The following is a 288,358-nucleotide window of genomic DNA, read 5'->3' on the forward strand; positions in this document are numbered from 1 at the left end:
TTATGCGATTGTGCAGCGTTTTTCGCATATTTATTGGTATGTCACATGTGCCACATTATACATCATCTGCTCCATAATCTGCAGAATTTAGCAAGAAAAAAGATGGTTTCTAACTCAAACAGTTCAAAAATTGCTAAAAACGCAGCAACACGTATTGCTGCATAGTGGACGTCCCTTTTGCAAATGTTAGCTGGTCACCTTTCTGTAGCTTATTTGCTATGTTTGGGTAAAACGATCAGACAATTTGGCGCATTATACCACATAATTTAGCCTTTCTTGTAGCATAATTTAATCAATCCCGCTGCATAATTTGGCTCTCCCCTGCCGCATTATTCAGTGGCCTAGAACTTGTGTAGCAAGCAGAGTTAAAAGAATGCAGATTGGGCATTTTTGAAGTTTAGTTGACAATGTGGAAGTCAAGGAATGTGAAAATTAGAGGAAGGCTAAAAGTTCCACCGGGATTGTATTTTTAGAGTCTCTTTCTGAGGAAGAAGAGATTCTGGTTTAGGGGGATTCAGTTTAAGATCGAGTGTGAGCAAGGTTTATTTTGTCCTCTGAGGGGCTTCAAAAAGGGGGCGGTTGAATGTAGTTGTGTATTAATGGCATACTAATGAACAGAACCCTCATGATAGTATTGCACGACATCTAGTTCGCCCATGTAGGAGTTAGAAATTATGGCCAACTGATGCTAAGTAACTGTTGACTGGCACAGAAAATGAGGCACAATATATATGTCTGTGTTTGAAGACAACCAATCTAGAACTGTCATCTTCGATTCTACTTGCAATGAGAAGGTTGGAAGTAGTTTTTTTGTGACAGACGGAAGACTGTTGCCACAGATGCCAAAGGTATTGCCAACTATAAAGTAATGAGAGAATAATCATTATTCACCTGTTCTTGCTTATTGTGAGACTATTTCCAAGTCTTAAACTCGTAATCAAAACGTGTAATTAATCAGTAGAGGGACCACAACAGATTATTCAAACACATTAAACAGTGCTGATGCCTTACAGTGCTCACCAAGCCCTCAACAAAATCCCAATGACTGCTTGCAGCTACCATAGACTTTGAGGCTGCTGTGCATATTGATACATGCCTTGCAGATTCTTTAACACTGCCTATCACAGCACCAAGCATTTGCTAAGCAGGATCCAAAAAATCTCACTTAAGCCGTACCTCTCAAAACATGTAGTACATTGTGGTATAAACAGATGAAACAAACCATATGAATGTCTGGGAATATACATGTGCTTTAATTATCAAAAGGCAGCTTGAAGACTACTATAACACATCCTCAGAAGAGTAGTTGGCATTTTTAGTTTATTCAGCAGTGAATTCCTTGTGCAAATGTGCAGCCTTGAACATGTGCATGCTTTTCTAATTGCACACATCCAGTTTAAATTGAAGATAAACTATATACATTTATATTTAACATTTCGTTTGATAAAACAATTTACCCTTGTTAGTCTGTATGCATTTGGCTTTAAGGTCAAGGAAAGATTAAGGTATAGCTTTAATCTATAGAAAAATAATATGTAAATCTTTCTACTTCATAGGCATGAACAGATAACCTCCTTTCGGCACACCAATCTGCCTTTCCACACTCCCCATACAGTGCAAGATATGCCTGGAAGCACCACCATCAAAGATAGGATTCAAATCAAATATCTACATTATATTACATTGCACAGGCTATGATCACATTTCTTTCCGAATATGGAAAGGGAAAGGTAAGCGGTGAGGGACACGGTCTGTAAGAAATGTAACTTTACATACATGTAAGAAATGTAACGTTAGACATTTTAACAAAAACGTAATTGGGGAAATCTACAACAATCGGTCACATTTACAGAATTTATCTGGAAGACTTTTCTCCACACAAATATGGCATTTGCATGTGTTTATATTAGACGCCGAGATGTAGATGTCAATTTGTGTTGTGATTTGCGCATTAAATTCCTGATATTTGAATGTGGTGACAGCACACTTTGATAAACAGAACATTCTCTTGGGTGCAGGAGTTCTCTGCAGGTTACGCACATGCTTGACAGCAGGAGAACATTTGATCTCCCAGAATGAAGTTATATGAAAACAGTCATTTTATTTCAGTTATTTATTTATGGTTTGATTTTGACAGAGCGTATCTAAAAGCGAGTTGGCTCACCTTGGAAGAAATCTTAGTGCAATTATCCTTGTTGGTAACCTACAAGGAAGCCGTTAATTACCACCACTTGACAACAGAAGTCTCCACTTTGGCAATGTGTATTTTAAAGTTTGTAAAGAAGGCTCTCCAAAGCAACGGGGTCCAACAGTTCAGTAGACGGATGGAAGCGCAGTCAAAGCGTGTATGTCACTCGGACCCACACCATGCATTTCTATGACGTTGTTATATGGAGACCCTTAGATAATGGACTGCATCTTCCAGCTGCAGGATATCACCCGACCCCGGCTCACTTTGGGAGAATTGTCAACATTGTGGAATAACCTGCCAAATTCTCTTCCCAATGTCCACGAATCAGGCGGTCACTCATGGCACAGCTCAGCCGAGGCAGGTCTTGCTTAAGCTACGGAAGCACAGGATTAGAGGTACTGAGCCAAGCTGCAGACATGGTAAACATTAACTACCTCTTGTTACTGAAAAATGCAAACGAGTTCGAACTGTGACAAAGACACAAGCCTTCATACAAAAACATATCTACCGATTGCATCTCACATGCTTGCCAAGGAGAAATCCCAAGTGCTCTATTGTGGTCCAATGTTTGAGGGAGGCATTCCCAGACAAAGCAGGATTCCAGCTGCATGTCCTGGCGGGGCGGGCGCCTGCAATGAGGGGTTGGGTCAACACTTTATCTGCGCCAGCATAGAGCTTTTGGAATGTGTCAGGTTCTTTCTGCTATAAACACACACGTATAAATGATCACAATTATAATCCACTCCTAATCAGAGTACCCAAAAGTACCAAACATGAATGATGCTCCTACTTTGCACCATTATATGAAGGGAAAGTGCTCTTTCACAGAAAGTCGCCAGTTACGTTTTCTGCACGCAGCATCATTTAAAGTGCTTTGGACTAACGAAAGCTCACATCGACAACTGGTATCTTTAGCAACAGGCATGGTACAGGATGGAGGGTACCATGGTAGCATTTAAGCAGCAAATAAGCCATCAAGTAGCAGTTTGACGCGCTTCTTTTTTTGCGTCACTGTTCGCTTTCCACGGTCAGTCTCTTGATTGGTAAAATAATATATATCCAGACTCCGAATTTTTAGATATGTCCGATGTTAGACCATAGAACTCTTCTATTGCTTGTGCGTCAATTTTCTGAAAAGCAAACAAGAGCGTTTGTTATGGAAGTCAGTTCAGAGACACCACAAAGCAGTTGACTTCAATACCCCCAGTCGCGCAGCAAGGTCAAGTGGTACCCGGTGCGGAAAATTTCTTGTCACCCCCGGCTTGACAAAATGGCAAAAATGTGTTTATAACACATCTTGCCATTTTGTCAAACCGGGGGCGACCAGTGGCATCACTGAGGAGGCTGATAAAATGTGTTTAAAACATATTTTGCCATTTTGTCAACCTCCTCAGTGATGACACCCAAGGCGGCCGCACCCCCCCCCTTCCTACGCCCCTGACTACCCCAGTTGTACTACATTGTCTTATTCTGAAATGGTGAATACAATATATTAAACTTTTTTTCTCTTTCAAGTTATTTTGTTTTAACGTCTTTACATACAAAACATTGTTCTATGAGTGGACGCACATGCTCGTTGTGCCCCCAGGGCAGTCTACGTAATATGAGCTCTAGAGTTTAAGCCCCACATTTTGCCAACTGAACTTCGTAGGCAGGTGAGTTTGCATTTGGGTGACAGGAGAGCCCTTCTCGATTATAAATGAGGGGCTTACTTTTGTACATCGCCAGGAGTAGTTCAGGGCTACAAAACTCAGAACTTAGCAAGTAAAAAACACTTAATAAATCACTGCCCAGTCAGTGTGTTTTCGCCAAAAACGAAATGTACTTTAATACACACACAACTAAATTCTATGCACACATTTACAAATTCGTATGTAGAATTACAAATTGATACCCTTTCTAGAGGGCTCGCGGCATGACCAACGGGCAAACTACCTTACCTAAATTAATGTCACGAGGTCCGCTAACCCCTTCAATCTCATCTGTTCCCACAATCTCGGGGGTAACGTGTGACAATTTGTGCACCAGCAGGCCCTAAACCTCACATACCGTTTTAAACATCGATAGCAAAATCATCCAAAGCTATTCATTAATATAAGGGCATACCAAAAGGCCCTGTCAGAGGTATTCAGAATCAGAAAATACTGCCCTTGGCAATGAAGGTTTCAATTCAAAGTTTAAACTTATTAGGTATATCAAGATCTAAACCTTTGCTTTCGCCATAAATAAATTGCACCTTTTGGCTTAGACATAAGTTGCTAACAGTAAGGCGTACAGCTTTATCTTTAACATTTGTTGTTAAAACAAATCGCCTAACAACCACTCCTAACCCCCACATAACAATAGGCGAGCTTTTTTAGGGCCTTCTGAACAGGCCGCAGCGGTTTCTTGAGGATAGGTGGCCTGCCCTTCCAGGGCACCCATTTTTATCCTCCTGAGAACTTATTGTGGCCAATTTTGTCCCTCGTAAGGGGACTCCTCGGGGTCATGCTGCTGCTCCAGGCAACCTCCAAAAACCCATGTAGATACTGAGAAGGTGCACTTGGCCCTTGGGACCACCCGCTGATCCTAACAGTCTTATGGGTGTTCTGTTGCGACATTCCAAGGAGAATTGTTTTTCTTTTTTGCAACAGTGAAGACAGGATTTTTAATTTTAAGAACACAACAAACATTTTATTTTTATGAAGGAACTCCGCTTTTACTGTCCACTAGGGCAACCGTCATACGGCTTCCCTGCTTGCTACTTTCTTTTTTAATCCACCATCTCTCCTCACGCACAAATGCCTTTTTAAAATCGATCGAGTATTGTGCCAGGGTGGGCGTAGGCACAAAGGGAAGAGGCACAGCCAAAAGACCCCAACCTAGAGGGTAGTAGAGGGTCCAGAACCCGATAAATAAAGGGGGAGGGCGGGCGCGGAGGTAGGCACCAACCTGGAGCAACCAGAGCATGAGGGCATAAAAGTACCTATAAACCTATCCTCCAATATGCCAAAAGAGGAGGAAAATGAACAAATAAACAGGACGAACATCCTGTCAGAAAGAGGGAAAGAATATACTCATAGAAAACACAGCCGCCCAAGTGAAGAAGACCAAGCCAAAAGTCCTCGCAGAACAGAGAGGAAGGGGGCGGGCTGTGAAGGAATCTGCAGCTACAATTGTCTCTACCAGATACATCGTTACCAGAAGTAAGTAACTCGTAAATCTGATAGAAACTACTAGCAGCAGATGCCTTGACATAGAATAGATACCCTAGCCATACCCAAAGGGGAGGAGCGTCTGCAAGAGGACTCCACCCGCCTGGACATAACAGAGAATCCCACAGAGGACAGTTCAAACGGAGAGTGCGAAGAGCCCCGTCCCCCCAGGAAAGGTGAACACCTACACTTAGAGGACCACCGACCCCAAAGGGGATGCGAGAAGATAAGAAAAGAGGTAGCCCGTCCTCACTCAGCAGAGGAAAAGAGGGCAATGCGAAAAGAGGCCAAAACACCCCACGCCTATACAAGTAACAGAACCTCCACCCAAGGCCAAGACAATAAGAGGAGCACAGAGTGAGAAGAGCAACCTAGAGACTCCAAGGAGAAGAGTAAGAGCAAAGGCAAGCACCCCCCCCCCCCCCCCCACCCGGGAACACACCCTGTGAAGAGGGCAGCCAAGCCGAACGGCGCCGCCAGTAATAAGCAAGTGGAAGCAGACTGGGAAGCCTGAGATCACCCAGGAAGAACCATCCAGCGCTCTGCAGGGACAGACTGCGCCCTTAAGAGGGACAAGAACACAAGAACCATCTCATCCCCAGGGAGTAGAGGTAGAACTGAATGCAGGGCCCACTGGAACAAGTGGACCAGGCAAGGATGGCTGTCCCACTAAAGCACTAGAAGGCACAATGGTGCAGAAAGACAGTAGGTCGGCACCGGCAAGCACAGCCAGATGCCGAGAGCACCACGGAAGGATGCACTCAGGGCAAGCCAGATGCAAGCCGAAGACAGATGGCAGGAAGGCGAAGAAGGGTCCGGACACGCTCCAGGGAGGAGTCTGCACACACGGCCCAATAAGAAGTGGAACCAGACAGAGCCAAGAAGCCAGGCCGCAGACAGCAGGCCAGACCAGGGGAACAGCGCAGTGACCTCGGAGAAAGACACCCCGGGGCGCAACTCAAGCCATTCCAAGACATCAGCAAGAGGTTTGCATCTGCAACATACCGTAACGCCACGGAGAACAGAGGCCCAAAGGCGACCACAGCTCCCCAGCGCATGACAGAGCTATATAACAGCTACCACTGCCCCACATAGGGCACGTTACGTCCCAAGACATGGGAACCTCCTAAGAAAAACTTCCGCAGCTGAGGACAACAGAAAATACCTCCGGAAAAACACTTCTGCAGTTTTTTCGGCAGGTATTTCCTGTTGTCCTCTGCTGCGGACAATTTTCCTAAGAGGTTCAAGCAGCCAAAGAAAAAAAACCAGAAGGCCTAGTCTCAGGGCCAGCATGGTGTAGAACCCAAAGCAAAAACACACAACCAAGATGGGTAGGCCAGCAGCCAACAGACCCACAGTCCCAACAAGGAGGACTCTAATGCACATGACGCACACAGACCACACAATTGGGGCGCCCCGCCCCAACGGAAGAACACCTCCCAAAAACCAGATCAACTCACAGGTCACTGAGGATGAGGAGGAGGCCGAAGCCCCGCCAAGAACGTCTGAATGGCAGAGTCCGCAAGGGTGTGGAACAAAAGAGCGCCATCAAAAGGAAGGTCCACCAGCCGTTCCCAAACGTTCTCCGGGAACACACTGTCCTGAAGCCAGGCATGGCGACGAAGTGCAACCGAAGAAGCCATGGCATGACCAAGCACCTCCGAGATGTCCAGAGCGGAGCGAAGAATAAACGCCGACAGCTCCCAGCCATCCAACACATGGTGCCTCAAATCAACAAAGGCACCCTCCTAAGAAGCGGCAGAAATAAGGGACTCCTAGTCCCACAAGCAAGAAGTGGCCCTAGCCAAAACACACAGCGTGTTAAGGGCCCACAGAGCGGCACTGGTTGAGGCGAATATATTGCACCCCTAGGAGTCCAGCCAGCGAGCCTCCAGTGACTTGGGAGCCAACAGCGGCGGCAGAGAGGGAAAGACATTCTGCAAAAGAGGGCCTCTGGTAGAGGAGTGGAGGGAAAGACACACCGGATCACACGGCGCCGGATGGTGGCGGTGTAGAAGGTGTTGGGGCACCGGGTCCACCGTGGCGAGACGGCCCCAAGTCTCCAAAAGAAAAGAATGGAGCCCAATTGGAGAACCTCCAGAAGATGATCAGCAGGGAAATGGGCAGCTGGATCACCTATGCGCAAAATTCCCACAGCCGTGGAAACAGAGGGAGCGAAGACCGCTCCCGCCTCCTTATGGCTCAGCGGTGGGAAAAGTAGCTACTCAGTAGGTGACGGCTGCAAGCTAAGGCGGCTGTCCCCCAAGCCAACCGGAGGAAGGAAGGGCCAGGTCCGGAAAGGAGGAAGAGGGACCAAGGAGTGGGGGACCTGCAGCGCCTCCGGCGAAGGCCACCACCGTGGTGACGGCGAGGAGCCGTCCTTAGACGACATCGGGGAAAAAGCTACATCTCTTCGGCCCATCTCCGGCAAGGATGACACCAGCAACCGTCGAACCTCTGGAGAAGAGGGGTCCGAGGAAGAATCAACCATCCGACGTCGGCATTGCGCTGTATAGTCCTCAATCTGAGGAAGGACATCGTCGTGAGACGCCGGAACGACCTCCGCCACAGCGCTCGGTGCAGGAGACCAGAGCTGGGCCGGAGCCGGGACGGCAAGGGAACGGCGCCGGAAAGTCGATGACCCGACCTCAGACGAGGCAGCCACCTGCGTGGAGGGGCGAGAGGAATCCGGGGAAGGACGAGGGGTCCCCCAACAACATCGGCCAGTGACTGGACGAGAAGGGCCCTCCCCCACCACCTGTGGCGCCGCCAGGGCTAGCAGCCGCCGGCGCCGAAGCGACGTCACCTCGACCTCGGACGAGGCCGCCGCCTGTCCCGAGGACCGAGTGGGACTCCGGGGTGCGACCCGAGTCCCGGCGACCTCCCACAACACCGCAGGGACTCCTGTAGGAGTTTGCGGCGAAGCAGAGGCGCCGTGGGCCGAAAGAGGGACCCCAACGCACCCCAACGGCACCACATCCTTTGAACCTGGATCCGAACCAGTCCTGTGCCGGGTCCGGAGTCGCCGGCAACGCCGCGGAGGGCCCCGCACACTGCAAAGGATCCGCTGACGTCCCAGGAGAGGAAGAAGGAGGAGGAGAAGCCAGCGAGGCCTGCAAAGCTGCCGCATATGTCTCCACCTGGGCTCTAGTCGCCCTCACACCGGGAACCGGTGGTTAGGGGGGACGACACGCAGGGCCGCGGAGAGCCCGCGTCCCCACAGGCTGAGAACCAGCCCTCCGGGACAAGCTGCAACACTTACCGACAGGTGAGCGGCGCTCTTGCAGCCTGGGAGAGCGACGATGTCGAAGAAGGAGGCAACGGTTCAGAAAACCCTCTGCAGGGGCTGGGCGTGGTGACGACGTTGACCTGGACATGCGAGCTGAGAGAAGTTTAATCAGGCGCGCCCGCCGGGACTTCAGTTTCATCTGCTGGCACGCTTCATAATCAGTGGAGTTGTGGTGTTCCCCCAAACACCACATGCAGATGGGGTGAGGATCCGTCGCCGACATTTGGCGCGCACAAGACGAGCAAGTCTTAAAGCCCGAAGGCATTCGCACACTGTTCCCACACACAACACAATAAGAGAAAGGGAATGGCCTGAACAGGCCCGGAGCACGATCCGGATTCATGTTCCACGCGGAAAAGGAAAAAACTGACATAGGCGCACCAGGTGGGACTTATGTGACCTCGTTGACGTCACGTACGTGGAAGACACCTGGGCGGAGTCGGGTGATCCCGTCCCCCCGGCTCACAGGGATGCTGTGGCAAAAAGTTTTCCAGATCCAGTCTCACGTCTGGGGATAATTCTACGTTAGGGAATCTGAGGCTAGTAGTCTCTATCAGATTAGGAAGGCTCTTCTGCAAGGGAGTCTGGTCATCCCTCCTCCAGTCACTTCTCTTCCTCTGTGAGAGGCAATGGATTGATAACCCATCATTGGTGAACCACTGAATTTGACTGGAAACTTCTTTGCACCAGGGGCACAGAGATGCTTGGTTACATTTTACTTCACAGTATAAAATGAAAAAATCCTTCCACTGAACAGAAGCTACAGATGGTGGTCTCTTTATATCTGGATACAGTTGGATCTGCTCCAATCTGGATGCAGTTTCCATCAGTTTAATCAGCATGGTTAGCCACAGTCAACTGAACCAAAATATATCGGCCCAGGCCTTCTTGACGTAACCGTTCTTTAAGACCTTCCTGCAATCTTTCAAAAGTCTCTGGCACTGATGCTTTCTTCTCCTTAGCAGCAGCTCAGCTGTAGGCAGGAGCGTCCGCTCGCATAATGAAGTGGTGGGATGGGGAGGAACACAAAAAAAGACAATAAAAGAATTAATAAAATTTCACTTACCTGCTTCGATGGGATTGGTCTGAGCACCTCGGTTCAGCGCTCAGACAGACTGGAAGCCTGTATTGGTTTCTCCACCCAGCTCTACACCAAAGATAGGGGGAGAAAGGCTAAGTGCGCATGATGGCTTGGCCGGCCAAACCGTCATGCACATTTAGCAGTGCTCATCACTCTCCTCTCTTTCCTAGTGCTGCAGCATTACTGTGGCTGTCCCCGCCGCTCTCTGGGCTCGGCTGGTAAGCAGCCTGCAGGCCACAAAAAAAAAGGATAATAAAAACGTTTTACCATCATTTTATTTATGTCCCTGCCTCTGCTGACTTTCAGCAGGGGAGGAGACGCTCCTCCGCCATAGGAGCTGCCACTGGCTGTAGGTCTAGACTAGCTACTCTGTCCAGCCCTGGAGATTTACTGGCCTGGGGTCTTCCAGGAAACAGCCCTCAAGATCATCCGGACCAACCATCCCACTTGCCCAGACTCCCCAGCTACCCAGGATACTCATCACTTGCAGGTCGACTGCATTCAATAATTAGATTCTATAGTGTCCCCATCTCAGGTACCTGCAACAGCACCAGCCCAACAAAAGTCTAAGGGGTTGCCCTCGTTCGGGGTCACCAGTATGTCTATGCATAATTGGTCTTGAGAGGAACTCAGAAAAGCTGGTGTGATGAGCCCAGGAAAGAGTCCACAAAGTCCACAGTACACACCAGGAAGCTCCAAATCCCTGGCAGGAGTGCATCAAACAAGCTGGTCCTTCCTCTGTTCTTGCAGGCTCTCAGTCTTCTGAACCTTTGCAGTGACTTCAAAAGGGAGGTAGAGTTCTGTGCGATTGATGAGGCACCCACCTACTGAACATATGTTAACCTAGATGGGGCACATCATCCCTCTACTTGTTTTATTTTCAACAGGGACCAGCATACTGTATGTCCTACCCTGTGCTTCACCTCACTGTGGGAAGTATTTAAAGATTACTGTGTTCTACAGAAATGAGACGCATTACCTAGAACACTTCCTTTCACATTGGCCTGTCTTTTCCCTTCCAAGATATCTGGGACCGCCTACTGTTAAGTCTTGGGATCTTCCTTTCCCTAGATTAGCAAGTAGGTTTTTGACAATGGCTAAGGAGACTCCAAGCCAATCCACTTCTCCAGCAGGTGAGTAGTGCCTGTTGTGCCCTGGGGTCTGTGGTCTGCCATATAGTGCAGTACTGTAATTACACATTAGGGCAGGTCAAGGCACAGATGTTATCAAAGGGAAATATCAGAGAAATATGCTGAATCAAAGGGTTTAAAGGGATCCAAATATGTCGAAACTGACCTTATGTTTGGATTCTAGACCCACAAATTTGTATACGAGGCACCAACACTTACCTTTCACCATGTTCCAAGCAAAAAACACAGTTTATTTGCATACTATCATATAAAGAGTACAGCAAAAATATTCCACGATATACATTGTCAGGCCAAATGGTGTAGTTCCTCTCAGTTTACAATTACAGTCTACAATATAGTCTTGGCTTTATCTCCATGTCCAGTGTGACCTGTCAAGCGATGTGCAGATAACAGTCTGCCTCGCTCCTCCTAAATGTGCAAGTGTCATGCTCAACCTGCTCAGAGTCCTTTATCCCATCTGACTAGATTTTAAAAGTTGGCAGTCGAGGTTACAACTCAAAACCATTTCCCAGAGAGGAGAATAATGGGTGAGTCGCCAGTACCAGATGCCACACCACAGCAGAAGAACAAAAACCTGAGGCCTAAAAGCAAACAACGGAGGGTCTTCACAGGCAGAATTAACTTACAGGTGCGTTTTATGCAGATGTCATTGGGTACACAAGCTGTCCAGAGTAGATATCATGGAGTAGTCTGACAACCAAGACAACTCTGCCATTGAGTTCCACTCAACAGATGCACAGAGGAAAGACCAATTTTCAATGAACTGAATCCGTTTATAGTGAAGACGACCCAAAAAAGTCATGACAGTAGCACGGCTGGAACTTTAAACGAGAAATCTACATTCAAAGGCTTACCTTTAGGTATGTACGAGCTCCTAAAATCAAACTCAAGCTCCTTGGGGGTCACTCCACACATCTTATAGGTTTACCTCTTCAACACTCGTTTAAGAGGTCTGTACTCCGCACGGCAAGCAAAACTGCTTTCCTGCCATGTGTGAATTCAGCTTCTCAAAGTCCCACACAAGCCAGCATTTTCGTCTACAAGCTACACAATAAGAGTGCAAAGCTCCCAAACTCTTTGAAACCCCTATCGTGATGCACTGGGATGGAAGCAGCTAGTTGTAAAGTGTCAGAAGTCATTTGATTTTACTTACAGAGAGCATGTGCATTTTGTGTAAACAGGGCAATAAAGGTTAAGGAGCAGACATGTTCTCAACTCCACTGATGCTCTTTGAGGATTGTGTGTAGTCTGGCTCAGCACTTCAAAAACTTCTTGTAAGACAACTGAATAGTCATACACTTTGTTTAGGTGTGTATCTGCCTCAGTTTAAAGTTTTTTTAAAATCTACTTACGCTCATTACTCTACTAGTTGTGTGCAACAATGCACAAGAGTTACACATTGTATTAAAATAACTTAAGCAGTTTTCATAAAAACTAAATGCAAAATACTTTTGAGATTTAGCTCATTTGGTGGCATTTTAGGGACATGTGTAGAAACTTACAGAAATTCACCAAGTAAATTGACTAAAGAGTTGCAGTGCAGTTTTTATACTTACTCACTGGCCAATGCACTGAAATGGCCTCGGAGAGCCCTGCCTGTGACCCTGATAATCCATCAAAAAGACCTGGAAAATACTGTCTTATTCTAGGCTAATCTTACTCTAGCACTGTAAGGCCAATACCAGGAAAGGTGAAGGAATGACTGTAATTTGATGGTGTTGTTTACAACCATTAGCATATGGAATACTTAATTAAGCGAGTGAAATAAAATATCCATGAACTACATTGGTAATTTGGACTGTTTACCATCGATTCTCCCTACTTGTATCCTCATTTAACTGATTAATCGACCTTTTTTGTAAGCCAGGTATAGATTTGTCTAACTACTATACAAAACATCTCCAAAGGTATATAGGTTGCCTTCCAGAACAGTTCAACACATTTTTTACAAAACATTCATGTGTTGACCTTTGTTTCAAATTTCCGCTTTTTACATTTTTGTGAAGGTGTGCTTCTTGTTCACTTATGTGTATTCCTACTCATGGTAGCATAAGCCTCCTGACAAGACTGCTCCTGAAATGCAGTAGGGCATGGGAAAACTATTTCATAAACGTAGGATTTAAATTCATTTTCTTTTAAAACATGGTGCTGTGGGATTTTTAAACAAATGATGAACTGAATTAAAGATTTTGCTACGTCGCTAAAGAATTGCCACGTTTGTGATAAACTGCGATACTTTTGATATAAGCGAGGGCAGACCCGCATGTAGTGCACTGGGGTTGCGTTACAATGGAGTGGAGTGCAATCATAAAGGAATGTGGCAGACAGATGTTGGGAGTAAGTTTCACTGGGCATGTCCTCATGCAAACTAACCACCCACCTTGGAGGTTAACTGGGAGTGACAGACATTGGATCACTGTATGCCACAACTGTCAAGTGCCTAGTTGTTTGATGGGCTCCCTTTCAAGTGCTGGCTGGAGCACAGAGGGCAGATGGGGTTATCATACGCCTGCACAATACCTGTGGGCCAGGGATGATGGTCCATAGAATCCCAAATCAACATGGGACCACACTACATGTTCTCGAAGTACACGACGAGGAGGAGGACAGTAGATTCGAAGATAGTATCATAGTAATCCCATGGTGCTATGTGCTTCACGTACCAAGCAAACGGATGAATGCGTACAATAGCAGAACTTCACTTAGGGGCGGGGACATTGGCATAGTGTGTTACATACTTAATGGATGCATTCAACTTGGCAAGACCATAGTGCTACATAGATCTGAGCAAATAAACTGGCATTGGATGGTCTATTACATGCTTAGCGGGGTGGAAAGTAACCTGATAATGATGCTTGACATGCTTGGGGTTGTACACTTGCATGTTAACAGTGTTTTATATACTATGTCTGGAAAATGGCATGACAAAGGTCTTTTACATAAAATAGGGACGTAAAATGCCATGAAAACATTTTTGTCTGTTTTACAAACTAGGGACAATTGAGAAAGAGACTTACATGTGCTATTTACATGATGGGTCAGCGTACAAATGGCATGGCAATATGTACCTTACATACTAGGTAAATGTGGAGACTGCCATGACAAGTACGTGTTGCATACTGGATGACTGGCAGGTACTGACAAGACATTCTGAACTCCATATGGTAGAGCAATGTTCATGTCACGTAGCTGACACCAGTTGTGGCTCTGTAGCGCGGTTAGCTCTCTGTGCTGCTCGATCATACTGAGGCCACGTGGACATTGGCATTACAGCAGTATCTGTAAGCTTAGCTGCCCACTCTTTCTTAGTCAGTAGGATCAGCATCAGGACAATAACAAGTAACCTGCACAGGTCTACGCACTCCAGACAGCACCCCGGCACAATGATAAGTGCCTTGGCACAGTGAACAACTCCAAGGCACAGCCAACAGCCTTCGCATAGGTAAACATAAGACATCTACCTCGAGAGGCTGGGAGTAGCGCTCTGCCTTGAGAGAACAGATCACCATGCATAGGTGGGTATGCACCTTTATAGGACTGCATCACCTTGACAAACAAGACCATCAATTCTAGTAATTCATTCATTTTTTACAATTTATTTTTGGCTGTAAAAGATAGGAAAGTGATGGGCGGAACTTCTGTCCCTGTATGTAAAATGGGTGTTCTTTCACACACGGTATTCCATCGCCATAGGTTTTCCTAGATGAGCAATGCAAAGAGGCCCTAGCAAGAATATTTGCCAGTGTGCCCGGTTTTCTCAAAGGCACATGCATGATTTCTTGCTAAAGAAAAATATTGCTTATGTGTACCATGACAGACATGCACTATTTCTATTAGTGTCCCTTTAAGCAGACACTGAAATATATGGGATTTACTCTATATATTTAAAAAATGGTCCTTCAAAATGTTATACATTTTTTCATTAAAAAAATTATCGTCTGGGTTAGCTTTTCGATGCCTTTTTTGAAAAGTTGTGCTTGCTCACTTTGTTCAGTCAGTGCAATGATGGGATAGCAGGTTTTTTGTTTTGGTTCGCTGTTCGACATGTGTGATGCACTGATATTTTAGGTATGTTTGAATCTTTTTTCTGGTCTCTATTGGGTTTTTTTATATAAAAGACTGGCACAGCACATACCACAGCGAAAATTACCACAACATAACCATGTAGACTCAAAATGTGCATAAGCCGAAACTGGATCGTAGAACATTCACCAAAAAACACATCTAAAATAAACATGGAACGTACAGGTAGTGTACATGTAATCAACCAAAATAAAAAAATCGAGAAGCATTAGCTGTAAGAAACCAAACGGATACAGAAAAAGTAAATAACATGAGCAACCCCTCCGGGTTGCAGCTATCAATGTGGCAGCAGATGCAGTGGCACCGGTGGCCTGAGGGGGCCACTGGCCCCTCATTACTAGAGTATCAGGAGAGGGGTAAGCGGCCTTACAAGTTCTAGGATTTCTGTGCGATCAACTTTAATAACACATAAGTCTGTTTATACATCATATATCTGTGTTCAAATAAACGAAGTAAAGTTTGCACAAAGCGATGCAAGTCTTGAAAAATACATAAAATATACAGTTCTCGCAGCCTCTTCTGTGGTGACACTTCCCTTACACATTCCTTCCAACATCTCCACGAATCACGGGCTGAGCCCACTTTCTTCAGTGTCATTCATACTGGCCCCCTTGAGCAGTGACAGATCTGATGGAAACAGCAGGGGCGTTGACAGATCTTCTGATGGAAACAACAGGGACGCCACTGAACGATGACATGCTTTACAGACAAGGGAGAAGCAAGTGTGTCTCAACAAAAACAAACAATCCTGAAATAGTTGAACCAGGTTTGGAAAAGAGTTATTTACCCAAATGACGTGATAAAGGCCTCCAGCTGTCGTCTAGGTTTGCACTGGGATTGTTTTCCAACTGCTTCTTAACCGAGTGAAATGTGGAGAGTGAGCGATAACAGGGTTGGCAGGCACACCAAGTTCCTCTTAGTGCTGTTGCCTCCTCAAATGTGCTTTGTACAAATCAGTTCAGAAGAGAAAGTGCAGAAGAGAAAGTTCGAACAAGAGATAGTTGCGCTTTTGCATTACCTACACACGGGGCTCGAGGCAACGGTAAGATTTCGCCCATCAGGACAATGCACTAGGAAAGGCGGGGCCGACATCGGCTTGTATACATCAATTGTAACATTTTCTGCGTAATTGTGTAAATATTGTTTATTTCAATTTTTATTTATTTTGTATCCATACTAATATAATAAAGAGAGAGCCCAAACCTTTGTGGCGGGTAATCTCAGGAACCACAGCACAAATCACAACACCCAATACAGCGTTGGAAAGGGCAGTTGCAGCAGAAGGACATAGGCTATGCAGACGCCCACCATATACATTTAAAAGTTAAAAGAACAGTGCCAGCAAAGTAGTCCCTTGTGGGTGTGTCTGCGTTGTGCTGTGGGCGTGTGCTGGGGGAGTGACAAACGCTGGGGGCGTGTGGTACGTTCCGCCCTTCATGCCATGTCTCATATCGTGTGCTAGTCCCACCCTGCTCCTTTTAAATACCCCTGTACCAGATAATCATAACCCACCCTTACTCCTTAAAATACCCCAACACCCTTAAACACTAACCCATCTTAACCCTATAATATACCCTGTACCCTACAACCCAAACCTATCCCTAAACCCTAGAAATACCCTTATAACCCAAACCTAGCCCTGAACCCTATAAATACCCCTGTACCTCAAACCCCAAACCTACCCTGAACCCTTAAAATACCCCTGTACCCCAAAACCCAAACCTACCCCTGAACCCTAAAAATACCCCAGTACCCCAAAGCCCAAACCTAGCCCTGAACCCTAAAAATTACCCTGTTCCCTAAAACCTAAACCTACCCCTGAACCCTAAAACCCAAACCTAGCCCTGAACCCTTAAAATACCCCTGTACCCCAAAACCCAAACCTAGCCCTGAACCCTTAAAATACCCCTGTACCCCAAAACCCAAACCTACCCATGAACCCTAAAAATACCCCTATACCCCAAAATCCAAGCCTAGCCCTGAACCCTAAAACTACCTCTGTACCCAATAACCCAAAACTATATCTGAACCCTTAAAATAACCAAACACCCCAAAACATATACCTCCGTACCCTAAAATATATACCCCTATACCCATACTTATCTTATCCAAACATAAAAAAAACATGCTTTTACCATTCATGCATTTACAACGAATTTCGTTGTAAATGTATTCGTGGTAAAAGCATATAAAATGTAATTCCATGCGTTATAATGGCATTGCGGAGTCATGGTACTTTCCTAATGAAAGTATGCGGAGTGATGGTATGCGGAAAGAAAGTTGAGGAATAATGGGTGTTTACCCTCCCCCGGTAAGTACATTGGTGGCACGGCGGCCCACATCTCCAGCAACATACTTATATTTTTTCACCACCCATTTGAAAAATGCACAGATCTCTCTCATTGATGGCCAGCACTGACATACACTTTTAGACACACCTTCCGCCACAAGTTCTAGAATTGCGAACTTTAGAGCTGGGGAGCTACGTTCGAATCTCGGCATCAGCTCAACATCCTGTGATTCCAGGCAAATTGCTTAGTCTCCCCATGCCTACCACAAATGAATGTGTTCTTCTGTAATGTAAATTGTGCTCATGCCATGTTGTCGAGTTCGCCCTATATAATATTGCAAGGAAAAATGAAGTAGGGAAACTCGAGTTCACACACTACTGAACGCGCACTCTTAAATGCATCAGCAGTGCACTGTGAATCGGTGAGTTTCACAGGCCAGTCACAGATAAGAAATGCTATCAAAACAAAATCCTACAAAACAATATACTACTGGCCGGCAGCAATTCCTACCCGGACAACGTCGGGACGGGCTGCTACTGTTTTAATAAATACGGCAGGGGGGGTGGGGAGGGTCGAAAGATCCCCCGCCGCCTTCCAAAGAAAGCCCTCTCATGTCCTGTTAATAATGTTGGTTAACGGAAGGGTGGGGGTCCTCCGGCAGTCCCTGGCCATATAACACTTTAAGCTGAGGAGAGGGGTCCGCCAGGGATGTATTTTAGCTTCTTTTCTTTTTAGTTTATGTATAAATCGTTTAGATCGTTTTTTAAGGGGTAACTGTAAAGACGTCCCAAGGATAGGACATAGAACGGTTCCTGCATTGTAGTATGCAGAGGATACCGTTCTTATTTCCTGGACAGCTATTGGCTTGAAATCTTTATTGAACCAATTTTATGAGTTTATGGAAAACGTGGGACTTAAAATTCACCTACTATGACTTTAGGACCCATAGGCACAAAGACAAGAAATATGTGATAAAGGATAACATTATAGGCAAGGTGGACAGGTTTAGCTACCTAGCCATACTGTTGGATGACAGACTGTCCTGGGTGCCATTATTGAAATCGAATACTCAATCCTTTAACAGGGTGGCTTTTAGTATCGATGCTTTTTCTAGGCATTTAGGCCATAGTCACATAAAGTCCATATTATATCTCTATAACGCTAAGTGTGTCCCGGCTGTAACCTATGGGCAGAAATCCAGGGTTACGAATCGTCTACTTCAATACCAACGGCAGAAAACAAATATCTAAGGAAACTGTTACAAATCCCACAGAATGTCCGTGCAGAAATAGCCCATGAAGAGATAGGAGCAGGTTATATAGCTGACTATATACGTTTGCGCCCAATACTAATACTGATGCTCGATTTGGACTAAAAAAGAATTGGATTTTACCAGATTAATATAAAAATATTGTTTGAATTTGAACTTTAGTTTGCATATACCATGGTTGAGCTATTTAAAAACTACCCTGTTAAATCTGGGCCTATTGCAGATTTTTAATTCACCTGAGAAAATAACCAAATCAGTCACTGCACGATTCAAGAAAGCATTTTTCGAGTATACCCAAGAACTCAGATTGCAAGACTCACAGCGTAAATGCTATTTTTCTACATTATGCTATGGTAAAATGTAGTGATAAAATAGAATTTTATCCAACACTGGATTTGTCGGTGAACCATAGAAGATTTTTTTTACATATTTTCGACTGAATATGATCTTGCAGCAGGCTGGTATAGGTCACAAGACCCTCCTGTTTGTTCCCGAGATGAGTCTTCTGCACTGGACACTTTACACATCATACTAACTTGCCCTAAATGGGCTAATTTGTGTCAAAAGTATATACTTCCATTATTTGCACATCTGAATTTTAATTAAGCGAGACCAGCCCTTTTAAATCTGCTATTCTTAGATAATTTTACAGTTTGCTGGTATGTGTCGAAATTTGTAATAGCTGTGTATTATGCCGATGCCTGAGACTGAATCGTATAGCACTAAATTATATTAAGTGAGGTTCTTGATATTTTTATATGATTGCTTTTATTGTACTTTTATGATTGTAAAAGTCAATCGAATAAAGTAATTATTGATTGATTGATCTAGAGATACATGACTTGGGCCATGTTGAAATCTTTTCATCTCGCTTGGTTGCCCCATTCGCTGCATCGTCAGGTCCCTCTTGCTGTGCTCTTCATCCACACCACTGCTCCACTCTATGCAAGTTTAAGTACAACACATAAGGCCATGGTATAGGTTGAGGCATCTGAAGCACAGGGACTTCCTTTCCACAACCGTAACTCTTGGGCATCTCACTATTTCCCATTGGTTGTCCATACGTAAAACGGAAGGACAGTAAAGTGAAGTTTTAGTGCATGAAACAAATACTTATGAGAGGGTTTGTATTACAGTAAGTACAACACTTGGTTGCGTTATCAGACTCTGAGACTGCTTTGCGGTCGGTGTTCATACACATGCCTGGTATATATGTCTTCAGCTGATCTTCCCCAACTGACTTATGTCACCCCAAAACTTTCATACATAGATACTGCAAAAAAAATATATAATCTAAAAATATCTTGACTGTACTCTTCTTTCCATGACCCAGAAAGGCTCACTTACCGTCAGTGAACTCCCCAAACCTGCTCATCAAAGCATTGGTCTAATCTGACACAATGAGGTTAGAGCTCTTGTGTTGTGCTGCGACAAGGTCCTTTCTAGCTCACCGCCCAGCACCAAGGCGTTAAGAACATATGTAGAGCTACAGAAATTTCAAAAAAAGTAACAAAGCAATGCAACAATATTTGTGATATAAGATGACAAGAAAGACTGACCTCTACAATGTCATCATCGAACAAAAGCCAGAAGCCATGACTCTTTACAATTGTGATGTAATGTCCACGGTTAGGGCCGCTGAGAAGAAAAATGTAAACGTCAGAAATGCAGACAATCCATAAATAAAGAACAGATCTTCGGTCAGGACATGCCTCAGTTTGCACATTTAATACAACGCCAATAACAATTCGGCTTCCCTTGTCAACGGTTAGGTTTAAACACAGGTAGTAACCTTAAGTCTGTCACTAATTAAAACAATTAATCCTCAAATTTTAATGTTAACTAGAGTACACAGAGGCAGCACATAGCTTAACCCTATGAAACTTTGCCACTGCACATGAAAAAGCGTCAAAAACGAAGTGAAATGTGGAATACTCGTTCAGACATTCACCCTTCGGAAGTAATACCTCTCTGCCTTCCACTGCACTGAAACATTGTTCTTAACACTACCACAATGCTTATGGAGGTATGGGCACTAACCCCAAAAATATCAGTAACATTACAAAACATTTTATCAGATCGAATTATAGACTTTTTCTACATACAATGGAATTTTCCACAGACACATTCAATAGATATAGCTGAAAGTTAATGAAGTTGTTTTCCTCTGAGCACGAAACTATACATTATATAGGGAAAGTTCTGCTGGGGTGTCAGACAAAGATTACTTTGATCCTCTGGTCTATTTAGAGCCACAACAAAGTGCATAAAATCAAGATCAGATGTTTATGGCTAGCCATGTTTTTGATGAAGCAAGCCCAGATAGCAAGGCGCAAATCCTGACGGCCAATACACCCCAGAGGTTGGAGCAGGGACAGTCAGGACAGATCTGTGCCCCTTGTAGATCCATGCAAGGCTGCTGTGTTTGCAGAAACGACTGCAGTCGCGCAGGCCTCGGCACTACACCATAAGATTTGAAGAGCTGGAATCCTTTGGGTCGATCATCAATAGGTTAACTTATTTATGCAATTTTACAGAGTGAACTTGGCCCATGGGCGTTTCTGAACTTTATAATGAAATCCACAACAAATGAAAAGGTTAAGGAATGTTATATCAATGAAAATAATAATAAAACAACAAAACAGTAGCAAAAAAATCTCCAGTGCGGCCACTAACTTGCAAGCAATCCAGAAACAAAGAAAACAGCACAAAAAGATCCCAACGTGGGGTTATGGCGTGCTCAGTGCAGTAACTAGTGAATTTAAGTGCACTCTCGCATTTGTGTTAAAAACACAATTCAAGTTTCAAAATTTTTTCCCTAGTGAATATATTATATACATCCATTTATGTGGCCTTAAAATGCTCCCTTACTGACCTTAAGGGGTACCTTACCTTAGAAGTCATGCTTTTCTCCTTTAAGTAGACCAAGAGCCAGAAGCTCAAATGTATTCCTTTACTTGTATCGGGATTTTCTGTGGTATTCCTCAACCACTGCTAAATGGCAGCAATTATGCCTCTGGATCCCTCAAACAGATAGTTTGTGTTCCACTGTTCCAAAAGTAATGCCTTTAATATTACTATCTGATCATATTTTCATGTTGAGTGGTTCTATCACATACAGGAATAAAAACAGGGAATATGCCTATCTAGCCCACTGAAAAGTTGGAAGGGTCGCAAGTGTATCTCATCAACCACCTCCTTAGCCATTGGTAGCCAACAGTTTTTGCCACCATGTTATTAAAGGACCGCCTGAGCCCAAATCTTTCCACCAATGTATACTGTTAAAAGCCTTTATCAGCAAACCGGCTTCAAAACCCTATGTTTCACCTTTCCCACATGGTGGACCAGCCAACAGACATCATCGAAAGTGTGTCTTCAACAGAACTTTCATGTATATTTTCACATCCAGCGTTCCATGTCATAGGTCTGCAGGTTGAGGAATCCAAATGATCTTCCTTCGGCTTGAGGAAAACCACAATACTTGTATCCTCTACAGTAAGGAACAAAACACCTCTGAAAGAAGCATGGCCAGTTTATAGGAGAATGTCCCATAGAATTCTCCACTAACTATCAGGATCTGCTGTTTGCCAGACTTAAAATATTTAAGAGCCATATGAATCTCCAATTCCTGTATTGGAACCCATTAGTCAAGCCAATAAAGCTTTATTTCAGCAGTTTTCAACCATAAAAACAGAATAGAAAACACAATATAAAATTAAAAATTTAAGGCAATTGATCTACTGAATAATATAAAGCTTTACATAAAACCGAGTAAAAAATGTAAATGGGGTCACAATACAAATATTACATATTGTATATATTAAAATACCAATAAAAGTTAAAAAAGACTGTTAGACCTGGGGTTACCAGTCCACATAGGGTAGCCTGGCACAGAGACAGTAGGACTAACGCCAAAGCAATTGTGCTATGCTTGCATCACACTTCGCATACTAACTCAGCGACCATCCACAAAAAGATGACACTACACCAGTTTAGAAAAATACGGTCTGCTTTATAAAACTCTTTGTTATGTTTTCGGCTTCTAGCAGTGTTTCAAATTCAGTACATTAAATGACTTCATATTCCATATTTAGCTTGTGCCAAGTTCCGTATGACATTAACAATACTTTGCTCCCCCAAATATAAGGAACTTAGTGATAACTCCTGCAACTTAAGCAAGCAGCATATATATATATATACTCTACAATCTTAGAGAAGGTAATCAGCAATTATCAAGCTTCTTTACAGGAAGGCAAGGCTGTACATTACCCCTGAGGTGTCAAGGACATTACAAACAGGATGGTACAAGTTTTCAGCAACAGTTCTAATAATGGCACAAGTACGCCTCGGTGCGAGCAGCTGGGTATCTGAATAAAGACAGGCAGGATATTACTTCATTTAATAAAGCTATTTAACTTGCTCTAAACCCTCAATAGACTAACAGGTTCCCACATTGACTTTCTCAGGCGTTGAATGTTCTGCATAAAAGTGTAACCCCACACTTTCTTATCCCTGGAACAGCCCTGTTTCCCTGGTTTCCATTAATGGCAAATTTAAACTTCCTTCACAGATGACCTTGCTCAAACAGGGAGGGCACTGAAGTCAGAAGGACACGTTCTTATGGAGAAATATTCATGCCGTAGAACATTAAATGGGGAATGTCCTGAAGCCTGGGTGTGAGTTCACGGCCAGTATCGCTGTCCCGCTTCAGTCCCAATATCGTTCCTCACCTCCCTCCAACCTAGAGATCCCAGCTTACTTTTTCCGAGTAGTTCTTTCAGTCCGCTTACACCTCGAATCTGATCAGCTGTGCGGGGACCGGGGAATGCTTCACTACCAGCTGATTTCGTTCGCCTTCCTGACCAGAGCTGAATCTCGTCGCTTCCGCTGGTTCTCACAGCGTCAGTCAGCTCTCCCGGCGGCTCCCCCTCGCCGTCTCCACACGCAGGAAGATCCCCGCCCACACCCAGCCTCCTTTAGCTCTCCCCACCTCTTCCGTCGACATAGCAATCCTGTCAGCAAAGTTCACACGGCTGAAGGCTTACGACAGGGACGCTCCCGCAGAGGTGGGGGTGAGGGGGGGTCACGGCTCGCGTCAGTGAACACCTCTCACATAGTACTCCAGAGCCCCTACGGTAAGTTCTGCTTTCCGCTTTGGGTATCTCACAAGGATCTGGGCTCTAGGCATGTAACTTCGGGACTTGCCTCACTACTAGCCAGTACGCGACAACCGGAGTTGTGGAATGGGCCAATACACCACCACTCTTGGCGTCTTCACAGGTTCAGCCACTCCCGTTTCCGCGTTTCCCCAGTCCAGCCACCCACACTTTCCCCAGAGATGGCTCAGGGACAATTCACAAGGGACACTGGAAAGACTGAGGGAAGCAATGGCAGTCCAGTAATGGCAGTCCAGTAATGGCAGGGCTAGGTCAACAGGCAGGGGGCACGTCATACAAGAGGGGCAGCCAACCCAGGGGACGATCTACCCTCACTTAAAGCGCCTTCCTCCCCACAGAGTCGCCTCACTCCTCACCACGGTTAACCCAAGCTCTCTGGACCCTCTCTCTCCAAAATGGCCGCCCTGGTTCTAGAATTTTCCCCTTAGAATCCTATGGCCCCAGATCCTGAGGTAAAAATTCAGGGCAGTTATAAGCCACCATCTTGTGACTCTATACTCGCCATTTTGTGAAGGCACCAATGTCACAAAAAGATATAGGGGCAAAGTAACACCTAACCCCAAGGACAACACCACAAAAAAAATCTAGTGGACATAAAAATTAAAGGAGTGAGGAGGCAGAAAGGGGACAAAAATAAATAAATAAATAAATAGAAGGGACCACCCAAGGGGCATCTGTGCTTCTCCTCTGCATCTTTCAACTGTGCTTAGTGACAAATGCACTAAAACTCTTTCCTGTTTGGCAACTGCAATCAAACAGCCTCCAATCGCAGCCTTAAAAGTATCCAACTGTATTGCATATTGTGTCATCGTTCATCATATAATCATCTATGGTTCTGGAAACAACTGCCCTAGAGCTGTATCCTGATGGAATTTTTTGTCTAGCTTCTCTCCATCGCCGAACTGTTGAATGTGTACCCCACTGATGTGAGGTATGAAAATTGAAATATTTTTACACAGTAGGTTTAATAGCCATTAGAATTTAAATTAAATTAAATGTAAATCTATCCTCCAGTGAATATGAATTCCGAAAATACTAATTTGATTAAGCCATTCTATAGCTCCGACACCTAATAGAGAAAAGGTATGACATAGATTTCGGGACTGTAGTGGTCTGGTGTCTTTAGGAATGTTTAACATGTCTTCTCTTTTAGATTGCTTTCTTTGGAATTCTATAATGTTCTTGGAGCGTGTGTTCCCGTGGATTCGATCAGCTGTTGGTGATCGTGATTCAGGGAACACACTTACTGCGTTTGTTACGCCTTTTGGCGCGTTTAAGTTCCTGAGACTCCCTTTTGGACTGGCCTCGGCAGCAAGTATTTTTCAAAGATTAATGGACTCTATGTTCAAGGGAATGGTGGGGGTCCAAGCTTACTTGGACAATATTCAGATTTTTACAAAGAACCGTGATGAGCATTTAGCTCTCTTAAAAAGAGTCCTGGGCACTTTGGAGGGCAATGGTATGACGATCAGGGCTGACAAATGCAAGTTCGGTGCGAATGAACTTGATTACTTGGGGCATACAATTTCTAATAAAGGCATTATCCCAAAGTTTTCAGTTATTAGAGCTCTAAAAGATGCTAAGCCTCCTACTGATTAAGATACTTTGCGCTCTTTCCTTGGGCTAGCTGAATACTATGCTAGGTTTGTGTGCAATTATGCTCAGATAGTTGAACCTCTTCGCTGTCTGCTTAAGAAGGGTCAAAAATGTATCTGGTCAGAGGATTTGAACAATGTTTTTGAGAGAGTAAAGGATCTAGTCATTTCTGCGAAGGCACTACATGCTTTTCGTGATGATTGTCCTTCAATGATCACTGTTGATGCTAGTTTAAATGGGCTAGGTGCAGTTCTTAGTCAAAATGTAAAAGGTCATGAGCAAACTGTGGCTTTCGCATCAAGAGCTCTTAAGCCTTTTGAAAGAAATTACAGCACGATAGAATGGGAGACGCTTGCCTGTGTGTGGGCAGTGCAGAAATTTAAAATGTATATCTGGGGAAGGACATTTCAGATTTTGACTGATCATAAGCCTCTGTCTTTCATTTTTAACAAAGTCTCAAATTCCAATTCTATGTTTGCTAGGTTGACAAGATTGGTTTCAAAGCTGCAGGAGTTTAATTTTGACATAAAGCATATTCAGGGTAGTAAGAATTTTCGTGCAGATTGTCTATCCAGAATGCTGATGGATAAGGATGATGGGGAGAATTTTGAGGAGGATGATGTTGAATGTGTGGCGATGTTGGATGCAGTGGAAGGTTGTGGTGCCCTTATTTCTGAAGAAGATTGGAGTAAAGCTTCTCTGGATGATTTAGTTCTAACTAAAGTTTTGAACTGCTGTAAAGATGGTTGGCCTGATGTGAGAAATCTTTCTCTGGACTTAAAGAATTTTGCTTTGGTTGCAGATGAACTTTCTGTAAAGGATAATTTTGTTCTCAGAGGAGATAAATTTGTGCCCCCGTCTAAATTGAGGGATGTAGTTATTAAGATGGGTCATGAAGGCCATCTTGGTGTTACCAAAACTTGTATGAAAATTAGACAGCATTATTAGTGGCCGGGGTTGGAAGCTCAAGTTAGAGGACTTATTGATGGTTGTGAAAAATGCTTGCTTTCTGATAAGCACTGGAAGATTCCGAAGTTGTCTCTTCATCCTACTGAGTTTCCTGAGCAAGCTTGGGTTAAGGTGGGTCTGGATTTTTCCGGTCCATATTTAATTCTTCCGGAGGCGTGTAGGTATTTGATTCTGGCTGTTGACTATCATTCCAAATGGATGTATTATAAGTTTGTGGACGCGCCTAATACTGAGAATACAATCTTGTTTTAAAAAAAATAGTTTTTGGTTGAAGGGGCTCCTAGGTGTTTAGTCACTGATAACGGGACTCATTTTGTGTCAGAACGAATGTGTTCGTTTTTGGGGTCTCTGGATGTTAAACATCTGAAAGTTGCTAAGTACTCCCCCGCATCTAATGGTTTGGTGGAGCGTGGTAATAAGATTCTTAAAGAAGGGGTTCAGACTGCTGTGGCGTCTGGTTTGGATGTCAGTTCATTTTTGGAAGAGAAAGTTTGGAGTTACAACGTGTCTCCACATTGCACCACTGGGGTAACTCCCTTTGAGTTACTTAGGGGAAGAAAAGTTAATTCCTTACTTCTTCCTTCTTGGTTGGTCGGTAAGAATGAGGTGAAAGTGCAGGCTTCTGGTGTGGTGGAGAAGGTGAGGCGTAGTCAGGCTCTGATGAAAAAACATTTTGACGTAAAGGGTCGGTGGATGATGTTGATATTTCTGTTGGTGATTGGGTGTTATGCAAAAAACCCTTTAACGTTAAGAAAGGTGAGTCTCATTTTTATGACCCGATTCAAGTTTGTAAGGTTAGTAAAGGGGCTGTTTTCCTCAACGGTAGGGGTTGGTGGAATAAGAGACAGTTAGTCAAGTTGCGGAAAGACCAGGCTGAGTTAATTTAAAAAAAAAGAAGAGTAGTTGTTTTAACGAATTGGAATGGACTTTTTGGTTGCAGGATCATGGTGTAAGTACTGTTGTTGCTGCTCCTGCTTCCAGTATTAATGGCAGTGCTTTTGTTGTTCCTTCTTCTAATGCCGCTGTTCCAGTGGTAAGGAATGTCGTGGGGGACTGGTCTGCTAGAAGTGGGCGCACTATTAGAATACCTGCTAGGTTTGGGGATTTTGTGATTTATTGAACTTTGTTACTTTCAGCTTTTATATTGTTTTTTTTTTAATTTGTTTTTTTTGTTTGTTTTTTGTTTTATATATAGGGGGAGGTGTTGTATTGGTCTGGTGTCTTTAGGAATGTTTAACATGTCTTCTTTTTTAGATTGCTTTGTTTGGAATGCCCCATATCGCTCCTTCCTTTCCCAGCCAAAGTCATTGAGAAAGCTGTCAACAACCAACTCGCCGCTTTCCTCGAAGCCAACAAATCCCTCGACTCCTCACAATCTGGCTTCCGAGCAAAACACAGCACTGAAACCGCCCTCATCGCAGCAACAGACGACATTCGAACTCTACTGGACAATGGAGACACAGTCGCCCTCATCCTCCTCGACCTCTCTGCAGCCTTCGACACAGTCTGCCACAGCACCCTTTTACAACGCCTCAGAAACATCGGAATACAAGGAAAAGCACTTGAATGGATCACCTCGTTCCTCACCGGAAGAACCCAGAGTCCGCCTTCCACCATTCAAATCCGAGGCCACTGAAGTCATCTGTGGCGTACCACAAGGATCCTCACTCAGTCCCACCCTCTTCAACGTATACATGAGCCCCCTTGCGGCCATCGCTCGCCAACACAACCTCAACATCATCTCCTACGCGGATGACACTCAACTGATCCTTTCTCTCACCAATGACCCCAGCACCGCCAAAACAAACCTACACGAAGGAATGAAAGAAGTTGCCGAATGGATGAAACAAAGCCGTCTGAAACTGAACTCAGATAAAACAGAAGTCCTCATCTTAGGTACATCCCCCTCTGCATGGGACGACTCTTGGTGGCCGGAAGCCCTTGGAAAAGCACCCATCCCGACAGACCACGCACGGAACCTAGGCGTTATCCTGGACTCTTCACTCTCAATGAACAGACAAGTCAACGCCGTATCCTCATCCTGCTTCAAAATTCTTCGCATGCTCAAAAAAACATTTCGCTGGATCCCCACCGAAACCAGAAAAACAGTCACCCATGCTCTGGTCACGAGCCGACTGGACTACGGAAACACCCTCTACGCAGGTACTACCGCTAAACTCCAGAAGAAACTCCAACGAATCCAAAACGCCTCAGCCAGGATCATATTAGACATCCCGCGTAACGAACACATCTCTGGCCACCTGAAAGACCTCCACTGGCTACCCGTCAATAAGAGGATCACTTTCCGACTGCTAACCCACGCACACAAATCACTCTACGACATCGGACCAGAATGCCTCAACTCACGACTGTCCTTCTACACCCCCTCCCGCCAACTACGTTCTTCCAGCCAAGCCCTCGCCACTGTACCCCGCATCAACAAGACCACCATGGGAGGCAGATCCTTCTCATACCTGGCAGCTAAAACATGGAACTCACTCCCCACCTACCTTCGCCTTACCCAGAACCACCTAGCTTTTAGAAAGCAACTTAAAACGTGGATATTCGACAAGTAATCCTCCTCCCCTCCCTAAGCGCCTTGAGACCCTCTGGGTATGTAGTGCGCTATATAAATTCTCTGACTTGACTTGACTTGACTATGATGTTCTTGGAGCGTGTGTTCCCGTGGATTCGATCAGCTGTTGGTGATCGTGATTCAGGGAACACACTGCTCCGCTTTGTGGCTTAAGAAACCTGTGTTTTAAATAAAGAAGAATTCTCAAATCTACCTGCAACTTCATGGAGACTCTTCTTATAATAGGGACGCATTTGAAAGGTAAGACCAAAGAAATTCCACACCCTGATCTTCAATAAGATGGTATAGCTTGAATAGTTATGATACAAATTTAAAATACAAAGCTATGAGACATAAGGACCAATGAACACCTAATGATGTTAACACCGAGTACATTGTGGAAAATACAGAAAAGAACACTAAAAGCAGGTGTGGCTACCTGTTTACTTCTGGAAAATATTCTGTATACGTCTCCCTGTATAGTACTGTACTGAATGCCTAAACTGTACAAACTAGTGGTTGGTGACACCTAGGGTAGATGTCAGCTCTCTGAGCACAACCTAAATGAAACAAACGAAGTTTCTATATCAAATCATCCAAATGTCGCCAAAAAATTAAACCAAAATTGTTGTCATGTTTCTCATGTTTAATTCACATGAATCTCATCAATATCCACGAAGTTCCAATTCGTTTATGCATCCAAATTCATTGTATGAGTAATCATATCCCAATGCATTTCGGACACATGGTCCTTCGTCAGGGGAATCCTAGAGAAATGATAATAATGCAATCTAAGTATAATCCACCGGGTAACAAGTAAAAAATACAGCTTTGCTCTAGCAATCATGCATGCGTTTTGTGAATGGTAGTGAATAGTGAGTCTAACGTGAAACAGAAAAGTGCCCAAAAACGAGTTGATCCCGATGTCCCCAAACGTGAAAAACACATGAAAACGAGCCAAGATTACGGCAAATATAGAAAGCTATACAAGACCAAAGCGGGTTGAGTGTCACCGGAGAAAGGAAAATGATTAAATAATCACCGTGAACGGGGAAGACATCACCCTAGTACAAAAGTCCGCGAGTTGTTAGCCAAGTGAGAACGCATTCAATAGTGTTAGCACTTACGGAGAAATCAAAGCAAGATCACGCGTCCTGCCAGTGCGCCCTTCGCCATGATGTGTGAGACAGGCGTCCCGTGTAAGCGGAAGTGAATGAAATAAGGACAGTGTATGTGAAAAGAGGACTGTGGATTTAGCGGCCATATTGGAATGGTGCCACGGAGAGACGAAAGAACCAAAATGAACAAACAATCAGTTAGTTGTAAAAGAAAGGAAATATACTTAGATTGCATTATTATCATTTCTCTAGGATTTCCCTGACGAAGGACCATGTGTCCGAAATGCATTGGGATATGATTACTCATACAATGAATTTGGATGCATAAACGAATTGGAACTTCGTGGATATTGATGAGATTCATGTGAATTAAACATGAGAAACATGACAACAATTTTGGTTTAATTTTTTGGCGACATTTGGATGATTTGATATAGAAACTTCGTTTGTTTCATTTAGGTTGTGCTCAGAGAGCTGACATCTACCCTAGGTGTCACCAACCACTAGTTTGATTCCCACACCTTCTTTGTCAGGGGGTGATATCTTTGAAGCACACCACAACCTGTCTACCTTAACTTCACTGAGGAGTGCGTGACCCACACCCAAACATTACTTAAACTGTACAAACAGCATTCAAATAAAGCGCAAGAATATCAATAATCAATCCCTTCATGAATCACTTTGATGTGCACGAGTATTCATATTTAAGGAAAACGAAAGTCACTAAAGTAAGCGGTTTTTATTTCATCAACATTAGTAAAAACAATAAAATTAAATTAAAAAAGGCTTCCTCAGAAAAGAATCACACAAACGTAAATAAGTTCACACATGTCCACATTCTTCTACATCAAGGTGCATGGCACACATGGATAATTAAATGTTTTATCGTAGAAAAAAACCTGAAGTAATTTATTTCTATTTGGAACACAAAGATGTGACAAACAGCACTTTGTAGGCAGAAACCACTTCTGAACATATTTAGGATCATGGTCACAGCTTACTTACTGCTACTATTAAAATAAACATGCCAAACAATGTAAGGTTTATTGGGGTATACCTGCCGCAGTGAACAACAACAGCCACCAGGTCATACATGCGATCCAAATTAACAGCGTCGCTGGATGTGTTGAAAAGCCGCAGTTCCAATGGAAATACCACACGGTAAGAGAGCTTGGTGTACCGGTGCAGCTGCTCCATATACTTAAACCTCTTCAGGTGTAGTGCAAGTATCATTGGTAACTTTTTTACACGCATTCTGTGGAATCATTAAACCTCAATGTTATTATTGTCTTCAGTGCATTAAAAGGCATTCTGTACATTATAAACCTCATCTTCAAGTATAATATTTATCTTCCCTCAAGTTTCTGGACCATGTCATTACAAGACATGTAGTAATTCTGAGAAATGTACCCTTACCAACTCTAATTGACATCACTCTTAAATCCCAATCAGCAATTTATGTTCAACTTGAAGGAAAGCAGTGTAACGAGTTATTTATCCCTCACCTTCTCATCTTCAGTTTTAACGTTTTTTTCCTAGACTACGTTATTACTGAAGTCCTAAGCGTGGATTTGGTTTGAATTTCGAGGATTGATTCACACAAAAAAACACTCAGGGAGTAGTTGTGCCTTGTTCCGGAATTAACTGGGAAGTTTCAGAATTAGGACATGCTTACTTACAGTCAAACTCATTTTCAGTGAAAAAGCATGTTTTATTCGTGAACATTCATGAGTAAGTAGGACCAATGACTTCTGTCAAACACAACTCCTCACAAATAAAGGTTTTTAGACAAGGTACTAAGTTTTATGTATTGTATAAATCAAATTAATTGTATTAATCACAGATTACAATAAGCCGTTTTTTCACGATCATCATAAATATAAGAAAGCAAAATACCAAAATATGTTACATGAGTCATAAATATAAGATAAGCATATAGTTAAGATTTACTAAACACAAGATCCTAACAGTTTATAGGCATGACTAAAAAATGTCAATAATTGTATAATAAAACGAAATATTTTTAGTATAAAACAATACGTAACAGCCGTAGGAGTACATCTTATTTTTGCATCTTTTAAAATCAGATGTAAGCATAGTTTCCATCAATACAAAAGATTTGGGCAATTGCACAGTGTATGCGTAAGCGTTTCCATTTTGTATCCACAGAGTCGGCATGCAGTTTTTCTTTTGTAAACTCGATTCCAAGTTCCCTCAGATTCATAAATAGGAATATAAAACAACCCAAACCTTAAAATATTTCAGTTTAAGCTGTCCTGCCAGATTGGACCTGATGTTATCTGGATCTAGAAAGGCAATTGTTTCTATAACTAGCTCCATGTGTTTGTGTTTTTTTCGCGTTACCAGGTCACTCTCCCTCTGTCTGCTGAATACAGCACTTCTCAAGATACTTTTACAAGCCACGATTAACTTCGCTAACAACTCCAAGTCAGGTCAATTGTGCATTTCAAAGACTTTATATGATGATGTAACATTAAGATCCATATCCATATATGAAGTTCTTTTAAGTTCCGAATAAATTAGGGATTTTAAGGTGGAGGCTTTCACCACCGCACAGTCACATAGACAATTCCGAAAGTTTTAAATGAAAATATGTGAACTGTTTTAATGTCAAAAATATTGATAATAGCAAAAATGTAGATCACTTGCTTCGATTTCACTTTAATTTTGTTGCGCTTAATTTTGACTTTTGCAGCTGAGAGTGTGTGTGGTAGATACTGTGACCAACTCTAACTAGAATTCCCCACTCATCTAAGAGGTATGAAACATGGTATAAACTCCACTACTGCTTTCAACATGGTCAGTGGACTGCTCGTTTATATTTAACATTTTGTAGGTTTGCTGCTTGTTTGGACATATCTCATGCACAGACAATTGGTAAAATTATTATTTATACTATTATTATTATTATACATTTATACATACAACAATGGTCATTTCAGAAGGCTAAGAAGGAGAAGGGAAGACTAAAACTCATAAAGCAATCAATTTGAGAAACGTGTGAGAGGAGTCATGCAACCGTGTGGCGGATTTCTTTGCGGATAAGGTGGAGAAGATTTACTCCACCTTCCCGGACTCTGCTCGAGTAGGCCACGGGACCGCGGGGCACGTTCTAGAGATAGAATGTATTGATAAATTCACTGTCCCCACCTCCCAGAGATCTTAACAAAAATCAGCATAAGTGTTAAGTCAGGTCTCCTAGAGACCCTGCCTCCCCCAAGGGGCTTAGAGGGAGTATTGAAACTCTTGAGCCGTGAATCAGACACCTCTTGGAGTTATCTTTTATGTCAGGAACGGTGCCAGTGAGATGGAAGGAAGCAGTGGTCCTTCCACTGCCTAAGAAACCGCACATTAGCCTAGACCAACTTGATAATTTGCGTCCATTTTCCTTACTTTGCCAAAGTTGCGGAGAAGGTTGTAAATACGAAACTTACAGTGCATATCGGGAAATATAATCTCCTTCACTCCACTCAGCCCGGTTTTCTGGCCCGTCATTCGACGGAATCGGCCCTGTTACTCTCTACTGAAACCATTAGGAAATATGTGGATGCGGGACAGACGGCGGCCTTAATTCTGCTTAAATTTAAGTGCCGCCTTTGACACTGTTGCCCACCATACTCTGTTGCAATGTCTGAGGAAAGGAGATGTGTCTGGCAGTGCTTTGAGCTGGATGGATTCTTTCCTGTCAAAGCACAGCTTTCAGGTGAGGCAGGGCTCCCATTATTCCAAATTCAAACTTGAACAGGGGGTGCCTAAGGGATCTATCCTGAGCCCGACCCTGTTCAATCTCTATGTCACTCCACTAGCTGAGATTGCAGAAAAATACGGAATTATGGTTGGTACTATGCCGATGACACTCAATTGGTTGTTTCCCTTAACCAGGCACAAGACACAGCAGCTTCCAACTTTGCGGCATGCATGCAAGAACTAGCAGGGTGGATGGCTAATAACTGCCTGAAACTGAATGGTGATAAGATCAAGGTGCTTGTGATAGGGAAAGCTCCGTCAGTGTGGTCATTGGCATGGTGGCCCCAGAGTCTGGGGCCCACCCCCACGCCCTGCGCTCAGGCGGAGAACCTGGGGGTATGGCTTGACACTAAGCTTTCCTTTGAGTACCATACCAGGCGGGTAGCAGGTGTCTGTTTTGGAGTCCTGCAAGGTCTTCGGAAAACCTTGGATGTGTTGTCCACTGCAGCCAGGAAGACCATGGTGCATGCCCTGGGGATCTTGCACCTTCATTATGGTAATTGTCTTTACCTGGGTGTTACTGCTAAATGCGTTTCCAAGACTCCAAGGTATTCAGAACACAGCAGCTTGGTTGGTTCTTATGCTCCAGAGGAGTGCCTTTTCTAAGAGGGCGCTGGTCTCGCTCCACTGGTTGCCGATTAGGGAGAGAGTCTTCTTCAAGGCACTGTGTGTCTGCCACCGTATCATTCAAAAGACGGGCCCCTCCTATTTGTTTGATCTACTCACTTCTACTCTCCAACCCGTCAACTCAGATCAAGCAGGACGGGTCAGGTGTGTGTTCCTGCCATTAAGAAAGCAAGGATGGGTTACCGTTCCTTTCGCTTTGTGGCTGCACAGCAATGGAACAAACTCCCCCTGAACCTCAGGTTGGAGGGTTCGGAAGTCAACTTTAAAAAAGAATCTGAAAACTTATCTTTTCCCCTCTGTTTAGTCCCTCTCGGTAGGATAGGTTTTAGTTGCCGAGGGCAGTTCGCATCGCAGCGTGGGGACACACTGGCCTAGTGTAACCTGCACTTTAAAAATGTGTTTATTATTATTATTAGAAGTGACAGTCATTTTTTATTCATCCACTGACACCTTCCTTAAGAGACATGGGTACAATAAGCTCAACCAGTGCATATTTATCGAGGTTTTTGAAAGTGATATGATTAAGTTCCACAGGACCTTCGTACAATAAGGTTATATGCTATGCTTAAATGCGACAAGCAAAACATGCAGTGATTTTTTTCGGGGTAAAACACAATTGCACCCCTTATTGTAACATCCTTTGAAAATTGATAATGCCCTTGATCAGTCTACGCCAGGGAGACTGTTTCACAAAATATACTGTGTGCATGTAAAAAGTAAATCTCTTGTAAATGAAAGATAACCGTAAACACAAAAGCAGTCTCGGGGTAGGGGGTGGGGCATTAAGGGGGAGGGAGAGAACATTTGACATTCAGAAAATGAGGAGCTAGGTGATGTGATGGTTGGTGCTAGAGAACAAAGACCCGAACGTCCTGAGGAATCAGGAGTCAGTATAAAAAGATCTCAATCAGGGGATGAGCGAGCAGGAAAATTAATAACAATTTGGATCCTCTAGACCCTGGTGAGAAAATACGCCAGACTATTAAAAAAAATGTCTCTACGAGAGTTGTAGCATGAAGCATTGCATGGACAATCATCAGTACCCTAGTAGTAATGGGAAGGAAAGATGTAAATATAGGTAACAATCTCCATTTCGGGTGGAACAAGATTGCATCTATTGTGTTACATCCAATAAGGATAGCTAAGAGATTACTGTTTATCAATCTGCAAAATTACTCCTGGTGCTCTGTTCTTATTTTATGTAAGTGAAACCCAGGACTGGTTCAGACCAGGCAAGGGATTTAGATTACCATTACAATGAATTGGCTAAAGAAACAACTTTTGATGGGCACTACATTGTATGGAATTAATGGGTACAAGGCAACCTCCTGATAATAACAAAGAACATACAACCCACTGCTTGACAACACTAAATAAAAACACATACTACTCAGCAAGATATCTTGAGTGCCAAAAAGGGGCCAAAAGATTGAGTATTACCATCACGTTACCATTTGCAACTATGCACACATCACCTAATAGGAACGTTGGTACAGGTTAAATATGCATGGTTTTATATATAGGAACATATGTAACAAAGAACCTGGCTACAAAGAAACGGGGTGCTGTCCACTAGACGCGCAAAGCCCATTAGGCTCCAAGGGCTTCAGCCCCTAAACCCCCGCGCCCCCCCTCCCCACCCCCCTCTTCCTCGTGTGTGTCAGCCCGGGCTGAGACAGCTTCCTGGGCACACACACAGCTGCACCAGAGTACTTCACAGGTCTTTAAAAGACCATTTACTTGTTAACGAACGAAGCAGGACATACCCTTGATGGGCTATTTACTAATGAAAAGAACTTAAACATCACGGAAATCATTCCATTGGGATGGACTGATCACCATGCAGTCGTATTCACTATTCCATCCTTCCCTTCGTCCCATAAGGAACATAATTTTCGACCTATTAAAACGTTTAGATCTTGGAAAAATATTGATTATAAACAACTCCATGATTTACTTTCTGCTTCCTTAACTAACCTGCCTCCAGTTCCTCATGAAGCAGCCACAGAATATACGAGTTGGCTTACTCAGACTCTAAACAAACTGGCACCTACCATAACTAGTTCAAAAAATCGGAATACCCCGTCGGCACCCTGGTACTCAGAAGAATTAAGAATGCAGAGACAACTATGTCGTAACAAAGAAAGACATTGGAGGAAAACCTACTCCAATCAAGATAAGGAACATTACAAGAGAGAAATGTCTATATACAAGTCCCTCATTCTTCGTGCCAAAACTTCCTATTACTCGTTGCAAATTGAGCAGGCCATGAATTCAAACAAAGAACTCTACAAAGTAGTAACTAAATTATCACATCTACCTCCACAAACTACTCCCAAACCTACCCAGGCATTCTGTAATAAATTTGCCTCATTTTTTTATGATAAGGTAAATAACATCTATGCCAAATTCTCACAAGATACTCAGTCAGACCCCTGTCCTAACCCCGCCCCCATCAATCATCCCACCTTTTCACAATTTCACAAAGTCAACCCTATTCAAGTCGTCGAAACCATGAAAAGCATCAAATCAGGATCAGCCAAGGACTCATGTCCAGTCTCCATTCTCCTTCCCACCTCAGATCTCATTGCACTCCAAATTACTAACATGTTCAATATCATGTTTAGCACTGGAGTCTACCCCGCAATCTGAAAGGATACGATTCTCAAACCCCTTCTCAAAAAATCCCATCTTGACCCAGAGGACACCAATAACTATCATCCAATAGCCAGTCTGCCATTTCCAGCAAAAGCAGTCGAAAAATTGATGAATTCCCAACTGTCACAATATATAGAACAATACTCTTTATTGGACGATAGTCAATTTGGCTTCCGTAAATTTCATAGTACTGAGACGTCACTCATCAAATCTACCGATGAGATTAGGAAAGCACTTGATCAGGGAGGAGCGGCGGTCCTCATTTTGCTGGATCTTACCGCGGCGTTTGACACGGTCGATCACAACATCTTGATCGACCGTGTCAATGCCATTGGCATCCAAGCCAAAGCTAAAGATCTCATAAGACCCTTCCTAACAGGCCGTACTCAGACAGTTCAGCTAGACACATTTTCATCAGAACAACTGACCTTACCCTGTGGTGTTCCTCAAGGCTCGTCTCTTAGTCCAACCCTATTTAATATCTACGTCACTGATCTGGCAAGGGTAATCAAGGACTCGGGGATGAGCCTAACATCCTATGCGGACGACACCCAGCTGGTTCTCACCATCAAAGAGAACGGAGACAAAATAGCTGCCAGTTTCCAACAGGGCATGCTAGCCATCAGTCATTGGATATCAGCTAACTGTCTTAAACTAAACTCCCACAAGACCGAGGTAATGATTTTTGGCAAACTCACTCCTTCATGGTCAGATGTATGGTGGCCTACTGATTTGGGTCCTCCCCATCCCCCTGTCACCAAGGTTAAAAACCTTGGTATAACATTAGATAATACACTCTCCTATTCAGCTCATGTCAATACTACGGTGTCATCTTCTTTCTTTAAACTGAAAACTATAAAAAAGATTCTTCCTTTTCTTCCCCCCAACTCTGGTAAAACCCTGGTCACCTCATTTGTTATGTCCTCAGTGGACTATTGTAACGGACTTTTAATGAATGCCCAAAAGAAGGTCATTAAGAGGTTACAATCTGTACAAAACGCCGCGGCCAGACTACTTTCCGGCACCCCCAAATTCAAGTCCATTGCCAACACTATAAAAGACTATCACTGGCTCACAGTCAACAAAAGGATAACATTCAAAGCACTCTGTATAGCCTATAAAGCCGCGCCGAAACAAGGCCCTCGCTTTCTCATTGATCCATTCACGTTTCATGTCCCCAATCGTTCACTTCGCTCCATGAATAACTTCACCATGACAGTCCCTCGCACCAGAACAGTTGCATGGGGAGATCGCAGCTTCCACATTGCAACCGCTAAACTTTGGAATTCTCTTGATCCAGAGACCAGGTCAGCTCCTACTCTTATCATTTTCAGAAGAAAAATTTAAACATGGCTCTTCGATCAATAAATCAATCCCTTTTCTTTCTTTCTGCCTCATTCATAGCGCCGAGACGCCCTTGGGCAATTGTTCGCGCTCAACAAATTCCATAAATAAATAAATAAATAAACGAGGCTTTGTTGTTGTTTTTTCACCCCTTCTTAGAGCCCCTGCATCTGCACTCTGCCGATTGCTGAAAGAATTAGCCCCCCGCCCCGAAATTTTTACTCGGTCCTACTCTCAACTGCCTCTTCCTGTCGACACACAAAGTTTCACTCTGTTCGCCCACTCAGTCCTCCATAATTCTTCGTCCCAGGACAGTTGAGCATTTTTTGTAAGTTGTATGCCATTCTTTATCACCCTGCTGAAGCGCTCAACAGCAGCATTTCCGGCAGGGTGATACACTGAGTTGGTTTTATGTACTATGCCACTTCTACACAAATACTCTTTAAAGATTTCTCTATTGAATTGGGGCCCATTGTCTGTAATAATGCATTTAGGTAAACCTTCTATGGTCCAGAAAACTCACCACAGCATTAGAATCAACTTTTGATACAACTTCTATTTCGGGGCATTTGGCAAAATTATCCAAACAAACAATTATGTGCCGGTGAACCATGCCTTCATAAATGGGACCCACTATATCGAAACTGATCCTTTATCATGGCATATGCGGAGACTTAGTGGGAATCCATGGCGGATTAAAGATTATAAAAAGTTAACTCTGAGTCACTGCACAACTCGCATTCTCTTACTTTCCTTTCTACCTCCACATCATTCCTGACCACCAATATAATTCTTTCACTCTGCTTTTCTTTTTCTTGATCCCCAAATGCCCCTCCTGACAAATGTCCAATACTGTGTCTCTGAGTGCACTTGGGACAAGTGTTCTTCCTTTTCACATTCAAAAAGAAAACCCCGGCACTCCCAATGTTTCACACTCAATTTAATATAGTAAACTGTCCATCAAGCAAAGAAACACAAAGATGAAAAGAGATTCCTCCTATTTCAGGAAACACCAAAGAGTTCAGTTAATCATTCATTAAATGATTTATTTTATAGTAACACAGAAATGCAATGACTGGCACATAATCATTTGTTGGTACATTCATACAGGTAATTTTTCTATGAGAAGCATGGTGATCCAGTCCTTGTTGTGAAGAACATCGAAAACAGCCAACGCGCGTTTTGTCACCACTGTGACTTTTTCAAGGCTTCAATATTGCTCGAACAGAGGCCGGGAATGCCAACGGCTCAACAATCACATTCACAGGGATTCTCTTGGATCAGCATTCAAAGTTCTATCGTATAAGCTTACTCCTTTCTTTCTTATTCGGTTTTTGAAGCAAGAGAATTGTCCTCCAGTAGAATTGTCAGTGCGTGTGATAGTTCAGCAGCAATAATTCATTGTCGAATTGTCATAAGATATGCAGTTATCTAGGGCACTTTGATACGACCCTTACTCATAGCTCCACGTATCCACAGCAACCGTCTCCTCCCGTCTCTTTTCTATTTCATACCACCTTACCATCCTCCTCAGACAGCTCGTATCTCAATTCCCAAAAGACACGTGTATCTTCTTCCATTTCACTCTTATTTGACCAGCTTCTCGTATCCACTTCCACACCCTTTGTAACGCTACAGCTTTCTGCAAAGCATCTTTTTTTTAAAAAAACCTTTATTTATAAAAGCACAGTACACAGCGTCTGCCTACAACCCCGCGGGGCCGGCCGCTATGACACATACGGAGGGATATAAGAAGAGATTAGAAGAGAGTACACCGTTAAAGCAGTCTCTTGAGCATACATTGTCATGTGGAACATAGCACCATACCTAATAGGATAAGAAAGGTTTAATTTTATGATTTTGTCGAGAAGAACAACAACACACAAACACATGGTATCATACTGGCAAGGGTCGTAGAAGGGGGGGGGGAAAGGGGGGATGTAACAGACAATTAGAGGAACGCAGCTGGTGAGGGGGGGCGAGCATGAAGGAGAAAAAAAAAAAAAACAAAAAAAAACAAAGGTAAACCGGAAAACAGGAAATGGAACGTCAATCGAGGGGAGAGGAGCCTCATAGTCAAGTGGAGGGGAGCAAATATCTCCGCGGTACGAATTCCACTGAGCCCAGACCCTGGACCACTTCCTGGGACGCCCACGTGCCTCGTATACCGTTTTTTCTCAAAACATGCACCAGTCCATGTTCTCCTTCCAGGCACTGAGCGATGGTGGTCTAGGGGAGCCCCAGAGCTGAGCTATATCTCTCTTCGCGACCATATTGCCCAAGGTGACCCAGAGCGTCTGAGCAGCATTGCAATCCGAAGGCTCCCACACATTAAGCAGGCAACGTCGTGCTTCGGGAAGGAGGGGGATTCCGGTAACACGACCCATAACATCATGTACTCTAGACCAAAAGGCCGAAACCATCGGGCATTCCCACAAAACATGAAGGAAGGTACCATCCATACCGCACCCACGCCTGCACCGTCCATCCGAAACTAAACCCATTCGTACCAGACGCGTTCCAGTCACATACACACGGTGGAGGATCTTCAGCTGGACAAAACGAAGCCGAGCCGGAATAGCCACCTCCTTAGGGGAGGACACAGCGGACTGCCAGTCCTCATCGTCGAGTTCGAGCCCGTCAGCCGTCCAAGAAGCACGAAGTTTCTCCAGTTGGTCAGCCCTATTGTTAATGAGCTTTTTATATATCAAGGAGATCGTGCTATCGGGGAGATGTCCGTCCAAGACACGGTCCTCCAAGGGGGAGGACTGCGGAATATCAGTACCAGGGGGAAAGACGGAGGACAAGGCATGTCGGATCTGCATATACCGAAAGTGCTCCCTGTCATCGAGCCGGTATTCCAGTTTCAAAAGAGCGAAGGATTTCACCGCGCCCCGTGCCCACAGATCCTCCACCTTACTAATCCCAATCATGTCCCACTTATCAAACCCTTTCGTCTTCCACAGGTTGCCCAGCCGATCCGAGTCATACAGTGGCGTCATACGCGTCAGCTTACCGCCCCAGCCCGTGGCCACAGTAGCATCCTTCCAGGCCCGCACCGCACACTTAGTAGGACCTGTAAGGAGACGGATGGGTGATTTTGAATACAAAGCCCTATTAAAGTTGCCACCGGGCAATAACATTTTATCCAAAGCAAAGGCGGGAGCAGGGTCCGAAGAGTACGTCGCATGATTGATAGCGCTCAGATATGAGGCCCAGTAATAGCGTCTAATATCCGGCAAAGCAATACCCCCATCGTACCAGGAGAGGGTGAGCTTGGACAATGCAATACGGGCGCGACCGTCCCAAATTAGTTGTCGCTGCAGACTCTCGACCTCGCGAAAGTAGCGAGCAGGGACAGGGTCGAAAAAATTCTGCAGGGCGTAGAGAAAGCGGGGGAGCGACATCATTTTGAAGAGCGCCGCTCGACCCAATGGGGATAGGGGCAATTCACGCCACCTTCTCACATCCTGCTTGAGTCGGCGGAGCGGAGCATACAGGTTCCGCTCATAGCGGACTGAAGAGACCGTGGAGACATAAATCCCCAAATATTTGAAGCCGTCCGTCGACACCAAGATGGGGAACCTGCGAGGCAGAGGTGGTAGAGTCCCGGCTATAGCGTAGACACAGGACTTGGTCCAATTGATAACTAACCCGGAGTTCTTACCGAAGGATGTAAGAACGTCGAAGAGGACATTAAGAGACTTTTGAGGGGAAGTGAGATAAAGGAGGATATCATCGGCATACAATGAGACGCGATCCTCGAGATCTGGCGTCCACCGAATCCCCTTAATCGAGGGTTCCCATCGAAGCCACGCCGCAAGGGGTTCAAGCGCCAGCGCGAATAGGAGCGGGGAAAGCGGACAGCCCTGACGATTGCCACGGCCTAATGGGAGGGGGTCAGAGCATCTACCATTTACCACAACTTGAGCAAGTGGTTGTTCGTAGAGGAGCCTGACCCACGCGATAAAGTTAGGGCCAAAGCCAAACTTAGAGAGGGCCGCCCAGAGATAGGGCCATTCGATGGTGTCGAAGGCCACAGTGGCGTCCAGGGAAGCCACCACTGCCGGCTCCGTGAGAGTTGCAGCCCTCGCGAGAACACCATGAAGCCTACGCAGGTTAAGGGCCGTGTTCCTGTGCGGGATGAAACCGGATTGATCCGGATGGATCAAGTCGCAAATCACCTTCAGCAACCGATTGGCCAGAACCTTGGTCAGGATTTTGGGTTCCGCGTTTAGCAGAGAAATGGGACGGTAGGAGGTGCAGTGGTCACGAGGCTTGCCATCTTTATAAATGACCACTATGGTAGCTTGGCGCTGCTCAAGTGGGAGGCTACCAGCCTCAAACGCATCGAGAAACATGTTGCGCAGATGAGCGGCCATCTTGTCCGGACAGAGTTTGTAGAGTTCAATGGGCAATGGGCCCGTTCGGGCCCATTGCTTTACCCGAGCGTAACGATCGGATGGCGAGGGCAATCTCATCTACGGTAAAGGGAGCCTCCAAAGCAAGGCCATCTTCTTCCGAGACAGTAGGGAGAGCTATATCACGCAATAACAGCCTGGAATCAGCCTCATCACGATCACTCACCGGGGTATAAACCTTCCGGAAGTGGTCCACAAAACAATCAACAATCTCGCCAGGGTCGGAGACAGTCACACCAGATTCGCGAACAATAACAGGCACAACACGACTCGCTCGTTCAGCCTTATCCAGCCATGCCAGGAGTTTGCTAGCTTTGTCACCCACATCATAAAGCCGGTCCAATTGATTCGCTCGCATCAACTTAGCAGCATCAGTAACACAAGCCTTGTAGTCAGCCTGCTTCAGTTCCAGCGTGTGCAACAGCGCAGGCGTGTCGTCCCCACCCAGCTCACTTTCAAGCGCAGTGATCTCAGTCTCTAGGGCCTGAACAGCCTCCCTCTTGGTCCTTCGCTCAGCAGCAATGAGAGATAATGCGGAGCCCCTGATAACCGTTTTAAAGGCTTCCCACAGAACAGTAGGGGAGGTGACAGAGCCCACATTTTCGTCAAAATAACAGTCAATCGCCTTCACCATATCTGAGCGGAGCCGGGGGTTTCGGAGGTGCCAGGGAGGGACAGGGGGAATCCGGTTACCAAGCAAACCACCCACAGAAACCCTAATCATCAAGGGGGAATGGTCCGAGATACCCCGGGGAAGATGGCGAACCTCCCGGACAGTGGACAGAGTGGAAGCCAGCATAAAAAAATCATCGATACGAGATAGGCTGCCATGCGCACCAGAGTGGAAGGTATACTGTATAAGGGACGGGTGTAGTGAACGCCAGACATCTACCAGACCAAAGGTATCAGCCATCTCATTGAGCCACATCTGGGAAGGCGGCAGAACTCTAGAGGGCAGCCGATCACATTCGCCAGACATAACAGAATTGAAGTCCCCACCCATGATCAACAGTCCATCTGGGAGACCAAGAAGGGTCTTGCCAAGGTCGGCGTAGGTGGTAGCTTGCAGCCCCGGGGGAATATATACAACCACTAACACAATTGGTTTACCCTCCCACCTCCCGGAGACAGCAGCATACCGCCCCCGATCGTCCAATGTAACATCGTCAATCGCAAGGGCTAGGGAGGATTTCACCATGATACCCACTCCCCGGGACCCAGAGGTGAAACCAGCGTGAGCTACCAACCGGTAGCCCTGACGGTCAAGAGCCTTACAGGCATTACCGATCAAGTGGGTCTCCTGAAGGAACACAACATCAGGGGCATGGCGTCTCAAAAACTGTAAAACAATGCCACGTTTGATTCTGTCACCCAAACCGTTGACGTTCCAAGAAAGAACCTGCATCTCACCCCCCCCCCCCCCCATCACAGCAAAGGCAATCTGCCCCGACCCCCCCCACAACCCCAATTTCGGAATATTTGCAATCAGTGAAATACCATGAAAAAGAGAACAGAACAAACAGAACGAAACACAACCAAGACCCCAAGAACCATCCCCCAACCAAGAACCCGTTACAACACCCCCCACCCTGCACCCCTGCTGACTAAAAAGCCACCCCAAACTGCAGTGTGCCTGTCGCCCCATCTGATCTACACAAAGAACCCCCCGAGGAGGAAGGGAGAAATCACCCGCACCCGCACCGCCCCAGGCATAAACATAGAGCACACAGTGAATTTACTCAGTAGAGTCCATAGTCTCAGGTCGGACCTTCGGGGGCCCACGTTACTCCTGGGCCGTTGCGCCACCTTCCGCACCACCAGGGCCTCCACTCTCAGTATCATCCGTCGGCAACGAGTCCAACCAGTCATTAGCACGGTCCGGCTGATCAAAGAAATAAGCTCGTTCTCTGAACTCTATTCGCAGGCGAGCTGGAAACAACATGGCGTACTTCAGTCCCCGGTCCCTTAGGCGACGCTTCACTCCAAGGAACCCAGACCGCTGTCGTTGCACTTGGGGAGTGAAGTCAGGATAGATGGAGATAGAGTTATTGTCGTATTTCAACGGGCCGTGTTTACGAGCCGCCTGTAGGATAGCGTCTCTGTCCCGATAATGAAACAGCCTCGCGATGATAGGCCTCGGTGGGCCACCTGGCTTCACTTGACCTCCTGGGAAACGATAGGCACGCTCTACGGCAAAGAACTTGCTGAGTCCAACCGGAGCGAGTTTAGCGACAATAAGTTCCTCGACCAGTAAATCGATCGAGGCAGCACCATCACTTTCCGGCACTCCAACCAGGCGTATGTTGTTCCGCCTGGCCCTATTGTCGTAGTCTTCCATGCGTCTGAGCAGTAGGTCGTGTGAGGAGCGCAGGTTCCCAATCTCGGATTGTGCCCCCGCCATGTCGGTCACCAAACTCGACGCCTTCAAATCCAGTGCCTTCACCCTCTCGTTCGTCTTGGCCAGGTCGGCTCGAATAAGAGTAACATCCACAGCCACCGTGTCTATCTTGGACACGATGGCTTTGTATTGCTGACTCATATCGGCCTTAAGACCAGAGATGGCGGCCAAAAGGTCTTGGAGTGACACTTCAGAAAAAGACGACATGTCCGTTCGAGGGCCTTCAGAGCCAACACTAGTAACACCAGGGGAGCCTCTCGGATGGGTATAGCGCTCGATCATATTAGACTGGATCGACCCACCCCGAGTCACAGCCTTCCTGCGTTTCTCCGCCGCGGGTTTTGTCGCCATGTTGCATTCAGCTGCAGCCGAAGACACCCAGGTGCAGCGGGACGATGATAAGTCCAAAAACTCTGAGGTGTAGTGTTAAGAGAGAATGCCACGGGCCTCCTTGCAGCCCAAGGAAGGAGAGCGTGCACTGTGAGAGTGGCAGGCGAAGACAAAGTAGGAGGAGACAGAGACGATGAGGCCGGAAACCGAAAGTGAAAGTGGCACACCACCGGTGGGCCAGATGCCAGGCAGCCGTTGTTGTTGCATTACAGCTCGGCCATAACAGGCAGGCGAGACCCCGGTTGCGTCGGTGGATAGGCCGAAAAGTTGAGGACGATAGAAAAATGGTCCCCAAGGTCCGATTTCGACCAAAAAAGGATCGACAGCATCAGTAAGAGCAGTACTCCAAAAGCCTGTCGAAGTAATCAGGATATGTGCAGGATAAATCAGGAAGGGCGGCGCGGGTCTCGGGAGCTCTCTGCTCACGCGACCATCTTGGATGCCCGCGTAGCTCCTCCTCGCAAAGCATCTTTTGATTCCTTTTTCCAAGACATCATTACATTCATCTATAATATCAGCCACACAGCATTCCTCAACATCTTCGGCTTCCACACACTTTCCACATGTGATCTTATCAGAATTGGGTTAACAGGCTAAGAAAAGTCCGCAATTTTGTTCTTAACCCCAGGCACATAACTTACATAATAATTGCAGTTGAACAATCTTATGGACATGCAAACTAGGCAAGGAGATACACTGAACAAACCTTTCCTCTGTCTTGAAATGCTTGAACCACAATATCTTGATTTGACATCCAGTGTAAATATGTTCACCCTATTAGACTTGACCTAGTAACGGCCAGTGCAAGGGTTCCTGTGCTATGGTCGCTTATCGCCAAAATTGTAACAAATGTTCAACACGTAGTTGTGCAAATTCGATTTATTGAAGATTTCAGCCCTTTTAAGAGGCAGGACACTTACTAAGATACAACAAGCCCTAGCACAGAAGGGAGGGAGGCACCCCGGTATACATCCTCCAACCGCTCCGGTCCTACTCTCGCTACCTCCTCCTGTATTCGAGTTCCATCATGGTCATTGCATTCCAATGAAAAAACACATTCCAGTAACCCTTACATCATGACATTCAATACCAACAAGGTGACCAAAACCGGCTGCCATGAGCGTCTAGAAGATTTGGTGATCCAATTAGTGTTTTCAGCAGTTCCCAGTAGCTTGATCAAGCAATTTGGCAGAGTAAACATAACTGGTGTCGAACCAAGTTTTCCAACTCTCATGTCTGCCTGAAGTCAATGAAAGACTCACTGATAGTGGTATACAAGCCAGAAGGTCCTATGCGCGAGTTACGTATGCTTCTACTTGTGGTTGAATTTTGAGGGAAGGTGAGGTTTTGTCTCGAGGTCATGCAACATTAGTATTATGTGCTAATTGGAGGGTTTATGTGTGCTTATGAAAACATGCAAACATACAGTGCATTTTAACAGTCTAGCCTGGAGAGCTGATCAAAACCTTGGTGGTCCCTAAAGCCCCAGGTGTCACAATCAAACCATCTTATGCAAGGACTCAACAGTAAATTAGGAAAACAGGTAGACTGCAACCCTAACACAAACCTACTGAGCAATCCTGTCCAGGCAGTGTTTTCAGGTTACTTTAAGCCATTCTAGAAGAGTTCCACGACACAGTGGCAATTCAACAATCTTTCATTTATGAATAACACACTCAAAGGCGTTATGTTATGCTATGTGCTTTTGTAAAGCACACTTTCACCCATGAGAGTACCCTGACGCTAAATTGATTGTGTTTGTCTAGCCCTGCCTATGGTAGTTAGGCTAATTGATAAAGCCAGGTCTTCAGCTTCTTGCACAATTCAAGAAGTAGGGAGAAGGCTCTGAAGCAGAGTGGGAAGCGATTCCATGCTTTAGGAGTAATGTAAGAGAACACCTGTCCTACTGATCTGGTTCTGTGCATGCATGGAATGTGTGAGAGTAGGGGTCCTGTGAAATGGAAGTGTCTTGGTGGTTGTTGGAAGGAGATGCGACTGGGGCCTGAGTTGTGTAGTGCCTTCAACGTATGTGTGAGGAGTTTGAATTGAGCGTCTTTGTGTATCAGGAGCCAGGGGAGTAATATTAACTAACAACAAGAACGGTAGTTAAGAATAACCTCTTACATAATGCATAACACAAGCTGAATTGTCACAACAATAAACAGAAAATTGCAATGCCAGCATTCTCATAAAACATTCAGCAGCATGCAGCAGTCACAATGGCCTGTACCACACTAAAATACTAACGACATGTCACCACATTTCATTAGTCTTATGATGAGTCGCCAAGAAATCTATACAGATTACATGACTACGGTATTTCTTCAAATAATTTCTATCACTGTAACAAAAGAGGCAGTATTTTCCAAATTACAGTAGAAGCGACTGACATAACTTCAGCACTGGAGATGTTTTGTTTTACTCAATATGAGAGGTGGTCTTCTTCTCATGACTGGTACAGGTTTCTCGCCAAATTAAAATTGTATCACATGTGGTTAGAGAGCAGTTGGACTTTCTGGTTCTCAAAAGCATGGGACAGCTTTCAGTTTTTTTTTTTTAGATTCAGGAGCTATTGTCGGGACGGTAACTCCTCTTCACATTTTTATGGAGTTATACTGTCCTACCGTGTGTCTTGTTCCTGTACACTCTCCATGTTTTTATAATTTTTAGGTTGAAGCCTACCTAAAGACATCGAGGAGACATTTGAAAGCTTCCTTGGGAATGCATTCTGCCCACTGCTTACTATTGGCTTTGAGTGGCTTTATTGATTTTAGGATGTCCAGCTTGAGTTAGTCCTCCTGTGGACATAGCCTATTTACTGTATTCTTCCACGAGTGCTCATTTTCTGAAAACAGGCCTTTAAATCTGGTTTTTATCAGGTCACATTTTCTGTCTTTTCAATGAGAGGTCAAATGTCAGGCTCTGTCATCCGAGGGAGCTTGGTGTTTACTTTTCTTTCTCTGACTTCAAAGTGAGATAATTTATGTGACAATCTTGCTCTGAAAGAAAATACTTCTTGCTAGCACACAAAGTTTCAATATCTGCAAATTACCTGTGCATATATTTCAGAATATATCAGAATTAGAAAAGAATATATGAAGCACATTTTTTAAAAATGCTAGTGTGTTGAAAACAAATATTTTAATACAATCAAAACTAACCAATACACTTGGTGATGGCATTTCTACACATTATCGATTGTGCACTGTATAGTTTTATCAGTAAAAAGGTAAGTCTGTGCAAATGTAATGGTCGTTTCAACTGAAAATGTGTTGTCTGTAATGGCAGCGTGCTATCAAGCCATGCTTACTCCACACTATGCCACTCCACTCCACTCTACGCCAAACCACTCCATTCTACGCCACTCCACACTACTCAAATTTACTCAAAGTCACACTATTCCACTCTACTCCACTCACAAGGTTGCCTGGAAGGAGACTATAATCATTTATAAGAAACATATTGCCACCACTAAAGCTGAATATTTTGCAGATGCAATCCTGAAGGCACCTAATAGCACTAAGACTCTGTTTAAAATCATGACAGATATCATCAGCTCTGCCTGCACAGGAAATAAGATCTATCCCACGCAGAAATTGTGTGATAATTTGACCCTTCTTAGGCAGGTCGCTCCCCACGCCACACAGCACCGCCTGTGTGTCCTGCCTTTAGCCCCAGCTGCTGAGGAGAGTTCGAGGCACTCCTCCACCCGCATGCTGCCACCTGCGCCTCATCCCTGGTGGCCAGTGGTAGGCCGTAGGTAGGTTCTGCATTTGTCCTGCTGTAATTGTCTTGCTTCCTATTTGTTTTACACTGTAAATTGCCTTATTTGTTAGCGTTTCGTCCTCCTTGTTCCCCGTTCTTTTTCTGTGCCCGTGCCCCTTGTGCCTTGCCTCAGTCTCCTCTGTAACTGTTTCTGTTTTGCCTCATTTGTTTAGTGTTTCTTCCCCCGTTTTTATTCTGTGCCCTGTGCCTCTTGACTTCTGTTTTCTTCGCCGTTCCTGCACCCGTTCACCTGCCACTGCGTCCCCTGCTGTCCTGCCCCCTCCGCTCGCCCATTCGTCCACTCCCTTCTCCCAGCTGCCTCCTCCCTCCCACCTCCCCTTCTTATGGGAGTCGCTGGGCTGCCGTGCAACGGATGCATGCAGCGGGCACGCCTCTAGTGCGCCGAAGGCAAGCCCGTCTGCACCCGTCCGGGCCTGGACCGCACCCAGCGCCAGAACCCCTGGCCCCCGCAAAACGTCACGACGCCCGTCTCCGCTATGATGTCACTACCCTACACGCACTCAACACAGGACGCCCACACATCTGCTTCCTAGCTGCCCCGAAGCGTATCCAAGGACCCTTCTCCTGCCGGAACTCCAGCTTCACCAGCATCCGACCCGCCAACCCAACCACCAGGAAAGAACCCAGCTACCTCTGACGCATTCTTCTCAACACCCACTCCACCCGCAAACATGCCGTTGAACTCTGGGACCTTCTCGACTCAACCTCCCTAGATATCGCCTTCCTGACGGAGACCTGGCTGAACCCCCCCTCGGCACTAGACATCTCCATAGCCATCCCGGACCGCTACAAGATCTCTTGCAAGGATCGCACCAACGGAGTGGGAATCGCCATCGTCCACAGACACACTGTCAGAGTCTCAACCAACACCGACGACACCCTCCGCACCGGCGAACACCTGCACTTCCAGATGCACACCCATCCCAACACCACCCTCAGAGGAACCCTCGTCTACAGACCCCCCTGGACAACAACCACAATTCACCGACTCCATCGCCGACTTAGTAAAAACACACGCCCTCGCCTCCACGGACTACATCCTCCACGGGGACCTGAACTTCCACCTCGAGAACAACAACGATACCAACTCCACTACCCTGATCACCAACCTCGGACTCAGACAACTCGTCACAACACCCACCCACTCTGCCGGCCACACGCTTGACTCCATCTCCTCCGCAAGCTCCCACATCTCCTTCAACCACACCACCGAACTCCACTGGAGCGACCATTGCTGCATCCATTTCACCTTTTGGAAAGCCACCACGCACCACCGCACCCAACAGACCCACCACCGCTGCTGGAGCAAAGTCACCGAAGACCAGCTAACCACCACCCTCGTCCGGAGCCCACCCGTCGACTCCACCGACCCTGACACCGCCGCCTGCAACCTCAGAGAGCGGATCGATGACTGCGCCAACACTGTCGCCCCGATCAAGAAACCCTCCAACAGTCACACCAGCAAGAAAGACAGCTGTTTCACCGAAGACCTCCAGGCCTCCAAGTAAACCTGCCGAAAGCTAGAGAAGAAATGGCACCGTGAACGAAAACCAGACAGCCACGCAGCCCACAAGAACGCCAACCGCAGACACCATCCCCTCATCAGATGCGCCAAAAAGGCCTCCTTCAAAGACAGCCTAGACAACAACGCACACAACAGCAAAGAGCTCTTCAACATCGTGAAGGAACTCTCCAACCCCAGCTCCAACATCAACACCCCACCTTCGCAAGACCTGTGCGACTCTCTTGCCACCTTCTTCCATCACAAGATCCACAACAGCTTCAACGCCACGACCGCCCGACAACCACTGAGACCTCCGCCCCCACAACCGCAATCAGCACCGACCGCCTGCTCTCCTGGACCAATATAAACGACGATGGCACCATCAAAACCATGAACACAATCCACTCCTGATCTCCGTCAGACCCATGCCCACGCCACTCATATATTTTCAACTAATCTTGAGAAGCAGAAATGTCTGAAATAACATACCATGTATCGTTTTCCTTCAGACAGCGCAGGAGGAGGTCAGTTGTAAAGGTAGTCTTGCAAATGCAAACATTTACAAGGCTACATTTACATAACAATACCAGGACCTCCAGCCTGTACCTCCAACCTCCTTCCCACTGGTTTTCCCTCTGCTGGGAGAACCTGACCACCTCCTGTGATGCCTGACACAAAAAGATAAATTATGTGAGTTGTTTATAACTTTGGAGGCACCAGGCACACGTTTCAATTCTGCTTTTCAGTATAGAGTTGACATTTGTCCCAAAAACAGGGACGTGTATTTAAAATTAGAAAGAGCGTCAGGATGCAAGGTCAGTCTGAGGAAATCTGGGACCCACAGGTCTAATGCCCCTCAGGGTGAAAAGATTTGCCAGTCTCCCTTAGCTGGGATCTTTTACTTCCATACGCATGGGCCATAGGTGAAAGGTGTGTAACTGCTGTTTATGAGGAGGTTGAGAGGAAAGCCTGTGTGCTCGCATGGGAGAGTTCACAGTGGTATGAATGTTGTAATATTTGCCTCAAATGGTGTGCTTGGGGTCTTCTTTTGTAGTTTTCTGTAGAACTTCTGTTACAGCATTGTCCACTCCTCCCCTTTTCCTAACTGATCTGTATCCTTCTGAAATGTTGCCTGCTTTCTGGGATGCAACATATATTCTAACTGAACCAAGTGGAACCTACCCTGAGGCTGTATTATGATGGTTTTATGGCTCAGCACAGGCCAAGCGCCTGTTGTATGCATCTGCAAGGCATAATGTGAATTTATTTAACATGATATTTCTCGAGTTAGTGCTATATTTTCAGATAGTGTAGCATGGACACAATGAGGAAGGTTGCCTCTTTCTGTTTCTGAGCTGTGCCGTTTAAAAATAAAGCCAGAAATGAGGGAAATACTGGGTTAAAGGAGTTCACTACATACCCTGCAGGTGCATAAACAGGTGCTCGGCTCTGCACTGTATCAGTAGAGATCATCGTGATACAGCCTCAGGAGAGGTTTCAGTTGTCCAGGGCACTGGCATGAGCAGCTCATGCAAGTATTTGATTGGAGAAGATGGCTGCCAACTGACTAGCTGCGGTCATAAATGCCTGTAAGAGGGTCACTCATCAACCAAGTACAGTTGAGAAGGACTGTGACCCACAGCTACAATCGGCCTGATTACTATCTTCCTGAAATACTGGGCAAGTCTGGACAAAGAATCGAGACGGAGGAGGTGCTGAACAACTCTGAGGAGAGAACCCTGCTTGCTGTGGAAAGGTAAGCTGGACTGCGCCTTAAATAGAGGAGCTTGACACATAGAGCTGCCTGTGAGGACAAAGGGGAGCCATTATGGGGCCCTCACCCTTTCGGGACAGGAGATTGCCCACCTGTTGTGCTGCAACTTGATCTGTTTACAAAACCCAGGGCCAAGTGGAAGAATTGTCATATGCAACAACTCTTGCTAAACCTGCTCTAGCCCCCTGACCTCAACCCAACCTGGGAGACGTGAATGCTCCTTACAGTTGTATCCTGGATCCCCGAGGATCACTGTGGCTCCCAAACATGGTCTGGGGCTTTCAGAGGGGTAATTGGAGGAGGCTGCCATGATTCTGGAATTACTGTCAGTTTGTCAGTTTACCAGTTTCGAAGATGTTTGCATTTGAGCCCTGGTCTGTGCTTTCTAGCTTTGTTTTAGCTTGAGAGGTTGCTGTAATCCTTAACTCAACCTATGGGCATTGTAAAACTCCTACTTCGACAGGCTGTAATAGTTCTTTTAAATATCTTGAGCACTCCGAAGGAATCTGGTGTTTATAGGTACCAGAACCTTCTGTCGTACATGTTGTAGCCTGTTGGCTACTTGACTCCCAATGTCTGTGCCCAGACACCAGGCACTGGACTTCACTCCATCACCCCTTAGTGAACATTACAGTTTAGCAGATTTTAGTGGCTTCTTCAGGTCGTTTTGGGCAGCACATATTGAAGCAGTGCAAACAAAAATGCATTCAGCCTTTGAAGGGAATCCTTGCCTTTTATGTCAGGCTGGGCTGTTTCTATTTGAACAGGACCAAGGCTGGTTTGCATATCTGGTCTCTGTCTACAGTAGCATAATGGCCAACAAAAAAAGATGGATTTGCATGTGGTCCAGGGTAAATAACAGCTGGAATTAATTCAAGCATCAGTTTTTTTCTTTTCCTCAAAAAGTATAATGGGTACGTCCAAACGCCGGTCTCATGCTCAACCACCCATTGGGCTGCTTGAGTTTCCATATGAAGGGGATCTGCCCTCGCCTTTCGTGCTGAACTGTTCTTACAAGAGCAGGATAAAGGGTGATTTGCGTATGGAATGGATTCATGTCAGAGAGAACACCCACATATGGATGGTATGTTAGGGTGTGTGCATGGGAATGTGTGCTTGGCTGTCAATGGTTTTTGTCAATCTTTGTGATTGTGTGACCGTGCAGAGTAATGATAATATGTGATTACCAAGGATGTGTTTGCCAGTGAGGGAGTCGATCTCTCCGTAGATAATAATTTGTTGCTCCTAAGCTAAATACATATTCTTAACCCTTTCGATGCTGATGACAAGCTCAGCTAGTCATCACCCACGGGTGTCGTGTGCTGATGACGAGCTGAGCTCGTCATGACACCAGCAAAATGGCAATTCCCAGCACAGGAGGGGGAAAACGCCTAGCAGCCAAGGTGTTAAACAGCACCCACTCGTACCTCTCCAGGGAACATACAGGTTCCAACCAAGATTTCTCAAGTTACACCAGCCGCATTTAGGGTCGGAAATTCGAAATTCTGCAAATCAAGATTTGGGAATTGCAAGCCTAAATTCACGTTATTAGATTGAGCTTACCAAACAGTGCAGGTTGCAAATGACATATTATGGGTTTACCAAGAACATACAGGGGCTTCAGCCAACCCATTATTACCACTAGTTCGCTTTACTGTCACTTTTATTTGTTTGCCTTCTATTGGATAACTTACCTTGTTTCAGCCTATCCATCTTGTGTCTGTCCCTCCTATGTAGCACTGCCTCTTTACTATTGGTTTGCGGGCTTCTATGCCTCATCTGCTCGCTTTTTTTGGTAACTACTTTTTTCTTTATGTTTAAGCACTCCATGAGACTGCATGCGTCTGCCAGTTTTCTCCATCATGTGCTCCTCCCACCCCCAAGTTGCACTTCTCTCCCCCCACTACCGTCATGTTGCTCTCTCTTGCTCTCCCTATGCTCCATGTTGCTTTCTTTCACCCCTATTCTTTCCTTCATGTTGTTTCTTCCCCTGTTACCTCACACCTGCCATTGCGTTACTTCGCACCCCCATCTGCGGTGTTCCTTCATCCCAACACCTCCCCAATCCACTCCCTGATCATCCATTTACATTTTTAAGCAATTCAGATCTACAATAAGAGTGTCTGGACTACTTTTTCTTTTTTTAATTCTTTTTTTATCCACAGCACATCAGTAAATTTACAACAACAAAAAAAGCCAGTGCCCCTCTGTAGGCGGGCGCATGCATGTTGAGCGTACATGCTCACCTACAAAATGACAGGCAACAGCGCCCATGAGGTTTTTGATTTAGCCATGCTGCATAGCAGGTACGACGACACTGTACAGAACGACTAAAAAAAATAGGCGAGACCTATTAACTGCACAAATGTTTGTTGTAGCTTTAACTGTATTTTGTGATTGCAAATTATTTTCTTAAATTGTGGTCAAAGAGAATTACAAAGAACAAACAGGATATACTGATAAAACAGTAACAAATGCATCCAATAAACGTAGATCACTTCAACTAACACTTGAGTGTACACTCGGCCAATAGTAAAATTAACATCGTATTTGTGGAGGGCTGAACGGACAACAGGTGAAGGAGTAACAACAGAGAAAAAATTAGCTACGAAAGGAAGAAAACGGAGAAGAAATGCTATTGACTTTTAGATAGAAAGCAGTGAAAGACAGACCTGGCAACAGTGAGTTATCAATAATGGGTCTAGCTGTTTTTACGTAATGGTAAAGTACATTTCAAAAATAAAAAGAAGAAGGAAATGTAAGCAGATATGAGACCACAGACGCATGAGTATGTAGCAGGAGCTGGCAGCAGATCACCAATCTCAACACCAATCTCAACATGCAGCAGCATATCAGCAAGGCAACTAAGGGAGCGAACTTCCAAATCAACACCCTGAGGAAACTTAAACCTTTCCTCCCAGCCAAAGACTTCCAAACCGCAGTACAAGCACTAGTCATCCCTCGAATAGAATATGGTAGCATCGCCCTCTGCGGACTACCCCTAACTAATACCGCACCCCTAAGAGCTTCTCTAAACGCTGCAGCGAGACTCATCACTGGGTCAAAATAGTACTCATATATCTCACCTGACTTGAAATCCCTGAACTAGCTGCCTTTTGAAGCCGGAATACATCTGAAAATCGCCAGCATGACTCACAAAGCAGTACACCTGAACTCTCCCGGCTACCTCACTCAGAAGCTGACAATCTCTGGCGGCTCTAGAAACACCAGAGGCGCAAACAATCTTCTGCTGAAACCTCGTAGATACCGGAAGGAAAAAACCTATAAACGCTCCTTCTCAGGAATGGCACCCAGGATCTGGAACTCACTCCCTCCCGAAACCAGGTGTGGAAATTAGAGAAATTGATGTACATAAACAGCGTTCATTTCCCCTTTTTCCCCGCTCCTCTCCCTATAAGCACCATGAATACCGTAAAATATTGACCGCATCACTCTGCCAGTAAAGGCCCGTACCCATATATACATGATAGCCATTTTAGGCACCCTGGCCTTTTTTTGCCTGCTCATTAGAATCACCGGCTTCCCTTCTGCGCGTATCTGAACCCCCCCCTCTCTCTCTCGCATGCATAGACTATGAAACCCACTCCCTCTGCGCGACCCTGCCCTGAAAGGCAACCCTCCTGCTTGACCCACGCAAACCCCCCATTCCCTCCTGAAGAGGCATCCTTCGCCTTAGCTGGCATAGCCCTCCCCAGCTGCACCTGACTGCCCCCGCTCTCTCACGCAGGAGTCATAAGACCTCTCTCTCTGTGCGACTCTGTCCCTGTGCACACCCTGGTTCCCCCTCCCTTCTCCCTCACACGGGCAAGTCATAAACCTTCTTCTTCTGCAAGACCCTGTCCTTGGGAGTCACGGCCGCGCCTGACCAGCACCTCCTTTCCTTTCATGAATACCCCCTCTGTTAGTAAACCCTCCCTCCGCGATTGACTGTCCACACATGTCTGAGGTCATCGCCTAAGCCAGGAGATACTGTTAACTGCTTATTGTATGGAATCACTCCTCTTCAAAGGACCCACTATTGATCCTGACCACCCCACCCCCTGGGCTATGATCAGGCGCACACATCCTAAAAGTTGGCGGAACACTCAGCTGCGTGATTACCCTCCCCTCTTATCAGCAGGTCAAGGGTCCCTATTGTGAACATATGTGGGGTAGGATTGACACGAGGATCATGGGGATGTCTTTTCCATGTTTCACAATGTCGTGATTGTAATGCTAAGTGTTTTGTAAGGTATAAAAGACGATGTTTCAGCTCACTTGTTAGAGCACCTCCCGAAAGACACTGTGTTTCGTGTCCGAAATGACAGGCTCTCCTCATGAGTAATAAATCCTGTTCTTGTGACTCCGGCTTCCAGCGCCCGTCTCTTTATTTTGGTAACTATTCAGAATGGGAACTAAGAGGCAACTTGCGCCAGCCATCCGGGCATCGATACTAGTATGGACTCAACAATTGGCGTCCCAACATGGGGTCCATCAGTGACATGAGGTCCAGTAAGAGAGATCCAGACGATGAGGTGAATATCTAAATGATCGGAGTATACCTGCCTTGAGAGGGCCCTCGTCCGGCTGCCGATTGAATGAACTTCACCGATTCTGAACGGACCTCTCTCGAGTGACCTACTGTCCTGACTGGAATCCCACAGGAATGCTGCATAGAGTAAGAGAACGACCGGGCGCTGGAAGGGGAAGACGAAGAACTATCCGCATGGTCCGGTCCGGGTAAGATTAAGTAGGGTCTTTTTACGCCTGATTGGTAGGGTGGTTCTATCCACCTGATTGATTGATTGATTGTATTGGAATCGGTATTTGAATACTGATATTGTTGTTATTGGTTCATTTAGCTTTGGATGCTACTTGAAATATTGGTTCTCTTCTTGAGAACGAGACATTCTCTGTTTGCAAACAGCGGTGAATAGGAACGTTCGCCCCTCTTTGCAGATAGAGAAGGGTAGGTAATGCAGACTTTTGTCCCCGTTGTAATCCGTCATGCCTACTTTTCTCCCCACTGATTGTTTGAAATCGATTAATAATCGATTGTTGCTCTTTGAGATCTTCCCTGTCCACAAACAGAGACGAATAGAAATATTCTGTCTTCCTTTGCAGATAGCGAAGGGCAGGTAATGCAGACGTTTGTCCCCGTTGTAATCCGTCATGCCTGTTTTTCTCCCCACTGATTGATTGGTTGCCTGGACAATGTTGTTCCAGGAATTGTTTCGTTTGAGGTATTTTCTATTTGCAAACAACGTGGAATAGAAATATTCTATCTAGTCTTTGCAAGTAGTAAAGGGTAGGTTATGCCCCTTTGTGAATTCGTCAGTCCTACCCACTCCCCACTGATTGTTTATTTGGGGGGTAGCTCGCCTGGTCCGTCCAGGAGGCTGCCCTTATGGAGGACATATGCTCCCCACTCATGGGCCATTTAGTGGAAGTAGACCATCTGGTCCGTCCAGGAGGCTACCCTAGTAAGTGGAGGTACATCATTTGGTCTGTCCAGGATGATACCCTAATGAAGGAATATATGTTCCCCTTTGATCGATAATCTAGTTCCACCCCGGACCATTTATTGGAGGTAACTCGTCTGGTCCGTCCAGGAGTACCCCTAATGAAAAGGACACATAAAAATATGAAGTGATCACCGTACCCTATTAACAAGAAACTTTAGCTCGAAACACGCTAAGGAAAAGAAGAATAAAAATAAAAAGAAATCAGGCTAAGTCAGTAACCCCCTGATGAGCTTTCGACTTCACTAAAAATAAGAAATATTAGAAAGAGTTCGTAATAAGAAATATAAAATGGCGAAAAATTTGGCAACAAGACAGCCGCGAGGTAGCTAGGTTCCGCTGCCTACTCCTGCTCCAAATATGTCTGCCTCATTGCCCACCACGCCCAAATAACGGTCGCATGAAATACATACAAATAAATAGGTACCTACCCCCATTCCGGAAGCTCCCGAAGTGCAACAGGTCCGCGGTTATGCCCATCTGGAAGGCGAGGCCTCGATGCATGCAGGGCTCGCCTGGCCGCAGTCGGAAGGGGAGGCTGTGGGGCGGACGGCCCAAAAAATCGTAATGACCTCTCCTTCTCCCCTCTTCTGCTGCCCTGCAGGCCACGGGGGGGGGGGGGGGGGGGGGGCTGTCTTGCCTCAGCCACCGACCACCCCCCCCTCTCTCTATCTCGCCTGATCCGGCTCTCATCAAAGGCCGAAGCCAAGGCGAGGACGGCGGCGCTTACAGGTAGTCCCGCCACATGTCAACCCCTGGATAGTTTCAGGTAGTCCCGCCACATGTCAACGCCTGGAAGTTACAGGTAGTCCAACCACACGGCAACGCCTGGACAATTGCAGGTAGTCCCGCCACATGTCAAGGGGGGGGATGTCTTGCCTCAGCCACCGACCCCCCCCCCCCACCCCCCCACCCCCCCATCTTCAATAGCCGGCACGGCCAATACCGAAGCGGTGGAGCCGAGGAACGGCGCGGGGTCGCTGGAAGGGTGAGGCGGCGCGAACGAGCCTCCCCCACCTCCCTCCAGGTGGAGGCTTCCAGCGACACCCCAACGCTCTTGCTTAAAGAGGGTCCACATCGAAAAGCGGTCTTTTGCCCGGGACGGGCACACGCCCCATGCCTTCTCTCCTCAACTTTGAAGATTCTATGAGAGCCGGGGGGCCCCCCCGACCCCTCCGCATGGGCGCCCCCGTCCCCCTCACTGGGAACCGCGACATAGACGCACTACTGCCGGCGCCAGCCTCAGTTTGGAAATGGCTAAAATACAGCCAAGGTACAGACTTGTTCAGTTCCGGTGGAACACCAGAATGACCCGGTAGGAAAATTGTTGCCACCCTCCCCGCTCTTTGACTGATGGTCCTTATTGTTACACTGTTACCACATTGCGAAAAACTTTTTGAACTACCAACGGAAGGTTCTGGCCCTACTACGAGTCAGTGGAGGCAATCTGACTATACTGGGACTTGCCTGACCTCGCCCAAAATGGCGCCGACACAAAAATGAGACTTTTTGAATAAACCTTGTTGCACCCTGATTGCTCAGCTTTGATGCCCCGGGATATGTAAGCAGTTTTTGGACAATGAAAGTAGATAAGAAGGATATTGAGTATGTGCTTGGAAAAGAAAGCGATATAAGATGAACATTGATCATGTGTATGGACAATGAACTGATTTAGGGTGGGTACTAATTGTGATTGGGAACAATGAATTGGTGTAATTTGGGCACTGAATGAGCATTTGGATAATGAATTAATGAATTAATTGAAAAACTGAATTCTTGACATGCATCATGCTTGCTCTGTAGGAAAGTTCGATACGATTTTATTGCACTGCCGCACTTTATGCAATGAACTGCCACCAACTTCGTTCTTCTTATGTACAGTTCCTATCTGCTCCGTGGCCGGTCCACTGGGTTGTAGGCCCGTATTTATACACCAACACTTTTTATTAAAAGTATTTTGAAAAAGAAAGTATAATTGTAGCGGTTGCATTAATGAGTTTTGAATGTATTACTACTGTGAGCAAAGAGAAAGTATGATGAAGGCTGAAGGTTAAAAAAAGGACCCGATATTTAGCAGCTACATTATGTGTCACAGGCAGCCGGAAAAGTGTTTTAGACGCCCTTAAACGACCCCACAAAAATGCCACCTGACCGCCACCCTTGCACACAACCAAAAGGGGTCGCGACCAAGTAACTCATGTAGATACGCAGATCGTCAACGATTATCTACCTGACATTACTGGTCCGTCTGGGCTTTAACGCCGAGATGGTAAAGAAATGCACTACGTGGAGATAGGTCGAGTATGTGGTAGGTAAAAAGATTTTCGGACTACTGCATGCTGATGTGGTTTGAATGCTGCCCCCCACCCCTTCTTTCTCCTCCCTTCTGCAGGTCGCGTCGGAACGTCGGCTGAAGTATGGGAGAGCGATGATCGAACCACCGACGAAAAGGGAAGGAGGGAATATGAGCATAGTCCTTATGACGATAAGTTTTTAAAAGACGTAGACTTAAACATGACTGTTCCTCCTTAAAACGTAGCGACTGGGAGGATGGACTGACATAGAAACCTGACGGGTACTGTATGACGAAAATTGACTCGAAATAACACGTTAGATAATGTAACTAGACGTTTGACTAGATAGGGAAAGGACAAAGAAGAGTGCATGGGTAAGGGTTACCAAGGCACCACCCGTCTGAGAAGTTAGAAATGTTGCTGATGTTCAAAATGTACTGCCCCCCCCCCTCTCACACTCTTATAGATATAGCCAAGCTGTCCGACTGTTCTCCCGATCAATACTTGCCGTTGCTCCAGCCTGAAGAACTTCCCACCAAAGGAAGAAATTGAAAGATGGTTTAAGATCCAACCATGGGTAAATAGCGCGACCAGGTTAATTTCTGATCGACTAACAGAGGTGTAAGTATTGGCAATTGAGAACGCTCGCAGAAATAACAAGCGAGAGGGAAAAGGAGGGAAAGGTAAAAAGAGCTGAGCACGTAGGTAAATAGGATAGTAAAGATACGAAGGATATAAAAATAGATCTTGTTGGCCAACTATTGTTTTCTGTTTTGTTGTGAATGTCTCATATATATGTAATACATGTACTGTCTTCCTCTGTCTGAGTTTGTGCGTGTGTACTGTAGGGGTTTATGTTCTCCCTCTGTTTGCGTCTCTCCGTTACCTGACCCCTGCTGTTCTGTGTAGTGAACGCACTAAATGACCTATTTTTGTACACGTCTCTCTCTCTCTCTCTTTCTCTATCTCTCTTCCCCCTTTTTCTATCTCTCTCTTTCTCTTTCTCTCTCTCTCTCTCTCTCTCTCTCTTTCTCTACATGTCATACGTGTACCGAATGGCTCGTTTAGATTGCGGACGACTCTCACTCTCCGAGAGTCTCCCTATTTCCTCTTCCTTTTTATGGTAAAATCGTGCCTCGCTGGCACCAGTCTGATTGGATACTTATTGAACGCGAAGGTGTTCAGCGAAATTGACCGAAACTAAAATGATTGTATCTCGCCATATTACTACCTCTCCTTTCTGCAAAATGAATGAACTCGAATTGGCTGAGAAGGAAAGGACGGGTAAGACGACTAAGGTCCCCCAATCTGGCCTTTTATAGGGGAACTGTATGTCAATGGCACCTTATTTTTCTGCTCATCAGAGACGAACGCCAACGTCTAGATTGACCCCCAATGCCCAGATTGCCCCACCCCCCTTTTTGCACCCAAGCGCGAGTGCCAGAAGCATCCCCGCCCCATTTGATAGACCCCAGCTGCTGTCCCGGATATAAACATGATGACCATGAGTAACTGTCGTCCCTCGAGAAAAACCTGATTAGCCAGCCTTGAAGGGAAATGTTAGACTGTTAAAGGCTCGGGTTTGAAAGGCAAGTCTCCACTGGAAGTTCCAAAATGTTGAAACTGATGAAAAGCGCAGATGATGGGAATATTATTTCTATACATTTATGTCATGAATAGACGATGAATACACTCTGCATGAACACAGTAGGAATGTTGACATATGCACTGCTTGGTAATAGACCTCTGACTGTGACCGATGAACGTATCTCCCAAGTGCGTAGGATTGAGGGAGGAATTCACATGCATAAATGACTTCTTCTGCCAGTTCTCTAAAAGCTTGTTTTGTACCTATTCAAAGATTTACAATCACCGGAGGAGAAGGGTCGGACGTGATGGATTAGTTACTTACCTGTAATCCTAGTTCTCTTCCAGGGGTATACTCATTAAAGTCATAAGCACTGAATTATCTCCGCCCATGAGCGGGGACCCGGAACACATAAACAATATACATATATATGTGTAAATATAACCAAAAGTACAAAGTACTAAGTAATTATACACATATACATGTATAATAACCAACATATGCAGCCTAACCTTAACACATAGGCTAATCAAACCAAACCTTACACGTTCTGAAGCATGAAAATATGCTGTATATAAATGCAATAAACAGGCATGAGCCTAAAATGCATTTCATAGCCATGAAAAAACCTTTTATTTTCATCAAAGAACCTGTAGTAAACAGTTATTAGCCTAAAAGGGCTGCATATGAAAAAATGTCTGTGTACAGAAAATCAGACTGGCACCCTGCCTTTAAGGCCCCAGAGAATCTGCACACTTTGCCTTTAAGGCTTCCAGGAGAACTCTGTTCCCATCATGCCCCACAGGTGACAGTTAGGTCAGTTCTTTTGTACGGTACAGTAAACATTAGCAGGAATCTGCACTTAAACATATTGAAAACTTTAAACCTTAATGCTACTGCTCGCCCGGGGAGGCGGGAGGGTGCTTATGACTTTAATGAGTATACCCCTGGAAGAGAACTAGGATTACAGGTAAGTAACTAATCCTTCTCTTCCAGGGGATACTCATTAATAGTCATAAGCACTGAATAGAGTAGCAAGCTCATACCCACAGAAGCGGGCGAACAGATAAAAGCATAGTCATACTTTAAAATCACAGTGTTTAACTAGTATTAGCAAACAAATTTCTGAGTGATGCTTGTCCCACTTGTGCATCAGTCTGAGCATCAGAATCTAAACAGTAATGGCGTGTAAACGTATGCACTGAACGCCAAGTAGCTGCTTTACATATCTCTGACATAGCCACATTTCTAAGGAGAGCTGTGGTAGAAGCTTTTCCCCTCGTAGAATGAGCCCTAGGTCTACCTGGTAAAGACTTGTGGGCTAGCTGATAAGCCAGTAAGATGCATGACACTATCCACCTAGAAATGGATCTCTTGGACGCTGCCAAACCAGTATTTGTAGGACCATAGTTCACAAACAGACGGTCCGTCTGTCTCGAAGACTTAGTCTTATCTAAGTAAAATTTCAAAACCCTTTTTAGATCTAATGAATGCAAAGTCCGTTCTGCCGGACTTGAAGGGTTCGGAAAGAAAGTAGGCAATGTTATGGATTGGTTAATGTGAAAATCCGACACCACCTTAGGTAGGAAAGCAGGATGAGTCCTGAGCACCACTCTGTTTCCATGAAAAACTGTGTATGGTTCATTGCAACACAAAGCCTGGATTTCGCTCACTCTACGAGCAGAAGTGATGGCCACCAGGAACGCTACTTTCCACGTCAGGTGTTGCAAAGAAGCTTTATGTATCGGCTCAAATGGGGGACCCATTAATTTAGTCAATACCACATTAAGCTCCCAAGGTGGAGACGGAGACCTGACTGGAGGATAAACCTTTTTTAATCCCTCTAGAAAATCCTTCACCACAGGCATTCGAAAGAAAGATATCTGTGTTGGCGATTTTCTATAAGCAGTTATTGCAGCAAGATGGACTTTGATGGAATTAAACTGCAAACCAGATTCAGCAAGGTAAAGAAGATAAGGCAAGACCACCTGCTCTTGACCATGAATAGGGTCCAGACCCTTACTCTGACACCAAAGGTAAAAGCGTTTCCACTTAAATCCGTAGGATTGTCTCGTAGAAGGCCGCTTTGCTTCCTTAAGGATGTTCATACACTCCGGATTCAGCCGTAAGTGCCCGTACTGGATGACTTCAGGAGCCATGCTGCCAAGCGCAGGGAGGGCAGATTGGGATGAAACACTTGCCCCTTCTGCTTGGACAGAAGATCCGGGCGACACGGCAATCTCCTGTGCGGTGTTATTGACAACTGGAGGAGATCTGGGAACCACCACTGGCGTGGCCACTCTGGGCAAATCAGTATCATTCTGGAGTGAGTCTTGTACAGCCGATTGATCACTGCTGGTATCAACGGTGTCGGTGGGAAGGCGTACAGCAAATTTTGATACCAATCTATCAAAAGGGCATTCCCTTGGGACCCTTTCTGGTAGAACCTGGACGCGAAGACGGGGCATTTTGCGTTTGCCGCGTCTGCGAACAGATCTATGTCTGGTGTTCCCCAATCCTGGAAAATGCTGTGCGCGACGTCTTCGTTGAGAACCCAGTCGTGCGCTTCGACGAAGTCTCTGCTGAGGTCGTCCGCCTGTGTGTTGAGACTCCCCGGCAGGTGAATTGCTGTTATGGACAGGTCTCGCGCCAGTAACCAATGCCAGATGGTCTGGGCTTCTATGGAAAGAGTCCTGGATCTGGTACCCCCCTGTTTGTTTAAGTAATACATTGTAGTTGTATTGTCCGTTTGTACCAGGAGGGACCGAGTCTGTAGCGATGGCGCCAGGGACCTGAGAGCAAGATGGACCGCTCTGAGCTCGAGAAGATTGATGTGATATCCTTTCTCGAAGTCTGACCATTGCCCTTGTACCTGCAGAGGGCCCATATGCGCTCCCCAGCCTTGGAGAGAAGCATCTGTTATCAGAGTCTGCTTTGGTGGGTCCTGATGAAAAGGGACTCCCTTCATCACGTGTACCTTCTTCATCCACCACCGGATGGAATCTTTTGCAGACTGTTGGAGACAAATCCGGTCCTCCCAGCATCCCGTCCTCTGTTGCCATTGATCTTCCAGACACTGTTGTAGAGGACGCATCTGTAAACGTGCGTTTGGCACGATGAAAATGCACGATGCCATTGAGCCCAGGAGAGAGGACACTTGCCGAACTGTCGGACGTGCAGTTTGAAGGAGAAGCAGACACTTCGCTCTGATGGATGACCACCTCTCCTCCGAAGGACACACGTTTTCTACTTCTGTATCCAGCTGAGCACCCAGGTAGTGGATTTTCTGGGTGGGATTCATTATCGACTTCTTGTAGTTGACTTGCAGACCCAATTTGTACATGAGCTGAAGACAAATCGAAAGATGTTCTTCTAGAAGCGATGGGGATGAACTCTTCAGAAGCCATTCGTCTAAGTACGGATATATGAATATCCGACTCTTCCGAAGACAAGCCGCCACTACAGCCATACATTTTGAAAATGTTCTGGGGGCTGATCTCAGGCCAAAAGGGAGCACTGCGTACTGATAATGACGAGCCGCCACTTGAAACCTGAGAAATTTGCGATGTTTTCTGGATACCTGAATATGAAAATACGCGTCCTTTAGATCGATGGAGCACATCCAATCCCCTTGGTGTAATTGAGGGAAGATCTGGTGAAGAGCCAGCATTCGGAATCTCTCCTTCCGAATGAATTTGTTCAGTCGCCTCAAATCCAGAATGGGTCTGAACTCTGTGACTGGACCTTTTTTCTGCACAAGAAAGAATCGAGAGTACAGGCCTTGACCTCTCTGCTGGAAAGGGACTGGTTCTATGGCCTTCTTCTTCAGGAGAACACTCGCCTCCTGTTGCAAGCGCTTTATATTCCACTGCACCATCTTTAGAGGGCGCATGCCACTGGGTGCCTTCTTGAACCTCAAAAGGTACCCGTTCTGAACGACATCCAACACCCATCTGTCCTTCGTGATCTGTTTCCACTCGTCCAGATAACGCACAATACTTCCTCCAACCGGAGTGGGACACGGTTGTAGAGGAAGCATCCGTTCATTGTTTCTGAGGCTGCTTGGCAGCTGATGACTGCTGCCTATTTCCATTGCCTCTGCCTCGTCCAGGCCGCCTCTGCTGGAATTGCGATCTTTGTTGATTTTGGCCTTGATTTTGCGAAGACCAATTCGTTTGTTGACTCCTTTGCTGAAAAGATCTCTTGTCATAGGGACGAAAAGTACCCCGACGTTTAAAATCTTTTTTCTTCTCAAGGCCTACAGCCTTAAGGGTGTCCAACTCCACCTTCATCTTAGACATCTCGTCATCTGCATGGGATCCAAACAGAGTCGATCCATTAAAAGGTAAATTGACCATTTTCCTCTGTGCCTCCGGCTTCAGTCCCGTAAGGCGAAGCCAGGCTGTACGTCTTGCGCAAACACCGTGTGCATAGCCATGAGCCGACAAGTCTGCAGCATCAGCCGCCGCGCTAATGCTCTGGTTAGCCACCAAACCACCTTCCTCCACTATTTCCAGGAAGTCCTTCTGATCCTCTTTAGGGAGTTTATCTGCAAAACGAGCCACTGAGTCCCAGAGCAGACGGTCATAGCGGCCCAATAGAGCAGACGCACTGGCCACTCGCATGACCGATCCTGAGGTATTGCACATTCTTCGCCCCAGGGAATCCATATTCTTACTGTCCTTTTCAGGTGGAGCAGAAGAGGTAGATGCTGCCGAATGCGCCTTTCTGACTGCCGCTACAATCAGGGAGTCTGGTGGTGGGTCAGACCGCAAAAACATTGGGTCTTCCTCTGGAGCCTTGTATTTTTTCGCAATCCTAGAAGGACCTGAGCCCACCGTGGCCGGAGTTAGAAATGTCTTCATTGCTGGTTCAATCAATCCGGGCACTAACGGTAGGAGAGGCCTGCCAGTCGTCTTGTGATGTAAGGTTTCAAAGATGACTGAGGTTGCTATCTGGGGAACTGCCATTTTGATGCTGAATTTACTCGCTCCACGACATAACACATCATTAAATGTGCCTAGATCGTCTACTGGAGACACCCTGGAAGGAGGAGTAGAAGATATAGTCGGAGAATAGTCCCTATACGAAGATCTTGACGAGGACGAAGATGATGTAGAAGATGGAGTAGGAGTTCTACGTCTTCTTTGAGGAGTTGCCGATCGTTGCCTCCTACGCTCCCTTGAACGAGATTTCTCTCTCACTAAGGATCTTGAGCGTGATCTTCTATGCAGTTCCGTCCGAGGGACTGGAGTTCTCTCCCCCATTATCGGACGCATCTTCCAGTGCCTTAAACTTTCCAACCACCTCGGTGACAAGTTAATAGGCCGCTCTGTATGCTCAGGTGAAGCTTCAGGTGACACCTGCACAATATTCAGCTCTGCGGAGGACTTCGAAGCTCTCGACGCTGCACTGTGTTCAGAGACCAATGAACCAGACGGGGTCCGCTGTCTGGGCACCAACTGTCTGTCATCTGGCACCTGCCCTGAGGACGAGCCCGAATGAGCCACCACAGAAGAGTCCTGGTGCACTATCCCTTGCCCCGCTGCAGATCCGTTGTCTTGTCGATCATGCGGGGAACCTTCCACTCCAGGTTCGGGACTTATTTCTGACCTCGACAAAGACCTAATTGAGGTCCGAGAGGCTGGTCTTGATAGTCTCGACTCCGACCTATGCACAGGTGGGGGAGACCTAGACACTCCATGCTTCGAGCCCGAAGCATGCTTCGACGTCGACTTACGTCGCGATGGAGACCTTGACCTTCTCTTTTTAGGTCTCGACGTCGAATCCCTCGACGTCATCTCTCTCGACGTCGATCTTTTCCTCGACGACGCATGTCTCCCTCTCGACGTCGACCGATGACTCTTCCTCGACGTCGACCCTTTATCCTTCGACGTCGACCCTTTATCCTTCGACGTCGAACCTTTTCCCTTCGACGTCGAACCTTTTCCCTTCGACGTCGACACTCGATCCTTCGACGTCGGACATCTCCTGTCCCTCGACGTCGACCTCATACGATCCTTCGACGTCGAGCGTTGCACTCCCGACGTCGTCCTCACTGCAATCGACACCAATTGCCTCGACGTCGACAGGGATTTCGACGGCGACTGCCTCACCGGCGATGTCCTCGACGTCGATGGAGCTCTCTTCGACGTCGACGGTGATCTTCTCGACGTCGAGCCCACCTTTTTTGACGGTGACGCTCCCTGGAGTCGATGCTTCTTAGTTCTACCTTCAGGAGACGCTGATCTTCGACGTTTGGGCTGAGAAGAAGGCCTGGCAGATGATAATAGGCCTTTAGAACTCTTCTCACCACGGTTTTCTCTCTCCAGAAGGCCCAGCAACCTCATTTTCTCTCTTTCCTTTAAAGTTCTATTTGAAAGATTGAGACAGTGATAACATTCTTCCACCTTATGAGAAGCTGGAAGACACACCACACAAACAGAGTGTGGGTCAGTTTTCGACATCTTCTTCCCACAGGAAGGACATTTGTAAAATAAAGGTGGCATTCTGACTAAAAAACACCAACAGCTTAGTCAGGAAAGGGTAACAACCCACCACCAAAGATATATTTTGTCAAGAAAAGGCAAGAAAAACCAATTTCTGACAGAAAATACTTCAAAAGAGCAGAGCTCAAGTTCCAGGTTCCTCACAGAACAAGCCGGAAAAAAGGACTGACCTAACTGTCACCTGTGGGGCATGATGGGAACAGAGTTCTCCTGGAAGCCTTAAAGGCAAAGTGTGCAGATTCTCTGGGGCCTTAAAGGCAGGGTGCCAGTCTGATTTTCTGTACACAGACATTTTTTCATATGCAGCCCTTTTAGGCTAATAACTGTTTACTACAGGTTCTTTGATGAAAATAAAAGGTTTTTTCATGGCTATGAAATGCATTTTAGGCTCATGCCTGTTTATTGCATTTATATACAGCATATTTTCATGCTTCAGAACGTGTAAGGTTTGGTTTGATTAGCCTATGTGTTAAGGTTAGGCTGCATATGTTGGTTATTATACATGTATATGTGTATAATTACTTAGTACTTTGTACTTTTGGTTATATTTACACATATATATGTATATTGTTTATGTGTTCCGGGTCCCCGCTCATGGGCGGAGATAATTCAGTGCTTATGACTATTAATGAGTATCCCCTGGAAGAGAAGTACAGCCTAGCCGCAGATCTTGAGACACATGTGACCTCGACCAAAGGTGGAGCTGCAGAGCGACAAGATACGGGACGAGACAGCAATTTCAAATGTGGAAAATGAAAAATGACGGGCCACCCTGAAGCCCTCCGTCTGCTAACCCACGTGTGCCTGGAGTCTCCGTCCCCCTTCTTTGGGCCCGATTGATGGGCCTGCCTGCCTGTTCTCCTTTGCTCCCTTGGTCCCTTTTGTGTGTCCCAGGAACTCTGACCCAACTCCTCCTCTCTCCTATCGACTATTTGAACAACACACACCCTCTTTTCCATGTGACTTCACGCCAAAAGGAAGAACGGCATTCAGGTGGGAATAGGGTGTTGCCACGGAAATATAGGTGCCGAACATAAGGCGCCACTAAAAGGACTGGTTAGGGAACAGGACTGTGGTCTAACAGCAGAGGACAGACCGCACCTTCAACGCGAAAGGTTGAATACGAGCTGGACCTATAGCTCCACCGCCGGTGCTCAACAGCGCCAACGAAAGGATACGGACTAGAGCCTACCAGTGATGGCTCACTGCTTCGAAGAAAGCCATGTGTTAAACAGTGTAAATCCATTCATCGAGAACCTCAAGATATGGAAGAGGTATATCGATGACGTGTTTGTAGTGTGGAGAGGGTCGAGGGACAGTTGCTTGGAATTCCTGGGTTGGTTAAACACCAGAAACAACCATCTGAAATTCACCATTGAAATAGGTCGACAAGAGTTAGCCTTCCTTGACCTATTGATTACGGCTGGTCCCGAGGGCCTACAGTCCGAGCTGTACAGGAAGCCCACAGCAAAGAAAAACATTACTGTTATTTGACAGCAACCATCCGAGAGCACTGAAGGAGAGTTTACCCTTCAGCCAATTCTTGCGGGTGCAAAGGAACTGCTCGACGAGAACAGCCTTCAAGAAACACTCCGAGGATTTGAGTAAACAACTGGTGGCACGAAATACCCTCCTAGACTGGTCCACAGGTCCATGAAAAGGGCAATGAATAACAATCGTGAAGCCCTGCTTGAACCGAGATCTCCTAAACCTGACTTAGATCGTCTGACGTTTGTTCAGACCTTTGGTAATCTTTCCAATAGCATTCAAAAGAGCATCAAGAAACACTGGCCTATACTAAATTCTGGACACCTGACTCTTCCCCGCCCTTTGGTTTCTTTCAAGAGGGGCCCTAACCTTAGGGACAAATTAGTGCACACTAGGCCTCGTGAGGATCCACCAAGAGCGGTTGGATCACTGTGGAATCTCCCTCCTGTCCAGGGACATCATCCCTGTGGTAATTGCCAGGTCTGTGTACAAACAACAAAGTCTTTGGAGATCGACATTGGCACTGGTAGACCATGGAAGCAATTAAAATTTACCAACTGTAATAGCGACCATGTAATCTACCTCATCACCTGCCCCTGTAGCCTCAAGTACGTAGGCATGACCACACGAAAGGTCCGCATACGGATATCTGAGCACAAGAGTACAATCAGGTGTGCCAGACAAGCCACCAGACTAACTGCCCACTTCCTAGAGGCAAAACATCCAGCCTCTGATTTCCGATGGACTGTTCTGGAACAACCTTTCATCCCGAAACATACAGCAGATGTGACTAAATATCTGCTGTTGAAAGAGCAGAGATGGGTGCTCAAATTGAATACACACAGGGAAGGGCTGAACGATGAGATCCCTTGGTCTACTTTTTGAACCGACAACGGAGAATAGCAGGGTCTCTTATCCTACTGTTTATCCAATCTTATGTTATACACTTATCCTGCTGGAGGTTGAGAGGGTTGGGCCAGTAATTACCTACCTTACTGTATATCCATCCTTATGTTATAGACTTATCTCGTTGTTGACATTGTTATGTTAGTCTAGAGGGTTGTGCCATTAAATACCCACCCTTGTACATCTAACTCATAACACCACCATGGCAACATCCCTTGTTTATGCATATTTAAAAGTAGACGTCTGTCTCTACATTTATACTCTACATGCTGGTAAGGGTTACTACACTATTGGAGATGGGCTTTTTTGCCCTCATTGGTGGCCTGTGTTTGCTTGTGAATATTGCCAGAAGACTCCCTACATGATTCGAGTAGCTCCCCTATACCCACTACTCATTATAGGGTATAACCAGGTGAGGGCGATATCAGAAGAATATAAACATGCATTTTGCCTACGAGGTGAATAGCTCTGGTTCGTCTACGTGTATGGAATACTCTACACATAGTGGTCCCTCTTTTAAAGATTGTCCAGCCTCCCGTGAAGTGGTATACCCCTATGACTCCTCTCTCACGTTAAGCTCCGCGTTTGTTATGATCAGCGTCTCCTTGACGACGCATTTGGCCGGTCCACCAATGAGTATTGTCAAGAGCCGGCGGTTCAACCAATCACGAAGTGGGCGTGTTCCGCCCAGAACCAATGATGTACAATGCTGACGCGTCCCACGTGGTAACGCGTCCAATGAGAACGAGGCTTATAACCAGCCACGCTCCTACCTCCCGGTACCTCCCCAGACGGCCAGGACGCCGGTCTAGGAGTACCGACGGAGAGGTAGGAAGGACCCCGTCCTCGGCGCTGCGCGATCTTTTACTTAATGACACTCTGCTTAGCACGGAGATTTAGGAGCGCTATTCAAGGGGTTTGTGCTTTTGAATGTACCGACCCAATGCATTATCGGCATCAGGTTTTGTGACATCCCGCTTTGTAACATGCCTTTGCGGACATCGTATCGACGCTGTGCATTTTTAAACTGACAGTCTCATAGTTCTGATGGAGTGGTTGTCGCTCCGCCACTGCACAAGAGAATAAGTGTAACAATTTTAGACCATTGACTCGTGTTGTGTTTTTAGGAGGTGTGTTTTGTTCTGTTTGTGCTCACTGTGTGCAACATGTGATTGACATGTTTTCTAGAGCGGTGCTTCATATTCCCCTGAGCCGCTGCCAGGTGGGGTGAGGCCAGCCTACCTTACAAATCTAGGTAAGCATAAAAACCATTTGGCTCATGAGTTCTCCTTCCAAATGTTATAATAACTGACCATACTCATTTTTGAGTATATGTACATCAATACCCTGAGTGTGATGGTTTGTCTAAATTTATATTAAATAGACTTTTTGCATAGCCCACAGGAGAGTGATCGCTATCCCTAACTTTCTTCTCTTCTCTTAGTGATCAGCGCAGATTGTAAGAGGCACCCGGAGCAAACAGGTGACCATATGCACTTGCTGTTTGTTGTCTAGGTGTTATTTTTCACTTCACTCATTTCCACATGGTGCAGTAGTTGTATTACTATTCTTGGTCCTGATGAATGCAAGGACGCAGTAGTCCCTGACTTGCAGAAACTAGTCGACCACACCCATCCTAGGCAGTCCACATAATCAGACAGCCCTAGGTAACCCTTTTTAACATTGGTAAGTTAGGCACACAGGGAATAAAGTTTGTTTTGTGCTCTTTCTGAACCAATTTTAATGCACCCCCATTTTTGGTATCTTCACTTTCACATATGTCCCAACACTGCACACCCCAGTCACGTCCTTGGCCACTCATAACATCGAGAGGCATACCACACTAACATTGCCGGTATTTGTTGAGGAACCCCCTTACCACCGGGTTGACCTCTGAATGTGGCACCGATCTTTTCAGACGGGTGGTACGGATAAAATCCCAAATGATGAAGGGCGGATCCGTTTGGTGACTGATGGGTATTTTCCTCATCCTGTTGAGAGCCCTCTGTGACGCATCTCAGTAGAGGTCGGGGATGGTTTGGCTGTTCTTCTCCTGTGGACACACTTCTTGAGACCCTCTGGTACCTTTGTTGTTTATATGTCACTGCTAAAAAGACACTGTGACGAAGAGATTTTGTGTATCGAACTGAATTCCGCCCTCGGCTGCTAGGTCAAAATGTTCATTGGTCACATTTTTAAGTCAGATACATTTATGCTCTGTAGTGTGTTTGAATGTTAGGAACTCGACAAATGCAATTTCCTATGTGCTGCATTCTGCCCATCACATCAACTGTCCATGATTATATGCCAATGTTAATATTGACAAATGCTAATTCTTCGAACACGCCTGTTTATTTTTGTACCCCCATCAATTACAAAAATGAACTCTGTCATGTAAAAAAGGGGCGACTGTGGAAATTAGAGAAATTGATGTACATAAACAGCGTTCATTTCCCCTTTTTCCCGCTCCTCTCCCTATAAGCACCATGAATACCGTAAAATATTGACCGCATCACTCTGCCAGTAAAGGCCCGTACCCATATATACATGACAGCCATTTTAGGCACCCTGGCCTTTTTTTGCCTGCTCATTAGAATCACCGGCTTCCCTTCTGCGTGCATCTGAACCACCCCCCCCCTCTCGCATGCATAGACTATGAAACCCACTCCCTCTGCGCGACCCTGCCCTGAAAGGCAACCCTCCTGCTTGACCCACGCAAAACCCCCATTCCCTCCTGAAGAGGCATCCTTCGCCTTAGCTGGCATAGCCCTCCCCAGCTGCACCTGACTGCCCCCGCTCTCTCACGCATGAGTCATAAGACCTCTCTCTCTGTGCGACTCTGTCCCTGTGCACACCCTGGTTCCCCCTCCCTTCTCCCTCACACGGGCAAGTCATAAACCTTCTTCTTCTGCAAGACCCTGTCCTTGGGAGTCACGGCCGCGCCTGACCAGCACCTCCTTTCCTTTCATGAATACCCCCTCTGTTAGTAAACCCTCCCTCCGCGATTGACTGTCCACACATGTCTGAGGTCATCGCCTAAGCCAGGAGATACTGTTTACTGCTTATTGTATGGAATCACTCCTCTTCAAAGGACCCACTATTGATCCTGACCACCCCACCCCCTGGGCTATGATCAGGCGCACACATCCTAAAAGTTGGCGGAACACTCAGCTGCGTGATTACCCTCCCCTCTTATCAGCAGGTCAAGGGTCCCTATTGTGAACATATGTGGGGTAGGATTGACACGAGGATCATGGGGATGTCTTTTCCATGTTTCACAATGTCGTGATTGTAATGCTAAGTGTTTTGTAAGGTATAAAAGACGATGTTTCAGCTCACTTGTTAGAGCACCTCCCGAAAGACACTGTGTTTCGTGTCCGAAATGACAGGCTCTCCTCATGAGTAATAAATCCTGTTCTTGTGACTCCGGCTTCCAGCGGCCGTCTCTTTATTTTGGTAACTATTCAGAATGGGAACTAAGAGGCAACTTGCGCCAGCCATCCGGGCATCGATACTAGTATGGACTCACGTTCAACACAGGGTCATCTCCTCCACTACACTCTTTAAGAAAGAAGTAAAAGCTATCCTCATGGCAAAATACACCTGAACTATTATCTCGTACTCTTTAAAGAATTTGTACCGATCTGTACTACTTATTCGACCCCTTTGCTTATCTGTCTTACTTGTATTATTGATTTACATGAATGTACTGTTTGCTCTATTAACCTAACTGTTTGACTATGCTTCCTCATATACCCCCTCTGTGTAAAGCGCTCTGATATCTGCAAGGATCTGGTCCGCGCTATATAAAACTTTCAAAATAAATAAAATAAATAAAATAGATCAGAAGGGCTAAGGAAACCTGAAACTGATATTAACCCATACATGACCATGCAGCCTGACCTCCATAGACAGGGGATGTGGTTTGGTAATTTAGGCAGTCATCAAGTTTAGACATAAGAGGAAAATAAACCAAACTGGGGGAAACAGGAGAATGGAGAACAGGGTATATACTGGAAAAGAAATGCTGGATAACTTTAATAAAACAATGATCAGTAAATTACTAAGACTCAAACAGAGGACAAAGAAAGAGAGAAGAGGCAATAAAACTTTAACTTGGGAAAAGGTGAATGAGTAAGACTAAATAGCTCACTTTAAGCAGAATTCTGAAGCAGACCTCGCCAGAGATTTCGCTGAACAGCAATATAAAGGATTTGTCTTTTAGCAGTATGAGGTAATTCTGCATTCCTGCGTCCTAACATTCATGCGGTCTTTTTCAAGCTGGTTACTGCTTTAGCCATATATTTAAAAATGTAAATATTTGGTTTAACCTACCTTTTTTGAGCTTCTTGTTTACTACAGCAGATTTCACAATAGTACTTATGTTCGCTGCAAAGTGTTTCTGTGTTGCTGAAGTCTCTGCAAAGTAACGTTTTTCAAAATGAATTTCAGTGTTATGACAGATAGTGCAAAGGCAACCAGAACAAAATCATATAATTATGGAACACATGCATTTGTATATTAAGGGTATCAATTACTTTTCTGAAGCAGAAGACCTAGGGAGCGACTAGTGCTGGGTCTCTCAAATGCACCTAGTTTTCAACTAAGGTCCATTAATACCTAACTGTGCAAAGATAATTCTTCCATATGCCACCTCTCATACCACTAAATGCCCACAAACAAGCCATGAATTTGCCACACAACTCACAATTACAAACAATTCACAACAAACCGCGTCATCTTGAAGCCACTTCAGAGCTGCGATTTACCAAAAGACACAGAGAATGTTGGTAGAAATCAGCTGAGAAGGAAAGAGACATGGTAGACGTTAATGTGCCTGAGAGAAGGGCTGGTAATCTGGCTCGGTCACTACATCCCAGGATTTAACAATCCATTCATGAATTGCTGAGGGGCTGGTTCTCTCGAACACGGACATGTATAAATGCATCCAGGAGGAAAAGGGGCAGGCGCAGAAATACCACGCTGGCTAATAATTACGGAATGTGGGTTTACGGTACTCCAGCTTGCTAGCCCCCACATGAATGTTCATATGCCGAACACTATGCAAATGATGACCGATACATTTCAAATGGGAGATGGAGACAATAACCACCTTCGATGAATCCTGCATTGGTGCCAACAGTCCCTGGAGTGATCATAGAGTTGCAGGAAACGTTCTGTATTGTAAACATGAGCAGCTCCTGCTTTTTTTCTCACTTAAATAACCAGGCTGACCTAACATCACACATCAGGGCTTCCTTCTGAAACTGTTGTTCAGCCTAATCCCATCGGCGTCGACAGGCCGCTTCGGCGTTGCTGGCCACAGCTTCTATTCTTAGACTTGGCTTATTTTCTCTTTTCCAGTATTCTTGCATAGGTAATCCTGTGGGCTATTTTTACATATTCTGATCTAATAATAGCGTCCCTGGTTATTGCTTTACACTGAAATGACTAAGCTCTCAGGCTGTTGTGCACAGAGGTCAAAAGAGCACAAACATCGGCCTGCATAGTCATTGCGGGATCTAAGCAGCACCATCATATATTTAACGTAATTGTGGTTGGTTTGCAACAGCTTCAGGTACAGTTCAACTGCAGTAATTACTAACTACAGAGAATGTGTTGTGAGCAACCGCGCCTCTCAAAATTACTGAGCCACTACTGAAGTCAACAGGGACTTGTTTATTATTTCGTGTTTGGTGCTATTTAGGCACAAAAAAATAATGTTTACAAGGCTACCCCATCGTCAACAACTCAGATCGGTCAAAACATGGTGCCCCGTAGCTAGCACAAATTTGGATACGCATAACTGCATCACAATAATGCACCGGTAATCAATTTTTTTATTTCAATGATGTGATAAGTAACTTTAGACAGATCTAGTTACCACAATATTGAGGAAGACGGCCATTAGTGGAAAGCAGAAATCATGTCCTGCACCTGTGATTTTATATGATTTAATATCATAGACTCACACATAGAAGGGCAGGGGAAATTCATCTTAGTGACACTGAATGCGCAAAAAATGAGTCTGGATATCCTCTCAAAATTCTTTTTTTTCCTGCTTTAAATCATGGGAACACACTTAGTTTACTGAATATGGTAAACCCCGGGAAGAGGACTCTAAAAAATTTTTCTTCACCTTGAAATATCAACACCATACTATTCTTAAGTGATAACCACAGTTCAGATCAGCATCCAGCAGCCCAACAGTCGGGCCAGGGATGCTGCAGAGATGGGTATCAGGCCAGGGATGCTGCAGAGATGGGTAGGTTGGCAGACAAATGAGGTGCATTCAGGTCCTGTAACCGGTGGGCTCAATAGGGGTTACCGATCTATCGGTTGGGCCTGTAACTGGTGGGTGTAATAGGGCTTACTGATCTATCTACTCTAGTGTTCGCTTGCAGTGCAAATGTTCGGTTCTCAGTTCCACATGATGACAGGAAGCTCCTGATAGAGAAAACAATACCAAGGTAAGCATGCATGCTGGCCTCTTTATATAATGAATACAAGTATACTCGAACCAGGGTGTGAAATCGACGTTCCAAGACATGCAACAAGAAGTTTGTGAACGCCCACAAATATGACTTTGTTGACATTCACAAATCCCTTTCCTTCCCACTTCCCCCCTGGAAAGGGCTAGATGTTTACTCCGGTCAAGAGTTGCCCTAACTCCCTCTTCAGGGTAGGAAGGTTAACAGATCATACTGAGGAGGAGTGAAGGTGTAGATCAAGGACTTTCTCTGAGGGGAAAATATTTTTCCCATGGAGAAAGAAAACTGGGCGTTTGTAGTGGGGCTGCACAACAGAGAAATCCGAACAGCCCAAAAAGGACCTTTCTAGAAATGTCATCACCTTCACAGGATTATACAGGAACCCAGCACGTGGCACAGCTTTCCATGCATACTCATGTGAATGCTTGTGAATTTCAGAAAGTAGTACTTGTATACTTGCAAGTGGGGGTAAATCTGTTGAGTGCAGAAGGGTAAATCGGGCCCATAATGCAGAGGTGACATCATTACGTTTTCCAAGCCGCTAGAAAAGATCAGCTTCCTCCTGGTTTAATTTCACTTCTTACTATCCTGTTATAGGCACTGCAATTTGAAAAGCATAGGGGTAAATAAAGGCGTAGCCTACCCGTCGATTTGAGGCTGCTCCGGAGCATTGATGATTTTTGACACCTACTTTGTGAGGTTTAAAAGGTACTGACATCTATTACTATCCGCGAATAGGCCAGAGACACGTCAAACCCCCATCCACCTCTCTGAGGAGGACCTTCATGCTCCAGGACAGCCAGAAAGAGGGGGAGGGAAGTGTATACAGAAGAAAGCAAGATATCTGTTCAAATCGAAGCAGTAACGAAACACACAAGAAGGACGGGCAGGATATTGTGCAATGTTACTATTAGTCTTGCATTTTGAAGATAACAAAAAAATCAGGTTCCTCCTGTTTTGGGACTAATGAAGCTCATTACACCCTCGCTTTTTGCAGCAGAATGCTGTGGTTTTCATTCAGGCGGCAGTCACTTCGGTTGCAGAAGTAATGCAGAGTGTCACGTTGGGGAATGTGCAATTCTGCTCGTCAGGTCAGTGCCGGCACAGAACCAGAAGGACTCAAAGTGTCCCTCGTCAATGCAATGCATTTAATTCCCATGGCCTCACTGGGGCAAGAGAGATCGTTTCATTGGCTTTGTAGGTGCATAACGATAGGGTTATTTCAGCATTTCCTAAAAAGACAATACAGCACTGAATGAAAGCTAATTTTGACGATTGTTTCAGCACACCTGAACGTATGAGAAAACGCTCTTTCTAGGAAATCGATCCAGTAAGCGATGAGGAAATAAAAGCAATTTAAATTAACTCCTCTTCCAAACGGCAACATGAACAACGCTGCGTGCAAGTCCATGTCCTCAGGGATTTTGGACCTTCGCCTATGAGTTCCTGAATAGGTGTACACTCGCACAAGTCTGTAATATGGACTTGGGCTTTGTGAATACTTGAGATGTCTCTTCTCTCAAACTCTCCAGTTCTTATGTTCTAATGGATTCACGCTGCCTGGTAAACTGCTCCATGCAGCGAGCAACTTAATTTAATGTAGGACTGATGCAGCCGGAGAGATCTGAACTGTTGGGGGGAATGATCGTCATACACCTGCATTTGGGTAAAAACGAGCATGATCTACATCATTCCAGAGGAAAGCACTGCTGATCCCCATTCCACCAGTCTTAGTTTTCAGTGCTGCCCTTCTGTCACTGATTGTCTGCAGGATAAAGTATGTGGGTGAGAAGCTAGTTGCATGGGTGTCATTGATCATGTCTCTGCGCTTCAGCGGGTATTGACGATCTTGTAGCTTCCGAAGGTTTAGTAGTGAATTTTCCCTTTGCTGGGAATGGACTCCTCTTTCACTGTTGTGTTATGAATTGCTGGTGCACCAATGTTCATCTGGAAGTCTGTATTACGTTAACAGGTATTCTGTACAGAGTGGGGCGGGGTTTGACAAGCAATGTTTACTTGTCGATTCTGGTCATCTGCAGCTATTAAGCAGATTTCTAGTTGCTGGAGACACCATTTAACGCACTTCACACTGGGCATTAATGGATCAAGCAGTAGCGGGCTCTCGCATATAGAAAGAAATGTGGCTGCCTCATTGGCACAGGGATTGGGGCCTTTACTCCTCCCCTGTGACATGTACCACTCTTAAGGTTTGGGATAAAGTGGCAGTAATAGCGGGCCTCACTACGTTCCCTTCGCCCATGACACCTCCCCTTTTACTAATCTGGACTTTCCTCCTGGGTTGACACAGTAGCTTCCGATGTTGGTTTTTACGGCGGCTGTAAGCAAATGGGAAATCGATTCGATTTAGATGGGCTGATATTGTCTGACCCACTTCAGATTGACTACTCTTTGCTGGAAACAGACCGGTTCCCATATGTGCAATTGCGCCATTGGGTGATGAGTCCCGATGTACACATGGGTGCAATCTGACACATGACCCTGTTTGAAAAATGGTTGTCTGGTGTTAAAGAGGTTGGTCTCGGAGATTTATGCCTACTTGGGTAAAGCGGGTCAACGTCAGAGGATCCCTGGCCAAAAACCATAGGAGGCTAAAGTGGGCAGACCCTTTACAGACAAAGAATGGAAGGATATATATATATATATATATATATTTTTTACAGAGTCCACCACACAGCACACACAGTAGAACACTGAAACAGCGTATACGATAATCTCTTATTGCTAATATACACCGGACCGCATTGGAGGTTGAATGAGGACTGCGCAGGGGATTGTTGGCGGGGATGTGGAAGCCCCGGACTCTGCTCCACCTCTTATGGCACTGCCCCAAATTAATTAGGTACTGGACGATATTGACATCGCTTTTATCACCACTATCCCACAATTCCCAGCTTACCCTATCTTAGTGCTCCCAAACGCATTGATATTTCCACTGCGCTCAATCCGAGGGAGACAGATGGCCCTTGCATGGAATGCTATTCTTGGAGGGGGTGGATCTGCACACCTGTATACGTACAAATAGATATTCTTTTTAACACCTTCGATAGTTTTTGCGTGCACTCTAGTGTGTAGGGTGTGTGCCCAGCTCCCTATGTGGTAACAAATATGTAATTATGAGCCCAAGGAAAACCTAGGACTGCTAGAGGCACAGCTATTGGGCCAGGGGCCTTTAAAGATTCAAAACATACGTTTAAGTCTCTGGTTCTATTATGTTAACAAATCACATTTATTTTCAGCATTTGCATCATCATCAAAATCATGTAACACAGAGGTACATTATTTGGCATTTATATACTGCGCGTGCATGAATGATTGAAAATATTCACTTATCATATTCCCAAATCACATACTTTTTGCACGAATTTAAAAATGAATCTCATACATATGAATACACAAAATTAATGTCCAGAATCCCAATGCATTTCGGGTTGCAAAATCAACCCTTCGTCAGGGGATGAATGATGTGTGGATAAAGGTACAAATTTCTTGAAAATGTCAGCGTCCTGTAGTGCAGATTCTACGGGATCTATAAGACAGCAACAAAGAGAAACTGTATCCAATTCTCACATTGGTAATACAATATTCAATATACAAAGAACTGGGGAGTGCCACTGAGAAAGAGTCCCTTAAAGTAGGAAACTTGCCATTACATTGTGACAAATAAAACCTTCAAGTGAGGAAAGATAGGTGGATCAGCTTAAAAATAGTGTGAGACCGAGTTAATTTAGGTGAGTTTGGTGCAAAAGTTAAAAGTGCCCCAGAGGAATAGGAACTCGTGTTGGGAGTGAAGACTTGACCAAAAAGCCTTAAACAAGCTTCTGAGTAGATGGCTACATGGTAAACGCAAACATACTTGTGCTATCACTATAATACGCCCAAAATCGTATTTCCCAAAGTAGTTTCTTGTGGTAATGCTTGTGTCGATCCTTTGACCTGAAGGAAAAACGAGCAAGAATAAGTTGCCCGGAGGTATAAAATATAGAGAAATCACCGTGCACGTAGATATTTTATACCGCTTACCGCCTATGTTGCAAAAAGGCCAAGCCGCTACGAACAGCTAAGGAGTGAACAATCTGTAACGATACATACACCATAGGTGTAAAATAGAAACCCAAGACTACAAGCATCTCTGAATGAATTTTACATATCGGACAGCAGTCCGTTCACCGACCTGTAACTGTCGACGCCGACACTCTGATTCCCCCGGTAGACGCGAGTCCGCCCATCCAGTCACGTGGTGCGGAACTCGACGGTTTGTAAAGAACAAGCATGGAGACAGAAAGAGGACTATCTGTTGTGGAAGAAACCACAACCTATGTTCGCCATTTCACTTGTGTAATTCTAAAGGAAAACCGAGCGAACTCTCGGGGTAAATACTGGGAACATCAATTGTCCCAAGTGCAGGAGAAATCCTGAAAGGATTATTAAAAAAGCCTAAAATAGAAGTGCAAATCTAATCCATTCAATAACCTAAAAAAGATGTAGTGACACAGTGGAACCTATATTCTAACATGCCGTGAATGAGATATGCTACCATAATATTTAGACTGAAAAAGGATTGAAACCACAGTGATTAAACTAATGAAAAAGTGCTTATGCGTGCAGAGACATGCAACTGAAGTTAATGCATAAGTAGACCAGTGTGGGATGAATCCCAGTGTACTCCCTTACAATCTTGAAAAAACATTTCTGCCTTTAAAGAAAACATAATAATTCATAGTGGTCATTGAGACCTGCAGGAAAAACAGTTCCTAACAACTTTATCCAATGAGTTTCTCTCCTAGCCAGGAGAGTATTGAATTCTATGCCTGGGGTGCGTTCAATACGTTCTAGAACTGTGTACCTCAATTGGGGAATGGTGTGTTTTGCTTCTACCCAATGTTTGGCTAGTGGAGAGGTGGTATTTTGGTTTCTAATGCGACTCTTATGTTCCACAATTCTTATCTTAATCTTCCTGCTGGTACGTCCCACATAAACCAACCCGCATGGGCATTTAATCGCGTATACCACTCCTTCTGTAGTACAGTCTGCATTGTGTCTTAATTTTATGCTTTGGCCTGTGTGTGGATGCATGAATTGATCACCAATGATAACATTACCACATTGTCCGCAGTTATAACATTTCATCATCCCTCTTACTTTTAAATGGAATGCAGCACATCGAGTTATACTATTAGCCTTGGGTATAGACAAAACACCAGCCCATAGAGCCTGGCTACACCAATTGTGGCGTCTTCTGGGAATGTAGTGATTGTCAATGGCGGTGACGTTTGAGAGCTCTTCTTATGTAAAACTGTGGGCCTCTTTTATTTCAATTCTTTCTAAAGAATTTAAAGAGCTGTCCAGCCCAACCTATTTCCGCATCTTGCGATTGAAGCACAGGCTTTTAAGCCAACTCTCTAGTCTCAGTGGGGGACATTCAGCCTCTTCCAGGGTTTGGCACTTTCACTTTTTGCTCATAACGTTCCCATACCCATCAAGACACGCTCGCCCTGAGGCCTCTCTGGTCATCCAGGATCCAGAGTATGGCGACTTTAGGGAAGGTATCAAACCATTAGCCCAGAACATCAGAGTGTTTTAAATAGAATAAGCCAGTATTGCTGAATAATGCGACATGCATGCCTCCTTCCTGTCTTCTTCCTCTAGCAGGCCCAACCAACCCTCCCATCTTGCCTTCAGGTTCAAGTGAGCACATTGTAAGTGACTGACCAGTTTCTTATATACGTGTGATATACCTCCTTTAAGTATGGGACCCAGAGGGAGTCATACCTCTAGGGGGTTACAGTCTGGTGGCACAGCCTCAGGATAACTTGATAGGGCATCTCTAAGCTGGAGGTAACAAAAGAATTGGGGCCTATGTAGGGAGAATTCTACTTGGAGAGTGTGGAAGGATTTCATGTGATCACCCCCCCCCCCCCACACACACACACACACACACACACATCTACCAGCCTCAACACCCCCAATTTATCCCACCCCCTAAAGCTCTCAAGTTGTACCACTCAGTGCAGCCACCTGCCTGCCTAGAGAGGGGTTTCGAAGGTCACCCGGCGATCCTATCATTTCCAAGTGCCACTTTCCAGACATGAAACACTACCCTAGTCGGTTCCGAGAGAGTCTGAGGTATCGGTGACCCATATAGCATGCCCATAAGGTTGTTCAAGCCAACTAAAACTACTTCCATTCTACAAGAGGGATCTTCCCATCCCCATGCATTCCCTACCAGGGTAAGAGCTTCCCAGTAATAAATCTGGATTTCAACCATTGCCAGCCCCCATCAAATGTCGATCATAAACATTTGTCAAAAGAGAATCTGGGAAAGGGGGTTACTTGCCCAGATGAACTTATGGGCTTTAGCAGTGATGGCATCGAACAAAAGGTTTGGGATGGTGAGTGGGACATTTTGAAGGCTATACAGCAGGGATCTCCAAACCGGTCCTGGAGGGCCGGATCTATTCCAGATTTTTTGGATATCCCCATTGAGATACATGTAGTAATTTTAAAAATCTGGCATGGATCGGCCCTCAAGGACCGGTTTAGCGACCCCTGCTATACAGTAAGCGTGGCCACCCTTCAACAGATAGGGCAGCGATTTGGCCCATCTACCCAGGTCCTCCTGCACCGCACTGGTAAAAGGCCCGAGATTGAGGGTCCACGCCAGGCCTGGCTCCCAGGTTAGATGGATCCCTAGGTATTGAAAACTAAGGCGTCGGATGAGGAGATCAGGGTACCAGGCCTTTGTCTCCTCTGTCTCATCATAAGGGAACCAGGAGTGACTTTCACCGATTAGCTTGCAGCCCCAACATGGCTCCATAGGTGTCCAAAATGGAAAGAAGGTGGGGTACAGTTTCAGCTGGCAGGCCATAAACAGAAGAGGTCTAAATATATAGCTTTCCTGTTCTCCAAGGCTATTCCCCAGTCAAAATCTATCTGAAACCTGGGCGACACACCGTATCTAAGTCGCCAATGACTTAATCGCCAGGGCAAAAAGACACGGGACAAAGGGCAGCCATGTCTAATACCTCGTCTAATACAGAATCTAGGTGATACTGCCCCATTTACCTGCACCTGCAGTCTGGCATATAAGATTCAGATGAATAAGAATCAGGGACGAAAGCCCAGCTTGCCTAAGACCTCATATAGAAAGGCCCAGCAAATCAAAGACCTTTTCAAAATCAAGAAGCAGAAGTGCTGTGGCGCATTGTAAAGTCCTAAAGTGGGCCAGTGCCCGGTGAACACTCCGGATGCAGTGGCTAGTGGAACAATCGGAATGAATCCGTACTGGTTCAGATGGATCAGGTAGCTCAATTCCAGGGTGAGGCGCTTCGCCAGGTTCTTCACAAACAATAAAACTTTCGCATTTACAAGGGAGTTGGGCTGGTAAGATGTACACCGGTCAGGTGGCTTACCTGGTTTAAGCTAGACCACAATAGTGGCCAGGTCAATATACATAGGGCCATAACCTCTATCGATGGTTTCAAGGTTCATATTTAAAATGATAATAATTTGGCACGTTTTATGATAGTATTCTTTGGGGAACCCGTCTGGACCTGAGGTTTTGCCTGAATTGAACTCTAAGAGGGCTTTATTAATCTCCACAGTTGTTAGTGGGCGGTCCAGGGTCTCCCACTTTGCAGGGTTTAATCTGGGCAATGGGATGACCTAAATCACTGAAGCATGCATCTACCGCTCCAGGTGTACGCACACAGCGTAGAGGGACCCATGATAGTCTGCAAAGGTTCAGCTATCTCAGTGTCGGTCTCCACACCATCCCCATGTGGGCTTGTGATGGCAGGCACCACTCTGAAATCTAGTTCTTGAGTGCCAAGTCAGTGGAGGAGTTTACCAAATTTTACGCCCCATTCATATACTCTTTTATTTGAGGCTTCCCAAGCCCGGTGGGCCTCCTCCAGGCACAACTAACACAGAGTAGCTCAAAACTGACATATCTTTTGAAAGATTCCTCATTCTTATTGTGTTCATCCGAAGATTATCCCTTATAGTTATTCCCCACCCTCATCAGCTTTTGCCTCTCTATGATCGTACAAGTCATCTCCCTGTGATCACATCCCATTTGAATTGCCACTTGTGTTCAGTTTCTTAACCTTGCTAATTACCCTAGTGCACCTGTCCACTCTCTCTTACATCAAGCAAACGGGCTAAAATAATATGCAAAGGTATACAATTGATTTACCTATTAAATGATGTAGAAAATGTGTTCTTAAAATATTGGTATACCTCTGCTTAGATAGATCACACAGGCTTGGACTTCAAACAGAAATCTTACTTTAGATAAGATTCACAAGCTTGAACATCAAACTAGATTACATCACTCTCACAGTTCCCATCCCTACACAATACATATTTTCCTGGGTTTAGACAGGTTTTGCTGAGGCCTCAGACAACAAAGCTATCACTTAAGTTACATATATTTTAAAGGTTCAAACATCAGCCTTAGGCCTCACTCAGCAGAATCTTCAAACATGCTGAAGTGTTTATAAAGCAGATACTCACTGAGTTACAGATCTTGCAAACATACAGGGTTGGCTTTACACCCAAGGCCATCCAGAAGGTCAGTTATTTTACATGCTCAGGCTTCCCGTATCAGGGATATACACCAGATTGCACTGTACCAATCTCAAATGCTCAGTCTTCACATCCATCTCAAATACGCTAAGGCCTCGGACACATATAGGTCAGGCGCAAACTCTCATACAACAGATAGCCATCCACAGCACACACATACACATCAGTCAGGACCTTAAGCAACATCCTAACCGCATCCTTCTTCCTGTGCAGATATCCCTCCTGCAGCACCCCGCTTTCCATTTCTGCTACGGTCTAGCTTTCCCTTCCTTAATCCTCCTCCTTTATAGAATGTGTCACTCCACAGTTCCTGCAACTCTGGATTCTGTAGCACACCCAACATTCTAGCGTTCTTCTTGCAACCTCCCTGCCTCTAACAGATCGATCTCTCTTTTGGCAGCCCTTTCCTCGGTCCTCCTAGAGTTTCATCCTTTGATAGTAGGGTCTCCTTCCTCCTGCAGCCCAATGCAGTCCATTACTTCCCACTTTTCTCTTTCACCCTTCACAGCCTGTAAACCCCTAACCAGGCAGCTCCCTGCCTCCTTTTCACAGCTTCATTCCTGTTACACAGTCCTGGAAACTCCTTCACTCCTGCGGCGAACTGCTAGGAGGTCTATACTTGTCCTGATGCTCCATACCCCTTCCCACCATCTCACCTACAACACTCTCCAGGCCTCTTGCATCCTCTCCTCTAAAGGACCCTAGCCCATCCCCCCAGCCCCAACATTGCAGTTATCTCGTTTCACACCTCCACCCACATACAACCTCCATGCTTCCTTCAGCCCTGCACCTCCTACATCATTTATTCCACAATTACCTTTCTTTATGCGGCATGCTGTGCTTCCACTGAAGCCGTCAGCACACGTCCAACCCTCACTGTCCCCCTCGCAAGACTAACATCTTGCAGCTGCTTTCTTCAGCACCACTTTGCCTCTCTACCTTCTGCAACACCATCCTTTGGCATACGGGTTTTAGACGCACTTTCAGTTCTTTTCTTCAAGCAGTCCCTTCCCTCCTGCTGTCTCCCAATTTCTTCAGAGCCTACTTCTTGCAACCTCTGCTAATTCACTACATAAAAAATGTCCTTATCATTCAGTGAGGTTACATTTCGTTTTTGAGATGTAGCAAGGTTTGCATTCCGTTAGATTAGAAATCTGTGAAAACGAAATTGCACTGATGAGATGTACTTCAAAAATGTTTAAAAAACACTCACTGGAATTTAGTTTGGGCTCTGGTTAAAAGGCAAGTGAACTTCACCCAGGCTAAAGGTAAATCTGAAATGGGTTTCTCCTCTTCCTCAATCGAGCTTATATGTACTAATGACCGACCTCTAAGTACTTTGGTCTGGCTCTCGAGCCAGAGAGCTTGAAAAATACTCAGCTGACACCGTAAGTGCAAGGTGTGTGCACACTCTACAGTCTAAATCCCGCTTCCAAGGCTGGGCTTAGGCCTCTGTATCGCAAGAGACAAGCAGGGTGCTGATGTTGTGTCATCTAAAGGCAATGGCTCTCATTATTATAAAATATGTACACAGCAGCTGCCCTATCTCTGCAAGGCCGGCCAGCCACCATCACGTCAGCAGCAGCACAAAGATTGCTGTTAAGAGCAACATTACAAGACGTTAAACAAGTATTGGAGCCACTGGGCTTCTGCCATGCTGTGCACATTAACCCGGATAAGATATTCCGTCTTATTGTAGCTTGTATCACGCTAGTCTTGCAAACAATAACATGGAAATCTTATCCGTATGGTAACTTCCAGTCACTGCTGCCCAGCGTGTCATATGGCGGTGCATATAACAATCTGGAAGAGTAGAACAGATGGTCTGTGGAGCAGCAGAAAGCATCTGGACTCGAAAGAAACATAACACAGACTCATCTGCCCCACTGATTTGTCCCAGGGCCAGGCCAGGCCTACATGCTGCTGCTAGCCAACAATATGTGGCACTGACTGCAGCCCCAGTGGAGATGGAGCAGTGTGGGCCACCCTACAGCCAAGAACCCTTCAGATGTGTAGAAAGGTTATCAGCAGGAGGATTTGGTTCCTCCCCTCCCAAAGTACGGTTTCTTGGTACACTTGACAGCTCTACAGCAGGGGGCCATGACTGCTGCACCTATGTAGCCGCTCAGCGTAGGTGTGTGGACAGGTTACAGTACTCCGCGAGAGGCAGGGGGCGCAGTGTAGGAGAACAAGCACCGTAGGACAACCAAAACAAGCTCCCAACCTTGCAGCTCCCTCATTCCTACCGCAGGGGAATGCCTGGTTGTCAGGTACACCTAGGTAGAAGACCTGTTTAGCAGGAGGCTGAATATTAACTATATTATTATATTCAGTCTGTAATTCAATTTTGTTATTATACAGTTAATTTTAATGTCCCCGTACATTTACCTCAGACAGTGTGTGATCGAAGTGTTCTGCTCGACATCAACAGAGAGGTCAAGAAAATCTTCATCTTTGCTGCTTACCTGCATAAAATTAAAACAATTTTGTTAGGGACAAAATAACTTTGGTAAACAAAAGCCTGGATAACTTCAGAGGTAAATGAAACTTGAAAGCAATGGCTCTTTCTTCTAACCAGGGTCCTACTCATTTCAAGCATAAAAGGATGTAATAAAGCAAGAAACTGTTCTGACACGTTTTGGGAACATTAAGGCAATAGAAACCTTGAAAATGCAACCAAAATTAGAATTAGCAATGAAGGTCAGAGGCCAATTTGGTTCGGAAACCTTCTCTAGAGCTTAGAAGGAACGAATTCTCAGAAGTTCTCAATGAACAATGAATACACTACTTACATGCACAAGTGTATCCACATATAAGTATTATTTAAGTAATTCCATATGATCTCCTTGCACTTGCTTCCATTTGAATGTTCAGTAAATAGCCTGCGCATATATTACTAAATGAAATGAATTTCGGTTTATTTTGGCATACACAAGAGCCTGATTCATAAAGAAATTTAAAACTCACGTGGAGCAAGTTTAGGCCGCTCGTGAATCAAATGCGAGACTTGAAATTAAGAAACCGTATGTACTTGGAAAACATCCCAGAGACAACGATTATCGCCAGTCTTAGAAATCACCAATTTACTTGCAATCAGTTCAGTGGCAAAGTTGGTTGTTGAGATACAAGTTTTGGTTTTCTTCACAAATTTGCACCGATATCCAAACATTCATTGCAATTCAGAAATGACAGACAAAATTGCACTGGTAGTGACATTGTAATTTGACCTCAATGTCCAATATAATTGTAAGACAGAAAGAATGACGTGGGTACTTGGAACCACTCTGCCATCCACCCTTGGATCTCTCTTCCAGTTGATCTCAATCTCTATCAAAGTCTGCTTATCGGTCTCTCTGTCGATGTCTTTCTCTCTCTCTGTCGATCATACATGGAGAGTAGTCAACTTTTCCTGGAGAAAAACTGAACCGGATTTGATCCTTGGAGGTCTCTCCACTCAGCTCAAGCTCTGCATCTTAAGGTTCCAGGAATCGAGGAAACCTCACTTGGGTAGATACATTTTCCAACTTGGGAACAAAGCTATGCATCTGTTGTGCCACTTTCCATGCACGACGATAGTTTTAGGTACAGGTCATAGCTTATGATTTCTCCTACACTAAATTAACGAGTAGCTGCAAGATGTGGCAGCTGCAAGCTGGCACCATGGGCTCCTCAAGTATGTTTAACAGATCTTTCATGTGGATAATTCCTTGAAGAGCCCATGTTGCAAATGTTTGTGGATAGCTACAAAACTACAATGTTGTGGGAGTTCACTACACTTACAATGGCAGTTCTAATAACAGCTGCAACCATTTGCCTAATACTAATTTGCAACTGCTGAAATTCTGACCATCGTTCAGACTTTCGGTAGTTGTACAAATATACAGACAGACAAGTTTAACAGATCCTGGTTCTGTAAAACAGGATACATTTGTATTCATAGATAGGTGCATTTTAGGCGCCGTTCAGAAGGCCATGGGGGAAGGATGTGGTGTTAGGGCCAACCAAGTTCGAATCTTAACTCAACATCCTGTGATTCTGGGCAAATCACTTAATCTCATCATGCCTAAATTAAAAACATAGAATGTGACCTTGTGTAATGTAACTGGTGCTCATATAAACCACTTCCATATATTTGGGTCGCATTTGCCCAATATGAAATTGCAAAAAAGTAATAATAGGGCAAGCAGGGGGCTACTGCACCGCAGGATCGAGGGTTTTAGATCGTTTCCATCAGATGTTTCTGGGTCTGTCCTATTATGGCTCGGCATAACTAGACCAAGTAGAACCCCTACAACACTTGACTCTCAGTGGTAGCAATGACTAGCAGTCAACGGTTTGTGAGGGAGGCAGTGGGTGCTCTAGCTCAGAACTCAACAATCACCCAGCAGTGTGAAAACTGGTTGCTCCAACCCAGTGATTTATTTTAGTAAAGAAAAAGTACTGGTGCTTGCACTACTGTGCCAGATTCTGTCCCCAAGTTGCCCCTTCTCATGGGTGTCCCCACCCCTTTTGCAATTCTAGGCAATGTCTCTCCCATGGGGCTTAGCTCATTTCTTGGGCCTATATCAAGGATTTGTGCAAATTACCCATTAGTTAAGTTTTTAGCGCTCCTTTGTTCAATATGTCCCCTTTTCATCAGTCTCACCACAGAGCTGTCCTGGCAGTCCTTTCCTTGGCAGCTAGTAGGGAGCTGCAGCTCGCATCTCTCCTCACTCATGAGAGGAGGCATGCTGGCTTGAGATAGGATCAGCATTCTAGAAAGAAGTGCATTTGAAAACAGGGGAGGTCATTGTCCGATGAACTCACAAAAGGGTAGTTGCTACAGTCGACAGGGGAGGTCTCCAGTGGATGTGAAACCTGCTTCTAGATCTCGAGCAAGGTGTAGTGGTTGGGCTGACAAGAGATAAATGTCACAACACTACCAAGGCAGACACAGCAAAGTCCTTATCTGCAGCAAAAGGTTACCTTGGGGGCAATTCTTGATGTTGGCCACACGGTCCACTTCAGGCACAGGCTCATGGTTGCCATGCAACCAGCCTAAGGTACAAATCCTAGTTTGTAGTGGCACAGTCTACTTCATGCACAGTTCGTAGTTGCAGAGGCACAGTCCACCATAGGCACAGTTCATAACTGCAGTTTGTTGTTGTAGTGGTACTGTAATCCTTGGTCACGATTCTTGCATACAGCTGTGAAGACTGCTGTTTGCGCTCCCCAATCGAAAATGCTTAACCCATGAGCCTCAGCTCATGCAGATCGCTCTCCATAGTCGTCTTTCTTTTTTTAGTGGACCCACACACCACCACAGGTCAGCTGCTTCTGGTACTCTCAGGACATTCACATCTCCTGCAGGGTTGGCAGGCTCATTTCATCTCTCACCTGGCAGGCTGGCTTCTAAGCACTTCACATCAAAGGAACAGCTTCCATGAATGGAAGACATCAGATGTTCCCTGACCTCCGGGAAGCTGGCAGAAATCCACTCTGGTTGCAGAGGAGTCCTCTGAAAACCCTGCAGAGCACTCTCTTCCATGATCATAAGGAACTTTGCATCAACAAGCGGGTGAGTGTTCCACTAATTATTTGGGCATAAGGTTCAGAGAAACTCACTTGGGACACGCAACTCCAAAACAGTAACTCTCTCTTATCTCATAGATCAGTGGTAATTGCCAGGAAACATAAAGCATCAGTTAATAGAGCTATTTCCCAGCTGTTGAGGTATATAGAAAGGCTGCTATGGGTGGTGCGCTCTGTGGGGCAGAAATCTGGGTCTCTGGGGATCCCTCAAGATAGAAAATCCCAGAAAATAAATTTGTATGAACATTACTGAATGTCCCAGCTAGCACACCTGTAATTACTTTATAATGGGATTTAGATCTCAAGGATATTTACCACATTTCACGCCTCAATATCCTGAACTATTGGGCTGGGATTTCGACAACTTGGGAGCTGGTTCCTTATAAAAAAGCTTTGCAGGAACTAATTCTTTTTGATAAATCCTGTAACACACCGTGGTTAAGAGTCGTGCAATCTTTATGCATCCAGTTAAATATGGTGGTCATCTGGGAGAATCCAACTGAGCTGGACAAAAATTCAGCCAGTAAGATAAAGGAAACCGGTCTTGCAGAAGATAAGGCGCGATACGAGGTATGAAGGGTTAATTGATATTTTTAAGCATAAAAGGTACCCCACATTTTGAATTATACCTCAATAGAATTATTCCTGCAAAAGCCAAGTCCCTCTATTTTTGTCTGTGAATTTGCACATTTCTACGTACCTTTATTTTGAGCCACCATTTCTCCTATAGAATCATGGCACTTTTCTTGCCAAGACAGACAGTCCCTCTTATTGGTTAGGGAGAGGTGAGACACACAATTTCTTTGTCTCTCTAACAAAGGACTCTTTCCATAGGACATTGTTCAAATACAAATTCGAAACAATCTTCAGGAATAAGTATATTTTATTAAGTTCAAATTAAATAGGCACTTACACATTAGTTTTGCATTATTTTAGCATTCCAGGGAATGTGTACCTATGTTGGTAATAATTGTAGCCTTTCCTAGATCTGGGCAAAATGTAAATGACAGAGGTCGGGGTCCCTCAAAGGCCTGTTGCTGTGCTACCAGTCTCCGTACACATCGGGTCCAGCGGTATCCTTTGGTGGAGGCTTGTGTCCATTGGGGTGACCAATCCAGGAGGAGGCGACACGTCCAAGTGCGGAGGACTTTGGTGCAACATTTGGCCATTGAGGATTAGTCTCTCAAAGTGCCCAGAATTCCAGAAATGTGGCTACAAACTTGCCGGATGGGGTTTCTTCAACTTTGATGGCCCTGGTGCTGGGTTCAAGGGGGAGGTCACACAACTGACCGTTGGAGTAACTTCATTGGTCTGGTGCAAAGGGGCGTCTTTTCCTCATGCCATGAGTCACAGGTGCAGTCTTCTCTTTGCTAGTTCAGGCAGGCGTTGTCCAGCAGACTGTGCAGCCTCTATTCCCAGATACAGGGATCAGCAGGGCAGTCCTTCTGTCCTTCTCCCCAGTTCTAGTGTGATCTGATGTTCAGGGTTCCAGGGGTGCCATATTTATACCTAGAAAGTGCCCTGGGGAGGATGATGAGGTCACTAGCTAATGGGCTACCAGGATCCCTCCCGCCTGGGATGATTTCCAGCTGTGTGAGGCATCAAGCAATCTCAGGCTAACTGTGTTAGCCAATGGAGATACTAACTTTTCCACAGCAAAAAACAGCATCAGTTTCTACTTTCTTCAATTGCTTCGAGCTTCTCAGCACTGAAACACTTCTTGCAGGAGTATTCCCTTTATAAAATCTGTATTCAATTTTGGAAAAGGTGATGGACAGAGTTTCTGAATGATGCAGAATACTCCTACCCAGTCAAGAGATCAGGACTTGATCCATCACCGTTTTTTAGCTCACTGCACCATCCCAGCTTCAGAACCTGGCTATATGCAAATTAGTCTGTTCCTGTCCCAGTGCATGATGGGAACAGGGCAAACCAAACTACCAAGCCAATTCTTATACTGGGAAGGAGACAAGCTACCGAGGACCGGTTTCTGGTATTTCAGCCGTCGTCGGCCCGGCTTGCTTGACTCCTGATGGTGCAATGAGCTAGGGACTCACGTATGAGTATACCCTCCCACACATAGTGTGGATAAAATCAATTTTGGAAAAGGTGATGGACAGAGTTTCTGAATGATGCAGAATACTCCTACCCAGTCAAGAAATCAGGGCTTGAACCATCACTGTTTTTAGCTCACTGCACCATCCCAGCTTCAGAACCTGGCTATATGCAAATTAGTCTGTTCCTGTCCCAGTGCACGATGGGAACAGGGCAAACCAAACTACCAAGCCAATTCTTATACTGGGAAGGAGACAAGCTACCGGTATTCATTAAAAAACAGACATTTGTAAGACTTGCTGTTAGGGCATACACAAACTATATGTCCTACTTAATAATACACACCTCCCTGCCTTAGGGCTCCTTAGGCCTTCCTTAGGGGGGACTTACATATATTGTTAATGGAAGTTGGGGTGTATTGGTTTACATTGCAAAACTGAACTAGCAGTTTAAAGCTGCTCTTCCAGGCTGCAGTGGTGGGCTGGGCGATATTTTGTACACACAGGGCGGCACAACCAGTGTTGCAGTTCGGGGGACACTCTGCCTTAAATGCCCGAGGTACCCTTGATACCATATACTAAGGACTTATAAGTAAGCCAGCTTATGCCAATTGAGGGTATCCAATTCAACATACAGTTTATAAGGTATTAGAAAACTGGCACAGAGGTCTGGTTAGCAGGCCTGAGTGACTTCCAAGTAAAACAAAAACAAGCAGATTAAGTCCAAAATTCTGGGGGTGATCATGCAAAAAGAGGGTTTTCCCTAAAGGAGGTATCTACTGATATCATCAGGAAAACAAATGGGTTGTAAAAGCCTATGAAGAATAACTAAGAAGATACATTAACATAAAACTAACAGAAGATCATCTGTACTTCACATTAAGAGGCTCATTACGATGGCGGGAGCGCCATCGTTGCGGTGCTGGGACCGCCCGCAAGACATGGGGCGGTCCCACCACTGCAATTAGGATGCGCCCGCCATACTGGAAGGCGCATCTTGGGCTTTAACACTGCGGGCGGCGCTGCCGGCTGCAGTACCGTATGCAATGTTAAACATGCTTGCACTGCATTTCCCTGCACTATGTGGCAGGCACCACGCAGTGCCTGCCACTTGGTGAATGGAAATGCACCCCAGCTATTTACTCATGGGTGTTAAAACTTTGCACGGAAACCATACTTCACATACGTACCAATATACATGGTCCTAATACTACAATAGCTTACATGGATACTTAAGACCAACTTTGCGACTGCAGAAAAACAGAGGAACCTGGGTGAAATCAAATGTGTTTGACAAAAGTTGAAAGGGCTACTCGTACAAATGCAAACATCATGACAGTAAAGAAGTCTTTCTTTCATAAATCACATACTTGTCTTGATTGGAGGGATTCAATGGAGCAACAAAATTAAATATTTCTCCCTCAATGCTATGTAACATGATAATTTAACAATACACACCAGATCTTTATCTGAATTTGAAGATAACCTGGCATCATCCACAGATGCACTTAATGTTTGAAACAATCAATCAAGGGGGGATGGAATCCCTATATCCACTATATATATATAATGCACTATAAGGCAGCCTAGTAGCAGATAGGACATGCAATCCTTCAGAAGGACAGCTTGAACTTAAAGATGAAGACCAGGCAATTTTATATCAGAATATTACATTACAGCGAGTATCTTGAAATACAAAGTCTCTTTTGGGAAAATACAGAAAACTAATAAACAGATTGAGCATGTTCATGGTTGGAGGTAGCCTCTATACAGAAATACCAACAATGATTTAAAAAGTGTTCATAAGCAAGTACTCAAAAATGCCTGCTCCCTTGTAAATAGAGTTGAAGACGCAACTGGAAGAGTAAGGTGGAATAATCTCTGCATTGTTGGGATGCCGGAAGCAACAGACCTTGAGAAATTCTTGGATGCTCCCTGATTACAAAGGGGCTCACATTGTGTTCTTCCTGGATTGTATGAGAAATGTGCAAAAACTAGGGCACTCTTGTGAAGATGTGAAAAAGATGAGTAGCGTAATGAACATCCAACACATACACCTTTTCCCGGAACACTGCAAGTGATCTTTAATTCCATGTCTGTTCTACGGCACGCCCAAATAAGCCTGGGACTGGGTGAGCAAGTAAAAATAATCTAGCAGTTGGCAGAGATTGGTGCAGACCGAGTAGACAGGGGATCCTACAGTAGACTCATGCCGCCCACAACGTAAGTTGATAACCTCATGCCCTACAAGGTGGACGAAGATCATATGATCAAGAACATTGTAGATCCTCTTGATCCAGAGGATTCCTCTAGAGACAACGAGGAGAATGTGAAGCAGGCTCCCTCTAATGGGGTGAGGGACTTCAGCCATTACATTTAGGGATATTTGGGGCAACGGGTTGAGTTAGAATAGTAATAGTGGTAATTCTACCCAAGCTGCAGCTCGCGAACTAAAAAACTCCGCTGCACTACGCAAAGCAGGATTTTCTTGCACTCCGAGCTCCGCGGAGTGCAGAAAACTCTGCAGAACTTCACGAACGGAGCGGAGTTCAATGACCTGGCCTAGTATACAAGGCACATGGAATGGGCGGAAATTGAAGGTAGTTAGTATATATGCACCACCTAGGTTGCCGAAGAGGGCCTTTGATAAAATAGGCCCCATTTTATTGGAATCAAATGCATCGAGCCATATAGTGGGGGGCGATTTCAATGATCTAATGTGTTGTAATCTGAATAGATGGATGCCCCCTGTGGGGATTTCACAAGCACCCATGTGTTTGGCACACTTTGTCCATGCTTTGGGCTTGGAAGACATTTGGCGACTTAGCACCCTACAGACAACCAGTTCTCATAATTTTCGGGAGCACATAAAACACTCTCTCGACTAGACTATTTTTGTCCCATAGGTGGAAACACACTCATACAGGAGGCAGATTACCTAGCACATTGAATATCAGATCACTCACCTCTCAGAGTGGTACTAGGTGACAAAGTCCAACAAAAATTACCATATTGGAAGCTGAAAGACAGAGGTTATGTCTGGGAGCAGAGTTAAACTGCCCAATATGTTAAAGCTAATACAAGTTCCACTGAGTCCTAGGTAACACTGTGGGAAGCCTAGAAGATGATACTCGAAGAAAGGGCCTAAAAACAGTACAGCACAGAAAAAGAAGCGTAGGGTTTGACAAATGACTGATTTGGAAGATAAAATCCTGAAATTTGGAGGACTCTTTTCTAAACACAGGATCACATGTACCTAGGAAAGAATCACAATCTGATTCACGACGTGGCTAGGCAATATTATCTGTCTACGCAGAGCGAGTTAAATGAAGTGGGAAACAAAACTGGTCACCTACTGGCATTGCTGGCTGTTGAGAAGAAGAGGCTAGAAGAACAGGCAAAATATGGCTGGAAAAGGGGATGTAGCCAAGACCAACTGCGCAGAGGCTCAAGGACTTGATACATACCACAGGAGACTATATTGAGCCAGAGGTTCTAGTTGTAAAGGGGAAATAGTGACATTTCTGGGTCACTTGGAGGTTCCACACTTGGGAGAGGAAGACAAAGCATTCCTGGAAGAGGACCCTACACTGGAAGAGATAACAGCAGCCCTTAAGGAAATACAAATTAGAATGATGCCCGGTTCCAACTGGTTTCCTGTTGAATAATATAAAAGACTGCCTTCCTTGCTAGTGCCACATCTTTTACATATATTTATGGAGGCTAGAGAGATGGGTCAACTATCACTAGACCTCTGACAAACAGTTATTTCCATTACACAATAAAAGGCAAACACAGTACCTCGTATAGACCCATTTCACTTTGAAACACGAAATGAACAATTTTAGAAAACGTTCTGGTTACAAGGTTAGGTAGAGTCAAATCAACATTCTGATATCAAGATCAAGTTGGATTTATGCTGGATAGTGCAATTTATTGTATGAAAAAGGGCAACTCAATAGTCCCTTATGGGCTTGGGTATCAAAGTACATAAACTGCAAGGTTAAAGTCTGTTTTAGATGTCCTTTTGTGGCATCCTGCATTAATTAGTAATATTTGCATGGAACAATTAGACATAGAAAAAAGAAAAATCGCACAGATTGGTATATATACTGGTTTAACGCAAAAATTATATTAAAGCACAACAAATGCTGGGCTTCAATGAAAAATGAAGTCACATCATACATTGACAATGTGTTATCCAATAAAGGCTACAGTGTTCCACATTTACATTTGTCAATTTATCAGAAACTTATTCTCAAGTGAGAACAAGAGAATGTTCATCTTAGCATTAAGAAAGAACATGTGCGGGTTAAAATATTTTCCAACAGAGAGATGGGCTACTCGTCGACGTTTCGGTCTCAAATTGTGTCAATCCATGAGACCACCTTCAGGACCATAGTAGTTAATGGAGATACAAGAAAGAGCCCACTCTTCGTAAAAGAAAACTTTGTGAATAGAGACAATGGAGCATTGGGTTACATCTAGTTTGGACGAGAGAGGTTTAACCAAGGAATAAGAAGAAGGTCTCAATAGACGTGGACAATGTCCTGTTGTACTTTACAGAACCTCAGAGGTCAGGCTGGGGAATGCTTTCAAATCTTTAAAAGAATTCAAAGAGAAGTCCGGGTACGACATGAATTGGAGAATGGCGGTACTGTATACATTTATTGAGTGTGAATGGGTAACTGGTATACTTCACATAGTGGTACAGATGAGAGGTTCATGTACCTGGGGATATATCTTACTCCAGACTCTCTGTGCTTCTTAACGGAAAGCTCAGAAGTGGTCCTACAGGACTTCCAAACAGATGCACAACATCAGCAAACACTTCCGCTCACTATATTAGGGTAGGCAGCAATCTTTAAAATGATTACACCAGCAAAGCTGCTGTATGTGATGCAACACACTCCCTTTGCAATCCCGGATTCGTTCTTTCTGTGACTAAAGAAAAAAACTCCACACATTACTAAGGGATGGAGGCATGCCTAAATTACAATTCAGGCCATGTGTCTCATACTCCCAGATAAATGGGCATACTACTGGGCTTCCCAACTCCAAGTTATCAATGATTGGGAGATGGCAGGTAGTCGGGACCCTAGAGAGTCTCCCAGTAGAGCAACACACATCTCCACTACATATATGGGAAAATAAGTCAAAAGGAGCTATTGAGCCTACAAAAGCGACACTACCTGACTAGGACAGGATCCCCAGGTGTCTGGCTTTCACAAGAGACATCACACTATAAAGAAATGCTGAGAGAGGTAGCCAAACAGTCAGGTTTCCAGCAAAGGGAATTATTAATAAGATCCAAATAGGAAGATATCAGGATTAGTGAAAATACACCACAGAAAGAATATGGACTGTCCAACACTCAGGTGTACAAATACAGACAGTTTAGACACGCTCTAGGAGCTGCCTGAAAATACCCCTCTGGAAAGTGGCGTTAATATGGACGAAATTGATAAAAAGGCAATGTTGCTAATTTACAACAGGACACCCTGCAGAAACTGGTGGTTCACTGGGAGTCCCTTAGAGGACACTGATTTCGAGGGAGCTAATAAGCATCCGAGGTAAGTAGCCATAAAACAGAGGTTGCAGTTGATCCAGCTAAATATCCTACAAAGGCCATATTATAACATAAGTGGACTTCACAAAATAGGTAGGGCCCAAAACTCTACATGTCTAAAATGTAAAGTGGTAGTTGGTGAGTTTATTAACACAATCCGAGGGAGCTCTTGGACTCAAGCTTTCTGGGGAGACATAACATCGTAACTGGCTGCAATCCGTGGTCAGGTTATTCCTTGCTCCCCCCCCCCCCACTCTGTTGTGCTGAGAATCGGGAGAGAAATGAAAATTACAAGAACCTATTTAGCATTTTGCATGTTGGGGCTGATTCTAGAAAAGAGACACTGCCAGGGAATGGGGAATGCCTACATCCAGACTAACAGAAATGGATGACAGAAAAAGCCAGGGTATGGACATAGAGAGGGTGGTCTACATGGGATTTGGATGCCTGAGGAAATTTGATGAGGTCTGGGGCAGATGAAGAATATTTTATGGTATTGATGATGGGATGATCCGTCCCTTGGAGGGTAATGTTAATGAAGAGCTGCCTAGTGCTGATTAACAAAAGAAGCTACATTGGCTGTGTATGAGGTAAACCTGTAATAGAAGGTTGTGCGATGCATGTTAACCAAGTGTGTTAATACAAGATTTTATAGTTTCTAGTGGAAAATTAACCATGTAAATTCCCAAAAAACAATGATTTCACAAAGAAGCGGCCTGTACTTGATAACATCTGTAAAGATCCAAAAGATACATTTGTATGGAAACACACTACTAGGTATATTGACATTTAATATTAGTATTCTAGATCCTGGGTTTTCAGCAAAAAAAATGCCAAATTATATGTGCCAAGGTATTAACTTCACAATCCCCCTTCTGACAGAAAACTGAATCAGTTTATTATTGGTACCTCGATTTATCTAACATGAATAAACCATAGTAGACAGAGTACCAAAGGGTATTTAGTAGTGTTGCTTCTTATGTACAAATAGCTCAATGCTTACGGTTTCACAGTTTAAACATCTCGTCTCATTTGTCAGAGTGCCCTGGAAGATGTCATGCACCCAGGTGGGTTCGGGTTTGTTCTCTTCCGGTTCATTGGCATTGCCATTCTTCAGTTTTCCATTTTGCTTCTCCTGCTTCTTCTCTTCCTGCAGGATGTCTGCCACAGTGTTTAGCAGGTAGTTTAAAAATTCATGTGCATCTTGTTGCATGTAGTTGTCAAAAAGATCTGTGTAAAGAAACAAACAATACGTTTATTTTGTCTCAAGACATCGTTTAAGGCATCAAAAAGGAAATCTTGAATGGAACGACTAAGTTCATGAAAAAAACGTTTCCGTCCCCCCCGTTACCTGATAACACCGCTATGCGAACTGTACAGACCCCGATCCTACACCCTCGAGGCGGGAATTCACATGCCCTCTGTTATTCTCCGTCCCCCTTACGGAGCACACTCACTGTATCCCAGCCTGATGACCTATTTGATTGATCTGTACTGTTTAATGGAGGAAGTACCTAATTACACCAGTTTATATACAGAAATGTTGCGCGCATGGCTGACCGTGGCTGAATGTTGACGCCGCACCAGCAGTTGATCCACTCTGTACCCATGTTCTATGATGCAACAATAAAAACAAATTTACAAAAAAAAAAAAAAGTTCATGAAAAAAACGTGACGCAAAATAAACAAGCATTTACAATGCAATAGGTCTCGCAACTGCGAGTTTTGGACCTATTGGCATTATAAATAGCAATGCCTTTTATAACAAGCATTTACAATGCAATAGGTCTTGCAGCATTAAAGTTTGAGTTACTGGCATTGTAAATGACAATGCTTTGCATTAATTTTTTGTTTAATTTGCAATTATGCAAGATTAAATATAAGGGCCATGCTCAAAGCGTGGGGTTAAGGGGAGGATTAGGTTTTTCACGTTATTTCGAAGAAACAATGTTGATTGATAAAACTGAAGTATTTCCGTGGGTATGACCGAATACAAGCTTTCAAAGAAATGTTTCAACCCCACCTTTCACGGAATTGTCCGTTTCAATGTAATGTAAAGCAAATGGCACTTCAGATTGTGTTCAATGCATGAATTTGAATTTGAATTTGAATTTTGAATTTAAAAACATTTATATAGCGCTCTACTACCGTGCGGTTTCTTGGCGCTTTAGGACTGCGAGGGGGGTGGCAGGAGCGGAGGGGGATCAGACCTTGTAGGCTTGGGAAAAGAGCAGAGTTTTAAGACCCTTCCGAAACTCTATGTAAGAGGAAGTCAGTCGGAGTTCGGTCGGGAGGGAGTTCCAAAACGCAGGGGCGAGAACTGCAAATTTTGTTCCTCCGGCCTTTTTCTTACGGAAACGGGGGATGGTTAGCAGGGCCTGATGGGAGGAGCGGAGCTCTCTGCCAGGTGAGTAGGGTTTGATGGCGGAGCAAATGAACTCCGGGGCGGTGCCCATTTTGGCCTGGAAGGTGGTACAGCCGAGTTTGAACAGGGCACGCTCTTTCACCGGCAGCCAGTGCAGTGCCTGCATTAAGGGGGTAACCCGATGGAATTTAGGCAGGCCGTGGATCAGGCGGGCAGCCTGGTTCTGCACTAGCTGCAATCGGCGAATGGCGTAGGCTGGGGCGCCGTTGTAAGTGATGTTACCATAATCAAGGCGCGAGAGCACCATGGCCATCACTATGATTTTTAACGCAGGCAGAGAGAAAAAGCGAGAGATCTTCCTAATAGTTCTAAGGGAGAAAAAACAAGAAGAAACAACTGAGGAAACCTGTGAGTGAACGGAAAGTGAAGAATTGAGGAGAATGCCAAGGGTTTTGACCTTGGGAACAGGAAGCGGAGGGACACCAAGTGAGGAAGGCCAGTGGGAGGGGGACCAGGAACTGCAGCCACCTCCAGTCAAGACTAACTCCGTCTTGTCTGGATTGAGTTTGAGGTGGTTGCAGTTCATCCAGTCCTGGATGAACAACATGACGGACTGGACGTTCTGGGAGGAGGAAGGGGAGTGGGAAAGGTTGAAAATTAGCTGGAGGTCATCGGCGTAATTAAACACCGTGACCTCGAGCTGCTGTAACATAAAAATTAGGGGGTAGATGTATAAATTAAACAAAAGAGGGGAAAGTGAGGAACCTTGGGGGACTCCACAAGCAACCCTGCGAGGAGCAGCGGTGAAACCAGCTAGGTGAACCGCCTGAGCCCTGTCGCTCAGGAAGGACTCAAGCCAAGCGAGGGCCAGGCCCTCGATGCCCGCCGCCTTGACACGGGTGAGAAGGGTGGAATGGTCCACCGTGTCAAAAGCGGCAGACAGATCTAGAAGGATGAGGGCCTGCTGACGATTAGTGTCGATGCCCTCGCGTAGGCTGTCCATCACTGAGGTCACCACCCTCTCGGTGGAGTGGAGCGGGCAGAAGCCCGCCTGCCTGGTAGAGAGGCAGTGGTTGGTTTCCACATAGGCGCTCAGGGTGCTGGTCACGTGGGCTTCTAGAACTTTACCCAAGTAAGGCAGGAGGGAGATGGGGCGATAGTTGGAAGGGGAGGAGGGATCTGCACCAGGTTTTTTTAGAATGGGGCCAAACATTTTACTAGCACTGTAGTCGTCATACATGCACCGAGAAGAAACAGATCTAACAATTCACAGTCCTTAAAAACACAAAAAATAAATGTGTGGACAATGGCGCGCTTTGTAATGGGACGCTAATCACAAAATACCAGTTAGCGCCTCACTATGCTAAGCACAGACTTTTAGCTCAAGTGTTTTTAAGCCACGCCTTTAATTACATCGGCCACGCCCCTTACCCCATTCTAATGAGGAAGGCTGCCACGGCCCGACAGACACACTAATGTGGAAAAATTTTAAGCTAACCGTCGAACCTTCTCACTGCCAGCCCAAACCCACTATTGCTCCAAAAGTATTATCCCTTATGTACTTGCAAGGGTCCGTGTGCACACCGAATCGCACCTATCGTCACAGTGCTTGTTCCCTCAGGAACTCAACAATTTGAACCAACAGCACAGGTGCACCACACACCAATAGATCAATAGGAACAATTATAAAGTCCATATCCAATAAACAACGAGAGAAGGATTCTTCAGTTTTTTTTCTCTTTATTCCATTTCCATGTTAGGTAAAAAAAAACACAGTGGAACTGGAATAAAGAGAAAAAAACTGAGGAATCCTTCTCTCCTTGTCTATTGGATATGGACTTTATAATTGTTACTATTGATCTATTGTTGTTGTGTGGTGCACCTGTGCTTTTGGTTCAAAGAGACACTAATGTGCTGGGCAATTCCTGACATGTGAGTAGCTGCACCAATCCGATGAGCCTTTCAACGGCGCCCCCATATGCCAGTTATGATATCTCCAACGACTTCAGTAGTGTCAGAGATCTGAAGTTTCCCAGCTCCATAAGCGGGCAGCTAGTCAATGTATGACTTGAATTCCTTAATTTAAAATGACACGAGCAGGACCGCAAATCCCAGAAAAGAGAATTGGACAGAAGGTGCAACTCGTTCACGGGCCTAGTAAACTACGGAGCTCGCTAACCAAGTCCGCCTCCGACACATAAAATGTATGTGAAATAGGTTCAAAGGCAATCTTTAGTTACAAGTCACCAAGGAATAGACGTGGCCAAACTTCGTCGACGTGGTTGCACGCCCGCCTCCTTGTGGCCAGCAGCTGCTCAATATCTTTCGCCGTTGGGGCGAGCCTTCCTCGGACCTCCTAAGGGGCCACGGCGCCCCCTTCATCTTCCATGCCACCGAAAGGGTGTGTCCCCGGTCACTCACGGTCACTCACTGACTGCCACGCCTTGGAGCATGTCTCCATGCCAAGGGCCTGCCAGCGTTCCCAAATGCCAGTTGTATTTCTGGAGACACGCGACAACAGGTGCCCGCGAGAGTCACACCGCACTTTGCAATTTAATCAACGTGAAGTTACGGAATTCAGTTTTACCTCAGCCTGCCCGCTCGTCAGCATATCGCTATTAGCTGGACTTTCACATGGTGACAATGCTGGCCGATGACTGTGCTGTTTACTCTTGAGACAGCTGATGGGCACGGCGCGAAACATTGCAGCGCTGTGCGCAACTTGCAGGTCAACTTTTAGAGATCCCTGATGTGGCGTAACGGCCAGAGCTGGGAAACTGGGTTCCAGTTTTGGCGTCTGCTCAACATCCTGTGATTCTGAGCTATCTCCCTGAGTCTACAAAAAAGTTTAATGTGTCCTTGTTTAATGTAACTAGTGCTCCTGTAAAGCCTTCCAATGCCCTGGGGTCAAGTTTGCGCTATATAAAACTGCCAAACAAACACAGCATTTCAATGTTTCACGCGTGATTCAAATGACATTTTTCCCTATACTATTGTAAGAAATTATGGCCCTTGATGATGACGTCCTCTATCATACCCCAAACAAACTTGAATATGTTAAAATAGGCAATTATGTCTCAGAAGTCACACTTACACACTAACGCATTTCAGAGTGTGTCATTGCTCCAAGCCTGGCAGTTGGCCTCTATACTTTTAATATTTGTTTTGAAACAATATGAAAAATATTACGAGCTGGAAGTATCATTCTACCAATATGGTTATGGTTCTCCACCGTATATAACAAGCACTGGGGCACAGAAGGGCCTATGCTAGAAAATACCCGCCTTCACTTACCAGCAAAGGTGGAAGGTGTGTCCGCAGTGAATCGCCGCAACCTCCCTCACGTTATCGAAGTAATCCGAGCAGATGGTGCACAAGGCACGGATCGGCATTTTAAACATGGAGAGCAGGTCTGAGAGAAAACGAAACCTATCGTGGTACCTCGAAGATCAGAATTAATATGGGATAATAAACAATGCCTATTAAAATGCAAGCCATGCAAATAAGGCATAACATGTGGGCCTGCTGCTTTCCGCAATCAAAACCCGCGTGAACTGGTATTCACCGGCACCTTTTCCCTATTAAAGTTCAGCAGGTTTCTATTAATGGGGGTGGGGGGTGTTTGAAAGAGCAGCCTGTATTGCACCTGGTAATTACCTGCTGCGGTAAACTTCGCACGTGTAACTGGCTCCTTAAACAAACAGGCGAAATCGAAACTTTCCGTGGGGCGGGACTTCCGGCTTCGGAAGCCCGCGCACGCGCCCACGGAGAGAAGCCGCGCCCACGGAGAGAAGCAGTGCTGGTGACGCGGGGTTCCCATGCCCTAGAGAGAGCCCCGCGGTGGCGGCTGAAGTCCGGAGTGGCGGTAAGTGGGCGGGCGCTCGGTGCACTTGTGTGTGTGTGTGTGCGCGCGCGCGTGCGTGTGTGTGTGTGTGTATGCGACGGCGGGGGTGGGTTCTCTGTATGTGTGGGTGCGTGCGTGCGTGCATGGGCGCTCGTGTGTGTGTCTCTGTTTCTGCGCATGCGTGTGTGGTGTTGGTGCTTCCCAGGAGACAGCAGCTGAGCGCGTTCGCGAGCGCGTGGCCCGCTGAAATCGCCTCCTTGAAGAGGCAATGCGCGCGGCCAGGTGCTGTCTCTTGGGAAGCACACTCAGTAACAAAAGATCTCCTGGCGGACACAGCGCTAACGCGCTGTTACGCCACGAGACCTAAAAAATGAAAAGGGATTGTTATTTAGTGGAGAAGTGTGGCTCAGGGGTTAGAGGCGGCAGACCTGGAGCTTGAGTTCGGCCCGGGACCAGGGTTCAATTCCCCGCCTCGGCGGGTCTTGGGCTCAAAAATTCCACGGACTCGTTAATTCTCGCTCCGGTGCCTTCTCGACTCACGGGTTCACACTCTGCGACTCTGGGCAATAGCTAGCTTAATCTCCACAACGGCCCCTCGCGGTGGGATGCCTGGCTTTCACCTTGTGGATACCCTGCCAGGGTTATCTCACAGGGGAATACCAGGACGGGTTCCCTAAGCAAGCGCTGAGATGCCCCAGGGTAAGTAGTGCGCTATATAAGTTTCATTCATTTCATTACAATACCAAAAGCAACACCTATTGCATTGCAGAGCGCGGTGTCCATGAAGCCGGCGCCGCGCTCATTTAAGTAAAAAAAAAAAAAAGAGAGAGCGAAGTGTTTCTAAAGCGGGTGCTGCGCTCATGACTAAAGTTAAGTTAAATAAAAATAATAACCTAAGCACGGTGTCCCTAAAGCCGACGCTTGCTCGGTATTACATTTTAAAAAATAATAAAACAAACCAAGGAAGGTGTCCCTGAAGCGGGCGCCACGCTTGTATTCAAGTTTGAAATGAATAAAAAACAAAAAAAAATGAAAACTAAATGCAAATTACGTTAGGAAGCAGCCGCCATTACCGAAGATTGCACCCCGTGCGTGCTGTGTCCCCTAATTAAGTAAATAGTTCTCGGAACTGGTAATGAAAGCTCCGGAGTTAGGACACATTAAAAGATAGTGTCCTCATGGGCGGTAACAAATGGCGACAAGGCGGTAACAAGGAGGGACTAACAAGCCTCATAATGAATCGGAAGCCAGCATTTTATCAAAGGACAATGACACCAGCCAATGAAAAGTAGGAGCGTAGAGTGGGCGAGACTTACACAGCATACTCCACTATTGCATTCCCCGCAGAGCAGGCAGCGCATGCGTGCTGCCGCTAGGCTCGACCTAAAAATGATGTCCTTTTGCTCGGTGGAGGCATATCAAGTAACACATTTTCATTTCTACGTACTTAAAATATTTTAAGTTAACAAGAAGTTCTGTGAGAATATGATCACAGACTGCAACATATTGTCTCTTATTTTCAAGGTGGGGTTCCATATCTTGATTATATTTATGACTGATATACTTTATCATACACCATTCACCTATGCAGAAAATGCATAAACAAGGTCTCTGAGAAACTGCAACCACATAGTAGGCAATATCTCTCCAGTACAAATGCCTGGCATACCCCCATGCAGAGACGAGAGAAGATGAGGACCCAGGTGGAGTATGATGGGGGGTCCCATTGTGAGTAAGATGGTGGAAAAGTCAGTGAGAACGAGGAAGGAAAGACGATGAAGATAAGTGGTGGGAGAGAAAATTAGCAAGGGGGATATGAAGAAAAAGCCTAAAAGAAGTGGAGGACTTGGAATAGGTGATCACCCGTGAAAGGAAAAGGAGACAAGTTGAAGAATACATTGATATAAGGGGGAATGATGTGGAATGAAAGACAAAGGACAAAGGTGGAGGGTGAAGGCCGCAGTGCCTCTAGAAATCGTAAGTAGGATTCAGTGGTGTTTCTAGGGAGCACTCAGGGCACACACAGACCTTGCAAGGCCAACCTATAGTGCTAAGAACAATGCTAACTTATTTACATATATAAATATATTCATAAGTAATACTATTCAGTGTACTTTAATTGCAAAATCTTCACCTCAAAGTCAAATAGGACTCCCTCTCACGTGCTATGTGTTGCAGGCTTGATTTACGTCATCGTTAGCCACAGGTTTCTCCCTTCACTGTTACGCTATGTCTTTCTGCACTAGAATAGTTATGTACGCAAAAAAACAAACCAATATTAGAACTGTCAAAATGTTGTTTGTCACAGCAAAGATAATGATAATGATGATAATGATAATGCTATTTATAAAGCGCCCAAATACCAAAATGATGTCTCGGCGCTGAAAGAGACTGAGGAAATTAATTGGCAGGGAGTATGAACTCTCCTCTCCCCTCCTAGGCAGGTTGTTGGGTAGAACATTAAGTTCTTCAGGACCCAGAGCTGCCAATTTAGCACATCCATAGCGTAATTTGTATTAAACATTTAGAAGTTATATGATTGACAATGCAACCTATATCAAAACAGATTTTATCTACCGGAATTAGTGATAAACATTAAATATAGCTTAAACAAATATCGAGCTCATACAGTCCTTCTGAAAATTGGAAAATACAATGGCTTGATCAAGACTGTAATGGACAATCAGCTCTCTTAGAAAGAAGGTACTGTCAAGGTCCTGCATTGCACACCTTTGAAGCTTGTGATGAAATAGTGCTTCAGCAGCCACTGGGATGTAACTTCTTTTGTGATGCTATGGATTCTATGTCCGCCACAAAGGCGAGAATAAAGTGTCTTCGTTCTTATCATGAGACTTAACAGAACACGAATTCCCAATGCAATAGGTCTCGCATTACTGAAAGTTTAAAGCTATTGGTGTTGCACTATTATTTGCAATGCCAATAGGTCAAACTTTCAGTAATGCAAGACTTATTGCATTGCAAATGCTTGTTTAAGGTTGATATTACCTCTGGGATCTCATAATATTCTTTAACAGTAGGACAGTGGCCTGTAGAAAAGGGCCTAAATGTTCCCTCTTCAGATAACACGGATAGATGCTGCATTTGCGCATATGCATATGCTCTCAATCAAAAGATTTTCTCAGTGATGAGCGGTGGGGCAAAGCACATTTTCAAATTCCAGTGTAATGTAACATTAAATGTATAGATAGAGAGATACACTTCTTTCAACTAAGTTTAGCAAGTGCTGACATACATTAAAGTATACATGTACACATTTTCATACATACACACACAACTGGTCAAAAACCACTGCACACCCCACTGTTTACCCACCAACGACCTGTGTGGTTTCCAGCTGCAGTCCTGTACAGTGCAGATGTGTTTATATATCTGTGACAGGAGGGGATGGAAGTAGAGGGGACGGGCTGCGAGCAAGGAGTCCAGAAATAGCCAGAGCTGGTCAACCAAAAGAATCAATTGGTGATGTCCGCTGGGTGGAAACCAAGCACCGAAAGGCAGGACATATGCACAATATTAACCATCCAAAGACAAGGAATTTTAAAAAGCAGGTCAACTAACCAACCAAAAGCGGTGGGCGTGACCAAAGTCCCCAGTAGCCCATATACCGATTACAGCATGCTTTACAGAGCAGCGCATGTGCTGCAAAAGTTCAACCTAAAAACCAGGATGCGCTCAGCGGTGCCAGGCACAGTGCCGGTGACGAGAGACAAGTCACTGCCGTAAGCCAGACAAGCACAGTAGTAAATGATAAAAGACTTCAGTTAAAGAACGTGCACAATAGTCAAACACATAATAAACACTTGAATGAAGTTTCTGAGCAGTAAAGAAAGAAAAACACTTTTTTGTGATGAGGGATTTTAAACAGGACCTCTGTTGTGATTTGAGTATTTTGTTAATGTGACTTGTAGTTTTCTTTCTTCCTGTTCTTTTAGGATATGAAATGTCATACTTTTGTAAAGCGTGTGTTTAAAATGAAGACAGATGTAAAAACAGTAATACAAGACTGGCATTGGCAAAGCCAAAAGCTTTTTCCGATGAACCCGATTAGCTTTGTTAATGTTTTTAGCTATGTTGAACTTCATCGCAGCTGCTGTGCACTAACGGCTAAAAAAAGATTTCAAAAAAAGATTTCAAAAAATGTAAACGGAACAAAAGACCTACTGAGGTGGTGATGTGTCATTTTGTAGGCACATGCTCAACATTTTGGAATCATGCGCTCAACATAAACGCACGCACTTAAAAAGGGCACTGTTATTTACCAATCATTGGCCGGCTCTCGTCTCTGAGCATCAGGGACAAGGCAATCAGCTCCTGAAATCTTTCCTTTCTGACTGAGAACAAATTGTCGCCCTGAATTAATTTAATTCAACTCTTTTTTCTTTGCCATGTGGGGATACCAGGGCTCATCATTGAGCCCTACTCCTTTTAATATTTCTGTAACCCCATTGGCTAGATTGATTACATCTTTTGGCTTTGAAGTGGTGTCCTATGCGGATGACACCCAAATTGTGGTGTCAGTCACTAGTATTCTGAACGGCACTGCGTCTAGATTTCATGACTGCATGCCCCAGATAAAGAACTGGATGTCTCACAATTTCTTGAAGCAAAACTATAGCAAGACAGAGGTGCTACTTTTTGCCCGTAATTCTTCCTTCTGGTTGCCTAGTTGGTGGCTACAAGATTTTGGAACACTGCCTCTTCCAATCTGAAATGTTAGGAATCCAGGAGTTGTTTCTGACAGCAATCTTTCTTTTGAGGGACAAGTTAATACAATCATATTATTATTTTTTATAACAATGCTCAGAAAAATTCAGCTGTTTATTCCATCAAACGTACACAAAAATGTGGTCACCACTCTTATCTTGTCAAAATTGGATTATTGCAATGCTTCATTTACCAGCATTAAGAACAAATGCTTACATAAGGTTTAGGTTCTCCAGAACACGGATGCACGCCTGATCTTAGGAATTCCAAAGTATCAATCTGTGGGGAAGGGACTAGCCCAGCTACATTGGCTTCCTGTCAAAAAACGATTCTATTTTAAGGCCCTCTGTATTGTCTTTAAGTCATTACATGATATGGGACCTAAATACTTTAAACAAAGATTTCAGAGGTTCATTCCCAGCAGAACTTCTAGGTCAGCAGCTGCTCTTAATCTGGTGGTTCCCAGATTCAAGAAAGCCAAATGGGTCGGTTGCAGCTTCATCACCTGTACGGCAAAACGTTGGACCTCGATGCGAGCTGAGCTAAAATGCAAGCCAGACTTGCTCTCTTTCCGCAAAGCCTTAAAAATGGGGCTATTCAACATCTAGAAAACCATTTATCGTGATCTGTTCGGTTTCCTCTAGAAGCACTAGGGCCTAGACATCCATGGGTAGTAGAGTGTTTTACAAATATAATTTTCATTTCATTTCCCCCAAAAATACTCGTAGTCTTTTATGAGTATGACTACATAACCTGGTCAAGGCTGCAAATGAATGCCAGAAACATGCCATCCTAAGGCAGTCCTGAAAAAGTATAGGGACAAGAGGAGGATGAGCCTTGGACTAATGTGTGCTAGAGCCTCCTTTAACAGTAAATGGTCTCTCTTACATGATGGGTCCAAAGTCAACTAGGAAAGAGTTTTTTTATTCAGTTTTTCTTACACAAGAAAACACAAATGTAATGTGTGCGTTGGGAAAGAGGCTAGAATTCTGAAAACTAAAGAATATGCATTTATATGATTATTGCATTACATGCGGACAGGCAATGCAATAGCCAACAATAAGTGAAAGTAGTGTAAACATCCAACAGAAAGGCATCCCTATAGAAAACTAAATGGAACTGTTATTCACTGCCAAGTATTGGTAGATTTCCCAAATAAATAAAAATGTGTTTTCAGGTGCTTTCTCTCGCGTTAGACACACAAAAAAGCACTTCAAAGCCTCATCAGGGGAGTAAGTGCCATATAAATGCAATTACAATTACATTTCATTACCAGCGTTAAGGACTTTAAAGGCAAACAAAAGTAAAAACAGAAAACGCTTGGGCATTAATATATTTTGCTATCTGTTCAGGCCACTGGGCAGGCAGCCAATGGGCCAAGGATCTTTTGTTGACATGCTATAAAGATAAAATCATGGTCTCTTCATGGGCTAAATGACCTACAAATCGAGCATTCATAAAAACAACAAGCATTGCCAATAGGTCTCGCCTTTAAGACCTTATAAGTGTTTAGCCATGCAACAGTTGATGTTGTTACACCAAGGATATTGTGCTGGATAACTAAACACTTTTAAGGTCCCAAAGGCGAGACCTATTGGCTATGCCAATGCTTGTTTCTCATTGCAACCTACAACTCCCTCCGTCTTTGACGCAACACCCGAGAATGGTGAAACGTTGACACTGTGATGAGGTGAAGTTCTCGCCACCATCTACGCTAATAGATCTGACGAGGTTTATTGGGTCAAAGGCCTTACATGATTCTTAGACGCCGGTAGGTGGTCAGATTTGTAGCTGTTTGTACACTCTATGGGCACTTCATTCACATCCGTAGCAATGCACCATAAGTACCAAAGCTTTACATTTTTTCTAAGAAAAAGAAAAGCAAAAAAAGACAGCGGAAATCCGCCACAGCGAGCAAACAAAAACAGGCGTACAACTAAGAAGAGATGCCAAAGAAAACGAAAAAAAAAGCACATATGTGCATGTAGAAAAAGATCAGGCTGTGGCCTCCAGGAAGGAATATTTGTCCTCTCTCACAGTCCGTACAATGTGCCCTTTATACATTTACAATCTGTCGTTCTAGTTCCAAACTGGCCACCAGCAATTGTTAACCAAGTACAAAGGCTCCCAGGGTTTTCCCTTAATACGTCCGGAACTAGGTACGGTGCAAACTAGATTGTCGCTGAGGAAGGGGCCATCAAGGTCCGCTGCAAACAACTGATGGGAGAACTGCTTGAAGCACCAATCAAGCATACTTCTAAGCACTATTTAAGTAGCCAGTCTCTTGGTTGGTCTGTGTGCTTGAAACACCCTCCTAGCTACCACTTAAGTGCTTTACTCCTGCACCACACATCTACTGGTATATCAAATGTACCACCCCGCCCAAAGACAGGATTTATCAACACACCCTCAAGTGTTCTTACCAGTAATCAAATTCTGGCTTACTAGTGCCCCTCCTCCCAGATGCTCCCATCATCTCCTCAGGCAATGTAAGAGTAATAGTTATTTCGTTGTCCACATCCCTGCCTTGTGGAGTGCTCTTTCACCTTAGGCTGAAGTGCACTTATGGAAAACAAAATATACAAATTTGCTCCTGTAACAATTTCAATGAATGGGACTAGTAGAAATGTCTATCTGTAGCTCTAAGAAACGTTGAATTCACAATAAATTAAGAACTTGACGTCCGGGCACATCTTTTGCTTTTACCCCTGGAGACTATTTATTTTCAATGATTCAGGAGTGATCGCCCTTTTCAGAGGAGGCATTAAGAACCTTGGTGAATGTGTCTTGGGAACCGATCAAATACCCAGCTTACAATCGCCTGCCATGATGTGGAGAGCTGGCAATGTAGGTTTCAGTTTAGCGCTGCTTATTGTGCCGAGCCACTTCCCAATGGATCACCGATGGAAAATGCATCTGTTTCTCAAGTTTGGCAGAGCACGTGGATAGCATTTTAAACATATGTATATACCCTCAGTCCTAGCATGCTAGGTTTCAGTTTAGCGCTGCTTATTGTGCCGAGCCACTTCCCAATGGATCACCGATGGAAAATGCATCTGTTTCTCAAGTTTGGCAGAGCACGTGGATAGCATTTTAAACATATGTATATACCCTCAGTCCTAGCATGCTAGGGCTTCCTTTCATTAGAACGGAGAGTGTGTCAGCTCTTCTCTATGGGGTGTATTACTTTTATTAGGAGGGCACTGGCTCTAAGCAACTGCAGGCACTCAGGAATAGATAGTCTGTTTCGTTTCACACTTTCACATTACGCATCTACGGTCTATCCAACCAGCATCAACATACGATTTAGTGTACATTACAGGAGGCATTTAAATCACAACAGGGGGCGCACTGGCTGCATTGTTTTTCTGAGACCACCGGTTTCCTATGAAGCAAGATTCTCCTTGCATACACTAGGCAACTGAACAACTTTACGCCCATCACTAAGTAAACTCACTACGTACAGAATGTAACCACAGGACACAGGGCTAAACTGGGCATACGTGCCAGGCCATAATCACGCCAGACGGCACTGATGGTGCCAATAGAAACACGTCTGATGATAACGAAGACGCATTGTCATGTAAATATATCACAATCCGGATGAGAAAGAAGTTTGGGAGGTACAATATTGCAAAGTATAAGTGTTACCAACACAGCTTGATTTTAACATCTGTAACTCTAAAGATAAAGAGTGTCGATGTCCCCGCTACACCATACAGACTTGAATAACTTTGAATGAAACAAACAAAACATGTACCTAAACCTCCAATATTTCTCATATGACGGATACACAGCTGCTGCACTCAGAAGCAAATGACAGCGCGCCTTGCACTAACGCCCTTGTAAGCGTGCTGTAGAGAGAGGGCAGCAGTGCCCCTCGTATCAAAGCATCTCGAACAAGTGGAGCAAAGCCTGCCCCTTTCATCAAAGAAGAGCAGCGTGGCTGGAAAACCAGTGCACTGGGCTGGGGGCCGCAACAAAAATCCACACACAACTATCTTCCCTCTTCCATCACCCCACTCGAAAACTAACATATATGTTCCGCTCGAGACGCCCCTGCGCACAGACAAACACCATGGTTAAGAAGGAAGCCATACTCACAGCCCTGCCGCTGTCCGGACGCGGCGCTCTGCGCTGAGGAGACGCGCAGTAACGGCGGGACTGGTCCAGGCTCACAGAATTTAATTTAAATTTGATCTTTATTGTTTAGTTAATTAAAACCATAACAAATTTCCTTTACAATACTCATCCAAAGCTTAAAAGTAAAATCACATTGATTATATTCAATTAAAAGATAAATAGCAACATGGTAAGATCCGAATCATACATCTCCGGAAAGTGAACTAAAATCGATACAAAATGTCAAAGAAGCAAAATGTTTTAACCATAGACCTGATAAGTCTTTGCTTTCAGGCGTTTCTCAAAGGTCAGCAAGAACTTTACCATCTTTGCAGTTTATTTGTGGGGACGATGAATCCATGCCACCGATTACTGCAGTCCTGCAAGTGCGTAGTCTCTTAGCCAAAAAGATGTTCTTAAAGAAGAGTCTTCGCTCCGCATTCAACATCTTACAGTGACATATGATGTGAATTAAGTCTTCTTTTGTATTTCCACAAAGGCAACAAATAACAGAATCAGTATACTTCCAGACAGGCTCATCGGCCTAAGTTGGAAATTTGCAGAATCTCAAGGCCATCAACCTTTTTTTGATAATAACGGAGTAGGTTGTATCCAAGCAAGCCGCTGGTGTGAGTGATTTATAACTATTGATAACAGCCCAAGAAAGAGAACGATGAGAGAAGATTTTTGTCCGTGATCAGTGAATGAAATTTCGCGTCTTTATTTAATGCCTGTTTGAATGACGTAAATGGCAAGTTTTAATACCAAAGCTTAGTGCATGTTAACTCCAAAGCACTAGATAGGAATTTGTTTGCCTCTGATTTTTTTTGCGTTTCTAGTTCCTGCCACAAAAATTTGTTCAGATTATGATCAATGGCTTTCTTCTTGATCTGATACCACACCTTGATACATGAGTAAAGTCGACCCAATGACTCGTTTTTTAATCCAAATTCAAGGCGCATTTGCACCAGTGAAGCAGAATTGGGGAGACGTAAGACCTTTTTGTAGATTTTAGTGATTAAATTGTTTAAAAGAACAGAATCCTTGCCATGCATAGCTACGCTGGCATAAACTAAGGTGGGCAAGGCTTTGTTAGCAATCACAGTTAGTAATGGTTTTAACGATGGACCTTCCAATTTAGTTGCCAAGGTACTGAGTGCAAATATTAAGGCTCCTGCTCTGTGTGTTAAGTAATTTTTCTGATCTTTTAAAGAGAGCTTATCATTGACATAATACCCCAGGTATTTATAATTTGCAACCTTTTCCAGCTGTTTTCCTTCTAGCCAGATATTATAGTTTGTTGTGCGTCGATTGGTAATTCGCATTATTTTGGATTTGGATAAATTAAGAACCAGCTTGTTTTTGACAGAAAAGCTGAAAGAGCTGTTAGCAACCTAGATAAACCGACTTTTGCAAAACTCATTAGCACGATATCATCGGCGTATGCCAAATGTGTCAGTTGTAGGTTGCCTAATTTTGGATAATGAGAGTTACAGGAGTTTAGCTTGCCAAAAGATCCGAAATGAAAAAATTAAACAAATGAGGAGCTAGGACACAACCCTGTTAATTTAGCCCACAATAAATTCCCGTCCACACTATCGAAGGCCGCTTGCAAGTCTATAAAACACAAGTTCAAGTCCTGTTTGGTACGCTTGCATTTATCGGCTATCATTGTGATGGCTAAGATGTTCGATGTTGTTCCGATCCCTTCTCTGAACCCAGTTTGATTGATTGGGATCAGTTCTTTTTCTCCAGACCACTTAACAAGATCTTTTAAGTGCAGCGATGAGAAATATTTAGCTTCAACATCCTGGAGAGCTATTAATCGGTAATTAAGTGGGCTGGTTCTGTCTCCGCCTTTATATATAGGCGTTATGATGGAGCCTTGCCAACTTTACGGGAGTCGGTTGTAGGTTTGCACGTCTGTGAAAAGTTTCTCGAGCAGTATGCTCCAATATTCCGGTGCATATTTATAGATAGCTTGCGGGATGCCATTTGGACCTGGAGCCCCATTACTTTTGCCCTTTTTCATTATTTTCATTATCTCCTCTGCGGAGTTAGAGCCGTAAGTTGCATCTAAAAGTGAGATTTTACGCTGACTGGTTGATGGTATCTGACTGCAGCATTCTTCCTTTTATTTTGATGTTCCAAAATGAGTGCGTTCCCAGGGACTTTTTCTAATCTTTCTTTAAATTTTGACGAGAGAAAAGTGGCCCATTCGCATTCCTGCACATTCGAAGTTATAACATTTCGAGGTCTTATTAACTGGTTTATAATTAGGGCTCCCAGTTTTATGGTATTTATTTTTTTGCCATTTCCGTCTGTATTTATCCATATTTATTTTTTGGGCATTTTTTCTGTATTTATCCACATTTATTTTTGCTACACGCAAAAGACGACGCTACAGCTAGTATTTTTCCATATTTATTTAAAGTGACAATGCATGATTATTTTCAGTAATATATATAAATAAATACTGCTGTGTTACAAAAATATTGAAAACACACCTCACTATACCAAAATAATCGATGTAAACACATTTAGAATTTGGAGGAGTGTTCCTGTGCGCTCTAATGACCTGGCAAAAGAGGGCACAAAAAGCTGAAACACATGCTGGTTCCATATTAAAAAGAAATTACATGAAAACTGTAGTTAAGCACTCCTTTAAAGACATGTTCAAGGTCATTAGGGCCAGACTCCAGAACAGAGCTGGCTCTATCAGGGGGCCCATGAAAGATTAAAATAAGGCAACATTTCAAATTGCTGTTTAACTGCAGGGTAAGAGGCCACAGGGATGAATGGGCATGCAGAAGATTTCGTGTGGTCTGGAACTAAGGTGCTGACCACGAGCAACCAAGGCCAATGAAAATGATAGAATAGGGAAATACCGTGTCGAAGTAAATTAGTATAATGTTTATGTATAATGGTACCAGTGTTCTCTTTTAGTAACATCTTTATTTTCCAATTTCTTTCTATAGATAATGCCTCTAAAATCAACTCAGCAGTCAAAACATTAATGTATCCCGTGGGGAGTACCAGAGGCGCAACTAGAGTAAAATTTCAGGAGGGGCTAATCAAAATTTCGGGGGGTGGTGCTGATTGTTCCAGCAATTGGCAGAGTGAAGATGCAGGGGCTCTAAGAAGGGGTGAAAGAAAAAACAAAGCCTTGTTAACATCTAAATGGTCTTCTAAAGACCTGTGAAGTACTCTGTTGCGGCTGTGAGTGAGCATGGAAAGCTGTCTCTGCCAGGCTGACAAACACAAAGGTGGGGGGGGGGGGCTGAAGCCCTTTGAATCCAAAGCTTGTTGCGCGCTCGTGGTGTACAGTGAAAAGGCGAAATTCCAACCTTTCCTAAACCGTATGCAAACAGCTTTTCCCCTCAGCTAAATTCTCCATGTATAGCACACTACCTTTGTAAATCAAATACACATGCTCTGATGAACTGGGGACCCCTTGCTCTTTCCAATTCGACCCACTTCATGAGGGTGGCATTCCCGCACAATGCAACCGAGAGGCCAGAACAGAACAGACTCTGTGCCTGCACCACCAGCGGTCGTCCTTCTGATCCTGGCCGACCTACACTGCCTCTAACATCGATTATGGCCGCTAGTGATGGAGGAAGCAGGCTGAATGGGGCCTTAGAGAAACCTGCAAGACCCCCCTCCACCCACCTCCCCCAAGAACCTGTAGTCGGCCCCTTGCCCAGTGGAGGCCCAGAGGACGAGTCAGGTGTGAAGGCAGCCCAGTAGTGAGACGTCGCAGGAGCTGGGCAGGCCCGAGAGATGAAGAACAGGCCAGGCTGCCCTCAGCGCCGGAGGTTAGACATGTGCACTAAGGAGGGCCCCGAGAGGGAGAAAGCACTGAGCAGATCGGGCTGCGGGGCCCGCCACGCAGAAGGTGAGACAGCCCTGACAGTGTAGTACAGTGGGTGGGGATGTTGTTAGTTTAGCTGTGGCACAGGGGTAGCTCAGCTGCATTGTGGTGCAGGCGCTATGGCAGAGGTGGCACAGGGGACGCTGGAGTGCAAGTCTGGTGTGTGGTGTTTGTTTGCTCCCGCCCTCCCCCTCCCCCTTTGACCTCAATGGGAGCGTGGAGAGATAACTGAATTCGAGCACGGCAGCCCTACAAAATTTGCTAGTATTTTGCCGTTTTTACATATAAATACAGACAAAGAAAACATTGTTTTCCGTCTGTATTTATATGTACAAATCCGTTTAAACGGAAAACCGGGAGCCCTATTTATAATCTTCCAAAATGAATTTTAATTCGGAAGTTTGGCGCTGAAGAGCAATTTCATCCAAAAGCTCTCGTTTGTCCTCCTTTTAAACTCCCAGACCGTTTTTTTGTATAAATTTCTTTTTGCGAGAAATGTATCCAGTTGACGTACGTCTTTGTCATTCGACTGCCACTTCTTATGTGTTCTACGCAGATCCTTCCTTAGGTCTAACAGTTCCTTTGGTAATTTGCTATTTGGGCCGGCTCTCTTGGCCTTAGTAGCTTGTAATTGCATTTTTGACTTTAATTTCGCGAGGAAGAGAGACCATGCTTGTATGTTATTCATTGGGGTGTTACCTAAATTATGCAACATATCATCTATTATTGTGAACCACTCCGTTTTATTAGAGTTAGACCAATTTATGCGCTTTTGATTAGTTGTGCACAATTGTCCCTCCGGTATATGATATGTTTGGAATCTTTCCGTGCAAATATTGAACTTAATATGTTGCATCGCATGATCACTCAGGGGTGAGTATTCGATGTAAAAACTTTTTATTAAGGGGATTAATGATAGGCTTACAATAGTGTAATCCAACGTTGATTGTGCATGCGGGCCGTAATAAGTTTTCTTCGGTGGACGATCTCCATCTGTCCTGCCATTCAGAACGCGCATGCCTTTGTACTCTAATTCTACTACCAGAAGTGTGCCAAGTTGATCCTTTCGAATCCTTACCCCTCCTTGTATCTGCTGTGGAATGCTCCAATACATATTATCTGCGGTTAGTATTTCGTCTTCCTCTGGGGAGTAAATCAGATTTGAATTAAAATCGCCAGTTAATATTATGTTCCATGAAGGATCTAAGGTGCGAAGGTCCATTATTACTTTACATAATAAGGCATTTTTTATCCTTTTCACTCCTAAGGTTGGTTGTGTGTAATAATTAATCAGGATTGTTGTCATATTGTCGGTTGCATTTCGACTTCATAGTTTAATTAATTGAAGACTTGGATCGGGAGAATTTAGCTGTTCAGAGTTAATTTTTAAGGATGTTGATACATAGACTGATAGGTCTCCAATAGCCCGACCATATATTTTGCATTTTTCAGCGGCACCAGTATAGTGAATAAAGCCAACCAACGCAATTTCTTCTTGCAGCCAAGTTTCTTGCAAAGCAATTATATCACCGTTAGCCCATTTGTCTAGAGGTAAACTATCCTCCAACAGTCTTTTAGCATCCGCAATATTCCACAATATCACGTGTATGCCTTCGTTTACTGTTTGATTCACCTTAACTCTATTTGGTCCAGGCTCACAGGAAGTCTGGCACACAAAGGCGGGGCACGTGCTCAGGCCCTTGGAAGCTGCTCCTCAGTGCCCGGAAAACCAGATACTGCCTGATGTCACAGCACCAAGCACATAATTTCACATGCACCATCCACCACATGGCACTCAAACAACAACCTCCACTCCTGCTGCACGTGATAGGCAAAATGGAGGAACTTCAAAGTCAGGGGAGACCAGATGGAAAATCGCTGGGAGGCGTCAACTTCACAAACTGATCGTGGCGATCACACGAAGGCCAGAGTGCGAATCTATTCCTGATGTTACAGTAATTCTTCCAGTAAACAAATTAAAACAGCCATAGTCGGGTGTTAAGCACTGCAAAGGCACAAACAATAACAAGCGCTAAAAGACAAGCGCGGACCATAAAGCAGTGAAAGTTAGAGCAACGCGCTGCCATGCGCCAACAGTTGTCTATTGCCACTTGTGCACGTTTGGCGTTACCTTATGGGAGCGAGCATCGACAGGCGCAATAATTGCTAACAGATGGTGCCGCTGCTCGCTCCCACAAGGGAAACGCCAAACGTGCACGAGTGGCAATAGAGAACAGTGCAAAACATACACACGTTTGACAAAAGTCCTGAGCAATGCCAAGAGATCCCTCCTAAGCAGCACTTGCGCGCTGCGTAGGCGAGACCTAAAAACAGCTTCTGGCATGCTGTGGCAGTTTGTGAAGCACCCCCTTTCAAAATAGACCTCTAAACAAAACATACTATTTCATGCATAGAACTGTGGCTCAAAAACGAGGCAAAATCAAAAACAGCTTACTGTAGAATGCACAAAACACCTTACGAAGCCAAGATTAATAAGCAAATATGAAGCTTGAAGTAATCACATGGGTAAACGCTTTTACAAACAATCCCCTACTTTAGGTTCACAAAAGACAGAAATTTTGGAAAACAAGGAGAATATTGATTAATATAGAGAACAGTTGGGGAGGTGGGGGGCAAGCACGCAAGGAGAGACAGCTGTAAAACAAGCTCTCATGTGCTTCCCTAAAAACAAAACAAACATGGTCCCAATATGTTTCTGCAACTAGACAGCTATGCTGTTTGGTGGTCTTCAAGATAAAAATTCCATTCATGTGTCCGTAACAAGATTGAAAACGATCTCAAGCAAAAGCAATTTATAAGTGTGAAAATACTAAAAGTCGCCTTGGTGCTGAAGCTTACTATAAATAATCCAACTGTCAGGACATGCTCTGAGCTTGAACAAAAGGGTCTGTAGCTTATTTCTAATTTCTAGATAGAGAGTGTCTGAATTCCAGAGATAAAGAATTTGAGCAGTACTAGAAGAAAAGGCCCAGCCAACCTTGCCTTATTGCCTAATCTTTGGTACCTTGAAACGAAATGCCTCAGAAGAGTGCAATCGTCTAGGTATGGAGGCAGAGAAAACAAGTAGCAGACCCCTTGGCAATCTGAATCTTGAAGGCAGCTCCACATGGAACACCACATCCAGGTTCCTGACAGTCTTGTAAGGAAACGGGGAGCAGCCAATGGTGTCTGCCACCAGCCTGAAGACCGTTCCAAAAGATGGCTGCCCAGAACCATTACCTTGTATTTTTAAAGTGTAACTGCAGGCAGTTTATAAACCGGTCAATAAACCATTGCCCCAAGATCTAATTGAATGTTTACGCCACATCAGGGTTCACATCCAGTATGGGAATCAGTGGTCATCGGCATAACATATACAGAAGAGAAGGAATGAATCAATGAGATCTACGAGAGAAGCCACATATAATTTAAATAAGGTAGGGTTCCAAGAAGAGATCTGAGGGACTCCACAGATATACTGAGTGGCCAATGATTTAAAGGGAGGCATAAGGACGTTAGAGTGCAGCCCATTAGGAAAGACTAGATACAATTCAGTGCCCGTTTCCTAATTCTAACATCCTATAATCTCTCCACTAGCATAATACACAATGTCAAAGGCAGAGAGATCCAGAAGAATCAGAGCAGCATCCTAAAAAAGAATAATCGGTAACTAATTTTGTACTGCTACTAACAAGACTTCCAAGTTATGAAATGCCCTGAACTCAGCTTGAACTGGAACAAGCAGGGAGTGGTCCTCAATAAATGTGGACAACTGGGAGTTCACAAATTTAGCAGCAAAAGGTAACCAAGACATAAGTCTATAGTTACTTAGCATCCAGAGAGAGAAATGGGCCTGTATTGTTCCAATCCTTAAAAAAATAACCATATGGGGAATGCAGCCAGTATTGAAGGTCACATTTAAAATATGCACATGTCCAAATGGTCTCCAAACACCTAGACTGTCTGGTGGAGACTGCCTAGCTAGTAAACTAGAAATTTTAAAATGAGCTTCAAACATACCACACTGCCTAGAAAAACCTACATTAGGCAAATGCACACAATTCATGTTAATTACTTTCAAAGAAATGATTGTTTTTGCAGAAGTTCAACTGAACCTAGTGAGCATTTGAATAGTGTTAAACTTTCTACAGGGCATCATCATCGAGATGAATGCACTTCACCCATGATACAGGCTCTCGCCTTATGTACAGGAAACATTTGCTTGCTAAACCGGGGTAGCAACAATGTCCTGTAGAATATTCATTATGCTATATCACTTCACAAGACAAGAAACTGCCTCATTCAGATCGTTTTTTTGAAACAGTTTAGAATTAGAAGTAGATTTGGTGGATACTGTGATATTTCTCCAAAATGCAGTCAAACACCCATCTTTGAAGACCCTGAAATTAAACATTCATACAGAATCGGCAACTCTGCAGGTCTGTCGAACATGTGAAGGACTGGTGTGAGATGTAAACTATCCTTTCTTTCTTAGGTGAGATTACCATTAGGCACATCGAAGCAGAGAGTGAATGGATTTTTCTTGCTATGGCTCATGCTGCTTCTGTGCTGTTTAATTTGAAAACAATTGTGCATATGCATACTAAGCATATCCACGCAATATAAAAGTAAGGGAGACTTACGGTGGCAATGCTCCTACTTTTAAACTAAAAGTTCTAAAATAAATTTTAAGAAAAGAGTAAAAAAAAGAGTAGCGGTCACCACCACATTCACAGTACTCCATAGAACAGCTGGTTAGTATCAAGAAAATCTTACAAAAATGTGAGATCAATTGTAATAAGAAATTGAATTCCAATGTCAAAATCAACCAAAAACTATTCCAGAAAACATAGGCCTTTTTTTCATCAGTTAATGTCTGCAAGCTCAACTGAAAACTGGTCAGTTTAAGCATCCATATTAATTTGGGATGGCTTGAACTACTATCTACTCCCTACAGAGAATAATTTAGTGGCGATGCATCCATAGGGGTGCTGGGGCGTTGCCCCACTAATGCCACATCACATGGCCTCATTCACGCGGCTTCCACATATTAATTAACGTTCGCAGTCAGTCTCGCGCAGCGGTTGCGCTGAAACGCAAATTGTACCGTCCGGGACACGCCCGAGGCTGCGAGGCTATCGGACGGTGATTGAAGGCTGAAGGGCATGGGTGGGTGGGGCTGTGGCAGCACTTGAGTGACAGACTGACTCCAACAGTACTGACAGCGCAGCTTTGGGCTGGTAATTTTTACGACCACCCTGGAACATGCGCACTACAGCCACTACTACTCTTCCCATTAGAAGAGCGAGGGACCCAAGATATGGTTCATGCAGCAGCCCGGCCAGCCCCCGGTCTCTTAAATGGGCGGGGAGTATCCCTGCTCTAGCCAATCCTGGGGCTGCTAATGCAGCGTCTGGATTGGCTGAGAGTGAAAGGGGTTGCCACTGCCAGCCACTCCGAAGGCGTTGAAGGCAGGCGCCAATGCGGGAGTCGGGAACCCGGCCCAGGAGCAGCAGAGGTGGCGTGGACCCGGTAAGTTTTCTTGTATTAAAAGTTTATTTTTTAAACCCCCCCCCCCACTGTGACCCCTCTTGGGTGTAAAGGACCCGCACAACGACAATGAGTGACTGCTTTTATTTGCTAAGGAACCATGAGACGGGGCAGTTTCCTTGCTTGCATCCTAGCTGCGCCTCTGGGCAGAACCGGATACAGTAGAATGGGATTGCGTGCATGCTTTCACCATAGCTTAAATCGCTACAATACATCTGTTTCTTGCCTGCACCGTCCATGTCCTTCTATAAGACTGGAAACCATCCACACCTAAGTTAGCTAAAGGCCTGGCCCACCTCTGCCTTTGAATTGCTGTCCGGACTGCACATAAGACAGCATTCTAGTCTATCAAGTAACTCCCAGGAATGCTTGCATGGACGCCAGTGCTTATTCACAGAAAATCCTCTGTTTTCAAGAAAGAACTGAAAGAAATGCAACCCTCTGAGAATTTTCTGTTTTCGCTTTTATCCCCACTCTCACCGGGCAGTTTGCCTTTTGTGCTGTGAATTGACCATTTTTCTTCATGAACATGAACCAATACCATACTTTTCTCCTCATTACACAGGCTGTGTTTGTCATTCGTTTACAGCCTATCCCTAGTGTTTCTAAGAGACTCACCGCCAGAGCAGCACAATATTAACAGACCTGCCATTGTTTGCGGAGAGATTGGGAATCCACTGAAGATGCAGTGTGAAGGTCACACTTAACTTCTGTCTCATGTATCAGTATCTGCGTCGGTCTATAGCCAGGAATCTATGTTGGTTGCAACCTCCGGGTTTATGCTGTGGTATTAGTTTCTGTGGTCACCAGGTTTTTTTACATGATCCTAACCAACCTCTACACCACACTTAGCACAAAGCACACCACAACAAGTTATTCCTCAGAAGGAAAAAGGGAAAGGTTGAAGGACCGAAACAATTGAAATACTTAGCGAGCACTTATGCTGCTGGATTTAGATTGAAAATCTGAGGCACTGAAAGAATTTGTGAATGACCTAGGTTTGAGTGTGTAAAGTTAGTGGTGCAGGATTCCAGAGATGATCTGGGCTAATCTCCTTTGATGCTAGTCTAGCCTGTGATTGAGTGGCGGCTCCAAGAACTGTTTGCTCTGGGCCTTTCACATGTTGTTCTCTATTTCATATTCTGAAAAGAAGGCTAAAGAATTAAAGGCGGTATATTGTTTATTTGAAAGTATGACACAGCGCATAGTGACTCAAGTGGATCAGGGGCCCTGGCTGTTCCTGGCGCTGTGTCTGCCTGCATCAGACTGCCAGCCAGAAGCCCCTCGTCTGACTGCTCCTAGGCCTTCACGAATGCGCACGTGCATGCCTGTCTGACTACCTGAGTGCCTACATCTGTCTGCCTGCCTGCAGCGGCCCGTACCTGTGATTCCTCTGCGACTTCTCGCATGCTTGATCTACCTTCCTTCATGCCTGCTTCTGGCTACCTCATGGTGCCTGCATGTACCTGTGTGCCTGTTCTACACGGCCTCAGTCTGTGTGCCTGCTTATGACTGCAAGCCGGCTGCAGCAGACTGTTCACTGCTGGCACCTGGTTCTTGTCGGTCTGCCTGCCAAACCCCTCATCTGACTGCTCCTCCAATACCTTAAAGGATGCACTGAAATTGCTCAGTTTCTTGTTCTCTGCATTTCCTATGTAGCCGAGCGCCGTCAATTGTGTGGCAGTGGCACAATTCTGGACCTCCTATGTTTGTGTGCTGCCAGATGTTTTTTATTTTTTACCGTTGCAAAATTGTGGTCCTTATTCGTTTGTGTGCTGTCAGACGTTTTTTATTTTCAAAATGTAATAATGCTATTTTCCACAAATGCCAATCCAATTCAACTCCAGAATATTCAGCTCTCCTATCCCAGTGTCTAATTAAAAATTGTATTTATGTGACAAGTGTATCATGTTTAAACTTTAACTGCATAACGCTTTTGTTATGCCCTTTCACTAAAACAATGCTCCGGTAAAAATGACAAGTTTTCGTTTTGGACGTGTTGGTAAGCGGGATGGAGCTTACTGTGACAGGCATCAGGGAAGAGGTCTGTCTCTGCAGCCAACCCAGTCAGAGCCCAGCTCTGAATGCCCAGCTCCACGCACAAGACAATTAGTTGCAAATGACATGTTTGTGTTCGTTTTCTGGTTTCTTTATGCGCTGCTGCTATCACACTGTTCTAGCATTTCACTGATTGCGCTTCACTGTCTTGTGTGTGTCTGGTACCCACGAGTTAGCTATTTTATAATGTTGTTGTTTATCTGTATTTTTTTCAGTGCATACTTTGAGGCTTGAGTCATGCCAGGTGTTTATGAGGGGCTTTGATTGAGCACGCAGGCATTAAGGCTAAAGCCAAACAAAGTGCCTGTCAGTGGACTGGCCTTTCTGCAGAACAATATTTGTGTATTGCATTTGCAACTGAAATTCTGTGGAAATGTGTGTGAAGGGGGTACATTGATTTCAAAAACATTTTGCAAGGCAAAAGTAGGAGAAATTAAAGTGCTTCTATTTGAGGGAGTGCAGTGCATGTTGGGGGCGGTGAAGTGACAGATTTGAGCAAGAGCATTCGGGGAAGAGTCAAAAGAGGATGCTGAAGAGGAAAGAGGGGGGGTTGAAGATATTCAGATGGACAAGATATTCAGAGAAAAAGAGGATAGATATCTAACATAAAGCCCACATAATTGAAGGTCAACAATTCTTCCACAGATCTCAATGCTATTTAATTCACAGACTCACTATTTCAGAATTTCAGAATGTAAACACTTTCAATTTTAATTGAAAGTGACAAAGCCAATAATACTGACAGACTTTAGGCGTATGTCAGTTGCTGTGCCATTTATCTGGATAAAATTACATCTCAGAGAGACACCAAAATACCAGTTTGATGGCACAATGTGGGAATGACAGATATTTATTTGCCATGTTCCTTCATAGGGAGCACCCACTTTTTTCATCTCACTTAAAGACCTGTCTGTAAATATTTCTATATGACTGGTTACAGCCAGCAGCTGGGGGTGCTTCCCGAAGTCTGGTTAGAGCATATTTTCCCAAAGTTAATGCTGCATGCAGTGCAATACACTGGGCAAGCATACATTTTAAAGGGCTAAAGTTGGCATGCAGAAAAATTTACATATTACAGTAACTGTTGAACAAATTAATGCAAGAAGATAAGGGGAAGTTTTTAATGTGTTTAATATTTTAAGACTATACGTTCCCACTGCTTAATAAGCCTTGCTTTATCGCTGATTTAAAATGAACCATTGGCCAATCTTTTTTAAATTTCTTTCTCAGGAGAGGGACTCTCCCTAGACCCCAGGTATGTCCATTAAACTTGTTCACATCGGTAACTATTGTTTTCTACTGGAAAGGGTAGAGCCCTAGCTCCTTTCAGAAGTCAGGCTTGCTTGGCAACCCAGAAATTCTCTGAAATAATGTATGGGTTTTCTGTTATGAATTCCTACAAGAACTGGATTTTTAGTCAATTTATCACAGACATAGTGCTGAAAATCGCACAAAAAAGATGCCAATTTTAAAAAAAATTCTTCATGGGGGAGAACCTCCCGGAACCCCCTTGTTATCGCCGGGCTCGCTCGCTGCGCTCGCATGCGTCGAATCATTCTGCTTACGCTTCAGCAGTTTCAAATTCTACCAGCCTCCACTGGAGAATATATGTAGCAGACTTCCATAGACGGCACATCAGTAGTAGGCTTCTGTGAACTTGCTGTAGACGTGCAACATTGAAGGTTAACTAGAACCAAACAAGATGCCCACCCCTCCTCCCTTCAACCCATAGTTATATAGCAGTTTCTTATAACGTATGCATGATCCATCTACTAACAACAGTCTAAACTGAGTCTTCTACAAACAAATGGATGGCAGACTTCAAACATTGACATTTGCATTGCTTTGCTGGCAAATAGGGCAAGTTACTGTATTAAGGATTTCTTAGCTCAATTCCTACACATGAGCATTCATACAGCTCGAGGCAATCTGCCTGTGGGAACAGGCATTTTGTGATGAAAGCAGCCCAATTTAGAGAATTTTAGCATACATAATAGCTATTCTTTTCTTACTAAAAATGCTACATTTTACACTGCATGTGCTTTGCCACTCAGCATTAAGAACTTCAGTTGAAGAGGAGGCACCAGTAATTTTAACCAAGGCCCAAACTTCAACACAAATTACTGCTTGTTCACTCATATGCCATTTCTGAGGAATATCATGGACACAGCTTTTACTAACTAAACCCATAAGAAGTTCAAAAATAACAACCTCCTCAGAAGCACCATTCAAAACATTGTAATTGATTATCAAGAGAAAGATGTTACTGGGGGGGGTTAACATATATGCCTGTGAGCTGGATGCGTAGACAGAGAAGAGTTTAGAAAGCATACAAGCGAGCAAATTGCACATGCATGCAATATTTCCATGGCCAGGTATACATATATAGCTGATGCACAAGATAACATAATGTAATGTAATGTTGCTGTTCGGCTCTTTTTCATGCAATTTGTTATGCAAATATTGTTCTTAAGAAGCCCTTGATTTTGGGTGCAAGCCAGAAGATATTCCTGTTCTACTGTGGATGCTGTCCGAATATCTTTTGATTTGGTTCCTTATTTGGGACTTAAAATAATTTTTGATTTTGCATACTCTGCCTTTGTGGCCTTAACTCTGTACTGCTTATAACTGAAGTTTGTAATTAAAACCTTTAACTTTTTATTGATGTAGATCTAAATTATTGAGAATACTTACATGAACATTTATACCTCTGCCAATTGATGTTTATGGGATGACTTAACACACAATTTAATCTGTGAGAGAACAGGAGGAGGTAACATTTTGGGGTATCAAATATAGGACGAACACATTTTGGGATACAGTACACACATTCAGCAACTGCAGAGGCTCCATTCCATAGCCAGTAAGTATCAGCATTCACTAACATGTAGATAACAATCAGTTGTACCCAAACGCGTCATGTAGCCACAACACCTAAGCTAAACCCAATGAAAAGGCAATTTGCAGTCCTTTCTACCAGCTTCAAACAACAATAGTTTCCAGGGTTGAATATATAATTTCTTGCTGAAAACTCCAAGTTCCTGGGTTTTTGCACAGAAATAGTCAGCTTCAGATCCCACACCGTAAGCAAGACAAAGACTGCATTGCGGGGGCGCGAGTTATAGTTAGCTCAACTAACCATAACGGACGCATTTCTCTGGTTTTGTACAAGTGAAATGTCCAACTAACTATAACTAACCTGAAACCTATGGTTTTGTCAGTGAATTTCAAAGGTTTTTTAAATACTAATTTCTAACTATAACGACCCTGAAACCTATGATTTTTTTCAGTGATTTTCAAAGTTTTTAAAATGCTAATTTCCAATTATAACAACCCTGAAACCTATGGGTTTTTCAATGAATTTCAAAGTTTTAAAAAAAGCTAATTTCAAACTATGCCTACATAGGTAAGGACAAGATGCCCCTAGGTATTCAAGCGCTATATAAAACAAAAAATAAATCAAATCAATACGCAGAAAGAAGCAAGAGAAATGCAGAAAGAGGCAACAGAAGTCCAGAAAGACAAAGAAAGGTGCAGAAAGAAGCAAAGGTGTAGTAATCTCTTCAGATTGGACCTATGATGTCATCCCCACGATAATAGAATGTTGATGTTTGAAATGCTTGTTGTACTGTTTCTCCCTGGCACTATCCTGGGAGCTGTGGAGGCTAACGGTCATTAAAATAAAAAGTCCACTGAACATTTGGTGTCAGCCTACTTACTTCAAATTGGCGACGAGGACTGACCGTTAGTGCCTCCACCCACGTGTGCATCCTCTTTTCTTTTCGCCCTTGTGTAGATTGGATTTATTTTCAACTCTCTGAGAGGAGCAATACCATTAGAAGATTCTAAAAATCGTCTATACACACACCAATGGGATCTTGGATCTCTGTGTTGTCAAGAAGAGGAAAAGCATACATTTTACCTTGGAAGTGGTTCCCTATGAAGTAATTATAACTGGAAGTCAAAAATAAATATTTGGTTGGTGTGAAGGTGCTACCTCCCTTCGCGAGTAGCATTCTACGTTTACTGAAACTTGCTTTGTGAAGATTGTACTCGTTTTAGCTTACCTGAAACTTTGTTTACTGCTTGCGTGAGTACGATTGGAGCCACATAATTACCACTGCCTGCCGATCTTTCCTTGTCATTGTTGAAGTGATGACGTCGTAGAATTTGCATCCTGTGTTGGTGATTCTATGCCAAGCCACCTCCCCACGTCAGCTGCTTTCCAAGACCATTCGGATTCCGTGTTATCTGTCTACATTTCAAGAGCATCGAGTTTCACTTTCCTGACTGTCTCCTGCGTACCTGCACCATTGAGTCTCACGTTACATGACTCTCTGCGCATGCGCGTTTGTTTTTTTTCTTCAAGTGGATGTCATTGCTTTCAAGCACTATTGAGTTTGATTTATTATGACTCGATGTGCATGCGCAATCTGTTTTTTTCTTGAAGTCAAGGTCGTCTGTAGTCTGCGGGGATGTGGATCAGTTCTCCTCGACTTTAAAGGTGAAATGCAAGGTGCAGTTCTGACGTGCAGTTCTCCTCGACTTGAAAGGTGAAATACAAGTCGTTCGAGAAACTTGGAGGTGCATTTTTGTTTCATTAGCTATTTCAACGTTTTTTTTTCCAGGAGTTACTGTTTTCACAGATTAAAGTTGCAAAGTATATTATTTGAGTTTGTGCAGTTCACCTCGACTTGAAAGGTGGAATACAAGGTGCAGTTCTGATGTGCAGTTCTCCTCGACTTGAAAGGTGAAATACATGGTGAAGTTCAAGGAATTTGGTTTGTGCAGACTCTCAGTTCATTTTCAAGAAATATCACTTAGTTTTTTTTCTGAGTTTTCAATCTTTGCCTCAGGATCTTCAAGAACATGTTGTAGAGAAACTGCAGTTTCATTCACCTTTATTGTATTCTGCTAGTCTAATTAATCACTTTTACTTTACAGGTAATAATTATTTTTTTTGTTTGTTGTGTTTCCAGATGGACATTTGATCATCTCAGTTTTTTTTCATCTATTTAGTGGTATAACCTTTTTAATATGCAGAATGTACAAGCTCCCCCACCCTTTTTACAGCTTCCAGGTGATCCACCAAATAGGTGGAAAGTTTGGAATAGGGCTTTTGAAAAATACCTTGCTGCAATGGGGTTAGCAGATTCAGTGCACAGAGGAAGCGTTTTATTTTGGAGCACAATTTAGGATTTGAGGGACACGCTGTTTTAGAACATCTTCCCCCTTTAGATGTAGTTGAAGGTGAAGATGAATTGGATGAATTTCAACAAGCTGTCAGGATGTTACAGAAACAGTTTGACGTAGAGAGTAGTCTGGTTGTGGCTAGACATACATTTTTTACAATAGAGCAAGATAAAGATGAAAGCATTGTTTCCTATGTTGCAGCTCTTCGCATACTAGCATCAGAATGTGAGTTTGAACATTTTACTTCGCAACTTATTCGTGATCAAATTGTTGTTCACACTAATGACAAAAAGGTGCAACAAAAATTATTAACTCTTAAAAATCCTTCTTTACAAGAGACAATTTCCATAGTTAAGAGCATTGAATTGTCACAAAAGCGTCTTTGGAATTGAAACCTGTGAAAAATGATGTTGGCGCTATAAAGATTAGTGGAGATAAAACTGACAAAGGGCAAGTTTCAGTAAACAAATCTTTAAGTGAGTCAAAAAACAACAAGTTTGTTTTTAACAAAAATGAGAAAAGGAGTAGTTTTTCCAAGGAATGTGTGTAATAAATGCGGTTTTGCTGCTCATTTTCCAAATTCAAGAATCTGTCCTGCTAGGGCTGCTTCCTGTCGCAAATGTGGCAAACAAGGCCATTTTGCTAAAGTATGTCATTTTAGAGGGAATGTGAGTTCTGTATATGATGAAGAAGACAATTCCAATGGGGCCGTGGGAGAAGCTGTTAGCTCTTTAACTGACTTAGTAGTTGTTGTCAAAGACGATTCGGAAGATTGTGTTGACCCTGTAGTAGAAATCCTAGTGGATGGTGATAAACCTCTTAATCTGTTAGCTGATTCTGGGGCGCGCATGACTATGATTACAGATGAGTTATTTGAAAAAACCCGGAGTGACAAAATACTTAAACCACCAGACAGGAGTCCTGTTTCTTACGAGGGTAGGAAAATAAAGTTATCTGGTTTTTTTTTAAACGACTCTTGTATTCAAAAATCGCTGTATCCAAGGAAAGGTCTATATTGCTAAGAAAGGGCTCCACATTTTAGGTTGGTACCATCAGGGTTTATTTGGGATGACACTTAGACCAGGTACCAAGGAACAGGTGTCTGTGGTGGAAGAACACACTCTTGATGAAACTTCTGCATTTTTGTTTGGGAAATTTCCAAAAGTTTTTTGAGAAAACTTAGGATGTATAACTGGATTCAAACATTTCATTAAAGTAAAAGAAGGTGCTGTTCCTATAAAACACAAGTTGCGAAATGTACCTTTCAGTGTTAGGGAATGATCTGTCAGTTGAACTTCGAAAGATGTGTGAATCAGGGGTTACTGGACCCATTTAGTCTTCCCTTTGGTTGTCGACTTTGGTCGTGGCGCGGAAAAAAAATTACAACCTTAGGGTTTGCATTGATTTACGCAGCCTCAATAGAGAAATCTGGGTTGATTCTCACCCGCTCCCTTGTATTGATGATATTCTATCTAAGTTTGCTGGTGCTAAGTTCTTTCAAAAATCGACTTGGCATCAGCGTATCATCAAGTTGAATTAGATCCAAGAACCAAACATCTAACTGCCTTTGTGTCACCCATAGGCACGTTTCAATTCAGGAGGATGCCGTTCGGTTTTGCATCAGCGGCATCTGTATTTCAACGTATCATGGAAAATGTGCTGAATGGTGTCACTGACACTGTTGTTTTTCAAGATGACATTTTGGTCGCAGAAAAAACTAAAGAATCTCATGACAAGAATCTTCTTGTGTATTGGAAAGGTTAAAATATAGAGGTATTGTAGCAAACAAAAACAAATGTGTATTTGGTGTACAATCAATCAAGTATTTGGGACACCACATTTCAGGACAAGGAATTGTGCCCAGAGAAGGTCTTATTCAGGCTATTAGTGATGCTCCTTGTCCTTCTTCAAAAGAACTTGTGTCTTCATTTTTGGGGATGTGTGAATTCTACACTAAATGTATCCCTAATTTTGCGAGTAAGACTACACATATGAGGGAGTCGTTAAAAAAAAAGCCATTTTTAAGTGGAATGACCTTTGTCAAAAGGAGTTTACAGAGATCAAGAAAGAATTGGGGTCTTGCAAAATTCTCACAGCGTTTGATCCCAATCTCAAATGTACCCTTCTGTTGATGCAAGCTTACATGGTTTAGGCGGTATGATTTCTGAAGTTAAACAGGGAAAAGAATATACTGTGGGCTTTGCATCACGAGCTTTGCGACCAAGTGAACAAAACTATTCTGTAATTGAGCGCGAGCTTTTGGCATGTTGTTGGGGTGTTGAGAGGTTTAAGTGCTTCCTGTGGGGAAAAACGTTAATCTTTAAACTGACCACAAGCCACTTGTTCCCATTTTGGAGGGTAAGATTGTAAAAGATCATACCCCAAGAATTGCCAGACTCAGTTCCAAATTGCTGCAATACAGTTTTGACGTTGCACACATTTCGGGAGGGAAGAACAAAAGGGCTGATTTTCTTTCAAGGTTTCCTCTTCACATCTCACAGCAAGATTCTGAGGATAATTTCGAAGAGGAGTGTCTAATTGCTGCTGTTGATGCATGCTCATTAGGGTGATTTACTGAGAATTAATGGTTTACTGCCTTGGAATCTGATCCTGTTCTCAAAAACATTAAAGATTACATTGTTTCAGGTTGGCCCAAAGAGAAACACCTTGATAGTTGCTTTCATTCTTTTGCAAAAATTGCTGATGAGCTCACTTTGGAGGAGGGTGAAATGATCATGAGAGGTGAGAAGTTTGTTCCTCCTGAGTGTTTGAGATGTCGCATCATTGATTTTGGACATGAGGGACATCTGGGACAAACTAATACTAAGAAAAGGATTTGTGAATATTACTGGTGACCTTCAATGGATCGCCAAATAAATGATGTTGTTGAAGGTTGTTTAACATGCTGTTCAAGTGACAAGGTTGTTAAGATAGTTTCTCCTCCTCTCTCCAAGAAGTCATGCCTCCTGACGGTCCCTGGCTAAAGTTAGCTGTTGATTTTGTGGGGCCATTCAATATACTCCCAAAAAAAGTACAAATTTGCTTTGGTTGTGGCTGATTATTTCAGCAAATGGTGGGAGGTACGTTTTATGTCAGATCCTAACTCACAGGAAGTCATAAAGTTTTTTCAGTGTTTGTTTGCAAGAGAGGGTTTCCCAAAAGAAATTGTATCTGACAATGGGGTACAATTCACCTCAAGAGAGATGTCTGTTTTTAAGCCAGTCTGGTATCACTCACAAGCGTGTGGCTCTTTATCATCCACAAGCTAATGGTTTCATTGAGCGCAATAACCGTATTCTTGTGGAATGTATTCAATGGGCTGTTTCTTCAAAAATTGAGATAAAAGAAACAGTACAAAGTATGCTTTGGGCACATCGCACGACTCCAAGTACGGTTACTGGTTCAAGTCCTTTTAAACTTCTTAGGAGCCTCTTTTCATTTATGTCCTGCTTGGATGAAAACATGGGGTTCACTCATTAAGAGGGGTACGCCTGATGACTTAGTTTGTTCTCCTAAACAGTTGCTCTCATGCAATTTGAAACACTTCAAGTCTAAAATTAATGTTGGTGATTGGCTCTAAATCAAGTTCCCTCTTAATGTACCTGAGGGGTTATCAAAGTTTAGTCCACCTGTAAGAGTTGATGCTGTTGCACGCTGTGCTGTAAGAGTCAATGTAAAAAACTGCTGGAATCTCTCAAGAGTTTACAAACTGCCTGAGAGAGTTGTCTCCCAGTTAGGTCTTGATCCACCTTCTCAGAAAGCGAATCTGGATTCAGCTGATTCTTCTTTGAAATATCTTCCACCACGTAGAAGTGGTAGGATTTGTGTTACACCATCTCGCATGGATTTATAATGTGCATTTCACTGTTATTCATGATTTTGTATTTAGCTTATTATTTTTTGAAATATGTTCCACCACTTAGAAGTGGTAGGATTCGTGTTACACCATCACGCATGAAATTATAATGCGCATTTCACTGTTATTTACTATTTCTATTTTTTTTTAATTATTTGTTCAGATTGGACCTATGATGTCGTCCCCATAACAATAGAATGTTGATGTTTGAAATGCTTGTTGTACTGTAAATGTAAATGTGTTGTACTTGTATAGCGCACAGCTACCTCGGACCGGGGTCTCCCGGCACTTGTACTCATACTGCTCAGAAACCCTTCCTGGCTTTCCTTGTGAAGTGTCCACTCCTGGGCAACTCCATGGTGAAACCAGGCATCCCTCGCGCTGTTGGGGCTGTTGTGGAGATTAAGCAAGCTATTGCCCAGAGTTGCAGCGTGGGACCCATGATTTGAATAGGCACGGAGGCGAGAATATCCAGTCAGAGGGATTTAGGAGCCCGAGACCAGCCAAGGCAGGAATCGAACCCTGGTCCCTGGCCAGAACTCTGCATCAAGGTCTGCCGCTCTAACCATTGAGCCACACTCCTCCACACTGTTTCTCCCTGGCACTATCCTGGGAGCTGTGGAGGCTAACGGTCATTAAACTAAAAGGTCTACTGAACATTTGGTGTCAGCCTACTTACTTCAAAAGGATATGCAGAAAGAACCAACAGAGGGACAGAAAGAGGCCTTTTGCAAAGTCATCCTGTGCCCCCAACATTTTGCTGACGGGTACTGGTGGTAACTGAATCTGACTAACCAGGCCTAGAGCCAGTGCTAGGCTAAAAGACACTTAGATTACAGTGAAAACACCTACTTACACTAGGGTACACTATGGGTTGAGGAACCCTTGTGATTGGCATGGCCCCCCCCATGTAGGGCCCTAGTACATAATAGGGCAGGGGGATTAAAAATAACTCTAAGTCACAGGTGCAGAAAGATGCTACTTTAAATAGTAGTTGTGTTTGCATAGTGATAGAGAAAGGGTGCTGGGTCTCCGACCAGCGCTCAGGAATTCCGCTGCATAGGACTTACAATGGGTACCAGGAGGGCTTCATGACCCCCAAAGTCCTTCAGGAGTAAAGTAGACTTTAGCCCCCATCCCGTAGTCTGCCAGGAGGCGCGTTTGCAGTGTGGTGGAGAAAGGGAACTTGGCCTCCGAAGACGTCTTGGCAATCCTACTGTGTGGGACTTATGGAGGTAACAAGAAGGGTAGTTTGCCCCAAAGGACATCCGTGGGAGCCAACTACCCCTCCGATTACCTCCAGTAAGTACCACACATCAGGATTGCTACATTCTCATACCATGCCACACCCCCTTTGCTCACCACTCTGAAAACATGCTCCCTGGCGCGCTCTTGGATGGAGATTGAAGTCCCCTTCACTGATGGGGGTCCTTGAGGGCCAACTAGCCTACCTCTTACCTCCAGTAAGCCCCACACAATGGGATTGCTGAGAGGTGGACACAGGCCACACCCCTTTTCTCCACCACTCTGCAAACGCACCTTGAGGATCCCTGGAGGCTAACTAGACCACCAGGTACCTTCAGTCAGTCCCACACATCTGGATTGCCGAGGCCATGCCCCCTTTTTACACCACTCTGCAATTGCACTTCCTGGTGCACTACTGCTCGGGTGATGAAAATCCACTTGTGTCCTGAGGCCCCCCTTTTTTCTCTGCCCCGGCTTGACGAATCACCCCAAAACTTTCAGGACAGGAGGTGACCTGAATGAACTATTAGTTTTGAAATTTTGTGAAGAATCGTCAAACGGCGCTAAAAATATTGGCAAAAGAAAAAACGCTGTAGATGATATTATATTTATATTTGTGCAATCAATTCCTCGTTTCCCAAAATCAAGGAAGGCAATGCTTCTTGGAAAGCTGCACAAATTGCATTTATTTCAAAGTGGTTGTGCTGCCCTGATTCGTTTAGGCTACCCTGAAGCCTCGTTCACAGACATGCTCTATAACAATATAGCTATAAAAAAATGAAAACAAAAAAGCAATCAAAACAGCAATAAATACAGTGAAAAGCAACATTTAGAATGAACAATGTTGCCATGTAATTATGTTTTAGCTAGAGTCAGCACAGTGCTTTATTCAATAACATCTGGCACACGAAGGAAAACGTAAAATGCAACAGCCATATAATGGTAATGAATGGCCTTATAAGCCTGCAATAAGCCAGGGCTTCCATAACCTTACGTTAACTTGACAGACATTAGTTATAATCTGATGAGTTTTCTGCAAAGACACTAGAAAGCTTGGAAAGCCACTCACCGTTCTCTTTCCGTAGCCTTGAAATGAACTTCTTGGGTGGAATTACTCCGACTTTCTTCTTCTGAGTGGCTATGCTGTGGAAGAGGTCGGCCAGGCAGGTCAGAAGGTTCTCCTTCTTCTTCTGCTGGGCCTTGTAGGCCAGCACGTTTTCACGAAAGGGCCGACAGAAGTATAGGGCTTGAAGCACCGAGTTACAGTAGCACGTGTTCCCAAACTGTCAAAGTAAAGCAAGAAGTAATGAATCACTGACCGAAGTGATATTTACCAGACCGGAGGGCAGCTTTTAAAAAGATACACAAAGTGAAGCCTTCTAGAATGTTCTCTCCTATCAACATGTACCAAGCAAGGAACACCAAGTATAAATGTCACAAAGCAGATCTAGCAGGATAGGGATACAGTAAACATGTTGCGCAAACTAGCCATAACAGTTAGTGAATCAGTAATCGTCACAACAAAAACAAACTTTTACTCACTTCTAAGGCGGGAAAAAACCCACCCTCCTCCTAGAAAATTAAAACATCCCTGAGAAGCGCTGCAGGAGGAGAAGAGTTGTACTTTGGTAAAAATGTTGCCAACACTGCGCTCTGTGTTGCCTCCTGTCTTAAGCATGACAGATGGGCCACATTATAGCATTTGCATTAATCACCAGCAGTACGGGGTCGGACACATTAGAAAACGAATGCGGCCAAAAGAGTACTTTCTCCACTTCATTCACCGAGTACAGGCACTCCCCAGATTCTGCGGCCTTTCGATCATTCGCATTTGTTGTCTTGACACAGAGCAATGTTCTTTGGTGCCCTCTAATCCCAATTTTGTTTTTAAAGTCATGTGCGCAGAGATTCACAGCCTCATCCTGAGCCTACAACCGCTGCATCTCACAGAACCAAAGGGTGAATGATGGGTGTAGTGGCGACGGAAGTTGGGCAACACCATACTGTAGCCCCCCCTGCAAGTATAAGCATAGTGGAAGTGTCTAGCGTACGGTCAGCAGAGTGAATAAATAGCCCAGGAGCTGGTCGTGGTCAGTTTTTAAGGCTACCACTGCAATAACTGTGTTTGTGTGGTCCTTCACACAAGCCTGGGGCCTACCTCCACCACACTACAAAGTGCAACAATGGTCAGTGAGGGAAGCTGTGCCCTGCAGAAGATAATATGAGGCTACTTGAGTGGCTTCAAGGTGGGTGTACTGTGGAGGCTTCAAAATGTAAACAACATAAGCATGCCTCTATGGCATGTCCAGCTCATGTTCAGTGTTCCATCCAGAAAACGGTACCCCCTAGCACACAGCCTGAGACACTAAGTACCTGATTCTGATACGGGTAGGAAGGCTTCCTAATGGCATTGGCTATGTCCAAATCGATCGGGAACGTGTCTTTCTGACCGACTCGGAATGGTTTCCGACTGACCGAATACGATGCGTTAGGAATACCCCAATCCGAACTCGATGGCAATTGGAATGACCAAGCCGTACGGAGCAGAATCGTACGTCTCTACGGGCCACATTTCCAAACGACTGAGTACAATGCTGGATTTGGACAGCCTTTCGTGTCGTCCAACTCGAATTGGCAGTCAGAATCAGACTTTGTGGGCCCGAAGTGAAACCCCCTGAACCCAGAGCATTTCTAATCGGGCCCCTGGGGGTACCCATGGGTCCCCCTTACCAGCCATGCGCAGTGTGGCACGGGGTGCCCAACTTTCCCCAGCCACCCTTTTCTTCAATGGGAGCCTATGCATTTGGTCGGAACAAAGGCTCCTATTGAAGTCAATAGGAGTCAAACTAAATCGTATCTGGAAGCATCCAGATGCATCGTACTTGGTCGGTTGGACTCTCCCGATCCGATCTGGACCCATTCGGTCTGGAAGCTTTCCAAACCGCATCAGAAGCAGGCCCTAAATAGCAAAGCCTAGCTATGCAAACTCAAGCCCATAAAAATAGGTTTCTTTATTGTCCCTGTCTCCCTCTTACTTCAAGCTGCTGTTAATACTGAGTGATGCAAAAACAACAGTTGATGGACAGAAGCTGTGTCATACATTCACCCCAGTAGAGATCTGGGCCTTCAAGCTAGCCTGGCTGATGACGGCTGAAATGCCAGAAACCGGTCCCAGGATGCTTGTTTCCGGTCCAGGGAAGACATGGCTTTGGCAGTTCGGGCTGGACTGTTCCCATGAGGCACAGGGTCAGACTGATTTGCATATGGCCATGTCTGAACTGGGGTGGCAGAGTGAGCTAAATAATGGTGATGGATTAAACCCAGATCAGTTGACTGGGGGTGAGTGTTTGATTTGCTCAAACGCTCCGTCCATCACCCCCTTTTGTAAATACTGAGTGAGGCAGGTATTGGTCATTCTTGTATCCCTTTAATATGTGATGTTCTAATGGAGTTTTCATATGTTTTCTCATTCTGTATCCATAGTGTTCCTTTTGTCCAGTGGATCATTCTTTCTGGAGTTCTCAACTAGGTTCACTTGTCGTTCATTTCTCCCTTTGTGGGTTTTTCATTGCCTTTGATTGAGCATGATTTTTGCTAATAAAAATCTCCTCAAGAAATCTACCCATGTGTGGGTTTCGATAAATTACTAATGTGTGTGAAAACCAAAATTACTAAAACGTGAAGACTTAGAAGGTACGACCGAAAACGTGCAAGGCTGCACGTATTTTTAAGAGTCAGAATAACATATGTTGAATGGAAGATTTCTTCATAGGGTTATTAATAATAATAGAATGTAAAGACATTTTTAATATGTGTGTCTAATATCAATGTTCTTATGTTTCCTGAACTGCAGGAATATTCAAGCACAAACCAAAAAAAGTATTTTATTCTTCGTGAAAGTATTGCAGGCCTAGAAAATGTGAAATGATCTCTGTTTTTCCTTGCAAAAAACATGTAGGCCTAATCAAATGTATTGGTTAGGGGATGTGTTTCCGTGCTCCTTTGTTTCTCTTCATGTCATTTCCTGATGTCCTTGTGAAGAATAACATTTACATCCTTAAAGAGCAGAGAATAGTATGGCTCTTTCATGTCTAGGCGAAGATTTAGAATGAAACTGTTGCTATGTAGTTACAAAATGTGTAAATGTAGTTTTCTTCTTCCTCTCTAGGAAGTTATTCAATTTTAGACAAATACTGCTTAGAGAAATTTGTAAAGTCATCATTAGCAGATGTTAGCCTCTCCTAGTTACTGACAAATAAGAGTGGCTTGCAGAGTTTTAACTTAGAGTAACAAAGTTGCGAAGTTAGTATAAAGAAAGACGCTGGTGGGAAAATGATCATCGGCTCGAACACATTCTGGTGACCTGTCCTGCATCCATGGTTTGCTGTATTCTGTGCCGATTCCTGATCTGGCTGGCAATCCTGACTACGGATAACTTTTCCCAAGATACTTTGCACATCATCGGCCGGTGGTGCTGCCCATACTATTCTTCTACGGCCTTGGAGATAGTTTGCTAGACTAATTGCATGCTGTGCATTCGTTTTCTCTAATTTACCGAGAGTTGATTACTATGATGTTTCCTTGTTTCTCTCTTCCTCCCTTATTTCACGCCTGAGTTTGAAGATTTCCGAGTAACTCTGATTGTAATTACTCAGCTTTTGTTATGCATGTGATATTGTGAACAAAGGGTTTCTTATGATTTGTATTTGTGTATGACCATTCATATTTTCTGAAATAATACCAAAAAGGTATCTAGAAAGAACAGTGTGTCGTAATTCCCCCCTCCCCCGAGTCATAACTTATTTTTAGGACACTTATTTGTCATAATATTGATGCATTTGTTGTGTAATCTATGAATAGCTGTTTCCTTATTACAGGTCCTCATGAAGAAATAGTTCTCTGATTTCTCGACTTAGTCCCTTTTAGCTCTACCACAGATCCATTGGAGGACCTTTGATATTGCTTTTGCAAACAGAAATGATAATGACTTATGGGCCCGTCATTATAGTATTTACGCTTCCTTAGTAATTGTAAAGGTTGGTGTGGGTTATTATAGCTTCTGCTGCATCACCTTTCTACTTCGCTACCTGATTAAACTACTCTTCAGGCATTGTATGGTTCTATTTATATCCTTCTACATTATAGCAGTCATGAATCAATCCCCTTGCTTTGTTATTCTCATATGGCGTGGCAAGGGGATCATTACTATATGCCCATTTGGCTGTGGAAGAATGTTCAGTTGACCAGGCAGCAGAAAAGGACAAAATAATAAGGCACATCAAAAGCCATGCAGAGCCAAGCGAGAGTAAGGAGATGAGCAAAGCATGGGTATGATGGAAGGAGTGGAGACAACATGACATTGCTGAGAACAGCAAGTGCAGAGGTCTCTCAGTTTGGTTTTACTTTCATACTTTCAATGTAGCAAGTGTGGTAAATGCGTTAGGGGGTTCCATTATTTACTGGTTATTCTTAAAGTCAAGAATGTTCTTTTGTCAGTTCCTTTCGACCCTGAACTCTGTCCATTCAATTTGGTTCAACAGATAACTTTCTCCGAACATCACCGATATGTCTGCTGAAAGATACCAAAGTGTTTCCCACTTGGTACATGGTGTCTGTCTATCACCAGGTGGTAGTTCACAAGGAGTCATTTACTTTAAATTTCTTTGTCACTCCAGATGGTGCATTATGCAGTAAATGGGATGCCCTTAACCCTTTCACTGCGGCGGCTATTCCGCCGCAGTGCTAAGCGGTGGGGAGGGGGCCACGCGGTGCTCCCGCGCTGGTGACGGAACCGCTCCGTCACGCCCCTCGGGTGAGCTGTGCTTGTGACGGAACGGTTCCGTCATGGCCATGCCCACTCAATAGAACGCGCCGCGCAGGCGCGAAATCACCGCCGCCTAGGCGCGGCGACCGGGCCGTGACGGAACCGTTCCGTCACCAGCACAGCTCACCCGAGGGGCGTGACGGAACTGTTCCGTCACAAGCGTGGGAGGGGTTAATTTTGGCATAGGCCTCCCATTTTTCATCACATTGTGGAGTAATTATTTAAGATGATGGACGGAGTTGTCTGCTTTCAGGATAATGTTCTAGTTTATGCCGATTGTGAGAAAAAGCAAGATTGGCTCTAGTTTTGAGTATTTTATAGGGGAAAGAAATTACATTACAAGTTAACAAGAGTAAATTTGCTGTAACATCTGCAGATTACTTAGGTCAGCTTTTATCTGCCAATGGAGGCAAGCCGAAGGAAAATTTGGTACAGGTAATTGCTGAGTGTCCCACAAAGGATAAACATAAACTAAAATCATTTTGCGGTTCGCTGGAATTTTATTCAAGATTTATCCTTAGCTGGTATGAAGCAGCAAAAAAAACATTTCCAGGGATTACTAAAGAATTAACATTTTGTGTCAGATGAAATGTGTGGTAGGGAGTTTGACATTTTCAGAAAAGTGATTTTGTATGCCAATCCACTGAAACTGTTTGACACGCAGAATCCTAGTGTATTTGTCACAGATGCTAGCAAGTGCAGTTTGTTTCAGGTCAGAGACGGTAATGATGATGTAGTGGCTTTTGCCCCAAGGACTATGCTTAGTGCCAAACCCACCTATTCTGTGATAGAACATCAACCCTTGGCGTCTTAGTGGGATATTTATATGTTTTGCCACTTGTTGAGGGGAACCAAACTGAACATTTGTGTGCACCATAGGCCCCTAGATGTTTTTGTTCACCACCAAAAGGAGGAGGGAAAGCGATGCGAAGGATTGCTAAATTGAAGTGCAGACAACCAAAAATGTGTTAGCAAATAGAATACATTCAAAGGAGCAAAACATTATGGCAGACTGTATGTCTAGACTACCTCTAAGCGATTCGGAGGAGAGTACTTAAGTGACTTCTCATGAGGAGATTGTTTGTGCTTAGAATGATATTGCAAAGAATGCTGTGACAAATGCAATGTGGCTTAAAAATTCTGAAGATTATGGGGTGCTTAGTAAAGTATTGGGATATTTACAGTCTAATTGGCCCTCCGCTAAGGACCTGGGTAAGGAGGTAGGTGCTTTTCGCCAAGTTGCTGATAAATTGTCAATGAAAATTGATTTTATGTGGAGTTGAGATGTGCTAGTTGTTCATTGTGCTCTTCGTGAAAAGTTGTTGCTTTTACTTCATTAAGGTCATATTAGCACAACCGCCAGCAAGTGGAGGCTTCAATAAAACTTTTGCTGGCCTGTTCTGGACAAGTTTGTTGAATATTTAGTGAGGAAATGCATGCCATACGCAGTGAGTGATAAGTCTGATGGCTATTCCCAGCCCAGTTCAGTAGGAAGCGGTACTGGATAAAGCCTTGTCTAAGTGAGGTCTGGACATTATTGGCCTCATGGAAGTGATGAAGGGAATGCTAAGCGTGGTATTGTGGCTGTAGAGTATTATTCTCAGTGAACGGAGGTTGGGCTTGTGGAACAAAAAGATTTCAGGAGTGTTAGAATTTTTGGGGAATTTACCTTTTTGAGAAAAGTAATTTCCAAAGAGGTTGTTAAGGATAACTGTTTGCAGTTTACATCCATGGACTTTGCAGATTTCTTGAAGGCTATAGGTGTGAAAACTGGTCACTACTTCGCTCTGTCATTCCAGTAGTAATGACTTGATGGAGAGATGTAACAGAGTCAAAGACAATTTTCAGATGCCTTTGACAAATGGTTTGTATAGGACGTTGTAATTGAGAAAACCGTTGTGGGCAGTCGGCACCACACCCAATGTAGATACTGGGGTCTATCCTTTTGTTTTGATGAGCAGCAGTCTGGGGTTGAAGCTTAATAATTTTGGATAGGTATCAGTGTCGCAGTGGGACAACTGCAGCAAGCTGAAGTTAAGGTGAGGGAGGCACAGATGAAGCACCCTCTCTCTCTCTAGTAGTCAAAGGATGAGGCTGAATCCTAGTGCTTGAGAGAGAGTTAAGTTTTCTGGTGTAAAATCGAAGTGACAAAATAATTTCTGTGCCCTGAGGAGGGCTGTGGGGGTAAAAAGGTGTGTGGCCAAGTTGAACAGTGGTAGGTGGTGGCATAAAGAGAAGCTGTGAGTGACTTCAGTTGACAGTGAAATGAAAACTTCGATCTCAGAAGATTCGCTGTGCCTGCAAAGTTTATAGGTATATTTGATCCTGGTGTTCATATAACCAAAAGAAAAGCAAGGCAATCCTTGAGTATAAAGGATTCTGAGTCACAGTGTTTCTGTTTATGTAAATGAGTGTTTTTAGGTCTCGGCCTATTCCATTCCGCAGGAATGAATAGGACGAGTCTATTGCGGTGAAACCAAGAGTTAAACTAAGCTCTCCAAAAAAGCGGATTTCCACGAGTGCATGTGCTCTCGTGCACGATCTTTTGTCCGAGCCGCCTGCCTCCAAGAGCTTCACATCCAAGCCATCTGTTACTTCCCCAGCGTGGTGCCGCCAGCAGCTTCACTTCAAGGGGTTCCGCTCCGCCCCCTGCTGCATCAAAGGCTTTCATTTCGCGGCCGCTGTGTTTTTTTTTTATGCCCCTTCAGGCCACAGACTTGCTCCATTACTTGCGTCCTATTTTTTTATGTGATACAAGTCACATCATAAGTACAAAGTGTGGCGCCCGACTTGTATTTTGCTGTTTCCGTCATTGCATCTAAATATATGATACAAGTTTCATGCTTTTGGTAAAATGTATTTTTTTTCCTGTACTGCGCGCAAACACGCAGACCACAGCCTCTCTCTCAGTCAGCTGTACGTTCGTCTATTCCAGCCCCCCCTTCCCTCTCATGCACGCTCTTCGCTCTCCAAACCCATTACTCAGGCCACAGACTCCATTACTTGCGTGCTATTCTTTTAGGTGATAAAAGATGCATGCTCTTTGCTCTCCGAACCCATTACTCAGGCCACAGACTCCATTACTTGCGTGCTATTCTTTTAGGTGATACAAGTCGTTATTGCATCCAAATATGTGATACAAGTCACACAAGTACAAACTGTGGCGCACGACTTGTATTTTGCTGTTTCCGTCATTGCATCTAAATGTATGAAACAAGATTCATGCTTTTGGTAAAATGTATTTCTTTTCCTTTACTGCGCACAGACACGCAGACCACAGCCCCTCTCTCAGTCAGCTGCACGTTCGTCTATTCCACCCCCCTCCCTCTCATGCACGCTCTTCGCTCTCCAAACCCATTACTCAGGCCACAGACTCCATTACTTGCATGCTATTCTTTTAGGTGATACAAGTCGTCATTGCATCCAAATATGTGATACAAGTCACACAAGTACAAAGTGTGGCGCCCGACTTTTATTTTGCTGTTTCCGTCATTGCATCTAAATATATGATACAAGTGTAATGCTTTTGGTAAAATGTACCACAGCCTCTCTCTCAGTCAGCTGCACGTTCGTCCATTCCACCCCCTCCCTCCGTCTCATGCACGCTCTTCGCTCTCACATTTCTTTTTATCGCAAACCCCATTAATCAGGCAACAGACTTGGTTTTTTTTATTGTGTACGGCGTCCTTTGTGTATAAGTGGAATATGTATCAAGTTTTCATTTCAAAAGAAAGACATATATATATATATATATATATATATATATATATATATATATATTTGCAACAACTCGCAACGAACACCGCTTAGATGCGGAATCATAGGCGCAGACCAAATTTTATTTCTTTAACAAGTCAAGACGCACTTCGGCCGTCCAAGCGGCCTTGATCACCTGAACGTGTGTACTGACAGGTATCTTTCTTAAAACTCTCCTGACTGTTTCTTGCCAACATGTTACCCATATTCATCGATCTACGAAACTTCAACACACTCTCCTCAGTACCACGCCATACAATAAAAAGGTCATCAATAAATCGCATCCAGGAGACTATATTGTGGGAGCAGATGTGTTCATACTTTCGCCTGAAGACCAGTTCCTCCCACCAGCCCATAAACAAACAGGCATAGCTGGGGGAGAAACTGGCCCCCATGGGTACACCCTGCACCTACTGATAAAACTGGCCATTAAAAATGAAATGATTATTTTCTAAGCAAAAGACAGCATTTCAAGTAACATTCTAGTATGCTGAGCATATTCCATCGGTCTAGTGCTAAGACAATATTCTGCAGCTCGTAGCCCATCTCTATGCCTTATACATGTATAAAGAGAGCTCACGTCCAATGTTACCAACAATAAATCAGTGCTCCATGCTATGTCCTTGATTTAACTAAGGAAATCGCTGGTATCTTGAACGTAGGACTCCATATGTGCCTGTAGGAAATAATCGATGTATTTAGAAAGATTTTCCAGCGGCCCTTCACACGCTGCAATATGGGTCTACCCGGTGGGGTTGTCAGACTCTTATGGACCGTAGGTATAAAATAAATAGAAGGTACCAGTGGATGTTCTTTTTTGATGAATTTGTATTCATCCCCACTCAGGAGACCTAAACCTTTCCATGCCAACAAACTTTTAAAAAATGTGTCCTGTATTGCCTTGTATTTCAATGAAGTATTCTTTTTATAACATTGGACATTATTTAATTGGCTGTATGCTTCCTTCAGATAATCCGGTGATGGCCACAGGACGATGTTTCTCCCCTTACCTGAATTTCGAATTATTAGATCCTCCTTCTGCAGTTTTAACATCAATTGATTATATGTTCTTTCTTGATTCGAATTTTTTTTCTTTGTTCTATTGCTTGCATGGGTCAATTTTTTAATTTGTGCCACCACATGTTCACTGAAAGTGTCCAGACCATCATGTGCTGATAAAGGGATGAACTTAGACTTTAGTTTTAAGGGGGTCACTGGTTTATTCTGCCCCCTCATTATTGGTACTTCTTGTGAGTATGTCTCATCTCCAGATACTAGTTGACACAAATCTCGATATAGACTTAGATCTGAGACCACTAGTCCTGAGGTTTCATTACCTGTTGTGGAGTCCGTTGGATGTTCCATAATTGGTTTTTGTAGATGTAATTTCTTAAGCTTTAATTTCTGGATAAATTGGTAAACATCCCCCCTTGTTCTGGTGTATTTGAAGTATGATTCTGGACAAAAGCTTAGGCCCAGACATAGCAATTGTTTTTCTGCTTTTGACAGATCTATGGTACCCAAGTTAATTATAGATTTTGTTTCCTGAGTTTCCAACACATTGTCAGAGCCAGACTCATTTCCACTTGGAGTTACTAATTTCTCCGGGCACGCCCCCGGCCCCACTTCTTTGGTTCTCCACTGCTTGCGGGCCTGGCGTCTCCCCCTTCTCCTTTGGCATTTTGTTTTGCCCCCGACCCTTGGAACCAGGGTCTCAATGTGTCCCTCCTGCTTAGTTTTAAAATGTCCAATTCTTCCCCCAATGTCAATTTAATTCCTGTTGTTTTTCTTGCACCTTCATTAACTGACTCGCTTACTGGTGCAGAACTAGATATTGAGGAAAGCTCTACTGGATGTTTTTCTATCCCTTAACTTCGTTTGTTTGCTGTCGCTGCCCTCAAGGTGTCATAACGGCACACAAACGTGAAAATCTGTCCATTGGCATAATTGTCTATCTCTTTTAAACTTATAAATCTTGTGCATTTTTATTTTTTCTTCTTCCTTCGCCAATCTACTTGTCATGTCTTCCCTCATCTTGATTTCCTGGCGAGATTCCCCTCCCCCTGCCTGCTGGCTTCTAGGGCATCTATTTTTGCCTGTAGATCTGCCCCATCAATTTTGGCATATTTAACCAAAATTTGAAATACACGTCTTGAGGGTTCGAGGTTACATTCACCCCATTCCGCCATCATTGAGGGGTTTGCCGCCTCGTAGCTGGGGGCTAACATAATACGCAGCCCTCTAGGGATTCTCCCTATATCAAGGTACCTCTTTAATGAGCGCGCCTTCCACCATTTGGACTGTTCTTGCCTTTTGCATTTTTCTAGCAATGAAGGAATCCTTTAAACTAGTAGAATCTGCACCAGTCTCAATGTTAGCTTCCTTATTGACAGTAGTTTCATTCTCTGAGGCATCAGAGAACATCTCTTCAGCGGCGAGCTCACGGGATCTACGCACGTTATCTGACATGGTTTTCAAAAAAATTTAAAATATGCTGTTTTCACACAATAACCTCGGTGTACAAATGGGCCTTATTATCCTCGTTTAGACTCCCAGTCCCAACGATTCTATGATAGCCCAATTATATTTGCCGGTTTGTGTATTGTGTGCACACCTCCTAAACCCGTACAGCCACAGCATTTTGTATCGCAGTGTTCTTATCGCGTTGATGGAACTCCCGGTTACCGCCTCCGTCACGTACCTGCTCAGCCGAGCGGGACTCAAAACATCAGGCAGCGTTACCGCTCTCGTTCCTCCACACTTTTCTCCACACTTGTTCTTCCAGTAATTGGGCTGTATCCGGGGGGTTCACCAGTTTCCCTTCCCGAACTCTAAAACAATGCCCCAGGGGTCCCCGCCAATGCACCACCACACGCCCGTAGTGACGCCGACAGGAAACCTCGATGAGCAAACGGACTGCTTGCAATGAAACCTTCTTCCCAGGAGGGGGTCCACGAACCAGCAGCAATCCAATGCCGGCAAATATCTGCAACAACTCGCAACGAACACCGCTTTGACGCGGAATCACAGGCGCAGACTAACTTTTCGTGCCAGCATTATTTTATTTCTTTAACAAGTCAAGACGCGCTTCAGCCGTCCAAGCGGCCTTGATCACCTGACCATGTGTACTGACAGGCCCTAACTTAAAGTGCCAGTGCATCAACATTTCAAATGTCAACATTTCAAATGACATAGAAAAAATACTTTCATGTATAAATACATAACATGATATGTCTTGCAATGTTTTTCAATAAAGAATTGTCATTTTGTAAAATAACAGCTTAAATGCTTACAAGATAAACAATTCATCATGGTTAAAAATTTTAAAGAATAAATTCAAATCAAGACAAACTTTTCAGTCACAGATCTGTTTCTGTTTATGTAAATGAGTGTTTTGTTTTTTTATGGTGTACGGCGTACTTTGTGTGTAAGTGGAATATGTATCAAGTTTTAATTTCAAAAGAAAGACATATACATATATATATATATATATATATATATATATATAGGGGCTCCTATATTAAAAAGGTTATTCTTGAAGTCACAAGTGTTCTATTGTTAGTTGTTGTCCCTGGGCTAAGTCAGTTGATGTTACTGGTCTCCAATAAAGAGCTGGCTTTACTCACAGTACCCGGAACCTTCTCCTCATTCATTCTAGAGTAAAAGAATGCAAAAACTTCAAAAGGGCAGAGGGGTCAGATGCAGGAGTAGGGAAGGGGAGAACATAACACCATGCAATGTGCTGAATATGCAGAAACAAGACAACCCACAAGAGGCATGGCGCATATTTCATGGCCCTTCATATTCTTCCTTTCCCCCCCGCCTTGCCAGACATCACTTTTCTGATACACTGAGAAATGGCCAGGACAGAACCCTTTATGAGCAAACTGGGTGAAAAAAACGGTTATGAATGCTGAGAAAATTACAGTGTTGTGAGCGATTGCCATCTTCGTCTTAACACACCCAGTCGCCTTTGCGGCACCATGCATGTTCCAGTCATTACAGCTAGAACTGGGAGATATTCTAGGGAAGAAAGTTCCATCTGCAGGTAAAAATGTCCATAGATCATTTGCGATCGCACATGGTCTGTTTGCGCACTTACGTTGCGCTTAGGTTAGCAAATAATTTTGTAGATTGTATCCTATGAAACAGCTTTTGGATACTGCTTTGTGCATGTCCACTGGGAAAAAGTTACATTGCTGGAGCAGGTTATCAAAGGGCCTAAGATCTTCGGTCTGATGTGCATAAGTATATCAGAACGAGGCAAAGCAGGAGCAAAGAGGGACAACTTGCCTTCATCGGCACAAACAATATAAGCAGATGAATATGCAGCAAACAACCAATAGCTGAAGCTCTGTAGCAGTTTTCAATATTCTGCTTCAATACTTGAAGAGGAGGTCAAGTACTTGCTGAAGAGTTTGCTTGTTGACAGTGGGGTCTGCATTCCACAGGAAGACATTGTGGCATGTTGGAAGAGCTCCATTTGGACCTTTAAAGAGAAGGATAACATTGAAAAGGAGGTTGAATTGTGTTGGTTCCTGTGGAGAGTTCTGCATACCTATACATGTTTAAGGAGTATCGCTCTATGCTGGAGTGACTGCTTTATTTAAGTCCCCACCAGAATTGACACAGTCTGAAATTTCAGTCTTCAAGGATATTCATGAGAGAACGCAAGATCCCCAGGTGCAAGGGCATGCCGATCCTCATTCCTGTCCCTCGTCCGCAATTAGAAGTAAGGTGTCCTGTAGTTGCCTTTACACCTTCTGTCCTTCTCCAAAATGGTTCCATAAGAGACCCACTAAGTGTGTCCAATATCCCAATTGACACACATTATGCACATTCCCCTGTGATCTCTTTCCTCTCTGCATGCTCTAGTGATCTGGAGCCTCGGGTCAAGGAAAGAGATTTAGCAAGGGAAATCCCTTTTTAGAATGAACACCAGCTGCAAAGGAAGGCACAGAAAACGTATCAAAGAAAAGGGCTTTTGTCTCCTTTTTTCTTACAGTTTAGCATCCATTGCACATAAATCAGCTCAGGCGACCATTTCCAAAGGGGCTGAATTTTCGGTGATCTAGTTATTTGAAATTAAGAATACTGCCTTTTTAAAAAGCTTTCAACTATCATTTTAGCAACTGGGGACATATTTGGGTCAATTTTACCTACCATATTTACAGTAGTTTGTCCTTTGTGATGGCCATTTGTGTCTTTGTGGGGCGATAGATTTACAGAAGCCTATGAGAGCGCGTAGATATCTCCTACAGATTTAAGCATTACTAATGGCAAAAGCTGCCATGAGCTTCAGACATAAAATTGCATTTCAAAAGTGGCACACAGACATTTGGTGCTGGGAAAAACGAAAACACGAGGCCTTAGTTGGTACGCAGACATTTGGTGCTCGAAAAGTGAAAAACATGAGGCCTGGTCAGAAGCTTTCATTTAATGAATAATGTAAAAGCATGGACAATTAACTCATGATTGACTTTAAATGTGGTTTGTTTAGATTTGACCTCACTATACAATGTAGATTTAATTTGCAAAATGTGTTTTAAACTTTCAAAGTGGCATCGTACTGAATTAACATGCATTTGAAAGTCTAGAAAAGCTGAAATGCAGCTCTGATTTAGTTTGCTTCGAAAGTGCTAGCACTGTCCTTGAGATAAGTATGGAATGTTTGCCCTTTCCTGTGCTCCATGAAAGAAAGAAGCGTCTTATACTTTAAAGCCTGCAACTTGCTTTTATCAGTATTAAGTTGCTTAAACAAAGCCTCATTCATTTCATTGCTAGAGTAACTGCAAAGCATACATTTTCTTCTTACTGTAAAATGTATTTACGGTCTTCGACCTAATAAGTTCTTGTTGAAATAAATGTTTTCTGTTTAGTTGAAAATTAAATTGTTTCTTTATCAGGAATTTAGGAGATTAAATCATTTAAAGCAAAATTCAAATGTGTTTGAATCAAAATTCAAATGTGTTTCAAGAACTTGCCTGATTGATGAAGTGAGCAACCAACCAAAGGTGTTGCGGTCTTTCTGCACTTCAATAGGCTGGAGACGTCACATGTTTTGAAACATTTTTGCTAAACTATATAAACGTTCCTAGCTGAGGTGTGGAGGCTTTTTTGGGTTCTTTTTAGAAGGATTTTTAGTTCAGCAGAGATGGGAGGTGCTGTGGGAAGCCTCTGGGGGAGGGAACAGAGAGGCTCAGACGGAGATATAGCTGAGCGAGAGGAGAGAAAAATCAGCTGGGAGGGAACAAGGGCAGATTTAGATGCAGGCTTTTTGCTTAAAGCCCCAAGCTTTATGCTTTGACTAACTGGTTTTGCCAAGATGAATTTGCCCTATGCTTTATTTCTGTTCATGGGAGATTTTTCAATTATTGATTTAGCTTCATGCTAAGCTCACTCTTGCTTTGTATTTCTGCCTGACATCGTTTATGCCTCATTTTCTTAGAATAGGTATACCTTCCTTTATGCAATCTATGATATGCTCTGTATCGATTCTATTTTTTTCTATTTTCAATTCTGTAACCCGATTGATATGACTATTGAATGATGAGTCAGAGAAATATGACTTATGATTGAACAATAAATCCCTTAAAAACTACTTCTCATTATCGACTTATTTATTTGCATTTGATATGGATATGCTCATGTTTATGTAAGTGTCCTCTTGGTCATAACATGGTGGAAAAGATCTTTCGCCTTGAGCGGAAAACAAAGGTAATGGTACTTTTGCAAGGAGAGATTACCGTGAGATTTCCGCTCCATCACCTACACATGGAAGTTTGTCTAAACATGTACAAGAAGGAGTGTGGCCAAGATGGCGGATGAGTGAGATATGGTTTCGCGTCTTTCCATTCCCTCCACCGACCTGGCCAGTCTAAAAAGCCGCCACACAGGGCAAAATATCCCCGTTGCCAGCGCAATATCGGAGTGGGCTGCAGGAGATCTTAGGTGACCCATGGGGTCTCATGGTGCCAGGAGCCGCCGGGCAAGATCACCGAGCGGGGAATGCCGCATGGTGGGACCCAAGCTAGAGCTCCGTGGCAGACGGATCCTGGGGCGGCGTGAACTGCGTAGAGAAGTGTTGAACCAGTAGAGGGGGACAAGTTGGCGATAGCCTGAGGCCGGACCACCGTGTTGCTTACAGGGTCCCCTCTGCACCTTAAGCGACTCCCACTTGGCCTGAAGTCTGCATACCCAGACCCTGCGGACAGACGGCAGTGCGACCCCAGGGCCGGAGTGAGAGGGTCCTCACTGTTACCTGCAATAAGTACCGAGGCTTAGAGCAGGAAGCATTGGACTTGGAGGCCTACACTTACAGAGTGCTGACACTGGAGGTAGAGACGACGCACACTGCAGAGCTGATTGGCACCTAGTGCAAAGCTCGCGTGGGAGTGTGGTCCCTGCTCTGTCGAGCCCTCCAGCTGAGCTGGGCTGGCCCTGCATTGATTTTGTGAAGTGCCAATCTCTGGTTCCCACTGAACTATCAAGGAGAGCGCTTGGGTGGTGGTGCGGCAGGGGACTGCCTATGTTAAGTGGGCTGGGCCTGGGAGCAGGAGGTGAGGCCTGTGTTATGTTCATTTGTTGCAATGTTATTTTTTAGATGACCATATGGAACATCAAGGTACTGGAGAACGGCAGGGACGAGCTGGAGAGAGGACGTGTTAGCCTGGCGGCTTCAAGCTAATAAAGAATGTATTAAGAGTACTGAGTTCCTGTATTTATGTGCTTCTACACCAACACCCTGAAAGACCTGAAGGCATTGCACCGGGGAAACTAGAGAGCGGCACGCCTGGACTACCGACTGCTTCTAGAGACATTTTTCCTCTGTTTCTTACTTGGCGGGGTGTCTGGAACCAACAATGGGGTTTCAGACTTCTCGTGGGCCTGGGAGCGGAGAGGGGGGGGGGGATGGCTCCGCTGCTGGACTTAGATTCCCGCAGCTGGTGGGGACTCGTACCCCCTTGATGAAACCTGCCACAAGGACTTGATTCTATTGGCTTTTGACCCCCCATGAGCACCTTGCGCTTAGCTGCCCTCTCCTATCGACTCTCCATATTGCCTTAGTGCCCTGGATCAGCCTGGGGGTGGACCTTGTAAATGACTGCACTACGTCAATGAATCCAAAGGCCTGACTCTGGTTATGGAGAAACTAATATAAAAATGTTAGTGCCCACATGTATTGTAAACGCCTCATTTTCTAGAAATTCAATTTTGGACGTTTCTGTTAGGCCCTCCACCATCTATTAATTTGATTAAGATTTCTCAGGCTTTCATACTTCTTTAGTATTTACTTTTGTAATCCCTCCATTTTTCTTTAATCCTTTATTTATTTTTTTAAGTCTCTCCTAGCCCACAGCTTTTAGCTGTCTGGTTGTGAAAATCTGCTTGTGGACCGTAGCAAAAACTTAAATTAGGCTTAGAGCCTGTCCGCTGTTTACTATTGGTTAGCTTTGTCACTGTCATTTGCTTATTTCCTATTTAATGGCTTTCTTTCCTTCCTCTTCTTGTACATGGCCTTCCCTTGGAGCATAGTCTCTTTCCCGTCCTTTTAATTGGCTGCCTTCCATACCACTGCTTACATTTAGGGATTTTTTTTCCAGAAATCCATGTGTGCACAGTTTTTAGGTTTCGCCTGGCGAACAGCTGCGCAAGCAGCATTTCGCGCAGGCGAAAACTTTTGTTTACCAGTATGTGGCTTATTCCCGCCTCTCTGTTCCATTGGCTAGCTCCATAAATGGAGGCTAGCCATTGAAAGAGAGAGGCGTCCGTCATTCTGGGAGGCGATTCATGGGCGTTCCTGAGATTTTTTCTCATTCAGCCCCTTTTATCACGTCAGTGCGGCGGTGGGCGGGTTTTATTTTTTTGGTCGTCCATGTTTCTTTTGGTCATTCCGCGGCCGACCGCCACCGGAGGAAGTCCAGGTCCAGGTCAGTGCTTTTGATTGTGGCCATTCCTGCCGCCCCCCCTCCCGCTGTCCGTGTGCCCGTTCCCGCCCCCTCCCGCTGTCCGTGCCTTTCCCGCCCCCCTCCCGCTGTCCGTGCCTTTCCTGCCCTCCCTCCCGCTGTCCGTGCCTTTCCTTGTTCCTTAAGTCAGGCGGGAAGTGGTTTCCGAAAAGAAGGCCTGGCCAAGCCCTCTATAACACGGCCCCTGATTTATGCGAGCGAGACGTCCAAGGTACAGGGGCGTCCCTCCCGCTGTCTGCTACTTTAACTCTTGCTGAAGCTCCTAAGGAGGGAAGGTAAACTGTCACATAGCTGCTAATGGGCAAAAACTAGCAGAGAGGGAACACTCATCTGTGTGGTCTCCATGACGGTACTTACATCAGTGAATACGTTTAAATTGCAGCAGTGTAAGCTTGGAAAATGTCGGAAAAAATCCCAAATAATTCTGTAGGAGATAAGGGAGGGAGGCTCTTACTGAGGCATCCAAATAAAAATAAAAACACAGAGGTGATAAAACATCAAAAGGATAAAGATTAATTGAAAAAGTCCGCATAGCGAGACCATGGTCACCTGCTGGCTTGAGAAGCCAAGAGGTGCGGGGTCTAATACAGCGGGAGAGTGGCCGCCGAGGTGAGCAACCCGCGAATGAGTTGAAAATAGCGGTGTTGCATGGGCCTAGGGCTGCCATGAAACCCGGTAGGGTGTGGGCACTTGTATGGTTCTAAAGCGGTGTAACCCTAATGCAGGTCCGGTGCCCTGAGGCTGAGTGTGATCGAATGTCGGGCATGGCTACACACTAGGGGATAACGGAATTCTGTGAAGCGGTTTGCAAGTATTGAGACCACGTTGGAAAAACTTAAAAACACATTATGCCGCGTTCCTTAACTACGGTGGTGAGCCTTTAAATGATTCTGTTGCTTTAAACACAGAAGTATCCTACTTAATGGCTCGTGCTTTGAAAGATCGCATAGCATCGCAAATGGGCTCGGATATGAATGGCGCTCCTTTCTAGATGGACGAAAAAGGGCAGCCCGCTTACCTTGCATTCCTGGCGATTCGCTCTCGAGACACTCAGGCATCCGCAAGGTGTCGTGATTTATGACGTGGTAGGCGTGCACGAGGACATGCCGGCGCTCCTCGTCACTGTCTTAAAATGAGGAAGAGTCGGGGGCGTGGCTTGCAGCCGAGCATGGCGGCAGCATAAAGGAAGAGCTCCGGTGACAACGCGGCCTCTTCAACGATCCGGACATAAATCCGTACTTCACATGACCTCTGTGGAGAGGACCTGAAACCTGGGACCGGGCGGAACGGACGGCCTTGACTCCGGTGAAGATTGAACACCGGGAACCCAAGATAGAGACGACGGACCTGGCGGCCTAGAAAAGCAGTGGACACCAGGGGCTGGCGTGCTGCAGAGACTGGCAGGAATTGCCAGGGACCCGGCCGAGAGACGCCGGAAGCACCCGTCCAAGAGGGAGCGCAGGAGAGATACGGGAGAGGTGCGCCGGCGGCGGCAGTAGACATCACCGCAACGGTGGGGGCGCCTATAAGTGCAGAGAGTCGCACCGGGACACTTCTTGAAAGAAAAGCCGGACTGCGGGCGGCGAGGAGAAACGCGAAGAGTGTTGAATCCGGCGGGCTGCCATATTGGTACAGTAAAATCGGGCCCCGGTGATAGAAATCCTCCCGCGGCCGAGGTAGGACAGCGGGAGGTACCGGAGAGCTGCATCAAGTAGCGCATTGGGCCAAAGTGTCTGGAGCCTTGCAAATCACGGCCCTGCATGAGGAAGGAGCCAGGCGGTGATAGAGGCATAACAATACCGGCGGGACGCCATCTTGGTGCAGTGCGGAGGACGCCCAACACGGACATAATCTTGATACACATGTCACAGCCTGACTGCCGGTTGCACAGGAGCCCTAACACCCGGAAACTCACTCGGCTACATCATAAAGACAGAAATATTGGAGCAGGGATAAGTAAAGGCATAATGAACACATAAACAGCCTGGTGACTGGTGAACTATACTGAGGGGCAAATAGGGGCAAGCGCTGAATCGACACTGAATCTGGGAGGCTTGTGGGGCAGAGGAAACCTCACAAAACGGCCAGGAAAATACAACGTGAAGGAGGGGTTGCCCCCCTCGCCCCCCCTGCACAAGCCGGGACTTGGTCGCAGCTGCACCATTGGAGCGACGCCGTTAACTCAGAGGGCGCAGCCAGTGACCGCTGACTCAGTGGGCGCAGCTAATGGCACAACACTGTTGAACCCGGTGAGAGACAGTTGAAAGCCGCGGAAGACCTCGAGGACATCGACCATTCATCGATCCACTGGCGGCGGCAAAAAAGTCGGGCAGGGGGAGCAAGAGCAATACTACCCAAACCAGAATTGACAGATTTGCACGCGACAAGAATGCCTCTCCTTCCGCGGACGGGAAATCTCCGGCAGGCAAGTCAGCAGAGGAAGCAGGCAGCAAGCAGGCCACACTGGACGACGTGATGAAAGCCCCGACGCAAGTCCAAGCAACGGTAGGGTCAATATCAACCGAGATCACACTTATCAGGGCGGACTTCCATAAAATGTCCGAAAAAGTAAGCTCTATGAGGTTGTGACGAAATCCCTGGTCGAGGATGTCTCTGAACTCCAGGCAACGGTGGAGAAGATAGCTGCGGAAAACAAGGCACTGCGAGAACGGCTGGACGACCAAGAAGGGCGCTCCAGACAGAACAACGTAAGGATCCTTGGGGTTCCAGAATCAGAAGGTACGAGAGCAATGGACCTCTATGTGGAGGAGCTGATACAGAAAGAACTTAAACCCAAGGGCCTATCCACCTTCTTCTCCGTCGAAAGGGCCAACCGGGTCCCGGGAGGCAGACCGAAACCGGGTGCAGCGCCGCGACCGATCCTGGCTCGACTTGCTTATTGAACATCTGGGACCCCAATGATCTGGATAGATATGGTCAGATATGGGCTACCCTGGCCATGGTGGTAGCTAAACGAGACATTGCGCAAAAATAGGGGGCACAGGAACTGCCTACAGCTACTAAGTGGAGTAAAAACATGGACATGCTGATGGTTACAGAAAGGGCGGTGTATGTACTCAGGGCATGCCCCCGAAAATGGAATAAGGTATGGGCAGCATGGAATATTTATAGAGGAGAAATTTGTGAACCCTTACCGTAAGAAGAAGACTTGGACTCTGATGGGGACGATGAATAGATAGCTGGGTGGTGGTTTGCTAAAATTACTGAACCAGACAGGGCAACGTTCAAATGCAGATTTACCGAGCTGCCTAACATGAAGCAGGTGGAGTGGCTGGAAGTTGGTGTGTACGTGAAAAGACTACTAAAATGTGATGACTCTTTTTTAGTTTTACGATTTAATGTTCTGATGGTTAAAATAATGTACTGTACAACACAGAAGGCCTTTAAAATGTACTACGAGAAGTGATTTATGCATACACGGATACGTTACTACTTCTTACTGTTTGAAACCGGCTAGCTATATACAAGATCAAGCAGTAGACACTATGAATATACTCCGTATAGATATGTGATTCTGAGATGAAAGTTCGAATGTAACCGTGTGAATACAACTTATGCCTTAAATTTCAATAAAGATTTTCAAAAAAAATTAAAATGAGGAAGAGTCAGAACATGCTCACCCCATCTCTAGGGACTACGTAAAAACGGCAATTCCCTGGGTGAAGGGATTGTGTCAAAAACGTGTTTGTGGTGCATGTAGTTATATCAGTGTATTGTGATTCTTGTAAAGTGTCAAAACACATGAACTTGAAATATGCTCAGTGTCGGTAGGTATGTTGGTTACCATTATGTGACAGAAAACAAAGTTAATCTCCAAATAGCGTTGTTACAGAACTCAGGATAGTGCGCATACTTAGACTATTTACCATGTCTATGAATATCCAACATACGGCGGTACATTACAATTGGTTATCAATGTAGCAAGATACATTGCAGCATGTTGTGAACACCTCATATATCATGGTCGCTGTACATGACCTGTTGGAAAAAACAACAAATGCTCAAGTTGGTACACGGTCTGAAGGCAGGAACACATGTAAACCCCAATAAGTTGGTACATATTTGAGGCATGATTGTTGGATGCCCCCTGAGTGCCTCCTACTCTGCTGTGAGGCCTATCAACTGTGCATTTGTAACATCCACTTCATTTAGTCCATTGGTAACTGTTTCTAGGAGGTACATCATCTGTGCCTGTGTGGCTCTGGGTGTGTGTGTGGTAGTAATTGCTGTCTGCTGAGCTCGTCCGTAGAGTACAATAGGTCTCACATTGCGAGAGATTAAGCTAACGGCAATGTAAATGACAAAACCAACACATAAATACACATAAATACACATTACCTCCTCGTTGTTTCACCCCACCTGCTCCTGTGCTGCTCACCACACCTAACAGTCCTTTAAAAATGATTTTTTAGTAATTTCATTTCATTTTAAGTTTTTACAGGGCAAGGAAGATGCCATTTGCTGGGCCACTTCACGTGTTAAAATGTGCAGGTCACTTTTTTATTTTATTTACTGATCTCCATACCCTTTGCAATTTTGAATCGATAAATAAAAGCATCTAGTTCATTACAAAGGCACCTATGGATTGACGAAAAGCACAGTATCTATTAAGGTATTTTCTCATAATGTATTTAACAATGGCCAATCCCAAATTACATTCAGCATAAAGACCAGGGTTTGTACACAGTATGGAAAGGTGGGTCCTTTGCTTTTATTTTGAAGTGATATAGCTTCTTGAGACGGCCGCCTAAACGCAAGCTATACGGCGGTCAATGATGCTGGGCATGCATGGATGGGGAGCAAGACTGAGAAGCTAAGGCAGGGGTCTTTCCTAACCCCAACAGCGAGATGAAACCAATCAGATGACAATTTAGTTACACACAAGAAATTAAGACATCACCAGACACAAATAGAACCCGAGAAAAAAGCGGAACTGAGCACACAACAGGTGCAGATTCACTGTCGAGTAGCTTAGGCAAGGACCTGAAAACATGCATGAAAAGAACTGAAGATAAAGTTGGAGCTGAACCCACACTGCCGCGAGGAAAAAAATAAAACCCTAAGATGGCGGGCAGACAGGGAAGAAACAAGATTCCACAAAACAGAGGGCAGAGGACAGGACACCCCCCCCCCCCCCCCAACAAACGTGCACTTAAGTTTCTGCAAGTGTTGCAGCAACAAATGATGCAAGAATTGCTGAATAAATCAAACTAGCAACCCCAGTCAAGAAATCTGGGTTAAATTCATTGTTCTTTTGCTCACTACTTCACCTAAGTTTGGACCAAGCCATATATCAAAATCAACCTTGACCCTGCTCCTCACTGGAACAGTCCAGCCAGAACTGCCATGCCGGGTGCTCCTTGGGCCGGAAACAAGCATCCTGGGACCGTTTCGGGGTATCGCCCCTCATCAACTAGGCTAGCTTCAATCCAGTGGAACAGCGAGCAAGGAACCCACGTCTAGGCATACCCATCCCACTTAGGATGAAAGGTGTTGCAGCAACAAATGATGGATGGAATGCAAAATAAATCAAACATTCACCCCCAGTAAAGTGATCTGGGTTAAATCCCTTGTTCTTTTACGCACTACGCCACCCGAATTTTGACCAAGTCATATGCAAATCAGTCATGACCATTCCTCATGGGAACATTCCAGCCCGAACTGCCAAGCCGGGTCTCCATGGGACCGGTTTTGGGGTAACACCCCTCATCAGCCAGGCTAGTTTGGATCCAGTAGCACAGTGAGCAAAGGCACAAACGTAAATACACAGGCAGAACAAAAGAGACAGTAATGGGCGCACATACAAACAAAGCCACCAGGCCCCTATGCACACTACATTCAGCAGGCAGGGCCTAAACACAAGGGCAAAAGGCATCTCCCTAAACTCACTACCTGGATAGAGATTCTGAAAGGGGAAAACCACATGTGGAGTCAAGGTTCCTAAATCAGTTTTACACTCTACCTAGACAGAGAAAGGCAAAAACTACTGGCAGACTCAGTGCAACTGAATCCTACAAAGAACTCACCAGTAGCAATATCTGCACGCTCACCGGTGTGACAAAGTATATAACAAACTCAACTACTGTCTTGGGAACTATGCTGCCCCCACCGTTTTATTGCGAACTACAAAAATCATTCAAACAGACAAACACATCTGGAAGGACTTTTCGCAGTATAGCTACAGCTTTATATAGATACAGGCATGACAAAACTGACATTAGGTTAGTGTCCAATACAGAGGAGACTTATTAGATATAGGCATGAGAATGATAACACCCAACTGAGATTTCCTATTATCTGGACAGACCAGGACTCTACAAGACAGGGCATGCAGATATAAAGCAGACATGGGTGACAATTCTAAGCGAGGACAGAGTCCACAAAGGCAAAAAGAGCAGTAACACGACAACTAGATGAAAGAAATGCGGTCCACACTGCCACTACACTGTGAAGTACTGACTACTAAACTGCATGTGGAGGCAATGTTCCTAAATCCTTCACACTCTACCTAGACAGAGAAAGGCAAAGACTAATGGCGAGGCAATGCTACTAAATACTACAAAGGACTGGTCACGCCACACCAGTAGCAATATCTGCACCCTCAGCGGCGTGACGAAGGCCCAAACAATTTGTAGAATTAAGTATAAAAGAAACTCAACTATTGTCTTGGGAACAAAGCTGTCCCCACCCTTTTATTGCGAACTACAAAAATCATTCAAACAGACAAACACATCTGGAAGGACTTGTCGCAGTATAGCTACATCTTTATATAGATACAGGCATGACAAAACTGACATTAGGTTAGTGTTCAATACAGAGGAGACTTATTAGATATAGACAAGGGAATAATAAGACCCAAATGAAATTTCCTAATGTCTGGACAGACCAAGACTCTAAAAGACTGGGCACACAGATCTAAAGATATAAATCTAAAGATATAAATCATCCCTTCTGGGATGATTCATGCGCATTATAAAATAAAGAAATAAAAATAAAGAAATAAAACAGACATGGGTGACAATTTTAACCAAGGCCATAGTCCACAAGGCAAACGGAGGAGAAACAAGACCACTAGATGAAATAAATAGGATTCACACTGCACTAAACAGTGAAGTACTGACTACTAAACTACATGAAGCAAAGGCAACTAATATGCTGCATGGCCACAAACTATTGATCCAGACATCTCCGGCCTAGAGCTAAAGGTTCGATCTCCATCTACAAGAATGGAACTATCCTGATCCAAGCCTCTGGCACTAACGAGGAGCTACTTAAACAACATTTCTCTACATTATTGGAAGCTACAACCAAAAGAAGAGCACTATGGTAGCCTCACCACCATTCAGACATATCATACCCACACAGCTTAACCTCACCCACAAACAGAAGCCATAGGGATGAACCCTCACTCAGAAAACGCACTACTCAGGTCCGACACAAAAAACCCAGACTACCCCCATAAACTTACAGACTGCCCCAAGGAGAGGCATTCAATTGAATCGCCATGTCCTCCCATAACACCCCACAAACACCATAACACTCACAGGCCTAAACAGGACCCTCCCACACACGAGAGACAGACAACACAGACACCTTTTCATGCAAACCACAGAACCCGCCACACATTCCTCACCCAAATGATCCTATACACTCTACAATCAACATCACACAACCAGCATCCCATTACATTCTACCCCGTTTTACAACAGCAAACCTAAGAGAATCACCTGGATGACAAGGAATGGGTACAAGAGCATACAGTACACCTATTCTAGAAACTGGGCCCCAGTACAACATTGCAGTCGCTGGCTGAGCAAAAGACACCTCTTCCGCAACCAGGGTAGAAACTCTGAAGCAAGACACGAGACCCCCGGACACAGCTACCTTCCCCCAATGCTTTGTAGCAGGCATTCATAAAATTCTATACTTTAGCTCCCAAACAACAAACATTATTCCCTTTCCCATTTCAGCCGCTTTTCTCTAAGTACCTAGGTCTAAAATATCTCTAACTTAAAACAACCAACACACAGGTCTAGCAACTCCTCAAATTGATTGACTATTTCTAGGATCATACCCACCATCTCCATAGGTAACATGTGGGCCAGTTGTTCCGTAGATAATGTGGATAGCACTGGAGTCACCAGACAATCCTGCCCAGGACTATTTTGTATTTCAAATAACAAAAAACAGTCCCATGTATTAATGCCATTGAGAAAACAAAAGTGATGGGTGAAATGCTTCAACTAATCTCAGCCATTAGTAATTACTTGCATTCCAATCCACTCAGTATTTTCTACTCACTGTACCATTAAGGACAAAGTCCAGCCACATGCAATGAAACGAGTCTGATAATAAACAAACTTAAGATGCCATTTAGAAATTGTCCAACTCAAAGTGTATTTTACAGCCTGCGATTAGAACAGAAAACCCAAGCTTTAAGCTCCCAATGCCAGCCATTTAGCAAAACAATCAGTGATTACTGAGAGGTGATGCTCAGAAAGTACAACATCTATCCAACAGTGTTAGAAATTGGTTACTGGTTGACTGTGGTATGAGCCCTGGTCAAGCAGCAACCACAATCCTAATCAGGGTAAGGGGCAGAAAAGCCCTAAATTAGCCTATCCTCACCCTCTGATAGCTTGGTACAGAACAGTAAAGCTTAACTTCGAGGCAATGTGTAAAGTATCTGTGCAACACTTCAAACAGTAAAACACCACACAAAATGTTCCCATACCAGGTTAAACAAATAGAACTGACTTTAATAAAACAAGACCAAAACAATAAAAATCCAATTAGTAGAACCAGAGCTATTAATCGTTTTAATTTATAGTGAAAAAAAGCACCAAAAGGCATAAAGCATTACTGGGAATTATCTGGTCCATCAGGCCAGGACAAAGTCACAAGTTCAAGCCAAACGCGATGGAGTGTGGGCCGGCTAGTGGGACCCAGTTAGGCCCACTGAACAAAGTACCTTAAATCCTGGTTGCAGAGTATTGCATAGATCTGCGTCAAAGATGCTTCACGCAGCAGAGGCGAGGCTTCGGTTCGGAGATTCGAAGAGGCTGCGTAGCGAGGCCTTGTTGTGTTGAAGATCCTGTTGACAGGGCTTGTGCTACGAAGTCCGGTGCCAAAGATGCAAGGCGCAGCAGAGACAATGCATCGATTTAGACGAGCAGTGAATCTGTGATGCCAAGTTTCGTCGTTGAGGCGGCCTTTGACAAGGGATGCGAAGAGCTTGCGCAGAGAAAAGCATCCCGCAGCAGCGGTTCCAAATCGATGCATCTGTCCCAAGCTGCAGTAGGCATCGATGAGTCTTGCGACTGGTCCAATCCATGCAGTAGCAGCAATGCATCGGTTCTGCTCAGGAATGCCCCGAGTCAAGGAGAGGCATTAGTTTTGCTCGGGGTGCGTCTCTCAGGAAAGATGGTGCACAGATTCGGCTGGCAAGTACTTTCGGCGACTTCCAAAGATTAAGGACTGGGTTTGCACCACTTGGCAGGGTAGACTCACAGATAGCAGAATCCAAATGCAGGGGTTGGAAGCCTGTTATGTCTCAGAGGCTTCAGATCAGGGAGCCAGACAACTTGCCCTTGAAGTCACTCTGGATTCTGTCATTAAATGATGCAGGTTCAGACCTTCTCAACCAGGCAGGAGAGCAGCAGGCCGGCACGGCAAAGCAGGACTCCGGCAGAGCAACAGTCCAGCAGAGTGGCAGTCCTTCAGCAGCACAGCAGTCATTCTTCTTGGCAGAGTATCCACAGGTCCAAAAGTGTACTGAAGTGGTGATGTCTGAGGTCCAGTATTTCTAACCAGTGGTGCCTTTGAAGTGGGGAAACTTCAAAGACATGCCTTTGACGTGCAAAGAGGTCCTACCTTTCTGCTGTGGCTCCAGACTCACTGCAAGGGGTCTGCAGCCCCTTTATGTGTAGGCAGGACACAGCCTACTCAGGCGTGAGTGAGGCTGAGCCTAGCTCCTGCCTCACATCCTGCCAGATATGGCCCATTGAGACATGCCTAAGCTTCCATTGTGTGTGGCTGTCTAGGAGGAATAAACAACCCCCAACTGACAACAACTCCCAGTCATGCGATCAGAGGCAGACTACATGCACTAAATGGCTTAAGCATAAAAATGCCAACTTTCTAAACATGGCATTTCAGAATGGTTATTTAAAATCTGACTTCACCATAAGTTAGGATTCCAGAGACACCAAACTGGAATCATTCATATCTGAACATTTGGAAATGTCTCTTACATGGGTATAAGGCTACTTAAGTTTTTGGCACAAGCAGTGTTGCAGGCCCACTAGCAGCATTTAATTTACAGGCACTGGGTACATGTAGTGCACTTTACTATGGACTTCTAAGTAAACAAAATATCAGCAGCGGCTCCTCTGCTAAGGCAGAGGAGTATTGCCCCACTGCTCTGCAAGCAGTTTAAAAAGAAAAACAAAATGATAATAACTGATATCATTTTAGTTTTCCTTCCTGCTTCAGTACAAAGTTGGTGGGGCTGGGAAGAGCAGGGGGAGGAGTGTTAAGAACACTCTAAAGTGTGCAGGACTGCTCGGTCCGCACTCTTGGGCTGGTCAAACAGTCTTGCACACTTTGTATTTTCCCCACCAGGCTGCAATACACCGCCTGGTAGTGCACATGCACAGTTTCCCTGTCCCCATTTGAGCGCCGAACAAAGGTGCTGAGACAGATTGTCAAAAAGATTCTGGGAGGATGTGTGCTTCCTGCTGGGGCGCGGAGAAGACGGAGGAGAGGTGGCAGCTGGCGGCACCCACGTAAGTCATTTTATTTTATTTTTTATTCCCCCTACCCTGCACCCTCGTTCAGGAGCAGCCAATCCTGTCAAATATGCCAATTGGGTAGGAGCCAATATTACCATCTTTAGAGGAGAGCACATGCACTTTAGCACTGGTTAGCAGTGGTAAAGTGCTCAGAGTCCTAAGGGAAGCAAAAACAACTTGTTTGGGGGTGATTGCAAAAAGTGTCATCTCCAACTAACAGCATATAACAAAAGATTTGCACGCTAAATAATTATACTTTAGTTGTTTGGGGTTATTCAGATAAATGAATACGTGCCCACTGCTAAACTTTGGAGTAAGTGAGTTAAAAAATAATAATAATAATAATCACAACGGGTTCAATCAGTTGAAAGCAACAGATTTGAATACATACAGACTTGAATCAGCCATTTATCCCGGTTAGTGATAAAATTGGTGGGCGCTACTTTTTATAGTGTTATTTTTTCCTTTATGAAAGAGCACTACTAAAGTAGTAAGCAATATTATTTTTATACTATTGATTTGTAATTGCTACTTACGTTCACCAGTCCAAAGTAATGTTCGTTGATTGGGAACTGCTCTGGACCTATGTCTTTTTCCAGAGCAGAGGCATTGGTGCCCTGGTAAAAGAAGAAAATGCACTCCAATTAGAAAACACATTTTAGAAAACACAACATGTGCTACAACTATTGCACTTTCTACGGCCGGCATAGCTTCAACAGTTAAGAAGAAGGCAATTTAAGGAACTAAACCACACTTGCGATAGCTAAAGAATACAGTACGAGCCCAATAAATAGCCATGGCCTATATGACAGAGGATACTGTAGAGCGCTATGATTCAGGGCACCGTTGTGAGATCTGCTATCCTCATTGTTAGCTTAGAAAAGATGTAAACAGTCGAACGAATGACTACAGCGCATTCCAATGTTACCAGCAACGGAAGAGAGAATTAGACCCGCGTCCCTCCTCAAATAACTGGAAGATGTTTTAAGAGTGTCTGTGCTCCCCGATGTGCTTGTTCAGGGTTCCCAGCTATGTCCATCAGACACACCGTGCACAGAATTCAGTTGACATTAATACGGAGCTAACATCTCTGCAAGCAGGTAGGCCTCAAACTGACTTCATGATAAATTACCTGAGGTGTCGCATCTGCCACTATTTTCAGCCGAAACTGGAAACGTGTGAATAAGTTTTTGGGTCTCGGCTAGAAGCGCCGAGAACTATAGTCGTGGGCTCAGCCGACAACGTTGGGTCTCGGCTAGAATCGCACGAAGCGCGTTCTCGCCGAGAACTATAGTCGTCGGCTCAGCCGACAATGAGTGGAGACAAGAGCTGGCCACGCGCTCAGCTTTGTCAATGGCAGAGGCGGATTCCGACGCGCGCCTTGGGATTGGGTCGCGCGTGTGAACTTGTAACGTAGACAGCTCACACGCGCGACCCAATCCCAAGGCGCGCGTCGGAATCTTCCTCTGCGACGGCGTCTCGTGCTCTACCACCGCGGTTTCAGTTTCGCTTGTTGGGTCTACTGTCCATCCGCTGCTTTTCAGAAATCCCTCTCCCAGCTGCTTCTCACTGTGTAACAACGGCAAAATGCTCTTCACCTATGATCTGCGACATAGGTTCGCAAGCACGAACTCAGCGCCCCCGGGCTCCTCCTCGATCCTCCGGCTCTCTCCATCTCTCGGGTCCAGATAGGTCCACTGCCTCAGGGGCTCACTTCATTTTCACACGTCCCTCGTCGCTCTGCTTGCTGACCGGGTCACTGCTCCTTGCAGCGGCCCACACTGCACAGGTTTGTCACCCCTCCACGTGTTCTGGCTCAGTGCCCCCTATCTCCGCATCAGCCACCAGACTCACCTAACTAGTCAGGCGTGCTTCCTCAGTTGTTCCCGGGTAGCTGGAAGTCACTCTGCCGTGTAATCCCGTCTCTGCGTGGCATTCGCAGTTCGTTCTATCAGTCGGGCCGCTACAGGGTGGTGACGGTGGGAGTTTTGCAACTAGGGCTCTGTCTCTGCTGTATCTCGAGCTGTGAGGGGGGGCATCCACTCAGCAACAAAGGCCACACTTTTGAGTTCCGCTGCCCAAGTTCATCGCAGCTGGGTCAGGCTCCAAGTTAATAAATGCGGTGCTTACACAGTATTTCAGGGGGCCAGCTCCAGCTTCCGGGTCTCACCTGCGGCACAGGTCCAGGGCAATCCGCTACGGGTCCGTTTTGATTGTGGGAGCCCAAATCAATTCACGGCCGATTCTGGATGATTCTTCAGGTAAGAGTGGCAGTTTTAGCCCAAACGCTTCTGAACATGTTCCGATGCCGGATCCTGTCATTTGTGCCGAGGTAGAGTGTGGTTAAGGTGATGTTCAAAAACCAAGAGAGCAAAAAGCACTTCGGCAAATGATGGAAATAAAAGGTAAAATTAACGGTGAAAATGTAAACTAAGCAAGTGGACACAATAACATAACACTGCTTTGAGCTCTTTTGGGAGTTAGGAAGGGAGGACTTGCAAGAATATGTTTTTCAAAGAAGACTGTATTCTTGAGTGAAAGCGGGAACCCTCTAGGGGGCATTGTCTGCAGGATGCCAAGGAGATGGGAAATTGTCTTCCAAACAGGGGCTGAGATCCCAAAGGCACATCTGCTGTGTCTGATGGATACAGACAGAGGTCGTTTCTTAATACAAAACAAATCATTGCATGTGTACTTAGCAAAATCATTACACAAACAAGTAGAAAGTCTAATAGCATACAACCTAAGAACACAGAATGACAGAAGGCCTAAGGGAGTAACAAAAGACCATGGGCACATCACGAAAACTCAGGAACTAACTCCTAAGTGAGGACACCAGCCAACTCACTAAACAATAACAAAAAATTCAAAAAGTGCACCCTAGTGCAAAAAAGGGAAGTGAGCTGCCTGGTAGCACAACCTAATAAATGAATACTTGAAGGTAATGAACGGGATATGGAGTACTGGGAAGACGGTCAGATGAACAAGCAGTGGCAGGAGCAAGGAAACTGCAATCCCACAGAGTGCTAAAACCTAAAGAAAAAAAAATACATCAAGGGAGCAGTGGAAGTATTGATACCTGGGCCAAAAAAACTGCTTCGGTAAACGAGTCAGCACTCCCATACTGATAGAACTATGAGTAGCTTCACACGTTTAGGAAACAGGATTGAATTGGCAAGGTCTGGGATGGATAACATCTTCTCTTTTGTGACAAGTTCGGATTGTCTCTATCCTGCCATAATCCTTCCAACCCACCATCAATGTGCAAGTGTGGGTCATGCAGCAGTAAGCAATACAAATACTGTACAACGTAGGTTTATTTCCAGGAACCAAGATTCCAATTGTCAGAGTACGAGTCCGAAATTAGCATTTATCTAGGGTTATCATCAATCTAGGGCCTTTTAAAATACTGAGGATGTAAATTTTGGAACTCTGGGAAGTAAAAACTAGCTTTCAAAGATCACACTGTCTCAGAGTTGGTTGATAGTGAACTCTGGCCTTTCTTGCCACCATTTGTGTTTGATGATTTTGAATGCAGTGTTTATTTTTACATTTGCTTACGTAATATTATTATTGTCCCCCGATTTTTTTTTTCAATATTGCTAGATGGGCCTCAGGAATCAGTCTGCCTGAAGAGAATAAGTAATTGCTATTCAGTTAAACAACATCACTGGACCAGTTAACAAGCATTTACAATGCAATGGTCTCGGCATTATTAAAGGTAGAGCTATTGGCATTGCTCATGACATTTTTTTTTAAATCATAAATAAATGGCATTGTCATTTACATTGCCAATAGCTTAATCGTTTGCATATGCGAGACCTATTGCATTAGCACCCACACACAGGGGGGAGGGGCAGGAGAGCAAGCACAACGAACGAGGAGGCAGGGTAGCAAGCACAGCGAAGGGGTAGGGGAGCAGGCACAGCGAGGGGGCAGTGGCAGGAGAGCAAGCCCAAGCAACGAGGGACAGGGGCAGGAGAGCAAGCCCAAGCAACGAGGGGGCAGGGGCAGGAGAGCAAGCCCAAGCAACGAGGGGGCAGGAGAGCAAGCACAACGAACGAGGGGGCAGGGGCGGGAAAGTAAGCCTAACGAACGAGGGGGCAGGGGCAGGAGAGCAAGCCCAAGCAACGAGGGGGCAGGGGCAGGAGAGCACGCCCAAGCAACGAGGGGGCAGGGGCAGGAGAGCACGCCCAAGCAACGAGGGGGCAGGGGCAGGAGAGCAAGCCCAAGCAACGAGGGGGCAGGAGAGCAATCACAAGCAACGAGGGGGCAGGAGAGCAAGCACAAGCAACGAGGGGGCAGGAGAGCAAGCACAAGCAACGAGGGGGCAGGAGAGCAAGCACAAGCAACTAGGGGGCAGGAGAGCAAGCACAAGCAACTAGGGGGCAGGAGAGCAAGCACAAGCAACTAGGGGGCAGGAGAGCAAGCACAAGCAACTAGGGGGCAGAAGAGCAAGCACAACCAGGGGGCAGGAGAGCAAGCACAGCCAGGGGGCAGGTGAACAAGCACAGCCAGGGGGCAGGAGAGCAAGCACAGCCAGGGGGCAGGGGAGCAAGCACAGCCAGGGGGCAGGGGAGCAAGCACAGCCAGGGGAGCAAGCAACATGAATAGCGGCAGGGTCATGAGGGCAAAATACAGGGAGGTAGGGTGTGAAATTTTGGGATGGTGGATACACAAGAAGGCTTGTCGTGGGTGGGGTGGCATTGTGGTCAATAATAGGGAGGGGGGTGCACGAGCGGCCGGCGGACGGGGGTAGCTTTATGGCGGTCGGGAGTGGGGAGGGTGCGGCTCAAGGGGGGGGGGCCTTTGTTGAAGAAATAGTGGCATGGAATGGGCAGAGGGATGTGATGCGTGGGGGCAGGCTTTACGCGTGGGGTGTGGCCGGGGCCTGGGAGCGGACTAGGTGCAGGTGGGACACAGGGTGTGGGGGCGATCGGTGTGCCCTTGAGGGGACTTGGCGGGCAACGGTGTGCACAGAAGGGTGCACTGAGTCCTTTGTTGGAAGTGCGGGATGGGCGCATTGTACGGGGTGTGACATCTGGGGTGAAGGTGCTGGATGTAAGTGTGCTGTCGTTATGCAGCATGTTGGAGGCGAGGATTGTGCAGGGTGCTGGCCCCTAGTCTTTGTGCGATTGACCCTTCGTCCAATTGAGGCCGGGGGGGGGAGAGCGGGGGCAGTGTGGGGTCGGACGTGGTGGAGCTCGGTTTCCTGCTAAATAAGTAAAGGAAAAAAGTCTCCAGGGCTGCAAGCGTGGTTTTATCACCACCTTCTCCCCCCCTTCTTGTCTATCTCAATCTCACCCCATGCTGCCACACCATTACCTACTAAGCAAAGGACAACTGACCACAAGTGGGAGGAGTTAATGGGTGAGCGATTTAGGAGGTCCTGAGAATGTGTGCAAGGGCCGGTCACAATTCTTTAGTGCAAGTTGGTGCACTATCTGTAGCGTAGGTCAGCGGGTCCCCCGAGAGATGCTGGGCACACGAATTTAGGGTTGGGGGCAGGAGGAGGGGCCCGCGTTCGGAACTGCAGCCATTGGAGCGGGCGAGGAATAGGAGTTCTTAGCTGGGTCAGCCGGGGAGCTTGGGCGGAGTGACTAAGTGTGGGGCACAGCGTTGGGGGGGGGTCCCACTGGGAATAAAGATGGATGCCACCGGACGGACATATTAGCGGCGCTAATAGGGGGAGTTTGGGGGGGGCGGTCGGGGCGAATATGGAAGGTGGGTAGAGGGTCGCATGTGATGGAAGGAGGCGCAAGGGAGAGGTGGGCAGGGGGAACTGCTGGTGCAAAGATGAGGGGTGCGGGAGTGCTGCGCAGACAGTTGCCCTCAAGAATAAGAGGAAGAAAATAACTAACGGCACGGAGGGGTCTAGGTCAGGGGGACAAGGAGTAGGAGTGTGGTCTGTCAAGGGGCAGGCTGGATTCCAGGGTGCCCGGGGGGGTGGCTCAAGGACAATAAGGGGGTGGTGGGGGATGCGAGCCGGGTGGTGAAGTTTGTGTTTAAGTTGGGCATGCTGGACACGGAGGGAGGCAGGTTTGCGGGAGAGGTGTGGCGAGGTGCGCATCGGTCTGCCGGGGCGGCGTTCGGGGTTTGGGGGCTCTGTTTTCGGAGGGAGCACTCGGGGTGACAAAAGGGGAATGGGTGCGGGGCGGGCGTCTATACAAAGGGAACAGAATTAAGAAGAGAAAAAGCGGAGCCGCCCGGCCCACAGATGTCCGGGTGGATGCAACGCGGTTCAGGGGAGAGGGGCGCCCCGTCCGGCAGAGGACTCCCGCCGCCCCCACACCAGCCCACCCATGCTGCGGCATCGACCTACCTGGCGATGGGTCACACGGCCACAGCGCCCGTGCCTTGCCTATCCCGTGCACCGCTTTGTCTTTCGGTCTTGTCGGTGCGGATCATACGATTTGACCTTTCAACCAAGCCATTGGCTTTGGGACAATTTAGGGCAGTTTTCTCTTGTTTGATGCCAAGTTCATTAAGGAACTCCTTCATTTCCACTGAGTTGAATTGGACACCATTATTTCCAGAATTCCTTCACTGCTGAACAATTCTCTCATAAATTCGATAATTACACTTGTTGTGGTGCGTGAAACAAATTTATACTTGTTCCAATGAGAAGTGTAGTCAATATGTACAATCATGAATCTCCTTTGGACTCCCAAGTCATCCACTGGACCGAATATGTCCATGGCCAGTTTGCTCCATGGAATACTTGGCACTGCTACCGAGGATAACGGCACTTTATGCGTTATTTTTGTGTTATCGCTCTCAGCACAGCTAATACAATTTTTTACCTTTTGTTCGACCATAGAATCCATGTTTGGAAACCAAAATGTATTTCTTAACTTGCCGAGGTCAACTACATTACTACTCATACCAGCTAATTTCTGCTGGCTACTGGAAGTATGTGATTGTGCTGGTGTGTGGATTTCCCTCATAATTATGAATATGCTGCACCTGGGCATAATATACAGCTGTGACCCAAACAATTTTGTTTCTAGCTTAAGCCGATGTGATATTCATAAGAGAAAGCACCCAATGTGGTGTTGCAAAGTGTTAGACATATTGGAAAGCTTAACCAATCAACTTTAGTTACTGATTGCAGCATTCAGATTATATTACACTGGTACTAACAAGGTGTAATTTACACCCTGGCAGTATTCATTAGTGTTAGAATAACAGTATGGGAAATTAATAATGTCACAGGATGCACTGTTATATCGCATAATTTCAAATTTTAATTTAGACAAGTATGCTTTATAACCCGGAACTCCTTCAACCTTCTACGCTGCTGTTTCACAATAAGTCAGATGCGTGTCCTTCTAGGACACGCACTGATTTCCTAATGCATCTTGGTTGCGGTTTGAAAAACTCACAATTACCCTCACTTGCTTAGGGAGAACAGCAGTAGCCTGTAAAGAAATATATTTAATGGTGGGCCCGTCGGGGAATAATGGGACTAGTCCAGCTGCATTTGTATAAACCATAAAAACATTCTGGGGTCTGTAGTGCTAATATTAGCATTGCAAATTGGGTCTGCTTGTAAGTCTGTAGCGCATTGTGTCTAAGCTTTAATACGGTTGGTGGAATTTCGGTGCTGTTTTACCTGAAATTCACTATTATTTATCATCATAAAATGTTATTGGTCGAATCAATATTTTTATAAAAAACATTTTTAGAGTTTTATATAGCGCTCCTTCAGTTACCTAACTGTTAAGTTGTGGAAATCTCTTCCTCTTGATCTGAGACTGGAATGTTTCAAAATTACATTCCATAAAAAAAACCTCCAAAACTGGTTCTTTAGACAACCCCGAGTAGTATGGGACTAGGTCACGGGTCGCTTGTGGACTTTGGAGGCTAGCGCAGGGACACCCTGAATGGAGTAACCATGTGCTCTATAAAATTCTTAACATAACATAACCTGTCCCCATGTCGCCATGTCGCCAGCAACAGCTCGCAGTCCCACACCAGGTGAATAAAAGTCGCATCATTATGACCATATCTAGGGCACACTGGGATCAGTCCCTGAAACAGTCTGTGAAAACTGTGCGGGGTAAGGTACGTGTGATGTTAATTAAACTGATTGAGCTTCAGCTCAGTCCCCATACATGCATCCCATCAGGGCTTGCTCAACAGAGCCATATTCGCATCAGCCGCCTGTAGTGCTGCCATACCCTGAAACTGGGCCCAGGATGCTGGTTTCCAGTTCAGGGAGGACCTGGCCTGGAAGTTCGGTCTGGACTGTTCCCCTGGGGCACAGGGTCAAGACTGATTTGCATATGGCTGGGTCCAAACTGGGGTGGCGCAGTGGGCAAAAGAATGATGGATTTAACGCAGATCTTTTGACTGGGGGAGAATGTTTGCATTGTCAGCATTCCGTCCATCATTTGTTTACTGTAACACTTTTCGCCCCAAGTGGGATGAGTATACCCAGACGTGGATCCCTTGCTCACTGTGCCACTGGATTCAAGCTAGCCTGGCTGAGGAAGGGTGACATACCCTGAGACCGGTCTCGGGATGCTAGTTTCCGGTCCAGGGAGGACCTGGCCTGGCAGTTCCGATCTGGACTGTTCTCATGGGGCACAGGGTCAAGACTGATTTGCATATGGCTGGGTTCAAACTGGGGTTGCGTAGTGGGCAAAAGAATGATGGATTTAACGCAGATCTTTTGACTGGGGGGAGAATGTTTGCATTGTCAGCATTCCGTCCATCATTTGTTTTTTGTAACACTGTAGTGCTGCATAGAGCACTGTTACAGCTCTGCAACCCAATCTATGCATCAGTATACACTGCACCCCAGCATGAACAACAGAGGCTTCTTGAGCCACCAACCAGATGCTCCGCATCTCAACCATCAAGGCATTATACATAAGAATTTGATAAACTCCCAGCCAAGGACTGTCCTCTAGCTCCTGAAAGGAGCATAGGACACAGTCAGAGTAAAAATCCACGAGGAAGGTCACAACTTCCTCAAGCTAAGGTACCGAGTCATGGGCATCTAACAGAGCACTCAACCCAGGCATGCTCCATATTGGCAAATTGAGGGGCATACAGTGGTGGGCCACCACTTCAGCACATTTCTTGATTTTAAAAATTACTCTGTATTATCTGTGCAGACTCTGTGGGCACCAAAAAAAGGCAACCTTGTGTTGTGCACTAAAAAGGAACCCAGCTTTGGCCAGCCCCAAGTTGCAGGACAATCAATGTAATCAAAAAACCAAAAGGGGAGTGAAGAGGTAGCGCTCATCAAGCGCTCAAGAGGTGGATCCACACGTGTAGAAAAGAAAGAAAAAGGAAAAAATGGAAAAGTGATGTACTTCCTGATTTGACATGTTCTGAAGCCCTCCCCTGGCTTCTCATCAGGACCTGAAGGAGATCCCTTATACGCTCAAATTTTCAAAAATGGAAAAATAATGTTACAAGATAGTTACTATGTGACGTACATGACAGTCCACATGCAATGCATTATATACCCCAATAGGTATTGTTGACGATATGGCTCTGGAACAAAAACATGGTTAAGAATCAACATATACACTTTGCACCAATGGGGATAGTTACCTGTAAGAAAAAGTGATATATTTTTGTGTGATATATTTTTCTATCCATTATGATTATAGTTGGTGCTGTGATATGCTGTCCAGATAAATCAATACTTAACAAACAAAGAATGTAAAACACACACTCTATACTAAGAGACCGCCAATAGCGCGTCCTCCATTGAATTCGAAATCAGTCTCTGCAATCTATGCCCAGAATTAAAGTATTGGAAGGCGATCTTGTCCCTAGTTTTTACGTACTTTTAATTAACCCCTTTCAAGCCTCATGAGTCTCAGAAACGAGATGGAAGGAGCACCTATAGTCAAACATTGGAAGATAGAAAATGAGAAGCCAATGATTAAATAGACTATCTCTGCAGCGTCTAACTGCTCGTGTGCGGTTAGGCGGCTATGCGAGGAGACCCAGATGATGAAGCATGCCACCAACTGTCCTTTTGGTGGGTGAGGGGTATTTTAACAAAGCTGTGTGTTTTCCATGATTTCTTAGGTGACACCACTTTTCCATTTTTTCCTTCTTTTTCTACTAGGGTGGATCCCTTTGTTTGATAAACAATCAATGTAATCTTCAGACAGAAATTTAAACAGCACCACAAGTCTATTACGACATCCTACCCATGAAAAGTTGCGATTACTGGAGGAAAAATGTTTGAGCTGAACACATTATTCACCGCTAAAGCAGTATATGCTCTAAACAGGTTATAATGGTGGAACTATCAACAATGGAAGAAGACGGGCGTTTGACCAGGGTGGTGGCAGCACCTTGTGATCGCGCTTGGGATTGGCGAAGCAGACTGCGAGTGATCTCTTCTGCTAACCGCCTCACGCTGTACCATTTAGTCGACCCATTTTTTAAAACTTACTTTTAACACTTCCAATTGATTTAATAATTGAGTAGTATGTATTTTTAAATTCTACCTTTGTGTACCGCTGTGTGCGCTGCTTACCGGTCCCCCTGGGCCCCGTTCCACCGCGGCTTGCCTGTGCCGATTGACGTGGAGGGCTAGGTCGGGCGCCATCTTGGGCAGTCCCGGACCCCGGCTGGACTCGAGTTAGCGGTCCAGCTCGGGGAGGGGCTTGGGCTTCAAATAGCGATGTGCCCCAGAGCGCGCAGCGGGCGTGCCGTCTGCGTGCCAAAGGAGGGCCCTTCTGTGCCCGTCCGTGCCTCGGATGGGCCCAGGGCCAGCCATCCTGCCTCTCTTCTATATGACCGAGCTGGGCCCCATAGGCTTATCTATTCCCGCACTGATCTTCTGAAACTGGCTCCCCCCGCTGAGCAAAGCTGCTGTCAGCGGAGAGGACCAGAGTACGTTGCGTCGGTCTGTCCGAGCTGCGGTTTCTCTACCCAGCTCGCACTACCCTCGCGCTCAGGCGCCGGTGCGGATCGCACTACAACTGTCAGAGCAGGCCTAATCAACGCTAGATCTGTGGTGAAACACACCGCTGACATCTTCGAGGTACTGACGGATGGTCAGCTCGATCTACTTTTCATCACAGAGACATGGCTTAATGATTCTTGTGCTCCGACCATTGAACTGGCAGACCCTAGAGGTTTTAAGATTGCCAGAGTGGATAGACCTCTAGGTAGGGGAGGGGGTTTAGCAGTAATTTTTAAAGAAGAGTCACACTTTACCTCCGAGCAATTAGCGGTGGGGGTGGAGGGTGAAGTTCTTCATTTTTCCCTTATTATTTGTCCCCATTTCACGTTGGGGGGGTCCCTGGTTTATAGGCCCCCAGGCCCTGCCATCCACTTTATTGAGACGTTGGAGGATTGTATAGTGCCCCGGGCCCTGAACTATCCCAAATTTCTTCTGGTCGGCGATTTCAACATTCATGTTGACAACATTGGTGCTCTGGAATCGCGCAGACTAGAAGAGGTTTTGGATCTGTCACAGCTCAAACAATGGGTGACGTCTCCGACTCATGCCGGTGGTCATCTTTTAGACTTGATGTGCTCTAACTTTCCTATCAAAATGTCAGGCCCAGAAAAGGTTACCTGGTCGGACCACGACCTTATCAGGTTTTCATGGGAGGTGGACAACGTGGGCAGATCAGCTTTGACACTCCCCGACAGACACCCCCAGAAAATTAACCTGGCTGTGTTTGGCCAGGAACTATTAAAAACTCACCTGCCACTCACACCCGAGTTGGACAAGGCGGTTGATGATTTTAATGGGTGGGTGCGGCAGGCGGCGAATGCGTCCACCAAACATGCTACCGCACCCAGATTTCGACACAGCCTCTCTCAGCCCTGGTTCTCCTCTGAGCTGAGGGAGCTAAAACTGGGTTGTAAAAAGTTGGAGTGAGTCTGGAGGCGCGAGCATAGCTTTGACGCAAAGGCCGCTCTGCACACTGCCCAAAAGAACTATTATGTCGCTATTAAAACTGCTAAAGGGCTCTATTACGCAGGGAGAATAGCCAAAGCGGAAAATAACAGTAGAGAAATTTTCTCTATTGTCAAAAGTTTCGTGTCCCCTGTTGCAGAAACCACCACTCTTCCATCCACTGGGGAATGGTGTGAAGTTCTGTCTAATTTTTTTATAGACAAAATAGCTAAGATTCAGCAGGACCTTACCTCTGCGTCACCGACTGAGAACCCAGGGATGAACATCTCTATTAGGCCTCAGCCCTCTGATACCCAACAGCTCACTAACTTCGCGCTGGTGGCAGAGTGTGATGTTTTGCCTCTTCTTGAGTGCCTTAAATCAGGCTCTCCCGCCGATCCGTGCCCTGCCCGGGTACTGTCATAGGTGGCCAGCACTGTCTGTGGGGATGTCACCCAGATCGTGAACCTCTCTCTTTCCTCTGCAGTGGTCCCTGCTGAATGGAAACAGGCTAAGCTTTTGCCGCTTCTGAAGAAACCAGGCCTTGATGCCACGGTTCCCGGAAACTACCGGCCCATTTCCCTTCTCCCTGCTTTGACTAAAATTTGTGAAAAAATAGTCTTCCGACAATTAGAAAGCTTTGTAGAGACCTCCAATGCTCTGCATCCAGCCCATTCAGGCTTCAGGGCTGCATATAGTACTGAAACGGCACTTGTAGAAATGACGGAGTCGATTCGGGAGTGCCTGGACGGGGGCGGCAGAGCAGTCCTGATTTTAATGGATCTCTCTGCCGCCTTCGATACCGTCCCCCATACGCTCCTCACCGCCAGGTTATCGACTATCGGCATTGGTGGCAATGTCCTGGCCTGGTTGTCCTCATTTCTTTCGGGTAGGACACAACAGGTCTGGATGCCACCTCATGCCTCTGAACCAAAACCACTCCATACGGGGGTCCCACAGGGATCCACTCTTAGCCCCCTGCTGTTCAACATTTATATTACCCCCCTGGTGTATCTTGCGGAACAGTACGGGGCTAAGATTATAGGATATGCGGATGATACGCAGCTACTTTTCACCTGGCCTCACGATCATCTGGACACAGCAAAGGTCCATCTCTGCCTATCCTCAGTTTTCCGCTGGCTAACTCTGGCCCAGCTAAAATGTAATGAGGACAAATCGGAGGTCCTCTTTTATGGGTCTTTCCCTCCCAGTTTTAAAAATTCACTGTGGCCCCCGAACATCCCATGTCCCAAGGAGATGGGTGGCCCTCCGAAAAATCTTGGGATTTGGTTTGGGGAGGATCTAAAATTCGAGGACCATATAAAAAAAATTAACTGGGACGTGTTTTGCTACCTTGAGAATGCTCTGGAAATTTTTTCCATTGCTCCCTAGAGAGGCGAGGGAGACTGTTGCCTGAGCACTCATTCTAGCAAGGCTGGACTATGCGAACTCCCTGTTCAGCGGCATTCCTGCTTATCTGACCAAACGTCTGTTGGTCATTCAGAATGCCGCAGTTCGTCTCCTTTTTAATGTTCCTAGATGGAAGAGTGTTCGGTCCCATATGTCCAGCCTTCACTGGCTCCCAGTACCTCAACGTATCCTCTTTAAAACCTTAGTACTTGCGTTCAGAGCGACTCATGACCAAGGTCCAGTTTATCTAAAGAAAAGATTTACACTCTATGCCCCCACAAGAGTACTGAGATCATCTTCGCTATTTAAAATGACCCTTCCCCGATTCAAGCGAACCAGACTAGGGGGACAGTCCATTGCTGTGGTAGCGGCCCGTGCCTGGAATGCTCTCCCCTTTCATCTGCGCTCCAGTCAATCTATAGCCCAATTTAAAAAAAATCTAAAAACCTACCTATTTAGCAGCAGCATACAAGTTGATCCTTGTTCACCCTTCTTTGCCTTTCCCACCGCGCCAGGATACTCCCCAGTAATAGTGCGCGTTACAAAACTATTTATACATACATACATACATACATACAGGCTGTCTCATTATCAAAATAGTCCCACCATGTACCCATGTCTTGGCGTACTCCTGCATGCATCTCTCAAGAGATGCATGCAGGAGCGAGAGATGCATGCAGGAGCACTGCGCAGGACGGGTTAAAGCCAAGCTTAAACCCTTTTCCTACATTTCTCCACACCATGATGCAAATAAAATGAATATTTATGTTATAGGTCTAAAGCCGGTACCTATAATCATGTTCCGTCTGGAGCAAAGTGTACTCACTGACGAAGGCGGGTGAGTGCTTCCACTCACTAATAACACTATCCGTGAAGCCCTGAACAATAAGGACTCCATATGTATTTCTTTGGTCCTAACGAAGGCCACAGTCCAGTAAGGACTGTTCCAGGCCGAAACATGTTGACCTGACCACTAGGTGTCGTGGACCAGTGACTCATCCACTAAACACCACTCTAGCAACCGCCGCTCGCTGCTGTAAAGGTCTGTGAACCCGAGAGCGCTTGCGTCCAGTTACGAAAGGACGAAAAACGAACCCTGTGCGGGGGCGGCGGGGTCACTACAGAGGATCAAATAACATAGATAATTGGGGGAACGGATGAAACCGCAGGTGTGAGTCCCCGCCCAATAGCCAGAGCTTCAACTTGATAGTTAAAGTGCACTTCCTGGGGCAAACCTATTGTCGCCAGTGAGTATAGCTAGAGAGGATGTTGAGGCCTAGCCAAGGAAACGGAGAGCCACCACGCAGCAACCAGCCATATATAGTGAAGGTGAGCGCCCAGACACGATGTCCAAATACACCAGAAGGAAGGAACCAGACCAGGAGGGACAGAACACAAATGCCGATTACAAGTCCTGCTTGCGACCCCACACTACATGATATATTGCAAGCCATCACTGCCTCCAGAGAGGCCTTAGAATCCAAGATAGATGCTATTGTTACTCATCTTATTTTGCTAAAGGATTACCATACAAAAATAGCGGAGAAAGTTGCGGACAATGAACGAACTGGTGGAGATTCCCCTGATCATGACCACAGTGCAGAAAAGGCTGGCAGTTATGGAAGCCAAAGTGTGAATCCTGGAGAACAGGGCAGAAGATGCTGAAAATAGGTCATGTTGTAAAAACATTCAAGTAGTGGGTATGACAAGAAAACTGGAATGTACTGACATGGTGAAATTTATGACGCAATGGCTGAGAACCGTTGTGACCCTGGAGTGCCTCTCTGAGCTTTAAGTCCTGGAAAGAGCCCATTGGATCCCAGCAAGACGCCCTCCCACGACCAATCATAGCGAGACTTTTGCACTTCAAAGATCGGGACTATATCCTGGCCCAGGCGTGTAAGTAACAGGAACTGAGAATCGACACTGCGACTGTGTGCATCTTCCCTGATTTTTCCAGGGAGTTTCAGAAATGCAGAGCATCCTATCAGGAGGTAAAGCAGAGGCTACGACAGCTCGGACTCCAATAATCAATGGTCTTCCCAGCAAAATCAAGAGTGGTAACTCCTGGTGGAGCACAGTTCTTTCAGTCTCCGCAGGAGGCATGGGACTGGATGGAGGCCCAAAACGAACCAACATTGGAAGCAGAAGGGGGGAATGGCAGAAACAACAGCAGAGTAGCAGAAGGAACCAGGAGCACCGAAGCTGAGCTGCGCCGTTCAGAGCTGAGGCCAGTCTAGGGCACAAGAAAGTAATGGAGGCGATAGCACAACTGAGTGGAGGCCAGGCGGATGGAGAGACATCAAAACGAGGTTCCCTCCCTCAGTACTCTGAATCAGATCCAGAATCGCATGCCTCAGAGAGAACAAGTTTGGAGATGCCCACGGTCAAGCCGGGCGCAGCAGACAATATCATATATCAATATCAATATGATATAGGGCAACGAAGACGTGACCAGAGAGGACTGCAGAATTTCGGCCATGCAAGTAACTAAACAGCCCGACCACAAAAGTAAAAGACGAGATTGGAGTTCTGAGCATACACTCCGGGCAGTGCCCCAAACTATTGACTACTCAGGTCGGGTGGGGACTTTGTGGCTGAGGAGCTATAGGAGACGTCCATCTATGCTGCAGAACTTTGCAGGAGTTCTTCCACGCACCATGTTGCATGTAGTTGCGGTTTGGGTGGGTGGCTTGCTGCCACTGGCCCTGGGGTGGGGAAGTGGGGGCAGTTGGTTTACGTTTTTAGGGATAGGGAATAGAGAGTCACACAGCAACACGCACAAACTCAATTGGGTTATTTGTAGAGGTTCAAGCATGGTTGCACAGTGGAGGCACAGGAGGCTCTTTCCCCCATAACTGATACGCAAATGGCTAATACCCAGGGGTATAAGTACTTGACATGGAATGTCAGAGGTATGCATACTATGCCAAAATGATACAAGATTTTCACCTACTTACAGAGGATAGGGGTGCACTTTGCATTATTAGAGGAAACGCACTTCACAGATAAGGAAGGGCATGTGCTGCGGAAAAGATGGAGGGGCCAGGCGTATTTTACTACATTCTCAGCATATGCCAGGGGTGTACTGATTTGGATATGGGCCGGAGTCCCTTTCCAACTATAGACACGGAAGGCATATTCATAGCAGTGAGGGGTCGGCTACAGGGTTAGGAACTCACCCCGATAAAGATTTACGCTTCCAACAATGGCCAAAATGCATTCTATGCGACACCATCGCAACGCTTAGCCCCTTTACTGATGAGAACGACAATAATTGGGGGGCGGGGGGGCTTTAATTGCGTGGCTGATACAATGATGGACTGCTCCCATCCAATCCTGTGGGATTCACAAACGACCCGAATGTCTAAAATGTTCACTAATTGGCAACAACAATAGGGGCTGATAGATTCCTGGAGGCGCCTAAACCCACAGAGCCGGGATTATTCTTTTTTCACAAGGTCAATGTTAGACTAGATCTGTTCCTTTGCTCACGGGATGTGCATGGGGCGATTTGTACAATCGAATACTTACCCAGAACTATTTAGGATCACAATCCAGTGCTATTGCATCCGAGATGGGCGCTCCCTAGACCTTCCATACCGACATAGAAACTAAGACCTGAGGCTTTGGAGGACCAGGTCTTCCAGGAGGCAATTTGGACTAAAATCACCCAATATTTTCATGATAATGTCAGAACAGCGTCAACCCCCCAAATGGAATGGGACGCCTTTAAGGCAGTTGTACGAGGCTATTATATTGCTGAATCTAAAGGGATTAGACAGACTGACGTTGAAAAAGCAGTGGAGTGTCTACGGAGCATAGAACATAGGCGACCGAACCATCCTGAGGTTCAGCAAGAACTCCTGGAGGCAAAGGAAGAGGTTGCAATGAGAGCAAAGAGGCTGCGCTGCTTCAACTTGAAGAATGCAAAAAACACAGTTGATGGACAGAATGCCGAACAATGTCTTACATTCACCCCAGTACAAAGATCTGGGCCTAAATCCATCGTTTTTTTGCACTCCACACCACCCTAGGTCAGACAATGGCTGTATGCAAATAGGCCTTGACCCTGTGACTCATGGGAACAGTCCAGCCCGAAACTACCAAGCCATGTCTTTCCTAGACCGGAATCAAGCATCCAAGGACCGGTTTCTGGCTATCAGCCTTCTTCAGCCTGGATAGCTTGACTCCAGTGATGTAGAGAGCCTGGGACTCACGTCTGAGCATACCCAGCCCACTCTGGGAGAAAATTGCAAAAAACACAACAGTTGATGGACAGAATGCAGAACAATGTCTTACATTCACCCCAGTACAAAGATCTGGGCCTAAATCCATCCTTTTTTGCACTTCACACCACCCTAGGTCAGACAATGGGTATATGCAAATCAGCCATGACCCTGTGCCTCATGGGAACAGTCCAGCCCGAACTACCAAGCCATGTCTTTCCTAGACCGGAATCAAGCATCCAAGGACCGGTTTCTGGCTATCAGCCTTCTTCAGCCTGGATAGTTTGACTCCAGTGATGTGGAGAGCCTGGGACTCACTTCTGAGCATACCCAGCCCACTCGGGGAGAAAATTGCAAAAAACACAGTTGATGGACAGAATGCAGAACAATGTCTTACATTCACCCCAGTACAAAGATCTGGGCCTAAATCCATCGTTTTTTTGCACTCCACACCACCCTAGGTCAGACAATGGCTATATGCAAATCAGCCTTCACCATGTGCCTCATGGGAACAGTCCAGCCCGAACTACCAAGCCATGTCTTCCCTAGACCGGAATCAAGCATCCAAGGACCGGTTTCTGGCTATCAGCCTTCTTCAGCCTGGATAGCTTGACTCCAGTGATGTGGAGAGCCTGGGACTCACGTCTGAGCATACCCAGCCCACTAGAAGAATGACATTGATAAAACGCACTCCGAGCGGGATAGATTGGGATCTTTGCTATCATGGCTGTCTAACCCAGCTAAAAGAGGCTCCCCCATATTAGAAGTACAAACTGAGGATGGCAACAGAGTTTACACGCAGGAGGAGGTCAATGAGACATTTATGAGGTACTACTCAGCCTTGTACACTAGTGAATCTCTTACTAGGCCGCAGGAACTTCGCGAATATCTGGCCAACCTCCAGATACTGTGAATCGCGGAGAAAAATACAGATACACTATGACATAACGACCCAGGAGATAGCTGCCGCTATTAAGCATATGCCTCGGAATAAAACCCCCGGGCACGGGAGGGCCCTCAATGGAGTTTTATGCCACATATTCTGCCGAACTGATTCCTCACTTTACAAAGATGTATGAGTTGGCTGGCATATTCGGGCTACTCCCAACCACTACAAGAGAAGCTTTTGTGGTCCCTGTATTGAACCCAAACATGGAGGCGCAAGACAAGACAGCTTACTGCTTACTGCCCACTATCAATGTTGAACATTGATTATAAAATTTTGAGCCGGATCCTTGCCGCCAGGCTGATGCCCTTCATGACCACGCTGATACATAAGGACCAAGCTGGGTTTATACCAACTCGTAGTACAGTGGGCAATATTAGACGCCTACTTACTGTCCTGGATGCCAATAGAGAGAATTGAGAGGCGGCATTGATTTTCGCCGTCGACATAGAGAAAGTATTTGACAGCTAGGAAAGGGCATACCTCTACGAAGAGCTGGTGCACATGGGGCTGGGGGAGGGGTTTATAAAGTGGACGAGGCTATTATATACTAACCCTACGGCCAGAGTGCATATGGAGCGGACTGTACCGCAGGGATGGCTCGTGGAGCGAGGTCCCAGGCAGGGGTGCCCTCCATCCGCTCCATGGAGCCCCTTGCGTTAGCTGCTAGAACGGGACGAGAATATCAAGGCCTGACTGTAGGACAAGTATCCCACCAGCTAGCGCTCTACGCGGACGACCTGTTATTCCGGACTGGGAGGAGGGAGGACTTGTTAGGGGCTTGGACCCCTTCTGGAGAGATTTGGGGCTGTATCAGGACTAAAGATGAGCAGGCAAAAGTCCTGACTCTTCCCAGTGACATAAACGGGACTCTCCACAGAGGATCTTGGAAACCTGCGATGGGAACCTAGTTGCCTGTCATACTTGGGAGTTCACATTTATCACACTTGGGCAGATCTCTATAAGGGCAAAATAGAGAGGGCCACACGGGGCTTGAAGACATCTATGGATTTTTGGCAAACCCTGCCGCTATCAGTAGCCGGCAGGATTGCGCTACTCAAAATGGTTGCCCTACCCGTCTATTATACTTTTTTAGTGCACTACCACTGAGAAGTCCTTCTTTAGGGACCTGAATTCCCAGATGCAGACTTTTATTTGGGGCTCAGGGCGCAGTAGAGTGGCCTTAGTGACAATGCAACGGCCTACAGAGGCCAGGGCCATGGTGGCCCCTGATTTTGAGCTCTACTATATAGCGGCGCAACTGCAATTGTTGGTCCGAAACATAGCCTCTAGCGGCGACAGGCGAACCAATTTGAAGTACCTAGCCCAGTATTACGGGGACTACTGCAAACATTTCTCTGGATGAATAAACCCACAGGGACAGACTCTCAGGCACTTTAAGTACAGGCTAGATGCTGGAGTCGGTGCCTACAAAAAATAGGAGTAAGGATTCCATACTCGCCAGATATACCATTAGACATGTTATACACACTAGCACATGGGGGTAATTAGAGGGTTCTGGGAACCCGGATGGAAGCTGGGGTGACAAAGGTGGTCGACCACTACCGCGATAACAAGCTGCTACTGTTCGAGGACCTCCGTACTGAGTTTAGATTACCGCAGGGGAATTTCCTACTGCATAGAGCACTTACAGCAGCAATACGGAAACAATGGAAGATGGGCTCAGCAGAACCCATATCCCAACAGACCTGTTACTACATAGCCCTATCGGCGGGCATAGTCAAAGCGTTTTCCTGTCTCTATAAGGCATTACTTGCGGATGGTTTACGCCCGCTTGAGGTGCTCGGTCTACAGTGGGACAAAGATTTGGGCAACCCTATACAGGCAAAGGACTGGGACACCGTACAAATTGGGATATCTATAAATTGGGATATCTAAAGTATCTAGAAATGCACACTTTTGGCTCATAAACGATTATATTCTTCATAGGGCTTATTTGACCCCTGAACGCATACGTAGATATTTTCAAGTAGAGGGAGCCGCCTTCCCCCACTGCAGGGAAGAACAGGCACATGTCCTACACATGCTATGGACGTGCACGTAGCTATGGGAATACTGGGAAGGAGTAACACGCTTAGTGGGAGGGGTAATTGACAAGGAAATACCTTGCTTCCCAGCTTATTGCCTCCTAGGGTGGTTCCCCCATACAGCCAAAAAGAAAGTCACTACTAAATTCCAGGACTTGGCTTCGATACTAGCAAAACGGGAAATAACCTGGATCGGGAAATCAGCAAGGGGCCCAAGCGTAACCATTTGGAGAGCGGAGCTTCTGAAATGGGTAGAATGTGAGGGAAGAATACTGATGAGGGAAGCAAAGAAAGGACTTAGACACATTGACATAGCCAGAGCTTGGGGGACCCTTATACACAACCTAGTACACATGGACCGGGAGAGTCAGGAAGCGGAGGAAGAAGACGATTAGAACATGTATTATTCCCTGAGCAGAAATTGGTCCTAGAGTTACTACTAGATCTATTTCATTTAAACACAGGCACCAACCCAATATTATACAGCCCTTGCCATAACCTACTAGATGGGAGATATCTGCAGGCCCATAAGTTCTCTATACACTCATCACTGTTGGTGTGTAAACTTAGCGGGGGTGGGGAGGGATAACGGGTGTTATATATTTCAGTACCACCACAACTGAATGTGGGCATACAGCTTGGTTCGTGGCAGACGTTTACACGAGATAACAGTGACAGACGCATAGAGACCTATGACAACCTGCATGCGGCTATACCTTGCATGTAAGGCCTTGCCACCTCGGAGGGTAAACTTATACCAAAGATCACAAGTTGCCTCAAATTATGTCAAGAGTTCAACTAGCCTTATTTTATGTCTTCTTCCTTATGAAAAGGCATAGGCACAATAATCTGAATATTATATTAAAACTAAACTGTTCAAATTACTTACAGTTCACTCTGAACCACTTCATGTCTAATTTCTCAGCTCTTTTCTAAATCAATAAGGACGCGTGTATGGTAGTACTGTTGTGCAAAATTAACTGGCACTAGTTCGTGCACCGTAATGCGAGTATAGAGCATTAAAAGTTAGTATTGAGCAAGAACGTGTAATCCAGCTTGATGAAATTAGGATCGGTTGGGCTCAGCACTGCTTCCCTGGACAAACCATGCACCTGTGACTCTATGTACTCACCATATTACAGAGGGAGCCGATGTTCCGGACAGTCATTTATGGGCTAGAGGGTGCAGGGATCCTGCAGCGCCATCGTTACAAGGGGGTACCAGCCATGGGTCCGAGGTGGTGGGCTGCGGGGGTGGTAGAGGTGGGCAGTGCTGACACTACAGACATTGATGGAGCGAGTGGGTACGGTGCTTCCGGCTAGCGATGGCAGGAATGCGAGGAAGGGCCAGGGATGACTAAACGGCAGCCTCCTGAATTGGAGGTTGAGCGGGCCGCCTCTCACACCCCCCGGGTCTGCTGCCCTAGTCCCACATCTGCCGTTCCGCCTGCCTGACGGCTGCTCCCGGGGTGTCAAGGGCCGGAACGGCAAGTGAGGGCCTGCGGGGCAAGGTGGCGGCGGCGGCCCCGGCTGTCCTGGTCTTCCCTTGGCTCCATGTCAGGCACAGCCCGGCGCCAGAGGGGGCTGACACAGCGACAGGGTCAGCCGGGATTGGCAGCGGCGGAGGCCAACCGGGAAGCCCGGCTTGTACTAGCGGGCCCTGGAGCCGCCAATGGCCGGGCTCAGGGGTGGGGCCTTGCGCCTCGGCACTGCCTGGGAGATGCAGTTCCGCTTCGCCGTTATGTACGTGCATCCAGGGCACAGGATGGGACGGAGGGCGGGATGTTTCAGTCACATGGAACAGGATGAGTCGCATTATCGTGTCCTGTATGTGCACTTTGCTGGTGCCTGACGTATGGGTTCTAAACACACGCCGTTCCATTAAATCAACTGAGGCGCGGGCTGATACTCCATTCACTAACTTACAATTAAAGATAGCGGATAGTCGTGTGCGTTTCCTCCACGTATCTTTTACACCCAGCGCAGTCAATTGAGGGTTAACGCGGCAAATTATACAGTTTTTTTAATGTATTTATTTATTTAATGCGATTTTATATAGCGCCAACATTACCCTAATGTGTCAGAAAGCTTTACAAAAGAACCAGTTGCGATACATAAGGATGTTGGATTACACGAGTTACATAAAAGCAGGGCCGGTTCTAGGATTTGCGAGGCCCTGGGCTAAAAGGGACCGTGCGAGGCCCCCTCTAATTTAGATAAGTGGCCCCTTGCAAGGGGGAAACAGCCAGTACAATGAAGCCGTTTCCACGCTGTACTTAACCACGCATGCTTTACAACGCATGCGTGGTTACCACGTAAAGCCTTTACCACGCATTTCCTTACTACGAAATACGTAGTACAGGAATGTGTGGTAAAGGTAGAATAAAAAAAAGGGGGGCTAGGCGGGTTGGGGGGGGATCCCCCCCCAACAAAAAGATTGAGTTTAAAAAAAGAAATCACACTTACCATAAAGAGAATGATTTGTGCCTTTCGTCCTTCATGCAAAAAGCCAGCCTCCCTAACGATGTAATAACGTACGTGCGTCCACGTACTTCCAAAACAAAAAATATAGAAAAGAGACCAATTTACATTGAAGGAGAAGTCCGTCTATGACAAACAGTGAGTATTTTTTTTAATGATATTAACTTTTAATGATTTTCGGGAATATATAAGGAATGGGGGAAGGGATCGAAAAAAGCATTTACAATGAAAATGCCATTAACAAGCATAGTTATACAACGAAAAACGAAGTATTACTATGCGTGGTAAAGGCATTTTCGTTGTAAAGCATATTGGCAGTGGCATTCTCGTTGTAACGCATGCGTGGAAAAGGCATGCGTTGCAACGGAATGCGTAGTAAAATCATACAACCTTTGCAAGGAGACCATTCACAGACACTGTGGGGGTCACATTGTCCAGCATTTTGGCGCCCCCACAGTTTTAACTTTTACTCCACAAGCATTTCTCACACCTTCAGTTCGATAGGTGTGAGAATTGATTGTGGTCTAAAAGTTAAAACTGTGGGGGAGCCAAAATGCTGGACAATGGGCCCCCCACAGTGTCTGTGAATGGTCTCCTTGCAATTGAGGGAGCGTCTCCATCTCCCTCCCCTATGCCTCCTGACACCATCCATGATAGGCCCAGGGAGGGGGCCCCCTCCAATGGACCTTAATTGCAGGCGACACCTTTCTTTGTAATAGATCGCCAAGGAAACAACAGGACACATCACCAGTGCGTGGCCCCATGCTGGTGGGCTGAGTGCAAAGCCCTGTGCAGCCGACCACGCTGCCCATGCCTAGCGCCGGCCCTGCATAAAAGATACAAATAGAAAACATTGCAAATGTACAAGTTGTGAAGTCACACAAGGAAGAGATACAAATGGATAAACTCTAAGAATCACATAGGAATGGTAGTGAGTACAAGGGTCTACGGCTTATACTAGTGGTTAGAGTTATCTGTATATACATATATATACAAATAGTAGATTTGCTCAGGATTACATTTTACTAGCGATTAGCCTGACAGTGCTGCGTATACTTGATTTAACACATGCTGGGGACTTTGGTACCTTCAGACAAGGTTACAAGCGAAACTACAAGTCCTAGAATACAACGTTTGGTGACTAAAAAAAGCCAGGCGGCAATTAATTAGTCACTCATGACATTATACAGCCTGAATTTGAAGCATTAAAATATAATTAAACCTTAACACGTTGAAGCTTGCAGGTTAACAGCAAGGTTCCATCCTTCAGATGGTACCAGTTGCTCTGGGCTATCTCTATTGGTTTCGTGGTAAATGTATGTAAATGTATTGGCATTTATATAGCGCACTACTTACCCGTAGGGTCCCAAGGCGCTTCGACCGCTGCGAAACCCTTCCTGGCTTCCCTGAGAGATGGTCCCTTAATGGGTATCTCCAGGGTGAGACCAGGCATCCCCGGCGGTCTGGTGGGGCCGTTAGTGAAGATGAGGCAAGCTAATGCCCAGAGTTGCCGAGTGTGATCGCTGATCAGAGTGGGCACCGAGGCGAGAGAATTATCGAGTCCGCTGACCCTGGTCCAGAAACCTGCCGCGCCGGGAATCGAACCCTGGTCCCGGGCCATCCTCTGCTCTCGGGTCTGCCGCCTCTAACCAGTGAGCCACACTACTTCACTGTCCTGACGGTACTGACTCTGTCCTAGTTACATCAGCAGAAGAGAGTTCATAGGGCTCAAATTCTGCTCTTCGCATGCTAAATTAAAAGTTTTATACCAAACCAAGGTCCTCATTTACTATTTATTATTTAGCCTGGGAGCTCACACAACAGCAGGATGGCTCTAAATATATTTTATACTAAAAACTTCACAAAACAAGCATTTGCAATGCAATAGGTCTCGCATTAGGAAAGTTTGAGCTATTGGTATTGTAAATGAATTTTTTTAATTTATATTTTGTTTTTGAAAATAGCAAAATTAATAGCTTTGTCATTTACAATGCCAATAGTTATAACTTTAGCAAATGTGCATTTGTAATGCAATAAGTGTTGTATTTAAGTGACTTACATGTATTGATATCACAAATAACAATGGCTTTTAAGTTTTTTTAAAAATAATTAATACTTAAATAAAAGTTATTGTAATTTATAATGGCAATAGCTTAAACTTTTGTAAATAACGTTTGTGAAGATTGTGTTCAGTGTATTTTATTTTGATGAAAATCTAAAAACAGAAGTAAAATATTAACATCTTTTTGTTACATTTGTAATACAGCTTGAAACATTGCGAGAACATATTTGAAACAATTGTTGTGGAATGGTTGCACAGATTGATGCTGTGGTGGAGCTGATTGTTGTTGTGATGGCGAACTGAGTAATGCTGTGGCGTTCAGTGATGCTGTGGTAGCGCATAGTGATGTTGTGGTGTCCCTGAGTGATGCTGTGGTGGTGCTGAGTGATGCTGTATGCTATGCTATGTTTTGTTTTGCTATCCTATGTTTTGTTTTGTTATGCCATGCTATGTTTTGCTATCCTATGCTTTGATTTGTTATGCTTTGCTATGCTGTGTTTTGTTATGCTATGCTATGTTTTGTTATGCTTTGCTATGTTTTGCTATGCTATGCTTTGTTATGCTATGCTATGTTTTGTTATGATATGCTATGTTTTGTTGTATTTTATTATGCTATGCTTTGTTTTGCTATGCTATGTTTTGTTATGCTATGCTATGCTATGTTTTGTTGTGTTTGGTATGCTATGTTTTGTTACGCTATTATATGTTTTGCTATTCTATGTTTTGTTATGTTATGCTATGTTTTGTTTTGCCATCCTATGCTTTGTTTTGTTATGCTCTGCTGTGTTTTGTTGTGTTTTGTTATGCTATTCTATGTTTTGCTGTGTTTTGCTATGCTATGCTTTGTTATGCTATGCTATGTTTTGTTATGCTATGCTATGTTTTGTTGTGTTTTATTATGCTATGCTTTGTTTTTTACTATGCTATGTTTTGTTATGCTATGCTATGTTTTGTTGTGTTTGGTATGCTACGTTTTGCTATGCTATTATTATATTTTTGTTTTGCTATCGTATTCTTTCTTTATGCTATGTTTAGTGTTGCTATCCTATGCTTTGGTTTGTTATGTTATGCTATGCTGTGTTTTGTTGTGTTTTGTTATGCTATGCTATGTTTTGTTGTGCTTTGCTATGCTATGCTTTGTTATTCTATGCTATGTTTTGTTATGCTATGCTATGTTTTATTGTGTTTTATTGTGCTATGCTATGCTTTGTTATGCTATGTTCTGCTATGCCATGCTATGCTATGCCAGGCTAAGCTTTGTTTTGTTTTGTTATGCTATGTTGTTTTTTGTAATGCTATGCTATGTTTTGTTGTGTTTTGTTATGCTATGCTATGTTTTGCTATGCTTTGCTATGCTATTTTTGTTATGTATGCTATGTTTTGTTATGCTATGCTATGTTTTGTTGTGTTTTTCTATGTTTTGTTATGCTATGTTTTGTTATGCTATGCTTTGTTTTGTTTTGGTATGCAATGGCTTGTTATGTTATGCTATGATTTATTCTGCTATGTTTTGTTGTGTTTTGTTATGCTATGGTATGTTTTGTTATACTGTGCTATGTTTTGTTTTGCTATGCTTTGTTATGTTATGCTATGCTTTGCTTTGTTATGCTATGCTATGCTTTGTTGTGTTTTGCTATGCTATGTTTTGTTTTGATATGCTATGGTTTGTTTAGCTATCCTATGCTTTGTTTTGTTATGCTATGCTATGTTTTGCTATCCTATGCTTTTTTGTTATGCTCTGCTATGTGTTGTTGTTTTTTATTATGCTATGCTTTGTTTTGCTATGCTATGTTTTGTTATGCTATGCTATGTTTTGTTGTGTTTGGCATGCTATGTTTTGCTATGGTATTATATGTTTTGTTTTGCTATGCTATGTTTTGTTGTGTTTTGTTAACACCTTAGCTGCTTTGGAACGTCCAGCTCCAGTGCTGAACGTTCCATTGCGCAGGTGCAGCTGGAACGTCCAACGGCCGACGGCAGCACTCCCGAGGTAGTGGTGCCGTCGGCCGTTGGTATAGGCGCAGCACCTAAGAGGTTAAGTTATGCTATGTTTTGTTGTGTTTTGCTATGTTTTGTTATGCTATGTGTTGTTGTTTTTGGTATGCTATGTTTTGTTATGTTATGCTATGTTTTGTTATGCTATGCTATGTTTTGTTGTGTTTTGTTATGCTATGCTATGTTTTGTTGTGTTTTGCTATGCTATGTTTTGTTATGCTATGCTATGTTTTGTTGTGTTTTATTATGCTATGCTTTGTTTTGCTATGCTATGTTTTGTTATGCTATGCTATGTTTTGTTATGCTATGCCATGCTTTGTTATGCTATGTTTTGTTATGCTATGCTATGCTATGCTAAGCTTTGTTTTGTTATGCTATGCTATGTTGTGTTTTGTTATGCTATGCTATGTTTTGTTGTGTTTTGTTATGCTATGCTATGTTTTGCTATGCTTTGCTATGCTATTTTTGTTATGTATGCTACGTTTTGTTGTGTTTTGTTATGCTATGCTATGTTTTGTTGTGTTTTGCTATGTTTTGTTATGCTACGTTTTGTTATGCTATGCTTTGTTTTGTTATGTTAGGCAATGATTTGGTATGTTATGCTATGTTTTGTTCTGCTATGTTTTGTTGTGTTTTGTTATGCTATGCTATGTTTTGTTATACTGTGCTATGTTTTTTTTTGCTAAACTTTGTTATGTTATGCTACGCTTTGTTGTGTTTTGCTATGCTATGTTTTGTTTTGTTATGCTATGTTTTGTTTTGCTATCCTATGCTTTGTTTTGTTATGCTATGCTATGTTTTGCTATTGTATGCTTTTTGGGGCTCGCAAGAGAGCCCTCGTGAAGGGAGTTTAAAAATAGAGCTGCAAATTCCACACGCTCGTGCGTGTGATTTTCTTTTTGTGGCTTGCTATTGGTCTTTCACTGCTTGCTGTTTGTCAGGTAGACACTAATAGGCCAGAGGCGGGTGCATAGCTCTGCCCCTGGCCTATTGGTGTCTATTACGCGTATTTCCTGACATATACTTTCAATTAATTCAAAGCATATGGCAGGAAAGGTGCGTGTGCGGCACCACTCACAAGCTTCTTTTTTTTTTTTTTTGGATCCATTTCACGCCCGTAGCAACCAAACGATGACGTCTTGTTTTCCTTGCAGCGCAATCAGGCTAGATTTTCTCGTTTTTCCTGAAAGCTCTGAGTCGACTTGGTTTGATTACAAATGTTCCAAGAAATATGAAGCTTGTTAAAATGAATGCTATGGGGCTTTGATCCAAGGCCTTCACGCTTGTTAACAACACCATGGGGGGTTAGGAAACGGGGTGGTGGCAGAGTCGCTGAGCTTCATGCACTTGTATACCACCGACGACTAATGTGGGTGAGCTGCATAGGCAGAAAAACACACAAACACGATACTCATAGTGGCTTCCATCTGACGGGAGCGCTCAGCGGATTTTGTCAGCTGCTGAGATTAATGGATTTGTAACTTGCACAACAGGAACAATGGTTCAACTGACTGCGAATGGCACAGGTCCAACAAATATACACCTCGACAGAGTGCAAACAGGGAGCTATCTGATTAAAATACGCCACCCCGGCTCAGAACAACGATATGGCTCTCTCGCAAGATTACTGGACCTGCCCCGCCCACATCCTCTTGTTAAAAGTCTCATTACGGTGGGTATGCCTGCCTTTCTGAAGCTCTGAACGAGGGGGTGTGGTGGCTCCTCGACTTCTGATAGGGCGGCGTGCAGGAGGCAGGGGTAGCAAAATAGTCAAGTTTAAGAACTTGCTGCTCAATAAGATGGCGCTCAGTCACGGGCACAGCGACGGGAGCACAAGGTGTTCCAGAGAGTGGGGCATTGGTCTTCTGGTAATTTAGGCGAATGCTAGTTTGCAAGAATGGCTATACAGCACCTTCTTATTTTTAAGGCTGAACATACTGCTGCACGCTGTTGGCCACACACTGCTGCACGCCTCACACTGTTGCACACCATACACTTCTGCTCGCTGCACGCCACACACTGCTGCACGCCTCACACTGCTGCACGCTGCATGCCCACCCACCGAGCGGGGCATAAGCTCGATGGGATTTTCTCTAATGATCAGAGGCTGACAGTAACGGATCCCTTCTTTCTGTCATGGTCTGATCACCTGGCCGTTCCCTTCAATCTGACCTACTCGATCCAGGACACCATTAGAAAAATTCCGAGTACGACGGAAGTACGTAGGAATTTTAAAAACATCAGGGAAAATTCTTTTGATCCGTGGACGCTTAGTTTGTCCACATTCCAAGAGAAGGATGTTCAGTCGGCGGTCTCACAATATGAAAAGACCATTAAGGAGGCTCTGGATGAACTGGCTCCTATTCGATCATGTTACTCAGCCAGAAAAAGACCCTCAGCCCCCTGGTTCTCAGAACATTTAAGACTCCTCAGACAGGAAGTAAGGAGACAGGAGCGCCTATGGCATTCTAGCTGGGACCAAAAGGATAGGGAAGCCCACAAGATCCTGTTAAAAAAGTATAAGTCGGAAGTGATTAGGACCAAACAAGATTACTTCACGGCCCTTACAACCTCACTTTCCTCTCCTAAAGAGCTTTTCAGGATAGTGGACTCTCTTACATCTCTTCAGATCCCCGACCCTGTAACTGCATCTCAGGAGCTCTGCAATAGAATAGCCTCCTCTTTTCAGTATAAAATATCGGACATTTACATCGCTTTGGAGTCGCAGAGATCTTCTACCACTGAGCCCCCGGCTCCCGTTGTTTCGGACCCTGCTCCCGCAGAGTTTTCTCTGTCCGGAGTTCTGGAATGCTTTCCTCCCCTCTCTTTACAGGACTTAGAGATTCTTCTCAATAAAACTAAGTCCGGTTCCCCGCTAGATGCTTGGCCTCTAAAGATCCTCAAGCAGTGTAGAGAATCCCTCCTACCCCCTCTTGTTGACATCATGAATAGGGCGATGAGGGAAAGCATTTTTCCTTAGCAGTGGAAAAATGCTGTAGTAAAACCATTGCTCAAGAAACCTTCTCTTGACCCCGGGTACTAAAAAACTTTCGCCCCATCTCACTGCTCCCGGCACCCGCGAAGATGTTAGAAACACATTTAAATAAACATCTTGCTGCCTTCGTGGAGAGCTCGGGCTGTCTGGATCTTTCCCAGCATGGGTTCAGGAAGGAACACAGCACCGAGTCTGCCCTCACCATAGTGCTTGATAATATCCGCACGCGCGTGGATGGGGGACAGACCTCCCTCCTGATCCTTTTAGACCTCACGGCTGCCTTCGATACCCTTTCTCCCTCGGTCTTAACATCTCGCCTGAGGGAGATTGGGGTTCAGGGGACGGCCCTGGGGCTCCTTTCCTCTTTTCTTGACCATAGAGAGCAACGGGTGATGCTGGGTAAATTCCTATCTCCATCCCTGTCTGTGCAATGTGGGGTCCCACAGGGGTCGGCGCTAAGCCCCACCCTCTTTAACATTTATGTGACCCCCTTGCCAGACTTATTAGATCTTTCGGGATGGAGGTAGTTTCCTATGCGGATGACACCCAGATCCTCGTCTCTCTCTCCCAGCCAGTTACGTCGACTGCCTCCAATTTTAGATCTTGCATGGAGGCAGTCGGCCAATGGATGATTCACAACTCATTGAAACTGAATGGGGAGAAGACTGAGGTGATGGTGTTTGGAGGAAAGGAGGAGATTTGGTCAGTTGAGTGGTGGCCGGACTCATTGGAAGCTTGTCCTGATCCTACCTCCTCAGCCAAAAACCTTGGGGTTATGATTGATCCCATCCTTAGTATGTGCCAACAGGTCAACAGGACTGTATCGACCTGTTGGGGTATCATCCACATACTAAGGAAAATTAGGCACTATCTTTCATTGCAGGCAAGGAAGCAACTTGCTGTTGCCCTCCTGGGTTCCCGTCTGGACTACTGCAATGCGCTGTATGCGGGACTGAATAAAAGTCAGCTGCAGCGCTTGCAGGCAGTCCAGAATGCAGCAGCCAGATTTATCCTGGATCTACCTCGATGTGCCTCTGCCACCTCTGCCAGGAAGCAGCTCCACTGGCTTCCTGTTGAGGACCGGATACTTTTTAAGACCATGTGTATGGTTTATAAGGCTTTAGCAAAAAACAGCCCTACTGGAATTGGATCCATTTTGTCTCGTCACAATCCTGGCAGGAACCTTCGCTCCTCCAATAGACTTCTTCTCTCAGTTCCACAAATTCGGAAAACTAGATGGGGTGGTAAAGCCTTTTCCAATCTGGCCCCAAAGTGGTGGAATGCTCTCCCACTGGAATTAAGGTCTCTTCCTACTTTACAATAATTCAGAACTGACCTGAAGACCCATCTCTTTGTACGCGCGTACCTGTAGTTGTGCTCTGCCTTTTTTGATAGGCGCCTTGACACCTTCGGGTTTAGTTTGCGCAGTATAAATCGCATAATAAATAAATAAAAAAATGCCACACACTGCTGCACGCCTCACACTGCTGCATGCCTCACACTGCTGCACGCCTCACACTGCTGCATGCCTCACACTGCTGCACGACTCACACTGCTGCACGCCTCACACTGCTGCACGCCTCACACTACTGCACGCCACACACTGCTGCACGCCACACACTGCTTCGCGCCTCACACTGCTGCATGCCTCACACTGCTACATGCTGCACACTGCTGCATTACTTACACTGCTGCATGCTGCACACTGCTGCACGCCTCACACTGCTGCACACCTCACACTGCTGCATGCGTCACACTGCTACACGCCTCAAACTGCTGCACGCCTCACACTGCTGCACGCCACACACTGCTGAACGCCTCACACTGCTGCATGCTGCAGGCCTCACACTGCTGCATGCCTCACACTGCTGCACAACACACACTGCTGCACGCCTCACACTGCTGCCCGCTGCTGCACGCCTCACACTGCTGCATGCCTCACACTGCTGCATGCCTCACACTGCTGCACGCTGCACACCACACACTGCTGCACGCCACACACTTCTGCACGCTGCATCCAACACACTGCTGCACCCCACACACTGCTGCACGCTGCACCCCACACTCTGCTGCACGCCTCACACTGCTGCACGCTGCTGCATGCCTCACACTGCTGCACGCTGCACGCCACACACTGCTGCATGCCACACACTGCTGCACGCCTCACACTGCTGCACGCTGCTGCACACCTCACAGTGCTGCACGCTGCACGCCACACACTGCTGCACGCCTCACACTGCTGCACGCCTCACACTGCTGCACACCTCACACTGCTGTACGCCTTACCCCGCTGCACGCCTCACACTGCTGCATGCCTCACACTCCTGCACGCTGCACGCCTCACACTGCTACACACCTCACACTGTGGCACGCCTCACACTGCTGCACGCCACACACTGCTGCACGCCTCACACTGCTGCACACTGCACAGCACACACTGCTGCACGCCTCACACTGCTGCATGCTGCACACTTTACACTGCTGCACACCACATACTTCTGCACGCCTCACACTGATGCACACTGCACGCTACACACTGCTGCACGCCACACACTGCTGCACGCCACACACTGCCGCACACAACACACTGCTGCACGCCTCACACTGCTGCACACTGCTGCATTACTCACACTGCTGCATGCCGCACACTGCTGCATGCCGCACACTGCTGCACGCCTCACACTGCTGCATGCCACACTGCTGCATGCCACACTGCTGCACGCCACACTGCTGCACACCACACACTGCTGCATGCCACACACTGCTGCACGCCTGACACTAGTTATATATTTATATTAAAGTTTTAAAAATGTTTGTTTTGTTGAACCTAAAGGTAACCCTGGTCGCTCACACATCGCTAAATAATATTCCCGCGTCCCGAGGAGCATTAAGCCCCTAATTCTAAACAAAATCTTTAAAAAAATCTAATAGTGAGGCTTAAGAAAAGGCATACCTTTCCCAGTAGCAGTTGAATACAGGGACTAATTATTGTTTCTTGTTTTTTTCCATTATATTCGTCCTGATGGATACAGCCACAACCACATCGTACTCCGGGCCCAGAATTAAACAGATTAATATTTGGCTTGTGTGATTTAATAAGGTGAGATAGTGCCCACGTCCTTTGATAACAATGGGATTTGACAAATGTTTGCAATAGAAATTAGATGTACTATACTAATATGAATATGGGGCCCTATATGTTTATCAACACAGGTGAAATCCTTGACAATATTGGAAATATATATATATCCTTATCAGTGGTTAATAATTTTTCAGCACCGCAGAACAAATATGAAGGTAATGAGAAAATTGAGTTACTCTTAATGGCAGTATTAAACTGCCTGACTTTAGAAAGAAATTGGTGAGCCCTGATATCACAATCTTGTTCCATTGTCTTTCCATTGACAGAGCTAGCCCCCAGGTGGTACGATTGACTGCAAAAAGAAATCGTTTTAAAGAATAGATATTTATTTAATAAAGGTAATTCACTAGTTAAAATCTGTTTTAGTGAACTTACTTATTTGAAGACCGCTGAATATTATTATTATAGCAGGAGTACTAATACCGATTTTGCTATACTTCGTAGATTCCATTCTCAACATTGCAGTACCTTTCTCCTTAATTAATTCAAGGAGGATTCTTTCATTTTAGTGCGATAGCACTGGTGAGTCTCTATGGCTTATGAAATATGGATGATTGACCGGACTGGATGAATGGTTTGAATGTGCGTTTTACTAATGAAGCACTTACAAAGATTTATGGATAATCAAGAATAGTAATGAATTTTTGTGTTGTTGTATCAAAATTGGATGTTATAGGAAACTATTTCCAATTAGGCCCTTATTATGTTTGTGGCAAGCAACATATCAGTCTTGTTGTATATGTAGTGAATGTATATCGAATCATTGATGAAACCACACTATATTGCTTGATAAATTTTTTTAATTTGATGTATTTATAGCTATAGTACTTTATACTTGTTTCCGATTTGTATTTATTTTAGAGAAATGAATGCTTTGTTTTGTTTTAAATTAGGTGACACCATGCAAAAGGAGATAATTATTACATATGTCCTGAAGAAGGTGGTTTTATAGACCGAACACCACCGAAACGTGTTGACGCCTTAGTCTATGTTATATTCGGAAAGGCCAACAGTTTAATGGTGATAGGGAATTTAATCTCTTGCTTTGTGTTGTCCTAATTGCATCTGAAATAACACTTTTAAGACAAAGTTTATTGTCTGCATGTCTCCTGTAGTACTATGAAAATGTTCTCTCTTTTTTAATTTGATGTTGTATAAAATTCTTTTTTGGAATAGTCCATTTAATGAATTTGTGTATTAGGGATTACTGTTGTTTTTTAATGAGGAATAAATATTGTGATACATTTTTTACATAATTGTTACTTTCTTTGTAAGTGCTTTATTGTCCCTGTGTTTTGAACGATGAATTACCGGGCATGTGAATTGATTGATGTGGCGTGATTGATTCTCTAGCAAAGCGATCCTAAAGGGAAACCTTTCTTTTTTACTACTTGGTACTTGGGCACTCTATTCCCTTTGGTTTGAAAAGAGCCCCTCTCCTTCTCTTTTGATAACTTACCTTCGAACAGCTGCCATTGCATAGAAATTTACCCTGGAAGGTGTACTTCAGGTACACACTTAACCGAAAAAAACAATGGCTGACCTTGCACCAAAGTTCAATCATTAGTGGTACGGTAAAACATTTTATTAAGTACAGAGTACTATTTGTATTGTTTTTTCCCCCCGTTCACAATGTAGCAGTGCAAATTTTCCCTAAGTGCTGTTTGCCTGAAGTTTAGTGAAACTGAGCCTGCAAGAGATGGTGGTATTGGTGGGCGATGGGAAGCTAAAGGAGTTGAGGTGGAAGAAGGTTGTGGAGTGTTAGAGTTGGAAAGTGACATTTGAAAATGTATAACACTTGTAAACAAATCGCTCGCCAATTGAATGAATGAATGTATGAAGTAACTTATAAAGCGCACAAATGCCTCGAGGCGTCTTGGCCGCTGTGCGGAACAGAGAGGAGCCAACGGTGTCCTGGGAAGTATTATAGAAGATCACAGGTTAAAAAGCCAAGTTATAATTTGCTTTCTGAAGACTGAGAGTGAGGGTGTTGTTTTTCAATTCAGGTGGCAAGAAGTTCCAATGAAGAGCTGTGGCTCTGAAAAAGCTTCCCCCCCCGCCATGTGGCTAGTTTGAAGGGAACAACCATTATGAGTTTGACTGTGCTGGAGCGTAGAGTTCTGCCTGGTATGTATCATACAAGGTTTTTCTTAAAGTAGGCTGGGGCTTTCCCATAGAGTGTTTTGGAGGATAGGCAGAGTGCCTTAAAGGTGATACATTGGCTGACTGGGAGCCAATGCAATAGTCCAATGGAAGACCTAGCTGATTGTGATTTAGGGATTTTATGAAGAAATCGACCGGCCGCATTTTGAATGGGCTGCAATTTCTTAAGGGGACCTTTTGGGAGGCCAATAAAGAGCAATAGAACTAGAAAAATGACCTCCGCTTTCAGAAGATCTGCTGGGGGAAATGTTTCCATTTATAAAATAATATGATCCAGTGAAAGGAGTAGGAGGTGACCGTATTGACTTGGTCATAAAACCGTAGCTCCCTTTCCAACAAGATTCTCAGATTTGTGCTTTGGGAGTTGGCGTTGGGGCCAGGCCAAAATCCAATGGCCACCAATCTGGGGACCAGATGGATTGATTATAGCCGAACTGGATGACCTCTGTTTTTGTAGTTAGGCAAAGTTGAGGTGGGTTTAGTGAAAATCAGATGGCAGCATCCTTGCCTCCACTGTGGGATCTGTTTCTATATTGTAGTACATAATGCATTAGAAATCAAATTTTCCCTAACTTAGGGCAACTTTGTTATTTCGTCCATCTTGGATGCGAAACTGTAAGTATAGTAAGTAATCATTGCTGCTATTAGTGTGATGTTATAAAGGATTTTAGACTTTGTTATGAAAAACTGAGACTTTCCCAAGTGCAATGAACAAAATGTATTTCTCCAAGGAAAATGTGACTATCTCAGTCGGGATAACATATTGTGAAACAAATCATATTGCATGTGCAGACTGTGGGAAGACCCGAGTTCAATACAGTCATATGGTGAGAAAATCCCTAAATGTAGCAAAGGTTTTCTTTTAACTTGCCTCTCATTGGTGAAAAACCTGTGTATCATGTATTTATGTAATGAATGTATGAAATCCTTTCTTTAAAGTCCTAAAACAAATGTGATTTTACACTATGCCGGGAGAGACTCTTTACCCACTCTTGAAGGTAAATCTATGCTGATTCACTTAACTAAGAACTCCTAAAGCTCTTGGGCTTGTACTTAATATTGATATGTACGCTCATTAAATGATCTATTTCATCGCCGAGCTAATGCATTTCTGTAATTGCTATTATTTAGTAAACCTTTAAACTTTAGACCTTGACTGTTGTTCTTTAAATAGAATTTTTTCTGGTGTAATTCTATGTAAAAAAAATAATCTAGAGATGGATCCAACGGAGGGCACCAAAGTCCAATAGGTACTACATCGCTCTCAGTACAGTCTGCACATAGAGAAGAATAAATCTGATAAAGGTTCCCGTGTTGACAGATCTGGTATCAGAGATGATGGTTCAGTACTGATTGGACCTACCTGAAAAAGGTAAATAGAATATGGAACTGACTACTGTGCCTTCACGGTTCAGGTGGTTTAACACAAGATTGTAACTGACCCAGCCCAGCCAGATCCTGATTCATAAAAAACATATGGTTCATTCAGTAACCCAAAGACAACGACATGAGTATCAATAGGAGCTATTGTGTGTGTATGGAAATTTGAGTGAAGAACAATGCAGGGCTGTGCATGTTGGGATTTGTAGTCCAAAATGGTGGTGAAATGCAGAGTGCGGAGTGTGAATTCAACTACTATGCGGCATTAATGCTTGGTTTTGTTGGGACAGCAATTATTATGTTCTTGACAATACTTTTCGACTTTTGTGGATGGTAGTGTATACATTATTGTGGGCTTAAAGACGTTTGTGTATAAAATTGGAGGGAGGTACCTAAGTCAGTTGTAGTTTAAGATTTACTGAATTGTCAAGTTGTCTGCTAAGGTGAGGTGTTCTATGAGGTGCCATCAGTCACACCAGGATAGGGACATAACATTACTGTTGTACAATTGTACTAAACAAGGTGGGCAGTTATTTATTCCTTAGTGCGTGGGGGTGAGTACACTGGTTACAGCAACTTCCTGCAGGTCAAGAGTCTCCTGACGTGTGAAAGTGGTAGTATTCTCTACATTGTGGTAAGTTTACATTTAGAAGAAGCAGGCAACATTAACAGTGTAGAAAGACTTGAGGGGATACTGACAGTATGCAGATTGCTCGCATCATAGGGTGCTGCACAGGATTTGGCTGGCTGACAATGGAAGGCCGCGCAGTGGTTGGTTGATCTTTGATCACGACGCGCTGGTATTAGTGGATGAAGTTTGAGCTCGGTGTGAAAGGGAAAGAGTGTGTGATAGGATGACCAACCGTCCGTAAATTTCACGGACTGCCTGTAATTTCGGCCTTTTGTCCCTGGTCCGTGAAGAAGTCTTTAACGGACGGCTTTTGTCTGTAATTGCAGGCATTGGTGCGCGCTGCCCCCTACAAGCTGCCTGAGAGTCCTGTAACTCTCACAGCAGGGACCAGCTCGCACTCCTGCTGTGATCAGTGGGCTGCAGCAGCCTCTCCCCAACCAGGAACAGACTGCTATCAGGCATATTATCATTATGTATGTCGGCCTAATTTTCACATACAGAATGATAATGGGCCAGTGACAGCATTTGCTGGGCCTCCTCCTACACTCACTGCTCTTTTCAGGGATCTAATATGTGCAGCAGCATTGCTCAGTGGGTGTCATTGGTCAGTGGGTGTCACCAGCTGCCACTGCGATACCACTTTCATTTTAAGGCCGTGCATTATTGGCTTCTGTTAATCAGGAGCCAGTGAAGCTTTATATGCCCCTGTTTATGCGGTGCCTCCTACGGGCCTGGTTTATTTAGTTCTTGAGGAGTGTAGTGGAACTACTGCTAATCGGACGACTGGCAGAGCAGAGGTGTGAATGAAGACTGAAAGCGGTACCTTGGATTTTTCCACAAAAGCTTACATATATACATACACTCTTTCAGGCTGATGCGGGGCTTTCTTGTTTATTTCATTAAACATCCTGCTTTGATATTAGCTGTGTTGTTGGGCACTACTGCTTAGGGGACAGCTTTGGGCTGCAGAACAGGACTGCTGAGGCCACACACATTGACGTTTGCACGGATTCAGTACTAGGTGGGAGCATATTCCTTATAAGTGGATCATGGGAATGACATTGAGTTCCACAACAATAAACAACTGTTAATTGTCAAGAACATCAAGAGGCAGCCTCGAAGCTGGGCATGCAGTACACAAATAAAGGTAATATTGTATTAACAATATATTAAAGACAATGATAACTATTAGGTGCCTATGATGGCAGAATTAACCCTCTCAACTATTCTATGTGAACGGATCTTTATCATTTGCAAGTGATTTTATCATCTAATCATTTGTTAAGTAAGAGCTTCACATTTCTCATTTTTCGACAAAAACAAACAGTGTTAGTTATATAGTATATGTTCTCCTGTTAATTCTTAACTAATGTATGCAGATATTTGCTTGATAAGTTGCAACAACTGTAAAATGCAGCCACTCACTTAATTTCTTCCAGTAAGCAACAGCTATCATTAAAGAAACACACACAATTAAATCGTTCTGTATGGTCCACATTGCCATCGGGGCTCAATTCCTTACTTTTTTCCACGTTTTAAAATGTATAAACCTCAGAAAGCACGGCAGACCGCAAACAAATGTTTTTCAAAATTCAGACCAACTAGGCAGAGAGGACACACATTTTCATTTTCTGTGGCCTGGAATGCCATGCCTTTCTGCTACCTATTAGGGATCTTGGAGTTCTGACTGTGTTGAAAGGTAGGCTCAAAAGCCAGCTCTTTGAGCAAGCATTTCACCTTACTTAATTCTTGTTATACACTGCACCTGTTTAATATCGCCAGTCAAGAATTCATGAGGTCAGTCTCGGAAGTAAGTGCGCTTTATAAGAATCCATGGTGTAGCATCGTGCTACAAATAATCACAGACTCTGATTGCTGTTTACTAGAGCTTTATTTGGTACATCCTGCTCATACCCTGTCCCTACTCTAGCTGCCCTCTTCCTGTGTCCACTCCTCCTCTTCCTCTAGCCCCCTAGCTCCGCCCACACCCAGCTACTAGACTGCACTCCAACATTACATCTCCCCCCTTGTTAACGAAATAAACTTAGCGTATAACATATTTAAAGTTACTGGGTCAGCCATACGAGTCCGCGGGCTGTTCGCTTGAGATATATGGACGTATCTCAGTTTGCGTTGTGTGGCCTTCTGCCTCCTTGACAAGAGCATCTTTTATTATGAGAGTACCTCTTTGCACTTGTGCGACTTCTCGTGTGATGTGCATATCATCAGATTCATGATGTTTGTTTCTCAACTTCTGAGTGACCCACTCACCTTCAGTGTCTGAGGTGCATATGGAGAGCTCAGTTTGATATCGGCAGTCTGTCCTCCTCTGTGACTCTTGCTCACGTGACGCTCTGCCTCTTTCCAGAGGGGATGTTGTTCTGGTTCCCTTCCGAGTGTCTGCATGTATTTTTACTTCCTTTTGCCTTGTCAGTTCAAGAACAACACTGTCTTCCTGTTTCGAGTCTGGGATGCCAGCCGGTGGGGTATGATCTGTGGAGGTCATCTTGAATTGGCTTGGAGATTGATTTGCTGTCTTGGGTTGTCTCTCCCACTCCTGCTCGCGCCTAGAATAGGTAAACCCTGGAACCGGCTGGGTATTTGTGTGTTTCGTTCTCATCCGATGATGACTTGTCTCTCCTGACATGTCCGTCTCCCTTTGCAGATCGACTGGTTGGTCTGTTTTTATTTGGGTGCTAACGGCCACAATGTCTGTTTTCCTTTTATAGGACCAGGACCTTCGAGTCAACCTCGCTGCCCCTATCCGGGGTGATGGTGTAGTATTTGTTTGGCGATGCACCTGTGGTTGATATGACAGGTTGTCTGGTGGAGTGATCGAGTGTGCATTGACGTTAGTGTGAGACGTGTCGCTCTTGACGGGAAGAGTGTCCCTTGGTTCTCTGATGTGTTCGGGTGCTTGGCGCCATGGCCGTTGTCGGGACCACGACTCCGTCGACTCAAAGGATCAGACCGAAATGCTATCTGAATCAGAGGGGTTCTCTGTCACTTCCCTCTGAGAATGTTCCTTTGAGAATGTTGCGCGTGGCCGTTGTCGGGACCACGACTCTGCCGACTCAAAGGATCGGACCGACGTGCTTTCTGAATCAGAGGGGTTCTCCATCAGTTCCCTCTGTGAGTGTTCCTTTGAGAATGTCTTAGCAGGTGGTCTTCGGAACCGGGTAGTCCGTGACGAGCTGCTTTTCACCTCGGAATTGTCTTTGAAATGCTTCTCTGTGTGTCTTTGTTGGAACATCTTCAATGTTGTCTCATTTGGGAGGTTGTTTGATGATTCCGTGCTTGTTCCTTGCGCTTGATCCCAAGCTTTTGCCTCTTCGCCCTTCTCGCCTGAGGTTAACCATCTCCGCTCTGTTTCTTCGTTGTCGCGGGGCCCATGGATGCATGGATCTTTTCTTGCTTGTTGTTGTTGTGGAGGACCAGTCTGTCTTGTGCGATCTGGTTCTCCTTCCCGATTGTTTGGTGCTCTAATATCTCTGATTTGATGGTGGTGTGTTCTCCTGCCAGCTGTTTCCTCGGACTCATCTTCACTCCTTGGCGATTGATGTTCCAGCGTCGATTTCCGGTGTTGACCATTGCAACCCCTTCTTCTATGGTTTGTCTTTGTCCCCCACTTGTTGTGCAGAATGCCATCTTGTCCAGGAGTGCAATCTGTCCCACTGGACGCTCCCTCCTCGTCAGAGTAGCGTGTGTCATACTTTGAATGACTCCTTGAGGGACTCCTGGGGGATGAATAACTCCTGGGAGTTGTTATTTGGATGGTTGACTCTTCGTAATCTTTGGTTGATTCTGAGTAGTCAGACGCTGAGTGATCTGACTCCGAGTACTCCTTGTCACTTTCCTTGTCACTGTGTCTCTCCCGTTGTCTTTTCGCTGGTCTGCCTTCTCTCTCTCTCCTTTTGTGTTTGTTTGATTTCTGAGTTCTCTCTTCCCAGGTATCTCGCAGTTTTGCACTCAGGTGCACATCCATCGATTTGTCTCTTGCTTGGACTTGCATTCCAATTTCGGCTTTCTTGATAATTTCCTTTAGCGACCAATGCCCTCTCAGTATTTTGTGCTTTGTTTTGGGGTTTTCACAGCCTTCAATTATTCGGAGCCGAACAGCATCCTCATTTGTAAACGTGTTGAAATGGCAGCCTTGTACCAGACTTTGCAACCGAGTGATGAAATGTGGCAATGGTTCGCCTGGTTCCTGCCGTGCTGTGTTGAAGACCATGCGATTATGATCCACATCTGCCTGTGCATCGAGATGGGCACAGAGCTCCTCTTGGAGTCTATCATAGATGTCCGCTTCTTCTTTGGAAAATGTTCTAATTGGGCATCGGCCCCCAGGACCCACCAGATGGAGGAGTAGCACCAGACATTTTCTTTATCTTTGCTCACCGTTGGCTTTCAAGAAATCGTCCAATGCTTCCAGCCACCAGTGCCGTTTGAGGCCCTTGATCCAATCGTCAATCTGCGCCGCTGGGGGCGATACTTCAATGTGTGGAGTGAAATATTGAGCTACGTCTCCTCCCGCTATAAGAGAGGGAGGTTCTGATCTGTCGTAGACGCGGGGCATTGTGCTGTTCACTTTTCTTCAGGTTTTCCTTTCGACTGTTGCAAATTCTCCGGTCACGTTATCGATGAGATAGTCTGGTGTTTGTGGTGCTCGTTGTTTCTGCTTGTGTTTTGGCTTGAGTTTGATTGTCAGTTCTTCCTTCAGTTCACTCATGTTTGGTTAACATTGCACCCTTGAATTTATCCATGGTTAGCGACAATGTTGGGTTTCACTTGCTTGTTGTGTGTGTTTATTGGCTGCTTCACACTTGCTTTGGCTCGTGCTCGTTGCTGATTCCGTTGTAATTATTTATGCATTGTCTTTATTTATGTTTGCTTGTTGCTTCTTTTATTTTATAGACACATGTTATTTCATTACATCCGCCACTATGCATTCGCTTGCGTTTCTCACTGTTCGCGTTTCCACCCGTGCTGACATTTGTATTGTCAATGCTTGTTTGTTAAGTCACTCTTGTGGTTGCTCTTGCTTGTTAGTTGATTCACACTTGTGTTTGCATGTGCTTATTTTGTTTTGGTTGCCAAGACTTGTTCATTGTTGTCCACGCGCCGTTATCCACGCTTATTTATTTGACTTACCAATGCCTATTTCTTTGCATTTATCAGTGCTTGTTTATTGGTGCATACCAAGGCTCGTTGACTTGCATGTACCAATGCTTGTTTATTTGCATGCACCAATGCTTGTTTATTTGCATGCACCAATGCTTGCTTGTTTGTCTTTGCCAATGTTTGTTTGGTCTTCGCCAATGCTTGTTTGTTTGCATATACCACTGTTTGTTTATTTGCTCCTATCAATGCTCGTTTGTTCTTCGCCAATGCTTGTTTGTTTTCTCAGGTACCTCGGTGTTTTGTCAAACCTGCATTTAGTGTTGCACCAACTTGTGCTTGTTTATTTATCTGGTTGGCTTGGCATTAGCTCGTGCTTGTTGTCCTCAAGTGCTCTGGTCTGCCAAGGCTTGTTTATTTGGTGACGCCTGACTTTAAAATGGCCGCTCTCTGGACATCCAGGGTTCTCTCTCTATGTTGCCTGACTTCAAAATGGCCGCCCAGGTACTGCTTAGTGATGTCCTCCAAGGCGCCTGACTCTAAGATGGCCGCCCCCGTGCACTCTCATTCTCCACGAGGTCTTGGTTCTCATGCACTCCTCAGCTCACTCACCGAAGATCTCTTCACTGGATCACCAGGATTTCCGCAGCTCAGCTTCGAGGCCACTCTCACCCTACAGGTAGGCCAGGGGCGAGCTCCGGTTTCTCCCGTCGGCCACTCGCAGTTTCTCACGCATCGGGGGTGAGACCTGATGTCAGCCGACTCTGCACTTTCCCTCCGGTGCCTCTGCAGGAGTCACTTGTCTTCTGGGACCCCCTCCACATTCACGAGTCACTTCAGGGGGACTGGGGTGGGCTCCCAGTACCTTCTTTCAAAGTTCCCGCACTTCTGCACCGATAGCGTGCTAAAGCTCACGCATCGGGCGTGAGGTTTTCCGACCTCGGATCTCCGTCGGGCACCGGTCTCAGCGCGCTCAGCAGCGCTTGGCAGCAGACCTTCGTGGGGCAACGTCCTCCACGCCAGGGTGTCTTTGTCTTGCTCTGGGGCACTGGGCAGGGATCGGAGTGGGCTCCCGACTCCTGCTTCTTCAAGGGTGCCAAGTCTCACGCATCCGGCGGGACTCGCGGGACTTTCAGCGCGACCAGCTTCTTCTTTCGAGCTCGTGGCAGTGGCTACCTCTGGGCTCCCCACAGTCGCTGGAGGTGCAGGGTCACCTGCTGCTGACCTTTTCTTGAAGTGTCAGCACTACACAGCAGCGGATTCTTTCTTCAACGCTGCAGGGGACAGGGCACTTTTCTGAGGTTCTTGTAGGCTGCAGTCATGCCTATCCCACCCTCGTCGCCAGTTGTAGCATCGTGCTACAAATAATCACAGACTCTGATTGCTGTTTACTAGAGCTTTATTTGGTACATCCTGCTCATACCTTGTCCCTACTCTAACTGCCCTCTTCCTGTGTCCACTCCTCCTCTTCCTCTAGCCCCCTAGCTCCGCCCACACCCAGCTACTAGACTGCACTCCAACATTACACATGGAGTAACACACTGCGAAAAAGAATAAATAAACTCTAAAAAAGTAGAAAAAATATTACAGGTAATAATCTTTAAAGCTCTTGCTGAAAACCACGGAAGCCTGAGACAGAACAAAGTGATACCAACAACTGGATCTATAACTTGACCCCAGCTACCCGCAAGTGCTTGCCATCTCACTACCATATTATAAAAGTGCCACTTATGGATAGCAAGTTTTGAATCTGCTGCAGATGTAACCATCTCTGTGGTATTGTTACAGTAAAATATTTAGAAAGGTAATTAGGCATCGGACGATGCAGTGCTTTCCATACAATGCATAGTACCATCATCTTATTCTGGGGCATCACTAATAGCCAAGACAAAGTCAGTGGCACATGGTGACATTTGAAAGTGGTAGCCTTAAACGAATAGGTTCACGAAATTCTTCTTTGGTTAACCGGATTTCTGATATGGTGTTAAATAGCTTGCACCACATATGGACTTGTGTCATGGGCTTTTCACAATATAGCTTATATTACCCCACTGATAGTCATTTAATGATCCTTGAAAGGGTGAAACGCTGAAAGACACCAGCAAAGTGTCTGAAGTATTACTTGCAGTTTGTTATGTAAATCACTGCAGCATGTGCTCAGCTCTCTTACAGAATAGAAGTAACACTGTGGAATGCTTAAGTTGGCATGCGTAATGGGAAGCTAGAGTACTCACTGCCTTCTTTCCTTAATTATGTTGCTTTTACTTATTTTACTCTTCTTTATATTTTGATGTTGTTGTTGCCTACCATTCTGTTGCCTTCCTTTGTGTAGCAACTAAAGAAGACAGACTAACATAAGGAATTATGTAAGGTTGTCTATCCTATGGTGCATCTAGTATATCCCACTTGCAAAAGGTATGTAAAGGCCTCACATACAAGGCATTTTTGCGATCGCAAACCCTGCGAATCACAAAATTGAAAGCGTGTGTGGAGTAAGGGAGTTGTGAACAGAGAATTTAAGTAGGGCCTGGCAAGACGGAAGATAGAGGCTGGGGCTCGAAAGGAGCCAGGGCAGAGAAAGATGTGCAGCCATGTCAGACAAACTAACAGCTCTGTGGTTATACTGAATAAGCAGCTCCCTACGTCATTATCATATGAAATCTCTTTATTGGTCTAATAACTACCCTTTCACAATTGCTTTAATAACTTTCTTGCTTTCTCAAATATTCTTGAAAAGGCACCAATTGCCCACTCTTTTTTCAAACTTTTCTCGGGGTAGAACCCCCAGGTCCCCTAATGATGTTCCTGCTCACTTGCTGCGCTCGCCACTGGGCACTCATCACAAACTTTTACGGTCCACCACTTTCAAATGTCACCAGATGCCACTGCTCCTGCCAGAGCCCAGACCATGAACATTTTTTTTGTTTGTGGGCTCCTGTCATCTCACCAGGGAACAAGCTCTGGGGTGGGTGGAGGTTTCATTTTGGCTCATGTTACCCAGGTGCATCCAATATGCAAACGCAGGTAAGTTTCACTCCGGCACACAACAGCTGCATTGCAAAGTTCTCTCAACCTAATATAAACTTATTTTGACTCGTGCTTGTGTTGATTGTCTATTTATTTATGTAATATTGCGTGACCTCCTGATTTTTTGCCCTGAATTTTGACCCTTTGTCCAGAATTTTTACACTCACTGTCCTGGATTTGTACCCATGCCAGTTGGTCACCCTAGTGTGTGAAGCTGGAGCAAAAGTACGATTGTTGACTTTTGAAAAAATGGGGAACTCTCTTTCAAAAACACAGAAAGATTCAAATAAGAAGAGAGATTCTCAACGAAAGGTACACCAGCTAGGGAAATAGTCTCAAAGAAAGGGTTGCACATGTACATGTGGCTCAAACAATGGCATGAATACACTGCAAAGGATGGGGAATTACATTTCCCATCGAGTGGAACATCCATATACCTAGAACTAAGAACCTAAGAAGGAGGATGTATGATTTAAGAGCCCAACTTAGACCCATCCATTTTGAGGCTTTTAATCTTTAGGAACAGGTTGCTAACAAAAAAAATAGGAAGAAATGTGCACAGAAATTACGCATTAAGGCTTACTTTGTGATAAGTGCACAAGGGGTTGAGCAACAAAGGAGATGGCAAAAGAATGTGACTGAGACAGTAGGAGCTTAGCCGTTAATAGACAGCTAAGTGATATGGAAGGAAAAGCCCACTACCAAAAGGAAACCCAGAAATAGACTGAGGCAGAGAGTGACGTGGAGGATAAGGAGGATACCTTCAAAGATGAGTGACGGGGAGGCGGATCACTGACATAATATAGAATGACAAAATATAGACTTACCAAAATATAGTCACCAAAATATAGAATGCCAAAATATCGAATTCCTATCTACAAACAGGTAAGTACAAAAATATCGAATCCAAAATATAGCCTGTAAAAAATATAGTCAGTCAAAATATCGATTTTTTTAAATGTCTTAAAAGTAATTTAAAATTAATGAAATAATAAATATAATATATATAACTAAAACATACTTAAAAATACTCAAATAACCTTAAAATTAAGATATATTTAATTTAAGTTATTAATAAAAAATGTACAATATTTTACCGTAGGATAGCAGGAGGGTAACATTTAATATTACCACTCCAGTGAGTGCAACAGTAGGGAAAGCGTTGGATAGCGTAGGGGTAAAAAATACTATTCCCACTCCAGTAAGTGCAACAGTAGGGAAAGCGTTGGATAGCGTAGGGGTAAAAAATACTATTCCCACTCCAGAGAGTGCAACAATAGGGAAAGCGTTGGATAGCGTAGGGGTAAACATTACTATTCCCACTCCAGAAAGTGCAACAGTAGGGAAAGCGTTGGATAGCAGGAGTGTGAAAATTACTATTCCCACTCCAGATAGTGCAACAGTAGGGAAAGCTTTGGATAGCGTAGGGGTAAAAATTACTATTCCCACTCCAGAGAGTACAACAGCAGGGAAAGCGTTGGATAGCGTAGGGGTAAAAAATACTATTCCCACTCCAGAGAGTGCAACAGTAGGGAAAGCGTTGGATAGCGGGAGGGTGAAAATTACTATTCCCACTCCAGTGAGTTTAACAGTAGGGAAAGTAATGATTTAATATATTATTAAAATAAATTAAATATTAATACCAATAAAATTAATAACCAATGTAATATTATGTAATAATTAATTAGAAATACAACTACATATTAGTTATTACAAATTAATAACCTATTCATAAATATTTAACAACTAATTATTTTCAATAACAAAACTAATTAATAATAAAAATTAATACCAATTAAAAATTAACAGTAAATAATGTATCAATACACAAAAAGTATTTTTAATATGTAATTAATTACAATTACATTACTTCCCACCCTATTCCCCTATAAACCCACATCCCACTACAGAAAATACATTAATACAATTATCATAATTATCAAATATTTAATTAATACAAAATAATTACCAATTAATAAAAATTAATTGCCAATTAATAGAAATTACTTACCAATTAAAAATTAATTAACAATAAATTTAAAACCAATACCAATAAATGAAAAAAATTATTTACTTAATTACAATTAAATTACTTCCCACCCTATTCCCCTATAAACCCACAACCCGCTACAGAAAATAAATTTAGAAAATTAACATAATTAACAATCAATCAATTAATAGAAATTAATAAAAATGAATTACCAATTAAAAAATAACAATAAATTCAAAATGAATACCAATAAATAAATAAAAATATTTAATTAATTACAATTAAATTACTTCCCACCCTATTCCCCAATAAACCCACAACCCGCTACAGAATTAAATTACGCAAAATTAAATAACATAAAATTCATTACTTAAAATACATTAAACATACATTACAATAATTAATATACACTTTTCACACATATACTAACATACAAAACACTTTAAAAAAATTGATATTATTAAAAAATCGATATATTTAATGCCTATATTGTATACTTCGATATTTTGACTTCTATATTTTGAAAATCGATATTACTTACCTTAAATTCGATATTTTTAACCACTATATTGTGTCCATTCGATATTTTGTCCATTCTATATTTTTACTTCGATATTATGTCCATTCTATATTTTGGAATAGATATTATGACTGTTTACCGAGGAGGCATGGATGGACTGGCCAGCCGGGCAAGCGGTCAATGCCCCGGGAGGCTGTAGCCCCAGGAGGCCGGTTTTGACACTTGGGGGCTGGTTTCGGCCTCCAGGAGTGGTGGTGCACGTTACACGATTCCAGCAGCAACTTTAAAAAGTTGCTCTCTAGCACACATTAGCACGTCTGCACATGGGGGCTGAAGTTAGAATTTTTGCCAGGACTGTTTTAAGTTGCCAGTCCGGCCCTGCGAAGAGGACACCTTCAGAGATGAACTGAGTTGAGACCACCCCCATATCATGGGGCGGATGTCACAGCCAGATACCAGTAGGGGGTGAACCTGTTTCTTTACCTCTCCTGAGGCCACTGCACCTCTAAGTTACACTGCGACCACTGTCACACCTCCAATGCCTGTTACTTCAACCAAGTTCCAGACAATGGCTGGTATAGCCGTTCCTCCCATCACAATGATGACTAGCACGCCCCAAGCTAACCAACCCTCGAGTATTCCCCTAACTGTATAGGTACATCAAGTATCTTAGATCCTGGAACCCAACCATGGGAGAGACCATGACACCTACAATTTCCAGACTCACCTCACAGCAAAGTGGATTGACACCACAGCCCAAGTGAAAACGGAATTTGAGAAATTGTAAAGCGTAATGTAGACTTACATTTTCTAGGACACTGCAGCGAGAATTAGATGGAAAAGGAAGGTGACGTTTGCACAGTAATTAATGCAAGGAAATGTTGTGCGTACTTTCCAAAAATAGATAACCAAATTGACAGCAGTGTTGCCAATATCACTAATATCACCCATTAACTAACTGAGCTAGAAGAGACAGGGAAGGAATAGGTTCTGTATTTGGATCTGTTGGTTAGGGATTTGCCTAAATAGGCAAATGGCTAGGAGGTGTAGAGGGAGAAATACAAAAATTGCTTCTGACCCCTCTTGTCAATACAAATTGAATCTGCATGCATACTTTTCTTTCTAAAAATTTGTAAAGGAATTTCTTGAAACGGTAGGTTAAACTGTGGGAAAAAGAAGCTGTGAGCAACAAGTGGGAGAAAAAAAGGAACAGCGCAGATGTTAAAAATCAAGAGATATAGAGTCAACTTTATGACAAGTGGTTGCACCTTACCTGGGTCTGGAATCCTTCTGAGAATATATGAACAAAAAACTTGAGTGTGGTCTTGTGTGAAACTCACACTTTGCAGAACTCCGAGTGAGACCTGCATCAGTGAGTAACTGGCATATTTAGTTGAGGGCTTTGTCATGCTCTTTTTGCATTCTCCCAAAAACCAGTTTGTCATCACTAGCATGTGTGACAGGTTGAATTACTCGGCAAATGATATCCTGAAATATCTAAGCATCAAAAGATACTCCAAAGGTCAGTCTCTTGCATCTAAAAGATGAAAAGCAACTCTACGGTGTCTCTGAGCAGCAGGGAAAATGTCTTTGTTGACATGAAACCGTACTTTCATATTCTTGAGTTTTCCCAGGCTGCGGAAAACAATGGGAATTGGCTCGTGATCTCAGAATGGGCACAGAGGTTGTAGTTGAGGGATATCAACCCCATTTCAGAAGCAGTGGCAAAGGTGAGTAAACAGGCACTCGACGAAGTCCCTTGTAGAACATGAATGGTGGCTTGCACAAATGTCTTTTTTGTGTCGCATTGTCGTTGTGAAGGACCCTTGGCTTTGCAGTGGCTCAGACACGCCCAGATATAGGCCTTCATGCCTGACAGGCCGTTAAGCCTTACACAGGCATGATGCTAACCAACGCAACATTGTATGATAAAAGTTATTGGGTGATGTTCACTTTCAATGTGATTATGTGACAGTCTCCAATAGAATTCTGTTCTTTTACTTGGCTTCTTTTCTTTGAATTGTGATCATCTTCACATGCAGCTAATCTAACACGAGCACACTGCTTGTTAGTTGATACCTTTAGGGCATACTTATCCGATCTCCGCTTGTCGTTGTTGATGTTGCTTTTGGGTTTTGTGGGTGGGGTGTGAGTGCTTCAGAAACATTCTCGTGTCCACCTCGTCTTTCTGTTGTGACGCACCTTTTTTCTTTTTAGCTTGACACACATAATGATATGATTTTATTTCCCACAGCCTTACAGACCTGTCCAATGGCTGTACATGCACTTTCAAAAGGAAGTGAAAATCCACACCAAAAGCATAGTTTTGAATTCTTTAAAGGTGTCGAGTTACGTGTATCACGTTTTTGCATGTGCTTGCTTTTCAGGGTCAGGGCTGATTCATTGTGAGCTGGTCTGCTTTCATGTTAGCAGCTTGTTGGTCTTTCTCCTTCTTCTGCTCTCGCAGCCATCACAATTTTCTCTTCACATGTGTCTTCTAGGCGAGTCTGGAAGAAGGCCACCGATGATTCTGAAACAAATTCCTTCTTCGTCTGTAAACTCATTATCAAAAAGGTTGTCCCTATTGAGTGTTGGCTTGGACTTCCACGGCTATTGCGACATAAATAAATCTTCTGTAGATGTATTTCAATTATGCGGTAAGTGATTTATTTAATTAATTATATTCATAAATGACACAGCATTGATATTTTTCAAAGGATAAGGTGCTCCTACAGATAGACGGCGTACTGAGAGTGGATAAAGTGATTAAAAAGGGCGCATGTGTTCTATTGAAAATATATACATGTGACTGAATGTAACAGTATCTTATTACAAATAGCACTCATAGTATAAGTGTCAAGAGACACTATCAAATTTAAAACCAGTCCACATAGGATTTTGTTGACGCTTCAACTCCTTAGCACAATTACTTAGATTGGGGTCATCATCAGGACAGAATAAGAATGGAAGACACCTAAAAGAACCATGTATCAGATTCTGAAATGTGTTTTGTTGCGGGGATTCTGCACCTACACAGAGCGATTCGCAGGAAAACAGGACCTCGGTGTATAGGGGTGTACCAACCTATCACCTTAGTACCCAAAATCCCAAAATCAACGAGCTATAGTGTCCCTGATCATACTACGTAGTCCACCCTAGATTCCTATATCCATTTTGCAAATAGTTTTAACCGCCTGAGGCCAATCAGAATCATGAGGTGGTGCAGAGTCTATCCATCCTTTGCAGACCTCTCTTCTAGCGAGGAGAATCAAATAAAAAACGAAGTCCTGCCTATTTACCGATAGGGGCAAGGTCGGCTGATCCTCCAGCCCTAACAAAATCAACGTTAAGCTCATTTTCATATTGGTGTGCAGAATTTCATTGATTACTTTGTCAACCAAAAGCCAATAGTCCTGTAGCAGGGGGGATTAAAAAAACATATGTCTGTCATCCGCACATAACATACCGCATCTATGGCATCTTGCGGCTGTGGCTCTTACTAATTTAGCCAATTTCTGGGGTGTCCAATAGAGCCTATTAGCTGTAAAAAAAAATGGTTTCTCTTCAGATTTGCTGGTTTGACCACCTTATAGAGTAGTTTTAAAGAAAGTTGTCAAATTCTCTGCGGCTCCATCATCTGAATAGCACCATCCCAGATCTCATATGGTGCTTTTAACTTCTTATATTCCGAGAGCCGCAAAGACCAGTACCAGTCGGTGGCTTCCTTTCTTCTCTGGGCCACATCTTTTAGTGTTGTTATAAAACGTGGCCCAAACCCCATAACCTCCAATACTGCTCATAGATATTTCCAGCAAAAACGATCGAAGGCCTTGGCGGCATCCAATGTAACTACCGCCCAGGGAACCGACCTTGATGTAGTTAGGCCAATACTACCAATTAGCTGCTGGGTCAGTTCATGGATCTGCCTACCAGGGATAAATCCCTTCTGGTCCTCATGGATGAGGACCAGCTCTGAGGAGCTAGTTTAGCCAGCCTGCCCACTAAAATGCTACCAAAGATTTTATAGTCTGCATTTAGCAGGGATATCGGTCGATACAACTCTGCTTGCACGGGGTCCTTGGCTGGTTTTAAGATCAAGACTATAGAGGCCTCTCTCCATGATTCTGAAACATGTGTCCCCCCCATATATACTGTATTAAACAGGTTTCACCAAACATGGAGAACATCCCCTATTAGAATTTTATACACTTCTGAGGAGACAGTATCCAAACGAGCAGCCTTTCCATTCTTAGCTCTTTTTATTGTCCCCCTAATCTCCTCCTGGGTAATTGGAGCTTCAAATCATCTTTTCCCCTTCACCATTCTAATCGGGGAGGCCAAGTGTCCTAAGCCAACTTTTAAGCGTTTGGGGCTCGGGGGTAATGTCTTCCTTATAACGCTGCAAGAAAACTGCCACTACATGTTCCTGCATATCATCCTAGATGTCAAGCACCTCCCCTAACGACCACCTCAGCTCCTTTATCTCATTTCTGGTTCTTTCAACCCTAGACTTCCTGGCAAGCAAAGCCCCCGCTTTGTCTCCATACTCAATTACCCTCACATTTACAACTTGCCACCTTGCCTTACATTTTAGCTCCAACCTGATCCTATACTTTAGTTGGGCCTCTTCTAACCTCCTTACCATCCTCTCCCTTTTTTCTCCCGCACTTATAAAATGCAAGGCTTCCTCAAGATTTCCCAATTCCCTTTCAATATTTATTAATTCCGCCCTTTCTTCTCTGCTTTTTGCACAGCCCAGGCTTTTTAAAAACCCCCGTATATATGGAAAAAAATAAAGTCATGTAGTAAAATAAAGTCATGTAGTAACGTGCGTAAAAGCATCATCATGGTAGCGAAGCTCATACTAACTTAGTAATGTCGACAATGTTAACAAGGGCCATATAATAACATACCCCTGGTAAGGTCATAGGACATAGACAAAGGACTAAAACAGAGCTCAAAAGTCAAGCAGAGTTCAAAGCGCTGTAAAAAAAACAAATTGGGGAAAAATGTATATATAAAAAAAATAATCAAAAAGTTTGCTGAGACTCGTGGTGAAGCGTGGTCTCCTGGATTATGTTATAATAGAGGAGGGGGTTAATCCATCAAAGTACATGAACCCAAGAATGCAATTCCCTCCAAAAGATCATCCCTGTCATTAGTAGAAAAAAGGGATGCCATCCAATCGAGTAGCTCGAAGGAACAAACGTGCTCCTCGTAATCTGATGCCTCCAAAAGCATACTGGACAACTTGCGTGATATATCGTCTGAAAGGAAGTCACAAGGCCGGATCCCACACATGTGCAAGGCCTTTAGTGTCAGACGCATTGAATATTTGATGTATAAGCTTCCCAAAATGAAGTGGGAAGTTAGTGTTCAGAAGGGACTGTATCTCGCTAGATGTCCCAGTCACCTGTAACTCGAAGGTCTCGCGAGCCGAAGTGAGGGCCACATCTTGTTGAAATCTGTCTTCAAAGTGGGAATGGAAGGCCAAATTGAACTACCTACACTCCCTTGCGGGGGCGGAAAAAGCACATTGCTACAAAAAGTTATGCGCTGGGAAACTGTTACTAAATGCAGGACTCCTGACCTTTAACCAAAGCAGTCTTGATTGTTCAAAATAAGATAACTGCAGTTAGAAAGCAAAATAAACGCGGGAATTATTGATGACACTGGCGTTCCTTTTAAAAAACAAGCTAGATTTGGCACCAATAGGTTCCAAGCACCGTGCAATTTAACATGTTTACAAACCAGGGACGGTCCCACTGTGGAATCGCAGTCCTCCCCTGTTAGAAAAACGTCCTTATCCTCCCGCAGACATCTGTAATTGAAATGCAGGAACCATAATTTGTGGAAAAATGCACTACCCAGTGGTTCAGAACGGCCAATAGGAAAATGTTTTATGCATGATTTAATTGAAACAGTGAAAAAGGAAGAGAGATAATCTCATGAATTAATCTAACAGCAGAGTCTGTTTTCGCTACAGAGAACGGTAAAGGCTTCAATTGTTCAATATGCAACAGTGTGTGCACAGCATCTTTCATGGACATACATCTTTGTTTATCAGTTAGATTAAACGGTAGAAACAAAGCAGAAGCATTCAAATAATCCGAAGGCACCTTACCCATTTTGAGAGTCTGCAATGTCCATGCAAACTGTATAACAGATCTTAATTGATTTTGACCATGATACAACACAGAGATATCACTCTGAACAATATCAATAACAGATGAAACAATATTATCCAATGTGTAAATGCATGATGAAAGTGTATTGATGCTATTGTTGACCACAGCAAGGACTTTTTCTAAATTGGCTTGATCAATTTGGTGCAGACAAAGAGCTGCCTCAAAAGTTTCCAAATTTCGATGTAAGCGGCATAAATAAATCTCTTAGAACTAGGACTTCTAGGCCCTAAGATGAAATCAGCCAAATTGATGTCATTCAACAACAGTTTAAGGTGTTGTTTCACAGATGCTAAGGTGGAATTTTCCAACCATTGTTGGCATAATACCCACCGAATATGTAGTGACTGAATGTGTAAGTGGGCAACGAGGATCCCGTCTAGACTGTGTGAAACCATGTTTTACATTATAAAAACGCAATTGACATGCATTAGAATTTGTTTGCCACACCAACCATCCCGATGAATCAACTCCTGAGACATTGAAAATATGATTTTGAAACAATGCCTGTAAAGCATCGATAGTATAATTTGTCTGAGCACTCCAATTGTCGTAGTCCTCTAAGGACGGAATGGACGGGTTATTTAAATTTTTAACAGTGGCCAAGACAAAACAAGTGGTTTGGTACACTGCATAATTCAAAAATAAAATTTGAGTTGGAATCAGGCAGGCACAATACAACAATTCAGTTCCCTGAACCTGCTTATTTTTTAGTGCCCCAAATTGACTTTAACTCGATGGTCTCTTTCCAGTGATCATAACCCTGTGTGGCCAATTTAGCCTTAAAAGAGTTGAAGTAAATTAATTTAGTGTGGGTCATTATAAATTTAGATTTAGAAGACAAATGTAGTTTAAAAAAAATAGGATTCCGGATTAGACCAATCATAATCGGTAAAATATGTTAATTTATCTCTAAGAGTTTTAGACCTCCCTTGTACCGGAGTAGGACAATGCTCCCATTGAGTGAAATTAAGAACAACGTGTTTGTTTTGTGCAGAAAATGATGCCCATAATGTTGATAACAGAAGAGATCAGCATAATTTGCAACCTTTAAATACAAGTCTTCAGCATCAAACGCAGCATAATATTTCAAATCGGAAAACAATGCATATACTGCCTGCGCATCCCAATCGTCAGAATGTATATCTTGTGTTACCACATCTCCTAAAGAGACGCAAAATACGTATGGCACCCTGAGAACCTTGGTTGGAGAGTGGATTTCAAAAGCTACTTTGTCGCAAACAATGCCATCTGCAACCAGGAATGCTGAAATATTTACAAGTGTCTGATCACGTTTCATGATATGGGACAATGTGTGAGGGGCCAGAATTCCATTGACCAAGTTCACAGCAGAGAGTTCTGGCAAATAATGAACACTGATGAGTAAAAAGAACACTACCACAAATCCAATTGACATGAAAAGGAACATCGGGATAAGCACCAACCAAATGTATGTCCATGGGGGGACCAGGTAAGTCCAAGAGAAGAAAATAATTAATTTAGTCGGTGAGACTGACAAACTAGACGTCGAGGAGGATGAGTCCGAAGAGAAGCTGGCATGATCTCAAAAGTAACCACTCGTAGTTCTGTTAATCAGAGGGGGCAATGCCGGGTCCGCCTGATGTTGTCGAGGACTGGTGGGCACCTCACTAATGGACCCTTCAGTAGGATATGTGTACACTACGTCCGTATAAGAAGATAGAGATCGGATGGGTGAAAGGTCAATTACAGTGTCCATCAATTCCATAGACACACGAGAACAGTGAAAGATGATGACATCAGCGGATCCGATGAAATTGTGTTACATGAAACAGCAGGCTCAACGCTTTTCAGAATCGGCCTCACGGTGTAACTTGACATTGTCCACTGAGATGTATCTGTTGTCTTTGCGACCAGGTAAAGGTGGTAAAATGACTGTAGAGTACCCTTCAGTCCAAGCACTGGAACCGGTGCACTTTAAGAGGGACCAAACTATTTGTTGTTCTCCAGCTTTTCTCGTATCAGGTCTCCAATTTTGGGAAGCCAGCCAGCAACTGGAACCAGCAGGGCTGCACCAGTGGAAGAGGGTAAATGTTTAGTTGCATAACTGTCACAGGTCACTTGTAGATCATGTAACACAGTAGAATGATTATCTTCATCAAAGGTTGCAGCAGCCGCCACAACGTATAGATCATCAATGTCTGGCACAAACATTTTAATGCCAAAGAGCATTTCGTATGGGGTCCACCCACCCAGAGATCTTCTAGGGAGATTATTAAGTGCACATTGAACACCATTAACATGGGCAGCCCAGTTTCAGCCAGTACCTAAGAATCTAGCTGTCAAGGATTGCTTTCAGTCAAGTTCATTCGTTCCACAATTGAATTGCCCTCAGGGCTGTATGGAGACGAAAACTGCACCACCACCCCCATTGACTTCATCGTGTCCTTGCGCGCCTCGGAGGCAAACACTGGACTATGGTCAGAATGGAAGGTGCCACAGGCACACATCCCGACAAAGACAGGCAAATCCCTGATGACATTTCCAGCATCAGCACTGCGTTGGGGCCAAACCCAAAGGAATCTAGTGCATGAATCAACTGCAGCAATTATATATTTATAAGCAGTATCAGAAGAAAATGGACCGCAGTCACCACTGCGTTGTGGCCAAACCCAAAGGAATCTAGTGCATGAATCAACTGCAGCAATTATATATTTATACGCAGTATCAGAAGAAAATGGACCGCAGTGATCAAGATATACACAGCCAAATGTTTGATTAGAAATACTTAGCTGTGTTTGTGGCGGGCGTGCTAATGGAGAAGGCTTAATTTGTTTTACAAATGTCACAAGAAAGGGGGCGCTAGGTGGCACACAAGCAGAATGGCTGCACTGTATTGTGGCTCCTGCAGCGCGGAACAGTAATCTGAATAATTATCCTGCCTCAATGGTCTTACGCGATCGAAAACTGCAGCGCAGCAACGCTTAAGCACCGGTACCTGTTTGCTGTAAGTTTGGTGCATGAGAAGTGTCCCCGACAACTGCTTTACAACGTTGCGAGATCCCCGCTGACAGTGGCCTGAGTACCTGGAGCTGCCTCCGGGCTGCACAAGCCACGCAAGTGCTGCAGCACCCAGGAGGGAACTGGACCCCTTGGCAGTGAACGCTCGCAAACCACATGATCAGGACATCTGGAGTGAGTATTGTCATCCATTATCCCCCCCACGACACATTAACGCACCGGCGCCCGTGCATACTTGGAGGAAGCCTCACAGATCAAGCTGCCCCATTGCTACCACTGTTTTCCCTGTCACTCCCGACGACACTGAGCCGCCATTGCCGCCAGGGGCTATGCTGAGGCGGCACTGACACAGAGAATACGGCCCGTTACACAGGGCCCGATGGTGCTGATCCTCCTATTCTGTAAGGTCCCTTAACACTGTGAGGGGATGCAAGTAGACATCCGTGGTGCGCACTAGAGACAATGTTTGAAGCCCTCATTCTCACAGAACTAAGGCATCAGGCGCACTTTCCTGTGGCAGTTGGGGCAGAAGATCGCAACCATTCTACATAAAGCGGCAACATATGCCACCACTCTCTGCGACCTGGCGCATACTCCATAGTGCATCAACACCTCCCTAGAACAACACTGCAGAGCGCAGTAGCTGCTCCGAAATCCACTGTGGGCATTGTTGCGGCTCGCACGAGCGGAACTTGGTGGGTGATTGCGACAAGGCTGTGTGTTGGGCCTGCATCACTACGTCTTAGCAACAACTGGAAAAATACACCCAATGGCCACACAGAGTTATAGCCGAGCCCACGAGCCACACCACCATTTATCGTCCGGACCCCAGAGGCTCAATAAACCAAAAATGGGAATAACATACCCGAAGCAGCCAAGACTGGTGTTCAATGCCAAAAGGGTATCCGCACACAAATAAATGACTACACTGCAATCAATGATGCACCTACACCGGGGACAACTATTGTGCCCAAGGACGACATGAAAGTCTTACTCTTAGAAGTGCGCCAGGGCCAATCCCTGATAGCGGAGAAAATGGACTCCATGACGAACCGAATGGATGCCATAGTGCATAAATTGGAAGGCCACGTAGAACGCATCAAAGAGACCGAAAGGTGCGTCTCAGACACCAAAGACTCCACTTCTCATCTCCAGGCAAGCGTGTCCACTATGGATAAATTACTGAAGGTTATTGCCGCGAAGAACAAAGATTTGGAGGCATGCAGTCGAAGGAATAACATACAGGTTCTTGGCATACCAGAAAGCACCAATACCGGGAAGATGGAAGAATACATTGAACGGCTCCTTCGCGACACAATTTCTTGTCAAAAAGGCGCACAGATGGATGTATGATGTTACAACGCGATCATTTAGATCGCAGTACATTACATCGCTGTTTTTACAACTCAATTCGTCACAACAACTTGTGCTTTAGGGAGCTGGACTTAGGAATAGTATGATTTACTATTCCAACTCCAGCCTACGTACAGTAGGGAAGGTGTTGGAATAGTAAATCACCCTATTCCTTAGTCTAGAGCGCCCTCCAGTGCAAGTCGTGGTAACGACTTGCGTTGTAAAATCAGCGATGTAAATGTATTGCAGTGTTTTGACCGCGTTGTTAAGGTTGTTTCCATCACAGATCATTGGTGCCAGCCCACCCCCTAACCCCCGCCCCCCAGGCAATACACCATGCCCCCTCATAGCTCAGCTGCTGAATTATCATGACCGGGATACCTGGGAGCAGCGCCAATTGACCTTCGAGGGTAACCATTTTACCATATACCCAGACTTCACAGCAACTGTGCAGGAAGAACGACCCAAATTCATACCTGTTAAAAAGAAACTGCGGGAGGCTCAAATTGACTATGCACTCCTACTACTGAAGGACTCGCACAGCACCAGCAGCTACCTACAGCAGAAATCACATACCTAAGACAGTTGCAGATGGAGTATGGAACCTGGCTCCAGAACGGGACTGACTGCCAGGAGACTAACACCAGATAAGTGACACAATAAGGGGCCAAGGGACACTAAGTACTCTGGACACCCTTGCCCTCTCAGAGCTGAGCCACTCCAACGTACTGGTTCTCTGAGGGCGAGGAGTATATATGCCATACCCTAGACGTTCCTCCCTGAGGGCGCTCCCCCTTTGTTTGGGGCCCTAGCTCTGCCAGCAGTTGTTTCTTGATGTATTGGGGAAATAGGTAGGGGGGTGGGGTACACAGTTCTGGCATGTTTGGGATGGTTCAGTTGTGGGGTAGGGTACAGGGTTGTTTTTCTAGTTCACTTGCAACACACAGACCACATGTGATGTTCAGTTGTATTGATGCTGCCCTACTCTGCCTCACAGACATAAAGGGACCATCATGATACTCAGCATTCCTCACCAACACACACAACTAACTTAACGTCCTCTTCAACCATGCAGATCATTACCTGGAATGTTAGGGGTCTGGGGACCCGAGAAAACGCCGTCAAGTCTTGGCGTATTTAGATAGACATCAGATCCATATAGCCATGCTACAGGAAACCCACGTAAATCCTAGACAAAACAATACATTTGCTAGTAAATAGGCGGAACACAGAATTTTTTCCTTGTACTCCTCCTACTCTAGAGGTACGGCTATACTTATTATTTAAAAAAACATTCAGTTTGCTCTGGCCGGATCAGCACACAATCAACATTGCCGCTACAGTTTAGCTTGGGGCAGACTGGGCTCCGAATCCGTCACCTTAGCCTGCTGCTATGGCCCCAATGTTGATTCTCCTGATTTCTTTAATACACTTTGGGGAAAAAAAATTGTAGAGATAGGATACACTCACCTCAAATGTGGGGGTGATTTCAACATAGCTGTTGACCCCGCAGTGGATAGATCCAACCCCTCCCGCACCACTATAATGGCTCGCAAAAAGTGCTGTGTGACATAACTGATGGTAATGGCATATTAGATGCCTGGCGCTACCTTAACCCACATGTGCCTGAAGGCACTCACCCCTCAACCCAATTCGCGTCCTGGGCCCGCCTAGACTATCTCCTACTACAAGAGGGTTAGGACCTCTGATCACTAGTGCCACACATCTGGCAAGAACATACTCAGACTACGCTCCCGTAAAACTGGCGCTCATGTCCCCGGGATATGACTCCCAGCAGAGGATCAGGCTCGATACGTTGTTCCATGATGAACTAGGTCAAGAGACACAAGAGTTTTTACAGAGAAACAAGGGCTCTGTCGATGATGTGGAAAGTGTATGGGAGGCCTTAAAGGTCACACTTAGGGGTTATTGCATATCCAAAAGCTCAGGCGTTCTGCAGGATACACAGGGCTCTCTGAAAAAGTTAGAAACCGAGGTCAAGCACCTCGAGACACCGATCGCCGCCAACACTGACAGGCGGATTGATCGGGAACTCCGAGATAAACTCACTGAGTACATTGACACTGCCGATAGGGAAGTTCTGGGTTGCTAGAAGGTATGGGGAAGGGGAACATCTAGGGTAGGTGGTAGCTGACACGGTACGTAGACCCCGCTTTTCAAATCACGTATTAGAAATTTCAGGCCCAGGGACATTATATACAGGGACACTGCTGACATACTGCGCACCTTCGCTACATACTACGCCTCACTGTACACATCCCAGAGACATGACGTACTAGATCTCAATTCCTATCTAGAGGACATAGCATTGGGATGGCTAGGCAACGTGAATTTCTCAGTGCCCCCTTTGAACTGGACGAAATAGCCATAATGCAAATGAAATCAGGGAAGACCCTTGGTTCAGACGGTCCCACCATAGGGCTTAGGAGGCCATATTGGGGGGAATCAGGGTTGGTGCTCGAGTTGTTGCTCGCCTCCCGCCAGCCCAGGTTACAAATTCGGCAGTGTGACGCGAGTGTGCTGATTGCTAGCGCGTGTTCGACCCCTGAGGCTTGAGCCGGGGGCTGTTACTTTTAAACTGTGTGCATTTTCAAAAATAACTTGCGTTTGACTTTTGTTATTATTTGATTTTAAACTCACCAAATTTGGGATTCTCTTGCACTCGTCCCCACTCCCAGCGCAGCTGAGTCAGCGCTGACGCTGTGTGAGGCAGGGCTTAGGAGGCCATATTGGGGGGAATCAGGGTTGGCGCTCGAGTTGTTGCTCGCCTCCCGCCCGCCCAGGTTACAAATTCGGCAGTGTGACGCGAGCGCGCTGATTGCTAGCGCGTGTTCGACCCCTGAGGCTGGAGCCGGGGGCTGTTACTTTTAAACTGTGTGCATTTTCAAAAATAACTTGCGTTTGACTTTTGTTATTATTTCATTTTAAACTCACCAAATTTGGGATTCTCTTGCACTCGTCCCCACTCCCAGCGCAGCTGAGTCAGCTCTGACGCTGTGTGAGGCAGGGCTTAGGAGGCCATATTGGGGGGAATCAGGGTTGGCGCTCGAATTGCTGCTCACCTCCCGCCCGCCCAGGTTACAAATTCGGCAGTGTGAGGCGAGTCCGCTGATTGCTAGCGCGTGTTCGACCCCTGAGGCTTGAGCCGGGGGCTGTTACTTTTAAACTGTGTGCATTTTCAAAAATAACTTGCGTTTGACTTTTGTTATTATTTCATTTTAAACTCACCAAATTTGGGATTCTCTTGCACTTGTCCCCACTCCCAGCGCAGCTGAGTCAGCGCTGACGCTGTGTGAGGCAGGGCTTAGGAGGCCATATTGGGGGGAATCAGGGTTGGCGCTCGAGTTGTTGCTCGCCTCCCGCCCAGGTTACAAATTCGGCAGTGTGACGCGAGCGCGCTGATTGCTAGCGCGTGTTCGACCCCTGAGGCTTGAGCCGGGGGCTGTTACTTTTAAACTGTGTGCATTTTCAAAAATAACTTGCGTTTGACTTTTGTTATTATTTCATTTTAAACTCACCAAATTTAGGATTCTCTTGCACTCGTCCCCACTCCCAGCGCAGCTGAGTCAGCGCTGACGCTGTGTGAGGCAGGGCTTAGGAGGCCATATTGGGGGGAATCAGGGTTGGCGCTCGAGTTGTTGCTCGCCTCCTGCCCGCCCAGGTTACAAATTCGTCAGTGTGACGAGAGCGCGCTGATTGCTAGCGCGTGTTCGACCCCTGAGGCTTGAGCCGGGGGCTGTTACTTTTAAACTGTGTGCATTTTCAAAAATAACTTGCGTTTGACTTTTGTTATTATTTCATTTTAAACTCACCAAATTTGGGATTCTCTTGCACTCGTCCCCACTCCCAGCGCAGCTGAGTCAGCGCTGACGCTGTGTGAGGCAGGGCTTAGGAGGCCATATTGGGGGGGGATCAGGGTTGGTGCTCGAGTTGTTGCCCGCCTCCCACCCGCCTCTCACTTGTATAAAAGGATGTCATCATCCCGTCCGCGCAGCGGGCGGGCGCCGCGTGAGGTTCCGTAACAATCGTAAGTGGTGTTTTTGACTCGCACTAATATGCTCGAGTCTGGTATCTATGAACCGCAAATGACGAGTTTAGTGGGTGTACGCAGTTTCGCTGTGCTAGCCTAAACCGTTCGTTTGTTTCGTGTGTTTCTCTATCTGTACCCACGGGTTCCATCTTAGATACGGCATCCATTTTGTTTCTTGCCCTCAAGTAGCCAGCGAACGGACGCTGTCCGCTTCGCGACCCTGGGATTCCCAAGACTTTTGCGGAAGACACGTTTCCTTTGAAAGTGTCTTTATGATGAGGGTGATGACACTGTAAGGCAGATGGCCCCGCTCGAGGCTCATCTTGCCGTGTCGCTCTATTGTCTCAGCCGTGCATCTCATTAGGCACGTCCCTTTGATGCCTGTAGCTCGTGTTTCCCGATACCACCCCTTTTACACCCTTTCCGATCTCCCCACTGTTTCTGTCTTCCTCTGCACCTGTTTCTGTTCCTTCTTCGATCTGTTTATTGCCAATTGGAATGTACTAATGGTGGGAAGATGGGTTTTACAGTTGGGAACCACCAAATGTTTCCGTACTTATGTTCCGGGCCCTGAATGCATCAAAGCAACCCCTCTTGGAGATTACGATGGGAACCGAGTTGTAAACCTTTGTGTACAATGTTAACCTATGAGAGAAATGTGTATAAAAGGAGCGACCTATAGTAGCAATTCGAATCAGGCTCCGCGAACCTACATGCTATGTACTTCTCGTGACCTCTGTGTTCCCTGCAGTAAATAAACCTCGAATCTTTGACGCCGAAGGAAGTGTCCCGTGTCTCTGTCATTTGTACGCCGGAACAGGTTACCCACGAAGGTTTCAGGTGTTGTCCCCTGGCACCGCTGGGTCTTAGAATAACCCAGTCCTTCAGTTGGCGCCCACCGTGGGGCTGCATCAGTGGTACCGGTCCAAGCCCGACGATCGTGAGGAACTTCGTGTGAAATCTCCGAGGGAAGGTGCACCCCGCTTCATCGATCCTGTTGTCGAAATAAGTGGCCCGACGACTTTTCCCGCGAAGATTCCCGCCTCCTGACGGCTGCGACGGACTGCTGCCCTGACTGTAGACCTGTTTTGGCGCCTGGCGTAGACCTTGGTACAGCGAGACGATTGACGGGCCTTCCTGGTGACGCCATCGATCTTTGAGTTAAGTATTTGTGGGTCGCTCCCAGAGTCCTTAGTTGTGGTTGCTTAGTTGTTGCATGGTTCCATTGCATTTGTGGTTCTTAGTACTTGGTTCTTTGTTGTGATATTTGACGTCTGCAGCCGCCAAAAACCGAGGGTTTTTGCTCTTTGCAGGGACTTGGTAAATCCCGTAACCCTTGAAGTTTGTGAAACTCGGCTAGTGTGCAAGATGCCTGGTCGCAGTACTTTGTTCAGTTGTTTTAGACATTGTGGTACGGATTCCCGACTGGAGGACTCGTGTCCGATACCTCCGGTTGGAACTCCAACTTATGAGCTCTATAGTAAGCACGGGTTAGGTCCGATTACCTTTAATGAATATTGGATTCGCTATACTAAAAAGGATGGTGTCCTTAGTTGGCCACCTCATGGTAGCTTCGAGACCCCGATATTAGATAACCTTGAGGCTAAATTGTTTAAGAAAAAATCAAGGCCGGCCATGTTTGATGCTTTTCGGTTATGGCGTAAAGAAGCCAAACAAAGAGAAATCAGACTGTTCAAACGTAATCAGAGAGATGGAGTTGTTACTACGGTAAGAAAAGCAGAGCAGTTTCAGCGAGATAAGGAGGAAAAGGAAAAGGAAGTTTTCGATAGATTGCAGCGTATGTCTGTAGATAAGTGCTATCCCGCTTTACCGGCGGATACGGATAAAAAGGAAGAAGGTACCGAGGATCCTTTACTGTCCTATCTTCTGAAGTCACCACCTCCGTACGCACAGGGTACCACAACTCCTGTGGTTCCTCTTGTACCTGTTCCTCAACCTGTTCCTCAACCTGTTCCCGTTCTCCCGACTGTTCCTGCTCCCTTGCCTACTTCTGTTCCTACTGCTCCTCCGCTTGTACTTCCTCATACTCCTGCTCCCGCTGCTGCTCCTGTTCTACTTACTCCTACCGTTCCTTCTGTTTCCGACTCCTCTCTTGTTAATCCCTTATGCTATACTTCTCCATCTATCCGACGTCGTACTCCTTTAGTTGCTGCTAACTTTTCCAATTCCCTTGGACCTATTTCTGAGTCCGCTGGTTCGGACGGTCCTCAAAGACGTAGTCAGCTTCCCGGTAATAGGGAACGTCCCACACTGTATAATATGGCGATGGCTTGGATGCAATACCCCATTAGGAATCCTCCACGTTCGGTATTGAATACGTTTGGTCAATTCAATATACCGACACAAAGATATGTTTTTGAAGAAATGTGCAAGGTTTTACGTGACCAAATATCGGCTGATGCATCTGACGATGTAATGACTGCTTTGACTAATCTACAGCTCCAGTTTTCGAGCGGAATGATAGTAGGTTCTAATGTTCGACGCGCTGTTGAGCAGCTGTTATCTTTTCGTCCCTCTCTAATGCCCCGAGCATTGTTCGTAGAAGACATTGAGGGGCCGTTAGAAGCACCTGGTCAGTATCCCATGCGTGAAGTTCCACCAGTGTGGATGCCAGGTGATAATGCTCAAGTTCCACCGATTTTGCCGCATTTTCAGAGAGTGTGGATCCATCTTCCATGGAAACGATCAGAAGTTTTGCAGGTAAAGCAATCTTTGCCTGACCCTGGCAAAAATCCTGCAGGGTATTATAAAGAATTATCGCAGCTCGTAGATGCTACGATAATGAATCTTGCCGATATCGATATGCTGTTTGGCAATGTCGTTCCGCAACCGGTATGGGCAAAGATTCGTCAAGAAAACCATGCGACAGAATTAGGTGGTGATTGGGCTGCTCTTATTGCGGCAGATACACGACAAATTGGTGGGGCTAAACCTGAACAGCTTATTACCGATCTCCCTCAGAGAATCATTACCCTAATGAAAACACTTATGCCAGCCATGAAGGTGAATTGGGGCAAACTGTCTGCTTGCAAACAAAAGAAGGACGAGAGTGTCTCTGATTTCTTTACGAGATTTGAGGAGGCATTCATTGATCATAGTGGTCAGGATATGGGTACTGAGGGTGGACAGCGATTGTTTGTGGATAAGTTTGTCTCAAATTTGCTGCCTGACTTAAGCAACAAATTGCGTAATTCAGAAAGTGCTTGGGCTGTTTCTACTTCTGCTCAAATATTGGCCACAGCACAATATTATGAGAACAGAGAGAAAGAAGAGAATGATCGCGCTGATAAGAAGACGAAAGAACTCAAAACTAAAGTGTTGTTGCAGCAGGCGTATCCTCCGCGTTCGAATCAGAATGATTCGCAACAGCGTAACCGATCGCAGTCTCAGTCTAATAGACCGCAATCTCGAAATGACTCCTCTACGCAGAGATCTTCGTTGGGGTACAATCAGTGTGCTTATTGTAGACATGAGGGTCATTTGAAATTTGATTGTCCAGTCTCACGTGATCGAAATAGTGGCAGTGCATCTAGAGGAGGTCGTAGTGGTCCGCAACAGGCATCACGTGGTAGGGGTCGGGGTACTCAAAATGATCGTTCAGATAATTCATCAGATTCAAACAATTGTTTTGATCAACGTGGATCATCGCAAGGTAGATCTGCGCAGTACAATGTAGATGATTATTACGTCGATCAGGAAACTAACAACGGTAATTACTAGGACAGCCATAGACAAGGAGAGGGAGTAGTATCAGTTCCGGTTGATCAGAGAGGGCCTTACGTCGCAGTTGCCACCTCGGGCGTCGTTGAGCCTTTTCTGTTGGACACTGGTGCAGCGAAAAGTTCTATCATGCATTTGAAACTCCCTGGCGCACCTTTGTCTGGCTTAACAAATGTTTCCGTTGGATTCTCTGGCGCCCCCGTTAGCAATCCAGTTCATGCCCTTTGCCTCTTACCATTGGGCCTCGTGAGCTGCAAGCTCCGTTGATTTTTACCACTGGTTGTGGTGAAAATCTTTTGGGTCTGGATTTGCTAAAACGTCTGTATGCGACTTTGTATTAATCTCCTGCGGGAGTAAAGCTTCCTTTGGGTGAGAGAGTTATCTCTCCAATGTACTTGTTTCTCAATAAGCTTCCACCGGAATTGAGCTCGCTTCCTGCATCTTTGTGGGCAACAGGTCCCAATGACGTGGGCCTGCTTGACATCTCCCCTTATGTTGTTCACTTGAAATCTAACGTGCGACTGCCACGTATTCCCCAGTATCGTATATCTCTTGACGGCGAACGAGCATTGTTAGCCATCATCTACGATTTGATTGAGAAAGATGTTATCGAGGAGACACGGGGAAACGTGTGCAACAGCCCTGTACTGCCCATTTTGAAACATACTGACCCTTCGAAACCACCTGTTTATCGTTTTGTTATTGATTTACGGGAGGTGAATAAAATTGTGATTCCTCAGTTCCCTGTGGTGCCTGACATCACGGCTCTACTGACTCTGATTCCAGCTTCTGCATCTTGGTTTTCAGTGATCGATCTGAAGAATGCGTTCTTCAGCATTCCAATTGCTGAAGAGAGTAGAGACCTTTTCGGTTTCTCTCTTGGAGGCCTAAGCTTCCGGTTTAAACGTGCTCCTCAGGGCTACTGTGAGAGTCCATTGATATACAGTCAAGCCTTGAAGGGCCAATTTGATGCATTTGTGTTGCCGGGTGGTGCAGCCTTGATCCAATACGTCGACGACCTATTGGTGGCTGCAGACACTCAGGACATTTGCAAAATTGCCACGGTGTCGTTGTTGCAACATCTCTGTGACTTACATCACAAGGTGTCACCTTCTAAACTACAATATTGTTGTCAAGAAGTAACCTATCTAGGTCACTTATTGTCAAAGGAGGGAAGAAGGTTGACCCCAGAGAGAATTGCAGCGATTGCCCGAATGACTGTGCCAACAACTCAGAGAGATGTGCGCGCCTTTTTAGGTATCACGTCATACTGCAGGCAGTGGATTCCAAATTTTTCATTGCTAGCGAAACCATTGGTAGCTCTTACGTGCAAGGATGCTCCAACTCCCTTACCATGGACGGAAGAATGTCAGAAAAGTTTTTCTGAATTGCGTGACGCGTTGTGTTCGGCTCCTGTGTTAGGCACCCCTGACTACAGCAAGCCGTTTACATTATACGTGCACGAGAGGGAAGGTTGTGCGTTGAGTGTTTTGACGCAACAATTCGGTGGTAAGCAGCGTCCATGTGCATATTTTTCCGAGACCTTGGACCCAGTAGCAAGAGCATTGCCGAGTTGTCTGAGGGCAACAGCGGCAGCTGCGGTGTCCATCCGACAATCTGCAGAGTTGGCCATGGATAATATGCTTACGGTGATGGTTCCGCATGCAGTTGACACTCTTTTGAATCGTACGAAAACTCAGCACTTGACGAGTGCAAGGTTGTCTGGGTATGAGTTGACGATTTTGGCAAGTCATATTCAAATAAAACGCTGTAACGTCCTGAACCCGGCGACTTTGTTGCCAATTAGTATGGAATCAGATGAAGTAGCACCTCATGACTGCTACTTGCGGACTGAGGAGGAAACAAAAGGTCGTGTGGACCTTAAAAACACTCCTTTGCAAGATCCCGATGGGACCTTGTATGTGGATGGTTCATGTTTTAAATTGCTGAATGGTGATGTGACGACCGCGTATGCTGTGGTAACCTTGAATACTGTTGTGGAGACTGCGAGATTGAATCAGAATTCTGCCCAAGCTGCAGAGCTGATCGCTTTGACTAGAGCGTGTGTGTTGTCGAAAGGGAAACGTGTGAATGTGTTTACCGATAGCCAATATGCCTTTGGCGTCGCTCATAGCTTTGGACGATTGTGGAGAGAGAGAGGTTTTATGACGTCGCATGGTACTAAGATACAGCATGGACAGCTTGTGAATGATCTTTTGGATGCACTCACTTTGCCTAAGCAGGTAGCGATTGTTAAATGTAGTGCGCATCGTAAGGTGACGGATGATGTTGGCCGTGGGAATGCGTTTGCGGATGAGACTGCTAAGGAGACTGCCCGGAACCTTAGCACGAGAATGTATGTGACGAGTTCGGTTAGGTGGCCTACAGAGACTGGTATGTGTGAGGATACCATCGAGAGTGTGAAAGCGATACAGAATGAGGCCACTGAGACTGAAAAGACGAAGTGGAAAGAGAGTACGGGAAAGTTGGATGCGAATGGTTGTTGGATTGATTTGTCGGAGCATAAGAGATGGATGTTGCCAGATGCGTATGTGCTAGCTGTTGTGACGATGGCACACGGGTTAGCGCATATTAGTGCGAAAGGTATCTGCAAGTTGTTGTCCCCTGTGTGGAAGAATGACGGTATTACTAAATGTGCTGAGAGATTGGTCAAGAATTGCATGATATGTATGTTGTACAATCCTGGTAAGGGAACCCCTACACCTCCTGGCCATTTTGCTCCCCCTTCATGTCCCTTTGAGGTCATTCAGCTAGACTTCATCCATATGGAACGATGCAATAACCTGAAATACGTTTTAGTGGTGGTTTGCGCATTCTCCCGATGGATTGAAGCCTACCCTCTCAAAGACAATACTGCTCTGTCCACTGCGAAAATCCTACTGAAGGAATACTTTCCTCGGTATGGAATGCCACGGATTGTATGGTCTGATAACGGAAGTGAGTTTGTGGGGAGTGTGATGAAGAATGTGTGTAAGGGCCTTGGAATTACTCAAAAATTCCATAGCGCCAATCATCCCCAGTCAGCAGGTTTAGTCAAAGGGTATAATGGCACCCTTAAACTAAAACTAGCGAAGATTCAGGCTACGACTGGTCTCTCGTGGCCTGACGCTTTGCCTCTAGCTCTGTTGTCAACAAGGGCGACGGTACACTCCCGAGCAGGGCTCAGTCCCTACGAAATAGTGTTCGGCCGTCCTGCGAATGTTTGGGGGGTCCCTAGACCGAGTGTGTTTTCAGATCTTGAGTATCCAATGTTGATCGATTATCTTCATGATCTGACTGCTAAACTGAGGTTAATTCACCAACAGGTCTTTGAAGCATTGCCGACGCAGACAGAGGGTCCAGGCCACCAGCTCCAGCCTGGAGACTGGGTGGTGACGAGGAACTTTGGAAGAAAACGCAATCTCGAACCTCGCTTTACTGGACCCTACCAAGTCCTCCTTGCCACGAGAACTGCTGTCCGTTTGGAAGGCCGAAAGCACTGGGTGCATGCCACCCATACCAAAAAGGTTCCAATACCTTTACCAGCGGACTCGTGGGTGAGGAAGGGCATTGCCTCGTCTGAAACTGAAGCATCGCAGACCTTTGTACCTTTTAGCGATGCTCAGCCTGTCGGAGAATCCTCAGTGCAACAGAAAGACATTGTTGAACATTTGCCATCACGAGATTCAAGATCTGAACAATTGACTGATCAACAGAACTCTGTTCCCTCATCGGATCCATTGTTTGACGAACAGACACGTCCTGGGAGGAGCCGCTACTCTTTGCGATCTAATACCAAGGACAAATACATTTTCGTTATTGTCCCTCGACATCTACGTTACCCCTTTCCACGATCAGTCTAAACACACGTACAACTGTGATTTTTGTAAATATTGAGTTTTTTCGACATGTGTTTTTGCTTCCACAGCTGAGAGACTTTGTATATATTTGTGAACTGGAATACCTTGCATCCAGGTGAGCCGTAGGGCCGCGCGTGTACTTCCTTCTGGTTAGTAGGTCTGGACACTAGGTCAGAGACCGTCGGTTCCTGGGAACTCCTGGGGATTGACTACTACTACACAGAACGAAGTGCGTCAAGAAACGTTGCGGACGGTTTTAGAGGATGCGTTTTCAAAGCTGATGGACTTGGAAAAATCTCAGGCGCAAAGATTCAAACTGCAACAGATTACTCGTACAAAATGCTTTATGTTTCAAGTGTTCCTTTTGTTTCTAACTGTTTCGTTGCTATTGGTGGGTGGGGTGTATTACTTGATATTGACATTCTTGCCTTCTGCCTCACCTACCCCTTCTCCTGAGCCTAAACCTACTTCTACCGTTTCTCCTCATTCCTTCCATATCTTACCCCAACACGAACAGGCTAGACGTGCGGAATTCAGAAATAATTCCTGCATTCAGCTCCTTCATCAGCATCAGTTAGTGGTTAATACTACCAATTGTTGGGTGTGTGGGTTAATGCCACATACCACAGATAAAGGAATTCCATATCTGGTCCTTCCTTATAGTTCCCAGGGTTCAGCTCGAGCATTACAAACAATGTTTCGAAGTGCACTAGATTCCTACCCCAATCGAGAGCCACGTCCTCCGCACTTTGGTCCTGGTCCGTACCACAAGCCTTTGGCTATAGCGATCGCTGATTTAGATAGGGATATCTATGAGCCGTCGCTCATTCCAGAGGAAGAGGTGTGAGCCTATAGGGATCTGAGTGAGGCTGAGTATAGTGCGCTCGTGGGTGAAAGACAGCTTAAGAGCTCGTCTCCAATATGGATCGTACCCCACCTTGGTAATTTCTGTCTAAAAGGTCGTGGCCGAAGATCGAGAGCATATCTTGGAGAGAGTGCTTGCTCCGAGACGTATGTTTTGCCGATGCTATCTTCCCCTGTGTTTCTGACTGCCAAGGGTACGTACTTTGTCTGTCATGATCGTGCGTATACGTGGTTGCCCTCCGACTTTGCGGGCACATGTTATATTGCAAATTTGTTGCCTCCGACGTTTACCGTTGATGCAGATTACCACAAGACTAGAGTTGTGAGGGGCGTGATTAGCGAAGAGGACACTGCCGGTCAAGAGGCAGGAGACTTTTTCAAGGGTTTCTTTCCGTTTTGGGGGCCTATGGTCAATAGTAGGAACCTGAGACAGTTGACTCGAGTGGTGGAATCAACAGCTAATATCACTGCCAGTGCCCTTGGTAATATCACCGCAGAACTTCAGGCGGACAGGCTTATGACGCTACAAAACCGTATGGTTTTAGACGTTGTTTTAGCAGATCGAGGTGGAGTATGTAAAGTGATCCATTCGAGCTGCTGTATTTTCATTCCAGATAACGCTCCGACTGTCTATCAAGCCATCTCAAAGTTGCATAAGATCTCTGAGTCCATACACGTGGACGTAGGGGATTGGACGCTACTTGGGTGGTTTTGGGGCTTGATGTCGACTTGGGGTTGGAAAATTCTGATGATCATCGGAGTTGTTGCAGCATTCCTGTTCACGTGTTGCCTTTGTGTGCAGTGTGGTCCTGCCTTATGTGGCCTCTGTGCTACAACGTGTATGAGACAGCCGCCTGTTACCAAAGGAGCTCAGATGGACAGAGTTATGTTGCAGGAACATCTAGATGGTCTGATGAATATCGAATATGATTCCGACTAGTGCTTGCCTACATGAGGGCAAAAGGAGCGTCTGAGGTTCCGTAACAATCGTAAGTGGTGTTTTTGACTCGCACTAATATGCTCGAGTCTGGTATCTATGAACCGCAAATGACGAGTTTAGTGGGTGTACGCAGTTTCGCTGTGCTAGCCTAAACCGTTCGTTTGTTTCGTGGGTTTCTCTATCTGTACCCACGGGTTCCATCTTAGATACGGCATCCATTTTGTTTCTTGCCCTCAAGTAGCCAGCGAACGGACGCTGTCCGCTTCGCGACCCTGGGATTCCCAAGACTTTTGCGGAAGACACGTTTCCGTTGAAAGTGTCTTTATGATGAGGGGGATGACACTGTAAGGCAGATGGCCCCGCTCGAGGCTCATCTTGCCGTGTCGCTCTATTGTCTCAGCCGTGCATCTCATTAGGCACGTCCCTTTGATGCCTGTAGCTCGTGTTTCCCGATACCACCCCTTTTACACCCTTTCCGATCTCCCCACTGTTTCTGTCTTCCTCTGCACCTGTTTCTGTTCCTTCTTCGATCTGTTTATTGCCAATTGGAATGTACTAATGGTGGGAAGATGGGTTTTACAGTTGGGAACCACCAAATGTTTCCGTACTTATGTTCCGGGCCCTGAATGCATCAAAGCAACCCCTCTTGGAGATTACGATGGGAACCGAGTTGTAAACCTTTGTGTACAATGTTAACCTATGAGAGAAATGTGTATAAAAGGAGCGACCTACAGTAGCAATTCGAATCAGGCTCCGCGAACCTACATGCTATGTACTTCTCGTGACCTCTGTGTTCCCTGCAGTAAATAAACCTCGAATCTTTGACGCCGAAGGAAGTGTCCCGTGTCTCTGTCATTTGTACGCCGGAACAGGTTACCCACGAAGGTTTCAGGTGTTGTCCCCTGGCACCGCTGGGTCTTAGAATAACCCAGTCCTTCACGCGGGCGTGCCGGCGGCGCGCCAAAGGCGCGCCAAAGGGGAGCCCGTCTGCGCCCGTCCGCGACCGGACGGGGCCAGGGGCCACGACCCCTGTCCATTCACTGGGCCCTCATAAAAGAAACAACTTTAATGAGCTGCTTAGCCTGAGACACCTCGTAAAAAAGGAATGTGACCATTTACATCACCCTCTAAATTTGCCCTTTCATTGCCGACACTGCCATCTTCACCCAAGAGGTATTTTGACAACAGAACATCAGAAATCCTTTAAAATGTTTCTTTTAAATTGTAGATCGCTGCCCAAGCATCAAACTGAACTATCCCTATTGCTCGAGGAGCATAACCCGGATGCAGTTTTTTTCACGGAGACATGGTTAACTGCATCGTCGGTGCCTGATCTTGTCCAAGCATTACCACATGGCTATCAAATAGCCAGGACAGACCGTACTTTAGGAAAGGGAGGAGGTTTAGCAATTGTGTTCAAAGATAGCTACACCTGCCGATGCAACTCCACCTCTGTTCTGGACTGTGAAAGCGTGTCGATCAATCTGGAACTATCTCCTAACCTAAATTTTTCTGGAATTCTGGCCTACCGCCCCCCTGGCTCGGTCATACAGTTTCTAGACTCTGCGCCCGCAGTAATTGCAGATTTGGCTATCACATCGGCCAATTTCACGCTGTTCGGCGATTTAAACATGCATTTTGAAGATGAAATGAAATGAAATGAAATGAAAAACAATTTTTAACGCGCAACTAAGCACAGATGGGCGTCAAGGCGCCTAACCAAATAATACCAGATAACAGAGACTGATCCTAATTACGGATAAGCCCTGACAAAACACCAGGTCTTGAGCGCCTTTTTAAAGGAAGACAGAGAAGGTTGCATCTTAATCTCAAGAGGTAACAAGTTCCATAATTTGGGAGCAGCAACGGAAAAAGCTCTGTTTCCCCAACGAACGCTTTTGGTACGTGGGACAACCAACAGATTCATCTCAGAAGATCTTAAAGATCTACCGGGCTGATACCGGGTCAGCAGGGCACCAAGGGGGTCAGAAGAGCCCTCTGCCAAAGCTCGATAGACAAGACAAAGGATCTTAAACGAAATCCTGAGATGAATGGGCAACCAATGAAGGCTCCTTCTGGCCATCGTAGCAGATGAAGCTTTGGGAAGTGCTAAGACAAAGCGAGCAGCCGCATTTTGAACTACCTGTAATCCCTGAATGAGCCCCTTGTTGGAGTCTACATAAAGCGCATTACAGTAGTCCAACCTTGAACCTATCAATGCCACTGCCACCTGTTTGCGTGCTGAGGGAGAGAGATAGTGAAGGATCCTCCTGAGAATCTTTAGCACTCCCCAGCAGGTGGCCACCGTACGGTTGACCTGCAGAGTCATGGATAGGGAGGTGTCAAAGATTACCCCAAGGTTTCTTGCTGACTGGGAAGGGGATGGACAGGTTCCCAGTGAGGCCGGCCACCACTCATCCGACCAGATATCCTGGTCCTTGCCAAAGACCAGGATCTCAGTTTTGTCACCATTCAACTTCAGGGAGTTCTGAAGCATCCAATCAGAGACTGTCTGCATACAGATCCTGAAGTTGGTGGCGGATGATGATACTGAGTGGGCCAGTGACACCATAATCTGGGTGTCATCGGCGTATGACACCAGTTCCATCCCCTGAGATTTTACTAGCCTTGCAAGGGGGGCGACATAAATGTTAAATAGGGTCGGACTGAGAGCCGACCCTTGTGGCACCCCACACTGCAAGGACATAGCAGGGGAAAGGAACTCACCAAGCTTGACTCTTTGCTCCCTATGCTGTAAAAAGGAGTGCAGGAGGTTCAGAGCCATGCCGGAGATCCCTGCCTCCCTCAACCGAGATGTAAGCGTTGAGGGAGACAGGGTGTCAAATGCCGCTGTGAGGTCTAGTAGAACCAACACAGTAGTTTGGCCAGCATCCACCTTCCTACGGATGTTATTTGCCACCATAGTCAGAGCTGTCTCCGTACTATGCGCCTTTCGGAACCCATGCTGGGAGATGTCAAGATACCCAGATGAGTCCAAGAAGGCGGTAAGATGGCCATTGAGGTGTGTCTCAAGAATCTTAGCAGGAGCGGGTAACAGTGAGATAGGTCTAAAATTTTTCAACTGTTCCGGGTCCAGCGTGGGCTTCTTGAGTAGAGGCTTCACTATCGCTTTCTTCCATATTAGGGGGAAGGTACCTTGGGTTATAGCACCATTCATAACTTCCAGGAGTGGCGGGAGCAGTATCGCTCTGCATTCCTTCAATATCCTCAAAGGACAAGGATCTAGAGGTGATGAGGATTTAATCCTATCGAGTAGAAGCTCAAGTTCTTCTCGGGTCAGTAGTGGAAAGGCCGTTAGACTAACCGGATGGTCTCTAGTCCAGGCTTGTAATTTGTTCAGGGTTTGGAGTGAGGAGTCAGCTAAGGACTTTCTCTGAGTTTCCAGCGCAAGATAGATGTCCTCAATTTTTTTATGGAAAAACTCTGATATATTGTTGCAGAGCTCCTGCGAACCCACAACTGGATCCGGGACCTGAAGGGAACAGAGGGAGTCTACAATCTTAAAGAGCTCCCTGGAGGAAGTAAGGGAGGTAGTAAGATTCGAGAAGTACTGCTGCTTTTCCCTGATAACATTAGTTTTGTAATCGGCAAGCAGACCCTTATGTACTTCCCTTTCAATGGGATCCCATGCTTTCCTCCATTTTCTTTCCTGTCTTCTGCAGCCTTGACGAAGGAGTCTAAGTGAATCCGTGTACCACGGGGCAGTGGGCTTACGGCGAGCCGAGTATCTAAAAGACAGGGGAGCCAGCTCATCAACCGCTAAGGTGATAGATTCAGAGAGCAATACCGCAGCATCCTCCACATCTCCCAGGGAGGAGAAGGTGAACTTCTTTATGTAAGGTTCAAGAGTGTCATTGGTGATGTTCTTATAGCTCCTTTTTGGGCCTCTGGAAGTGGAGTACAAATCGGATGTTCCTTCCAGAGGAAGGGCCATCAGAAGAGGGATCGCCGAATGGTCCGACCAGACCAGAGGCACCGGGGTGTCAACAGACAATCTGTCGTCGTTGGTAAAGACTCCATCGAGGGTGTGGCCCGCCAAATGAGTAGGGCTGTTGACCAACTGTATGCATTCACAGGCAGCTAGTGCGTCCACTAACCTGATGGTATCTGAGTCTCTTGTGTTGTCCAAATGAAAGTTAAAGTCCCCAAGAATGGACAGATGGGAATTGCCAAAGTAGGGTTCCAGGATTCTGAGAATGTCATCAATGAACGTAACTCTGGAGCCAGGGGGTCTATAAATAAGGATTCCTGAGAAGGAAACCGAGGGAGCAAACAGGATGGAGAAATGCAAGGCCTCAAAAGAGTCCGATACTACAGACAGGGCTTTAATCGTGCAGGGCAAAGTGGCCTTGCAGACAATAGCAAGTCCACCCCCTCTGCGTATGGGTCGGTCTTGTTGAAGTATTTTATAACCCTCTGGGATGGCCATCACTAGGTCATGTCCAGAAGATACTGCTGATCACTCTGCCCAAGAACTAACTGCCGGCCTATCTGCACTACAGTTGGTTCAACTTGTCTCCTCATCCACACATGTGAAAGGACATCTACTAGACCCAGTATTTAGTAACTGCCCGGGTCTAGTGATAGAGCCCCCTATTGCTCTCCCGTGGACAGATCATCAACTTATCCCGCTAACTTGGTGCATCCCCAAACCGCCTGTTCTCTCGACAGGATTACGGGAGGCTCGAGATTGGCCCAAACTGTCAACTGATGAGTGGGCTCGTGAACTTCAAGCCACAATTCCCCTAATCACTACAGATCCTATAGTAGCCAATGATACTTTTAATAGCTGGATAACCCAGTCACTGGACACTATTCTTCCAGTAGTAAAATCACGGACTAAAAGATCTAGGACGTCAGCCCCTTGGTATACCATAGAGCTTAGGGAGATTAAACGTAAGTGTAAAAGGCTGGAGAGAAAATGGCGTCTGGGCTATACAGATCTCGACAAAATGGCATATAGAAATTCCATTAGGGACTATAAGCTAGAGATCAAAAAAGCTCAATCCCGGCACTATATGCAAAAGATCAATGATGCTAGGTCCAATTCGAGGGAAATATATAGGATAGTAAAAAGTCTTACTGTCCTTCCCCAGCCCCCTATAAACAATGATGGTTTACAAGCTCGCTGTAATGAGTTGGCAGACTATTTTGTTAATAAAATAGACTGTATTTACTCTGCTTTTCCAACTATTCAATCACAGAATCAGGTAGCCATCTCTGGCCTCCCCAAACATGGGGTAATAGATAATATATCACCAATACTGGAGAATTTCCCTTTGCTGCAGTCAGACCTATTAGCCAGGTAAAATCGGGCTCCCCCAGCGACTCGGCCCCCCCTGGCTTTTCAAGAACCGTTAGTCAGACCATCCTCCCGGTTATGCTGAAGGTACTTAATGCCTCAATTTCCACCAATATAGTTCCTCCTAAATGGAAAGAAGCCAGGGTGAAGGCACTTGTTAAGAAGCCTAATTTGAGCGTCAACAATCTCAGTAATTATCGTCCAATCTCCTTGCTCCCCTTTGTCAGTAAGCTACTGGAAAAATATATCAACAGCCTCCTGACCAATTTTCTGGAGGAAAACAGTCTCCTTGATCCCTCGCAAACCGGCTTCCGCCCCAAGCATGGGACGGAGTCGGCTCTGTTGGCGGTCCTGGAGGAAACAAGGGGCGTCTTGGATCGGGGAGGATCGGTGGCAGTCATCCTCCTCAATCTCAGTGCTGCTTTTGACACTGTAAATCATACTATCTTGTTGCAGCGCCTCCGGGAAATTGGGATTCAAGGAGGAGCGCTGGAGTGGATCTGTTCATTCCTATCCAGTAGACAATTTCAGGTCTTTGAGGGAGCAACTATTTCTACAAGCAGGCCCTTGGACTGTAGAGCCCCGCAGGGCTCCTCATTAAGCCCGACGTTGTTTAACGTCTATATGAGACCACTGGCTGGGGTCGTTCGTCCGTATGGTATTAAGATCGTGACTTACGCGGACGATACCCAGCTGGTGGTCTCCCTTATGCGGGCTGGAGACCCTGTGGGCACAGTGGACCTGGTGGGATGTCTGAGCGAGGTCAGTAGATGGATGACCATGTCTTGTCTTAAACTTAATGGGGACAAGACAGAGGTCATGATGTTGGGACATCTAGCACCATCTACGATCAACCAGATCTGGCCAGCGTGCCTGGGCACCCCCCCCAGTCCCCAGGGATGCCATCAAGAGCTTGGGTGTCTGGTTGGACAAGTCCCTGACGTTCGACCATCAGGCCGTTGTATTATCTGCCACCTGTTTTGGCCTCATTAGAATATTGAAGAAGATTCTTCCATTGTTACCGTTTGAGGCAAGACAAATTGTGGTCCAGGGACTGATTCTTGCGAGGCTGGACTTTGGAAATGCGCTTTACCTTGGGGCCCCAGATTCCACACTAAAAAAGTTGCAGGTAATTCAGAACTGTGCGGCTCGGACTCTGCTTCAAATCCCCGTAGGACCTCTGTGAAGGCCGGAGTGATAAGATTACATTGGCTCCCGGTGAAAGATAGGATTAGTTTTAATTCCCTTTGTGTTGCTCACCAATCCTTTTGGGAAACTGGTCCATTGATCAGTCGCCCTTTAATTACTCCCTATCTTCCCAGCAGACAGCTCCGGTCTACTAATGCTTTACTTGCTGTTGTGCCAAAGGTTAAAAGGTCTAGATCAGGAGGTCGTTCCTTCTCTCTGAATGCGGCCAAATTGTGGAACAGTTTACCTTTTCATCTTAAGTCCAATTCGGACCTTACCTCTTTTAGGAAACATCTAAAAACTTTTCTGTTCAATAAATAGGTGTCCTTTTGTATTCAGCCCTATTGAGAACACTTGTTAGCATTCAGCGCTGGGACGCCTCCGGGCAGCTATCTGCGCTTTACAAAACTCATTTTCATTTCATATTATTTCATAGAATTCTATAAAACATACATACACCTTTTAGCTCCTATCCTTCTAGGGGTGTATGAAGATGCACTCGACAATGGCAAACTCCCCCCTTCCATGCGCGAGGTGCATATCACCTCTTTGCTGAAACCTGAGAAATCTTCCCCCCACTGTGATTCCTACAGACCACTTACACTTATTAATTGTGACATTAAGATCCTGGCAAAGGTCATTGCAAACAGACTGAATTTACTCATGGATAAACTGGCCCTCCCAGACCAGGCAGAGCGACCACACATAATCTCAACACGTTCTTTGTAATCCTCCATAATGTAGGCCCTGATTTGCCACTCGCAGTGGTATTCCTAGACGCCACTAAGGTGTTCGATTCAGTCGAGTGGGATTACTTAATAGGAATCCTGCAGCGAATGGGATTCCCCTCTTTGTTTCTCTCCTGGATCAAGTTGCTATACCATCTTCCCGTAGCTAAGGCCCGCATAAATGGTCACCTATCGCCGTCCTTTCACATCTCCAGGGGCACTCAACAGGGGGGCCCACTCTCTCCCCTGCTCTTCGCCCTGGTGATAGAAGCCCTGGCAGCCATATTGCGCAAATATCATCAAGACAAAGCGTTGTGCTGCAATGTGCGCCAAATTTAACTATCACTGACCGCGGATGACATCACCCTATATGTTTGCATTCCACAAACTAACCTTAACCCACTCCTCTGCGAATTCATTGTGTTTGGGAGATTGCCGGGGATCCAAATAAACTGGGGATAGTCACAGATCTTCCCCCTCAACCCTGCAGCCGCTCCGTTCCCTCTAGACTACCCATTAGAGTGGTGTCACACCGACATGCGCTACCTAGGGATCCACATCACCAAAAATAGCGAAGAGCTCATGTGCCTCAAACTATGGCAGAGCCTTAGACCATATCACAGATAAAGTCACTCACTGGATCTCCCTGCCCCTCTCGATGACGGGTCGAGCCTCCCTGGTCAAGATCTGCGTTCTTCCTCAGTTGTTATATTTATTTCTCAATATTCCTTACAACCCCTGACACATTTTCTTTACGTTATTGCGAACGGAAATGATCAGACTTATATGGGGGTGCAAACAGCCTCTATTACTATGGAGTATATTCACCATGCCCTATGCACAAGGGGGCTTCAATGTCCCGAATTTTGAGCTTTACTACACATGTGCCCAAGCTCACTATGTCTACTATTGGTTTCACCCTCCCCGCTATATGCCACAGGTTGCGGCAGAACATTGGCTAGCTGATCCTATACCTCTAGAGGGCATGCTAAATGATCCCCATCACTACGAGACAAAGCACCTACCACAGTCACCTGCACGCTTAATGCATGTCATTGCATACTAAGTCTATCACAGTGCCCCATGCTTTACTCCCCTTGACATATCATCCCGCATGCAACTCCTGCAGGAAAAGGGGTTCCACAAGCTCCGAGAAAGGACTAACATCACCTCTTGGGGTGACCTATATTATAATAGACAGTTCCGGTCACTGAGCCACATATTAAAAGAGACTCAGCCATCCCCACTAGACGTCTTTTTCTACGTGCGACTGCAGCAGGGCCTCCGCTCTGTCACACCAGAATTTCCACAAAAGCCACTACACTAGCCCCTCTGCACTCGGTGCTACAAGCTACCTCCCCAGGGCATATGGTCTCCACACTCCACCACACGGTACACACGACCCAAGAGTTACCCCATGCCCTTCAATAGCACACTGGGATGTGTAGCTAGGCTTCGAACTTACAGATGATTAATGGTCGTACTGCTGTTCACACACGGAGCAACTTTCTGCCAGCCATAAACTGCGTATAACACACTACAAATTTCTACATCGTTTTTACTATACTCCGGTGAAACTATAAGTTGAAAGACACTGATCAATGCGCGCGACTGAAGGCCAATTTTATTCACTTAGCCTGGGAATGCCACAAGGTGCACACATACTGGAAAACCGTGTTTAATGCCCTAGACCAGATTACCCTGCAATCCCTGGAACGCACCTCCCTGATCTCCCAACTTGGCTATACGCAACATACTGCCAAACCTTATTGCAAATACCTTGCCATTGCCTTACTAATTGCTTGTCGATGGGGCAGAGGACAAGCACCAAAATTCAAAGATTAGCTTACCGATCTGATATACTGTCAGGAACAATGAACTATTTATGCAGACTTACTTTCTAGGGCTTCACGTCCCAGGTGTGAGAAGTTGGCCCGATATGCAACGTTCGCTATTCTAGCGACCGCTATGTATCGTTCCAACGACCCTTATGGTGTTTGGTTGTAAGTCAACCTATAGACCAGCTATCCTAGTAGCGTGGATACGAGCAGTCTAAGGCTAAAGACTCGAGAGGGCGTGTTAAGCCAGCTGTTTACCACACATGTACCCCTTGAATACCCAGTGAAAGGACACCACACAAGTGTTATGAAAATAAACAGGATATTTATTAAGAATCACAACAGCCCTGTACTCTTTATGAGGACAGGGTACTAAGCACAGACCAAATCTCTTTTAGCAAATACTTCAAGTGCACAGTTTAAAAACAAGTGTCCGAGGACACGGAAAGGTTAAGGTCTCGGGCGGACCCGATAAGGCAAGTCGGAAGCGAGGGACTCGGGACCCTAGAGTAAGGAGGCTATGCAGGCACCGAAATGCCGAGTTACCTAGCCACGAGGGCTGCGGCTGCACAAGTCTTACAGGCGTCGGGGTCTTCGCTGACGAGCCAGGAGCCGGAAGGAAGGAGTTGCTGGCCGGCGACCAGTGCTGAATAGTTCGTAGAGATCCAAGCCTGGATCGGAGATTGATGAAACCTGAAAGCAGAGGGGACCAAGTTCGTACTACTAGCCAGTAGTCAGAGGGTACCAGGAAGGCACCGGTTGGCCGTCACCTCGACCAGGTGAGCGGGCGACGCTAGGCTCTGCAGTCTCACGGACCAGGAGGCGTTGTCGGCGACCACGGAGGAGGTGCGAGCTGTCCCACGAAGGATGATGCTGTCGGCGTCGCTGGGCCCAGGATGGGGCAACAAGCCTTGGCAGATCTCAGGGCCACGGGGTGGGCCTAAGATGGCGTCTTGAGTGGACCAGGAGGGTCCGGGGTGCTTCTCGCAAAGATGGAAGCAAGGGCCAGTCTGGAGCAACCAGACCAGCAGTGATGATTCTCGGATGTCGTCACAGAAGGGCACAAGCCAGCGGCGAGTGACCAGACAACGTGCTGAGCAGCGAGCAGAAGGGCCCCACGCAGATCGTGGAGATGCTGGGAGACTGCACTTCGGTGCTAGAGCGGCTCAGGGTCGGGGTTTCTCGGACCCCAGAGCACTCACCAGAGAGTTACCTCAATGGTCGTGCTGGTTTTTAAGAGCGTGCAGGTTCTGATGATGGCCGGTCCCTCGAGGTCTCGTCGCACCCACAGATCACAGCTGAGCTGATGACGTGGGTAGAGGTCAGAGGTGCCAGGGAAGCCGGTTCTCGTCGAGCTGGGCCGTCGGATCCTTGAGGAAGGACTTGCAGCAAACCGCAGAGTTCTTAGATGGTGCCTGCTGGTGCAGGGTGACTACTCCTTAGTCACAAGGGAGAAATCTTGAGAAGAGTCTTGAGTGTCCTTTCGTAGAAAGTAGTTCTTGATTCAAAGATGATCTAATTTGGAAGGGTCCCCGCTCCGGTCTTTATCCTAAAGAAAAGGGGTGGGTACATGACTAGGTCCTGCCCTAAGGGTGGGACCAGAAAGGGGGGTAGTTACGCCCCTCTCCCCTGCCGGACTTTCCCCAGGCCAGGGCTGTCGCCCCTGGAACTGGTTCTAACCGGCAGATGCGTAGTGAGCACCGGGGTGCCACTCCGCAGTCACCTTCTCGCCAAAGCCCTACCTACCCAGAATACACAAACCCTGTCTGGGACGGTGCGAACAGCGCCCTCGACAGGAAACCCTTTGTCCAAGTGCTCCTCGCTGGAAGGACTCCCAGCAGCAGGAGGTCAGACTTGTGTCTGTGGTGGCAGCATCCATTTTGTGGAGCTGAGGCTTCAGTTAACTTTAACCGGGGTTCACAGTTACGTACATGTCGTGTCCCTCTAGAAGGGCGGAATGTTAACCTCGTCGCCAGGGTTGGTGAGAGGGCAGCATCCCGATTCGTATGACACCTTACTCGACATGTCTTGATAACGCGACACCGAAGTTACCGATGTGGTACGCGTTATCATGGAACAGCCATTGGGTCTTGATTCCGCAAGCTGCAACCGGGCTCGGCTCGGGCCTGAACCTAGCTCACACGAGCCCACGCACTCTGCCTTCAGGATTGTTAAGGCCTGCCATAGGAGTGACTGATAGGAACTCGGGTGTCCATTGTATGGTTAGATATAGAGCTACTATACCTAAAGCGAAGGGTGGTTACCCGTCTTCGCCCCAGCTGTCGTGCAGCCAGTTGTGTCAGATTTAAGAGGCCAGCCAGGGGTGGCATAATACATGCTGCAGCCCCTGGCGGCCCTGGGTACACCTATGCCCTGCGTTACGGGGTCTGATAAGGCGGCCCAGTACCAATTGGTAAATGCACCTAGGGTACATATCGTAATTTAGAAAGAGAACAGCCAGGCTGTGGGTCTGATTAGCAGGCCCACAGCCAGAGAAAGTCGTAAACCAGTGAAACAAAAGCAAAAAATCCGGGTGATCATAGGATTGCAGACCCTACTCTCCTACATGACCCCCCCCCAAACGTCGGAACAATAAGCTAACCTTGACCAGGTGAGTCTTCTTGTTCTAAGTGGAAATATCTGGAGAGCCCATCGGCATTGCCATGATCAGTACCAGGTCTATGTTCCACTGTAAAGTCCATCCCCTGTAGGGAAATGGACCACCTAAGCAGTTTGGGGTTTTCACCCTTCATCTGATTTAGCCACAAGAGGGGCTTATGGTCGGTCTGAATCTTGAAGTGAGTGCCAAACAAGTATGGCCTCAGCTTCTTCAGGGCCCAAACCACAGCAAAGGCCTCCCTCTCAATAGCTGACCAATTCTTCTCTCTAGGGGTCAGCCTTCTGCTTATAAAAGCAATGGGCTGGTCTTGACCATCAAAATTCAGTTGAGAAAGAACAGCTCCCACACCCAACTCAGAAGCATCTGTTTGGACAATGAATGGTTTGGAGTAGTCCGGACTCTTGAGGATAGGCGCCGTGCACATGGCCTGCTTTAGGTCATCGAATGCTTTTTGAGAGCTCGCTGTCCACTGAACCTTTTTTGGCATTTTCTTACTTGTCAGTTCGTTTAATGGTGTCACAATGGAACCATAGTTCCTGACAAACTTCCGGTAGTATCCAGTCAGGCCCAAGAAAGCTCGAACCTGAGTCTGGGTGGTTGGAGGAGCCCAGTCCCTGATTGACTGTATCTTGCTCTCCAGTGGCTGAACCTGGCCTCCACCGACAAGGTGGCCCAGGTATACAACCTGTGTCTGCCCTATCTGGCACTTGGTGGCCTTGATAGTGAGGCCTGCTGCTTGCAGGGCCTCCAACGCTTTCCGCAGGTGGACCAGGTGATCCTCCCAGGTGGAGCTAAAGACAGCAATATCGTCAAGATACGCCGCACAGAAGTCATCCAGCCCAGTAAGGACTTGATTCACCAACCTTTGGAAGGTGGCAGGTGCATTCTTCAGACCAAAGGGCATCACCACGAACTGATAATGCCCACCAGGGGTTGAAAATGCGGTTTTAGGCTTGGCGTCCTCAGCTAACCTGATTTGCCAATACCCAGCTGTTAGGTCAAACGTACTTAGGTAGTTGGCCGAAGCCAATCTATCGATAAGCTCGTCTGCCCTCGGTATTGGGTGGGCGTCAGTCTTAGTGACTGCATTGAGACCCCTGTAGTCTACGCAGAACCTCATCTCTCTCTTACCACCCTGGGTGTGAGGTTTCGGCACTAGAACTACGGGACTAGCCCAAGGGCTATCCGAGGGTTCAATGACTCCCAGCTCCAACATTTTCTGCACTTCACTCTTGATGCAGTCTCTAACGTGATCAGGCTGCCGGTAGATTTTACTCTTAACGGGCAAGCTGTCACCAGTGTCAACCTCATGGGTGCACCAATCGGTCTGACTGGGTGTTAGAGAAAACATATGTCTGAACGACTGAAGAACCTGTTTACAGTCGCTCTGTTGATGTTCGGAGAGGCTGCCACAAAAGACAACACCATCTACCGATCCATCGTCAGGATTCTGAGTGAGCAGGTCGGGGAGAGGGTCACTCTCCTCCTCCTGTCCCTCATCTATGGCCATGAGCAAACTCATGTCCTTCCTGTCGACATATGCTTTAAGCCTGTTGACATGAAGCACCCTGTGGGGGCTCCGGGGAGTTCCCAGGTCGACCAGGTAGGTGACCTCTCCCTTTTTCTCCAGGATGGTGTAGGGCCCGGACCATTTGTCCTTGAGTGCTGCTGGGGCCACTGGCTCCAACACCCACACCTTCTGTCCGGGCTGGTAAACAGTCAAGACAGCCTTTTGGTCATGCCAAGCTTTTTGGAGTTCTTGGCTGGCCTTAAGGTTTTCAGATGCCTTTTCCATGTACTCAGCCATCCGCGAGCGGAGGCCAAGCACATAGTCCACTATGTTGGTTGCAGGCTTTTTGAGAGGTCTCTCCCATCCTTCCTTCACCAAACACAGGGGTCCCCTTACAGGATGCCCGTACAAAAGTTCAAAAGGGCTGTAGCCAACCCCCTTCTGTGGGACTTCTCTGTAGGCAAACAAGAGGCAGGGGATCAGGACGTCCCATCTACGCCGAAGCTTTTCAGGTAGTCCATGAATCATCCCTTTTAGGGTCCTGTTGAATCTCTCAACAAGCCCATTGCATTGTGGGTGATAGGGTGTAGTGAACTTGTAGTTAACACCACATTCCTTCCACATAGCAGTTAAGTAGCTCGACATAAAGTTTGCACCTCTGTCGGAGACGACCTCCTTAGGGAAGCCCACTCTGGAGAACACTCCAACTAGGGCTCTTGCCACAACAGGTGCTGTAGTGGTCCTAAGGGGAATAGCTTCAGGATACCTGGTGGCATGATCCACTACCACCAGTATAAACTTGTGTCCTGATGCTGTAGGTGGTTCCATGGGACCGACGATGTCGATCCCCACCCGTTCAAAGGGTACCCCCACCACCGGCATGGGTATAAGGGGGGCCTTTGTCGTGCCACCTGACTTACCACTGGCTTGGCAGGTGACACAGGAGCGGCAAAACTCCTTGGTATCTTCGTTCATGTGTGGCCAGTGAAAAAGTGTGAGACAAGCCTGTCCCACGTTTTCGTCTGGCCCAAGTGACCTGCTAAGGGAATCTCGTGGGCCAAGGTAAGTAGGAAACCACGCTGAGACAAGGGTACAACCAGCCTCCTGGTCATGCCAGGCTTGGGGTCTCTTGACTCAGTGTACAGGAGTCCATCTTCCCAGTATACCTTGTGGGTACCTGTGGCGTTCCCAGCAGCCTCAGCAGCAGCTTGCTGTCTGAGGGGTTCAAGAGAAGGGCAGTCTAACTGGTCCTTCCCCAGGTCTTCCCTTGAGGGTCCCCCTGAACCCAAGAATTCAACTTGATCAAGTTCGAATTCCTTAGGCTCAGTTTCCCGCAATTCCTGTAGGTCAGCCTCCTCTGAGACTTGATCCTCGACCTGGGGCAAGGGGGAAGGCGCAGCCTTAACCCTACTGCTCTTTTTCTTGGGAGGTGTCTGGTCCGTTGTTCCAGGATCCAGCACCTGCTCAGTGGGGCATTTCCTGACCTGTGACCTAGTCACAGCGAACACATGTGCTGGCAAACCTAACATTTCCATGTGAGTCCGGTGCTCCACTTCTGACCATTGTGACGACTCCAAATCATTGCCCAAAAAACAATCCACTGGGAGGTCTGGACTAACTACAACCTTCTTTTGGCCAGTTACCCCTCCCCAGGAGAAAGCTACAATTGCCATACTGTGATTGGTAGTGACATTGCTTGCATTGGTCACCAGGAATTCTGTACCTGGCATGATCTGTCCAGGGTCCACAAAGTTAGGCGTCACCATGGTGACGCTGGCACAAGTGTCCCTATAGGCCTGAGCCATCTTTCCATTTATGAAAGGCGTCTGTCGGTATTTGCCCAAAGAGTTGGGGCTTACGTCAGGGGACACGTCCACGTCCCCTGTACTGACAAGGACAGCCTGAGTGAGTGTGCCAACTAAGTTGTCACGCCCCTCAGAACCCAGGGTTAACCCTACTAAACCCTTGGGAGGCGCACTACCACTGCTGACTGTACTAGGGGGCACAGGTGCCTTAGGGGCTGCAGTGGCAGGAGTCTGCCCTCCTCCTTTCTTGGTGCACTCACTAAACCAGTGAGATTTACTTTTACAGTACTGGGACCATCTTTTGGATTGGCCTTCTTTCTTCTTTTGGGGAGCCTGACCCCCACCCTCTTTGGGTTGTTGGGGACCTGTCGAAGACTTCTGGTCACTTTGTTCCCCTTTAGAATCTTTACCCTTTTGGTCTGCTTTCTTCTGACCACCTTGATTCTGGCCCTGGTTCTGTTTAACTCTTGTACGAACCCATCTGTCTGCCTTCTTTCCCAATTCTTGGGGAGAGGTCAGATCCGAGTCGACAAGATGCTGATGCAACAACTGGTTCTGACAATTGTTTAAAATTTGCTCTCTCATCATCAAATTATACAATCCTTCGTAATCAGTAACCTTACTGCCCAGCAACCAGCCCTCAAAAGCCTTAGTGGCACAATCGACAAAATCAGACCAATCTTGAGACTGCGTTTTCTGGGTATCCCTGAACAGCACCCTGTACTGCTCAGTGGTTAGGCCGAACCCTTCAACGAGTGTATTTTTCAAGATTTGGTAATTGTTAGCATCCTCCACCCTTGTGGTGAGGAGCTTGTCTCTTCCTTTTCCTTCAAAGGAGAGCCACAAGATAGCTGCCCACTGACTCTGGGGAACGCCCTGCACAGTGCAGGCCCTCTCCAAAGCAGTAATCCATTTGTGGATGTCGTCCCCTTGTTTAAAGGGGGGCACTATCTTACCAAGGTGTTTCGTATCGAAACTCTTTTCCCTATTACTAGGTACATTGCTGCCACCAGTGGGGACTACCCCACTTAACTGTTGCTCTCTTGCAAAGGCAAGCCTTTCTTTGGCCAGGGCAAGTTCTTCCCTTTCGATCTTTAGATTAGCTGCCCTTTCCTTAGCTTCGTACACTCTCCTCTGAGGGGACGTCATCCCTCTCTGAGACGAGTTGTGAGAGCCATTGGTTTGAAGGGATCTGCCAGAGCCTCTTGACAGAGATCTGGCTCGTCCATTCCCAATGTTAAGCTGACCTGATAGTGGCCCCAGGGGTCCCCCAGTACCGCTATCATGTTTGCTTAAGTTGGACCTGCTTAGTCTGACGACTTCTACCTGTCCCTTATCTGCCTCATCCCCAGAGAGATCCTCATCCTCATCCTCCTCCACATCTTCGTTCTCAGTTGCGAGGTGGATGAGGTCAGGATCGTCCCGGGTTCCCTCGAGGGGAGGCATGTCTCCTTCTGGATTAGAAGAGCTACGCAGTTTCTCAGCTCTTCTGGCATCATAAGTCTCCAAGAGACCAATCAGAAAGGACGTTGTGGGGTTAGACCCCTGCTGAATCTTCCTGGAGTGACACAGTCGTCTTAACTCCTTGAAGCTCAGCACAGTATATCCTGAAGGGATGACCTGTGGAGGGTCAACTGACATAAGGGGAGACCCAGAGTTTCCTCCTTTGTCCGACATACTGTTTCTAGTGTGGTGTAAGTGGTGCACTTACCTACACTACGTGTTTACCTACTGTACCCTTGCTAAGAGTTGTAGCCAAGGTGTGCTAAGCCTTGAGGAGCTACAACAGCTGGTTCAGTAGAACTCAGAGTATTCTAAGCTTTGGTTATATGTACTAACAGTACTTGTGCGATCTTTCAACAAGATATTCTTAGGATACGTGTGGCAAAACAACAGCAAGCTCAAATCCCAACCGCTGCTCACCAATGTGAGAAGTTGGCCCGATATGCAACGTTCGCTATTCTAGCGACCGCTATGTATCGTTCCAACGACCCTTATGGTGTTTGGTTGTAAGTCAACCTATAGACCAGCTATCCTAGTAGCGTGGATACGAGCAGTCTAAGGCTAAAGACTCGAGAGGGCGTGTTAAGCCAGCTGTTTACCACACATGTACCCCTTGAATACCCAGTGAAAGGACACCACACAAGTGTTATGAAAATAAACAGGATATTTATTAAGAATCACAACAGCCCTGTACTCTTTATGAGGACAGGGTACTAAGCACAGACCAAATCTCTTTTAGCAAATACTTCAAGTGCACAGTTTAAAAACAAGTGTCCGAGGACACGGAAAGGTTAAGGTCTCGGGCGGACCCGATAAGGCAAGTCGGAAGCGAGGGACTCGGGACCCTAGAGTAAGGAGGCTATGCAGGCACCGAAATGCCGAGTTACCTAGCCACGAGGGCTGCGGCTGCACAAGTCTTACAGGCGTCGGGGTCTTCGCTGACGAGCCAGGAGCCGGAAGGAAGGAGTTGCTGGCCGGCGACCAGTGCTGAATAGTTCGTAGAGATCCAAGCCTGGATCGGAGATTGATGAAACCTGAAAGCAGAGGGGACCAAGTTCGTACTACTAGCCAGTAGTCAGAGGGTACCAGGAAGGCACCGGTTGGCCGTCACCTCGACCAGGTGAGCGGGCGACGCTAGGCTCTGCAGTCTCACGGACCAGGAGGCGTTGTCGGCGACCACGGAGGAGGTGCGAGCTGTCCCACGAAGGATGATGCTGTCGGCGTCGCTGGGCCCAGGATGGGGCAACAAGCCTTGGCAGATCTCAGGGCCACGGGGTGGGCCTAAGATGGCGTCTTGAGTGGACCAGGAGGGTCCGGGGTGCTTCTCGCAAAGATGGAAGCAAGGGCCAGTCTGGAGCAACCAGACCAGCAGTGATGATTCTCGGATGTCGTCACAGAAGGGCACAAGCCAGCGGCGAGTGACCAGACAACGTGCTGAGCAGCGAGCAGAAGGGCCCCACGCAGATCGTGGAGATGCTGGGAGACTGCACTTCGGTGCTAGAGCGGCTCAGGGTCGGGGTTTCTCGGACCCCAGAGCACTCACCAGAGAGTTACCTCGATGGTCGTGCTGGTTTTTAAGAGCGTGCAGGTTCTGATGATGGCCAGTCCCTCGAGGTCTCGTCGCACCCACAGATCACAGCTGAGCTGATGACGTGGGTAGAGGTCAGAGGTGCCAGGGAAGCCGGTTCTCGTCGAGCTGGGCCGTCGGATCCTTGAGGAAGGACTTGCAGCAAACCGCAGAGTTCTTAGATGGTGCCTGCTGGTGCAGGGTGACTACTCCTTAGTCACAAGGGAGAAATCTTGAGAAGAGTCTTGAGTGTCCTTTCGTAGAAAGTAGTTCTTGATTCAAAGATGATCTAATTTGGAAGGGTCCCCGCTCCGGTCTTTATCCTAAAGAAAAGGGGTGGGTACATGACTAGGTCCTGCCCTAAGGGTGGGACCAGAAAGGGGGGTAGTTACGCCCCTCTCCCCTGCCGGACTTTCCCCAGGCCAGGGCTGTCGCCCCTGGAACTGGTTCTAACCGGCAGATGCGTAGTGAGCACCGGGGTGCCACTCCGCAGTCACCTTCTCGCCAAAGCCCTACCTACCCAGAATACACAAACCCTGTCTGGGACGGTGCGAACAGCGCCCTCGACAGGAAACCCTTTGTCCAAGTGCTCCTCGCTGGAAGGACTCCCAGCAGCAGGAGGTCAGACTTGTGTCTGTGGTGGCAGCATCCATTTTGTGGAGCTGAGGCTTCAGTTAACTTTAACCGGGGTTCACAGTTACGTACATGTCGTGTCCCTCTAGAAGGGCGGAATGTTAACCTCGTCGCCAGGGTTGGTGAGAGGGCAGCATCCCGATTCGTATGACACCTTACTCGACATGTCTTGATAACGCGACACCGAAGTTACCGATGTGGTACGCGTTATCATGGAACAGCCATTGGGTCTTGATTCCGCAAGCTGCAACCGGGCTCGGCTCGGGCCTGAACCTAGCTCACACGAGCCCACGCACTCTGCCTTCAGGATTGTTAAGGCCTGCCATAGGAGTGACTGATAGGAACTCGGGTGTCCATTGTATGGTTAGATATAGAGCTACTATACCTAAAGCGAAGGGTGGTTACCCGTCTTCGCCCCAGCTGTCGTGCAGCCAGTTGTGTCAGATTTAAGAGGCCAGCCAGGGGTGGCATAATACATGCTGCAGCCCCTGGCGGCCCTGGGTACACCTATGCCCTGCGTTACGGGGTCTGATAAGGCGGCCCAGTACCAATTGGTAAATGCACCTAGGGTACATATCGTAATTTAGAAAGAGAACAGCCAGGCTGTGGGTCTGATTAGCAGGCCCACAGCCAGAGAAAGTCGTAAACCAGTGAAACAAAAGCAAAAAATCCGGGTGATCATAGGATTGCAGACCCTACTCTCCTACATGACCCCCCCCCCAAACGTCGGAACAATAAGCTAACCTTGACCAGGTGAGTCTTCTTGTTCTAAGTGGAAATATCTGGAGAGCCCATCGGCATTGCCATGATCAGTACCAGGTCTATGTTCCACTGTAAAGTCCATCCCCTGTAGGGAAATGGACCACCTAAGCAGTTTGGGGTTTTCACCCTTCATCTGATTTAGCCACAAGAGGGGCTTATGGTCGGTCTGAATCTTGAAGTGAGTGCCAAACAAGTATGGCCTCAGCTTCTTCAGGGCCCAAACCACAGCAAAGGCCTCCCTCTCAATAGCTGACCAATTCTTCTCTCTAGGGGTCAGCCTTCTGCTTATAAAAGCAATGGGCTGGTCTTGACCATCAAAATTCAGTTGAGAAAGAACAGCTCCCACACCCAACTCAGAAGCATCTGTTTGGACAATGAATGGTTTGGAGTAGTCCGGACTCTTGAGGATAGGCGCCGTGCACATGGCCTGCTTTAGGTCATCGAATGCTTTTTGAGAGCTCGCTGTCCACTGAACCTTTTTTGGCATTTTCTTACTTGTCAGTTCGTTTAATGGTGTCACAATGGAACCATAGTTCCTGACAAACTTCCGGTAGTATCCAGTCAGGCCCAAGAAAGCTCGAACCTGAGTCTGGGTGGTTGGAGGAGCCCAGTCCCTGATTGACTGTATCTTGCTCTCCAGTGGCTGAACCTGGCCTCCACCGACAAGGTGGCCCAGGTATACAACCTGTGTCTGCCCTATCTGGCACTTGGTGGCCTTGATAGTGAGGCCTGCTGCTTACAGGGCCTCCAACGCTTTCCGCAGGTGGACCAGGTGATCCTCCCAGGTGGAGCTAAAGACAGCAATATCGTCAAGATACGCCGCACAGAAGTCATCCAGCCCAGTAAGGACTTGATTCACCAACCTTTGGAAGGTGGCAGGTGCATTCTTCAGACCAAAGGGCATCACCACGAACTGATAATGCCCACCAGGGGTTGAAAATGCGGTTTTAGGCTTGGCGTCCTCAGCTAACCTGATTTGCCAATACCCAGCTGTTAGGTCAAACGTACTTAGGTAGTTGGCCGAAGCCAATCTATCGATAAGCTCGTCTGCCCTCGGTATTGGGTGGGCGTCAGTCTTAGTGACTGCATTGAGACCCCTGTAGTCTACGCAGAACCTCATCTCTCTCTTACCACCCTGGGTGTGAGGTTTCGGCACTAGAACTACGGGACTAGCCCAAGGGCTATCCGAGGGTTCAATGACTCCCAGCTCCAACATTTTCTGCACTTCACTCTTGATGCAGTCTCTAACGTGATCAGGCTGCCGGTAGATTTTACTCTTAACGGGCAAGCTGTCACCAGTGTCAACCTCATGGGTGCACCAATCGGTCTGGCTGGGTGTTAGAGAAAACATATGTCTGAACGACTGAAGAACCTGTTTACAGTCGCTCTGTTGATGTTCGGAGAGGCTGCCACAAAAGACAACACCATCTACCGATCCATCGTCAGGATTCTGAGTGAGCAGGTCGGGGAGAGGGTCACTCTCCTCCTCCTGTCCCTCATCTATGGCCATGAGCAAACTCATGTCCTTCCTGTCGACATATGCTTTAAGCCTGTTGACATGAAGCACCCTGTGGGGGCTCCGGGGAGTTCCCAGGTCGACCAGGTAGGTGACCTCTCCCTTTTTCTCCAGGATGGTGTAGGGCCCGGACCATTTGTCCTTGAGTGCTGCTGGGGCCACTGGCTCCAACACCCACACCTTCTGTCCGGGCTGGTAAACAGTCAAGACAGCCTTTTGGTCATGCCAAGCTTTTTGGAGTTCTTGGCTGGCCTTAAGGTTTTCAGATGCCTTTTCCATGTACTCAGCCATCCGCGAGCGGAGGCCAAGCACATAGTCCACTATGTTGGTTGCAGGCTTTTTGAGAGGTCTCTCCCATCCTTCCTTCACCAAACACAGGGGTCCCCTTACAGGATGCCCGTACAAAAGTTCAAAAGGGCTGTAGCCAACCCCCTTCTGTGGGACTTCTCTGTAGGCGAACAAGAGGCAGGGGATCAGGACGTCCCATCTACGCCGAAGCTTTTCAGGTAGTCCATGAATCATCCCTTTTAGGGTCCTGTTGAATCTCTCAACAAGCCCATTGCATTGTGGGTGATAGGGTGTAGTGAACTTGTAGTTAACACCACATTCCTTCCACATAGCAGTTAAGTAGCTCGACATAAAGTTTGCACCTCTGTCGGAGACGACCTCCTTAGGGAAGCCCACTCTGGAGAACACTCCAACTAGGGCTCTTGCCACAACAGGTGCTGTAGTGGTCCTAAGGGGAATAGCTTCAGGATACCTGGTGGCATGATCCACTACCACCAGTATAAACTTGTGTCCTGATGCTGTAGGTGGTTCCATGGGACCGACGATGTCGATCCCCACCCGTTCAAAGGGTACCCCCACCACCGGCATGGGTATAAGGGGGGCCTTTGTCGTGCCACCTGACTTACCCCTGGCTTGGCAGGTGACACAGGAGCGGCAAAACTCCTTGGTATCTTCGTTCATGTGTGGCCAGTGAAAGTGTGAGACAAGCCTGTCCCACGTTTTCGTCTGGCCCAAGTGACCTGCTAAGGGAATCTCGTGGGCCAAGGTAAGTAGGAAACCACGCTGAGACAAGGGTACAACCAGCCTCCTGGTCATGCCAGGCTTGGGGTCTCTTGACTCAGTGTACAGGAGTCCATCTTCCCAGTATACCTTGTGGGTACCTGTGGCGTTCCCAGCAGCCTCAGCAGCAGCTTGCTGTCTGAGGGGTTCAAGAGAAGGGCAGTCTAACTGGTCCTTCCCCAGGTCTTCCCTTGAGGGTCCCCCTGAACCCAAGAATTCAACTTGATCAAGTTCGAATTCCTTAGGCTCAGTTTCCCGCAATTCCTGTAGGCCAGCCTCCTCTGAGACTTGATCCTCGACCTGGGGCAAGGGGGAAGGCGCAGCCTTAACCCTACTGCTCTTTTTCTTGGGAGGTGTCTGGTCCGTTGTTCCAGGATCCAGCACCTGCTCAGTGGGGCATTTCCTGACCTGTGACCTAGTCACAGCGAACACATGTGCTGGCAAACCTAACATTTCCATGTGAGTCCGGTGCTCCACTTCTGACCATTGTGACGACTCCAAATCATTGCCCAAACAAACAATCCACTGGGAGGTCTGGACTAACTACAACCTTCTTTTGGCCAGTTACCCCTCCCCAGGAGAAAGCTACAATTGCCATACTGTGATTGGTAGTGACATTGCTTGCATTGGTCACCAGGAATTCTGTACCTGGCATGATCTGTCCAGGGTCCACAAAGTTAGGCGTCACCATGGTGACGCTGGCACAAGTGTCCCTATAGGCCTGAGCCATCTTTCCATTTATGAAAGGCGTCTGTCGGTATTTGCCCAAAGAGTTGGGGCTTACGTCAGGGGACACGTCCACGTCCCCTGTACTGACAAGGACAGCCTGAGTGAGTGTGCCAACTAAGTTGTCACGCCCCTCAGAACCCAGGGTTAACCCTACTAAACCCTTGGGAGGCGCACTACCACTGCTGACTGTACTAGGGGGCACAGGTGCCTTAGGGGCTGCAGTGGCAGGAGTCTGCCCTCCTCCTTTCTTGGTGCACTCACTAAACCAGTGAGATTTACTTTTACAGTACTGGCACCATCTTTTGGATTGGCCTTCTTTCTTCTTTTGGGGAGCCTGACCCCCACCCTCTTTGGGTTGTTGGGGACCTGTCGAAGACTTCTGGTCACTTTGTTCCCCTTTAGAATCTTTACCCTTTTGGTCTGCTTTCTTCTGACCACCTTGATTCTGGCCCTGGTTCTGTTTAACTCTTGTACGAACCCATCTGTCTGCCTTCTTTCCCAATTCTTGGGGAGAGGTCAGATCCGAGTCGACAAGATGCTGATGCAACAACTGGTTCTGACAATTGTTTAAAATTTGCTCTCTCATCATCAAATTATACAATCCTTCGTAATCAGTAACCTTACTGCCCAGTAACCAGCCCTCAAAAGCCTTAGTGGCACAATCGACAAAATCAGACCAATCTTGAGACTGCGTTTTCTGGGTATCCCTGAACAGCACCCTGTACTGCTCAGTGGTTAGGCCGAACCCTTCAACGAGTGTATTTTTCAAGATTTGGTAATTGTTAGCATCCTCCACCCTTGTGGTGAGGAGCTTGTCTCTTCCTTTTCCTTCAAAGGAGAGCCACAAGATAGCTGCCCACTGACTCTGGGGAACGCCCTGCACAGTGCAGGCCCTCTCCAAAGCAGTAATCCATTTGTGGATGTCGTCCCCTTGTTTAAAGGGGGGCACTATCTTACCAAGGTGTTTCATATCGAAACTCTTTTCCCTATTACTAGGTACATTGCTGCCACCAGTGGGGACTACCCCACTTAACTGTTGCTCTCTTGCAAAGGCAAGCCTTTCTTTGGCCAGGGCAAGTTCTTCCCTTTCGATCCTTAGATTAGCTGCCCTTTCCTTAGCTTCGTACACTCTCCTCTGAGGGGACGTCATCCCTCTCTGAGACGAGTTGTGAGAGCCATTGGTTTGAAGGGATCTGCCAGAGCCTCTTGACAGAGATCTGGCTCGTCCATTCCCAATGTTAAGCTGACCTGATAGTGGCCCCAGGGGTCCCCCAGTACCGCTATCATGTTTGCTTAAGTTGGACCTGCTTAGTCTGACGACTTCTACCTGTCCCTTATCTGCCTCATCCCCAGAGAGATCCTCATCCTCATCCTCCTCCACATCTTCGTTCTCAGTTGCGAGGTGGATGAGGTCAGGATCGTCCCGGGTTCCCTCGAGGGGAGGCATGTCTCCTTCTGGATTAGAAGAGCTACGCAGTTTCTCAGCTCTTCTGGCATCATAAGTCTCCAAGAGACCAATCAGAAAGGACGTTGTGGGGTTAGACCCCTGCTGAATCTTCCTGGAGTGACACAGTCGTCTTAACTCCTTGAAGCTCAGCACAGTATATCCTGAAGGTATGACCTGTGGAGGGTCAACTGACATAAGGGGAGACCCAGAGTTTCCTCCTTTGTCCGACATACTGTTTCTAGTGTGGTGTAAGTGGTGCACTTACCTACACTACGTGTTTACCTACTGTACCCTTGCTAAGAGTTGTAGCCAAGGTGTGCTAAGCCTTGAGGAGCTACAACAGCTGGTTCAGTAGAACTCAGAGTATTCTAAGCTTTGGTTATATGTACTAACAGTACTTGTGCGATCTTTCAACAAGATATTCTTAGGATACGTGTGGCAAAACAACAGCAAGCTCAAATCCCAACCGCTGCTCACCAATGTGAGAAGTTGGCCCGATATGCAACGTTCGCTATTCTAGCGACCGCTATGTATCGTTCCAACGACCCTTATGGTGTTTGGTTGTAAGTCAACCTATAGACCAGCTATCCTAGTAGCGTGGATACGAGCAGTCTAAGGCTAAAGACTCGAGAGGGCGTGTTAAGCCAGCTGTTTACCACACATGTACCCCTTGAATACCCAGTGAAAGGACACCACACAAGTGTTATGAAAATAAACAGGATATTTATTAAGAATCACAACAGCCCTGTACTCTTTATGAGGACAGGGTACTAAGCACAGACCAAATCTCTTTTAGCAAATACTTCAAGTGCACAGTTTAAAAACAAGTGTCCGAGGACACGGAAAGGTTAAGGTCTCGGGCGGACCCGATAAGGCAAGTCGGAAGCGAGGGACTCGGGACCCTAGAGTAAGGAGGCTATGCAGGCACCGAAATGCCGAGTTACCTAGCCACGAGGGCTGCGGCTGCACAAGTCTTACAGGCGTCGGGGTCTTCGCTGACGAGCCAGGAGCCGGAAGGAAGGAGTTGCTGGCCGGCGACCAGTGCTGAATAGTTTGTGACCCTGTTTTAGAACGCGGAGACGCCGAGGGAGAGTACTTGCCCCGTCTGTCTTGACCTTTGCTGCTCGCCGCTCCCGCTGCGCGGGAGCCGCTTCGCCTGTGGGAGGACAGCTCTGACCCACCAACGCTGTTGTTTCCGTCTGGCTGACGTGCCGCCGAGAGGAAGGACCATCTGTGGAGGCTGCAGGGGTAGCGCGGCAGGGACTCACTATCCCAGGAGTCCCTGCTTGACCACGAGACATCCGGTCAGCGCACCCCTGCGTGCCCCGCCCCCATCGGCAAATCAGCTAAATTGAGAGCAGCAGTGCTTGCCTGTGTGACCCTGTTTTAGAACGCGGAGACGCCGAGGGAGAGTACTTGCCCCGTCTGTCTTGACCTTTGCTGCTCGCCGCTCCCGCTGCGCGGGAGCCGCTTCGCCTGTGGGAGGACAGCTCTGACCCACCAACGCTGTTGTTTCCGTCTGGCTGACGTGCCGCCGAGAGGAAGGACCATCTGTGGAGGCTGCAGGGGTAGCGCGGCAGGGACTCACTATCCCAGGAGTCCCTGCTTGACCACGAGACATCCGGTCAGCGCACCCCTGCGTGCCCCGCCCCCATCGGCAAATCAGCTAAATTGAGAGCAGCAGTGCTTGCCTGTGTGACCCTGTTTTAGAACGCGGAGACGCCGAGGGAGAGTACTTGCCCCGTCTGTCTTGACCTTTGCTGCTCGCCGCTCCCGCTGCGCGGGAGCCGCTTCGCCTGTGGGAGGACAGCTCTGACCCACCAACGCTGTTGTTTCCGTCTGGCTGACGTGCCGCCGAGAGGAAGGACCATCTGTGGAGGCTGCAGGGGTAGCGCGGCAGGGACTCACTATCCCAGGAGTCCCTGCTTGACCACGAGACATCCGGTCAGCGCACCCCTGCGTGCCCCGCCCCCACCGCCCAACCTATATCATCAGAAGTGGGTCCGTCTTGCGGGACGCAAGCGGGACGCCGGGCGAAGCCCGGGCAAAGGGCGGGCCGTCTGTGGCCGTCAGGGGCCAGCAGGGGCCGGGACGGGCCATCCCCCTGACTTCTCCGGTAAGCTAAGTCGATCATTGCAAGGAGGGCTGACGCTAACACACCCAACTGCAATAAGCTTCCGCACATGTCTACACACTCTCCGATGACTACCCGTTCAGGTAGATGTTCACGGAGAGGGGGAAACACCACGCTGGGGACTATGGATAATTTCATTACCCGTGCTGTATCTGTAGTTGAAAAGGAGATTATCCTAGCGGAACGCAGACTGTCACGGGAATATTTGGCACACAAACGATCTTCCATGGGGTCTCTTGCACAGGCCAAATCTCCATCTAACAACGGCTTGCTAGTTGCCACGACCGCTCCCCACATCCCTGGCGACATGCAACCTTGTGTCATTGATTTGAGATCAAATAACGACCTTTTCGAGATTGCACCCGACCCGGTACCCCAAAGTAAGGCATCAACTGATACCGGGTCAAGAAAGGCCACAAATGGCGGAACATCAGTACCGCCGGCCCTGCCGATAATAACGATACACGATACCCCCTCAAACCACACCATTCAATCACCGCCCAAGACGATAGGAAGGGCTGCAGTAAAACGGAAAAGACCGGTTACGCCACGTAAAGCCTACAGAATTAAAGCACTAAAAAGGATTCGCAAAAACTATATGAATGTGGGAGCCCACTGCAAAACGGCAGCCAATGACCCTACTAGCAACGGGATCGAACAAAATGATCACCCTGAGTGTAACCAATTAAAAGATTCTGCCGATAATATCACGTCTATTGATTCACCCAACAACCCTGCAGACTTACCAGTACCTGACATACTGATAGAACGGATTCAATCACTCATGACATCTTTATTGTTGCCAGTAACAGAAAAACTGAAAGGGCTACTTGACCGGTTGGACAAGTTCGAACAAACGTCCCTGGATAACTTCTTTGCTTTAAAATCATTGATCAAACTTAACTCAAAGATCAGTCAAGAATCTACCAGAAATGAGTCAAGCCCAACTATAACTAATCCAGCCCCACCTCCTCGCCAAGCAAGAAGGGACAAGGTATCGGACTCAAACAGGACTAACACTGTACTGGGAGGTTCTAGCAAGGTGCCCCGGAAAGACCCACCATCCAGCGATAGAACGCAACTGGCTGCTCCACCAAAGCCAGCCCCACGAAAAACAAAACAATCAACCAATACAAGTATTACAGATATCAGGGTACCTACTAAACTAACCAATGAAAGGTCACCTGTGGGCACTAGCAACGACACTAGAGCCCAAACATCTGACTGTAATAATGACTCCCAAGTGCCTAAAAGGGTCCATAACGCCCATCTCCCACCAGGATGCCAACCATACGTGGTAGTTCTTACTGGGGTTCCACCATTGAAACCGAACAAAAGAGAAACATATGATGAGCTAAAAAACAAGACCCTTTATTGGCTAAAGGAAAACAGACCCTTACCTTACACGGTCAATTGCCAAGTCATTCAGGTTCGAAGAGTTAGCTGGGTAGGAACAAGATCAAAAGACATTGAAGGGGATTGCATTTTGGTCAACTTCAAAGACCCCTCTGTTGCCCAGCTTGTTTATAGTCAACAGCCACGAAGCAACAACCGTGGAATTGGGACCTGCGACCTTAGTTATTTCTACCCAATTCAATGGAAGCAAGACAGCAGAGTACCATATCATCCAGGACTGTTGGCTAACAAATACTCTTTCTTCGACCCTCCGACCCCAATCGGAATGATACCTCCGACAAACCCAGGGTCTGACAACAACTGGTCATGGTGGGGCATCTGACAAACATACGAAGATGTCGTACTTACAAGCACGAACACTAACTCCTTTTCTGAGGATCAGCATGTTGGGAACGGAAACCACAAAACAAAGCAACCAGGGGAACTACTCGGAAAAAACGCAACTGACCAACAAGGGCGGGCCCCAATTGAAGAAGGTAGCACCAAGGGTAACAGTCCTCAAACACCATCATTGCCCAGCGAAGCACATTGGAATCAGGTGCCACTATTGGCACCCCCGGATAATCCCAATGAGGGTGTACCCTTGGTTAGAAGCCACCCATTCAACCAATATCCTTGCAAATCCACCCGAGACTTTAAGATTCTGTCATGGAACATTGCAGGACTGACCAGAAATCTGGGGGATAGAAACTGGAGCTCCTTTATGGAGGAGCACGAAATTATTCTCTTGCAGGAAACATGGGCTATTAACATCGTACATAGGCTTGGTTTCAAAACGTTTTTCAAGGGGGCAACCGCATCAGTAAGGGGTAGGCCCTCTGGGGGCTTAACAATCTGGATAAGTACATCCCTAGACGTTGTGGTATCACCTTTAAATTTTGCCTCCAATGACCTATTAGGTGTAAAGTTAACCACCAGGAACTTGGGAAATGTTTATATGATAAATGTCTATAACAGACCTTCTCCAAAAAATAAGTTATCGTTGGTTATTGAACAACTCAGTTCCTATCTGGTTAACCTAGAGCCCGAGTCTAAAATATACATAGGTGGGGATTTCAACTGCCAGTTTGAGCCCCTAAACGGGCTCGAAAAATTATTGGAAAACGAAGACAGAGCGTTTGAAATTCCCCCCTTAGCCAATGGAAATCACGCACAATGTACAGTGGCAGCCATGCAAATATTTGATTTGACTGTTTCCCATGGGTTGCGGGCATGTAACGGTCGATTAGACCCGGATAAACCGGCTAACAATACTTATAGTAAGGGGTCGTCTAATTCCTTGATCGACTTCATGCTAATTTCAACTAGCCTTTGGTACTTACTGTTGGCTTTCAAGGTCGTGAACAGACCCGAAAGCGACCACTTTCCATTGCAGTTACGGCTTTCACCTGACCCCTTTTTGGAATATGACAGCAGGATGGAAAGTGAGAGTGGGGTAGCCGAGGTAGTCATCTCTAACAACAGGAAGGCAATTAAATGGCCTCACATCCTAGCTAAGGAAGAAACACTCTGTGGAATTTACAACACCTTCTCAGACATCATCCCCCAATATGTAAACTTAAGGTTGGGATCCTACGAGGTCCTGAAAATGCATCACCACCTTGTGGAATCACTAACACCTCTCCTGAGTAAAAACTGTACAAATAAAAAAGTCAACACAAACAGGCAATTGGAACTAGAGACACCATGGTACAACAAACAGTGTCATCTAGCCAAAACTAATTTAATAATTGCCGTGAAGTCTAAAGACCAGCTGAGGGTCAGAGAATGCAGGAAAGCATATAAAAACCTTATGTATACTGCAAGACGGGAATGGGATGAGCGAATATGGGAAGACCTTTTAAGTGCCGCTAAGCAACATGACCAATGCACTTTTTGGAATTTAATAGCCAAAAACAACAAAACAGGCAATTCAAACAGGGACTTCTTCCTGGATGAAAAGGTCTGGTTTGATCATTTTGTGGCTTTGTATGACCAAGTTGGGCACCCGGTCGAATATAGTTACACTGAGACTCCCGTACAGGGTATCAATCCTGTGCTATTTAGCACTAAGGAAACCTTGTGTGCAATAAAAGCAATTAAGGGGGGTAAAGCTCCGGGTCCGGACAAATTACCTGGTGACTTATTCACCCACAATATCGAGGTATGGTGCCCCTATATAAACTATTTGTGTAATTCAATCTTACTAGGAACCCCGATCCCCGAAACATGGAAAGGGGCTGAAATAGTAACCATCTTTAAAAAGGGGGATAGATATAACCCGGGTAATTATAGACCGATTAGTTTAATCGATATTTTACAAAAAATTTTTGCCAGACATATTTTAAATCGACTTTTAATATGGATTGATGATTCCGAAATTCTCTCCAAATTCCAAGCAGGTTTTAGATCCAAAACCAGCACAGTGGATCAAGTGTATAGATTCATGTGTATATGCTGGAAATACGTTAAGATAAAGAAGTGTAGCATCTATGTTGCATTTATGGATCTACGCGCAGCGTTTGATCTTGTCCCACGCCACTTATTATGGGAATGTTTAAAGAAGATGGGCGTCCCGGACGAACTGCTAGCTAATATAATAAAACTGCATACTAACAACTTTGCCAAAGTAAGGTGGGGAAGAAACGGAGAACTCACCCGACCCATCCCAGTAAAAAGGGGGGTGAGACAAGGGTGTGTACTGGCCCCAACCCTATTTTCTCTGTTTGTAAACGACATTCCCCACTACCTAGCCCAATGCAACCATGACTCACCGAAACTATGCAATGAGGCAGTCACAGCACTACTATTCGCGGATGATACCATCCTAATATCCCAAACTTCCAAAGGCCTGCAAAATTTAATAAATAAATTCAATAGTTATTGTGAGATGAAGGGGTTGGAAATTAATTCGTCCAAAACAAAATATATGGCCATCAATCCCTCCAAATCATTTAAGAAAAACCTGGCCCTAAAAAACACCAAACTGGAATATGTAGATTCTTTTGACTATTTGGGTATTAGGCTGGACAGTAGTATGTCTTGGTCAAACCAACTTGCCAAAAGTAGGCTAATACTCAAACAGAACTCATTCCCCATACTAAAGATCCACGGCGGGAGTACATCTAAAGCCATAACTCCTGCGATCGAGGTGTTCAAAGCTAAAGCTCAATCTGCTGCTTTGTACGGGGCCGAGATCTGGGGGCCACACTCTAAAAAAACGTTTGATGTTGAAGAAAATATGTTCTTTAGACGCATATTAAGACTACCTGTAAGAACACCCATAGTGCCAGTCTACTTAGACATTAATATAAAACGTACAAACCTCCTATGTTGGCTGCGACCACTGCTCTACTGGGTGAGACTATGGTCAACTCCGGAACTAGCCGACTATAGGGCAGGTCTATTGGAAGTCAGGGAGCTGGACTCTTTTAAATCAATCAAGTGGCTGAAACATGTATCTTATTGGCTCATAGAAATAGGTTTATCACACTTCTGGGAAACACCAGCTATATCTATCACTTCACCAAACATCTGCAAAATCCAAGTAAAATCCGCCTACTGGAACTATGTGAACACACACATATATGATCATGCTACTGGTTCACTAACGCGCACATTCCTGCAATTTAAGGACCACCCCGTATTTGAATGTTTCATGGATGAAATTGAACCCCCCTTGGCTAAATCTGTCTTTCTCAAATTTAGGTACGGGGTTCTACAAATCAATGCAAACACTCATAGGTGGGGAGGTGTAAGTAAAGTTCCTTATTGCACCTGTTGTGACTTGCACTTGAAAGAAGATGAGGCTCACATCCTCTTTTTCTGTCCGCTATATGTCGCACCTCGGAAAAAATGGATTATACCCCTTTGCAAAAACTTGGGGGTAGGTACATATAAAGAGGCAGAGCGCATACTCAGATCCTCGAACAGTAGGTTAATAGTATTTGGGTTGAGTAGGTACCTTCACGGTGTATGTATAATTAGAAAGAAACTTGGAATGTTAACCTAGGGAAAAAGTTTTTGATTCTATCTTCTGGCTTTTAATTATTTATTCCCAAATGTATATAACCGCTTTTTAACAATTGTCTTGGTCTGGACAAAAAAACCCGGCATATACATCCCCTTTTTTTCTTCTTTAAAATATATGGTCGATGTACTACAGCACAATTGTATTTTGCACCTACCCGCATATTTGCACACTATGAATGACTGTAAAGTTTTATCTATTGTAATCAGTTTTTAATGATATTATGTGTAATACATGTATTTTATCTTGTATTGGCTTTATGACAAAAATGTCGAATAAAAGCTTTAACAAACAAACAGAATAGTTCGTAGAGATCCAAGCCTGGATCGGAGATTGATGAAACCTGAAAGCAGAGGGGACCAAGTTTGTACTACTAGCCAGTAGTCAGAGGGTACCAGGAAGGCACCGGTTGGCCGTCACCTCGACCAGGTGAGCGGGCGACGCTAGGCTCTGCAGTCTCACGGACCAGGAGGCGTTGTCGGCGACCACGGAGGAGGTGCGAGCTGTCCCACGAAGGATGATGCTGTCGGCGTCGCTGGGCCCAGGATGGGGCAACAAGCCTTGGCAGATCTCAGGGCCACGGGGTGGGCCTAAGATGGCGTCTTGAGTGGACCAGGAGGGTCCGGGGTGCTTCTCGCAAAGATGGAAGCAAGGGCCAGTCTGGAGCAACCAGACCAGCAGTGATGATTCTCGGATGTCGTCACAGAAGGGCACAAGCCAGCGGCGAGTGACCAGACAACGTGCTGAGCAGCGAGCAGAAGGGCCCCACGCAGATCGTGGAGATGCTGGGAGACTGCACTTCGGTGCTAGAGCGGCTCAGGGTCGGGGTTTCTCGGACCCCAGAGCACTCACCAGAGAGTTACCTCGATGGTCGTGCTGGTTTTTAAGAGCGTGCAGGTTCTGATGATGGCCGGTCCCTCGAGGTCTCGTCGCACCCACAGATCACAGCTGAGCTGATGACGTGGGTAGAGGTCAGAGGTGCCAGGGAAGCCGGTTCTCGTCGAGCTGGGCCGTCGGATCCTTGAGGAAGGACTTGCAGCAAACCGCAGAGTTCTTAGATGGTGCCTGCTGGTGCAGGGTGACTACTCCTTAGTCACAAGGGAGAAATCTTGAGAAGAGTCTTGAGTGTCCTTTCGTAGAAAGTAGTTCTTGATTCAAAGATGATCTAATTTGGAAGGGTCCCCGCTCCGGTCTTTATCCTAAAGAAAAGGGGTGGGTACATGACTAGGTCCTGCCCTAAGGGTGGGACCAGAAAGGGGGGTAGTTACGCCCCTCTCCCCTGCCGGACTTTCCCCAGGCCAGGGCTGTCGCCCCTGGAACTGGTTCTAACTGGCAGATGCGTAGTGAGCACCGGGGTGCCACTCCGCAGTCACCTTCTCGCCAAAGCCCTACCTACCCAGAATACACAAACCCTGTCTGGGACGGTGCGAACAGCGCCCTCGACAGGAAACCCTTTGTCCAAGTGCTCCTCGCTGGAAGGACTCCCAGCAGCAGGAGGTCAGACTTGTGTCTGTGGTGGCAGCATCCATTTTGTGGAGCTGAGGCTTCAGTTAACTTTAACCGGGGTTCACAGTTACGTACATGTCGTGTCCCTCTAGAAGGGCGGAATGTTAACCTCGTCGCCAGGGTTGGTGAGAGGGCAGCATCCCGATTCGTATGACACCTTACTCGACATGTCTTGATAACGCGACACCGAAGTTACCGATGTGGTACGCGTTATCATGGAACAGCCATTGGGTCTTGATTCCGCAAGCTGCAACCGGGCTCGGCTCGGGCCTGAACCTAGCTCACACGAGCCCACGCACTCTGCCTTCAGGATTGTTAAGGCCTGCCATAGGAGTGACTGATAGGAACTCGGGTGTCCATTGTATGGTTAGATATAGAGCTACTATACCTAAAGCGAAGGGTGGTTACCCGTCTTCGCCCCAGCTGTCGTGCAGCCAGTTGTGTCAGATTTAAGAGGCCAGCCAGGGGTGGCATAATACATGCTGCAGCCCCTGGCGGCCCTGGGTACACCTATGCCCTGCGTTACGGGGTCTGATAAGGCGGCCCAGTACCAATTGGTAAATGCACCTAGGGTACATATCGTAATTTAGAAAGAGAACAGCCAGGCTGTGGGTCTGATTAGCAGGCCCACAGCCAGAGAAAGTCGTAAACCAGTGAAACAAAAGCAAAAAATCCGGGTGATGATAGGATTGCAGACCCTACTCTCCTACACCAGGGACATATGGGCCCCCCTAAAAGCTTATCTCCTCAGTCACTCTTCACACGCTGCCGAAGCTGATCTACCAAAACAGCCATTGCAATAGCGCACACCCCCAAATACCCACAAAGCTATATGGGCCCTCTCCTGTACCCTCTCCTCCCTTGCCTTCTCCTCCTCCCACACCACAACTTGATACTGACGAGGGAGGACTGGCGTTGACACGATATTGCAGTTGCTTCAAAATTAAATGCTTCACACACTTATGTCAAATATGCAAGTGTAAATAAAATGCGTACTGTCTGGCATTGTAGGTGAGGGAGACGCACAATGCTGCACTGAGAGATGGACTGAACCAATAATATGTGCTGAGATGCCAATTTTTCTGCACCAAGAAGAACACCTGTGAGGATAGAATTACTTTAAAAAGTTTCTTAATCACATGTATATCTGAATATATTTGATATTGTACCTAGGCGATTTCAATATGATAATATGACAAAAACGAATATAAACAGTTAAAAAAAAAGTCACAAGAAAGTACATTATTACGGGTCTGTTGATATAAACCATTCCACCAGTTACGTTACTGTAAAATAGAGACTGTCGCTGACTCCCCGGCATGTGCGGTCCAAGATGGGAATCAGCCGATCCTAAACAGAAGGAATCTTAGCATAAGGAACCTGTTTGGGAGTTTTATGATAAGAGTATTTAGAGGGAAAACCCTGAGGATGAACAGTTCCCTCCCTCATTGCAGCTACTGCTGCCAAAATATCATTATCAATTTTAATCATGGATATTGTAACTGCTGCTACGGAACACGTGGCTACTGCAGACTTGGCCGCTTCATCAGTCGAAGAATTACCAAGAGCATGTGCTCCCACAAGCTGATGGCCAAGAGTATGGATAACCTGTGTGAGGGGCAGACATTGTTTAAGGTCTGCCACTCGAACCCAAAGCGTCTTATGCTTAATTGCGCTGCCTTTAGAATCCCTATAGTCATTTTGAGACCAAAATAATAAGCTGTCATTGTAAGATTGAACACAGTAAGAGTATTCACATTAGTCTTTTGATATGGCAGTCGAAAACGAGGCAGATACTCTTGTTTTCCTTTACCGTCAAACTGTCGAGGCTGGTCTCTTCCCTGTGGTGAAGGTTGATCCTTGCCATGATCTTGGCATTCCCCTCCACCGACTTGAGCTCCTGATGTGTCCTGTAAAGAATGATGAGAGCGCTGATCAGGGACTTGAAATATATTAGGAGACTTATTTTTTGCGTGATCCTAAGTACGCTCAGAAGACTCAGGCATCAGTGAACCAGCACGCAAACCTTGCTTCTGATTTTTATTTTTCCAGTTCTTTTTAGGAAAGAACGCGCGCCCATCACATTCACATTAGGATCAGCAAACTCAAGAGCAAGAACAAGAACACACAGCTCTGCCAATTGTGTCATACAGTCTCCAAGTGCCTGAGTATGCACTACGGAAGACTTAAACTCTCCATTCACAATTGAAGCAGCAACAATTGCGCAAGTTGCTGAATAAGCATGTTTAGAACCGACGGCTGGTTGAGCCGATCCATAGGTATAGATGATACATTTTTATTCAACCAAGTGAAGCAAGGCCAGAGGAGGAGGATGAACATGTTCATACTGTAAGAACTCCTGTGTCTGGAGAGAAGGATCAAATATAAACGTGACATCAGCCGATGTCAATGATGCAGCCCATTGTATCCAAAGCGGATGTAAAGTCTTAGAGTTTGGTACTCTCGTCTTAGTCACTTCTTCTAATGCAGGCAGAGGCGTGACCATAACAATGGTTTTACCTTGCGCCAGAGAACGTTCTTTCAGAATCGCCATCTGCAACTTTTTCAGCATTGTAAAATCGCATTTGGAAAGGGGCAACCACTCGGTCCCCCCGAACGTATGGTGGAGTACCCCGATCCCCCCGGGAGGCCATCTTGGGCGGGGGGCGAGTCCCGGCTGGTATGCCCGAAGCGGCGTAGCCGGGGCGCGCCTTTTCCCGCCCTGTAGGGGGTTGTCCTAGACGCTGACGCCGCCGGCCACGCCCCCGGGGGGCAGGCGGAGGCGGGTTTACGCCCGCCCGAAGACGGATAAAAGGAGCAACAAGCCAAGAAAGCATCCTCTTGTTCCTATGCTCTGAAGCTGCACCTCCCCGCTGCACGTGAGCTCGAGACGGAGCGAAGAGGCAATTTTGAGCGTTGTAATCTTTCTCTTTGTCTTACCGATATCTTCGCTTGAGAATGCCGGGCAAGAAGGTCGGAAAGCGGGTCGGTACCGATCAGATGCTACGCATGCTCATAAAGGAAGTAGCCGATTTGAAGAAGCAGATGGCGGCTAAAGACGGGGAGGGAGGACCGAAGCGAGTCATCGGACCAGCCTTGCCGGGAGTAGTCCCTAGCGGGAGAGGCAAGAGGTCAAAAAGGGGGGCACTTGGGGGGGAAACCCCGGTTCCCGATACTCCACGTGAGGAGCCAACCTCGGTTCCGAAGGAGGGGCATCCGATCCCCGTGGTGGTCACCCCCGTGAATGGGGAAGATATGCCTCCCGAGTTGGCGGCGCAATTGGCAGCGTGGTTGGGGAAAGATAGTAAGGGCGCCACGGCTGACGACGCCCAGGCAGTAATGAGACAGCTGCGGGAATCCAGAGAGGCTGCGAAGGCACCATCTTCTGTTCCCCCACAGGTTCCGGCGGCTAAAAGTGCAGCAGGCCCAAGTTCGGCGGCAAGTACGGGATCTACTTCAGGTAAGCGGCCATTGCCGATTGCGGGGGAGGGGTCTGTACCTTCTCGAAGGGAGAAGATTGCCCAGCATGTTCCACTGGAAATTAAGGAAATGATTTGGGCGGATAAGTATGTAAACATGTTTTCATTGCTTACCGACCATTACGAGATAGAGCATGTGAAGAGCCAAAAGGAGCTCATGCATCCGAGTGTTTGGCGCGCAAAAATGGCCGCCTTTAAGGTTGACGAAAACATAGGTACTTGGGGCAGAGCGTGGGGCATTTTTACCTCCATCATGGGTGAGCGCAGGCCCGAGTTGTTGACCGAGTTGCCTATTTATCAGTCACGTATCATGGAGTATTCCCTGACGTACGAGGGCAATCAGTGGTTCTGTTATGACAATCTTTTTAGAAAGGCTAAAGAGCACAACCCAGTTCTAACATGGGATTGTTTCGACTCTGTCTCGTGGCAGAAAATGGAGAGTTCAGGAATGTTAAAAGTGCCATTGTCAGGGAGTAATGGGGGTGAATCTTCCCGCCAATCCTCTGGGACACCCTTTCGGACAGGTGCAGGTAACGAACACCACTCGAAGTCGAGTGGCAACACAGGTAAAAAGGGGATTTGTTGGAATTTCAACAGGGGAAAATGTACGAGGCCCCACGGGTCATGCAAGTTCAGACATGAATGCGGGGGGTGTGGGCAGTCATCCCATCCTGAGTCCATGTGCAGAGCCAAGACGGGTGATAACGGTGGTAAGGGAAGCACCAAACAGGTCTGAAATAGTCCGAGGGGCGCCTTTACCTACTCCGATTGATACCATGGCAATGATTCCTTGGCTCAACGAATACCCGGATCATGCTTCCGCTGGGGTGTTGCGGGACGGGTTTTCATATGGTTTCCGCATCCCAGTGGGGGATTTTCAGGGTGTAGCAAACTGTAAGAACCAACTGTCGGCCTTGCAGTATTCGGCGGTGGTTCAGGTAAAGATTGGGAAGGAGGTAACTCGAGGTCGTGTTGCCGGTCCATTTGATTTGCCACCGGTTGCTAACTTTGTTTGTTCCCCTCTAGGGGTGGTCCCCTAGAAGGACCCGGGTGAGTTTCGGCTAATACATAACTTGTCAGCCCCACGTGGTCTTTCCGTGAACGATGCGATAGACCCGGAAGTGTGTTCGGTGCGGTACGCATCTTTTGATGAGGCCGTCGCCATGTTGAATCGCCTGGGGCCCGGGGCGCTGATGGCAAAATCGGACATCGAGTCAGCGTTCCGGTTGCTCCCGGTACACCCAGACGATCAGCGTCTCCTTGGTTTTATGTTTCAGGGTCGCTATTACATGGATAGATGTATGCCAATGGGGTGCTCTATATCTTGTGCCTATTTTGAGAAATTCAGTTGTTTTCTGCAATGGGTATTTACAAGGAAAACGGGTTTTCGGCATGTTATGCATTATCTCGATGATTTTCTCTTTTTGGGGGCAGCCGGGGATCCTGAATGTGGTAAGGCCTTACATGAATTTCGTGTCTTAATGAATCAATTTGGTGTGCCATTGGCGCCAGGTAAGACTGTGGGTCCCTCAACTTTGCTCGAGTTCCTGGGGATCGAGCTCGACTCAGTAGAAGGTTGTTTTAGATTACCCAGGGAAAAAGTGTTAAAATTTGGGACATCCCTTGAAGCATGTATTCATGCGACGAAAGTAAACCTGCATCAATTGCAACAAGTGGTGGGTCAGCTGAATTTTGCCCTGAGAGTGATGCCAATGGCCCGCCCCTTTTCCCGCTCGATTGCACAAGCCATGGTCGGCCTCAAGGAAGGACATCACCGCACGAGGCTCTCGGCAGAGGTTTGCCAGGACATGCGCATTTGGTTGGCATTTCTGGCGGATTTCAATGGTCGAATTGTCTGGAACAAACCAGCGGTGTCCTCCGAGGAGCTGGGGCTTTGGACAGATTCGGCGGGGAGTATAGATTTTGGGGTCATATTTGGGACACAATGGTCGGCTCAAAAATGGCCGTCATGGTGGCACGAGTGCGGGCTGACGAGTAACATTGCTTTTCTCGAACTCTTCCCTATTCTGGTGGCCTTGAAAACGTGGCCGGAGGGGTTCCGGGATCACTCTGTGGTGTTCTGGTCTGATAACATGACTGTGGTTGAGTGTATCAATAGTCAGGCAGCACGTTGCAAATGGATTCTGAGACTGCTCAAAGAAATTGTGTTATTATGTATGCAGTTGAATGTGCTCTTTAGGGCAAGACATGTCCCGGGGGTACTGAACCAAGCGGCTGATGCATTTTATCGTTTCCGTATGCAGGCCTTCTGGGGTTTTCTGCCCACAGCGGACCCGGTGGCGGCACCCTTTCCCGAAGCTCTCTGGTCTCTCGGTGCCCCGAACTACAAAACCTCGTGGGAGAGAGTTTAGCACCCCGGACAAGGAAGGCATATGAAGGGGCGTTCCGTTCCTATTGGTCCTTTTTGGGTTCTGCTAGGGGGGAGCTTTGGGGACAGGAAGAGCTTGTCGTAAAATTCTTGCTGTCTTTACATCAGGCAGGCAAATCAGTAGCTACGGCCCAGAGGCATCGGGCCGCCATTTCCTTTATGGCAAAGGCTCATGGGATTCAGGACCCGACAGCGTCTTTCGTGGTGCAGAAAGCGCTACGTGGGTGGCAACGCCTTGAGGGTCGCAGAGTGGATGAGAGGCACCCGATAGGTCTGGATAGGTTGGCCCTGTTATTTTCCGTACTCCCTGCAACATGTTCATCCCAGTATGAAACTGTGCTATTCCGAGCCGCATTTGCGCTAGCATTCCATGGGGCTATGCGGGTAAGCGAACTAGTGGCAAAGAACAAGCGGGATACGATGGGGGGACTGTGCCGGGAGCACATCCGGGTCAAGGTCGAGACGATGACTGTCTCGTTTTTCAGGTCAAAAACCGATCAGGGTGCGATTGGGGACTGCATAATCATTCAGAGGGTTCCCGGGTCTTCCATGTGCCCTGTTGTTTGCGTAGAGGAATATTTAGCGCAGAGGGTGGCATCATGGGGGGGGACCTTGTTGAGACACGCTGACGCCACCCCACTGATGAGGTTTCAGTTCAGGCGGGTGCTGGCGATGTCAATTTCGGCCGCGGGCTTGAACCCCGGCGAGTTCGGGACCCACTCCTTTCGGATAGGGGCTGCTACTGAGGCTACAGCCAGGGGTCTGAGTGTTGAAAAAGTAAAGCGTTTGGGGCGTTGGTCCTCGAACTGTTACAAAAGGTATGTGCGGTTGCACATGTTGTGAAGCTGTAATGATGTACTCATGCTTCTTGTTTTTGTTTGGTTTTCAGTTGCGCAACCTTACGAGGCGGGGCGGACTGTGCAGTCGACCCGACACCTGGGAACCAGCGGTCAGACATCACCGGCTGCGGAAAGAGAGGTGTGGGTCGTGGGCCACTCATACGTGAGACGTGCCGCAGACGTATTCAAGGCAGGTGACATGATTCACATGGCTGGGGAATACGGGTACAGGGTAACCTTCTACGGAAGGGGCGGGCTCTGTATTGACCAGTTTCAATCCTTTTTCGAGGGTTTGTTAGGGCGGACAAGGTCACCGCCGTCTATAATCATAGTCCATCTTGGGGGTAATGATTTGGTGACCACTGGTAGACAACGGCTTCTCGAGGCAATGCTTTCCACTGTAAGTTGGTTGGCGAGAAGAGTTCCAGGGTGCACCATTGCATGGTCCCATATGATTCCACGTAAAATGTGGCGGGGGCGATTTCGGTTTCTGCTCTGAACCACTCAGTGAAGAAGGTAAATAACAAGTTGGGTAGATTGTTTCGTTCAAGTACACTGCATTCTATCCCGCATGGTTGTATCAAGGGGGACAGTATGTATTTGGGAGATGGGGTCCATTTGTCCCGGGTGGGGAATGAGTTACTCATAGGAGACCTCATTGCTTGGCTGAAGAGTTTAAAACATGACCTTTAGGTAGGAGTTTTGTGGGGGGTCCGGATAGCCGGTCAACTATCCGGCCTGTGGCGGTAAGGTCATGATCGGTGAGCAGTAATTGGAAGATCCCTATGGGGGGGCGTCACCCATTACGGATGGGAGCGCTCGGGGGAGGTGGCCATTGGCCCCTCAACGGGGAGGCGGTCCCTTCTAAGGATGGGCCGCCGGAAGGAAAGGAAAGGCGGTCAAGGCCCCTTCCTGGATAGGAGGGGCTACGGGCCCTCCTGGGGAATTTCCCGGGGCCAGGACATCTGCGACGGCAGATGGGTAAGTTGTGTGGGGTTCGGGAGGGGGTTTACGCTACCTTTTAGACACCTCACACGAGTCCTCGGACGACCGTTAAATGGCGTTGAGTCCATTGGGGTCCCCGTCAAGTCAAAGGGAAATTTGTAGATGCACTTGAGGTACGCCTCTGTGCGGTCGCCCCCCCTCACAAGTGAGGGGGGTATTTTCTGGTTTAGGGATCTGACACCGGTTACGACCTTGCCGTTGGCCCTTAACGTTAGGATGTACAATTTCAAGTCAAATGTTTTGTAGGATGTTAGTTCGGCTAGGAGAACCTTTGTATTAGAGATCTGTTAAGGTTAGCCAAACATCGTAATGTGGAAATGAAATTGTACATAATATGAAACTGTTATTTTAATGTTTTAATTTTGTTTCATATTTTCATAAATACGGCCGGGAGGGTCACTCCCTCCCGCCTTCCAAAAGTTCAGAACAGTTTCCAGTTTCCCATCCTTGGGGATTGCGTCGAGAGGGGGTGGCGGGTATCTCTGCCATATGGAAAGGGGCGACCACTCGGTCCCCCCGAACGTATGGTGGAGTACCCCGATCCCCCCGGGAGGCCATCTTGGGCGGGGGGCGAGTCCCGGCTGGTATGCCCGAAGCGGCGTAGCCGGGGCGCGCCTTTTCCCGCCCTGTAGGGGGTTGTCCTAGACGCTGACGCCGCCGGCCACGCCCCCGGGGGGCAGGCGGAGGCGGGTTTACGCCCGCCCGAAGACGGATAAAAGGAGCAACAAGCCAAGAAAGCATCCTCTTGTTCCTATGCTCTGAAGCTGCACCTCCCCGCTGCACGTGAGCTCGAGACGGAACGAAGAGCCAATTTTGACCCACCCACCAGCCCCTGAGGACAGCCAGTTGTTTTGAATAAAGTTTTGATGTGGTAACTCTATTTCTTGCAGGTTGTGATGATTGTCGTGTTATTTTTGAATATGCAATAAAGAATGGTCATCTACAGTATGTTTTTTCAAATAAAGTAATTCTGCACTAGTATTGATCAGTAATCATACGTGAAATAGTTATGGTTGTTTTGTAATTGAGTGATTTTAGTTAAATTGTCGTATTTATTTTGGTCGGGCGGTAAGGTCATGATCGGTGAGCAGTAAATGGAAGATCCCTATGGGGGGGCGTCACCCATTACGGATGGGAGCGCTCGGGGGAGGTGGCCATTGGCCCCTCAACGGGGAGGCGGTCCCTTCTAAGGATGGGCCGCCGGAAGGAAAGGAAAGGCGGTCAAGGCCCCTTCCTGGATAGGAGGGGCTACGGGCCCTCCTGGGGAATTTCCCGGGGCCAGGACATCTGCGACGGCAGATGGGTAAGTTGTGTGGGGTTCGGGAGGGGGTTTACGCTACCTTTTAGACACCTCACACGAGTCCTCGGACGACCGTTAAATGGCGTCGAGTCCATTGGGGCCCCCGTCAAGTCAAAGGGAAATTGGTAGATGCACTTGAGGTACGCCTCTGTGCGGTCGCCCCCCCTCACAAGTGAGGGGGGTATTTTCTGGTTTAGGGATCTGACACCGGTTACGACCTTGCCGTTGGCCCTTAACGTTAGGATGTACAATTTCAAGTCAAATGTTTTGTAGGATGTTAGTTCGGCTAGGAGAACCTTTGTATTAGAGATCTGTTAAGGTTAGCCAAACATCGTAATGTGGAAATGAAATTGTACATAATATGAAACTGTTATTTTAATGTTTTAATTTTGTTTCATATTTTAATAAATACGGCCGGGAGGGTCACTCCCTCCCGCCTTCCAAAAGTTCAGAACAGTTTCCAGTTTCCCATCCTTGGGGATTGCGTCGAGAGGGGGTGGCGGGTATCTCTGCCATATCAGCCGATGTGTAGAAATGTGATTTGTATGCAATAGGTACTGTGTCTCCTACATTGCACGTCAAATAAGTGAAACCCACTGCCCCTGGAAATATATATGGATAAACTGGTTTGTGGTGTTATCACGCGTCAACAAGTAGTTAGTCGCAAGCAAGTCAGATTGCAACAAATGTAGGCTAGAGGTATGTTCAGGAAGCCATCTGGCAGAAAGAAATGTAGGTTGTATCAATGCATAAAGCGGTTTGATATGCTGGGCATAATCCGGAATGTATGTCCTCCCGAAATTCAAAAATCCCAGCAAGGACTAAAGTTTCTTCAGTGTAGAAAGGGGTGCAATTGTGCACATTTCTCCAAGAAGTGGGGAGCTAGCCCCTTTCCCTCATCATTGAGATCGTAGCCCAAAAAGCGCACCGCCAAGTGGGCGATGTGCAATTCAGCAAAATTAAACTTGTTTCCATGGTCGGCAAAGGATAAAATGATATTGTCGACTCGGACTATATGCGGCAAAAGTTAATCATCCATTAGATACATTTCATCAACGTACGAGAACGCATCTTGGTCTATGTCGTATAACAGAGACACAACACATGCCGCAAATGCCCCAGGGCTATTCTTATACCCCATAGGCAAACGCATCAATTTTTTCTTATTTCGGATGTCAGCAAATGCTGTCAAGTCACAACTCTCAGGTGTGAGTTTATGACTGTAGAAACCATTGAAAATGTCCAGTGTAGTTTTGTACTTTTTACGGACGAGACTGTTCACCAGCGCAAAGCTGTGTGTATTCTGCACTGCGAAAGTGCAGGAATGACTATTCAAATTTCAGTAATCTAATCCAATCCGATATGTACCTTCAGGTTTTGATACCGTAAAGGGAGGATTAATCTTCTGCGATGTACATGGTTCAATCACTCCTTGATGCTCTAACTGTGTTAGAATTTCACAAACGTGTTCCTTGGCCTCAACATTGATTGGGTATTGCGATTGTGGCTGCAGAATAGATCGAAAGGTATCTCATTAGCTGGTGAATCAACATCCCAGCCCACTTGATTCCAATACACTGCCGGAGCAAGGATCGAGCCTTCCCTGCTGCGAAAGCCTTAGCATGCTCCTCAGGGCGTAACTTGGAAAACTCAGAAGTATCACGTCCTCCCCCTAGAAGAGGCTAACACAAAGGGTCGTGGTAAGTCTGTCTCTGCCAACAAAATTTCATACGAGGAGGCTACATTCTGCAAGAAAACCGCCTTGATTGGACGCTGTAGATCACCTTCAATTTGGAAAATAACGTCATAAAGCCTTTCCGGGGGGGGCAACCCAGGTATCAGCTGTTTCCACTGTACTTAATTTATCAGTTGCTGTCACCTCCAGACAGGGACGCAGTGCCTCCCGCACTATGGTAACCTCCGCTGCGCTGTTGAGCAGAGTCACTGCCATGTCCAGTCCAGGAGTCGCGTTCTCACCGTCTGAGGCATATTTCGCTGTTAAAGCAGCAACTTTCGTCTTTTGATATGTCGGTTCAAAATGAGGCAGATACTCTTGTTTTCCTTTACCGTCAAACTGTCGAGGCTGGTCTCTTCCCTGTGGTGAAGGTTGATCCTTGCCATGATCTTGGCATTCCCCTCCACCGACTTGAGCTCCTGATGTGTCCTGTAAAGAATGATGAGAGCGCTGATCAGGATATATCAGGAGACTTATTTTTTGCACGATCCTAAGTACGCTCAGAAGACTCAGGCATCAGTGAACCAGCACGCAAACCTTGCTTCTGTTTTTTATTTTTCCAGTTCTTTTTAGGAAAGAACGGGCGCCCATCTTTATCAGTCTGGGCTTTTTGTTATGTTTGAGATTGAGTTTACGTTTGAGTAAAAGACTTGACTCCAAGACTATTGCGGTCAAGGATTTTATAAACCTTTGTAATAATCTTTAGTAATTTGCGTGGCTTAGCTGCACCTGGTATAGCCTCCAAGCGGTTTGCCACTTGAAAGCTCACAGCCTCACACTTGAAATTGGCAAGGATCATATCAGCAACCACATCGAACACCCCCACCAATCTCACTCCCAACTCTACAGCTGCTTCAGCTCTGTGTTCATCTTGAACACGTTTTATCACACAAGGGAGTAAGGTCATGGATGGTGTGCCGAAACATTTAGAATATACTGCCTCAAACACCTTGCCCCAGGTGTTACAATCAGCTAATTTGGGAAATAAAGTCTTTAGGCAAACTTATAGTTTATATCCTGTGCTTCTCCACAGAAGCAGTGTTTGTAAAAACAGCTTCTAGCTGTCCAAATTTCTCAGCAAGCCAAAGAGGTAACTCATCCTTATTCTGTGAAATCCTGCCCATCACTGAATTAACCATAAGCAGGATGATGGTCACAGCACCAGGACCAGCAGGTTCCGCTGCAACGCAAGGTGGACCCACCTGGAAGTTGTGCACCATGAACTGTATAACAGCTCTATGGACGCGTATCAAAGAAGTATGTAACACACGGAGTTCTGCAAGCGTTGCAGTTGTCAGATAACGTGGGTGTGGGGTATACCCAGCCAAAACTGGCCATGTGGCCCGTCTATTGATAAAGAGAGTAAACAGACCGGCGTTATTGGGTGAAGAAGGGTGCCATTAAACCATATTTGGTGCTGCCAAGCCATTAGCGGAACTTCGAGAGCCCCATTAGGCTGATAAACTCGAGGAAGGGCCCTGTCAGTGAATTCATGAAACAAATAATCAGTTCCATCTACCGCCGGAAAGGTGACCCAAGAATAAAATACTTTGAAGCAGTAAGCTGCAACCGCTTCTACTATACTACAACAATGAGCGCAACACCAGTATCAGGGACTGCACACTGAGTCAAATAAGTTGTGACTCCCACTTGATTTGGCCATAACATAGAATGACAACCTAAAGGGCGGCAGCGCAATAATGGGTTAAGAACAAAGAGAGGAAACCTTTTATAACTTCAAGCTTGAAAGAACCTATAAAACATCAATATAGAAGGTTACACCATCACAGCTGTCTCCGTAAACAGAAGTGAGGGGATTGGGGACAAGCACAATCACTACTCAAGAGTCTCACAGATAAGAACCAGACCAAACGTTGGTGGTGCCATGTTGCGGGGATTCTATACCTACACAGAACTATGTGCAGGAAAACAGGACCTCGGTGTATAGAGGTGTACCAACCTATCACCTTAGTACCCAAAATCCTCAAACCGACTAGCTACAGTGTCTCATTCGTTCTCCTCCAAAAATCACGAAGCTACAAATGATTAGACAACCCAGAACACAATACTTGCCACTCTCTCAGGAATCGCGGTAGCAAGACATACCCTTTCGCTCACTGACCGGGCACCCCAATTTCCGTCAACCCATTCATGCTGATCCACATGAACCGCACAGCACGAACGCCTTCGCTATTAGCTTCCCCCTAACCTCTCTCTAAAAGCGAGAAGTAACTTCAAACATAATCTAATCAGACAGCACCCAGAAATGCTATCTGTGGACATTACCACTGCACCTCTAAAGGGCAGGTAAAGATGGATCTCATCTTCCACACAGATACACCTGAGAACTGGAACACCACATTAAGAATGCAACTTCACATCCAAAACGACGACCACCACACATAGCTGTAATCTGACGACCTCTCTCCCCAACCAGGTGACTAGAAACGGGAACACATCAGTGACCATTTGTTCAAATGGCACAGTTTTGACACAGGCTAACAACGAGAAACTAGAGGCATTCAACTCCCTCTTCCCTGCTCTTCATTCCAACCATCTTCACTCTCTTTGTCCTGCTCCGCCCCTACCCCCTTCCCCGGTCAACCTGCCCCATCAGGCGAAGCAAATATTTATTTCCTCTCCCCTGATGAGATCCTTCAGCCTCCCCTCTAGAAGCTCCTCCCACTCCTCCGTTCCCACGAATCGTGATCTTTAATCTTCCGAGGAAGATCACTGCCCACCGCCCCCACAAACTCATCTTCTGGAAGAGCAAGAGCTTAAAACTCGACCCCCTACCAAGGGTCGCTAACAGAGGCAGCTTGGCTGACCTATTTAGCATTAGACCTCACAATTCAACCTTGCCCCTCACCCCGGGAGATGTCCCTACCTAAAACTGCATGCCCCCAGCCCCCGAAAATATGGCGCACATCAGAACTATTCCCTCCTTCCCTAAATTCAAAAGTCAGCTCAAAATCCTTTTCCTCGATCGATCCCTAGCGAACAGACAGGAGCAGTCGGAGTGCTGAAAGTGACACTGCACCTCTCTCGGATGCGGGGTAACAAGACCTTGAAATGGAACTCTTCATCATTGTCTTTACCATTACTCTTATCCGGAATGTCTCGCTTTATTGCACTATGTTCTGTTCCCATTTGCTCTGCTCTGTAACTGTTGTGAAGCGCTCCGATACACTCCTGTCAAGCTAGCGCTATATAAAACTTTTTAAATAAATAAAATAAATAAACTTGCCCACAATAAGTATTGGCAGAGTCATTGTAATAGTTCAAAATGTTTATTTTAACTATTGTGCTCTACAATAGAGTAAACAAGCCACTACCAGCAGCAAAATGCATAAACTAAGAATGGTTAGCATTGTTACAGTTCCATAGAATACAAAGGGGGAAGTCATTTTATGAAGACTGTGGAATAAGGACTAGAAGGCCTGTCCCCTTGGCTGGAAGAAGTTTATTTATATAAAGGAAGAGCTCTGGGCTTTGACAGCGGACCCCATACCTTAAAGCCTCAATGTAAGGTTTACATCATAGGAACAGAGTAGCTCTTCTCCATGGAACGGCTTTCTCCAAGAGTGTATTAAAACAAAATGCATCCTCGTAATATCAAAGCATGAGTCTCCAGCATTGCAGCTGTGTTTAGCATGTCATGTCTAGGTGCTTGGGACTGAGCAGAACAGAATAACAAGGGGCATTGTTTATCGACCTTGTACAACGTGTTCAGACTAAACTCCAAGAGCGCAGCAGAGACCATGAAAAGCAGATGGTTCTCATGTGAAAGGCATAAACAGAGTCTTGCAAAAATAAAGTCATGTAGTAAAGTGCACAAAAGCAGCATCATGGTAGCGAAGCTCATGCTAACTTAGTAAATATAGATAATGTCCCCCAAGGGCCATATAACAGTATTTAGTCAGCTTGACGGCAATGATGTTACAACAAAGCACCAAGTATACATACCAGGTAATTTGGGCCAACAGAACCACAACTTTAGATGTGTTACAAGCAGTCTCAAAAAGTCAGTGAACTGCTGAAAGTAGCTGCAATGAAATAAACTGCATCCAAATTCAGCTGCACCCTGGTCCTATATTTAAACAGGTTTAAAGTATTAGATTCCGGCCACCCAGGGACTGTGCCCTATTCCTTGTCTGCACAGCTGTTGCTTGTTTCCAGTTTATAGGCTATAAGGAAATAGATATGTTTATGAAAGCATATCTAACCAAAAGTGTCAGTTTGAGCCAACGTGGAGAAACACAAGCCTCAAAAAAATGAATTTCAGGTTTAGTAGGTGTCAAAGACCCCCTACAGCAACCAAGGCCAGACTGGGAACCAAAACCGGCCCTGGGGAACTGCTCGGCTGGCCCCCATGGATGGAAGGGGGGGGGGAGCGGCTGAGCCGTTTGCTAGGGCCGGTTTCGGCCAATTGTGTTACAGGAGCCCGATATTGCCGACCCCCGGTAACAAATACGGTCCCCCAGGGGCCGAAATCTGGCCCCCACACTAGCGGCCCACCGGGAAAACGCCTGGTGCCCGCTACGGCCAGTCTGGCGCTGACAGCAACGGGAATAATCACCTGCATCTATAAAAGAAAGGAACCTTGTTTGACTGTGTGGGTCGTAAGTGTATAACCAGTTAGGCCAGTTATAGTTTACTAACTCAGTGGAAATTTAATTATGTGCTCTCTGTGCAGAAATCACATGCAGCAGACTTGACAAGGGTTACTGCATGCAAAAGACAAAGAATATATTCATTTGAGATTATGCTTCAACTTGTGTCAGTAATTTCTTATGCCAGGATTTAAAACAAAACTCCTTTGTACTTACGCATATGTCTTGATTATCTCCCCATGTGTTAAGGAGATAACAATGGGCTTCATGAAAGGAAGCTAAATGTAATGGAAACATCTAATTAAAAACAAAGTAGTGAATTAACTGTGCTTAGCCACCAGAACTGAGTATCTATTATGATTTAGACACTGACCCAAATAATTATCCACTACTTTTAAGATTCAACTTCTGAATTGAAGCTGTTTATGAACACCAAAATTACTTGCTGTTTTTTTTTCAAAGTAACATGCTTGTTCTGTAATGGAGACAAGGCAAGATTAAAAAGGTCCTAGGAAAAACCATGCTGCTCACAAGCCCAACACCTGTGGTTGTGACTTACCTCAATTGAAATATAGCCACTAGTCGGAGAGACACTACAGTTAAATGTGAGAAAATGCAATGAATCTACTTGTCAGTGTACCAGGAACAATCTCCAGTCACTGACGGCACTGTGGTTCAAATATACTCAGATCGGGGGCACGCCGGCAACATGTGACTCCTAGAGTCATGCTGCGGGGAAGAAAGAATTCTGTTTAAAGACTGTGTGTAATCTCTACGCAGATGATATTCTTCTTACACTCACAGATATCTCCACCTCTTTACCATCTGTGTTAAAAATAATAGATGACTTCTCCTCCCTTTCTGGGTACAAAATTAATTGGAACAAAAGTGAAGCGCTACCCATCTTGAACGGGACTACAATACGGGACAACCATTGAAAGGTTTTCCCTTTCAATGGAAATCTTCTCATCTCAAATATTTGGGCATACTAGTCAACAAAGGTCTAGAGGGCATGGTTACGGACAATCTCAATCCCCTCATTGCTCAAAAGCAAAATGATTTTGAAAAGTGGAAGGCATTGGGTTCTCTCAATGTGGGGTAGGGTTCTCATTTTCTTTATTTCCTCGGCATGCTCCCTATTCAGGTCCCCTTAAATACGTTACGTTCAATTGATTCTAAGATAAAATCTTTTATATGGAACTCTGCCAAACCCTGTCTCTCAGCTTCAAAACTAAAGGCTCATCGATCCTATGGAGGAATAGGTCTACCTTCAGTGGAACATTATCCTTTGGTATTACAACTTTCTCAAACGTCATATATGCTTCCACATTCATTTGATGCGCCAAAGTGGGTACATCTTAAACACTACCTTTCATTAACAAAAGCAGGTCTTTCTGTTTTATTGCTCTGAATCTGAATCTCGTCCCGAGGCTCCACTAATCCTATTTTGTCGGCTATGCGTGCCGCTTGGCAAAGGGCACACTGCTTACTGGGCTCACATCCTCGTCTCCATAGGAAAGCACCATTATGGAATAATTCTGCAATTCGTATTAATCGAAAATCAATGTTTTGGCCTATTTGGGAAGCAGCAGGTGTTTCCACCCTAGATCAACTTTTTTCAAACGGTGATATTAAATAATTTTTCCAACTGCTGTAAGAATTTCATTTGCCTGATATTCAACTTTCAAAATATAACCAGTTACGACAATCCTTATGAAGAAGTCTAGGACCTTCAACATGGCACTTGCCCGACTCATCAATTGTGACATATGTCCACACTTGGGGTAAGATGAAAGGAGCTACATCTGGCTTCTACCAAACTCTCACGTCGCATCTTTTTTCTCAACCCTTATGTACTAAATGGCAAACCTTATTATCGGTCTCTCATACCGATGATGAATGGTCTGACATTCTTAACAATCTTAATAAGGATGCTCGTGAAGCACGGTTGAAATTTTGCTTATTCAAAATTTTACATGATTGGCACTGGTCACCAACAAAACTGCATAAAGATGGCTTGATTCCCCATTGTAACTGCTGGAGAAGTGATAGTAACATTTCTCATATCATCTGTGGATGTCCTGTGATCCAACCCTTTTGGAATTATGTAGGTAAAACCTTACGTTCCACGATGCCTCTACAAATTCCACTTTCGCATGCTACCATTCTTCTGCATGATACATGTCAATCACAATCACTTTCTAAATCACAAGCCCGACTTTTACACACA

The 288,358-nt window shown here is 45.7% G+C and overlaps 1 protein-coding gene across 1 annotated transcript; it reads right to left on the reverse strand.

Annotated features, from left to right (window-relative positions):
* Positions 1-1,232: 1,232 nt before the first annotated feature.
* LOC147666400 (ubiquitin carboxyl-terminal hydrolase 46) lies at positions 1,233-187,587 on the reverse strand. Its single transcript, XM_086949090.1, has 9 exons — positions 187,102-187,587; positions 165,983-166,063; positions 137,156-137,369; positions 100,258-100,484; positions 88,449-88,525; positions 75,298-75,381; positions 31,043-31,240; positions 20,110-20,188; positions 1,233-3,321 (listed from the first exon to the last, which is right to left on the reverse strand). The coding sequence occupies exons 1-9, from the start codon at positions 187,135-187,137 to the stop codon at positions 3,220-3,222; spliced, it is 1,098 nt and encodes a 365-aa protein (XP_086805216.1). The 5' UTR covers positions 187,138-187,587; the 3' UTR covers positions 1,233-3,219.
* Positions 187,588-288,358: the final 100,771 nt, after the last annotated feature.

The sequence above is a fragment of the Lissotriton vulgaris genome, unplaced genomic scaffold (assembly GCF_964263255.1).
Source record: "Lissotriton vulgaris unplaced genomic scaffold, aLisVul1.2 SCAFFOLD_532, whole genome shotgun sequence".
NCBI lineage: Eukaryota > Metazoa > Chordata > Amphibia > Caudata > Salamandridae > Lissotriton > Lissotriton vulgaris.

Bases quoted from the DNA above. Each gene is read 5' to 3' on its own strand.
- LOC147666400 (XM_086949090.1), bottom strand. From the start codon at position 187,137: ATGACTGTCCGGAACATCGGCTCCCTCTGTAATATG. The intron at 166,064-187,101 runs GTGAGTACATAG...TTCTTTTACCAG, and splicing joins TCGGCTCCCTCTGTAATATG to GGCACCAATGCCTCTGCTCT. The intron at 75,382-88,448 runs GTAAATGTACGG...GTTACTTTGCAG, and splicing joins TCGATCACACACTGTCTGAG to AGACTTCAGCAACACAGAAA.